The sequence below is a fragment of the Aythya marila genome, assembly GCF_965140915.1.
Source record: "Aythya marila genome assembly, chromosome: 2".
NCBI classification, from domain to species: Eukaryota; Metazoa; Chordata; class Aves; order Anseriformes; family Anatidae; genus Aythya; species Aythya marila.
This window is the reverse complement of record NC_139043.1, coordinates 132,801,362-133,080,378: the sequence shown is the minus strand read 5'-3', so window position 1 is coordinate 133,080,378 and position 279,017 is coordinate 132,801,362. Positions and strand designations below refer to the sequence as shown.

The 279,017-nt window shown below is 43.5% G+C and overlaps 8 protein-coding genes and 1 long non-coding RNA gene across 13 annotated transcripts; 7 read left to right on the top strand and 2 right to left on the bottom strand.

Annotated features, from left to right (window-relative positions):
* The first annotated feature begins 43,278 nt into the window (after positions 1-43,278).
* Positions 43,279-44,789, top strand: LOC309874309 (GSK-3-binding protein-like). The gene has a single exon (XM_082752357.1). It carries the CDS (start codon positions 43,475-43,477, stop codon positions 44,114-44,116), a length of 642 nt encoding a protein of 213 aa, XP_082608483.1. The 5' UTR covers positions 43,279-43,474; the 3' UTR covers positions 44,117-44,789.
* A 14,346-nt stretch (positions 44,790-59,135) lies between these two features.
* On the top strand, positions 59,136-68,840 carry LOC309874827. The gene is made up of 3 exons (XR_014316922.1): positions 59,136-59,892; positions 67,370-67,502; positions 67,608-68,840. It is a non-coding gene; the product is annotated as an uncharacterized lncRNA (long non-coding RNA).
* A 3,846-nt stretch (positions 68,841-72,686) lies between these two features.
* ESRP1 (epithelial splicing regulatory protein 1) lies at positions 72,687-93,057 on the bottom strand. 2 transcript variants are annotated; one of them, XM_082752707.1, is made up of 13 exons: positions 92,925-93,057; positions 92,573-92,701; positions 91,643-91,756; positions 89,034-89,148; positions 82,113-82,211; positions 81,944-81,998; positions 80,095-80,205; positions 79,873-80,005; positions 79,742-79,784; positions 78,140-78,441; positions 76,871-77,089; positions 74,878-75,076; positions 72,687-73,259 (listed from the first exon to the last, which is right to left on the bottom strand). In XM_082752707.1, exons 1-13 carry the CDS (start codon positions 93,054-93,056, stop codon positions 73,087-73,089), a joined length of 1,824 nt encoding a protein of 607 aa, XP_082608833.1. In that variant the 5' UTR covers position 93,057; the 3' UTR covers positions 72,687-73,086. The 2 variants fall into 2 exon arrangements, with proteins under 2 accessions (XP_082608833.1, XP_082608834.1); XM_082752708.1 differs by having other exon boundaries at positions 74,890-75,076.
* Positions 93,058-97,040: 3,983 nt separating this feature from the next.
* Positions 97,041-123,350, top strand: VIRMA (vir like m6A methyltransferase associated). 2 transcript variants are annotated; one of them, XM_082753857.1, is made up of 24 exons: positions 97,041-97,224; positions 99,764-99,879; positions 100,120-100,206; positions 100,608-100,656; positions 101,310-101,478; positions 102,409-102,531; positions 103,090-103,374; positions 104,075-105,224; positions 106,203-106,694; positions 107,476-107,630; positions 109,043-109,125; positions 110,075-110,168; positions 110,307-110,851; positions 111,410-111,645; positions 112,392-112,644; positions 113,864-114,081; positions 115,608-115,740; positions 116,536-116,688; positions 117,076-117,236; positions 117,492-117,588; positions 118,534-118,700; positions 118,866-119,197; positions 120,098-120,241; positions 120,697-123,350. In XM_082753857.1, the coding sequence occupies exons 1-24, from the start codon at positions 97,162-97,164 to the stop codon at positions 120,852-120,854; spliced, it is 5,463 nt and encodes a 1,820-aa protein (XP_082609983.1). In that variant the 5' UTR covers positions 97,041-97,161; the 3' UTR covers positions 120,855-123,350. The 2 variants fall into 2 exon arrangements, with proteins under 2 accessions (XP_082609983.1, XP_082609982.1); XM_082753856.1 differs by having other exon boundaries at positions 97,042-97,224; positions 104,072-105,224.
* A 490-nt stretch (positions 123,351-123,840) lies between these two features.
* LOC309875342 (RING finger protein 151-like) lies at positions 123,841-136,425 on the bottom strand. 2 transcript variants are annotated; one of them, XM_082754680.1, is made up of 7 exons: positions 136,326-136,425; positions 134,615-134,730; positions 133,686-133,911; positions 132,503-132,642; positions 130,581-130,743; positions 129,106-129,226; positions 123,841-128,119 (listed from the first exon to the last, which is right to left on the bottom strand). In XM_082754680.1, the coding sequence occupies exons 3-7, from the start codon at positions 133,889-133,891 to the stop codon at positions 127,883-127,885; spliced, it is 867 nt and encodes a 288-aa protein (XP_082610806.1). In that variant the 5' UTR covers positions 133,892-133,911; positions 134,615-134,730; positions 136,326-136,425; the 3' UTR covers positions 123,841-127,882. The 2 variants fall into 2 exon arrangements, with proteins under 2 accessions (XP_082610806.1, XP_082610807.1); XM_082754681.1 differs by lacking the exon at positions 136,326-136,425 and adding an exon at positions 135,591-136,292.
* Positions 136,426-138,133: 1,708 nt separating this feature from the next.
* On the top strand, positions 138,134-195,143 carry RAD54B (RAD54 homolog B). The gene is made up of 15 exons (XM_082753373.1): positions 138,134-138,160; positions 140,868-141,021; positions 141,709-141,883; positions 172,110-172,310; positions 174,946-175,233; positions 178,202-178,364; positions 179,062-179,287; positions 184,303-184,510; positions 185,052-185,191; positions 185,792-186,082; positions 187,350-187,525; positions 189,753-190,014; positions 191,370-191,436; positions 191,741-191,941; positions 193,421-195,143. The coding sequence occupies exons 2-15, from the start codon at positions 140,884-140,886 to the stop codon at positions 193,639-193,641; spliced, it is 2,757 nt and encodes a 918-aa protein (XP_082609499.1). The 5' UTR covers positions 138,134-138,160; positions 140,868-140,883; the 3' UTR covers positions 193,642-195,143.
* On the top strand, positions 152,357-158,735 carry FSBP (fibrinogen silencer binding protein). Its single transcript, XM_082753372.1, has 2 exons — positions 152,357-153,164; positions 157,358-158,735. The coding sequence occupies exons 1-2, from the start codon at positions 152,794-152,796 to the stop codon at positions 157,881-157,883; spliced, it is 897 nt and encodes a 298-aa protein (XP_082609498.1). The 5' UTR covers positions 152,357-152,793; the 3' UTR covers positions 157,884-158,735.
* Positions 195,144-224,665: 29,522 nt separating the features above from the next.
* GEM (GTP binding protein overexpressed in skeletal muscle) lies at positions 224,666-233,348 on the top strand. Its single transcript, XM_082753128.1, has 5 exons — positions 224,666-224,813; positions 226,413-226,755; positions 229,657-229,733; positions 230,215-230,419; positions 232,077-233,348. Exons 2-5 carry the CDS (start codon positions 226,422-226,424, stop codon positions 232,352-232,354), a joined length of 894 nt encoding a protein of 297 aa, XP_082609254.1. The 5' UTR covers positions 224,666-224,813; positions 226,413-226,421; the 3' UTR covers positions 232,355-233,348.
* Positions 233,349-240,617: 7,269 nt separating this feature from the next.
* Positions 240,618-278,227, top strand: CDH17 (cadherin 17). Of its 2 annotated transcripts, none has more exons than XM_082753446.1 (18): positions 240,618-240,693; positions 255,344-255,413; positions 257,950-258,048; positions 258,594-258,728; positions 259,995-260,133; positions 261,079-261,237; positions 261,820-262,019; positions 263,260-263,391; positions 264,196-264,346; positions 265,074-265,289; positions 266,682-266,758; positions 267,409-267,600; positions 268,734-268,978; positions 270,975-271,105; positions 272,318-272,554; positions 273,281-273,397; positions 273,521-273,637; positions 276,635-278,227. In XM_082753446.1, exons 2-18 carry the CDS (start codon positions 255,369-255,371, stop codon positions 276,745-276,747), a joined length of 2,505 nt encoding a protein of 834 aa, XP_082609572.1. In that variant the 5' UTR covers positions 240,618-240,693; positions 255,344-255,368; the 3' UTR covers positions 276,748-278,227. The 2 variants fall into 2 exon arrangements, with proteins under 2 accessions (XP_082609572.1, XP_082609571.1); XM_082753445.1 differs by lacking the exon at positions 240,618-240,693 and adding an exon at positions 252,270-252,507.
* Positions 278,228-279,017: the final 790 nt, after the last annotated feature.

Here is a 279,017-nt window from a genome sequence, read left to right as displayed (position 1 = left end):
CGTTTGAGAATTATAAATCAGGAACACAACCAATAGCACTGGCACTAAGCAGACACTGGATCCCTCCTGGAGAGCTGCAGCTCACGTTACTGAAGCATCCTGGGCGCGAGCAGCCCCGGGCAGCTGGTGCTGCTCTTCAGCGGGGTGAGCAGGAACAGACTCCAACAAGGGCAAAGAGCAATCCCAGCAGGGTCGAGAGCCCGAGATGGGCTGCACACACTGCTGAGCTGCTCGCTGCCTGCTCCAGTTTCCTCGACAGCAGGAGAAGTGGCTCGGACTACGTGCTGCTTTTCATGGAGGGTGCGACTTGTTCCAGGTGAAAGCAGATTGTTATGGAGAAGCACGTTCCTCTAGGCAGGGCACTTTGTTCTGCTGGAAAGGAGCTCTGAGGAGAAGGACCTGGGGGTCCTGGTGGACGACAGGTTGACCATGAGGTGGCCAAGAGGGCCAATGGGATCCTGGCATGCATTAAAAGAAGCGTGGCCAGCAGGTCAAGGGAGGTGATCCTCCCCTCTACTCTGCCTTGGTCAGGCCTCACCTGGAGTACCGTGTCCAGTTCTGGGCTCCCCGGTACAAAAAAGACAGGGATGTCCTAGAAAGAGTCCAGCGGAGGGCCACAAAGCTGATACGGGGCCTGGAGCATCTTCCCTGTGAGGAAAGGCTGAGAGACCTGGGTCTGTTCAGCCTGGGGAAGAGAAGACTGAGAGGGGATCTCATCAATGTGTATAAATACCTGAGGTGTGGGAGACAGAGGGATTTGGTCAACTTCTTTGCAGTGGTTTGTGGGGACAGGACAAGGGGCAATGGCCACAAAATGGGGCCCAGGAAGTTCTGCACCATTGCTGTGCCTGGCCATCTTTCCCAGTCCTGATGCTCCCCGAAGCTGGAGTTGTGTGAATTCCCTCACTGGGAGTTATTGCTTTTACTGGCACCTCCATCACCCCGTGATGCTGCTTTTATGAGACATGGCGTGTTATGAAAAATGCACGGGACAAATCCATCTAACAAGCAGGCAGGACATGCATCACTTCGTAGTTATGCATAACTCTACAGTTACATAAATGCTTTTCTTGGGGAATCACCAGTGACGGAAGCAAGCTTTGCCTGTCGTGTTTGGGCTAGTTAAGGCACTGACTCATAGCACCTAGTTTCCTGCTCGTTCCCCAGTAAATGCCTACAATTTCAATAGTAATTAATGAAGATGAGAGATTGATGCAGCGATAAATCTGGGCCTTCTGAAGAAGAGGTCTGACTGGCAGAAATGATTCACCCATGTGTCAAAGCTCATGGTGTTACTAGAATATTACTGCCTTGTTTGCAAACTCACTATTTCTCTGCCAGACAGGTGCATTTCTGTCAGCTCTGGTAACAAATCTAAATGTATGAGCCATGATTTAGCTATTTTGTTCCCCCTCCATCCAAAGTCTCCACATCTCTCTGTTTATACCATTCTCCTTTGAGTTATTTTTGCAGCATTTCTCCTCAAATAGTGCCACCCATCTTTCCTGCTTCTGCCCCAGCTTACGATAAGCATAAAGTTTATCAAAAATAATCATTTATCTGAGCACAGATAGCAGCAAAGCTCTGTCACCGTGATGTACTCTGCTTCCAGCTTAAGTACCTGCGACACTTCTGGTACCTACAACAGCTTTCCTAGCTCATTCAGTCAGCTCTAAATTAAAAACCTTATTGTGTTGAACGAATGAATGAGCAGAAGGGAGCAATGCCACAAAAGGGAGGCGAGATCTCGGTTTATTCCATTCGCATGGAAGCTGTGGAGGAAATGCACACTGATTGTTCAAAGCACAGCGTGAGCCCCAGAGGAAAGACACTGCATTACTGCAAGATATTTATTATCAGTGGTGTTATTACTGGTGCTACGATGGCCGTTCCTGTACTACCTTGTTACAATCCTTACAGAAGAACCAAAATACAGCTGCAGGTGCAGGGAGGGAACCCGAAACTATGGGTTTGCTTCAAGCAAAAAGTGGCAAAGCTGGACATTTGATCTTAATACAGTGATCTCAAACCAAAAATGCATTCTTTGCTTCCTTGTAAGTCTTTTCCAGGTGTCTTTGGATGGATTATGCAAGTGCAGGTAAAACAGACATCCTGGATGGTAGGTGGATGAGAGATCTATCATTAATGAGTAATTTCTGAAGAGACTAATTTATGGAGAGTTCAGATGAGCAAACATCTTACATGTCAGTGCATATTCCCAGTGAAAGTGCCAAACATTTATAGGGCTTCTGTGCTGGGAGACTCTTGGGAAAGCAAGCGCTGTGGTTGAGCTGAGCTGGCTGCACTGCTGCTTCCCGCATGCATCAGTGTTGGAGGCATTTGTTAAATACCTTTCCCAGGTTTACGTAACTCTGACCTTACAGGCGAAGGGTTTGGTCCTGCCCTGGGAACTGCAAGGAGAATGATGTTTGTTGACAGAGGCAGATAACACCTTCCTTTTCAGTGAGTCGGCATGTCAGCAGCAATGGCCGGGGCAGGAATTGGCAGGAAGTTTAGGCTTAGTCCTTGAACTTGTCATTTTTTGGCAGAGGTAGGAAGAAACGCAACAAAAAGAGGCAGAGAAGGAACCTGGATTCCCTCCCAGAGAGAAAGTTTGCTTGAATTGCTTGGTCATGGGCTAGCTTGCTTCATTCACAGAAAGCATTAGGCCAGCCTCGTGGGAGACTACAGCGTGCATCCCATTGACATCAGGGACCCTGAGAATCATGTAATCCTTCCCTGGAACACTTCAGAGGGGTGTAACTCATCTCTGTAAGGGCCCACTATGGCTTAACTGAGTTCAAATTGTCCCACGAACATCACTGAAACTCCTCTGGTGAGTTTTGTAAAGGGGGTTTGACTGTAAATTAAAACCAAGCATATATGATAAGCATTCAAAATGTCAGCTAATTTTATACCGAAACAATTTCTTAGCACAGAGTTTAAATTTTCATTAGTTCAAAGAATGGCCTTTTTTTTTGTTGTTGTTCATGTTTTCCAGATGTGCCTGGTTGCAAATCAACAGCCAGTCTCCTGCAATAAATTTTTGCTTTAGACGCTTTATAGCCAGGGTAAAGAGCACGTATGTAAATGGGGAGAAAACTGATAGACTGCTAGAAAACCAGTGTTCCTGCCTTTCCTTAGAAAGGGTAGTGTAAGTATCCACTTGTGAGTATTACATTTGCTTGTAGGGTTTTCTTTCCTCCTCCTCCTCATCATCACTGGTTTTGCAGTTGGTATTTGGAGCTAAATGCAAGCCAATGCGTCTGCCATTTAACTCTCCTGAACTACACGGAGGGGCAAGAGGTTTATGAAACGGGTGCTAGGAAAAACTGGCTGCTGTTTGTGACCTCAACAGGGAGCAGCTGAGGAGTTCAGTATCTGATGAGAACAGAGGCTAAATTAAGGCAGAGTCTGGCATGCGCAATTGCAGAGCAATGCAGTTTCATCAAGGGAGGATTGGAGGTGAGCGAGTGCCACCTACGCCACTCCCAGGAGGTTCCTGCTTCTTGGAAATGTTATGGCAACATGTCGTAACATGGATATTACTTGTCCTTTTCAGCTTGCTTTGTCATTTTGATCAGTAGCTTCTACTCCGTAACAAAACACACCGATACGTGGCAATGCAATCGTATGGATACGAGTATGTGCCTTCAGTGACTTGAAAAAAGAGGGTAGCACGCTGGTGTGCACCCTTTCCCTTTCCAGACTTGATTGCAGCGAGCAGTTCTTGCATGAAATGCTGGATTTCTGCCATTAAAATTAACGGCTCTCAATAAACCCAGAATTGTTCGGTGCCCCGGTGGTTGAGCACTGTTTTTTTCCATTGATCCGGGATGCACAGAAATGGTCGTGACTCATCACTTGCCAGCCAAGCTCAAAGGTAAACAACCAAAGAGAGCAACTTCAGGTGGAAAAGTCGTCCTACAGCACTGACCAACAGACGTTTCTTGCTTTGTGAGATCCTCTCCAATGAGGATATTTTCACTCAGCGGGCCCTCGTGAACAGACATGTGTTGGAAGGCTTATTTATAGCTCACGTGTACATAAGATGCTGCTCTCTTGTTTGCCAGCCCTCTGCTGCTCTCATTTGACCTCATCCCTAGAAGGCTGAAACTTTATTACCGTAATGAATCTTTGTTTCTCGTTCCCAGCACCTGGGGGATTTAAACATGCTCGTGCCAAGCTGCTGTCTCCTTGCCCAGCAGTTTATAATCTAGGCTACATGAAAGTTGATTTCACATGGGAATTAGAGAGGAGAGCAGAGATTTATCATGAGACTTTTTCGACCCTTGTTACATCAGCCTTTATGGACACAGTATATCAGCAAAGATAAAGACTTGCCCCATGAAACAGGTCATTAGTGCTGATAAACAACACTTCAGTAAGCAGGGAGGCGAGGGTCAGGCTGAAATACTGCAGCCATTTGGGATGAGGAGTTAATGCATTTCTGCGCAAACAGGTTAAGGATGGAGAAGGACAGGACAACCTAGCAAACGTGATGCCCATCCTGGTGCCAACTTTTATGGGAGACCTTTGATGTCAGAGCCTTTGTTAGCATCTCATTTTGCTAAGTGCACTGGTACAGAATTCAACCAGGCTTCTGCCCTTCTGGTTTACGCCCAGTAGCACCCGCCTTCAGTTTTGTCATGATTTATTGCTGCAGTGGCTCACGTCGTATTTGATCTGATGCCACATGGCAGTGGTACCAAAACATGTTTTCCATGGAAGCTTTTCTCTCTGAAGGACACGGACCCCTTCGCTTTGACGCTGTTTTGTAAACATGGCTCACGTAAAGCCAGGCACAGATGAGTGCTTCCACCCCATTTTTAGAGCTTGGTTGAAACGCCTCCTGTTGTGGTCTTCCAGTGGGATCAGATTTCTTCCTCGGTTTTCTGGTTCCCCTTTTTCCTCTAGGGCTGAACAGTTGGGATCTGCATAATCCCAGCAAAACCAAGGGATGAGAGCTCCTGGGAAAAGGGCTGCGCTTCCCTTCCCTATCTTTTCCCATCAGGATGCCAGGCGTGCAGCTCAAGCGCATCGCTCCATCTCCATCTCCGGCTAATGGCAAGAGAGAGGCAGCTGCTGGCAGCTCTTCATCCCATGGACCTGAGCCAGGTGTGATGAATCACGGGCTGGAAGCCTGGCCAGGGAGTCAGAACAAGAACCAGAGCTGAGAGCTGGAGGGGCACGAGGTGAGCCCTGCCCCAGCAGCATGGCTGCTGGGCTAAGGGAGAGAAGAGAGGCTTCACACCAAGGGGCACAGACTGAAGACAACAGCTAAAGGAGATTTTTAGGGTGTGGATCACCTGGGATGTCACTAATAGAGAAGTCCAGAAAACTTAACATCTTCTCAGTAGTTTATTCTTAAAGTTATTAATTTTATTTTATTGCAATATGTTTTATTTTAATGCAAAATGCAAACAAGGTTTAATATATTTTTCTCTCCTTTAAGCTAATGTTTGTCTCCTTTGAAACCCCTCTCTCCCTTTTTTTTTTTTTTTTTCCAGAAAACCTTTTTTTTTTTTTTTCCTCTAGTTTCGACTAAGAATAAAGTAAAAATGAATCACAACTTTTACAACACCACCCAGAAAAAGCTCCCAAGAAAACTCACAGCTGAGTCCACGACTCCCTTCGCATCCTAAAAGTTTTCAGCAGCCAGTCCGATACTTCCACCTCCCTCTGCAGCACCCTTCATGCATTATTAACTCTCGTCCTTTTCAAAACGCTGTGCACATTTACTGCATGTAAATACAGGGTTAGATTCCTATTTATTCCACTTGGTACCGCAGAGTAAGAGAGCTTTTAAAGTACGTGTATATTAAACAGAGTTTTTCAGAAAACTGCTTAGTTTGTTTAAAAATCTAGACCAAACACAGAACTTCTTACAGCGTAGATCATATATCACAGTCATTATTTGCTATTTGACCTCATAGTTTATTTACTCATGTAACACAATATAAGCCATGCACAGATTAATCTTTTCAGTGGTTCTGCTTCTTGTGGCTTCGAAAGCTTTATATTTGTTTTGGGTTTCAATTTTAACTCACATTCCAGAAATCGTGTGCCTAAGGAAGAATCTCAGTTGTCTTTGGTTTTGGTTTTTGTATGTTTATCTGTTTTTGTTTGTGTATTTTGTTTAAAAAGCCAATCCCCAACCTTCACAAGTAGGTAGAAACCTGGAAACAAAGACTCAAAACCCTAAGGCAAATATATACCCAATACGTGGCTTTTTGGGAAAAGACTCTCATAACTTCTAAGTTAGTCTCTTGATTTGAGATTTGTTGGTGCATGGGAGGCTCCGTGTAATGCTGCAATTTATGAAAGCCATCCTGCTGTATGAGTAATCAAAGAGACACTAATCACAGTCAGGAGCTGGGAGGGAGGTGGCGGATTGCTTTCCACAAAGGCTGTGAGGTTGCTTTAGCTGTGGAGAAGGGAAAGGAGGATGCAGAAGTCAAGGAATGGGACTGATGGAGGGAGTGCGGGTTGGAACAAAGAAAGGTATTGGTACCACGGCGAGCGACGCGTTGCACGCCCAATGAATCCTGAAATCCTCTGATAACATCTGAAACAGCAGTAGCTGCTCTGTTATTGGAAAAAAGCAAAAGACAACAATGACTTTCAAGCCGTAAATTAAAAGCCCACTGCAGATGTAGATTTCTCGAGCAAAGTTATTAAGAACATTAGTATGCATATTATAAGTAATTAAAACAAAGCAAACAGGAAGAATGCCAGGCAACAACGCTCAGATCGAAGGAGAATTCACCACTCGGTTACACAAGTGTAAATGAATATCTTGTAAATAAATCTGCCGTGATTTACATGGGTGAAGTTACAGGCACACTCTGTATAAGTAACCTGACCATAAGTGTTGGAAACCAAAACAACAGCATGCCATTTACAACAACAAGACAAAAACTAAATGGAAAACAAAACAAACTTGTCTGCATTCTCAGCAGTGCCCTGGGAATGAGGTTATCCTCTCGGAAAGCACAGATAATTTGCACAAGTTTTACAGGATTAGGACCAAGCTGATATTTTTGGAGTAATATCATAACCCATCAGTTGCTTTAAAATACTTGCCCGAGCAGCCTTCTCTGATATGGCTCACTGTTACTCTTTTTTAAAATGTTATTTATATTTATGGTTGCTCATACTATTTTATTGATGAATTTCTTCCCCTTTGAGTAGAACCAGTGGCCCCCGTCTTCCCTACATAGCTCCATTATTTGCAAGCGTTCAGTGAATGATTCAGAGATCAACTTCTCATTTCATGGGATGTGTAAGAATTCTTTATTCCTTGTCACTCGCATTTTGTGGTTAAGCTGTAAAATGCATCATTATATTTGCTCCAGACTGGGAAATGCTCTTTTGATTAAAACAAGTAAAGGCTTTAGAAGTATTTTCATTAATATCTGAAAGTTGCATGGCTAGTCAAATAAAAGATAACTCAGAGATCACAGTAGGTAAAAATATCCATCTTGTTTGCCCAAATACCAGCCGATCTGTTAATACTCTTCAGATTGGTTTTGCTCGTGTGAAATCAATATTTCAAGGTGCTCTGGTACTTGTCAGAGCAAAGCAGTTACCGACCAAGATGCAGTCTGTGTGGCTTCTACATTGCAATGATCTGCACTGAACTAGGGACCAAGGACAGGTAAATCGCCAAGCCCCTTACATCACCTGCTGCAGAGACATTTCCAAAATGTGCCTGGTCAGGTCTTGCTGTGTGAATAAATCTGACGTGCCTCTCCTACTGGATCAGAGATCCTGCAATGTCTCGACGATCGTATGTATCACAGAAGCCCAAAACATGGTTAGGTTGCAAAGGCAAACACTCACAAGTTAAGAAATGCCAGAATTAAGGATGCTTGCTCAACCATAAGTTGTCTCCCGGTGCCAAATTATTCATGATACAATCTTCAGCCGCTTGATCGCCCACTGCTTTCCCCCTCTCCTGTGCAGGGGATGAGCAGTTTGTTTACTCTCTGCTGTGTGTGCCCGGCCTGTATTTACTGTACACTGCTCAGCCATGCTTTGAAAACAGGACAATTTACTCTCTCTTGGGTTTTTTATATGATCATATCTCTGGAGCAGCTCAGAAAAATAAAAGACGTGTGGGGTGTCCCTGGCACACTCAGCTCAGGCATTTCCCACCCTTTGGTGCTTGCCCTGGCGATTGCAGTAATGTGCCCGAGCTGCAGAGGAGAGGGGACCAGAGAAAACAAACTGATGGCGATTCCCTCATGTGGTGTGAATAGGAATCCCACCCGACTCACCATGATGAGGACCCTGCTGTACGGACATCTCCACCTGCAGCTCCTCGCCCCGGTGTGGTTCATCTGCCCCGTGCCCCTCTCCCTCAGCTTGTTGTCTGCATCCTATAGACCAGGCCCTACATTCCCCACGGTTCTGCATTCAAATCAGGCAACCCCTTCCTCCTGGCTGCACGGGCAGGTGGCATTAAGACCTGAAAATCGCCATTTCCCCTTAGTTTTGGCATCTGGGCTGAGAGCACTTCCCAGCTGTAATTACAGGGAAGGTGATGGCCAGCCCTGGACTGGAGCACACCGGGGAAGCAAGGTGCAACACACCAGCATCTCTGCTGGGTCAGCGCCAACTGCTTTGGTTTTTCTCCCAGAGAACATAATTTGCCAGATTTCTCTCATTTTCCTGCGAAATAGCAAAAGATCGCCGAAGAGAAAGAATGCTGTCATGACAGTCTTCTAATTACGAAGAAATTAGGCTTCCTGAGAGAAACGGTGTCTGCTTTAACGACGGCAAAATGATGGATTTCCCTTTAGCTTCACAGCTGGGTACTGAGCTGATCTGGCTGAAGTTTTCCACAGTCATTCGACAGGAGGCAGAGATTTGGCATGAAAAATACCGGCTCAAGTCTGACAAAACCATAAGAGAGAAAAAACAAGGCTTGTCATGGGATGTGCTGGAGATGCAAGTAAGAGATGCTGTTACAGCAGCTCCGCTTCTAATGAGCTGTGGGAATTGATGTTGCTCCTTGGAAAATCATCTTCACATCTAAATTTTGATGAGACTCCTTGGCTAGGCACGTTGTGCGGGGCAAATAAAGCAAATAGGCTTGAAAAGTCATCGATGGTCCTGCAGGAGTGTGTCAGCCCAAAATCCCGTTCACTGAGCAGGAGGACAGGACTGATCTCTCGCAGCCACAGGGAACGTAGCTCTGGTTCCCTGTGTTGGAACTCACTCAGAAAGGTCCTTGGTGGTGTCCTTCATGTGATTCGAACCCCTGCTCCATGCTTGTCCTTTTGGGGAGCAGTCCCCACAAGGTATAGGTTTGCTCCATGGACGCTGGGGCAAGGAGCTGGTGAGGCAGCCCCAGTGTCCCTGCTGGAGTGACTGATTTGCATTTTAAGTTTCCTGGCCAGGCAAACCCAGGCTTCTCTTCAGTGGTTAGCAGAGGGTTATAAACTATTAGGAAGTGACCTCAGCTGACAAGTATATCATGTTCTTTCATTCTATTCACTTACAGCATTTACAGCATCTCCCCATTATCGTTTCGACTTTTACAACTCTTAATGACCCTTTTATCAGAGCAGCAATAACCAATAAATCCACTGTGGCATTTATTGCCCTCTCTCTAATACATAAAAGCCCCGATTTATAACATCTCATGAATGCTAAAGATTATTTTTCAAACTGCTGGTACTCTAGAACTTCTTCAAGTCCAACTACAAAAATAACAGCGGTCTCTGATAAAGGCCCTGTTTCTGCCGTTTGCTCAGCATCAGCCCTAAATGAAATGCAGCAACCAGCCTGCAATAAACTCTGTGCTCTGGATGCTGCATGGCAGAGGGAAACCAGAAGGCCAAAACAACGGGGCCCAAGGAGCATTTTTGCACGGCCAGTATAGCACATTGGCCCCTGTATCTGGAAACCACATCCCCTCATCTATACTCGTTATTTTTGATCATATTACAACAGTTCTCTCCTTGTTTCAGCTGCCTTGGTGGTGCAGGCTGGGCCACCGCCGCTGCCTGAGCTTTGCAGCGTGGTGGGCTGGTCTGTAGCCTCCTATCTGGCCGACAACTCCAATACCAAAATTATTCTTTAAGAATCATTATTTCAAGCAGCGCTCTTAATGAAGGCAACACAAGGATACTACGTGTTCCTGGCAGCCGCTTCATTTTCTGCTAGCTCTATTTCTAGACACCAGACTTGGGTTTGGTTCAAAGCCCGGTGCCAGGAAGACTTGACGTCAGCGGATTTTGGACAGGCCCGGGGATATTTCTGTGTGGCAAAGGCAACGCTGGGTAAAGACACCGAGGCTGGTTCAAGGTGAGCTTCTGCCAGGATGAGGAGTTGGTATTGCTGTGCTGGTATTAGACTGGTCAAAAAAATGGCTATTTTCACCTGGGCAGAGCTCAGTCGAGGCAGTGATTCCCTCCTGATGTGAGTGAGCCCAGGTCTCCCTGTGATATACCTATGATACCCCTTCCCCTACCTACTCCCTTATTTTTCTCCTGGCTGCTGCCGACCCTCTTCTCCTCTGCAGAACCATAAACCCAACAGCTCCCTAAAGAACTTTTCATTAATATAATTTATTAGTCAAATCCTTCCCCCGACCTATTTCCTGTTCAACTAGCACGTCTCCCCGTCCACTCCGCGTAATTGGTACGGCACCTCAACTCCACCGCCGGGGCTGAAATGGCCTGACATATATCACCGAGCCACAGGATATTAAGGGAAAGGTGAGAGGGTTACTGGCACGCTGCCACCGGGATCGGATTGGATTTCTTGCCCAAGCACCGAAACACAGGGCTGTGTGAAGAGGGTTGCCTCAGCTTTGGGTTAGTCCTTGCTCAAAGCCGCTTGCTGGAAGGCAACAGGGGCTTTTGCTAGGGGTTGGAGGCTCGGTCCCGCAGCCTGGGCCGTGTTAGGAAGGTCTTCAAGGCCCTCAAGGGGTGAGACTGAGGAGGAGAGCTGCTCTGTGGGGAGCTGCACATCCCACCAGGCTCCTGTGCCAGCCCACCCGTGGCCTGCACCTCTCCCATCGCTGAGGCCTCGTGCTCTGCTCCACGCCTCTCGTCCCGCTGCTTCTCTCGCCTCTAATCCAAGGCAACACAGAGTGCTGGGTTTTAGGCTTCCACTGGTGGTTCATTTTGTTGCGCACTGTTTCCACTTCCGAATTACAAAACATCAAAGAGGGCGAAACACAGCCGCCGTCTTTGCCAAGAGACATCCATTCAGGCTTTTTGTCCCTTTTCCCAGGGAAAAAAAAAAAAAAAAAAAAAAAAAAAAAGCCCTGACAACGTCATCCACGTCGTTCGGGATCTCTGCAATTGGCTCCATCATTTTTGGACTCCTCCTTCTCCCCCCTCGCCGCCCTGTGTCCCCCCAGCCCATAGTGAGGGGTAGCCAGGGAAACCAGAAACCATGGCAACCCAAAGCAGGATAATTTGTCTCCGAGGGAAGAAATATAAGCATGCAAAATCCTTTTAATGTTTATACCAGGCTGAGTGGGTCCAAACCTTCTCTTCTTCGGAGAAACCAGGCCAGGCTCCTTCTCCAAGCACCACACGGCCCCGGGTGGTGCTCACCTCCCAGCACTCACCAAAGCCCTCGGCCCTGCAGCCGCCCCATGCAGAGTGGGGCTTCCCATCCTCAAACTATCAGGTTTGAGGCTCTGTCCTCGCTCTGCAGGACTAAGGGCACAGAAATCCAAAACACAGAATACGTGCTGTTATTGCTGTTTACTATAAGCTGATGAACATGAATAGCGAAGCCAGAACTCCCCCCAGTCCTTCATGGCACTCTCTTAAGATGCTGGGCCAGAGTTAACACTGGTGCTTGCCATTTTTCTCTGGCAGCGAGCCTCGGGGCTCATGTTTTCAGTCTTCACACTGCTGATTTTGTTTTTAAATAGATGTCCTGCTCCGTGGTGCCAGGGCTGCTGGGCACAGACACTGCTGCAGAAACCGTACCAGCCCTATGCCACCTTGCATGGCCAGGCTTAGCCCAGCTGGATCTCCTCCCTCTGCCCTCTCCGGCATTGCAGTGCTGCTATTTTCACTGATCCTCCAAAACTGTGATGGGAAGAAGGCTGGGGAGGGAGGAACAAGGTTGTGGTACCAGCTTTTGGAGCATCAGACAGCATCACCCGGTGCTGCTCAGAGGCCAACTGAGCAAAGAAGTCACTGGCAAGTTTTTCTACTCTAACGGAGGGCAAGAGATGAACTGCTTGACTTCTAGCTTATTTCCAAAATAGAGTGATGACTCTAAGTTGCCTTCTTTAGGAGAATGATGACAGAAGTAATAAATTGTACGTATTTATTTTTGAGTTTGCAGATGGATGAATGTCGAGTGGTGGTTGGGAAGAAAACAAAACAAGCCCTTGCAGGCAGCTATTTTTATAGGATAGCTTAGTGTTGAAATTTCTATAAGTTGGCAACGAAGTCACCATGAGACCTTTTATCCAGATAAGGCCATGCCAAAACCTTCAGGAAACATCTTGCATGTTTAATTTTTTATTTACAAAAACAGGGGGAGGGAGGGAGAATGAAGGCTCAGGGGAACATTTGCAGACATACAGTGTCTGCTCTGTAAGATACCAAATACTTTTTATTCTGGGGATGTAAACGGGACTTTTTCCAAATCTGCCACTTGCTAAGTTCAAATCTGGGGTGGTTCCAACTCTGGCCTAGTGCTGGATTTGTTTGCAGGCTTGGGAGGGAGATGTCACAGGCAGAGTAAGCAAAGTTCAGGAACCTGAAGGACAAGTCTGGAATATCTCACCTTGAAGGTCAATGAGGCTGTTGAGAGAAGACTGGCTCTTGGGGCTCTCCAAGTACAGTCATTTGAAGGAGAAGTCAAAAATCTGCTGGTCATGTTGCCCCTGTCCCCTGCCTCTTTGCCCGCACCCAAACAAGGTCTTCTAATGTGGAGCATTGGGCCAAGAGGATGTCTACAGCCTCCATGACTATCCTCTGCGAAGTGACCTCTCTGTCGGTGTTTGCTGGTCGTGTTTAATAGCTGGGAAACGCCCGGGCATTTTTAGACTGCACACTAAGTCATGAAAGTATTGCTGTTCATGCATGTGTTCATTCCTAAAATTTGCATGATGAAGAAAACATCCTAGGTTTAAATGCCGGTTCATTAAGTATTTTAGGCTAACAGAACAAAAACAACAAACAAACAAACCCAACCCAAAACCAAACCAACCAACCAAATCCTAGAACACTTGAATCTGTTCCAGGTAGTTGCCGGTTAATAAGAGATGTTAATAAGGGATGTCAAAATGCTGTTTGTTTGAGTTGTTCTATTAAAATCTGTAACAAAGCCTGCCCGCGGAGGGGAGGAAAGGGTTACCCACTCTGCGAGAACGGAAATCTAAGAAGGGAGCTGTATAACTGGCTCTCTGATGCGAACATAAGATAGTAATGTCTCAAAACTAAACTATTTAGGCAGCTCCAGTTTCTACGTTAAATTGACTTTAGCATGTTTGTAACCAAAGGGACAGCTGCTTCCTGAAGGTCCTTTCTTAGCATTTATAAGGATTAGCTATTTTTCTGTTGAGATTATTGAGATCATCTTGATGCTTTTATTTGATTTTGATTTGTTGTCTTGTTTTCTTTGTAATGCTAATAACTTAGCCTTAGGAGTGTTTTTGCCTTGACGTTACTCCCCTTGTTTAAACTGAGCTTCTTCTAGTGAATAGGGACCACAGTGGGGTCAGCAGCAGAGGCCAGTTGGCCATCTGTAGGATGGCCAACATCCTTCAAATTTGCCCACTGTTATCTCCCTGCAGATTCATAACAAATTCCACAATTTTCACACACGTGTGCAGTTGCAAGTCACTCACCGATGTTCTCAATAGAATTTGTTGCAGGTTTGAGCACTGAGGGTTTTTTCAAAACACTTTGCAAGTAGGCATAAAGTCTTCTGAGGATTTCAGAGGCTGTTTGCAGAGGTCGCACCTGGGCCTCAGCAGCAGGTTGGTCTCCACTGATGAACTCTCAAAGGACCCCACAGATGCTCACCCAAAAGTATGTGCCTTATTTAGATTCCAGGCATGGCAGCACCACAAGGTTCAAATTAAAACCCTGAGGCTTCAGTTGCTAATTAGCTTCTGTGCTCATTGCATACCCATGGAGCCCACCCTAGACAGATGAAAGGCAGACACAAAGCACTTAGGAGAATGTGGGAGAGGGATGGAGAAGAGCAGAGAGAACAACAGCTGAGGCAAGGCAGGAAGAAGAAGCATCATTTATAGCCAGATCCAGGACGGGGAAGGGGCAGGAGCCCTAAGGGATGAAAAAAGGTTGTCTGAAATGGTCAGCAACCCCTAACAATCAACATAACCCCGTCCAGAGGGAAAGGACACAGAGAACAGGTGAAGAAAAGAGGAGTACAAGGCAAAGAGCCTTAGGAGATGCCCATGTGCTCCACCAAGGAGCCAAAGAGGGTCCCAGTTGAGCTAGGGAGTCTTGCAGTGCAGCTCCCTTAGCCTCCCATGCAATGGGATGTGACTGGGAGAAGTTGTGTCACAGTCCTCTCTCTCTGAGCTCTTCTGAAAGAAGCTTGTATGGGACTTTGCTGGCATTAGCCAAATTTTGTGACACAGGACTCTGCTGCCTCTGTGGGACTCATGTTTTAGCACAACATGTGTCCTCCTAAGTACCTCTGCTTGTTTTCTTTTGGATGTCTGAATTTCTTCCTTTGAGGCTCTGTTTCCTTTACAATTACCTAATTCCATTATAAAATGCATCCATTCATTCCTCAGGCTTCTGATACCGCTTACCACCAGGGATAAAATATCTCTGTACAACCAGCTGGGGTCCATGTGTCCCTCCATTAGGCTGTGTGTGCAATCACATGGACAGGACACGGGTGTTTCCCATGCAGAGGGCTCAGCTGCCTGTTTCTGAGGAGGAGGAATTCATCATCCCAATGAGATCCTGGAGGTTTTGTGCCCGAGCTGGAATGCATGAGAAATGATAGTGCATTGATTAGGCCTCTGAGTCAGCTGCAGACGCACCCTTGACACACTGTCAAGTGGTCCATTCCCTCTCCCACTTGTTTGCTCCTGAATTTATCAATTCCACTCATCCCAAGCCCAGCTGATACCAGAGACAGGCAGCCCCTTTGCCAGCCTGTGGTACACCTTCTGCAGCCATCACTCTTGCATAAAGAACAGCAACACAGCAATGAACTTTTCTTCACTGAGTTGGAAGAAAAACACGGGGAGTACAATGAGGAGCGGGAATCCCAGAGAGGGAAAGTGAATTGTGAGAGCACGTGGGAGATGAAGTTTTTGTTAAAAAGATGTTTCCCTTTCTCGCACTTCCACTAAAATTATGTCACACTGGCACTGGGCCCATGTTTGAGTTACAGTGATGTGCTCACCACGAGTGGAACAGCAACCTCTCTCTGTAGCACCAAGGCCAGAATATGCTGTACAGCCATTCATCCTTCTCTCTGCATAGGAGATGGTCCCATCAATGCTTTGTTGTTGTTGTTTTGTTTGTTTGTTTGTTTTGTTTCAATGCCAGAGATGTTGGCACTACACAGTGCCTGGTTATAGCAAAAGGACCAGCATTATAAGGCACTTTAATTGCTTTCCTGCCGTGACAGGAGATGGCATGGGCTTGGGTGGAATTTGGCAGAAGATGGAGGTGAGGATGGGGTTGACCCAGTTTTGATGGGGATGAGGGAGCTGGAGCTGGGACAGAAATCCCGGGGCCATTCAGGCTGTGGGGTGCTGCAGCCAAGAGGGTCCTGCTCCATGGTCACTGGTTTTGCCTCATACTGACCTGCTGGAGTCACGCACACACTGCCAGCAAAATGCCTGCTGCTCATGACACCTAAACCCAAATAGCCCTAATCTGAACTAATGCCTTGCAGTCTTTACTTTCCAAGCCAAATCCAGCATCTCAGCTTTGTGCTGTCTCCAGCCCTTGCTTGGGCAGCCCCATGCACCAAGGGTTCTCTCCAATGGCCACTTCTGCCTTCAGACAGGTGCCATGAGTGAGTCCCTTCTCCAGGAGGGAGACAGCCTCTGCTGAAGTAGGCTATGGAGGTACATCATCCCTTAAAAAAGGGAGATGCAAACTGTAAGTACTCCACCTGGTTAATCTTGCTGCTTATTGTAAACTCAGCAACTCCTGGGCTCAATTTTAGGGCCAGTTCTCTTGAAAGTTTTTTTTTTTTTTGTTTTTTTTTTTTTTTTTTTTTATATAAATGATCTGGATGCAGGAGTCAAATGCACATTAAGAAAATTTGTGGATTCTACTAAATTAGGAGGAGAGGTTGACTCTGTCAAGGGCAGAGAGTCTTTGCACAGAGATCTTGATAAGAGAGCTGGGCAATCACCACGTGAAGTTTAACAAGAGCAAGCGCTGGATTCTGCACCTGGGATAGGGCACCCTGGCTGTACATACAGACTGGGGGTGAGAGGCTGGAGAGCAGCCCTGCAGAAAGGGATCTGGGGGCTTTGGTCAATGGCAAGTTGAACATGAGCCAGCAGCGTGCCCTGGTAGCCCAAAGGGCTAAAACTGGGGTGCCTCAGGTCCAGCACCGCCAGCTGGGTGAGGAAAGGGATTGTCCTGCTCTGCTCTGTGCTGTGTGGCCTCACCTTGGGCACCGTGTGCGGTTTGGGGTGCCACAGTATAAAAAGGACATCGAACTGTTAGAGAGTGTCCAAAGGAGGGCTATAAAGATGGTAAAGTGTCTGGAGGGCTAGACATATGAGGAGCAGCTGGGGTCCCTCGGTGTGCTCAGCCCCGAGCAGAGCAGGCTGAGGGGAGGCCTCATGGCGGCCTGCAGCTCCCTCACGAGGGGAGCGGAGGGGCAGGCGCTGAGCTCTGCTCTCTGGGGACAGCGACAGGTCCCGAGGGAACGGCATGGAGCTGGGACAGGGGAGGGTCAGGCTGGGGGTTAGGAAAAGGGTCTGCACCCAGAGGGTGGTCGGGCACTGGGACAGGCTCCACAGGGCAGTGGTCACAGCACTGAGCCTGATGGAGTTCAAGAAGCATTTGGACAATGCTCTCAGACATAGGGTCTGATTTTTGGGTGGTCCTGTGTGGAGCTAGGAGCTGGACTCGATGATCCTTGTGGGTCCCTTCCAACTCAGGATGTTCTATGATTCTATGAGCTAACTCTTGGTGCAGTGCCCCCACCAGCTTTATGAAGTCCCAGTATCCTGCCTGAGAAAGGCACCTGATAGTGATTTCCAAAATGTTAACTCGGTGTCTATGAGGAGCCTTGCTGGTGACTGAGGTTTTCAGAAGGCATGAAGGCTGCCAGAGAAGACCTCCCTCTTGTAATTAGCAGCCCTTGGCATGTTACACCAGGCATGGTGTTCGTGTCAGTCCATTTCTTCCAATCTTCACTTTTCTTGCTCGGGGGCAAATGCCCACAATTCTCCATTCATGATTGAATTTTGACAAGTAAGTGCTCCGCAGCATTCCTCTGAGGCAGCTCCCCTTTCCTGCTGCTCCAGCTGCTGCAATGCTGATATGAAGTGCGCATGAAAGTCTGAAAAACTGTGCTGCACATCCAGAAACTGGATTCATTGCAAAGCTCAGAGGCTCACGGAGAAAGGTATCTGCTTTAACTTTTACTCCCCACCGCTGCTCTTGGAGGCAGAGGCATTCATCTGAGTTGACTCAGTGTCAGGGAGCGAAGGTGGAAGACTTCAAATTTTCCTGCTTGCTAACTCCCAGACATTGGCTTGGGCTTTCTCACCTGGTTTGGCAGAAGCTGGCGCTGACTGGGCACAGGTAGGTCTTCACCATCAGCTGCTGCTAAGGTACACGAGCTCAGCTTTATATTTTGCAGCTTCTAAAAACTAAGGAAACTTTCCTGTTTTTCAATGTGATTCCTGCAGCAGGCAGTGGAGTTTGAATACCCTTGATTTTATGTGTGTGACTACAGACCCTTGAACTTACCAGCCTGGATTTGCAAAAGGGGCATCTTTCTTTACCTGTCCAGCTGTATTAGAAAGCCTCCAGTTTTCCACTCCCTCTACAGCTGGAGGGAAATGGCAATTCCTGTGGGTAGATGTTTAGGAGCAATATGATTTTTGACTTATTTAAATTAGCAACTGCATCTTGCAGATGATTTGCTTTGCTGTGTTGCAAATGTCGCAGTTTGCATGGTGCAGTGAGTGTTGTGGCTATGTGTTGCGTAGAGGCTGGGATAGGCCCTTACTTGTCCTAGATAGCAAGATATAATCACACTGGACCAGATTTACTTCCCACATAAACAATCACAATTCCTTAGCAGGGCTGGATATGTTTGTGAAAGCAGGAAATTTGCACATTATTCCCAAATACAGGGATGTTTGAGCTAGAGCCAGAAAAGAGGGAGTTGTCAAGATGATTGCTAGAATTCAAACACATTTTTTATTTAGAAAGGGGTTGAAAGACAGGCACTCAGGTGGCTGCAGTCCATCCTATTCCTCATCACCTGCTTGGCTGTATCTGTGAGTTAACCAGCTGGATCCAAACTATCTCACAGCCTATCATGAAAGAACATGCAAAACTCCAAACCCAGATTCAAATGTTTGCAAACACCAAGTTTATGTAGTAAAATGCCAGACTAAACCTTTCCACTTAAACATGTATTCAAAACAGCCTTTTCACATGGACATTCAAAATCCTGGTCCAAAATGAACCTGAGTGCTGGGGCACTGAGCAGCACTGTGGTACTTCCAGAAAGAGCTCGAAGAAATTTCCTCCCGAGCGTGAACCCACCAGGCGCCAGATGACGCCAGGCGCTGCATCCGTTTGCCTCACTCTTGGTGTGAACCCCTGCTTGGCAGGGTAAGTAAGGCCCTTAATGGCTACGGAGAGGCTTTGGAAATAAAAGTTTATATTTACATAGTACATTTCATCCCAAAGGACCCTAAATCACACTGCACACACATTACATAAACAGCAGAAGTGAAATGCAGCCGTGTCTGGAATGGAGGGTGGCAGCCAGCTGGCATATGTTAGCAGGACCAAAATAAGAGAAGTGACTATTTTTGGCCAAGGACACCAGAGCAAACCCCTCTGTTGCGAAAGTCCCTTCAAAACTTCAAAGCAGAGTTTTACTCTAAACAGTGATTGTGGATAAATGGGTCTTTTGTAGCTGATCAATGTGTTCCTGGGCACATCTGGGGAATTCATTCACTAAAACAAGTTTTTGTTACATTTTCTGCCTGCTAGTACTGCAGAACTTCACCTGAGATAGCACAGTTTTACTCCAGCTCCATCCTCACCAGCATCCCTGTAAGCCTCTCCTCCACAGCCCCGACTGCTGCATGCGGCAGACCCAGAAGAAGCCTCTTCAGCTTTCACAGCTGAGCTTACCCTGAACAGGTAAATCTGGAAATAAACATTTTTGCTTATCAGCTGAGTGAATCTGTGAGTTGATCAGAAAGACAAATTTCCACGATGCCTGGCAAGGTAATTTTTCAAAGCACAACTGACTTTTAAATATCAGTGCAGAGCCAGGACATTTGGAGATCTTATCCAAAAACCTTCAAGGAACAGGCCATGTTGTATCTCTTTGGTCTCCTTGGGCTACACAAATACTTCCACTCGCTGGAAAGCACAGCTCCTTACAGCAATGCAATGGACAAAATGCACGGTGCTTTTACAGACATATTTACTTTGGGGCCAAGGCGTCCACAATTACAGAGTGCATTGCATCTCAGAGGATCCCAAATATCTCCGCAGCCCAACTTGCCCTGTGGCAGCCTGTGAACATCCTCCTCTACTTCCAAGCTGAGCTGTAGCTAGATCTTCTCATGTGAGCCTTCCCCTGCTCCAGAATCCCCTCTCCTGAGCCATCATCCCCAAACTTTTGTATCAAGCCTGCACCGGGCAGTGCCAGCACAGCTAAGGCTGGAGAGGAGGGTGAATCCCACGGCAGCCCCACTTCAGACCAGTTCGTGCTGCTGGGGAACAGCCCCACGTTGCGACACAGGAATGCAAGACAGAGCCTGCCTGCACTGAGTGCTCAAACACCCGTGTGTGAGACATGGCAGGGGTTGTTAGGGCACGACACGAGGCCACAGGCACCGCAGCTCCCTTCTCAGCTACACTTGAATCCTACCAGGGTAGCAGTGAAGCCAATTCTGGGTTGTGGATGAGTGGAGGAGGGACAGATTTGCAGCAGTGAGGCCAGATCCTTGCCGCAAGTCTGTCCCTCCTCCAAACACGCAAGATCCAGACTGGCTTCTCTAACACTGTAAAAATCAGATGAATGTTTCCAGTCCATAAAAATCTAAAAGGGGCATTTCTCCAGCAGAACAAGCGTGTGAAGGCCAAGTTGGACATATAATGCGGAGTGCTAATAGTAAGGCTTTGGTCTGGTTGGTTTCACACGTCTTCAAATTCATTGCAGAGCAGCGTTGAAGTCCCTGTGGACTCAGAGAAGGGTTACAAGGGATGGTGTTTTAAGGAGCCCAAAGTGTGGAGCTCCAGGCTTCCTTCCCTAGCATCCCAAATCCAACATCATCTAACAGCAATACGGATCTCTGTGGGTTTCTCCAACCTCCCAAGAGTGGGGCAAGGCTCTAAGGGTGGCACCTCCGTGTGGGCACGGGATCTTTCCCTTAACTCAGCTGCCACGGAGAAGAGATCCACTCTGCACATGACTTCTCCAGCAGATTTGTGTCTGAAGCATGCTGAGAGGACTGGAGAGTGAAGAAGGAGAAACGCAAAGAAGGAAATCTTTGGTGACCTCGACTGAGCTCTGAGAAAACACAGAAATGTGCAGGAGTGGAGAGTGATCCCCTGGGAGGAGCAAAGCAAGGGGAACACGAGTCAGCTCTCCTCCTGATCACAGAACGGGTGCAAAAATGGTTAGAGGAAGTGGAGCCACCGTTGATGTTGGGAGTAGATTATAAAGCCATGCTGCACTGGTTCCCAGGATTCCTAGATAAGGAGAGCTGCTCACACAGTGGGAGGCTTTCCACAAGGTGCCAGGAGCTCCTAGCAGTGTGCTGCAGTTTCCCTGGCCCCTTGCCTTTGCCCTGCTTGCACGGCATTAAAGCACTGCAATTCCCAGAAAATGATTTGTTTTGCTTCATGTTTGTCTTCATTCCAAAGATGAATTTTATTTTATTTTATTTTATTTTATTTTATTTTATTTTATTTTATTTTATTTTATTTTATTTTATTTTATTTTATTTTATTTTATTTTATTTTATTTTATTTTATTTTATTTTATTTTATTTTATTTTATTTTATTTTAACTTACCAGCATAATCCAGCGAATGGTCAAAGGTACAAAATCAACGCCGAGCAAAGTTTGTGCAACAAACCTGTGGGTGGGCAGCGAGGCCTCACGGGCCAGCACTCAGGCACTCGAGCTGGTTATACCCAAGTTCCACGCTTTTATACATTCACAAGGGAACTCAGGCAATCCAAAAAATTCTCACAGCACAGGGAAACCAAGCCTGCCCCTCTCCTCCACCCCCTGCTCCCCAGCATGGGGCCCTGCAGGGAAATGCGTCGCGCTGCTGTTGGTGTTTCCCCTGAGTGGACTCGCATCCGTGACGGCATGAAATATTAATAAAGGAGCACAGAGAGCACTAACAAACGCTGACAGATCTCCCACGGTTAATTGACATCCACCGTTCCACTTAAAATTAACAAAGGCCTGCTGAGCGTGCAGAGCTCGCGCCTCACAGCAGAGGACGTCCCGCACGGCTCAGCAGGACACCCTGTAAAGACCAAGAGCTCTTACCCTGTGTCAGCTCTTCATGAGCCCTGAAGTAGAGCAGGACACCCCTAGATGGAGTTTTCTTGGAAAGCTGTGGGGTTTGGGGTCCCACCAGTGGCATAATTGGGGATGGGACTGGTCCAGGTGTGCAGGGGTGATCCTGTGCTTGTGTGGTCTGCTAGGGTTGCCTACAGGTATGGGTAACCCTAAGACTTTGTTCAGGGATAACAACAACAGGGTTGTGCTGCCAGTGAAGCCAGTGAACACAGGATCCCTCATACATGATGCCAACAATACCCTGAGACCTGGGGACCTTCACACCCTGCCCTGGGTGCTGATGGCCATCTGCTTTTGAGGAGATCATCTCACGTGGGTAGGCTGATGTGGCGGCTCCCAGGCGAACCACCTGTGGAGAGGAGCCCTCCTCACCTCCGGGAGAGCTCCTTGCCCAGCCATATTGAGCCAGGCACGGAAAAGGAAGCCAGAAAACTGGCAGCCAAAACTGCAGGGGAGAGTTGTGCCTGGCTCAAAACTGCAGCTGTCCAGCCCTGGTGTGCCAAATACACTCACGCTGCTGCTGCATGAGCCCAATGACCTGTCCAGCTACCTTGGTGAGAGCTCTTTTGTTCATGCTGGTTTGTTGGGAGCCTGGAGAATGGCACCAGCTACTCCCAGAAGGTGAATCACTGAGGCTTAACAGCGTGAGCATGGAAATCAGTGACTGCTGGCGATGCTCTGTTGCCTGCCCCGCCACCCACCACAGGAGCAATCTCCCTGGGTGATGTGGGATCCCAGCTCTTGGCATCCTCTGTGTCCTGCTGAAGTGTCCTCCAAGTGGAAATGATGACCCATAAAACTAAAGCCGTGCGTTCATCTGCACACTGCTCCTGCCTGCTGGTTTATACGATGTAAATGCATTGCCACACCACACTGCAAAGTAAACCCCTTTGTGTAGCCAGGTCTGAAAAGAGAAAAGTTTCCCCCAGATCTTGGCTGAGACTTGAGCCTTGGCTTCTGAGGGAACTACAACCTCTTTTCATGTAGGCCATGGAGCTACCTCCCTGAGAAAGGTCCCAAACCCTACATGATTTCAGTTTCTTGTCTGTACACAGAGCCTGAATCAAAGTAACTTAAATCATGGCTTTGACTCACATTCCCAGAGCTGGCTTAAGATGTGGTTTCACGGCCTTCCTGCTCTCTGCTGTCCCCTTTCTGGAGCTGCACACCTCCCTGGTGGAGCTGGTGGCCCTGGCCGTATGCCTTGATGCTCACAGCTCCCCAGGACCCCGCTGAAGCTCGTCATCAGGGATAATGGGAGCTGGCGAATTAACACGTGCCTTGAAGTGCTCTCATTCGGTTCTCCGGGATAACACACTGGGTGTGCTGGTTTAGCAGTGTTTGCACATACCCCAACCCGCTTGTTTACATCACGCTTTGTAATTACCTCCACACTTTCTGGGGGTGACGTAATCCTCGCTTTGCCGACACAGTTTGCTTTTTCTGAGGGCTTTTGAACACTTCCTTTGGGGATTTTATTTCACTGGCTCCTTAGCAAATGCTGCAGCTATTTTCTCACCTAGCGGTGGCCAGAACTTTTGTCTGGGTGAAGAATAAGGGGACAGCCAGCTTCCTGCCATTAAGGAAATCTCTCGCTGTCCAGCCGAGGTTGAGGCAGATTAATTTGAGCCACACTTGCTACAAAACAGCCTGGTTCCTCGGCTGGGCTAATGCTCCACTTAGCCTGAAAAAAAGCAAGGGGACAGAGCTTTAAACAACCCTCTGCTGTATCCCAAGCACAACATGACCTCTAAGTCTCCTTTTGCTCCTTCAGGCTGAATCTTGACCTCTTCGTTACCAGCAGAAAACAAACCGTGAGATGCCTCCTCCATCGGAACAGCTACCGACGGCTTGCCTGGTGTTTTAACTTTTTGAAGGATTAACACCAATTTGTGTTTAAGCCACCAGGCTAATTTCAGTCTGGAGGCTTCCTGAGAGCACTGTTCTTAAAGCTGAGGAACTGGAGGTGTAGCCACGGGAGGTGCTGCACCATTACATGAGGGGATGCTTATGGCCATGATGCTATTACCTGGCCCCTTCGTCATCAGGAGCAGTAGCACCTCCTCAGCACTTGCTCTGCTGGAGGATGCTGCAATAAATCCCGATGAGCCATAGCGTGGCTGCAGCTGGCGGGGGATATGGGAGCGCCATGCATTTTCACTCCTTTAATGTTTATAGCTTTTTTACGTTATATGAATATTGCCGGGCCTGAGGATTCAACCGCCATGAATCAACCCGCAGAAAATAATGAGATTTTACAAAATGTGTGCATTTGAAGTGTTTGTTGTATTTTTTTTAACAGCCCTTCAAATGGGGCTTTGTGTTGTGCCGTTAGCCTTCCCTTGTCCTCCTGTGACAAGCTGATTTTAAGGAAAGCAAAAGAAAACTGAGATTCATGTGTGAGCGTGTGATTCCAACAGCTGGCCCCGAACAAAACCTCCTGATATCACAAAATTCAAGATAATGCGGTAAGATCTGTCAGCACAGCCAAGCAGATCCTCGTCTGGGCAATGGGTCAACCCAGCACCGTGGAAGGAGCAACGAAATGTGCATTTTTGAGGCGATAGCAGTAAAAAGCAAGGGCTGGCAGGTCAGGGCTGGGCAGAGAGCATGGCTATGGGACACTTCTCTTGCTGGTATCGGGCTGGGTCTCCATCAGCTGTCTTAGGACTGACCCCAGGCTTAAGGGTGCAAGTGCCTGGGAAACAGAAAGAAAGTAGGAAAAATAAAACTAAGGGAAGGGACGATGTGTCTGTCCTCTTTGGTGCAGGCAGCAAACTAAGAGTCAGTGAGGTGGTGTTTGGGAAGGCAGGTGTGGTTTCCTTGCAGTGTTTGGGGAGGCATGGCTCTGAAGGGCTGCTTTGTAAATGGGCAAGGCTGCACCTAAGAAACACCAACCCCGGCATCAGCTCCTCTTAAAACCCCAAACATGGCCCTAAATTTAGTTTGGTGCTTCCCTGAGGTGAAGGACAACTGCAAATGGATTTGAAGCTGGATTTTGTGTATTTCTTAACAGCAGCGTGCAGGGCTGTCGGATGGAGACCAACGGGCTCATGAGCAATTACTCTGAGACAGAGCTAATGAAATGGTGCTAACGGGGAGGCAGGGTGGGAGGGGGCTGCAGCACCTCAGCCTGCCCTGCTCTGGGGTGTCCGTGCCTCATTCCAGTTCTCCTCAGCTCCCTTCTGATGCCTGTAGAGCTCCTAAATCCCACATTTCCAAATGTTTAAAACTGCCATTGCCTTGCTATATGCTTGCAAGACAGATTTCCTTTCCCCCAGCCTCCACATCCTTTACCTTTTAAAGCTGTCCCCTAGTGACTAAAACTGTATTTTCCTACCAACATGTGCAATTCCTAGAGCATCTGCAATATAAATGCTCCATGATCATCAAAATAAAGCACTGCAAACTCAGGATGCCTCGAGCTGTGCACCGTGTGAGCATCTCTCCCTGATAACCGGTCGCCCACTTGCATAGCCCTGAGGAGCTCGGAGCATCCTCCTGAGGGGGTGAGGCCCTCGCATCCCCACACCACATGCGAGCAGCCACAAGACACGTAACATGTCCCTGCAGACAGGGCCAGGGGGCTCCCAAAATCTTTCTGAGGGCTGGTGCTATGCTTTTACACACTTGGCCTCCTTCCCCTTCCTACACAGCGGTGGGAAGCGGGATGTGATCTCAGGGAGGAGTGGGACCGCGCTGTCCGTGGGACGAGGGGTTTTACGAGTCCCCCGAAGGCAGCCACAGCAGTTGGTGGATTTGGAAAGGGGAAAACGAGAAGGGAATACAAAGTCCACCTCTGTTTGCTAACATCCTTTATTTCTTCTGTAAATAATGCTCTCAGCCAGCGTTTCCCAAAGGGGGATCTGGAGGGAATCACACGGTCTCTGCATGGACTTAAGTACGAAAGGAAGCAGCTGGTCCCTGACATTTATTGCTGCACTTCAGCTGGGGAACTTTGGTTGAAACATGGCACTAACACACATTTCTCTGGGTTATTTCCATCCTCTCTCATTTTTATTTTCAATTAAGTAATTAATGCTACAAGTTTTAAAAAAAAAAAGAAAACCCTCTGAGAGCTCGTTTCAGACAGGACAGGTTGTGCTGGAGCGTAAGCAGAGGCAAGGCTGAGGCGCTGCGGGACACGGGGTTGTTCCTGTTCTTATTTTAGCTGAACCAGTTCACCCTCCCTGGTAAATACGCGATAATGCAGTTTGTTTATAGCAGGTACCATGCACGGCACAGCTGTGCCGGATTATGTAACTTCATTGACTCACAGCTGAGTTATTGGGCCACCTACTCCAGCCCCTTGCCAGGGCAACAGTGCTCCCTGTGTGCCCCGATGGGCTTTCCATGCAACGATTGAGCTTTGCAGCTTTTCTATGGGGCTAGATGTAATTACGAACATTTTTCAGGCATAGGAACTGAAAAAAAAAATTCTTCTTCCCCGTGCCGTCACGTTGTTTCCTCTAATTTCTTCTAGGGGTACTGAGAGCTCCTTGCAGAGCCCTAAACACCCTCGCAGGCTTGAGCAGGAATTATCACTTGGTATCACCACACCTAGGGAGTTCCTGGCCAAAACTTCGATACTTGCAATAGATATTTGGCACCTAGACCCGAAACAAGCCAAAAATAAGTGAGTTTTTAATAATCCTGCCACAAGCAGGAGCTGCATGCCTGAAGGGCCTGTTGTTAATTCCCAGGTGCTGGAGCTCCTTTAGGCTTTTTTTGAGCGTTGTTCTCCCCGCTGTTTGAGTGCAAGCAGGCTTTTAATGGATGTGCTGACCTACCCACGTTGGCTTTTGGGGGAGCTAGCACAGGATTTTCTCTGAAAAGCCCCCTCCTGTTTCTATAGATGCTCACATTGATTCACTCAAGAGCTACACAAGCAAGGAGCATGTGGCATCTGGGAAGAGGAGAGACTAGCTCTTGTAGAGTACCAGTAATCACATACAACTGGCAAATAGGCTAGGAAATGGGGAAAGCTCTGTGGGTTCTCACCCAAACAGCCTCCTAGTACCAGCTCCAGATTCCCTCAGAAGGGAGCTTCGTAATCAATGTTAAAACATGGCTGAATTTTCACTCTAAACCCAATTCCATTGAAGTCATGGGAAAAAATGCTCACTGATTTCACTGTGACCGAGATTTGGGTTGGGAACAGGGACACTCAGTATTGCTCACTGAGGCTAATGCAGTGGCTGCAGCCTGTGGTGTGGCTCCTGGTGCCAGTACCACTTTGAATTGGCCACAGCAGCTGATGATCCTTGTCCCCACCACCTAGTCTCTCAGGCCTCCTCGTGGCCTCCCGAGCTCCACCAGCCCACCTCTTTGTGTAACCGTGCAGCAAACTGGGTTAGGAAACAGCCTGGCAAAACTATTTGTGTTTGCTGGCATAGTGTGCTCCAAACAACTGGGCAAGCCCAACAGAGAGGTGGCACGAGGTCCAGAGTGAGCGGGGAGAAGCTGCTGTTCAACACTGCCACCAAGACGTTGTCCCCAAGGAAGGTGCTCCTGGCCTGGAGACAAAAGGGGCCACACGCACCTTGTGTCGCTGTGAAAAGGGGAATATCTTCATGGTTTCTCCTGTGGTGGCTCTCACATTTGGTGGATGCCTCACCAAATTGCTTGAGCTCACTAACCTGGTGGAAAACTAAGCTGGAGAAAAAAGAGGGTAGTTTCCCAACAGGCTGTGAGACAGCTCGGCTGTCTTGTATCACTCTAGCCCTGGTGGTCAGGTCTTTGATCCACGCTACTTGTGCAAGGACACGCGCTCACATCCGTGAATCTCTCCATGCTAGATGGAGACGATCCAGGTTTACAATGTACATACCAGAGAGAAGTCCACGATGTGACTAATTATGTTCCTCCAGCATCACTGTATCGGTATTTTGTTTATCAAGCTCTTCCATTCCAGTTCAAGACTCACCACATAGATCCATGCGCTGGCCTCCTCCAGGATCCCTCCGTCGTGGAGAACTTCTGCTGAGGCTGTTTGTGTTTCCTCCACGTCTTAATCCAAATCTTTTATTGAGTTGGACATACCTGTTCCCTGCAAAACTCCCAGCAGCTTCATTTTTACATCATCCAAAAGCAGCTTAGCCAGGGGTGGTTTCTTTCTTTTATTATTTTTTTTTTTTTTTCTAGCTTCTCCCTTGTGACTTTGAATGCCAAGTTTCAGCCTGAAAAAACATTTACAGCTGTGTTATATAAACTAATGAAAAACAGTGTTTAAAATGAAAGTGCTGGCACAACTTTATGGAGAACAGGAGTGGAAATAGCCATATGGTAATAAACAGGCTACCTGATATGGTTTATTGTTTAACTCCTTGCTCACTTTCAGAGACGTGGGTTTACATTTCCAAATGCCATCCCTAATTCTGAGTCCTCTGAGCCATCAGTGTGTGTTCGGCCACCCAAACCTGACTTTGGGTCCCCTTGTGGGTAGGTCGCCTTGGAGCAGTGAGAAATGAGGGGCCGGCCGTATTTCCACATGCTTCACAGGCTGTACACAAAGCGTGAGCTTCTGAGGTAAACAACAAGCCACAAACACGAAAATGTTTGGATGTAAATAGGTTTTCCTTTAAGTAGGTTAGGTTAGGAAGACCAAGGAGAGGGGGAGATTTTTGGGTTTTCGTGGCGCTGACTTGGCTGTGGTGGTTTCCCACCCTGCGACTGCAATGTCGTGATGAGGTGTTTATACCACGCCAGGAAAAAGGTTTTCCTTTTTCAAGCCCCTCCCAGTAGCATAATAACAAGCCTCGTAATCCGTCTTCCTTATGCACCGAAAGCGCTCGATGGGAATGATTTTGAGAGGCTGGCTGCCGGTGTGCGCATTAAAGCCGTTTCTGAGGAGAGGCTGTAAAACATCCATCCGCACATGGCTGCACCGGGCGCTGAGGCCACCCGGCAGTAAAAACGCCTGCGCCTGGCCTAGGACGAGCTGCCACGGCTGTTACTGCGGCCAGGGCAGCGCTGGGACCAGAGCAAGGGTGGGAACAGCGCTGGCGCAGATAAGCCTTTACGGTAAATCAGCTATAACATGGCTTGGCTCCAGGCCCAAGTAATAACTAACCAGCTTTATGTTAATTATTTGCTGTCCTTCTGTGTATAGCAAGAGTTACGGGCCAGAACTGAGCATAAATGGGGCTGTGTGCTGGTGGGTTTCAGAAATCCCCTCCCTCTATTTTATTTTATTTTATTTTATTTTATTTTATTGACGTGCTGCATCACTGGCTAATTGACAAGAGTTGTGAACGATTCTGATTTATTTCCCTCCCCCCCCCCCCCCTTTTGTTCTGGCTTCTTTCTTGCAGCCTCTCATGAAGGAATAATCTAGAGTGTGCTTGTAAGGATAAACAGAGCCTCACGTACATTTGGATATTTCATTGCATGGTTCCCATGCATTCTGCATGGTAATTCACCCTTACATGCTGCCTGCAAAACAGCCATTCTCTCACGAGGCCCCCAGTAAATCAGCTCCAACTGGAATATATTTCCAAATCTGCAGCGTAACCACCAGGAAGACGGGCAGCAAAACCGCAGAGCCCCCGCCATCCTCCTCCATCCACCCTCACCACAAGTCCCCAGTCCCCAAATCCCAGCACACCGCCCCGTCAGGGTCGCCAACAGAGCTCTTTGTGGGGTTGGTTGTGAAGCTGGTCCAGCTCCGAGCAGTCAGCACATTTTCTCCTCCTGGGTTATGTTTTTAAGCTGACAAAACAAAGGGGCAGCCTGCAGCAGCAGACAGATGTCTGAAGGTGTGCCTGTAACTAGCATCACCTCGAATGCTCCCCTCAGTGGAGCCATGACCCGAGACCTGTCTATATCACAAAAATGATCATGGTGGGAAGCACTGGTTGTGAGGAGCACTGACTCCCTAGATGATTCCACTAAATACCTATCTGACCCCTTAAAAACCTCATCCTAACAAGTCCTCTGGAGAAGCTTACACGTGTGAACATTGTTGGAAGTGTTGTTACACGTGTGAATGTGCTTCTGGAAGTGTCCTTCTAGGTCTTACCATCCTGGTCTCCGTCAACACAAGGTCTCAAGCTGTGCCCGGGGAGGTGTGGGCTGGATATTAGAAGCATTTCTTCACAGAAAGGATGGAAAGCACTGGCACAGGCTGCCAAGGGAAGCGGTGGAGTCCCCATCCCTGGAGGTTTTTAAGAGATGTGTGGACGTGGCCCTGAGGGACAGAGTTCAGTGATGGGACTCGGTAGGTCGGGGTGGTGGTTGGACTGGTGATCTTGAAGGTCTTTCCCAACCTGGATGAGTTTATTGCTGGCACTACTTTTCACTCACAAGAGGCTTTTGTGGAGGCAGGTGAAACACTACCAAGTCACAAATATACACTTCTAATGCTTGATGTACACTTTGCGTGAGTATAAATGGCTAACAAGAAACCAAGCGAGAATTAGGCCCAAGAGAGATAAGCTTTAATAACGCTGCAGCATCCCCCAGGAGGTAATTTGTGCAGCCATTAAATAAAGCAAACACTATTGGAATTTAACAAATAGCAGGGATTAATAACAGGGGGAACCGTTCTCCATTATCTGGGTGGGACACGCATTGTTTCGCTGATATTGCTACAGTGCAGGGTGATTGAAATAAATCGTGTTTTAATTAAAAAGGAATGGAAATAATGGAAGAGCAAGGAATTGCTGATGTTCTTCTAGCCTACTCCAGAAAGTGCTGTTCTTGATAATGATGGGCAGAGCTCGTGGGGGGTGGAAATGACAGGGAGACAAGTAGGGGGATGTGAAGACAAAAACTGAATGGAAAATGCGTCGAGGCAGGCTGACAGCCTGGTTAACAGAGCTCTGGGCTATTGAATATTGGCATGCACTTGGGCCCACCTTGCCTTTGAAGCGATTGGGGTGTGGAGGGAAATCTCACAACTTTGCTGCTGTTAGAGCAGAGCTGGCTTCCTGCAAGCCCAGGCTCCCTGCTCAGTGCGCTCTGCTGTGTTACCAGACCACCTGCAAAGCAGAAACCAAATTTTGGAGAAATTGTTCTAAACATCTAACCCTAAAATGGGAGAATCATAAAGGCAGTGCTGAAGGGACTGAGATCTCATGGGTTTCAAGGGCAGATCGGCTCTTCCACTCTGAAAATTGGACCCCAGGCATCCCAACGCCAGCAGCTAGCCACTGAGGCACCCACAGTGAGAATCTCCGTGTCCTGATCCCACCCGGATAAACTCAGGGACTGCACCAGGACCACACTCAAGTCTTTGTATCCTAAGGAGGAACAAGAAAGAAAATCTGGCCCACGTTGGGCTGGGATCCGTGTTGGATCCACGCAGATCCCACCCCTGTTTCACCTTGAGGAAAAGGCAGTGCTGAGAACCGGACCAGGCATTGCTAAAAAAATGAAGCGACAACTTTTCCAAAAAATAGGAAGAGTGTTTGAAGAGTGACCAGCTCTTGCAGTCTTTTTTTTTTTTTTTAAACACGTTTATTTGTTTTGTTCTATTTACAGCCTGTAGTTTTCTAGTGTGCCCGATTATATTTCACCTTGGAGCGCTCCAGCCCGGGAAGGCAGCAGCCAGCCCTGGCCGCAGCCCAGCTGGCCTCTGCCCTAATTCCTCTCCCTGCTGCAGCCGGGGCTGTGGGATCGCTCCTTTTTGGGGCTGAACCGTGCCGCCCACTTTTGATCATTAAAGGAAATGAAGCTGAAATCCCATTAGGAGAAGTTAGGGAGACCAGAGTACGAGGGAGCCGGGGTGGCAAGGCAAGCAGCCTCGGAGGTTAGCGTGCACAGCGTGGGGTGCCCCTGCCCGGTGGTGTTCTGCACCCTTTTGGCAGGGCTATAAATGATAGCACGAGATGAGAGAGGAATAAAATCCCAACTATTTGGTTTTCAAGGAAATCTGCGAAAACCACTGTCTCAACAGCCAAGATTTACATGTGTCTTCTGAGAAGGAATTGCTTTTCTATGGGAAAGGAGTCGTCCCCTGCACCGCTGAGCTAATGATGAATAAAATAACTCTGACAAGCCCGAGTCCCACGGTGGCACCAGCCAGCAGCAAAGAGAAAAGGGATTCCAAACAAGCTGTCGGTGACCAGAAAACAACTCGAAGCAGATCACTAGCAATAAATCTTCATATGACATCGGAGCTGGGCTCATCTTACAAAGAGCAAAGAGTAGATGGAGAAAGGCAGATGGCAGTGCCTTTCCCGGTGGTATAAACAGAGATGAATGCATATCGTTTCTTGGTGCTGTAGATGTCCCTGCCCATCTCAACAGCCTAAATAACTGGAAAGAGCATTAATACATTGCTAGGGATTGAGCTTTGATTGTTCTGTGGCTTACAACCACCAGTTGCACCTCATCCTACTTACCGTGGCAATAGCTCCAAATACTCCATGTTATGGAAATGTTGGCATTCGACTGGAAATGTTTTACCTGCCAAGATCTGGAGCTGATGCTAGCAGTTATACTGCAGTAGCTGGTGGCAGAATAAGCCTACAGCAGCGTAACAGGAGGTTACATCCTTTACATGGCTACTTTTAATCGCTTTGATGCTTATCTTGAACTGTAGCCGAGTACAAGGAAATACTGATTCTGCGTTCAGCTCTGCAGCTATGGAAAGTAACAGCAGTAAGAATAAAGCATAATCATCACATCTTCCTCTACAAGAAATCCAGGCTTATTTTATTTATATATATATATATATATATAACTGGTAGATTTCCTTAGTTTGAGTGTTTTCCATGAAATTTGTTGGGTGGAAAATCCATGCAAACCATGAAATCTGCCTCAGTATAAGGAGCACCAGAAGAATTGTGAGCCTGATCAGACTGAACATACAATCACATGCATAAAAAGAACAACCTAAAAACTTGAGTATGTATTCTCCCTGCGATACACATTAATTACAATTCTTTTGGGGTTATGTGTAGCAGTAGGATGAAATAAAAAATTCAGACAGTAGAGTGACTTACCAAAAATACATGTTCATACCATTACACAGGAATAAAACGTTCATTTTTTCCTGTGCTATTTATGGGTACATTTGTGTGTAAACCTTTTAAAAATGTTCCTTTCAACTCCCTGAAATTTATTTTCACCATTTCGTAGCTCTTCTGCAGAGCGAAGCTGACGTCTCCAGATGGCAAACATAAACATCCGAAGACGGCCTGCCACTCAGAGACACGTGGGGAGCGTTTGCCAAAGCTAAATACCGCGCTAGAAGAATTTCAATAGGAGAGGAAAAGTTCTTCTGAACACGCCATTAATGCTGGCGCAATAGATCTCACTGACGCGTTGGAGGTGGTGAGCTGCACTCAAATACTTTGCTGCCCACAGAATGACACTTATTTCTGGATTGTTTTATACTCAGGAAATCGTACAGTAAATCAAGGCGACAGATTACACAAACCGTGCCATAAAGTGCAGCACACATTAAGCGGCACACCAGAAGCGTGCAGATGTGCGCGGCTTGGGAAGCGCGCATGGGGCTCAACCATTTTGCTGAATAAATATTTGGGAGTTTTACAGTTCTTCAGCATCTCCTTTGATGTATCAGATAACTGCAACTATAAATTTTACTCGAGGACTGACATTTTTACATTACAATGGCTTCTTTGTTGCTCCAAACAGCGATATATATACAACAAATCAGTTCAGAGAGAAAATGCTTCCCATCGTACTTGCGTGTGCTTTATTGCCAGAATGAGAAACTATGTGCATGGAGTCCTTCTTTAGATATATATATATATGGTTTTTACCAGTATTAGTCTCTTTTAGAGGGACTGGGAGGGGTGGTAGGGCATCTGCCAAAATACATGGCACATTTTGTCTCAGCTGTAGGAACAGAAGGCATTCATTGTGAGCTGTGCCACTCAGAACATCTAAGGATGGCAGAAGGAGTTCACTCAAAACAGCAAATAATTAGTTTGAACTTTGCCACATTCTGCAAACAGAAACTGCTTTATCAATGAAACGCCTGATGAAGTTTCCTCTGCGGGAGAGGTCCCAAAACCTCGCTCTTCCCTTGCAGGAGCCTCAGCTGGTTGTGGTGGCTGGCCCTTGCCTCAGACACCCGTTCTGCAGGTCGCGTGCTTGCATCACTCGCGTGGCTTTCGGAGGCTTGTCTGCACACAAACTCCCCGAGGAGCACTGAGATGGCTGTGGAGCTCTGGCAGAATATTTTCTGTGAAGAAAAACGCGTCTGCCATGTAGGCTTTCAGAGCAACACCGTGAAAGCTGGGGTACCTCACCGAGGGAAACGTCCCTGTGGTCACCCAGCTGGGCTTGTCGTTGTCGAAGGGCTTCTCATTGAGCAATGCGGCCTTTCTTCCTCTTCTCTTATCTTCGAAGAGCTTTTCTCTGAGGATTTGTAGACTACGCAGTTCTTTCATAGCAGAGTGATTTCGTGAAGGAAGAGCAATTTAGATTCACATTCACTTCCAGAAAAGCTGTCTTCAGTTTAATATTCTACCACTTCAGTTGCAGAGGCATCAATGAGCACACCAAGGGAAGTTCAGCAGCTGAAGGATGGCAGCAGTGATAATAAGAGCACATAAGGGAATCCCAGGAAAGCCTCAATCATCACCATTAACATTTTATTTTCTGCAGTGCAATCCCTGCTCCGATGCACCACAGTTTGCTGTACCAGGCTATGCAATGCCCAGTGTCAACAAGAATATGCATGAGCATGAGGAGTAGGATAGCTGGGATGAAAAAAAAAATCATCAAAAGCTGGAACTGCCATGGGATTTTTTTTAATATATATTTTAAAATTATCTTTGTTCTGCTGTGTGGGTAGGTTTCAGGTGTGGCATGGTTTTGAGGTAAAAAGAAGGTAGTTTCACAGAATCATTTACGTTGGAAAAGACCTCTTGGGATAAGAGCATCAACTCTGACCAGCTAGTTCCGAGCATATAGGTGGATTAAGCCTCGCTGCCCTCCTTCCTGGCTTTGCTGCTCATTTATAAGTTTGCCTCTTCACAAACCTTGTTGCAACTTCTGGTTTTACCACCGGTTTGCCCAGCTGACTACCTTAGTCAACTGAAAGCAATAAAACCCACCAAAGCTGTAACAACAATGAATTTTGGCAGACGTGGTGGAGAGATTTCCTCTTGAATCTCGACATTCAGTAAGAAACACAAAACTGAAGTAGGGACTGTTCAAAACGGCTCATTTGGGTAAATTTGTGCAATGAGCAAAAGGGGGAACTTCTAAAATAAATGAGCTCGTAACACCGGTGATACCTAACTTGGGCGATGGCTTCCTAGCTGAAGATGGTGATCTAATGTGTGTTTTATAGGAAAATTGTAATGAAAGTTAATAGTATTAAGTGCTTTGTAAAATGGTTCATTAACTGAAAAAGGGTGTTTCTTCCTCAGACAAATTGCCTTAGAAATGTTGGCCTTCGGGGCCCTGCCTTCGTTTTCAGAGTAGATTTGTGCCAGCAGATCCTACTTTATAAAGCTTTAAATCAATTTTGCAGTCAGGGCCTTCTGTTTACAAGCTCTTTGGGCTTAATTTCACAGCAAAGCTAACCTGAGTTATAACCTATTCCGGTTATAACCGGAATCCTTCCTACATTAAAATAAAAAAATAAAAAAATTAAGTCGGAGCCTGTGGTTGCTTTTGATTTGAGGTGGTGAGGCTAACAGGAAGATGCAGGCTGGTATTAAAATGAGCCTAGCTTGTTGCCTACTCGGTATTGTGAGCACAGGTTTGCCCTGTTTGAATGCTGCTGGCTGTCCCATGCCATCCCAAGCACCCTCCCCTGTTCCTGGAGGGATCCTGGTCCAGAATTAATACTGCAGGCAGCAACGGGGCTGCTGAGAGTCATGAAGATCCTCAGAAATCTCAGCCTGGGGTTTCACCCTGTGAAGTTTTCACAGGTAAAGCTGGCTCTAATCGCTCCTGTCCCATCACCCTTCCTCAGCCCTGCCCTTCCCCACCCTGGCATTGCTCATTTCTGCCGATCCACTGTTTTTAAAAAGTCCTGGAAAAGAGGTATTTTTAAGGAACAGCTCACAGGCTCACCGTGCGGCTTAGTGCAGTTCTGCCAGCACAACAGCAAGGGCTTCAACGTGGGCATTGAAGCAGGTCAGAAACCCTAATGCAGTGTCAGTACTAAACAGATTGCACTCAGAAGCTGCACACCAGACATCAGTGAAGGTATAAAGACGTGCTCCTGGCAGCAGAAGCTGCAAGTGTCCATTTATATCCTAGCAAGGATATAAAAGTGTTCTCGAAGCCGCTACCCCAGGAGCAAATAGATCGCTTGTAAATGCCAACAAATGTCGTCAGTGCTCAACAAGTGAGTGAGGGAAGCCTGGGGAGGGTTAGTTGTAATTTTCCCAACAAAAAAGCATTTGAAGCCCCATGATTCGCAGCCCAGAAATACAGTCATGTCTCTCAGCAAAAAGGATGGAGTGCAGGAACCGAAATGTCCATCATTGCGTTGTGCCAGCTGCTGATGGGAAGAGGAAACACGCACTAATGCGATGAAGTTGCTGCTCTCTGGCTGGAAAATATTGAAAAAGTTCCTTCATAATTGGCAGGATTTTTGCTTTGCTGCTCTTGATTCAAACAAAGCTAGCAGGAGGGAAGGGCAGGGAAATATTCCAAAATGCTGGATGTCTTCAAAGAGAGGGAAGCACGCTGATTGCTAGCTACAGTGAGGGTCCAACGAGAACAATTCATATCACGTTAGATGTGGTAACTCCTGTAGCTGTTTACCCTAAAGCTTCACCTCCAGGTGTCCATTCGACCAGAGCACAGTGTCCTAATTCCCAGGGGGGAAGGAAATACCCAGCCTCTCTCCCTCTGGCTCCTCTTCCCACCGCAGGGGCAGCCCAGCCTGTTCCCGTGCAGCCTCGCAGTTGCTGCAGGTCCAAGTTGGCCCTAAAGGAAAATTAAAATCCCAGCCAGTCCACGTTGGTGCCCTGGGCTGCGAGCTGTGGCGGTTCAGCAGGACCCCGCAGGGAGGAAACGTGAACAAGGCAGGAATGTCTCCATGTCTCTTACTGTAAGCCGGGGCGTTTTTTTTCCCCAAAGCCTGGAGAGTCCTACAGCAGAAGGAGCTAAGTGACATGACCTGTGCTGCTTACTCTAAATTATGCATGCATAATAGCACCCAAGGACCTCATGAAGTCTATTAGGCTGGACGCTGAACACTGAAAGGTTTGCAACCTGAAGGGCTGTTTTTCATTATCCACTGAGGGTGAGCGCGGCTCTAAACAAAATATAGAGGAAAACACAGTTGCTAATGTGATGGAAAATATTACCGGGTAATAATTTATGGATCTTGTTTGTTGACTTGGCTGTTGGGAAATTCACTGTCTAAACACACCGGCTTGATTTAATAAGGGAAAACCAGGCTGACCTAATAGGTGTCTACAAGAAAAAAATAAGAAGCCAGGGTGAAAATAAAAGCCTGAAATAAGCCACTGCTTCACAAATGCTTGTGGATTTTTAAGAGTTAATGAAAAAAAAAAAAAAAAAAAAGGAAATAAAAAAGGAACACAAACAGATCCCAAGGACTGTGTTAGCTAAACAGCGGGGTGGTGCAGTGGAATTGGGCTGTCAGAGGCATCGCTTTTGAGAGGGAAAAAAGAAAGGTGCTCCAAGAAGCTGGACCTCCCTGTCTTGTTCTGAGGAGCTTGTAAAGCTTTAGGAAAAAGGATATGAAGTTTGGTGTTTTTAAAAATGTTTTGGTAACCACCAGCTCTTGCAGAGAAACATGATAGGGACCAAAATCTGTAGGTACTAAGTACCACGAGTGGGCATCGCAGTGCTGGCCAGAACAAGCATGAAAACTGAGGAATTGGGGATGCCATTAGTAACACCACGAGGGCTGGTGTGTGATGAGCTGCAGCCAGGGAGCAGAAAGGAGGAAACGTAACGTGCCTGTGCCCAGAGCAGCTGCCCCAGGATGTTTCTCATCCGAGGGCTGATCGCGTTTGTCAGGAGCCCTGAATCACACGATCAAAACACGAGGGGTTATCAGATCTCAGGTGGTGCCTTGCTTTCTTTTTCTGTGTTTCTTTCTAAATAACATTCATCTTTTCTAATGCCTTAGCATCCAGAGCATGCTTGAAGGAGGGATTTGAAAGAAGAAAGCTGGCAGGGGTACCCAGGTTCCACTGATTCTACCAAATTGGCTCCCGTCCTTGTGGGACAAGTGCTCCCTTAATTTTAGACAAGTCTACTTCAAGCACAATTAGACAAGAGGCTTTTCTTTTCTTTTTTTCCTTCTTTTTTTTGGCCTGCACACCAAGCGAGACACATTACTTGTAATCATTATATACTAGTTTATTGATTGTGGCTTTTCAGTATTCACCATAGATAGGCTTGTTTTAAAAGGGCTGCCAAGAGACGTGTCTGGTTAACAAACAATTACGGGCTGCAGGTATAGCAGCAAGCATGGGCACTTTGTCAGGAGGTCCCGAAATGTGCAGGGAATTTTAGACGAAAACGTGGATGATGTTTTCCTTTCGAGTCTTTGGGATTCGTCGAGAGACGTCGCAGAAGTCTGTTTCCGCGGGATCTCAGGGCTGGTTTCAATATTTCAATATTTCGTTTTCAGCTCCGCTTCGTGCATTTTAATATTTGAAAAGATCACACAAATGGAAATCATTCGCAGGAGCTGCGTATGTGGAAAATCTACGAGATCCCACACAGCAGACCGCGCCGGCCCACGGCTTGTAATACAACGTCACCCTAAAAATGCATTCCGGTTATTAGGAAAGCTGGAAGCGAGTCAATTATTTGAATAAACAAACAAAGACCTGGTTGCCCCGTAGTTTGGTGCATCACCGAGGTGTCTGAAGGCTCCTTTCCCACGCCTGCCGCCTCATTCCTGAACTAGCAGAGGCTGTTGTGCAAGGCAACTCGACAGCCCATAATAACCAGGTGGCTCCACGCGCTGCTCTGAAGCAATCCCCGCACACCGGGCACGTTTGTACATCTGGGGCACAGGGGACCCAGGGCTGCTTGTGTGTATCAGAAGACGAAGAAGAGGTTTTGTAGCTTAAGGAAAGGGAAGGATCAGGCTCCTGTGGTCCCCTGTAGAGGGGATAAAATGCTCGTCCCGTGTGCGTGGACAAATTGGGGTGCAGCACCTTGGTTTGCCAGGCACTTTAAGCAGGCGAGCAGAAGGTGCCAGCTCTAGCTTTTAACCCCAATGCTAATGGTTTTGTGGCTAAGAGATGTAAGGAACAGTCAAAACTTCAGCAGAAAGAAGCAACTCAGCCCTATACAGGTGGCTATAACTACAGCTGCTGGTAAGCTGCATCCCTCAAGGAGACTTCTGAGGAAATTGGGCAAGGATAAGCAGAAACAATACAAGAAAAACAAATCCTCTAGGTCTGAATTGAGGTTTCTGTGTTGTGACAAAATATGCATATTTGAATTTCCTAAGAACAAAAGGCTACGTTTTCAAAAACAAGCAACGTTTTCTGTTTCCATCAAGGTTTCCGACCGGGAAATCCAAACCCACGTAGAAGCGTTGGCCAACGTATTTATATTTACTGGGAGTCGGTGACATTTCTGCTTATTAGCTCCCTTGCCCTAATGTGTTTGGATTTTGCAAGTTATGACACCGTAAATACATTTGTGTCACTTAGCAACCTCAGCTGTTTCTAAAGGAATGTCTTTTGTTCTTGGAAATGTATTCTAAATGCAGGTTACAAAACGATGATTTGGGAATCTCGGCTCCTCTTATTTGGATGGTATTCAGGCCTCTCCCCGTTCTGCATTGTAAAGTGCCCATAGGAAATTAATTTACTCTGCACAAGCATCACTCATGGGCACTACCTCTATTGTTACGGAGAGAAGCTCCGCATATTTAATAGATATGACAGAAGTTTCTGTTGGAAATAAAAGACATGAGAAACGGCCATGGAAACAAAGGGCTAGAGAGGACCTCCTGGTCCTGGGGTTCACCGAGTTCAAAGCCCTCTTACTGTTTCATAAACAACGCTATAAATACTTGGCCATTATGATGCAACGCTGCCCAGTCTCTTCCATGAACTTATCAATCTGATTTATTTTAACACCCAACACCAAAGTCTGAGCTCATAGATCGCCCAGCCCCAGCCTAAGGTTTGGAAATGTAAACACCTGCTCAAATTCAGCGTTATTTCTCGCTCCACGGAGGCTGGGTTGTTGTTTTTGCGTGGCTGGTTGGAACATACACATGATCCCAAACACATACATGTAGTGGAAGGACTTCTACTTACGTAGCCAGGATTACACCGGATTGCAGATTCAAGGGATTTAAGGGTTTTCTTTGTTTGTTCTTAATAGGTTTAAAGCTCAGAAGTCACACCCACTTGTCCACCTTGTCAGGATCAGTACAGGAGGTAAGGTATAAAAACTGACCTTTATGTTCTGAAGCAGAACGTGTCCTCAGGAAACCCTGCAAAATTATGTAAAAACTCTCGGTGGCCACATAATTAACACAATTAGTGTTTGTTTATGAAACCTGCTGATTCTAAGCAGTGCCAGAGATATCTGAAAGTCAAGTATTTCTAAAAATATCTTAAAGACCGATATGTAAAAAATGTGAATGGATAAATATAAAGGGAGAGTACATACGGGCAATAATAATGAAGGAAAGGAACCGGGTGCTGTTTGCAACTGTTATGTCTTGTTAATGGAGTGACTTAGACAACAGTTTGCAGTGGCAATTTTGGCAGTCCCACGGCAGAAGCAGACAATACAGAGAAGTGTATCAACCCCAGGAAAATAATAAATAAATAAAATAAAATAAAATAAAATAAAATAAAATAAAATAAAATAAAATAAAATAAAATAAAATAAAATAAAATAAAATAAAAATAAAACACAGAATGCCAGTGACCTTCAAACTACCACTCAGAAAAAATGTCATTAGTGGTCAGAAAAATGGTGTCAACTGTTTATAAACTGTTTTGACCCTTTTATTTTTAGAAGAACCTGCTCTTATCCTTATTTTTTTTTTTCGTAAGATTGTAGTTTAGGAAGCCCCATCCTCTACCTGGCAGCGAGCCCTGTTATTACACTCACTAGGTCTGCACCAGGGCACATACATGCACGACAGCTGCTTTACTGCAGAACCCACTGTTTATGCTGTTCCCATTGCCACGGGCTGAGAGGCACAAGCAAACAGCTCACGGTTAATAAACCGCCGTAGTGATTTCTGCCACCAACATCTGATCTCGGCTGTTGACAGCTTAGACCTTGCTCCTGGAGTTGGTTTGGGTTTAACCCCAGAGAGGCTGCTGGGTGCAGAGATCCACCCAGCAGAAGGGAGCACAAAGCAAAGTCCTACTGAGCCCACTTTGGCAAAGGTTTCCCATGTAAGCACACCAGCCAGCTCCGATGCAGGGCACGTTGTATTCTCCAGCATTTAAACTCTCTTTTTTTTTCCTTCACCCTGGCTTGCAGAGAGCAGTTAGAATTCCAAAATAAAGGCTGAGGTTGGTGAATTCCTCTGGGAGAATGCAAGCTGCAACGCCCTTCTTCTGGTAACTCCTTAAAATATGCAAATTTACAACACTCGCTTTGTTGAGGTGGGAAAACTATTAGCCCTGATTAGGAGTATTCAGTGTAAATATTTGCAGTGGGTTCAGCCTGAACTCCTCGGCAGATACTTACTCAGTCGATTGTCAATCAGTCCTCGCTGAAGTTTAGCATGAAAAAAGATCTGAGGACACCGGGATTCGGTTACTGACTGCGCTCTGATCTCCCTATCTGGGCAGTGATCTCTTCCATACGGCAAACTTTTCCCAGCGCTGCAGTCGGCTGGGGATGCAATGATGTGCGATTTGTGATTATCGTTGCCGGGCTCATGAAAGCCCCAGGTGTAGATGTAATCACGAGCAACACTGAGCTTTTGCTGGTATAGCTTATTTTGCTTTGTGGGAGGAGAAGAAAAGGCTGGAATAAGCTGTACCGGCTTATTGCAGTTTTGCTCGTACAGAATACCAGATTACCTTCTCAGAAATGCTCTGAATATAGATCTCCCTCGCAATTGAAGTCGATCCCTCTGCTGCATCTGTGTAGGCCCTTCTTTATTCCAGTTGAAAAGACACCGCAGAGTTAGTGAATAATGGGAGAAGCGTTTGCTTAAAGCACTTTGGACATGGGGAAACAAGACCCCACGTTTTTATTATCTGTGGAACAACACGATCAGCTCTAACTGCCTGTTACCCAGAGGGTGCTGAAAATAAGCAAGTAGCAGTGCGTTAGAGATATGTGAATAAACAATGTGCACGGTTTTGTGCCTGGCTCACATAAATCCAGCCTGGACGTGTAGTAATGGAGCTGGACATCTAAGCTGAAGCCACCAGTAACACTTTCACATGACAGGAACCATTCATAGACACGTGCACACACACACAGAGTCCCTTTCATTTCGTCCAGCAAGTGAAAGTAGCTCCGAAAAGCATCGGCAAACAGATCAAAGGACATTCCTTCTCCTCTGCCAAGTGTTTACTTATTAACCGGGGACCCGGTGCTGATAACAGTTATTTATGTGTGTGAGCTATTTCCATTATCCCGGCAATTCCGCTGGTTTCAAGGCCGTTCCTACCACACAGACACATGAATGAGCGCATCCTGGCCCACGCTCGTAATGTTTTGAAATCCAGAAAATGCTGTTTGAGGCTCCTCACGGAGACCTTGGCAGTGGCTTGAATGTGACGGTGGCAGGGGAAAATAGGCTGGGATGGGAAGAGGATGGCCCAGGATGGAGTGGGTCTTGGCCTGGGGTATCAAACAAACCATGGGTAGAAGCCTGGGAGGGTGGCAGCAGTGCAGCCTTGCTTCATTTCTGCTAATTGCTCTCTACAGGTGCCTGAAAGGAAGGTGTGGGGTGCTGGGGTCGGCTTCTTCTCAGAGGTGAGATAGGGCTAGAGGGAATGGCCTCAAGTTGCCGCAGGGGAGGTTCAGGTTGGAAATGAGGAGACATTTCTGCTCAGAAAGGTCAGGTGTTGGGACAGGTTGCCCAGGGAGGTGGTGGAGTCCCCGTCCCTGGGGGTGCTCAAGGAGAGGTTGGACGCGGTGCTTGGGGACAGGGTTCAGTGGGTGACATTGGTGGTAGGGGGATGGTTGCACCAGGTGATCTCGGAGGGCTTGTACAACCCTAATGAATGTGTGATTTTAATTGGGATAACGCAAAATGAGGTCCCAGCGCTGCTTCTCAGTGCTGGGGGCTTACACCCACCACCAAGCCACCGCCGGCCCCCCGCCCTGCCCGGCCCCTTGTCCTGAGGCGACCGGCGGCACCCCCCACTCCCGGCCCCACCACCCCCCTTCTGCCTCAGCCTCTCCCCGCCCTCCGCTGCCACTCGGCGCAGCCCCGCCCCGCGCCGAGCTGCGGGGTTTGAACGCGGGCCGCTCCACACCGACCTCTGCACGGGGGGGGGGGGGCGTGCGCTCCAACACCCCAAAGCGACCCCACACCGCGCCCCACACCCCCTTAACACCATTTTTCCCCTCGCATCATTTATGAAGAGATACCCGCGGCTCACCCAGCGTGGGGCAGGCGGCGAGCGGGCGGCTCCCCCTTTTCCCCCCCCTCACGTCGTCCCCCCCTATCCGAGAGGGCGGCGGTGGGAGGCGCCGCGGCTCGCGCGTCACCCATTGTTTACAAACGCAGCGCAGCGGGGCCGGGCGCCAGCCTCGGCCGCGGCCGCCTGCGGGCCGGGTCCCCCCCGCATCACCCGGCTCCCCCCTCCTCAGCCCCAGCCCCAGCCCGGTCCCCGCCATGCCGTGCCGGCCGCTGCCGCTGCAGAGCCCGGCGGGCGGCCCCAAGGAGGTGGAGGCGCTGGTGGCCAAGCTGGGCGAGGTGCTGCAGCTGAGCGCCCAGCAGCGGGCTCCCCGCGGCTGCAAGCACCCGGGGCCGGGCAGCGCCCGCGACCGCGCCGCGCCCTACTCGCCCCGCTGCGGAGGAGGAGGAGGAGGAGGAGGAGGAGGAGGGGGGGGAGGAAGCGGCGGCAGCAGCGGCAGCAGCAGCAGCGGGGCTCCCGTGGAGCCGCCGCCGCCCCCCCCGCGGCTGGCCGGCAGCGGGAGGCCGCCCCGCGGGGCCAAGCAGCTGTGCGGCCGCGGCTGGCTGCGGGGAGCCGCCCGGCGGAGCAAGGAGCCCCGGCAGCAGCAGCAGCAGCAGCGGCAGCAGCAGCGGAGGGCGGCGGAGGGGCCGGCGGATGGGCAGGCGGAGGATGAGGCCGGCGACGACCCGCACCGGCTCCTGCAGCAGCTCATCCTCTCCGGGAACCTGATCAAGGAGGCCGTGCGGCGGCTGCAGCTGGCGGTGGTGGCTTCCTCCTCGTCCTCGGCCGCGTCTTCCTCGGCTTCCTCGTCCTCGGCGGCCAGCGGAGGGGACGGCGAGGCGCTGCGGGCCCTGCAGTAGCCCCCTCACCCCCCTCAGGGCGAGCTGGGCTGCAGGAGAAGCCGCCAGCGGGGGCTTGGGGGGCTTGGGGTGAGGCCCTGAGCCCCCCTTCCTCCTCATCTTCCTCCTCACCTTCCTCCTCTTCCTCCTCATCTTCCTCCTCCTCCTCCTCTCCCCCCACATCCCGGGGTCCCGCTCCGGCCAGAGCCATCTGCAATAATCCCGTGTGGACACCCTATGGAAGGAGGGGGGGGTGCCCGGCTCCCTCCCCGGAGGGTTGGCCGGGTGTTGTTGTTATTTTTTAATTTTATTTTAAATATATTTTTGTTTCCTCCTTTCTCTCCCGTCGTGACTGTATGAAGCAGTTTTTTTTTTTTTTTAAAATGTGAATATCGGAGCTGGAAGGCAGCTGGACTTATAATTGTGACGCCTGAGGAGTGAATGGAGCCTGAGATGCATTGTTCGCCTAAGGTAGCCGAAACAAGTTCTTTTTTTCTACAAAAAAAAGAAGAAAAAACAACCTCAGAAAACAAATCCACCCCTCCCCGGCAAACTCAATGGCTCAACTACAAGATGCAGCTGTTGATTAAATATATGCACTTCGTACCGGAGCGTTTGAAATGTTGTGCCTGATTTACAGGACTTACTGTCTTAATTAACCTGTCTGTATTGAATAAACGTGGTCTTGTTTTTATTTTGGGGTCTGTGTCTCATTGTTACGGGGGAAGCGGATCTCGGGGCGTGTGAACAAAACTACGTGGGTGATGCTCCCTTGATCTCCTTTCGGTTGTGAGATCTCCATTTTGCAGACACAAAAAAAAAAAAAAAAAAATCCCCCATGACAATCCGCATCGTCTGATGCAGTGGGACACCGGTTATTAATGCACGGAGATGCAACTGAGCCCCTTTGTTTGCCAGCAGCGTTCGTTCATTCGCGAGCCGTGAGACGCCCCTTCGAGCAGCCGGGAATGTGGCTGTCGGAATTTGTAAGTCAGATGGCTCCCAGAGCAAAATTGAGGTACCTTGTGCCGGGGAAGGAGCAGAGCTGGGGTTTGTTACCTATTTGGTTTGTATTTCTTCAGGGAGAGGAGAGGGAGAAAAATAACAAAAAGGGGGGAGGGAGGTCTAGGCAGTCAGTCGTGCATCAATAAGGGCAAATTATTAAAAATATGTTGGTAGAATTGGATGCTGATGTCGATGAGGTCACAGTACCCGTGCTGAATGGCTTCCTTGGCGAAACCCTGCGTTAGGTTTTTTTTACAAGTCAAAGGACGGGCTTCGAGATCAGAACTGAACACATCAGACAGACTGGAGCATAACAATCTCCCAGCCCCCACTCAATTTGAGGTAAAAGCTTCTCCTTTGAAGAAGGTAGCAATCCCACATGAAAGAAAATGGAAGATGTTTGCCTTTGTCCAGGAGAGCAGCGCGAGCAGCTACGTTTACTTGTGCAATTAGTTTTCTGACAAATGCACTAAATATTTTAGCTTGCTTTCTCCCCGGCCAGCTCCTGATAAAAACTGGCGCTGAAGGATTTTACAGCGTTTCACCGAATTCCTCGTGTGCTAGGAGGAGTACGTGGTGTTATTATTAGCTTTATCTTGACTAATTTATAAGTAGAATGCAGTTTTTCCATATCAAAGCCTGTGAGATGCAAAGGAAGAAGTTCAGCGCATTTTAGAGCCTCCTTAATTACTAACATCTGAAGTCCTTTCTCTCATAACTTGGGCTGCTTTTGTGGCATTCTGCACGGTTCGAAATGGGGTTTTAGGTTTGTCATTAGTTCTTCTCCTCAAATACAATAACGCGCCGTGTAGGTTGCCCTTGCTTCAAAGGAGTTTTTATTTGAAATTCTGTTGTTTCCTTCTTACTCCAGGAAAAAAAAAAAAAAAAGATAAATAAAGTTCAAGAGAATGTAAAAACAAACCTTAGCCTCAGATCCAACCACTAGCCAACAACAACTAAAAAACTCGTTGTTCTCGTATGTGTCCTTCAGATGCTCGAGCAGATAGGCGCCCTCGCTGTGCCAACGGTGAATTTGGACTCGAGGATGAGCGGTTTAATTATCTTCCCTGAAAGAGCTGGAGGAAACGAGCTCAAAACCCAGCGTTGCTGATGGAGCCCGAGGAGTTACACAACTACGGTTAGCTGCGTGTGTGCAGCTGTCAGCCGAAATTATGAAAGCTACCGTGCTTGGCTCCAGTTTTTTACCACCAATAATTATGCATCAATTCTGCATTCCCCTTCTTTTTTTTTTTTTTTTTTTCCCCCTCTCTCCTTCCCCCCTCGACAAATCCTAGCCCCTGTATACTAATGAGAACAGCTAACTTTACAAGTGTCCTTTGTAGTCATTGAAAGCCCCGAGACATTCCTTTTAAGGATTTTACTAGAATAACACTTTTCAATAAACTGGCAGTTGAAGTGAGGCTTAGAAAAGATGCTAATAAATTTCACAGTGACTGGCTGTTTTTTAAGCTTCCTAAATTACTTCTAAAATAGCTTTTACTTTCTCCTTTGTGAGGGGCTGGGAGATGGATATATGAAAAGGGTTATAGTGAGCTAAGTGTTATGTAGAGTGTGCGATGATTTGGTAAAAGGATTTTTGGCACTCCTTTCAGATCTGACTTGCATAACTCCCTGCTGCACCATCACCGCTTGCAGGGTGGACGTCCTCTGCCCGCATCTTCCCGACGAGCCCTGAAAATTGTCGTGTTCAAAGCAGGGCGCCTGTCACTTCTGCGCGAGGAAACGGATCAAACGGGGCTTATTTTGGCAGTGGGAGCCACGTTTGAGGAGATGTTGGACCGATTGAAATGTTGCCATAAGGTTTCCGATGGCTCACTGCAAATTCTGTTTCTCCAACATTGTGGTGCGGCCGTGTGCCACGCTGTGTGAGCAAAACAACAGAAATGAACTTTGATGTCAAAGTCATCCCCAGCTTTGTTGCCCAAGTAGAATTAAAAAAGGTTAAACAATGAAGCCAGTATTTATGTGAGCTTTACATGTTTATGTTGCAAACGTATTATTTCCTTAATTCATTTAGCTTGTCCTGGTCCTCACATACCAAGTGCTTGGTTTCTGGGGAAGGAAAAAGCAAATTTGGGTGCCTGCTACATGTGGCCTTCACGCTATGCTTAAATTATCCTCACTAGTAAGTGAAAACACAATTTGCTTCAGCTTTAAATGGGGAATACAATTCTGTTTTCATAATAGGCATGCAGCTAAGATTTATCACCACCCTTGTTTTTTCCATCTCGTGAGGAAAAAAAAAATGTTAAAACACAAGATTTTACAGCGGGTCACATAGGAGCTGAGGCTGAGAAATAACACCCTGAGATATTTGTAAGGAATGAAATGGCCATGCATTTGGGCAGATGTCTATCATACTGGGAGGGGAGGAGAGCTATAATTTTGGGGTAGACCTGGTTTTGAATATTTTCGTAAGCAAACGCACAAAAGACTGAACAATCTCATATTTCCGTGCGCCTCTCGGTGGTGTTAGGTTAGTACAGCACGAGGCTGCCGCAGCGTTTCCATCAGCTGTCTGCATCGTAGCCCCGTTCCTCTGGACTTCCCCCTGTATGGCTGAACAAGCATTTTCGTGAGCCCTTGCCCAAAACTCAGAGACTTGGAGACTCCTGGAAAAATCAGGCTGCTGTAGCACTTGGCATAATAAACATGGCAGGAGAGTGGATACTGTGCCCTACACCCTTAAAATCTGATTTTAAAGAAGATTTTAAAGAAGGTAGCATGTAGATCTCGCAGAAGGCATGAGGGATATGGATGTAGGCTGGCTCCCCGTGTCAGCATCCTCTCCCTGACCACCTAAAGAGCATCCCTCATCCCCACCTATTCCCTGGCCCCACGATTCTCCTCTCACCCAGGCCATCATTCTGTGGTTGTAATCTTTCACTTTTATTTTATTTTTTTTTTCCATGCCATTTTCCATGGCATTGCTTTCCCTAAATATTAAGTAGGGTTATTCTCCTCGGTTGCTTTTTTGGCACGTACTTTTCGACTGGCGTCTCCACTCGGCTTCAAATATTGCAGCTCAGTCACTTCGCGGTAGCCCAGATCTGTTTAATTTCTTAGAAACTTTGCGTTATGTTAGCTGGAGGGCAAGTTGCAAATATCTTTGGTGCTCGGTTTGTTGCAGGGCAGAAATGGGGGGTGAAATCCCAGCTGCGGTGAAATGAGCAGATAAAGATAACAGAAAAACTCCTGTCCACTTCTGTGGGAATGTGCTTTTTATGTATTTTATGTATTGAATGTATTTTATACAAGTAGCAGGAAAGCACCACTTACCCTGCTGATACCTACATCAATACCTTTGCAGCAATGCAAAAATGACATTGGCTATTTTATTTTTTTTTTTCCTGAGAAAATGCAGCTTGTTTGCCTTCTCTTGCCACCCTTCCAAAAATGATGCTTTAGCTGTGAGGCTGACTTCAAATTTGTCAGCCCTGTGGGGTTCTCACCCTGCAAGTCCTGTGGCAAGGGGCAGCCTGCTAGAAAAGCAGGAGTCGGTGCCCTTGGAGGGAGAGGAGCTGCACCAGCCACGTTAGCAGAGGATCCACAGCAGAGGCAGCTACAGGAAACCAGGCTTCATCAGTTCAGAGGCACCCAGAATCAGCTGTTCCTTCTGCATCATCCTGGATCCAAATTGTATTATTTTTGCCTCCCGTGATCTAATCTGGTGGTGTCTGGTGGAGTAATGCACTTAGCTAAGGGTGCCCTTCGCTGCTGTGGGCACAAGGACATCGGTGATCAAAAGAAACCACAAAAAAACTTGTCTCTTGGTACACCTGGCAGTCACTGACTTGGCAGGACTTTTGTGAAGAGGTGTTAAAGAAAGGCTGCAAGCTCCTGAGCTATGTGAAGAAGTTTAACAATACCTTCAATTCCAGCCCCAAGCTTTTATAGCAGCAAGAATTGGAAAGGAAAAACAAACAAACAATCAAAAAAACAGCAAAAACTGCTGGAGCTTTTACAGTTGGAAGCCAAGGGGTAAGTTAGAGAATAAAGAGATGTGCTTTTGGCTTTTGGAGGGGCATTGCATCTCCCCTGCGTGTGGCAGGGCTTGCTCCATCAGCCTCCACTCCAAAGAGGAGCCCTGGCTAATTTTGCAGTCTGGAGGGGTTTTAGTCGTACAGCTCGATGGCATCGTTTTCAGAAGCAGCACTGAGTTAAAGAAATACATTTTTCACCTGGTATTATGTGATGAAACAGCACCAGGATGAAAAAGTTTTAATTAGAGGAAATGGATGCTGGCTGGCTTAATGCTAAGTATTTGCTGCGCAAAGCATTTTGCCACAAGAGGTCGAGACTTACTCGGTCTGTATCACAACAATTGCCCTGGTTTAAAGGCTTAAACCTGCAGAAGCACGGGCTCTAAATTAAGGTGAAAAATTGGGTTATTAGTGCTCTTAAATCTCCATAGCAAAGCCTTGCCATTTTCACAAGACAAGCGGTTTTCTACGGGAAAACAAATAGTGCTGAAGCAGGTGACAGAGCATGTGTATGCACATCCCCAGGTTCTGCAGAAGGATGAAAACCAAGGGGGTGTTTAATCCTTTTCTGGTGTTAGATAGAAGGCAGCTTTAGCAGCTGGTATTCTGGCAGTGCCCTGCTATCAGTCTGTGTACAGGTACACCCTGCCAATGTGCTATGTCATCTGTACATCAGCTGGGAAGGTAAAAAATTATGAGGTTTCCATCTTGTTGCTGGAGCTCTTCTGCTCTCCTCCAACACAAACCTCCTCTGCCACTCAGCTCAGTCCTCAGGAAGGTCTAGGACCCTTCTGCTGAGTCACAAGACAGGGAAATCTTATTCCCACTGAAAAAAAAAAATAATAATAATAATTAAATAAGGAATATGTCAGCCTGAAGTGTGCCAGACCAGTAGCAGAATAGAAGTAACAGAAATTCCCACCTCTGCATTTGTGTAGATCTGCTTTTCCCCCTTCTTTTTCCCCTTTAATAGGGGCTACAGATGTTGAACTTGATGATCCATGTTTGGACGTGATAATCCAAGTTTCTTTTCCAACCTAAATAATTCTGTGACTCTTCATCAAGCGCTTCTGAATGTCAAATCACCTCCCTCAGCAGGGATGTGGAAGTGATCCAGAGTCCCGTTTTTTCATTTTTCCTGTTAATTTGCTGGAGACCCCTCCACAGCACATTTGTTTTGTGACACTCCTGTTCTTCAGCCTGTGCTAAGACAGAGCTGCTCGGGTCCTAGGGATAAGCACACACAAACATGGGTTCAGATGTGAGCCAGCGAAACTGTCCTTGCACTTGGCAGCTGTATTATTAACACTAAGAATGGCCCTAAACAAAAGGTGTTTGCTTTAAAATTAGACTTTTAGGAGAAAAAAAAATAGGATGCAGCAAAAATATAGAAGCCTACCATTATGTTTTCTGTCTCATTGTCTAAGTTAAAGGCAAAAGTTTTTTTAGTTTAATACCGCTTGTGTCTGGTGTGTGCACTGTCTTGATAGCTGCTCCTGGGCAGGCCTTATCTTAGTGAAAGCAGATCAGACCCCATCAGAATCTATTAAATTATTGCTAGAAATAGAATTTCAAATGGATTTTGTTTCATCTGCTCTTCCTAAACACAGCAAAAGTCCTCATTGTTAGTGAGATGTTAGCTAGCTCTGACACGATCACAATGTTTTTCATTGATCTACTGTTATAAGTCTCAGTTCTTTTGGCTCCAGTACCTTTAAACTTGGTTGAAAGGTTTTTTTCTCATTCACAAGAATGAAGATTTTTCTTGTATTTTCTAGAGTCAGAAAAATTTTCCTTTGGGTTGAGGACAAAAAGATAAGAAAATTTCAGCTCAAAATTGAATTGTGATAAACATTTTCTGTTTTTAGATTGTATCTGATTGGGAAGCTGATATTACACACTGATCTTCACCTATAAATACAACAGGCACAGGCACCTGGAACATGAAATTGCGTTATCCTGGAGGCACCACTTTTAAGTCCCTAAGTTTCAGAAAGTTTTTAGTCAGAGAAGGGAGGTTATCGTCAATGATAAAATTCAATAGAAAGAGCAAAGATCACTCACTGAAGAGTGGCTGATTTCAATGCCATGAGTAGCCCACTCCGATCTATTTGCACATCTGTGGCTCAGCAGAGGCGATCAATGGATTGACACCAGTGGTGATCTTTCAGAGGTGCCAGTTTCACATAATCAACTCTTGAAGGCTCCAGGAGCTGCCATGGTTTGAAGCAACACAAGGACGTGAAGGATTCTGGAGGGAAAAGAATGGCTTCAGGCACTCGAGGCCAACCTACCGACGCTGAGGGGTGCACAGGCCTCGCCCCCCTCACGAGGGTGATCACTAAAGCTTTGAGAGCAGATTATGGAGCCCCACTGCAAGAGGGAAGAGGCTATTAAAGGCCCATCTGGAGAGCTGTAGGCACAAACAGGCTTCCTGGTGAGGGAGAACAGTGGCGTGGCAGAGGGAACTCAGGCGGGCTCGCAGCAGCTTTCCCCGATGTGGTGCCAGAGTCCCAGCAGGTAGAGATCAACCCCAGGAGGTGCCCACCCAGCCCTTCCCTCTTTTCTGGTAAGTTCTTGGCTTCATCACCCACCTGGGTCACTCTGGGGTTTTCCCCTGTTGCTTTCACTGGTTGCCTCCAGGCCTGTGGGTCTGTGCTGGCAGAAGAGAAGTCCAAACAGCCTCTACTATTGTCTCGCTGCTCTCCTGGCTGCACATTCAGCAAGGATGACAAAGCTTTTGTCAGTACTGAAGACCTCGGTGCTCGTGCTGCCAGCAGGGGCTACCTCTGCAATTCCACACATGCCAAAGTCTCTGTCCGTGGGGGTGATCCAAGATCAGACTGGGTAAAGCCCTGAGCATCGGGATCTGCCCTCAGGGCTGTCCCTGCTCTGAGCAGGAGGATGGACTTGAGACCTCCTGAGATCCTTTCAGCCTGAATTATCCTGCAAAGCTGGCACATCCACTTACAGCAAAATATTCCTTTCTAATGCAGTGGGGGAAATTCACCCAGTGCTTCCTTAAATCCTTAAATCCTAGTAACAAGGAATCCAGGCTACGCGAGTGTAGCCTATATGCCCCTTAGCAAGCGCATCCTTTCAAGGCTTTTTCCTGCTGTGGCTTCACTCACTGCAGTTGATCTCGAGTCGCATCCTCACATACAGCCCTGTGGCTCACAGTGTCCTTGGTTTCCTCGAGATCTAGGTTCTGCCCTTCCCCACTGAAATCTGTGCACAGAAAAGGGCAGGCAGAAAGGACCAGGTGTCATTTTCATGATTCGGGTACTCAAACATTCCCCAGGGCTCACATCTGGATCGCTTTGGGACTTTAGAGGGAACAAACCGCTGCCAATTTGATGTGTGCCCAAGGGTAAGGGCTATTTTTAATCCCTAAAGGAACAAGAAGAAAGCCCTCCTCCAGACCTGAAGGATCCCATCCCTGGTGTTGTGAGGACTGTGCTCATAATGGCAGGTCTTGTCTCAGTAAATCTAGTGCCCTGGAACTCGAGGAGAGCTGACAACACCCTCTGTCTCAGGAAGCTGCTCGCTGTGAACCTGCGACTTACCAGAAAATGACCCAACCCAGTGCCCAGGTAGGGAGTTTTCAGATCGCTGTGCCCGGACAACAAAAACCTCCAATTTTTGTCTATTTTTCAGTTCAAACTGAGAACTGAATGTGAGGTCTGCTTGCTCCAGAATTAAAGCCACGTCCTTTGCTTCAGGCAAGCCACAGGCCAGAAGCCCCTCTCTCAGACGTGCTTATGCTCCCGGTGCCTCAGCCTGCAGAGCGTACCAGCCCGTCCTTCTTTTGGCAAGGGCATATTCAGGATATCCAGATGGGAGCCCACACGGCATGGGCTTAGCAGGGCAGGGCTGGCCCAGGCAATTCAGCTGCCCAGATCCCCCTGTTCAGTCTCCAACCACGTGGCCAAGTCGCTCAGGCAGTCTTTGTGAATGGGAGCAGCTCGTCGGGAATATCGGCTGGCTGGCTTCCACGGGGACAGCTTCTTCTGAGGAAAACAAAACTCCCCCCAAGCCCTAAATCTTACAAGCCCAGTTATATGAATAAATAAATAAGTAAGTTCCGCAGTGGTGGACCACTACGGTATTTCTTAGCTGAGACATTTGCGATAGGGGCACATACCTCAAGAGCAGAGCATATATGGCCAGCACATTTTTGGAGAGCCAACTCTAGCCGACCTTTCCTAATTAAATCTCAAAAATGGAAAATGATGGATGGTTTAATAAGGCCCCTTCACATCATTTGCTCTGGAATAGAAGATCATTCAAACCTTTTTTTTCTTTTCTTTTTTTTTTTTTGGTTTCTTTTTTTTTTTTTTTTCCAAACGTATCTAGCACAAGGGCTTTTCTAGATCCTTAATCCTTCTCTCTCTGATCTGAAATGCCATTATTATTATTTTTCCATCGCTCTTTGCACCTCACGCAGCAGTGCGGACGGGGCGTGCTGCTGGCTGCTATTAAACACTGCAGCACGCTCAGTTGTCTCCATCCCTGCCTCTGCGAAACTCACACAGCTCATTTGCTTCTGAGCAAAACTGCTGAACTGTCCCCTGCAATGCCCTATTATTCCTCTCCGCTGTAACACGCTGCTTTTGATTTTTGCTTGGCTGGTTCGCTAGCGAGCCCGGTTTGCACGTTACACGTACTGCAGCCGCATGCTGAGAGTCTAGCAGAGAGATGTCTCTGGCTACGTGCTTGGCAAAACCAGACCCATCCTTTTACTCCCGAATAAGGAACCATTACAGCCTGGCAGCGGTACAGGATGCCGATGCATCGCCTCGTGGGCTGCATCAGCACCTTGCCTGCTCCGCGTGCTCTCCCGGGGGTTCTCCTTGCACCTCCCTCGCGTGTGAAGGAGACGGGGATCGCCGACAAGCACAGAGATTCAGGATCTGTGCCAGCAGCCTGTGGCAGCTCTGAGCCTTCGTCTTCCCGTGCGGCGAGGCTGTGACAACACAGACAGGCACATCCCGTTAGATACTCCCAGACACCGAAAACAGACGCTCCATTCCTGCAGCACGTTAGCTGGCAGTAATGACAGGGGTCTGCTCACTCGTTCGGTTACACGCTGGCGGTCTGTCCACTCCTCCTGCTTTATCATCTACCAGGTATTAATTGCGACTTCCACTTGCCGCCAGCAGCCCGAATCGCTGCGTTGTCTGCCGCTGCGATCAGACATCTCCTTATTTCTGCTTTTGTTGTTTAAGCACCAGAAAACTCAATTACACGCGCGCCCGCATGCATACACAAACACACAGTAGTAGGTTTGTGCTGATGTTTTTCAAGATACACATCTGCTGATACTAAAAATAGGTCCTCGTCAGCAGCTTGGTAATTTTAGGCTCAATGAGAATTCATCCCCATGGTAACTGTACAGTTGTTGAATCATTTATTATTTGAGCTTTGAAATCACAACAGAGCTGACAGTCTTCGCCCTCGGAGCATTTTTCAGGACCTTTGGTGGAGCGTGGCAGTGCTCCCCGCTCCTCGCCACCAATATTTATCAAACAGCCCCCGAGCTGACTACCTGCTGCCCCTCGTCTGCAGCAGGACTGGGCTGCTCGATAGCAGGACGGCAGTTTAAGCAGGTTTCTCTTCTATGATAACAGCGGGGCTGCTGGCGGGGCTCTTTGGCTGAGGACAGCGCGCACCAGCCCCTGTGAACTCCCGATCAGCAAAACGACTTGAATGAAACCTGGAAGTGCAGCCCCGAGCCTTGGCCTTTGTCTCGATAGCCAGAAAGCCGGATAGCTCAGGTCTCCGTGTTGCAAGAGGTTGTGCAGATAAGGGGCCGGCGGTTTTTAACCGTGCAGATAGATGCGGTTGACTCCAAGCTGCTGGGGTACGCCGCCTGGTTTCTTCGAGATAAAAGCTGTTTGTACTTTCTCCCACTTAGAGATAATGCTCATTAGCCATCGGGAGCCAAAAAAAGGAAGCTGGCCTGCTCGGCTGACAAAGAGTAAGGTGACACGCAGATCCCCTGAGCCCAGGGCTTTCTCAGGCTCTGCTGCCACCGGGTTCCCTGCTCTGCAGAAGGTGGGGACAAGCTGTGCAGAAGAGGCAGCAGTGCCTGCCTTTGGTACTGAAACAGCCAGAATTCAGCAGCAGGAACTGTTCCACACCAACTGCCTCGAAATGGGGTGCCTGAGACCGCTTTCAGGACCTGTTAAATCACGGGCATCAACTCCCACACCAGCTGCCCACAAACTGGAAGTTTTTATTTTTGTTGCGCTATGGATGGCTGCAAGGTTTACCGGAGTGCATCACGCCGAGGGCCATCCCGTTTCAGGCGGAGGAGGCTCAGGGGAGTCCCTTTTAGCCTGACAAACTGGGATCTGCAAGGATGACCCAGAAACACGGACTCTGTTCCCAGGTGTAAGCAGTTGTAAAGCAATGCTCTTAACAGAGCAGCTTCCTCCTAGATTAAACACAATGGCTGTTATACACTGGCACGAGCAGCGCCGTATTTTTAATCCGAAGGCACTTTCATTGTCAGTGCTTTAAGAAGCTCTTGGCCAACCTAATCTGCAGGGTGCTTTTGAAACAGAGCTCGCGTGATTAGTTCACCATGTCAAACACAGCGAAACACGGATGTGCAAGCGCCTCGCACACCTTGCCTTCCACCTTCAGCAGCTTTCTGCAAAGCTGTCAGCACCCACCGCATGTTGTGGGATTTGTCAGGTGTGCCCAGCGTGTGCTGCGAGGAGAAGCACAATCAGGAGAGGGGCATTTCCCCCTTCCATGCATAGTCACCTCTGATGCTGGTCCCGCCTGCGTGCAGTGGTGCTGCTCCCTGGCCAAAGGGGAACCAAACAGAGCATCACAAGGCGATGCTGCCTCGAGGCGACGGCTGCTTCTCCACTCCAGAGATTGCCTTCAGAGCTGACCAGGACTGTGTCGTGTATTTCCATTAGAATTCCTATCAACGGCCCCAAAACATTTTTTATTTCTAAAAGATAAGACAAATTTAAAAATAAAAATAAAAATGAAAGAGCATCTGGTTGCTCAGTCTGTTCATTTAATTAAACCAGAATTTCCCTTCCCTCCAGTTGGTTCCACCACTATACATTTATTCCAATTTTTCACTGCATATATAGGCAGATTTGGGAGATGATGCCTTTTTTTTTTTTTCCAATTTCCACCCAAAGCCTTCCTCTTCCCCAGGCTGAGCAGTGCATGCTGCAGCCCGACACGATGCTGGCTATCGCTGCTACGTGCCGTGCCGCGGCCAGGATGCTCCAGCAGCAGAGCTGCCATTGTGTAGGATCCAGAAAGCCGGTCACAGCTCATGGGTTTTATAACGAGTTGGGAGGGGGAAAAAATCACCTGCACAATGGACCAGAAGCGGCATTAATTTCCAAACCTGCTGTGGCCAAGAGAGGGCTTCCACGGTGATTCTTTGCTTTGGGAGCAGCTCCGCTTTGTGCCCAGGCTGCTGCCCATCCCTGAATGTGCCCAGAAGATGGGGTGGTGGTGCCAAAGCCCCCTTCTCTTCCTAAAAGCTCTTCCCCTTGCCACGAGTGCCTGGAAAGGAGGACAAGCCTGCCTGAGACTTGGACACCAGGCACCAGGCCTTTTTATCTGAAGTCACAGAGCAATAATGGGCGTGCGAGTCCATTGTGCTGCTTTTGCAGTCGCTTTCTGAAAATGAATCAAGTGTTAAAACCTATCTATCAGCTCCCTGTTACTAGATTTTTCCATCTGTTTACGACTGCATTTTCCATCCGAGATTTTGGTTGGTAAAAATAGCTCATCTGTGATTTGTATTATAGTAGTGACAAGGGTCTTCTGACTGGGACTGGCTCTGGGGTGTCCTAGAAATGTCTCTTCGCAGCTTTGTGCTTATTTATGATTGTTTAGAAGAAGCATTTATTCCGTGCAGCATCCCTTCCCTCTTCCCCTTGCAAGCAGATTCACAGGGGCTGAAACTTTTTTAACAAATGGGCTGCTTTGTTCTCCATTCAGAGAGCATCTCACCCAGGGTCACCCCCAGCCTCCCGAGAGAAGCAGAAGTGATGCTGGGCTGCTCCAACAGCCTGACAGGGTGGGCAATGCCTCTGCCTGCCGAAAGCTGGCTCTGCTGGCTGCTGGGGCTCTCAGCAGAGATGACTTTCTCCATCCTTCACTCCAACTCTGTTACAGGGCCATCATTAATTGTGTCTGCACTCCTCTGAGTTCTTATTTTGGTCTGTCACTACGTGCCCCCGAGTGTAAGTGCAGCAGTGTAAGCGTGGACGTCCCCTCTCCCCATCAGGGCACTGGCTGTGCAGGGGGCAGGGCTGGCACAGCCTCAGCCTCTGCCCAAATTCCCCAGAGGTGCTCTGCATGGCATGGCATGGGTTGTTCCTGAGTGAATCCCACCTGGGCATCACTTGAAGGATGAGGGGTGGCAGCTGGGAGCATCTGTCCGAGAGTGGTCACCCTGAACCTGTAGGTGCCATGGAAGCAGCCGAATGACCACGTTTATGTGAAGTCCCTTGAGGGATACAGAGCTAGCACATGTTATAGGTTATATCTAGATCCAGGAACAGCTTTTTATTGCTATTCAGGCTCACAAATCAGTAAGAGATTACTACAGGGATTGATATCACATGGGAATGTATTACACTTCCACTTGCTCACCCATCACTGAAAGCACTGGTGGAATTAGCCTGTGGGGTGACTTGATGTCCTTGTGTTATCATCGGGGTGACAGCACAGCGCCCTGTCTCCAGCGGGCCTTCTTTCAATGTTATCCAGGTCTTTTCAGGCCATTTTAGCTGCCTGTGGTCCTCTGATGGCCTAGTAACAGCCCTGATGCCCAGCACACAGTGTTGATGGCAGTGCTGCTTACACACATCCCTGACTCTGTGCTGGGGCTCCCCTTGGCTGTGCAGCACTGCTGGTTATTCAGATCCAAGCTGGGGTCAGTACCACAGGATCCCAGAGATGCTGAGGCTGGCAGGGCCCTCTGGAGCCAGCCGGTGCCACCCGTGCCCAAGCAGGGACACCCAGAGCAGGGTGCCCAGCACCACGTCCAGGCGGCTGCTGAAGGGCTCCAAGGAGGAGACCCCACAGCCTCTGGGCAGCCTGTGCCAGGGCTCCGTCACCCACACAGCACAGAAGGGCTCCTGGTGCTCAGGGGGAGCCTCCTGGGGGCCAGGTTGTGCCCAGGGCCTCCTGTCCTGGCACTGGGCACCACTGCACACAGCCTGGCTCCGTCCTCCCTGCACCTTCCCCTCAGGGATGTACAGACAGTGATGAGATCCCCTGGGCCTCCTCTTCTCCAGGCTGAGCAGTCTCTCAACCTGCAGGCAATACATTACTTAACGCAGCCCAGGGTAACACCAGCCTTCTCAGCAGCCAGACCACATCACTGCCTTGTGTTCAACTTGGTGCCCACCGGGACCCCCAGCTCCTTTCTGCAGAGCTGCTTCCCAGCTGGGCAGCCCCCGCCATGTGCTGGTGCCTGGGGTTGTTCAGGCCCAGGTGCAGGACTCTGCCTGTCCCCTTGCTGAACTTCACGAGGTTTCCAGTAGCAACAAATATCTGTTGCTTCTCTATGCCCAAGGGTGCCTTTGGGCCTCCAGAGGCGTGCCCATGACCCAGGCAGCATGTGGTGGCAGGGGGCATGGCGGGGAGGAGGAAGAAGGGACCTTCTGCTCCCTCTCTGTGAAACCATGGCCCCAGGGGATGAATGGGGACACACCTTATAGGCAGAGGTGGTGACAGAGCCATAAATTCAAATAAAAACAAGGTTTGGTTTCCAGACCTTTTTTTGGGTTTAATATTTCAGTATTTCAGACATCTCGTAGGCAGCCACAGCCAGTCAGGGGCAGGCGTACTGGTGTTCACGTGGGGGCCGCTCAGCTGTGGCTGCTAAATCTTGTCCAGCCAGACTGACACTCGCAGCCCACCTCTCTCACAGAAATAAATGATATTTGTTGGATATTTAATTACTTTAATAATGCATTTGATCAATATTTAATCACTTTTCTCAGCGCAGCCCTGGTGCTTCTTGATAGCTGATTTCTGGCCCAGGTCCACAGCCTGTGCTTTGCAGTCGGGTCTTTTCAGTGGCTTTGCCACCCAGCTCCACACCATCGCCCATCAGCTTCTCAAACCAGAGGTGGTGAAGGTGCACTGAACGAAGCAGGCCCGTCTCACTCCAAATGTGCTTGCAGCTGAGACCTACGGGGCTTACAAGGAAGCTTCTGGCTCCATCAGTGGGTGAGGATGCAGGGAGCTGAGCCCACATGGGTGCAAGGATGTGGGAATCCCAGAACAGACAGTTTTCCTTAGCAAGTTACTAATTACGTGCTGAAAACACTTCGTGTTCGCAGACTCGGGGTACTCATTGGCAAGTTATTTTAATGGATGTGTATTTATTTTCAGCTTGCAGCGTTCAGGAAGAAAACAACCCAAAACCACAGACCACAACATAACTAAACACTTGAAGCATTCCATAATTTAAAAATGGTTTGGTTTTGGTGGCTCTGGCTGCATCATAGGAAACTTGGGATAAGAAACTTTACTCTTATCAGAACTGGCCAAATAGGCACTGATATCAACGCTTTTTCAGGTGGCTGCCAAGAAGTCTTCCCGTGATAAGGAGCCTCTCTCTACTTTTCAAAAAAACCCGAGAGTTTCACACAGGCGGCGCCAGATCTCATTAAAGCCAACGGGAAAGTTTCCCCAGGCCCTTGCTGCAGCACAGAGCATGCTGGCAGTGCCCAAGCAGCCTTTTCACAGTCCTACGAAAATCTTTTGCCAGAACAAGATGTTACGGTGAGATTATCCCTCTTTACATCACTTGTCTTGCAAAAGTGCCAGTAGAAGAAAAAAAAAATTAAAGTGGGAGTTTTAGGAACTTGTGTTGGCTTAAGCGTGGCATTATTTTTGGAGAAAACAAATTGTGATAGAAGTTTAAAATTGTGTTAAAACAAGATAAAGATTATAATGTTCCTAGTCAAGCAGTGCGGTATCTTGCTATATATACTGGCATACCAACTAAGGAAAGTATGTGTTAAATAAAAACTTATTAAAAAGAATCTAAACATTAAACTCTTATAAAAAGTAAAGGAAGTATATAAATATTCAGTTTTAGATTTTTAAGTTTGGAATTGTAAAATTCAAGACAGTGTGATTGCTGAGACTCAGATAAAAACAAAACAAGTGTCCTGGTTGTTGTCCACGACAACAAGCGAACAAAAAAAAAAAAAAACAAAAAAAGTTATGGTATACTCTTGTAGTTTAGATTTTTTTTTTTAAAAACAAATAAACCCACTAGATTTAAAAGGTTTTATTGACTGTAGTTCATAAACTGAATTTCCTGCATGCAATACAGCAATTTTAAATACAGTCTTTAAGAAAGCATAATATATATTTTCATAACCTTTTTTCCAGATTAATTCTAGTTATTAAATCTTTCATATGACATACTACCTACACATCTCAAAACATGAGTGACAGATTCATGTCTCAAGCTCAATTGATAGTCCTTACCCCATAGAAAGCTGGACCTGGACTTTCATCTTTCCTGATGGAGTCTCAGGCTTTCCTGCTTAAATAAATAAAATTGCCTCCAGCTGAGATCCTGTTCTTAACTGAGGTAACCAAGATATTCAACGATATCAAAGCAGTGAGATTTGCCAATTAGTCTTGCAAAAGAAAGCTGACTATACTTACATTTTTCCCTTTTGTAGGAATCACATCATTTCTAGGTTATTTGATTTCTAAAACATATAACCATTAAAATGGGGGCATGGTACAGTACTCAGCTTTAGGTTAAATAGAATTTAATGTTGTAGGCAATTAAAACAGACTGAGTTTTTGGGAAAAATAATATAAAAGATCCAGTTTTGAACTTAATAAAAAGAAATCAAATATGAAATATGAGCTTGTGAAGAATAACACAAAACACACCTCAGGTCAGGTACATTAAAATGTGCATCTGACTTTATAAAATCTGAGGTCAGGGCCCTAAGAAGACAAGGTAAGGACAGGGAGATCACTCAACAGCTATCATCACAGGGAAAACAGAGTAAGGAGATCAGTAAAATGTATTGCTTCCCTCCATCCACCCTCTTCCACCTCCTACATGCTAGTGGTGCAGGGGAACAGGAGAGTAGGGGTTGCAGCCAGTCTTCCTGAACCGAGCTGGTGTGGGCTGCCACAGGCAGCAGCTCTTCAAGAACTGCTCCCAGATGGGTCTACACCACGAGGTCCATCCCCCAGGAGCAAATTGCTCCAGCACGGGTCCCCCACAGGCAGCAGCTCCCCCCAGCCCCCCTGCTCCTGCGTGGGCTCCTCTCCACAGGCTGCAGCTCCAGCCCGGGGCCTGCTCCTGCGGGGGCTCTCCATGGGCCGCAGCCTCCTCCAGGCCACATCCACCTGCTCCACCAGGGGCTCCTCCATGGGCTGCAGCATGGAGATCTGCTCCATGTGGGACCCATGGGCTGCAGGGAGACAGCCTGCTCCACCAGGGGCCTCTCCACAGGCCGCAGGGGAACTGCTGCTGTGTGCCTGGAGCACCTCCTGCTCTCCTTCTGCACTGACCTGGGGGGCTGCAGGGCTGGGTCTCACTGCTCATTTTCCCAGCTGCAGTGTGCAGCAGGCTTTTTTTCCCTTTCTTAAACCAGATCTCACAGAGGCGTAAACTACATTGCTTACTGGCTCGGCTCTGACCAGCGGTGGGCCCTTTATCTAACATGGGACAGCTTCTGGATTCTTCTCACAGAAGCCACCCCTTCAGCGCCCCCCCCCCCCCCCCCCCAACTACCAAAACCTCGCAACGTAAACCCACTACAAAAACAAGACTGGAGGGGACGGGAAGAAGGCATCTTGTCCACATTCATGACTGAAAGCGGGATCAGCTGCACCAGCAGCATCTCTGATGGGTGCTCAGCCAACCAGTGCCAGGTGGTGGACACCAAGCAGCCTCCCCAGGCAGTCTATGTCCATACCTGACTACTGCCAGCATGGGAAGGTTTGTTCCATCTCCCTTAATGCCCTGCCTGTAATTCAATCCAGCTCCCCTGGTCCTATCCACAATGGGAAGAATTTATACCTTTTCTCTTCACTGTCATTTTTTTAATATGCTCTTACTATAGCTATCCTCAGTCTCCTTTTTGCCAACTTAAGCAACCCCAAGAGCTTCAACAAGCCCCTGGGAACTGTTTCCAGGTCCCTTCTGTTTGCTCGGCAGCTGGTCCACAGCTTTCTGCAATTTTGTACTACTTGTTAGATATAACTTTTTTCCTAAAGTTTTATCAGCACTCCATAGAAGACCAGAAAAAGTTCAATGGCATCCCAAGCAAACGTCCCATTTGTGCAACCCAGTGTGATGTTTACCTGGTTTTGTTTGTTTGTTTTGTTTTTAAGCATTTCATTGTTGCTACTTGAGATCACTTTGTGATGTATTCTTCCAAGCTTTTCTGACCTGCTGCTTCCCATCTAGTCGTTCACTGTCCGTGTTGGCATGCTTGGAGCACTCCTAGGCAGTCAATATGCAAACACTCCATTCTGCCATCTCGTGTGGGCTAATTTTCTCTCTGCGTGACTGCCAATTTATCATTGTGCTCCAAAATCATAGGCAGAGCCATTTTCCAAGAAAGGTAAATTAGAAATACCATTTTAAAATATTTTGCATCAATTAATCCTACTCAATATACTCACATTTACGGAACGGTGCTTTAAAATAATACCCAAACACATCAGACTCTAACATTGTGAAGGTTCCCAGAAGAATATTTAAATCTAGATTACTGGGAATGTAATGTGGTTTTGGGGGAGAGGGGAAGTGTGGAAGGGGACAGGTGGTACACAGGAAAGAGCAGAGTGAAGAAAACGAAGAGGGGAAAATGTCAGTTTTTAAATGAGATATAGTCTCATTTCCATTATCATTCATCTTTGCCAAAGCCGAAGTCTTCCAGCTCTTTCTCTTTTCTCTTGTACTTTCATAGATACCACGGTACTGTCGTGAATTTGGTCATCCAGTAAACATACACTGCCCAGAGCGTTGTGGTTTTGTGCCTTCTTAAATAGTGAGACAGATTGATTTGCCAAACACTTTATCGTGCTGGGCAATAACTTTTGCACTTGCAAGACATTCCTAAAATGCATTACTCACATCCTCCCCTTCCATTCTCCAATACCAGTAACAGTACAGTAGGTATGTAAAGATGCTGCTTTAGAGGAGAGTGGGTGCTGGGTCTCACAACAGAAAATATGAGATCACTATACACTGAGCAGGGTAGCAAAATCAGGAATACTACAGCATGAGAGAGGTTAACTGCTTGTCAGTTCCTGAATAAGCAGCGTGACTGAGGTTTGGAGATGTCTGCATCTGTAAGCTCTTTTAAATGTAAATACCCAAACAAATATAGAGCATATACAAGGTAAGAATCAGAGGCAAAGCATTTAACATCCCACATTTATGTGTGTGTATATATATATATATTTACAGTTACAGCATTTTTTCTTCAGATAATTTTACATTTCTGTGCTGTGTAAGGCACACTTAGTTCAACTGATACGGTGAAGTACACAGAGGCTTCTTTTGCACAGAACAATCAGACAAACACGTACAAGACATGAAAACAATGTTTGATAAAAATATCAAATACACAATTCGGTCTTAAAAAAACATTTTAAAAAAGTTTGAAGCGTGTGCAAAATTAGGCAAAGAAAGCTTTTTTTCATATTCCCAAGGGTATAGTATGAGAGGTTGTAGATGCTAGCTAAACTATTTCTATTTTAAGAGCAGCTTAATACTTAAAAAACAAACAACAAGAAACCCTCAAGGCATCGCATGATTTCAGTATCTGTGCTCTCAGTGAAGGGCTGAGTGGTCTGATGACTGTGTGTGTTCATTGTGCATTAACTTAAAAAGCGAGAGGTCCATAGTCCCAAAGCTCTGATGGTTTCTCTTTGAGCACAGTTGGTTTGAGAAGTGGTAAAACTGAGAATACGATCAAGATGTCCATCTAGGTTTGCTGCATTTGTTCAAAACACCAGAAAGCTTGGAGAAATCTGCATGAAAGGGTTGTGCATGTCACCAAACCCCACCATGAAAGCAAATCTTAATTTCTCCATTTCCAAACAACCAAATCTTCACTGAAATATCAAAAGCATTGCTTTTCACATTGCATACACAGGATTTCAATGACTTTCTGTTAGGGAAACATCGTTTTTCTTAGGAGCAAACCAGACTACGTTCACTGCTCCACAACCCTTTAGTTTCCAAGGGGAAGTTTTACCATCAGCTACAGGGCAGTAATACCATCCTCCTCCCTCCCACTCAGCAACCCAGAGTGGTTGAAAGCTGCCTGGAGGACGAACCCTTTCCTCCACGGGTGCAGCTTCCCTGATCCAGGTCACCGTGGTACAAATGCAGGTTGAGGAACAAGCAGCACGGTGTGGATGGGAAGCAGCGTCGCATAGTTCAATTCAGGATGCTACCAAGCATCTGACAACGGCCTCAGATTATCAGATGTATGGATGGGGGTTAAGCTTTTCAACCCAGCCAAAAAACAGCTTTTGACTGACTACATGAGATGCAGATGCACAGAGGATCAAGTAAACCAGGCTTGAAAGGCTGAAGTGGTCCAGTCAAGAAGATCACAAAGCAAGAAAGTAGCTGCCAGTTTTACAGACACTACCTACGTCATTACTGCAATTTTACCTCAACCCATGGTTTAGAAATTAGATTTTTGCAGTTACCTAAAAAAAAAAAAGTAACTTATTCTGCCTAATAAATGCTATACCCTGCTTCTAAAAGCCTCAGTGCATTGCTAGGAGAGTATCATCTCCACACCTGGCTCCTCAGAGCTGTCTCTGAATCTCTGGAGGCTCCCAGCCCCAGTTTGAAAGCATGAAGCCCTGGGAAGTACACAAAGCAGCAGCCCACAACAAGACTGGAGTAGCCAAAACCTGCTCAGTGGTGGCTTTAATAGCTGAGGTCTATACAAATCAGTATGACATTCTGGACATAGCAAGGAGTAGCAATGTTTCCTGGGCAGCAAATGAAAAGTGATGCTGAATGTGGTGTTTATCTGGCAGTGCTAGCAAGGCAGCGTTGTCTTTCATTTTCTTATATTTCATGGACTCTTTAGGCACATCATCTTTAGTGGCCCCCGGTAACTGCTGCAGGTTGAGGATTACAGAGGAAGATGCTTGTCTTGCTTTAAAGAAATGTAAATGCCAAGATATTCAATATAATTTATTCATGATTAATAAAAATACACTTCTCTAACATCCAAAACACAGTTTATAGAGAGGGGAAGCTTTGTTATTCTTTGTCAGGGCTTCCAGCTTTATTCAAATTCTCACAAGAGTGGAGCTAGGTAACAGACCCTTGGTTTATTTTTATTTGACAGTTCAATCAAATATTGGCTTTTTGCTAAAATTACAGGTAATCCATACACGTTTATAGTTCCTGCTAGACACATGTATGTATGACGCTTAAAATATACATTTTACTCTGATTCTTTGAACAAGGTGCTCCCCCCAGAGTACTTGCAATTGCATGGCTTTGTGAAAAACATCATTAACATTAATCCTCTGGTATGTCTTCGTACATACTCCTTCAGCTGTCAGGCCAAAAAAAAAAAAAAAAAAAAAAGGCTAAGTTGTGCATCCGATACAAAAGAACAGAACACCATAAGAGAAAAGTTTAGGTAGAATAGTTTAAATTCTTATAGGATCCTTACAAAACCAGCACTTGGACTTCTAAACTCATATGAAAAGCAATGAAAGAGACATTTCCCAGTTTTATTTGCAATAGAGTCAACTCGTGGTGAGGAAAAACAAGGAACCCAACAACAAAACCGAGCGTGATGCAGCTTTCTGCTGTCAACTACTTTAGAAGAGGCAATGCAGAGTACTTTTTTTCCCCATACAGTGAAACAAACTAAAAAGCAACAAAAATCAACATGAAACACCACCACAAATCAGACCTGCAATAAGACACCTTGGGCAATCTGACCTTCCTCCCCAAAGCAAAGCTACGACGCTTCCCTTAGGAAAGGATTGGTGCTGAACACAAGTTCCTTTGCCTTCCTTACTCTTACTGGGGGACCAAGCCACAAAAGCCTTCCCCTTTCCAACCCCTTTATTATTATTGTATGATTTTTTTCAGGGTCCTTATCTGTTTTAGCAGAAGTCAGACATCCTTGTAAAGCTCCAGCTACCCAGGCTAACCCTGCTGGCTTTGCACCAAGATGCTCTGAGCTAAGTTATAACACCAGCTTGGAGGTGAACAGCTTCTGCACCAGGTTAGGGGAAGGGCACTAATTCCTGATTCCAGCTCTAATTCCTGATACAAGACAACACACGGGCTGCCCCCAGCCATTTCAGTGTTCCCTCAAACTGAAGGGTGACATCCTCCGAGAGGAACAGCAGTGGAAGACCTAGAGCGGTCCTTCTTCAAGACGGAAAAGCAGCAGATGGGGACGCTTACTGAGAAGTGTCCAAGATAAACAGCTCTTCTAGCCTACGTTCTCGAGTTAAACAAACCAAGAACAAACACTGGCATGTTTTACATTGGGTCAGAGAGGATTTATACAGTCATTCTTAAAGCTGCACATCACTATATTGTGTTGCAGCACAACATCTCAGCTCTTTTCGTATCAATATAGTCCTTGAAATCAAATGTGATGAAGCATTTCCCAACGCAGCCTTTTTTTCCCTACGAGTTGATCCTTCTTGGGTCTAATCGACGGCCAGATTGGATTTTTTCCAAATCAGTATTTCTGAGATTGTGGTGCTCTCCAAAGACTCTCAAAATAAAACACAATTAAGCTTTAGAAATCAGTTTTGGATGCAAGAACAAGTCCTCACATGTTGATATTGGCATTCAGACAACACTTGTGTGCCTCAAGGGATTCCAAACATTCATCGCTGAAATCTGACGAAACATCGAGGATCGCTGTCTCTTGTTTGGTTTCCTAATAGCTCCGCACACACACACACACTACGCAGTTGTTTAATAAATACTAATATCCAGAGGTAAGCTGTGATTTGTATTACAAGTAGGCGAGAGGTGGGAGCAGTCAGCATACCTAACCAAGCAGCTTCTCAGGTCTCTGCCAAGCATTTGGCAGGTCAGTTGAGAGAGCCGCAGACATGCCCAGCACCATCTCACACCATCGACAGCTTTCAGCTCCCTCCTTGTACATCCTCTGTTTTTCCCTTAGCTTTGTTCTCCGTGTCCTGAAAAAGGTTTTGGTGTAAGCGTTAGCTATTTTCTGCTCTGTGCCAACAGATACCGAAGATATCCTTTCATCAGGCTGCTGACTGACAGCTCACATTAATTTACGTGCTGTAGGCCAGGGCCCGTATTGCAGGTTAGCCTTACTGCATGTCCCTCACCACACTACAGAGAGAAACACTGCAAGGTACAGCCCTGGGAAAAGACAAGAAAGGGAAGTGGGCAGTGAAAAACAACTTGGAGAACTCATCTGTTTGTTGTTTTTTTTTTTATACACTTTCTCCATCTTCAGTTGTAGCCGAAGTGTAAACTGCACATCAAGCAGCCGCCAGCAAACCTCAAGGAAATGTGATGGATCACCCCCGTGCCCTACAAACAGGAAATATTTTTCAGAGACCAGCAGGGATTTTCAGCTGCTCCTGGGGCTGGCACAGACCGTGGGTACAACGCGCACGTATACAGGGACTTGCGGCTTAATGCCCATAATGTTCATTACTGGAAAGCAGCCCAAACGCAGGAGGAAATGAAACTGCAGGATAAAGCCTTTTTAGAAGTGGTTCACACAAAGTTTGAGAGAGGCAGAACTAGCAAATTTTGCGGCGTAATTACCAGAGTTGAAAGTTTTAACCGGGTACTTTGTTCTCAAAACCTAACAAGGCATGCTATTAGCAGAAGTATTTACATAACCAGAATAATTCATTTTCTAGGACTGGAATGTTTATCCATATTTAAAGAAAGCCCATGTAGCTTGACAAATAGCAAAGGTAAGAGTACTAAATCATAAGGTCACCCGTTCATCAAATAGAAACATTGAGATCCCCATGACTGTCACTTAATCATGTACAAATATCACCCAGCTTAACGAGGCCTGCTGAGAACAAAGTTCTCAACTTTAAGGGGCCTTACTCCAAGACCAACCCACCTCAACCTCTGCAAACACCAAAAGCTCCTCGGGTACAGATGCCATCCCCACATTTAAGCAGCCAGCCTGCTGCCCACTCGATGCATCCCATCCGTACAAGGCAGCAGTAGCACGACAAGAGGAAGCAAAAGGAACACCAGAAGTGTTGGCTGCCACTGAAAAGTGCATTAGTTTGCCCTGAGCAGTGCTGGGACTTTACTCTGTGATATAAGGTGGCTGCTGCTGAATAAAGAGAAGCATCTAGTGACATGTCTTTGCACCCTGAATTGCCTGAGATCCCTTTGTCGTTGCAAGTGAAGTTTAGGATAACACGCCTCGAAGCACGACAGAAGGATGCTCTCCTACTGCTCAATGGTGCTGTAAATACACAAATTCAATAACAAGCCCCAAACTGATCTCTGCATCTAGCTTGCTAAACACTGTAATATCAACTAATTGCTCGTACTAATCCACGTGAGTTACTAGCTAGCAGAGGAAAAGTCAGCAGCTCTTAGCGTCACCTTCTGGCTGAACATCAGCTCAGTCACTACACCAAGTGAACGAAAGGAACTTGGATTTTTAAGACCCTCCGTTGACATCCATGGCGGTGGTTGGTTTGGTGGGATAAGCAGATCTTGGACGCTATCAGGTAGGCTTTTGTTTGTTTGTTTTTTAAGTTTGTTCTTAAAATAATGTTGCTACCTTGATCAACAGGTAACTTCATGTCAAGATATTACCATTCTGCTACTTTTCAGACATTAAGGCAGTTTGACTAATTAAAACCTGTAAGTGAAGGGATAATGACAACCTATGAAGGCGTGCAATGATTTATCTCCCCTGCTAAAGCACTCTCTCTCCAAAGGAGTTAAAGGCAGCCCTGCTGATCCAGTGCTTGATGAGCTACCTCTGCTTTCAGAAGTGAATCATCAAGGTGTCCCCAGAAACAATCATTCCAGCGCTAAGATTGTGCCACTAAGTGGAAAGCTCAGCTCCTGCAGGATTTTTTCACAAATCCATAGTGGAGACAGACTCGCCATGAGCAAGGATAGGTAAGGAAGAGTCTCAGATTCTGCCACACGATCCAAATTCTCTCCATTTGATCCAAAAATGCTCCATTTTGGCAACTGACCAGTAGGTTTTAACCTCAGTTAGCCCATTCCCTACAGCTGCAATCCAACCCGACGTATTTATTTAAAGTAAAAAAAGTAAAAGTACTGCAGTGTAAGAGCCATGGTCTGGAGTATTACTATCAGCACAATTAAGCCCATGTTTTGTTTCTGGCTACTGCTGCTCTCCATCTGTGACAGCTCTCCAAAGCCAAATATTCATACGGTTGTTATCTAACCTACTTCTGTCTAGTGATCCTGGTGAGCCAGAGAGAGATGCAAACAAGGCTACCGGCAGCAGCTCTCTGGTAGTGCTCCTGATCTGCCCCACTTGCTCCAGCTTCCTAGTTTTGCTGGTTTAAACTTGCTGGAAGTTGTGCCCTAACATGGGCCTAAGCAATGCCAACGTTACAAAAAAGCCTCACTTTTTCTCCGTGGTGGTTGTTATGGGGAAAAAGTGAGGATAAATGATGAATTATGAGTTCCCCCCGACCTTGGTCTTTAATATACACACATTTTTATGTATGCATGCATACATGTAATATTAATATTAATATGTATAATGCACACACACAATATGCATATAGAGAAATAATAAAACTGTCACAAGTTGATTAGTGCATAGATAAAAGTAATCCATAGCAGGAGGAGGTGGAAGCTTACAGGTGATGACACATTCCCCTGGATTTCCTCACGCAGGAAGTGCCAGAACCGTGTTTTTATCCACCACACAGAGAGACAAACTCAAATTACTGCAGCGAACAGAGCTGTATATAGATTGGTAACAGGGAAACAACTTCGTAACCCAAACTTAGCCACCGAACTTGGACTAGCAGAGGGGAATACAACCACACTGTGGAAGAGTTCACAAGCAGAACTAATCTCTCAAGACAAACAGTACTCTGAAGATGCTAACAAACACGTTTTCCTCCCCAACTTAGCTCAATAACACAATCGTTTACCGTAGGACACCAAGCATGAAAACACACTCCCAGTTATTTTGGGTTCAAGGACTTCCTGAGCCAGATGTGGTTTCTGTGTATTCACTAGCGGACAATGAATTTCCTGCTCTTGAGTTTGTTCAGTCTGTTTGAACCCACATCAGTTTTCAGCTTCCATGTCATTTTTTGGCAACAAGTCCCACCAGCACACTACTCACTGAACACAAGCCTCCTCCATCCATTTCACTCTTCAAAAATATTGATTAAAAATGTTTAAACGTGTTCCCACAATTTAGCATTTTGTCAGAAACTTGAGGTTTTAAAGGCATTGCTTAGAACTGATCAAAATGGTATTAGAACTGAGTAAATACACTGAATTAAGTTTATTTTAAAGCTATAAACCCCATAGCAGTAACTCTCAAGTTTGTGTATGCTGAAGTTTCCATAGGACCTGCCAGCAGCTGCCAAGTAATGCGGCTATCCACTACTTTCAACATACACGCACATGACAGCTAGTGCACCTACTTATCCAGGATTAGGTAAGGAAAGAAACCCATCCCTCCCCTCAATCCTATTGTTCTTTTTCTCAAAAGCCTGGGACTAGGCGGAGATAGAGACCACTGGTTTGCTGTCAGAACACGTTGCCAGATGATAATTACACGCTGAACAGAGATATCAAAGGCTGACAGATCTTGAATAACTCGCTCTCCCTCCTTCTCATTGGTAGGTCACCAAAGCTATCTTAAAGAAATGGATGCCTTCAATGCTATTATGTCCTCGTGTTTCATCACCAAAGCTAGAAGAGTATTAAGAAAAGTTATATAAAGAACGGGTTTCTGGTAGAACACCAAAACAATCCTTCCCCCAAGCCTGCCACCTAGGTTAATTACTGTGTAAAAAAAAATAAAAAATAAAAAAAAGGAATTGGCTATTCTAAAGCAACCTGACCTTGTAAAACTTGGGCTGTAGAGCATTTTGGCAGCAGGTCAGGGAAACTTTCCTCATTGCCATAAATATTCACTAGATAGATTTACGAGCCATTGTCCGATCATTAGCCACCAGATCAGTTTTGCTTTTTCATGTATGTGCATTTAAAAGCACCACTGAGTACAGAGGGTACCCCTGCTCTTCCCTACCACATGTTTAACATATTTTTTTTGAATTAGATTTCAGAACCCAAAAACTCCATTTAAAAAGTTCTGATTGTTACGTGAAAGGGACCCACTTGCTCATTGCATCCTTTACAAAGCATGGGAACTTGCATGATAAAACAAAACTCATTTCTCTAACAAAATATCAGCTACAAGGGATCACTGCATCTATTGGAGTCATGTAGAAATTGTCTGTAGATCAAACATTTACATTGGACAGAAAAGCAATATCCAAATAGCAAACAGGTGTCATAAAATGGAAAGAAGCCAAGTTTACTCCAGAAATGTTACCATTAAAATAAAACAATCACAGGTACTTGTAATTGCTATAAAAATTGCTCCAGAATTCTGTATTGTTCTTAGGGAACAACTGCTGTCAGACAGGCATACAAAAAGGATATTTTGACCTGGGACTGATCAGTCTGCAGCCAACAGATGTCCACAGCTCACGCAGCCATTGATGGGACTTGTGTGGGATCCCCATTCAGTGAGGTCTCCGTTGGGCTTGCTGCTTAAACTTATTATAGACTAGCCACTGCAGATTAAGACACCCAAAACGCCAAAGTCACACCGAACTATTAATGGCACTGCGTTCCCATGATGTAAGAGCTATTATTGAGAAACTTGTTGTATATTGCCAGTGCAAGTTCTGGAATTTTATTTTATTTTTTTGATCTTACATGAAAGAGGCTGAGTTTGGTAACATGTCATAACCGTAAGACACATGAAAGCATTATAGAAATTAACTTTGAGTGAAAAACACATTTTAATGAAAAAACAGGCAGCTCACAGACATACTGGTTTAGTTTAGTTAGAGTAGTTAGAAAACTTTGGTTATCTTACAGGTGCTACAGAGTCCGTACTGCTCAACAACTCCATAAGTAGCTATTTGGACCCTTCTCCAGAGATAAAAAGCTCTCGCCTGAGCCTGATTGAAAACTTGGGGTTCTTTTCTCAGTTTCCCTGACAGTTGAGGAGCAGTTTATGGCTTGTAGGGAACGTGGCTCTTTCCAAGGCCTTGTGACTGCAGAGAACAAGAGGTACGAAGAGTCTTTGTTCTGCAGAAGATGTGTAGTTTGTGCAGGAGAGCCAAAAGCCTTTCACAAGAGGTGTTCATGAGGTCAGGGAGAACGTATGCTCCAAGGCACGTGTTTCACATATGCATCCAATACACATGTTTCAATGCATTATTTTCATAAATAAGTAAACAGAATTTTCACCATAAAGGTCAAATGTTACTTTATTACAAAAAAAAAAAAAAAAGGGCAGGATTTCAGGAAACATTATAAGGCAAGACCCCAATCCACCCCTTCTGAAAGGGGGCCAAGGGTGTCTTTGTGGACCCAGGCAGGAGTGTCCATAATCAATTCCTACCAAGGGCACAACGATGCAACCTAACGAGTTGAAGAGGCATGTGAGAGAAAAACAAAACCACAGAATTCCCACTGTAACCGTGCGACTTGTTTTAAAAAAAAAAATAATCATCACTACCTGAAATAGTCTAAAACTTGGGAAATCCCTAGATATCCTGGAATTGTTTCCCTGAACAAGATACTGAACAAGCTGTTCTTTGTAGCACAAACCTTTAGCATGACAGACAACGTTCTTTGGTGAGCTTTGTGCATTTGCTGCAAGAAGACTTCTTTGTTCCTGCTTGGTTTTCTCTTCTGCTTTACCTGGGGTAGTAGGCTGTGTAGTTCATGAAGAGCTGGGCCCCAGCAGGGTAGTACGCCGTGGAGGGCTGGAGTGTTCGCGGGTTCAGGAGCATGGATGGCTGGTACAGAGCTGCTTCGGTTGGCACAACTGCTGCAGGAGTCGGGAAGGAGTAGGAAGGGGGCGAAAGGCCTAAAGGGACAAACAAAAAATAGGTTAAGACCTTCAAAATCCCAGCATGTATATGTATGTGAATTCCATTAGCTGAACAGCTCTGCTGTAATTAAGGAGCTTTCACAGGTTTCTCATTTGCTTGCTCATCACAGAAAATAAAGCTGGGGCACTGCTATGGGCCTGACTGCAAGACTAAAGTGCGTCCTTCTACCCCCAGTCAAAAGCAAAGGGCACTAACACAAAAATCAGAAACCACCGATGGCTCTGGGAACAGGGTCTCTTTGCAGAAGACGACTTTGAAGAAGACTTTGCAGCTTCTCATGTTTGTGTGTTTTTAAACTGAATGCTAACAACACTGCACTTAGCTGCGAGGGCCTCATAAGGCCTCGCCTCTTGCTGAAACATCGTTAAACTGCCTCCTTTCCTATTCCTTTCCTTTTCTTCTCTAGTACCATGACAGTGAACGTATGAAAGTTTTAGATAGCCCTGAATAAGTGACACAGAAGTTTATTTTAAAGCAACAGTTAGCATCTCCCTTCATTGTGGGATTGGGCAGTGACAGAGCAAAAAGGGCTTATCTGAGGAATACATCACTTGCATTTGTATTTAGAAATAGGAACTCTGCCATCTAAGACTTCCCAAACTTTGGGACTTTTACTCAAGAACCTGTCCTAGGAGCTCTCAGGAGCTCCTGTCTGGGATTTGTCACACGTAGGACCACACACTGCAGCTCCCCGCTCGGATGAATCTCGCATTGCAAGAAGTGCTGGTCAACTGGAAAGCTGAACTCCTACAGATTAGCTGAAGGTCTACTCACAGCTCAGGAGGAACCACACCCAAGAAATTCACTGTCAGATTGGGAGCTCTGAGGAGGGTTTAGAGAATGTTTCTTAGAAACGCCACCATAAACAGTAATACATGTGCAGAGAGAAAGCTCCTACTCTACTGCCTTACCATTTATTATCTTGGAAGCAAAGTATTATTTTTCCCCTAGGCTCAGATTTATACAGCGTGCATGTTTACTAAGTTAGCCCTTAAGCTCTTAAAGCATCTTCCCCAAACATTTGTCTAGAAGTCCCTGCTCGTCCTAGCAGCTCTGAGGAGCAGAATTGTACATGAAATTTGGTCTCAGTTTCTCTGAGACCAAAAGGATGTGTATTTTACTCCCAGAGTGGATTTGGTTTTGTACAACAAGAGGATAAGCTCCAAAGGAGAGCATTTCCAATGGTTTCTTGAATTAAGTTTGGGGATTGAAAGTGGAAGGACTTATCTGACACGTTCACCATGATGAAAAGTGTAAACACAAATCAGTTTAAATGGGAAACTGCTCTTTAAGCCTTAGGCAGTCAAATCACTTTTCAGAGTCATGGCTCACCCTAGCCAAGTTCAGTTTCAAGAAGGGGAGGGGAAGTTTGCTACTGGAGAAGCAAGAGGAATTTGAAAGTAGTCTTTCAGTCGTAATAATTCACAACCAGAGGGAAAAATAATGACTGCAAGCTGCTGATTTATCACGAAAAGGCCTTATTTTACCACCCCCATCTGAGACTCCTTTCCAAGAACCAGAATCAGAGTCAAGCAGCTCCAACACCTACCCGCACACAGCGTAGAGTATTGGCAAGACGCATGCAAAACTTACATGGTAACTTACATGGTGGTGGGGACAAGCCATTTCGATTTAAAGTGCCCCCCATTAATACAAAGTTAATCTCCTCAGCAGAACACTGAAAGACTTCAACATATCTGTCCTTCATTGTCTTCTTGTGACACTTCTGTGCAGCCAGAAAAGCTCGGTCTGCAGATTTCATCTGAATAAAAGCATCTCCCGACGGACGTCCCTATAAAAAAAGACAAACAGAAGTGTTTCTGGAGCTCCCGTGAAGTAGCAGCATAATAATGATTTGTCCTGTTAAAAACACTCTTCAGCCATAAAAATATTTATCTCCAAAGCAAAGTAGACTCTTGCAACTATCAGCTAGTTTAAACTCTCCCTGAAGTTTCCCCACTACTTCTGGGGAATTATAGTCTACCTGGTGCATCTTACGGGCATCCTTCCAACTTGTGCTAACTTAACTGAGAAAAGAAATGCAGTCAAAAGCCTATTTTCTACTTTGTTAATGCCAATATGGGCTGGAATATTTTAAAATGTCACTAGCCTAAGGCTAATCATGTAGATAGGCTTGGTGTGAGCTTGCCAAGAAGAAAAATTAGATCCTTGTACAGGGCTGTAAGTGGGTGGGATACACAATTAGGAAGAGTCACTTTAGCCACATAAAGCTGACTTGAAGTAGCCAAAACTGGAGGTAGAGATCTGAAGCCAGCTCTAACTTAAGTTCTGGGCCAGTTCTTCTAGTTTCTGAGGGAAGAAAAACCATAGCACCATCCTTTACACGCTTGTTTATGATTAGAGGGTTGGAAACAGGAGTGGTGGGAGTAGTGAGAATATTCAAAAAGATAAAAATCAAGTAGTTGGGCAAAGCAGTACCTAAAAGAAAGGTGACAGCTTTGGCTTTGGGCAGGGATGGCTGATCGCTCTCAGGACTACACACACACTCTTCCTCCAGGTTCTTTCATTACTGCTGACAAAGGCTGACGCTAGCGTAAACAATTACTTGTGCTTTAGCATCTGCATTTTTTTATTTGTCTCTTCCAGACCTGCACATTCCTCATTATTTTTCATCTCTGACTTAGATATGGCTAGGTCAAGTCCTCACAGACACAGAAATCTTAAGACAGGTGCTGCAGAAACTCTAGTCCCTTCTCTCTTCCCATGCTCCTCAAACAGAGAAGTTTTACTCTAGGAAAAGGAACTAGTTTGCAGCCGCAAGACAGGCTTAGCATCACTCAAAACAGTTTTAGAAAAAACATTTTTATACCACAGCAATCAGCAGAGCCACTCAAATAATCTCCACAGAGGATGAGGAGCTGCCTTCTCCTCCCCTTAAAGTCACAAAACTATGCAGATAAACAAGGAGATCGCAACATGTGCCTTTGTCTAAAAGGTTTTGATAGAAACTACCTCCAGGAAACAGCGTCAAGGATGAATCTATCTACATGTGTCAGTGAGCCACTTATCCACATGCTTAGCCATAGCCATTTGAGGAAAGCAGCACCACAGTTCAGGAGACTTGAAACTTCAGCTGTAGTTTTAGACTTGTGCCATAGGAAATCCTTCCATCTCAAAGAGGCTGCAGTCATATATGGCCTTAAATACACCTGAGGCAAAGCCAGGGGCAAAACACTCTTTGGTGAGTTAATGTTGACCAAAATTTCGTTTTTAAAGATATGCCTCGCATGAGAGGATTTATCAAGCTGTTGAGCAGGACTCTTCAGTTTAAGCAGTGCAGGATCACAGCTGGTGCTATAGGAGCACCTCTAGAGATTGTGGCTTAGCTTTAGGCACGTGGGTCTCAGCGACAGAAACCACTCTACAGCAGATGCAGCAGCTGTTACAGCGTGGTTCAAGTAAGCCCATCTATTATCAGTTCATTTTTAGAGGAGCGCTGGAGGCCAACTGATGTCATTAGTGTCAATCCCAAAGGTTCTCCCCTACTGGTGATGCTATCATCAGGAGGAGCCTGTAACGCACACGTGCAGTTAGCAGGGTGTCCAGCAACGTGGCGCCTACCAACCTGGTGATTCAGCACCATGTGGACGCCGTGGGTCCGAATATCTGTAGAAAACTCCCCCAAGAACTCCAGGATATCCTCAATCGTGGCAGCATAGGGAAGGCCACGCAAACGTATGCAGTCTCTGACGTTAGTGGGAGGCACGAACTGCTGAGGTAATACTGGAAGAATAGGAGGCGTTGGGAGAGGAATGAGAGGCGTGGAAGAGTACCTGTTCAGCACCTGTGCAAGACAGAAAGAGGTTACAAAAAGCTTCCTGACTTATTTTTCAATGCATGGGATTGGTGTTACATCATTTTCAGTCTGGGCAGCATTTAAAAAAGAAAACAGTGAGCTAGTTTCTGGGCTTCAACCACAGCAGCAATGCTTAGAATTCAGGCACGTTGCAGACAGTTTTTAAACTCTCCAAAATAAGTTGGTTCTTTTTTTTTTTTCTTGGAAAAAAAAAAAAAATCACTTGAACCATAATGCAACTCTCAGAAGATCTAGAACATGAAACCGGTATTTCTACAGCAGTTTTATTGTGAAAACATCCTACTGTCTATATAGTCATGGGGCCATTTCTACTGAAAAAGTTCTCTCCTCTATGTGAGATACTTACTCTCTAGGTGAGTCTATGAACTGGAAACATGCTTCACTACCAAACAGCCTTGAGGTGCAATAGCACATCAGGTAACACGGGTGGTGTCACTGAGCCACAGTATTAGAAATAAGGGAGTCACGCTGAGATTTGAGTAGTCTTAACAATAAAAACCCCACCCAGTCAAGAGCTTACCAGCTATTTAATCGCTTGCCTTTAACCATCTTTGAACAATATCAATATTCAATTACACAGGTGTCAGATGCTTTTGCTAAACGAAGAAGTTATGGGATAACTACAAGAGTAGCAAGTTACAGCTATGTTTTCTCACTTACTGTCACCTTTCAAATGAGGCATCAAAATCTCAAATTTACATGGCTCTACTGCTTTACACTACAGATGCTGTTATTATCTATAACTGCAGTTTGCAAGAATATCAGAAAACCAAAAAAAAAATCAAGGATTCTTTCATACACACTTATGTATGCATATTTTGCATGTGTGTGTGTGATTAAGAACATTCATGAGATCCTACATGCAGAGGGAGCAAACCCTTACAGAAGTTTGGACAGTACCCTTTCCAGTGAAAGTTGTCACGAGTAAAAGGAAGAACTTTTTGTCGTGGCCAAGCAGTACTTGCTGACACTACTTAATGCCAAAGCAGGACTAGAAGAAGCACATTTGCCACCTACCTGCTGAACTTCTGCTGCAGTGCTCCTGAAGAGTTCAATGTACCTTTTTCCCAGCAAGTCCTTGTGCTTTTTCAGCGCGTTCTGCGCGTACTCCTCGCAAGCAAACAGCACAAAGGCATCCCCCGTCGGCCGGCTGTCAGGGTAGGTGACGAATAGGACTCCCTCCTTCCCTCCTGTTACAGGGCAGTGCTGGCCAAAGAACGTCAGCACTTCTTCCGTCGTCACGTTGAACGGAAGGCCTCGCATCCTGACAATCACTTGGTTTTCTTTCGATAGGAACTGTGCAACCTCGTTGGAAGTGCCTTTAGCAAAAGAAGTAGAGAAGCACTCAAATTTAGGCAGCTCCATAAAACCCTGAGAGACTTTGGCATAGCTAACTTCTCCTCCCTCTCCTAAGACCATTTTAAGACCATTTCTGAGCAGAATTCTCCTTTCTGCGTGAGTACTGCCTCCACTACTGTTCACCTCACCCTTTTAACTTATACATTTGGCAGGCTTTGAAGTCACAATATATAGCAATCAAGTTCCCGGACCCTTATGCTTGGAAAGAAAGCTAGAAGGGCATGTTGAAGACAGCTCAGGAATTTCATCCTATCCTGAGGAAACTGCCAAAGTCTGACAATTCTACTTCCAGCACCTTTAGAAGACCATTATGCTCATAGATATAAGCCTACACTACCCTATCCAGATCTACCTGCTAACCAATTCTGCACCTCAGCACAGTCCTTTCACTTACAGCTAGCGTATTTTGCCAAGCTGATATACAAAACAAGTCTGGTAGTGTCAGACATACAATTTTCCAGCATTAGCAAGCAGTGCTTTTACTTTGAATGGTGCAACTATTACCAAATCTATCAGTTAGCCATCTATTCAACAACATAATAGCCTCTCCCACTCCAAAACCTTAACTTTAGATGTTCAGTTAGTCATCTACAGCCCCCAGAACAAATTTATGTTAGGAAGCAAGAAGGATTTTAAGCCAGTATTGTAGGTACATAACAGCTTATTGGATCTTAACTCAAATTCTGTACGCTTGCAGTCATAAAGGGAGGGTGGCAGTCTGGGGGAAGATGAGTAGAACAAGCTTTGCAGTATTTCAATTCAAGGTTTGGGAATAGTCCCCTTAAAATGGAGTATTTCATCTAAAGTTTCCCCTTTAGTCAGAATCGAAGATTTCATTTGAAGAAAAATCAGTTCCATAAATCCCTTGTTATTTACGCTGTGATATCTGTTTGCTTTTATGTGCAAGTCTCCACAGCAACAGCAACAGTCCTGTTTTGCAGAAAACCAAAACCTGAGCAGTTTTTTCAATCAGTAACATTTAGGTCCCCTTGTTCAGGAAGATTACCTTCTGAACAAAACTCACAAGCAAGATCACCTTGTTTGATCAAATCCTTATTTAATAGGCTGCTTGAAAAAAAGAGGTGGACAAAATTCATGGAACAGCTTGGACTGCCAGCAGAGTACCTAATTATCACCCACCGGTTACCTACTTGATCATGGAAAGAAAAATGAAAGACCACATCCAAGAGGAGCCGTTTACAACCCCAAGTTGCAGATAACGATGGAACAAACCCTCCCTTCTTATCCCCTAAAAATTACCTCCTGCAATTTTAAGGAAGTCTTCACCTGTTGCCTTGTATACCTAACGAAAGGGAAGAAAGGAGAACACGTGACTGACGTGCAATTTGCGCTCCTGTTGAGAGGAGGCCCTCAAAGGCAGTGGCACACACCTCAATGTAGCGATTCCCCATGTGATGCTTGTGTCTCTGCAGCGCTAGATCTCTGTGCTCTTCACTTACAAACCTCACGAGAGCCTCCCCATTCCTCCGGCCCTGGGCGTTGAGGCAGAGTGCAGCGCCTCCCCTGAAAGATTCAAGTCAGAGAGAGGAAGAACTCCGTGACTGGAGCAGGTGAAGCACTACAGAGGGAGAGAGAAGTTCTTGGCTACTAACTTGGCAATGTTTAAGCCTTTGAAGAACCTCGCTATGTCCTGGTCAGACGACTGCCAAGGAAGTCCTCTTGCTCGAATGACAGCATTGTCATCCACAAGCTCCATCTTGCTGCTGCAGGCACCAAAAGGAGAAACAATGCTCGTCACCGACACTTCTGTGACAAGCCCCTGCCCGTGCTGGGCAAGGGGGAATCACTGCCAGGGCTTCCTGAGACCCGTGCCCAAAATCACAGCAAACAGCAAGCCCTGCTGAGCTGCTCCTTTCCCAGCTCCCCACCACGCTTGCCCCTTGAGCTCTTCTCTTCTCGAGCACATTCCCACTTCACTCTCCCCTCCTGACACACCGATGTTTTGTGCTTCCCCGTTGTGTGAACAGGGTTAGTGCACTACAATGGAACACTTGCTCTTATTTTGGGTAAGTAGAGCTTGAAGCAGAGCCGTGCTTGTAGTGTGCCAGCATGCAAGGGCCACTCGCAAGCTAAGACCAGATTTATTTCAGGTTTTACTTCACCCAAGGAGTTTAGCCTGAACGTTTCATGTCGAGGCCATCACTGTGCTGCTGGAGACTTAATATAGCTCCAGGCGACGTCAACTGCTTAGCATGGGAATAGCTCAGCCACAGAGAGCCAGATTTAATTGGTCATTACCACAGTCCCTTTTGTTCTCTTGCGTGTTAAAAACGCCATGTAGAACAAAACACTGACAACAGCTACCCACGGCTGCTTTTAGGGCTATTGGAAGGCCAGGTTGTGGCACAGAGAGCACGGGATTGATTAAGCAGCTGCCTCCCCTCCTACAAGGGTTGTGTTGTGCCCTGCAGTAGGAGGGTCATGGCTTTGGTTGTGTTTTCAGTTCTCACGTGGCCTTTCCTGTAGGAATCTGTCCAGAACTGCTCCTCACAATCCTGTACTTTAATACTTTGCCTTAATAAAATAAGCAATTGGTGCATGTGCCAGTGCAAATAAAAGAGTGTTATCTTCTCTGACGACATACCCCTATTGTTGAAACGAAACCCATCAGCTTCCACTTATTACCACAAATAAGACGGGAATCTTTTACCTCATCACAACATTTCATTATTGAAATGGAAAAAAAAAATCTTAGAACACTGCTAAAACAAATAGCTGCCTGAACTAATCTCACTGGATACTCTCTGCCAATACTGTTGCTTTTTTTTTTTTTTCTTGCCTCTTTTTGCTCAGAATCATTGCTTCCCAATATCATCTACCACTATGAGAGTTCATTAATCTGGAGGAGGGAAGTCAGTACTTGGGACTAAGTAAAGTGAGGAAAAATTTGTATTTATCCATGGAAAAGCAAGATTACGTTTTAAAAAGTCATCAAGCATAGATGAAGCTTTGTGTTTAAAACATGTTTGGGAAGAAGACAATCATCATAGCTCAAGCAATTTACTGGTAGCAGTCTTTTGTTTGGCACTGTATCTTTATGGAAATGCATCTTCCCTATGCAAGAAAAAAATCATCATGATGTATATTCACTAACTGTGAAGCAAATCGCAGGAAAAGCTTAGGAGTTGATACTAAAAGGGTTACTTCTGCAAAAATGCAGAAGTTCTTTATTCACAGGAGAGCCCACTCAACACCCATTATATACACTTATTAGGAGAACCCAGAACTAACAGCACCTAGCAGGCTACAGCTTCCTTGCTAGGCTTCAGTCCTGCATCTGATGCAGTTTTCTATCCCCCCTTTCCTACTTAAAACATCTAATTTACTTCCACAGCAGTGGCAAGATAAAATAATGACAACATCTATTTGCAGATTAGGAATGCAGAGAAGTACTATTTAAAACAGTGCCTTTAGAAAGAAAAAGAGCGAGATGATACATACCAAGGCCCACTTTCAAATTTGTAGTTCACTCTTTCCGGATCTGAAAACTTGTGATCTAGGAAACACGGTACAAGTTATTTCCTTTTTCCTCACCATACAGAAACAAATAAACAACAACAACAAAAAACAAACAAGCAACACAGAAGACTAGTTCATCACAGTCACTTACTGTATGGTTCAGATATTAGCGTTAAAATAATCTTCCCCATATCTTCAACTTGAGAGGCTCCATAGGGAAGCGCTGAACTGTTCTTGTCAAGATTTAAATCTTTATGCTGGAGTTAAGTCAATCATCACAGGATAGATTTCTAATTGGTCTCCTACTTGAGCAATGAGCTTTCATGTTATCCTTCATGGTAAGGTGCTTCTCAGGGGAAGATTTAATCCATTTTCCTGCCGAGATGCATCAGCTGCTCCGGGTTAGCTGCTGCCTTAGCCTCTAACTACTGCCACCTGCGGGAGTGTGAGGTCACTCCAGAAAGTGTCTGGGGACACGAGACCCCATCATAAGGGCATACATATTTAATTCAGACATACAAAATGCATGAGCATAAGACAGATCCAATCCTGCATGCAGAAGAGACTGGTGTCCTGTCCTCTTTAATTAAGATCTTTAAGCTCTAGAGGAAGATCTGGGGAAGGAGGAGAAGCAAACCATCAGCTAAAAACTCTAAAAATAAGAGGACATGCCACATGTTTTCTAAACAGGTAAATCCCAAAGTAGAGTAGCTATTTTACCACTTTGCTAAAATTCACAAGCAGCACCTGGTCTAAATCTTGCCTGTTAGAAGGTACAGGCTGGGCTTTGTGCTCTCCTGCAGCATTAGGAGAATCAGGTTTAGAGTTCATCACTGAAAATCCAAGAGACAAAGCAGAGTCCCACAGCCCACATATTTTCTGATCTGAAGGGTGTTGGAAGATGATAGCAAGGAAAAGCTCTCCTGTCAACAGAGAGCAGAAAATGTTGTCTTAGCCTGTAGACTGACCAGATACAAATCTGTGCTTGAGGGAGACTGATTTAAGTTACAGGTATCATTTTTTCACAAAATTTTTAAAGTTCACTAAGGTATCTCCCTCCCCCCCCCCCCATTTTCCTCTTGTATTTGCCCCTCCCTGTAGCATCAAACTACAGAACGGTGAGATTCCTTTTACCTCTGCTCCGTTTATAACGCCAATTTGTATTGGCTTTCCCAAGGGTCTTTTCCATCCTCATCTCCTTCTTTGAAGAGAGAATGTTTAAGAAACAAACAAAGCAAGTCAGCCCCAACGCAGTTTGAAGTAGGACTTATTTTGTTCTCGCGCCTTATCACTGCACAAGATATCAGAGCAAAAAATGTACGTGTTTCCTAAACAGCGAGACCTATCTCGGCACGGCTATGCAGCAATGCAAGGCATTCAAAACAGACAAACACACCAGTTACTCACCCGCATTTCCACACAAGCACACAAGATGCATTTCAAATGCTCAGAGTTCTGCACTTTGGACTGAAGAACAACTTTTGAGCATCTCAGGGGTGAGGGTAAAAGTGTCATAGTCTTCCCGTGACTTGTGGGATGACTGCAAATCACTCTGACAAAAATGATTTATTTATTTTTAAATCTCAGGACAAGCCATCAGTTAATGCTCAGAACACTTAAAAAAAAAAAAAAATAATAATAATTTCAACTGAACCAAACTCTTCTTCCACGGCAAGGAAAGGAAAGATGCAGCACTAAAATTTTGAGACCGATTTGATTTTGAGACTTTGCTGGTTGTAAGTGTGCACTGAGTACGGAAAGTAAGAGGTTTGTGCTTAATCAGCTTCAGATGTTCTTGTAAGAAGTGACTTATATTTAAAAAAAAAAAAAAAAAAAAACAAACAGAAGTAAACTAGTGATCTGCCAACTCCTCCACTGAATATTGTCTGCTAGCCATTGCCATCACCTTCCCTTCCCAGCATCTTTGGAGTAAACTAGTAAAAACACTAAATGGCTTTCTTAAAACCAAGCTAAAAATCCTAAACGAGCCACATGAAACAACCCCACAACATGGTGTAAGAGACTACCACCAGTAATTATGGCAACAAGGAACGTTTTCATTGCACTCTCTCTTCCTAAGCCAAACACCCAAGCTTGTCTCGCCCCCACAGCTGCCTGGGAAAAGCTGGTGTGTGTGTGTGGGGAGTGCTGAAGAGAAAAATAATCCACAAGCAGGCTGCCTTCATCCCTCTCATGGCATCTAATCAGCAGCACGCAGATGTTTCTGGGCACCTCACGTGTCAAAACAGAGGAGGGCTTCTCCTCCTTCACCTGACACCGGCCCCCTGCAGCTCCTGGTGCTTGTGCAGAGCCTCTGCCACCCACCCGGGGAAGGAGAAGCTGCTGAAAATGCAGGAATTAGAAATCTGGAGAGGAAGAGGAATCAGGCAGCAGTTTCGACAGCCACTGGGACAAGGGACAGGTGTACGTGTGCACACATGCAACAGCTTGGCTGTGAGGGCAGGCTGTCACAACGAGGAGACACTTCAATACTTCCCGTTTGCAGAGCCAAGGATCCCTATCAGCGATCAGCTGCAGGAGGTGGGAACGCAGCAGGGTGAAAGGGGAGGACACTGAAGCGAGGCCATCACACAAGGAAAACAAAACAAATTCCCCCTCTCTGTTTGTATTCTCCTCGGAAAACCTCTCACTGAAAATATTGAGGAGGTAGTTCCTAAAAATGCCCCCGTGCCTACAGAAATCGCTGCCGGGTGTTGAGAAGCAGGGAGACGGTTGTGCAAAAAACCTTCCAGAGTGATACAAACACAGTGAGAGGGGAGGGAGAAATTCATCAACATCAGTAGGAGTGAGAGGGGAGAGATTGCTCACACCTCTGCCTCTGATTAGCTGCAAGCAAGGCTTTTAGGCAAGATGGGAGAATAAAACTGATTGCTTTCTGCACATGGGAAGGAGCACGTTTATAACAGCCTCAACTAAGTGAGAATTTTAATAAATGTGTCTGTCCACAGGCAGGTGGACCTCTGATCTGGGGCACTGGAAAGAAAGGATGCTTAAAAAATTAGTGGAATAGTGGAGATGCTTGAAAAATTAGTGGAATAGCCTTTAAAAGAGAATCACCACTTGTTATATGAAGGTATACGAGACCACACATGTGTGTACACCGATATTTAAAGCTTGTCCATCCTAGGCAATTAGCAAAAAGAGTTGAATTCAGTGGATAAATCTAAGCTCACATTTAAAGCATTAGAAAAATGGACTTGGCTGTCTAAAGTTACTACAGGCAATACCAGGTACACACAATCCAAGTGAAGCGAAGGGCAAAAAGATGCACTCAAAAACCAAGCCAGGACAGGGAACAAGGATTTTCCTGCTTGTGCTACCACCCCTCTGTAACACTCAGCACGCTGAGGGGTGGCACATCCTATGTCAGGCTCATCTGCATAGCGTGGGAGACGTTTTAAACCCTGATTCTGTTGCAGCTTCACCTCCTCCAAGTGTCCTCCAAGCCTTCTTCCCCCACGCTGTCTCTCCCAGGGTCTCATCTCCTTTCTTAACCCTGGCAAAAGGCAAACTAACGCTCACTTGGCAGAGGTGACATGAGCACGTTACAGTTATGTTCTGCACCGATGCTTTTCCCCCTTTATTCTGATCGTAATCTTCTGCTTGAAGAGACTTAAATCTCTTTAAATACTATTTTGATTAAAGTAATCTGATATTACCTGGTTCCTGGGTGCTCCCACAGGATATACAAATAGCAATGCACAAGATTTGTCAGGTAATACCCATTAATGGGCTTTTCATAGCCAGGGCTAAGTCCTGCTGGGTTTAGCTGTGCTCTGCACGGCGGTTTTCAAAACATCCAGGTCAAAAAAACAAGTTTCAGTATTGGAGAACCCAGATCTTATCCAGAGCATGAGGCAGACTGCTCTGGAGCCCTGCTGTGCTTCTCCTGACAACACCCTGCTAGCAAGGAGCTATCCTCACAGCCCCAGCTCAGAAGCAAGTGGAGCAAACCAGAGACCGGAGGAAGCAATAGTTATTTGCCATTTAATGACTTCTGCACGCCCAATCTTGAGGCAAAGGATGAGTCTTCTGCAGACCGAGTTACGAACAGTCATGCAAGCTTTGTTCACTCCACCCTGGAGGCACTCACAGCAGTGAAAACTGGCTCAGCCAGCTTTGCAAATCAAGAAGTGCAGCGAGTATGGGAGGTACAGAAGGTGCAAGAACAGCCCTGCTTCTTTTGTGTCCTTACACAGGCTTCGAGAGATTTCAACAGCACCAAGTCCTTTCCTTTGCCAGAACACGATCGTTTCTCCCAGCTTTTTTTGTTACTCAAAATTTCTCATAGTCGTCCCGCTTCAGTCAGCGTTGTGTAAGAGGAGCAGAAGACAGCCTGCCACGAGACTGCCTCCTGCACCGAAAACCTGCTGGAGACCTTACGTTAGGAGGCAGCGGCAGAGACAGCAGTTAAACTCGTCTCAATTCTTCCTCAGCCTCCCAAATGCGATGGCATTTTAGAGACTGCCTTACCTTGCATTAAAAGAAAGGAATTCTTACTTTCTTTGAGGGCAGGGGCACAATGTAAAGTTTTCACCTGAACTCTTAGATTTTTAATGGTTTCATTCCTATACACAATTTCGAGTAGTATGCTGAAGGATTAAGTCCCCAAAATTCTTTTTAAAGGAAAACTAAGTCAGCAGGTTATTCAGTTTAATGTCCCTGTGTTCCTTTTCACCATCATGCAAAGAAGGCAAGCACTAAGTATACATCCAAGCACCAACTACCCAGCGTTTGACACCCCGGAATATGCCTCCTGAATGACTGCAGCAGGAAATTATTCCCTCTGATTGCTGGGAACCAGGGAGCACATTCTCCACCAGCCTGTAATTTGTTGTTTAATCAGACACTACCAACCAAAATAAAAGCATCTGAAAGCCTGCTAACGACTGAAGTGACTGCAGACCAAGGGCCAGCTTTCCCACAGCTCTCTCACCCCACACACGTTTCCTCCCATTGATCCCAGCCCTCTCCTGCCTGGGTCAGGGATCCAGGCACATGAAGGGACTTGCCCAAACTCATTCTTCTGCTCCCACCAATTTGTGAATGCAGATCTACACCTCTGCTCTGTGCTCAACCCCCAAACCAAACGCTAACAAACCTGGTCGCTTCCTGCAGGAATAAAGAGATCGGGCAGGCTCTGGCACTAACCTGCAGCTTCCTTTCAGCTTCATCCACCAGCTTTTATTTTCTTCATCCATCCATCTCCCTTTCTCCATCCACCCTCCCCATCCCCACCTCGGATAGGACGCTTTTCTCTCAGCCTCCTCTTCGCTACCTAACTGTCTTCGAAAGAAGGCAGCTGCCTCACTTGAGGGGAAAAAACCACTAGGCACAAAGCTGCTTGGGCTAATCCTCAGACTTAATCACCTGCTCCAACCAAAACTTTTATTTATCGCAAGCATTACATGCACGCACAGACTCTCCAGGTGCAATTAAGTTAATCTCCTCGGTGTCAGGCTGTGTGTAAATCGGTACATCTCAGCAAGGTGAGGGGAAAGAAAAATTAGCATATTGGGCAATAAGAGGAAAACAAGTATTTTACTTCTTTGGCTCTGCACCCTTCTTTTCCCAAGCCCCTGCGAGGGCTCCCAAGCAGTGTGGGGTATGGACAATTAATTCCAGCCACGTTGCATAAACACAGCAAGTTTACAAATAATGCAGCAGCAGTTACAAAACAAGACAAACCCCAAAGATAAAAACAGAATCAATTCATACACACACCCAAAGAGAAGCAGATCGGATCTAAAATTCACACTCAAATTAAGATCACTCAGCCCAGCCAAACCTTCAGGACCTTGGAAGAAAAACTACCTGCAGTTAGCAACCAAGACCCAGGTGGTACTGGCAGTGGGGTCTGCTCCCCTCTCCCAGCATGTAGGGAGTGCACGGTCATTGTACCTTAACTGCCCAGTGACCCTTCAGCTGTCTGTGATCATACAACTGTTTCCACAGCAGAAGGAAACAGGCACTCACATGGAGAGAAAGTAAAGGCATCTCTCTGAAACAGCTGAAGTAGCTCACTGCCTTTAACTTCTCCAGCTCATGTTTTCCATCAGAGCATCCCCAAGCAATGTATTAGGCTTTTTAACACTTTTAGAAGCCCCCATCATCTGGTTTCTAGACTATGCAAACACTTATGTAGAAAAAGCGAAATAAAAGTCCACACTCTTCCACTTAAATATACCACTCTGCTTCAGAGTAGGGGGAAAAAAAGTGATTTCTGCCCCTTTGCTAGAAGATATGCATCCTAATTTGCAGATGACGAAGCAGAGCAGACAGCCTCCAGCATTCAACCTTATAATCAAGCACACGCACAAAAAATAAAGCCACAAACTAACAGAACAGACATCGATATTTTATGCCCCTCTCACTACAGATACAAAACCCTGGTGATGCTGGTCCTACAGAGAAAGGCTACTGTAATTCAGATGTCACATAATTTAGAGTCTGAAAAATGCCAGTTCTTAATGGCAATCACTCTACAGATGCAAGAAGCTAGTCAAAGAAGTTATTAATAGCAACTTATAATTCTCAAGATCCTTTATCTCTTCTTCCTCTCTCTGAGGCTGGATACCACGTACACCAGCAGCATCCCTGCCTTTGAATTAAAGGCTAACTACCCATTCACATCAAGAATAACCACTCCCCCTCCTAACAATGAAGATGAAGAGGTCTCCCAACATTTACTCTTACCTAAAAAACCTAAAGATTTAATTAACCAACACAGCAAGCAAGCTCACAACTTTAAACTCAGGATTCACACCAGCGATTTGAATAAATATGTCACATTTAGCTGTGCAGTTTAAAGGACAAGTATAAAGGTAGTAAGGAAAGCATACAGAAATCAAGAAGAAACAGGATTTCCCCCCATGGCACCACGCACTCTCGTACTTTTTTTTTTTTTTTTATCTTTGTGAGAAAGCGCCAAGTCACTCATTGAGGTTATATCACCCCTTAACAGGTGTTGCAAGCATTACTCACACATCTTTGTCCCAAAATCCAGCCGAAGCCGTAACAGTAGCAGGCAGCGTCTTTGTCAAAAGGATACATTCTGTCATGGCCGCCACATCCAGCTTGCCAATATCGGGTGAGCCAGGGCAACACTTCTTGAACTCTTTCCGCAAGTCAAAAAAGGAGTAGAAGCATTCAGGCAGTAAGATATTCTGTAAAAGCACAAGGTACCGACTGTCAGCTGGGGCAACCATCTTCTGCTTTGTCTTTACATACTAAACTTCCCAACTATTTCCTTACAATGGCTAGAGGGGGGAATAAAAAGACAACAAAATACCAAACCAAAATATTTCTGCTGCAGAGCAGCTCATATAGCTCCTCATAGTCATCCAAATATGTTTATCAACTTGTTTTTTTTGCTTAAGCAGCTTCCTCTCTGTGATTTAAGAAAGAAAAATGTTCTTTCTCACTGCCAGAGAAGAGTTTGCTGTCATTACCAGTGCCTCAAATCCAATATACACGTAGGAGAGCAAACGCGTGCTATTGCAACATTTATCACCAATTCCTGGTTCCAGCTTTTACTGCAAGAAGCCAGAGGGCACTCGGTTCGGTTTACAGAGCCAAGCAGATTTTGCAAGACTAGCAGAAGATGTCTTGGTTTGCAGACAAGGCTGAGTTTTCAGAGAGCAGTCACACTTCAAATATTTATTCCCTTAAAAAAATAAAATAAACGGAGCAGATGAAGGTTTGATGTGGTGTAGAGGTTATCAGTCTATGCTTGGTAACTGCTTTAATTACGGCGCATGAAGCCAGGAGCAAGCCCATTGAAAGTGTCAATAAACCCCTTTTTGCCCCACAAGGACATCTTTCACATGCTTTATTCCCTTCATTTGTTTCAGGATGAGGAAGAAGAAGCAGGGAAGTTATTTCAACAAACACAACCCCCCCTCTCCTCCAGACTTCCTCGCAGCCTCGGTGCTTGTGTTCTACTTGGCTGCCTGCAGTGCCTCTAAATCACGGAAAGCCCTTACTTACTTTCTGTCTAGAACAACTAGTTAGCATCTTGGCATTGTAACAGAACGGCAGCATATGTGGATGCACGCTTAAAAAGCCAGAAGAAAGAAGTTTAGGCTCCGTAACAAGTTCTGCTTTGAAAACAGCAGAGCTTATCTTAGCATACAGACAGGTGCATTAGGCAAACAACATCCTTTAAAGACAAACTTATGAAAATGCCGGCGTGCTCGCCAGGATTGCCTGCTCTCATTTTAGCACGGCTATTTTTCTGCTTCCATGAGAAGAGACTGAGTTCTGTACTTCACCGAGTTTCCCTTGAAGCAGTTGATATCACTTTATTGTCTGAATACCACGAGCCGCTAGGCTGGTTGAGACTGGGCGCCTTAAAATAAACACAGGCAGAAATCACAAGGCTATTGAACAGATCTGGATTTCCACAGTACACGTGCCACCAGGCTCAGCATTCGGTATTCACCAGAAAACTATTACAGGTCTCACAAGCATCTGATTTACTTGATCTATAGGCAGCACAGAGGAAGTTTCAAATTAAGAATTCGTAACCAAACAGAAGATTTCGATGACTCCTGTCACTGTGACTGAATATATAGAGAGAAAAAAGGATCCCAATCACTTGCACGAAATTAACTTAAATAAGAATAATTGTAGGGGTACTCCCTTCTTTTACCTACATCATTTAGCTGCATGAAAAACAAACAAACAAACAACTGTATAAAAACACAAGCCCATTCTAAGTGACAAAGCTTGTTGTTACACATACACAGGTCTGGTCACTATGAATCATGCTCATGGCTTCTCTGCTCAAGCTTTAAAGGTGTCAATCAATACTTATGGCACCAAGGAGTATTAAGAAACAAACACCCAATATCGGTTTTGTAAGAGCAGAGACTTGCAGCATTGCTCCTTCCAAGGCCAAGCAGCAAAATGATAGGTGCAGAGATCAGTAGCCGGTGGGGATAGCAGAACAGCTCTGCTACTGAGCCATGCATGTTCACAGCAAACCACAAGACCAGATTTTATTAATATTGAGGCAGTTAATTCAGGCCTGAAGACTCAGCACAGTGCTGCAACCCTATCACTAGTGAAAATTAGGCAGGAGCTCGTAACACTGTTGGCAATTTGGCAACTCTGAAGTTATGGAAAACTCTAGACTAGGGGACTCGTCATCGCTCAGCCTGCCTCATGCCACTGCTCGGCTCCTTACAAACACAAGCACCGCCCTCGCAGAGTCAACTGAACGCACGGAGACTGAAAGCTGCTAAAAGTGAATGTAAAAATTTCAACAGGCAGTCAGCCACCTTCATCACGAACTATTTGGCAACATTCCCAAAGTGCCCTTTTTTAAGCCCATTGTGGCTCGCGCAGCAGTACGAGTGTCAGATTTAGAGCAACCTCTCAGCGCACTGCTCCTTTCTCAAACACTTAATTCACAGTTATTCTTCTGATTTCACTTCTAAAAGCCTCTCTCAGGGCAGCACAGGCATTAGACGTTGCCCATGCCATCCACGTGGGCAGGCTCGTAGTCTGACAAGCATATTGACTGACGAGCAGTGATTGAATCACAGAGGTGTGGAGGTCTCCTCGTACTACGCATTTTAAAGAGAAGTCGATCAGTTTCGCAAGAAAAACATCCAGAGCACACCAAGAGTTGGACTTCAGTCAACTGCTACGTACCTTTTTGGAAGCTTCAGGATGCAGAACCTGCCTAATGTGCAGCTGCCCATCAGTACAGAAACAGAAGGAAGTACCCACACCAATGTTCAGCTCATTGCTCACGGACTGATTAAACTGAAAGCAGGAACAACAAAAGGCACGCATGTGAGAGATCAGAGCTGCTGCAGGAGGAAGTGTCATCAATCGGCAGTATTAAACCTGGTCAGCAGGATCACAGGGCTGGAACTCCTTTTTGAGAAAGCCTCTTGTATATTTGTTTCTTACTAGCTAAGCACATGATTACTCCCATGGTAATTAACTTCATAGGGAAATTGCCCCTTTTCCCCTTCCACCACGACGTGGCCACACACTCAGCCCACACCACAAAAATAATTCTTTTTTCACTTGCAAGAGCTCTGCAAGGAGACGTAAAGCTGTTTGCAGAGAGCTGGGGGAGCACCCAGGCAGAAAAAGCTCACAGACAGGGCATGTTGGATAGGAGAAAGACTTCCAGCCCTGCCCTTAATGAGAGCCACACACACCTCCCTGTTTATTTTGAGGCTTTGATACAGTCTCCTTCTTCTCAGAACAGATAAGTCACCATAAACCCAGCTTTTTTGAGGGGCACCTCCACTTGGCTTCCCTCCTACACTAAGGAAGACCCAGCCACAGCTGCAACTCAGAGCCCAGCAGGAGATGAGAGCTGGGCAATGCCCAACCTTCATCATCCTCTCAGGGTTCAACCCCACCTCCCGAGGTGGGAGAGCATGAGGCAAGAGAGAAAACCCCACAAAGGCCAACAGGGTCCAGGCTGCCTGGCCCATATGTGACTATGGTGCCCTGTGCCAGGCTCTGCTACCCCAAAAGTGAGTGGGGAAGGACAGTAAACGGATGCTAAGGTGGCTTCCACCTCCCACCACCGAGGGACTGCGGCTGGTTATGGGCTGTCACCTGTCTCAACGCCTGCTCCAGCGGCGGAGCCAGCGCCAGGCTCTCCACGTCCACCTTGGTGACCTCCTGGCACTCGGCAGTCAGCTCTGGGTGGTCGGGCCTGACCAGCACGTCGTGAGGGCACCCCAGCTCCAAGGAAAGCAGAGGAGGAGCGAGTCAGCACCCGGCCATGGGCTCCCTGACCTGCAACCCCACAGCCCTGCCCTCCACCACCACCACCTGCTCCAGTCTGGGGCACCCCCAGCCAGCCCAGCTCCTGGGGCACCCAGCCCAGCAGGGGCAAGGGGAGCAGCAGAAGCAGCTGGGGATGCTCCCACCTCCTCGTCCTCCTCCTCTTTTTGGGGGAAAATACCTCCTTCGTCCTCAGGTCGACCACTTTCCACAGGAGCTGGAGCAGCTCCCGCTCATCCGAGCCCAGCCTGGCCCCGTTGGTGCCCGCCGTGGTCACAAAGAGGATCACCAGGTAGTCGGGAGACGCCGTCATGGTGCCGCCAGGCAAGTGGAAAAGGGGGAAAAAAAGAGAAAAAAAGAAAAAAAGAAAAAAGAAAAAAAAAAAAAAAAAGGAGGGAGGGGGGAAGAGAAGAGCCCAGAAACTTTCCCTCTTCGGGTCGCTCCCAAGCCGGCAGAGCCCCCACCTGCAGCCGCGGCGCAGGGGGCAACCCCTTCCCTCCCCTTCCTTCCCTCCCCCCTTCAGCTGATCCCGCTCGGATCTGTAGGATCGGTGTCGTTTCCTTCCCGGGGGGAGGCAGAGGGCTGCCTGCACCCCTGGGAAGCTGGCAAATGGCTGCGGGCGAGTTTGGGGCCGCGGCGCTCGCTGCCCGCCCCCCACGTGGCGCAGGTACGGGGAGCGCTCACCTGGCGCCGCCTCAGCCCCGCCCGCCATGGGCGCTGCCACGTCCCGAGGCGGGCGGCGCCGCTCAGGGCCTCGCTTCTCCTCAGGGAGTGTGGGGGAGCCCTGAGGAGCGACCCCTCTGCCGCCCAAAATGTAGCCCCGAGTTTGCCATGGGGGGGGATCGGCCCGCTCGGCCCGCCCTCGGGGTGCTGCCCGCCGGGCTGCGCCTCGCTGTGGGGGCGGCGGGGCTGCTGGTTCCTTTTGGGACCCTACAACCGCACGATCCTACAACCACACAACCCCATAGCCGAGCCGGGACCCCACTCTGGCACCACATACAGCCGGGAGCAGCTCCTCAGGGGAGCCCCGAGCAGGTTCACCACAGCCGCGCAGCCTTCCCTCACGCAGCCTTCCCTCACACATACACGGGCAGAGGTGGTTTTGCTCCTTGTGAGGTGGTTTTGCGCTTTGTGACAACCTCCTCTTTCTTTCTTTCTTACGATTTTTTTTTGTTTCACTGTGAAATTTCTGTTTTAAACACGTGTTGATCAGAAAGCCCTTTTCCATTATGACAAGGTCCCCGAATGTAGGGTAAAGAAGCAACACTAACTTTCCCCAGTGAAATCCCCCAGTAACACTAACTTTCAAACCCCATACTTCTTTAACACCCTACTTGTGTGTTTCCAACTTCGCTGTGGTGCCCCTTCCCAAAATATTTATCAAGATGATAGCACATATCATACTTCCCTTCATCGCTGCTCCTGCTGTGGTGCAGCTCCGCAGCCTGCACCATCTCCTGCTACCCCGTGCACGTTTGTTGCTTTGGCAGCAGGGCTCAGGACACATTTCAGAAGCACTCTGGGGTTTGGGATCCTGGTAGCCCCCAAATGTTCAAGCACAGCTGGGTGGCCTGATCCTGATGCACTTCGTTGGGCTGCGGAGCGTGCTCCTTGCAGGGACTGTCACCAGGGCCCTGCTCCATGGTTTATGGGCTTCACTAAACAACCTCTGTGTGGTGGAAAGCTGGCTGGAGTCATTTTTGACCTTTTTGGTGTAAGACTTGGATAATGGCAGTCACTGGAACAAATTCCCGTGTTTAAAGGAGGTGGCAGAAATGTGCCATGCTAAGCTGGTATCGGGGACGTGAGGAGAGCATGTCAGAGCCCCCCATTTTCTCTGTGGATTTGTCTTCCAGCTTTCCATCCAGAAAGCTCAGACTCCTTGCCTTACTGCTACAGCAGGCTACCACTGCATACAGTAACCTTTTTATAGGTTAAACTTTACCCTAGAAGTATTTTTAGTTCCCATTATGTCTCTGGGTTCTTGATTAATCAGTATTTTATTTATTTGTTAATTTTTGAAGCCACTTACCACTAATTGCTCCTGTAGTGGCATTACCCTTTCTTTTTCCTTTTTCTTGGGTAACACATTCCCTAAAATGCCTGTTTCCCAGCCATGGTTCCCGTTCCACCCTGCCTCTTTTATGCCTTCAGTATCCGGTCTGACAGCATGCACCAGTCGGTCGGGTTCCCATGTTTTGCTGCCCGGGCTCCTGGCATTTCGGTTGCTTCTCCCTTGCTGTGCGTTATCCCCAGGCCTGGTTAAGCATAGCCCGTGCATGAAGTGTCATCCTCCAGATGACATCAGTGTTATTACCTACAGGAATGTACTAGGATGCTTTGGGGCACGACGACCTCCTAAGGTTCCTCCCAGCACCTTGCTGCTGTGTTTCTTTCCTCTCGTACGCTTTCTGTTGCCTGCCTTCCCACCATCTGTCTCACTTTCAGCCCCTTTGCTAATCTCCCTGGTTTTCCCTTTCTGGATTAGTTCTGTTTCCCCCCGCAGGTTGCTTTGTACCACTTTCTGTTTCAAGGCATTTCTGAAACTATTCACATTTTCCTTCCTGCTGAGAAGCTGGGTTTAACTCCACCTCCCTGACCGCAGCAAGAGACCTACCTATCTAACCACATTTTTATTACCTGTGTTCCCGAAGCTTCTTCCCCTCTCACCCATCAATCCCCTTCTTCCTTGTTTCTTTTGTTAATCTCCACATCCCACTTTCTCCAAAGCTTTCCTACAACCCCGTGAGTTCTGCACCTCCCACCCTGCTCTATTACTCAACAGGAGGGTCTTCAGCTCATGATACCACCTGCAACTCTGGTGTCCTTCCCATGGGGACCTGTGGTCCATGCCAGATCTCCCATGTTCCTATATCACTCTTAGGTTTTCTTGCCAAACACCAGTTTTTTAAAACTGTGATGGGACAATCAGCAGAGCTGTACCAAATCATTTTCTCCACTTTCATCAGTTATTAAATAGTGTCTGCAGATACCTCCATTGTTCCCTGAAATCATACAACTGCCTGCAACACTCAAGCACTGCTGCTTTACTGCAGCAAAGAAATGCCAACTTGTAAGCTCTGCCAAGTCCCAAAGCCAACAGCACTGTATTCACAGCCATCTGAATGTAATATAAAATGTAATACCACCAAGCATGGTATTACCGTCACATTCTCTCATCCAGAGGCGCAGCTGTTACTGCAGCAGGGAGTCACTGTAGATAACAATGCAGGGTTGGAATTCCCCTGCCACTCATTGCAACTACTGGCTCTAGCTCTTCCAGTTGTGCTACTGTCCCAGAGAAGCCACCTGACTGTGGTATGGACCATAGTGCCACGCTTGGAGTACACCTACAAAACATGTCCATGTCTAAAAGTCTAAACAGGGCCTATGAACATAACCAAAATAAGCTGTGGCAAGTGCCATGAGCATCTGTGAGGCATTGTGTTACTTCAGCAAAATATATATAAATTCAGGTTTTTGGTTTTTTATACGCATATAAAAATGTTATATTTCACTTTAGGGGTTTATATCTGTTTGTCCATCAGGGCAAAGGAGGGTCCCAGCTCAGGGCAAGACTGAAAGCTGGCCAGGCTTCTGCCAGTATTGTGTATGAGATCCCTTGATTCCCAAATTCTCTGGTGTTTCTGCAGAAGGATTTGCAGTATTTGAAGCACATCTGTTGAAGTAGCATGGGGAGGGGATGATTTCAATGGCTTCAGCAGCGCCCCAAACCCTGTCTTCAGCGGTACCAAGAGAACTGGTTGCGGAGCTGCGTGTCGTGACCCAGCTCCCAGCACGTGGCGTGGGGACCAACCTTCCCCAGCGAGTTTCAGCATGGAAAACGGAGGCACGGAACCACACCCTGGCTTGAACTGATGCAATGTTTTCGTACCAGGTCCGACCTGGAGGCCTGCAACCTCCGGTGCCAAGCGAAACTGTGGGGTGCCGAGAGAGCAGCAAGCTCTGAAGTGAGGAGCCCCGCCAGTTCCTGGTGCGCACACAAGAAGGCGTAATGCCATGAAGCTGTTCCACACACAAGGCAGGGCTCATGAGGCTTTATTAGCACCACTGAGGGAAGCGTGGTGGCAGTTTAGTGATGCTGCGTTTCTTAGGCTCTGTCTAAAGGACCACGGGGCTTTGCTGTTATGGGGACAAACCCCAAACTCACGCAGCCCCACACAGCCCGCTCCGGCGAACGGGGTGGGGTTGGGACTTGTGAGGTGACTTGTGAGGTGACTCGTGAGGGGACACACTGAAGATTTCAGCTGCTGGGAAGCAAGGGACAAACTTCATCCACCCGTCCCCTTCCCCACAGCCCCGTGTGGCCGCGGCCGCCCCGTCATGGCCCCGGCGGCCCCTGCCCGGGGAAGCGCTCGCCCGGCCTCCGGAAGCGCTTCCCGCCCGCCGCCGCTAAGATGGCGGTGGACACCGCCACAGAGCTCCTCTTCCTCGACACCTTCAAGCACCAGAGCGCCGAGGTGAGGCGGCGGGGCACGGCAGAGGGGGAAAAAAGGGAAAAAACAGCCCCGGAGAAGGGGCCCGCCGAGCGGGGGGGTTCTTCAGCCTCCTCCCGGCCGGCAGCTCGGGGCTGGGGGACGGGGAGGAGAGGGGAAGGGGTCGGGGATGGGGTTGGGGTGCGGGGGCTCCGCGTGGTGGGGCTGTGGGGGGAGAAGGAGCCGGGAGGAGCTGCTGCTGCTGCTTCCCCGGGGTTTTAGGGAGCGTTTGAGGGACCCCTGGGCTTTGTGCATCGGGAGCAAAACGAGCGTTTCGAGCCGGCTTAGCAGGGGGAGGTTTTATAAATAAATGCTTCATTTCGAGTGAGGCTCGATAACTGATAACCAAAGTGAGTAAATAGCTTGCTGCAGGGAGCCTGAGCATCCACGAAGATGCTGTGTTAACAGGGTTTGCCCAAGGCCTGGTCCTCCTTCCCCTTCAGAAGGGAGGATGGGGGCTGTGAAGGTGGGGAATATAAATCCTAGGGTAACCTGAAGGCAGATCCATGCATGGACAGGTACAAGGACGAAAACAAAGCATTTAGAGCTAATGCTATGGTTAAAAACAAACCAGAAGTTATTCTGGAATCCTGTGTAGTGCCACATTTACGGATCCCCAAATATATTTTTACTTTTGCAATTTAAGACAGCAGTGGGTAGGACACACTAGCTGTTCCCCATCTTCTCCAGCACAGAGCATGCTCTTATTGAACATTTTTTAATTCTCTAGGCTCTTTTCTGGCACTTTCAGTTTCACCAATGACTTTTTCATAACCAGAACCACACTGAGATTTTATTAAAAACAAAGCAGTTTGCATATTGCAGAAAAGCCACCTTCCTGTTATGAAAATTCTCCAGCTAAATGGATCGTCAGTCTTGCTTTGGAACTTGCACTTCATGAGATGTAACCTTTAGTTTTCTAATAAAATTATTTATTTGGCTTAGCTGTGTAGTTTAACATCTGCAGTTCCACCACATATATATATATATATATATATATATATATATATATATATATATATATATATATATATATATATATATATATATATTTTTTTTTTTTAATATATGATCTGGAGAAAGAGGAAATTGGGTTCAGTTGTGTTGTGATGAAGTTGCTGCATGGGGGTCAAGGCATAGTCCAGTATAATTTCACCAGTTTGTCCCAGGGCTGTGCTGCCGGGGGCACAGCCTCCTTAGCAGCAGCCTTTCTCCAAAGTTTGAGTCCTGCAGGTGGTGAATCTTTCTGAGAGGCACAGCAGAGAGCTCCCACAGCCATCACCCTGCAGGGGTTACAGCCACCCCATTCCTTTAATGAAGTTGTGCCTCCTGTCACAGGCTACTTTTCTTCCTGACCAGACACCTCAGCCCCTGGGACAAGATACTGTATTTATGCACTAAAAGATGCAGGCGTAGATATTTTTTCTTAAATTATAGCAATATGTGTCATAAAGCACACGCTGAAGTGTTCCTCATAGAACTTTGCTTGTGACTATTTCTTCAGTTAATAGCTTTCTAAAAATCTTAGTACCTTCTTGTTTTGTGCTGATAATTTTGGGGCTTCTTTTGCTTCGTAATCATGAAGAAGGTTCTGTAACTTTTTACTGACGATAACTTTTCTAATTTTCATTTTTTACTGATGTTGGTATACAGATTTTTTTTGTTTTTATTTTGCTAGTGCAGTCTTTGCTAATCCAGTTTGCTGGCTGGAAGCTGAGAAGCCTGATTCTGAGCTTCTGTTTGAGAAAGTCTTTATATTTGAAGTTGGGCATACGCTTTATATACCTAATAAAACGAATTTAGTTAGAGGAGACTTTCAGCATTAATTGTTTGGTGGTTACTACACAGGAAGTCACAGTGACCTTACAATTACTTCCTAGTTTCCTCAGGCTTTTAGGAGTGTTGCTGTCTTTACATTTGCTGTTTCTGTGTTGTAAACGGAAATCTCAGTTTCAAAAGGTTTTCAGATGTTGCAGAATTAGTAAACAAATGTCACGTGGTGTGTGTTTTTTTTTGTACAGGTCTAGCAGAACAGACTTATAGTATCACAATTATTACTGATATTAGGTGTGAAATTTAACATTTACGTATCTTTAAAATTAGAATACACGGATTATTTTTTTCATATTTTTTTCATAATATTTTTCATAATAAACCTGATATGGTTTATTTAAAAGGGAACTGTATACTTAGTCCTCCTTTCAATAATTTAAGTTCCAGTTTTTCTCTTTACCAGCATACCTTCTGTTGAAGAAAAACTGCTCCTGTTTAAAAGATTCGCACAAATCACTGATTATGTAAACGAACCCGTAATGTTGTCTATAAAAAAGTGTCAAATATTTAAGTAAGTGCCAGAAGATCGTTTAAAAATCTTTTCTGTTTACCAGTGTTTAACATTTTTACAGAACTGAATTCTATAATTTATTATGATTGCAACCTTAGTTTGGTTAATAAAGAATAGGTAAATATGTTACGTTGCTTCCATTTTACATTTCATTGGTTTTCTTTCTTTTTTGTTTTGTAGCAAAGTACCAATATAGATGTAGTTCGTTTCCCGTGTGTGGTTTACATAAATGAAGTACGTGTCATTCCTCCCGGAGTGAGAGCTCACACAAGTTTGCCCGACAGTAGGGCTTACGGGTAAGTGAAAGCTACAGGGTGTCTGGTTCAGGAAAACCATCCTATTAGTTTTCCCTCACCTTGTGTATTTCCATAGAACTTCCTGTCTAAAAAGGTAAAATGCATTTGTGTGTCTGCTGCTCTCGTAATTACTTTGGGGAACCATTTAAACAGTAAAATTTGAAGCTTTTTCCTTGTTAGGCCTACTTACTCTGATAAGGAGCTTGATGGGTTTAATTTTTGCCTTTGTTCTGTTTCCAGAGAGACATCCCCACATACATTTCAACTGGACTTGTTTTTCAACAATGTCAGCAAGCCAAGTGCCCCTGTTTTTGATAGGCTGGGGAGGTAAGTACATTCACAATTACTTCTTGACTTCGTTAGCTACCTTTCTTTTTGTCTTGTTGAAGTTTTGAGTGCAGAACGTGCACAATAGAAAATCTGTATCTGTTGTACTTTTCTCGTTTGGTCTGCCTTTTGCTAGTTTGTATTCTCCTTGCCCTTTTGCTCCAGTTTGTTTGGGAGGATAGAGATTTGTGCTTCAAAGATGAGACAATTCTGTTATTTTTAGGCTTACAGAGCCCAAATGTATTGAGGAAACGTGAAAATAAGTGGTTCTGCACTCTTGTTTTTAGGAGCGTGTATTTGTTCAGTATTTTATTATTGGCAATTTCTGTAAACATGCTTTATATTAATGGAAAATAACTTTGTTTTACTTTTTTTTTTTTTTTTTTTTTTACTTTTAACAGCCTCGAATATGATGAAAATACTTCAATTATTTTCAGACCCAATGCAAAGGTAATGCAATGCCGTTTAAACCTCCTTTTTTACATGCCTGTCATTTGCGTATAAGCATGGTGATATGTGGTGTGTTGGAACTGAGTAAAACATTTACTGTTGAAGTTCTTGTTATAAAATCTGCCTGTAGTTCAGATACATACGACTTCAGAGTCTCCATTATGGATGCTATATAAATTACATGAGTTGTAGAAGACTTGATTGCTTTACAATTCTAATTGAGATTGCCAGCAGAGGTATCCATTACTTATGAGCAAAGATGAATCCGAATGTTATGGCTGCAGGCCACAACGAAGCACATCCTCCTCAGTTCTGTTTAGGTTTATTTCATTCTGATCAGTATGTTTGTGACCCATGGTAATGTTTTTTTCCACTAACTGGGTGTATAATACAAGCACGTAGGCTGTATTAGTTAGCAAACATATTGGAAGTAATTGAGTGCTTTTGGAGAAAGATTACTTATTGGTTGTAATGATTGATATGTTTAAAGTTTCCTTAGTTTTCAAAATGCGGGTTAGAAAGATCCTTCAATGTTCACTTCTCCGTTCTTGCCTTTATGCAGATACTGATACAGTGATATAAAATAACTATTTTGAAGTTTTCTTGTGTTGTTTTTAAGTGCTTTTTCTTTCCTTTTAAAAAAAAAACAACAGGTCAACACAGATGGATTGGTTCTAAGAGGATGGTACAACTGTCTGACTTTGGCAATATATGGCTCAGTTGACAGAGTAATCAGTCATGACAGAGAATCACCTCCTCCGCCTCCACCTCCTCCACCTCCTCCCCAGCAACAGCCTGGTTTGAAGAGAAACCCAAAACATGGTAAGCCTTGTGAGAGGATGTAGTTTTTTTTTTTTTCTTTTTTAAAAAAAAAGATATCAAAATTACATTATGGCATTTGAAAACACAGTTCTTTAACATCTGAGATTTCACTGGCCTTATTTTTCTAGCTTTTTGTCCATATTTTTGCATTTTCTTTTAGATTTATGATGAATGATTTTGAGTAGATCTTTTTCTAGTCCTTTATTGGGAGTGGATTAATTGTTCTATTGCAAATTACTTAGGATCGTCAAAATTCAGTAACCTGTGTGTACTCATTAATTTTATATGATTATAATACAAAAAATAAGATTAGAAAAGCATTAAAGTCATAGAAAGAGAAACTTGCAGCCATAATTTGCTTTCCTTTTGTGGCTTGTATGTAACAGCATATTACAGAAAAGTGTTTGCTTTGCAAACACAAAATTTTGGCATTAGAATAGCCATGAATGGAGTTCGTGAGCAGATTTCTACCAGACTTTTGGGTTTAGATTTAAAATTTTTCAGGGTACAGGTATTGTGCTGCAAAATTTGAATCCCTCTTATTTTACAACAGAGAAGTAGATTAAAATATAATCCCCCCCCCCTTTTTTTTTTTTTTTTAAGTAACTTCTGTTGTTATTGGTAGTGGAATAGTCTTGCTAGATAGTGCTAAAGCCAAAAAATGGCAATTAACCATGTTAATTTTAATCGTTATGTTAAAAACATCTGTGGTGTTAATAACCTTGCTAATTGATGTATTGATGTAGTTCTTGTTTACATCAAAAGTGATTTTAGAAAACAGCCTCACGTACTGCAGAGGTAAAATACAGATGAAATAACAGCTGGGAAAACGTATTCCTTTATCCAAAGTAGAACTAAAACCCTAAAACGTACCGTTTTTGTTCCTGCAATTCTATTGAATGCAAATTTTTATTTTCATAATAAACGTAGCTGATGGAGAGAAAGAAGACCAGTTCAATGGCAGTCCTCCAAGACCACAACCTCGGGGACCAAGGACACCTCCAGGCCCTCCTCCTCCTGACGACGATGAAGATGAACCTATGCCAGTGTCAGGTAGAACCAGGCTGTGTTTTATCTGCTGCACCAATGCTTATCGGAGTCAGAATTGTGTTTTGATGCCTATTGTGAGGTTTCCTGTCTTCTGTTATCCTGCTGGACAGATTCCTATTTTAGGGAAGGAATTTGAAAGAAGATCTGTTGGATATCTTAAATTATATCAATTAATTACTGATATTCTTAAACCTACCAACTCTTAAATTGATACATTCAATTAACATACTGATCATTATGCTGCTTGATCATACTGCTCATTCTATGAGTTTTTTGTTGCCTCTGTTATTTGTGGTCCTTCCCTTCCATCACTGTTTGCAGCTTCTGTTGAGTCCTCTGGAATCTCTAAAGCACTGAAAACTCCTTACATAATTCTTTACAGTCTTGCTGAACTGTATGATTGTTGCTTGAGTTCTGCCAAAACATTTGGAGATTTTCTTCAAGATGTTCTTTTGCACCTCCACAACGTGTAATGCAAAATTCTAAAATGTTACTGAGCGTTCAATTTCACAGAAGTACTCTTGATTTCTTAAACTCTGTATATATTTTTTTTTTTTTTAGTGGTTGGGGAAAAAGAAGATGATGTGGACCACAGGGAGGATTACTTTGAGCCCATTTCTCCTGACAGAACATCCATTCATCAAGAAAGCCAGTATTCTGATGAGGGAGAAGTGGAAGAAGATCAACCAGAAGAGGGAGATGATGAAGAAGATGTGGATGTTGAGGAGGAGGAGGAGGAGGAAGATGATGATGGACATACAGTAGAGAGCATTCCTGATGAGGAAGAGGAGGAAGAAGATGAAGACGAAGATGAAGAAGATGGCGAAGAGGAGGAGGAAGGTGAAGGTAAGTTAAGTTACTAGAAGCTGAGTAAAAAATCATTTACTTCTTTAAATTTTGAAGGCAGTACCATTACAATGACTAGGAGTGTAAAGAACTGGGTCTCATTCTGCAATGGTCAGTGCACCGTTGTGTCCCTTACGTATACTTCTGACATCTCGCAAGGAGAACGGTAGGAATATTTATTCCCTTACAGTAAATCTTCCTGTCACTTTCTATAAAGAAACAGGAAAACACAGATTTTATGCATAAGAAAGAACACTGGATCTTCTTATCTGATCTGTTTAAAGAAATAGGAAAGTTGAGAAGCAAATTATTTCTCAGTTAACAAATAAAATTGTTTATGTAATAATGTTAGTAGTTGTCATCTTGAATTATTCAAAATTCCTGCTGATGCCTGTGCAAAATCTCAAGCTAGATCTTTAATGATAGATAGAATCACAAGAAAATTGGACAATATTTTTGTAGTAATGTTTTTGTTTTTCTAAATGTCTCTCCTGTCACAAAAAATATTCTGTTGGCTGGAGCTTTCACTTAGAGCTGGGGAAAGAAAAGTTTTTGTATGGTAGCACATGATTGTTTTCTAACCAGTAATATTTGTATTAAATAGATCTTCTTATTTAGTTTGAGCATCCTCTCAGCATTTATGAATTGGATTATCCGTAATTAATTTTATTTCATAACTGAATCCTTCCCTTTTTAGGAGATGATGGATATGAGCAGATTTCAAGTGATGAAGATGGAATTGCTGATCTGGAACGTGAAACATTCAAGTATCCGAGCTTTGATATTGAGTACACTCCTGAGGATCTGGCGTCTGTGCCTCCTGTGACATATGAACCTTTTGAAAGGGAGCTCGGACCTCTTTTGTACTTCAGCTGCCCTTACAAGACTGTATTTGAGAACGAAGTTGCTAAAATAAAGGACCAAGACCCGGAAAAAGAAAACTCAGGGGCAGTGGAAGCCTCCGTTAAATTAACTGAACTGCTGGAGTTGTATCAAGAGGAAAGGGGTGCAAAGTGGGTGACTGCGTTAGAAGAAATTCCGAGTTTAATAGTAAAAGGATTGAGCTATCTGCAGGTTAAAGACACAAAGCAGGACTACATAACCCAGCTGGTAGACTGGACCCTGCAGGCTTTAAACCTTCAGGTAGCTCTCAAGCAGCCCATCGCTTTGAATGTCCGGCAACTCAAAGCTGGGACAAAACTGGTGTCATCATTAGGGGAATGTGGGACGCAAGGAATAACGGCACTCTTGCAGGCGGGAGTTATTAATGTGTTGTTTGAGCTGTTGTTTGCAGACCATGTATCGTCCTCCCTGAAGCTTAATGCTTTTAAAGCTCTGGATAGCGTTATCAGTACGACCGAGGGAATGGAAATGTTTCTGAGAGGTGGCGTAGACGTGCATGAAAAAAGTGGTTATCAGAAACTCCTTGAACTCATTTTGTTAGATCAGACTGTGAGGGTAGTCACTGCTGGCTCTGCAATTCTCCAGAAGTGTCACTTCTATGAGATCCTGTCGGATATTAAAAAGGTGGTCGATCAGTTAGCCGAGAGCACGCCTCCTCTGCCTAACCACACGGAGACAGAACAGGACCAGGACTTGGCAGGGCTTGACAGAACCAACCAAGAGTATGAGAACGATGTGGAGGCTCCTATGGATATGGATCACCTTTTGGAATCTTCCAACATAAGCGAAGGAGAGGTGGAGAAACTCGTGAGTCTTCTGGAAGAAATCTTCCATTTGATGGAAACGGCTCCTCATACAATGATTCAGCCACCCGTCAAATCTTTCCCAACCATGGCACGCATTACAGGCCCTCCAGAAAGGGATGATCCTTACCCTGTCCTGTTCAGGTATGGTTTTTGCAAGGTCACTTCTCAGAATGTATTTCCATCAACTTGGTGTAGGTATTTCTAGGGATTTCTTGTTTCTAGGTGTCTTACCTTGTATTTATTGGAAGTTTCTGGATTGTTTTGAGAGAGTTTGGTACTTAATATACTTGCTGTGTTGTTAGCTTTCGGTCAAGCCTACCGTGTGCATAGCAAAAAGTCCACCTCTTGCTGCTGCTGGTAGTGTGCTAGCTCCTCAGTTGCATTCGTAGACCTGGGTGGCTGTGCTGGGTGCTGCACGAGTGCCTATTTGAAAATTGTTATGGATGGAAAGCATTTTTCACTTATCTTCTAAGAACGTGTCTGTGCATAAGGATAAAAGGAGCCTGGAATTACCTCTGTCTGTGGCAAACCAGAAGCCGGCGTGCTGTTCTGTCAGCGAGCTCAGTGTGCCAGAGCGTGGGCAGACGAGTTGAGGCCTGTCTGCATGCAGCCATTTAAAGGATTCCCTGGGTTATTTCTCTGTTAGCAAGTTTCAGGCTAGAAAGTGTTTTCTCTAAATGCTAACTAGCAGTTTTCTTTGATAGCAGCAGTGTAGGGTCACAGCTAAATGGAAGCATCTATAAGCAGTCTTCAAATCCCCTCCTACGTGCATGGTAATGATTGGTTTCTTACTGCATTAAACATTTTAAATGCTCTATTAATGATGGTTCAAATGCAGCAAATTTAATAAAAGATAGGGTGTGGTTTTTGTGGGGTAGACGCTTGGTTTTGGTAATCAGTACTTTATGTTTGGGGATTTGCTTCCTGTAAATATTCCAGCAACTGTTTTGTGTGCTTAGAATTTTGTACTACTTCCTAATTAGTCATTTTGCTTAGTCCACGGAGCAGTAAGCACTGAATTAATTTTTATATTTTATTATTGTACTGTGCTGGCAGATGATTGCAATATTACCGATTATTTCCTTGTCCTTTTTTTTTTTTTTTTTTTTTCTTTTTCAGGTATCTTCACAGTCACCATTTCCTGGAGTGCATCACTTTGCTGCTGTCTATCCCAGTGACGGGTGTGCACCCGGGTGTGCTCCAAGCTATACGCGACCTCCTGCGCTTCCTGGCGCAGTCCCAGAAGGGTCTCCTCTTCTTCATTTCTGAGTACGAGGCGACCAACCTGCTGATCAGAGCTCTCTGTCAGTTTTCCGATCCGGATCAAGAGGAAGGCCTCCAGTCCGATGGTGCAAACGAGGACACCTTTGCCCTGTGGCTCCTGCACTCGACGCAGACGTTACAGTGCATTTCAGAATTGTTTTGCCACTTCCAGCGGTGCACGGCCAGCGAGGAAACCGACCATTCGGATCTCTTGGGAACGCTTCACAACCTTTACTTGATCACCTTTAACCCTGTGGGAAGATCTGCCGTGGCTCACGTCTTCAGCCTGGAGAAAAACCTCCAAAGTCTTATCACTTTAATGGAGTACTATTCCAAAGAAGCTTTAGGGTAACTTATATTTGCATCCTTAAGGTTTTTACATTTAAAAGTACCTACCTTTTAAAAATACATTCAAAAATAGGATATCTAAAAATTTATGTTCTTTTAGACTGTGATCTTTTTAAAAATTATCTTCTTTAAAAAAAAAAATCTTAAGTAGGACAGTATTATTGGAAATCAAGCCTCTCAGTTGTGATCAACTAACTATTTAATGCCCAGAATTTGTGGGGGTCATCCACAAAGGTGGTGTGATACAGGTCACACATTCATTTGTATGAAAAAATTCAGTTAGTAGGCATTTTTCATTAAAGTATAAGACTTCATCTTGAAACGAGCAGAAGATTTGCCTGGGGAAACCAGATGCTGCACGCTATTCAGGGCTGGGAATCTCTCAGTTTATGAAGTTCTTGTATGTGTTAAAAGCAGTTTTTTTCTGGACAGGCAGTCTTACTACTTCAGGTAGCAGGGCTTTTAAAGCAAGATTGTAAAAAAAAAAAAAAAAAAAAAAAAAAAAAAAAAAAGGAAAGAAACTTAGGGGAAGAAGATTTGTTGGCTAGTTGACTCTAGTCAGTACTCTCAGGTCTCTTTTGTGGATGATAAATAAAGTAAATGCAAATGAAAGCTTTCACTTCTCAAAAAGCACGGGAGATTTTTTTAATAACCATATGGGGAAAGCCTTGCTGAAGGTGTAAGTTCTGTAGGTAGATTTCTAGGTGTCAGAGAATGAAAATGTAAGAAATACCCAGTTGCATTAGCTGAGATCTAAAGGAAATTCTTATCATTGTTCCAGAGACTCGAAGTCTAAGAAGTCAGTTGCTTACAACTACGCCTGCATCCTGGTTCTGCTGGTGGTTCAGTCTTCCAGTGATGTCCAAATGCTGGAGCAGCACTCGGCGCCTTTGCTGAAGCTTTGTAAGGCAGACGAAAATAACACCAAATTGCAAGGTAGGGCGTGTGTCATTATCAGCTGAATTGTTGGAATGTATGGGAGAAACCTTTTATATGTGGGTAATTGGCACTTCACAATCATCTGGTTTGGCTAATGTATATAATGAAATTCCTTTTCCAGCTGCATCTGATCAGTTGAGTCACAGAGATGATGTGCAGTTTTTTCCCCCTGTTAATGAGAGTTAAATAGGAAATTCTGTATAGTTAAATTATTTTTCAAGCAATAATAACTACCATGAATTCTGGATAATTACAGGAAGTTTGAAATGGTTTCTGTGTTGAAAATAACTTAGGAGAGCAAATTTCAGTAAAAATGGGCTAACTAGTTAGCAAGCAGACTCTTGCTTTTGTTTTCCTTGGTGATGTAGGCTTATGTATATACTAATAAATATTCCTGGGACTGTTTCCTGGCAGCTGGGCCAACTGGCATGGAACGATTGGGTCTCTGTTACTAAATCTTTTGACTTCCAAATTGTGATTGGGGTTATTTCTTCCTTTGTGTCGACTCGCATGTCAGACCCAGATCATTTGGAATGGAGCAGATCAGAGAGAGCCCGCTGGCGACCATTCTGGCACCCAGACCTGAAGCTGCAGGGCTGTGCTCTGCGCTGCTTCACTGATGTGTGTACGTGTGCCAGCAGTTTCTCCCAAAACTTAAATGCTCCAACAGAAATCAGAATTCTTCAAAAATTTAGTTTAATTTCCCCTTCTGCCATTCTTTTATTTATTTTCACCTCATCTGATCAGACTATTTCATGAGAAGTGAGAACTGGTTTATTAAATCATGAAATCAAGCTGAGAATAGTAGTTGATTCATAGCCATTCAACCTCTGAACCTTCCCATTATTCTGCCTGTTTTCAGAAATAACAGGTTTTGAAACTTGAAATCTCTTCTCCCAAAGCTTGGGACATTCAGGTTATTCTGGACTAAGAGAGAAAATGTTAATGTGTAAAGACTTCCAGAGAGGATAGGTCTTACTGGTGCAGGTACTGGATATGTTTGGGCATTTAATAGGATGTTCATTTTCAGTTTGTAGTAACCTATTACAGATAACCTAAGGAGAATGTGTCCGTGTTCTTAATGGCTTTGTATTTATTGGACAGTGGGACCCTTACTGCCTTTTAGAAAATATTTAATTATAGATATAATTTTCAGCTTGTTATTTGTGTTGTGTTCCGGTTGACTTGAGGAAAAACTTTGTCCATGTATGTGAAGTGTACCTGCTGTTCTGAAGTCTTGCTTTTGTTGATGCTTTTCAGCTACAATGTATGCCTCATGGATTTCATACCTGGACTTAGTACCCTTTGTGTAAATTAAGTGCATTTTTTCACTGCATAAGGTTTTACGTTCATAGATGCACTGGCAAGTTATTTGATTAATTATGGGTAATCTTTTTTTCTCCCTGCAGAGCTCAGCAAGTGGCTTGAACCTTTGAAAAATCTTAGATTTGAAATAAACTGTATTCCAAATCTCATTGAGTATATCAAACAGGTTAGTAAAATACAGATAGATGCTATCTTTTGGTTGGGCTCCGTAGGCTTATGCTTTTTTGTAGCTTTGATATTTTATCTTATGTACGTCCTAACGTATTTAAAAATATTATCTAAAATAGATGTGTTTATTAAAGCTTACAATCTAAGCCAGTTCTTGCTCTCAATTATACATATGGAAACAAAACTGCAGGTAACTGAGTGCAAAACCTAGGGGAACCCCCTGGGATCCTAGGGCCAAGAGATTACTAGCCCGAAGAGAGATCAGCATAGGAGCTTGAGTTCTCAGCTGCCAGATCTTGGGCAGTAATTCTGCAGGCAGAGACAAGTTGCTCTTCCAGCTGTGTTGAGCAGGCAGCAGATCTTCATCTTGCAGCTTTAGTTAGCAAGGCCGAATACAGGATACTTTTTCAACAGAAAATCTGAAAGGGGCTTCCAACTGCTTTCTCCTGAAGTTAGCTCCCAGAGGATGCTTCTTTGCTTCAATAGATACCACTGAAATGCTTCCACTCCCTTCAACAGAGGCTGATATTAGTCAGTGAATGATAAAGGCATGAATGTATGTGTATATATGTATGTAGCTATATAATACGTTGATATATTTTAAACACTAATTGTATTTTATCCATAACTAATTTTCCAAGGCTTGTTCTGGTGGACTTGTTGATACGTTGGTCCTGTAGTCTCTTTAGAGCTCTTTGGATAGCTGCAGATTATCAGAATTAGTGTGTAGTGGACCTGTTTTTCAAAAAAAGTGGAAAATGAACGGCAGTAAAATGAGTCTTCTGTAAGTTATGTTAAATTTGCTTGTCTGTGTAATTAAGCATCTTGGTTTGATTAACAATCTGATAGTCCGACTGGAATGAAAGAATAGCCATGAAGCTAGTGATATATTTGTCGTAAAGTCCTTCCTTGTAATACACTTTGGTTATTTGAATTTTGTTTTTAAGAATATTGACAGTTTGATGACCCCGGATGGAGTTGGCCTTCCTACGGCCCTTCGTGTCCTGTGTCACGTAGCGTGTCCGCCACCTATGGTAGAAGGTACGGTAAATGTACTTGTACTGTTCAGCGTAGAAATCTCAATTTTCTGAGTTTCTTACTTAAAAATGTTCCAAGTGTAACTGTGATTTCCCAGAAGGAATTAGACATACAGAGACGTTTGTTTCTTTTTCTGTACAGGTCAACAGAAAGACCTGAAATGGAACCTTGCAGTTATTCAGCTCTTCTCTTCCGAGGGAATGGACACCTTCATCCGGGTGCTGCAGAAGCTGAACAGCATCCTCATTCAGCCTTGGCGGCTCCACGTCAACATGGGCACCACCCTTCACAGAGTCACGACGATTTCCATGGCCCGCTGTACGCTGACGCTCCTGAAAACCATGCTGACAGAACTCCTGCGGGGCGGATCCTTTGAGTTCAAGGACATGCGCGTCCCGTCGGCGCTCGTCTCTTTACACATGCTCCTGTGTTCTATCCCGCTCTCGGGCCGCTTAGATAGCGATGAGCAGAAAATTCAGAATGACATCGTTGACATCCTGCTGACTTTTACGCAGGGCGTTAATGAAAAACTTACCATTTCAGAAGAAACTCTGGCAAACAATACTTGGTCTTTAATGCTGAAGGAAGTTCTCTCCTCGATTTTGAGAATTCCAGAGGGTTTTTTCTCTGGACTCATACTGCTTTCAGAACTCTTGCCTCTTCCACTGCCCATGCAGACAACTCAGGTATAATTTAGATTTCTTTACTACTTAAAGAATTTTTATTATGCATAACCCTTAGACCACTTTTGACCATTTTCTGAGTTGTAGAAAGAACAAATACATGAAAGGGTGGATTAAAATTTTTGTAAAGCATTTATATTCACATAGATTCTTTGGAAATATGTTTCTGATGGAAAAAAAATTCTTATATGGAGGATTTTTTTTAACAGTCGTGTTCTTCTGTCCCTTGTCAGATTATCTAGATTTATGTTGTATTACTCAAATGGTTGGCTAGGAAACCTCTGAATTTAACCCTGAATGCCAAACTCTCAGTTTATTAAGGCATGGATCTTGAATTTGTGATCTTTAAGCATGAAAGATGTGACAACTCATGCTCCCAAAGGAGTTAGGAATACCTGATTTGTGGAACTGTGCCCTGTCATTTAGTGATACTAATGAAAATGGCATTGCATGTTTCTGATGAGGGCAGTATTAGTGCTTAGTATTTGTTTATACCTTGTGGAATTCAGTTTTTATGATAAAAGTAGAAGGGAAAAACCTCCTGTTCTTCTGTTCCCGCAGGTAATCGAGCCACATGATATTGCAGTGGCACTTAACACCAGGAAGCTGTGGAGCATGCATCTTCACGTTCAAGCCAAGCTGATCCAAGAGATAGTTAGATCGTTCTCTGGTTCTTCTTGCCAGCCTATTCAGCACATGTTGAGACGTATTTGTGTTCAGCTGTGTGACTTGGCTTCACCCACTGCTCTTCTCATCATGAGGACTGTGTTGGACCTGATTGTAGAAGACCTGCAAAGGTATTTTGGCTTCCTATTGCAAAGATTTCTTTAATGGAATATTAAATACGCCCAGGTTCTGTGCAGGAGATTTAGCAGGAGAAAAATACATTGAGAAATTCTACTTATGTTATGAACAGAATGAATTCTCAGTCCAGTTCTCTATACCATGTCCTGATGCTGCTTGATGTTGCCAATAAACCATGTCATACAGGTATTCAGTTTCACATTATGGAAGGTATTTTAAGAAGGCTTTTTTCAGGTTGTCCCTACAAAGCCTTATCTACTCAGTGAGCTGCTACAAGACTTGTTTGAAATAAATAATAAAAGTTGACCTAGTATCAGTAGAGGTAGAGTTTATATAACTGGGATTTGCAGTGAAGTCCCAGTAAAACAGGAACAGGGAAAACAGGGAAATGTAGATATTTGTAAGCTGGAGGAAGCTGAAGACTGCCATGTCAGAGGACATTGAAGCAATGAGTATTGGTTATTTAAAATCCTATTTATTCACATATAATTAGATAACTCGTTAAAAGCATATTTATCTACATATAATTAGATGCAGTAGTGTGTTAAATGTATAGATAATTTATGATGCAACAGAAAGATGTTTAGTGAAAGTTAAGCAGCTTTTAAAAAGTACATGAAAGTGTAAGTTTACATACATTAGGTGTTTGTTTAAAATGTTTAAAATTATTGTTATAGCTTTTTAGATAATTTTAGAGCAGCTTTTCCAATGTATTCAACGTGCATTGATATCCTTTCAGCAACACAGAAGAAAAAGAGAAACAATACACTGGACAAACCACTCGACTGCTTGCTTTATTGGATGCCCTGGCTTCAAACAAAGCTTGTAAATTGGCTATTCTGCATCTTATCAATGGAACTACCAAAGGTGATGAGAAGTATGCAGAAGTGTTCCAGGAGCTCTTGGCTCTAATGCGGTCAGCTGGAGACAACGTCACTCATCAACAGAGTGCTGAATATGTAACCTCTCTTCTGCAGTCCCTCTGCGATCAGGTATTTTATATATTTAATGCACATTGTGTGTTGACACTTCTGGGCAAAACCTTAAATTAGGTTATTCTTAGGTGCCTGTTTTTGTTCGTTTGTTTCTTTCCCTGGAGGGGGAAAAATCCAACATTTTTAAAATACAAAAAGTAAGAAATTGTGTATGGTTGGCTGCTCTGGCGGACTTGCTGCCAGTCTTTTTGTTCTTGAACATAAATCTTTAAGTTTATGAAATCTCTTTTATGCTGTGTGCGCTGTTCTGATAGCTCATTAGAGACCGTGGGCTGATTGGCATGTAGACTGTCTGTCCTCTCAGCTGAGGAATGTCATTTCTCCTCCTCCCAGGGAGATTTTGTAACGTGGGCCACTGGTAAAACTTATGCTGTCACTATTCAGCTTTTGCTCAATTGAATAAATATCTGGGTCTCAGCTGTCTAACTGAAACCTTTTAAACATGTGTTGCAAATCTGAAGTAATGGATGATAAGCTGCTGCCACAGTTAAAAACAAAGACAAAAACAAACAAATCACACAGGAAAATTACAACAAAACACGGTCTACTAGAACAGAGTAGGAAATATTACCTGAAAACTGATTAATGGACGAGCCCAGGTGTTTTCTCAGTTTTCTTCAATATATTTACATCATTAATTATCTTACTACTTGCATGATTTTTTTTTTGGTTTAATGCATTTATACAAACAATGGTTGAGCACTGGTCGGCAGAGATCAGTCAGCCGTTTATATAAACGAGCTCTTTGCCTATGCAAATTCATTGTGAAAGTCCATCTTGTTTTATGCCACATAAAATATGAAGGGGATAGTAGATCTTCAACTTCTTAGGTATTGCTTAAAACCTCTGAATTTGGATGAATGTTTTAAGATCAAGGGACAGTTGGACTCTGTAAGCAAGGAGCTGAATGCAGAGATAAGATACTATTCAGTTACTCTGGCATTTAGTTGTGTCTTTGCCATCACTTCTCACCCTTTGAAGCTTCTGTTTTGAAAAATCAGTAATGGTTTGTAACCCTTGACAGAACCAAATTAAAAAGGATACACTGGATTAGTGTGTTAGTGTCAGTAATAACTGTCAAATGCTTGAATAAGGTGATAAAGGGGTAGTGAAAGAACCTAGTGTTGCTGACATGATGTATGGTTTATGCTTATTGCTGGTGTGTCAGACGCAGCTATGTCTATCTTACTGTGTGTGTAATAATCACTTCTTGTAGGATATTGCCCTCATTTTGCCAAGTTCATCAGAAGGCTCTGTGTCAGAATTAGAGCAGCTCTCCAATTCCTTACCAAACAAGGATCTGCTGCCGTTGATTTGTGACAGCTTAATGGAAACATTAACCAATTCTGAGAGCAGTTACAGTTGTCTGCTGACCTGCATCCGAACAATGATGTTCCTTACAGAGCACGACTACGGCTTCTATCACTTAAAGAGGTACGGTATTGTAAGGTATCTCTGACAACTTAGAGGTATTTAAAACTTCTGCAGTGTGAAATCAGATGTCTGGAAAGACAGATGCTAGAGTGACAACATTTAGTGAGAATCCCTAAAACTTTACTGTTTAAAATGCAGAAGAATAACATTGGGAAGAACACTTACTTTTAATAACCAAGTGATCATATTTCTAGTATAAAACAGTTTCTAAACACAGAGTTCACTCTTTGGTCACTGTAAAGAAAAAGTGCTGAAGCTCTTTTCTCTTTCCTTACAAAAAGTATCAATATCTCTTAGTGGAATCTGTTGCATGCAGCATACTAAGTAGGAGATCACTCTATCTAGCAGGAAATGCTGAAGACAAGGCATCTGAACTCTCATTTCTGTTCTGAGGCTTCAGTGTTATACTCAGGTGTTTGTGTTTTTCCTGTGTTTTTCTTTATTTTTTTTCTCTTTCACTTGAGATTTTACTTATGAATCATTTCTGTAGTGGGCACACAGGAGCGCTTTCTTTTAAGAAGCAGATAAAGCATTGGGGGGGAAAAAAAAAGCTTGTCTTCCATTTCCTCCCACCCCAAGGCTGGAGAATTAAAATGAGATCCAGTGCTGGTGTCCTTTCCTTTTGAGTAAGGCAGTAGATACAGCTATCATCTGAGACACTGAAGAGCTGTACATTTTTTCCTCTGTTTTAAGGGAATTCAGTTTGGATGAAAAAACTTCCGCAGAGTGTTTTAACCACCAGGCAATTAGGGCTTTTGAAACTGGGATTTTTTTTTAACTATTTCTATTAAGTCCTCTTCTTTTTGAACAGAACATGTACATATGGGGACAGTACTGCGTTGTTTTGGCACTTTTCCCTGTCCTATATTTGGACCCATTTCTGCCCACCAAAAGTGAGGTGCAGAGAGGCAAGAAGGGTGCGAGCTTCCTGAAAAGAGAGAGGTAGCATCTGGAGCCTTGCTAATAAAAGGCTGCTCAGGACACTTTCCTAGGGGATGTTACAGAGCTGTGCTGCTCAGACTTCAACAAGCCTGTAGATGAAAAATAAGTAGGTTAAAGATGCTGTGGTTTCTGGGACTCCCATGTGTCTATCTGTCAGCTTCAGTGCATGGCCTTGCCATTTTTGATTATGTTTCTGGTTTTGCTGCTGCAGTTGGGCATCGTGGGATGCAGTGAAACTGCAGGCACAGTCCTGCTTGATACACAAGGCAGTTGTGCGAGCCAAAGCTTCTGTACTCCTGCCTTTCCCCCACAAGGTGGAAGTGCAGTTTCAGGCAGGTTTTCGAGATATTGTTGTAGTGCGTGTAGCTGTGTGCAGGCTGAAATATCTGCAGACAGCCCTGGTGAGAACAGTAGGATAGAGAGAAAGCAATGAAGTTCCAGCTTTGTAATCAAACCCCAATTTCATAATTATTAATTGTACCAAACTTGTTTTGCAATATATGTTGTTTTCTTATAAGAAGTTACAGCGGGGTGGTCACAATGTATGCACTAAAAAAGTATTTTCTCTTTTTATAACAAAACAGCTCCCTAAGAAAACACAGCAGTGCTCTGTACACTGTATTAAAGCGAGTAATCACCAGTTTCAGCAAAGACACGGGGGAGCTGGCCTCTTCTTTCTTGGATTTTATGCGACAGCTTCTGAACTCGGATACACTGGTGAGTGAGTATGGAATAGTTAGACAAACTCAGCTGCATTTCTCTGAAATTGCAGGGTGAGATGCGTTTGGGAACTATGATCTCAGAAAGCAGGTGACTATTTAGACTGCAGTGTCTGGCTTTTCTATGAGTAGTGGTAGTGCCATCTTCATTTCGTAATGAAATCTGTGAAAGCTGGGCAGAACATATGTTTAATAAATGAAAGCAAGCTTTCAGCAGGAGAAAATGGCATATTGATTCTTGAGGAGAAAAGTGCAGTTATTTATTTTCAAGCTACAAATGAAGTATTTTGAGAAGTCACGCTGGCAATACAAAAGAAAAAAAAAGACCCTAGCAAGCATTCCAAGTGCCAACTCTGTGCAGAAAATATGTTTGTGTAATTGGTGAAACCGTGAATTAGTTGTACTGACTTTCCTAGGCGAATAGTGTGCTGCTGCATCCAGGTTCTGGTTTGATGGGGATGTGTTAGAGTAGCTGTATTGACATGTAGCATAGAAAGTATGACATAAATAAAATGCAGTAGTATACAAGAACTACTAACAAGTAGTATAGAAAGATGTTTAAAATAATGTTAGTTCTCTGATACAAACCTCAGCTTATATGGGAAAGGATTAGATTCATCTTGATGCAGCATTTGAACTAGCCTATGGAAATGGCCTTAATTAAAAATACTTTGCATTATATGAAGAATAAATTTGCTTCCTTTGGTTTCTCTAATTTGTTTGAGTTCTAAGGGGTTTGCCATCCAGAAGTATAATAAATATCTACTTATTTCCCACCCCTCATGTTTTCCAGGGATGCTGTGGAGATGACGGGAGCCTGATGGAAGTGGATGGATCTCACCCAGGCAGAACGCTGGGTCTGACCACCGCGGAGTTAAAACATCTTCTGCAGAGCAAGGAGGAAACCCCAGAAAACCTACTGCTTGATCTGGAGAAACATGTTATGGTAAAAGTTTTTGGATAATCAGGTTCACATTGCAATCTGGTATCTGCCTCTGATTTTAGAACAATGTAGACCATTGCTTCTCGATGAGTGTGTTTCTGTAGCATACCTTGCAGAATTGGGAATAGCTGTTGCTGTTGTTTTAAGAGGCTTCAGGTAGGGTTGGGATCCCCTTGTGCTGGGAGTATTTACACACCATAAAAGCATAGACAGCTGTGTGATAAAAGGCAGCAAATGCACAAAAGAGAGAGCACTGGCTACTGCTGAGAAGACTGTTATTGTAATAAAGGACGAGGAATCCTGTTTCATGTAGTATTTTTATAAATAATTATCAAAAACATTTTTTTTTGAGGAGGGGAACAAATTCTGTCTTGTAATGTGTTAACTTAGGATCGTTCTAAGGAAGACGATGGCCTTGAATCCTTGCTGGACAACATCGTTGGCGTCAGGCAAATGCTGGAATCAGCAGGTGATTCTTGTCCCCTGAGTGACCAAGATGTGGAGCCTCTTCTTTCTGCACCAGACTCTCTTCAGAATTTGTTTAACAACAGGTAAAGCAGATAAATGTGTGGGCGTACAGCCTGTGATTTATTTAATAGCATGCAATCATTTATGCATTTTATATTACAAATAGGATCTCAATAGAAGAGCTATTGCTACTCCCTACTAATCCCAGTGTATTTAATTCCATAAAACTATCAAGGATATGGGAAGCAATATTTCCCCTAGGTTTCGTGGTGCTGCTCGTGCTTGCATTTGGCCGTAGTTCATAATCCCACAGGCATCAGACATCTGTCTCATTGCAGGACTACCTACGTGTTGGCAGATGTGATGGACGACCAGCTGAAGCCCATGTGGTTCTCACCCTTCCAGGCTGAAGAAATAGAGACTGAACTGGATATGGTAAGGGGCTTCATCAACGTTATTGAAGGGGATTTAAATATCAGGGTTAACCTGAGCTAGTAGCGTTGTTTCCTTCGCTCACCCCTGTAAATTGACCCAGATACAGGGGGGCTGGCATTTGTTAAAGGTTGTCATCAAACGCCTCCCAAGTTCACATGGAAGTAGCCAAAGAATTGGCACCTTCTGTAGCCCTCTGTAGGAGGGAGTCGAAGTTGTTGCATCAGTCCTAACCTGCTTTTGTGTTGCTGCTGGGTCTTCTCAGTAATTTGTGTTAAGCTTAAACAAGGAATAGGATTTATCTTCTCTTTTCCTTGCTCATCTTCTGTCCTTGGAGCAATATTCGAACAGCCTGATAGTTATCCTCTGTTTCAAAATCTTTGCTCTGACGTGACAAAGGTGGAAAAAAAAAGACAGTAAAAAAAAAAAAAGGAACTACATGCACAAATTTTTCACAAATAACTTTTTTTAAAAACTAAGCTGTTAATGCCTTAGCTTGGTTACTTTCTGTTGACTTCATTGCCTTCCTTTTTTAGTTTTACTTTTTAATATTGCAAAGACACTTTTTTATTTATTTTTTTTTAAGCAAAACCCAAACTGTTCATTCCCATATAAAAGCAGCACTGATAAATTTCTGGGACTGTAGCTTAAGAGTGCTTTACCGTAAGTCATTTAGTGATGAGACAGGCATTCAAACTTGGAAGTTTAGCCCTTAACTTAGAATCTTTAAGACAATTTTGCTGCAGTTTTGCTGCTCTTTTTGTTTAATTTCTGCTGTTTTTAATTGAGCCACACTACTGCATTAAAAGGGAGAGGATCCTCTAGCAGGAGGACCTCCAGAGTAGGTTTGGGACCCTTGCTGAATCTCATCCATCCTGGTGCAGCATGTTTTCTTCTTCAGAGGTGCTAGTGATGATTGTTGTGATAAAACACTGTCTGTTACTGCAGGTGAAAGTTGACTTAATCGAGCTGTCGGAGAAGGGCTGCAGTGACTTCGATTTGCAAGCTGAGTTGGAGAGGTCGTTTTTGTCAGAACCATCATCCCCTGGCCGGACAAAAACCACAAAAGGTTTCAAACTTGGCAAGCACAAGCATGAGACCTTCATAACTTCAAGGTAAGATGAGTTTAATGAGTAAATAATTAGTATGTTTAGCACTTTTTTGTATATTCCCAAAATGTTGAATACCTTTTAAATGGTGTCTCCAATATGAAGAATATTTGACTTTCAGAAAGAATAAGTTTTTCTGTTAATTAAATAAACTGTGGTTTGTCACAACAGTGGGAAATCTGAATACATAGAGCCTGCAAAGAGAGCTCACGTTGTGCCGCCACCGAGAGGAAGAGGCAGGGGAGGATTTGGACAAGGAATCCGACCGCATGATATCTTCCGTCAGAGGAAGCAGAACACCAGCAGGCCGCCCTCCATGCACGTGGATGATTTTGTTGCTGCGGAGAGCAAAGAAGTCGTCACTCCGGACGGGATACCACCAGCCAAAAGGCCACCGAAAGTGTCCCAGAAGATTTCTTCACGTGGTGGCTTCTCAGGGAATCGTGGAGGACGGGGAGCTTTTCACAGCCAGAACAGGTTCTTTACCCCACCTGCTTCAAAAGGTACATTTGCTTTTTTATCAGGGCTGTAGTAACTGAATGCTTAAAATGCTTCAGTATTGCTAGCCTGATCTTCCAGTAATTAATCACCCCTGGCATGTGATGTTTAGGTCCCAGTGTATCTGGGAAGGAAAGAAGTTGTTTGGCACTAAAAAGGTTCTTTCATGTGCTGTGGAATTGAACTAAACTCTTCTCTCTTACAAAGAGTTAGCTGTTTTCTTTCTGATGTCACGGTTTTGTGTATAGCAACTGTTGGAGTGTTTCACAGATGCAGTCGTACACTGACAATGCAAAGCCTTCTCTACCATTTTTGATGTGGTGGTTCCTGAAATCAAACCTCAAAATCCATCTCTGGATTTAAATGGGGCTTGAATAAAAGGATGGAAGATTCTGACAGGAGCAAGGCGCAGTTTGATTGAACCTGGAGATTCTGGTTACAGAGTGCTAAGTTTTTTCATATACGGACAAGGTTGCATTCCTTTCCTTTCCATCTGGCAGTTAAGACAAATCTGCACAGTGGAAACCAAATATTTTAATTTATAAAAGTTATACATACTAGGATTTACTTTACCACAAACGCTGCTATATATACTTTAAGGTAAGGTGTAGGATTATTTACCTTAAAGTATAGGGGTCTATCTTAGTACACTAGACAATGTGAATCTTTTTTAGACTTCGTGTCTGAAAGGTACATATTGTACTATGCACAGGATCAGGGAAAAATAACTTACACTTTGAGTTAAAATAGTGAGGGTAAGTTGATGCAGAGTAGCGTTATCTGTCTGAGTTATGTAAATACTACGTTTACCCACCCTGAGTGTCACAAAGGATTAAAATGGAAAAAAAAAAAAAAAAAAAGAAGATTTGCTCAAGAGCGTGCGTTTTTTCTCTCCCCATATCTAGGAAATTACAGTCGCCGTGAAGGCGCTCGAGGCTCAAGTTGGAGCGCCCAGAGTACGCCCAGAGGAACCTACAATGACAGTAGAGGTGGTCAAAGCAATTTTAACAGGGGTCCACTGCCACCACTGAGACCATTAAGTTCCGCAGGTACATGGTATTCATATGGGCATCGAACTATAGAAAATTCCTTGAATTTCATTTTTGCTTTACAAATGAAACCGTGCAAGGATGCTGCAGACACCTTGAAATTCAGCAAATGCTTTAAGCATATATGAACAGTTGTCACTGAGACTGTCAAACCCGTACTGTCGTAAGAACTGTCCTGTAAGCCGTAAGACTTGCTGAATTGAACGCTTGAGCGCAGAATCTTAATTTTGCAGTCGGTTTTTCGCAGTTCAGTTGTCTTCGTAGCTACGCGGTAGTTACAGAGCCAATCAAAACAAAAGCGCTTGCCTAAAAGAAAGGTGAAAATTGAAAGGAGAAAACAGACCCAGTTCGTGTCTCGTCTTGATTTCGTTTCTTATGCTTTCACAGCGCCTGCTACGCCTAGGCTTTTTTTTTTTTTTTTTTTTCCAACTGAGTATACTTTTCTTTGCTTTAAGGCTACCGACCGAGTCCTCGCGATCGTGCTTCCAGAGGCCGGGGAGGAATTGGACCATCTTGGACAAGTGCTAATAGTAGTAGCAGTGGTGGCTCAAGAGGGAAGTTTGTTAGTGGAGGCAGTGGAAGAGGTCGGCATGTGCGTTCCTTCACGCGATAAAATGAGACCTAACGGAACAGCCCAACCACGTGGACTTCTGTGAGATGACAAAGAAAACGGAGGCACTAAAGGACCAATTCAGAGTTGGTGGGATCCGGAGGACACCAAGAGAATATTTTTGTCTGAAGAAGAGTTTTTGTTTGATACAAGACTTGAAATTTCAATAAAATCCAAGACTTTTTTGTGTACAATTGTATATTTTTTTTTTTGTTCCTTTTGAAATAATGTTTTAATTTTTTTTTTTTGTGGACAGTAGACAACATTCAGTAAAGAACCTCGTTGAGTTGACTTGAAGGACTTTTTAAAAAAAAAAAAAAAATCATTGTGCCAAAAGAAAGGTACAGGTGTTTTGTGTGTGACTTATTACTGCAAGAAAATTAAAAAAAAAAATCTATGTAAGGCAATTCTAGTTTTTTTTCTCTCAGGTTTAGAGCCACTAGCCCTTGTTTTAGCCAGTCTCAGTTGTTAATGGTTGAGGTACGTCTGAGAGCAGTTGAAGTAGCAGGTGATAGAAGATTGACTGAAATGAATCAATCTGTGAAAGAACGCAAACATAACTGTAATTTATATGGGTTTTGTTGTATGCTTTTGGTAACATGAGTAGATGCGTGGGTAAGATCTTGTTCCTGTTAAAAATCGTTGAAAATGCGTCGTTCTCTTCAATGAGAGTAAGGGAACGTTCTAGGATTTACAACTCCAGTTCATGCAGTAGGAGCAGGAGTCACTTTGTAGGAAAGCAGAGTATGGATGCTTTAAGGTGAAATGTTGGGAGTCTGGAGCTCATGATGGTTGCCTGCCTGTCTGCTGGCTGAAGCAGAGGAGAGGGCACAGGCATGGAAAACCGAGCAGTAAAGTTAAACTTTCCCTTTGAATAGACGGTTTGGATTTTTGTTTCTGTAATATTTAGATACATGGCAAAGAGGAAAAACTTTTGAGAAGTAGGAATTCATGAAGAGATGTTACCAGTAGATCCGCCTCTAAATTTACTTTCATGTTACACTTGTGTTCTTCTGAGCTCCATGGGATTTCTTAGAAGTAACCAGTTCTCAATCACCCTTTACTGCATTTTTGGATGGGGTGAGGAGCGGTAGCTCTTACTGAAGGCCATGCACCATTTTTATTTTGATTTTTTTTTTTTACAAGCTCCGCTGTCAGCTGTGCTTTGATTTTCACTTATGCTTTGGTTTCTTGCCATTGTGGAAGTGCTATAAAGGGGTCAGCTTCTGCTTAAACAAAGCCCAGTGACAGTGTCCTTGTTTTAAGTAATCTCAACTTCTGATCAGCTCGTCTGCTTGGAATCAAACTTTAACCACCTATTTGAAGTGTTTCTAAAATACGATCGTATTTCAGGTTGGATTTTTTTTTTTTTTTTTTACCTTTATGCTGGTTGGCTAAATAAGGACATGTTCTATTTGAACCATTTTGTGCACGCTTTCTCTGAGGAGACTCTGGGCCGTAACGTCCCCCCGCTGGAGGGCTGTGCACAAAGCGGGCATAGCCCGTGAGAGTGGTAAATGTTTCTTCTGCTGATTGACTGGGTGCAGTGAAAGGGAATAATACCAGATCACAAAGGTTTAAACACTGTTAAATGTTTAAAGTGACATGAACAAAAACCAAATTTCTGAATGGTAAAAATAACACAAAGATGTAATCTGACCAATACTGCAATTATGACTGAAATGGGTGGAGCTCTCAGACTTTACAGCTATTAATGCTATTTTTTTTTTAAGAAGCAGCATCAGTATTTTTCAAGCTGACTTGCTCCTTTAGCCCACGTGTTGAAGGTTCTTTGTTTTTTTTTTTTTTTTTTTCTGGAAACTTTACTGTGTTTGAAACTAGCAGGGATATGAATCATTCGTTTTCTGTCAGGGAATTTGAAATGAAAAGTGTCAGGCATGGAATAAATATGTACATATATAGTATTTGTTCTTGAAAGTTTAAAATATATGGCATGTCACACTAATCATTTTCAACCTAGGAGGAAATAAAAGGTTGCTTAAGTTGTTTAAGATGTATGCAATCTGTAAATTTAGTCAAACTGGAAAAAGAAGTATATGTCTTAATGCATTTAGTTCTGTAGCCCTTCACTGCAAAGCGGTTCCTTTCCTGGATAACTCCAACGTGAAATAATGCTGTTTAAAACTGACTTCTTTGGTTTGACTCTTGAAACTGGAATCCTTCCATGATTAAATACCATTCTAAGCATTAAATTTTGCTTTTTATACCATGCCCAAAAACGAAATGTTCAAGTTCTGTTTCCTACATAGAGTGCTAAAGCAGTGGAAGCTAATAACAATGACAAAATGCTGTTTAGTGATCCCTACACTTACCCACTGAGCAAAACGCTTGGGAAGAGCAAGTAAAGTAGAACCCATCCACAATGCACTACAATAATACAATTCTTCCTCCTACAGTCCTCAGGCTGAGTACACAGAGCTGAAGTGGTCATAAAGGCTGTTCTGGCTGAAATTGCAGAAATTGCCTTGGTTCAGTTAATGGCACAGTCAAGCATGGGCACATGCAGAGGTTGTGGGATAAGGGTGAGACAGGCTGTGTCGGCTTTTTGATGAATGGTGAATTGATTTTTTCCCCTGTGTCAGTTTATTTTCATGCTGTCTGTGCAGGACTGGACCGTCATGTTCCTGTAGTCTGGGAGTTTTCAGCTTTTACTAGCTCTTCCCTCCTTCAAAAAGGTCTGCTTATCCTATTCAGGAACTCGGATGAGTTCAGGCAGGAGGAAACCCCTGAGAGGGGGGTACTGCTTGACCTAACGCTCGCTTTGTTCAGTGCTGTATCTGCTCTGTTTGGCAAAATGATGTGCAAAAGGTAATGTGGCCTTAACTGCTTCAGTGCACTGACCCTGTAGTGTGGTTTATTTGGGAACTCCTGCATGGTGCAGGCAGCAGGCCTGAAGTCAACTATTTCAGCTAAGCAACGGGGATATTCAAACTTCTGTAACAGAAAGAAACAACCCAAATGGCATTAATTACAGTATAATCCTTTATTAGTTCAACTTTTATACAAAGTGTACTTCAAAGTGATACAAACACTGCTTCTTGTACAGATCGAGGTCTGTTAAGCACTGCTTTATCCAGGTATATAGAAAGGTAGAAAACATAGCTAGGCTGGCAGTGAACCATAATGCTGGAAGACGAGTCAGTGGTTATTTGTTAGTACAAAGTTGCATAGAAGTGTAGGTCTCTGTCAAGGCATCTCTCAACCTGGTAACATCTCCCCGACCTACCCTACCTCCTCCTCCTCCGCTCAGCAGTACGCGAGAAAGGAAAGGCTGGTACTGCTCCTCTGAAATACTACCCAGCACTTGGAAGGAAAACAGCTGTAGGAAAGCACCATGCCAGAAACATCCCGAGAGGGCAGCATCTGGAAAATTTAATTTGTAAGGCTATTAATTTGTAAGACTAGGGACTATTAATGCACTACGTTTCTTAAAAACACTTAACATTTGAGATAAAAAACACATTTTTCTGGGCAAAAGAGATCACTGTATTATTTTTTTTTGCTTGGATATATAATTCCCTTCCCTCCTGCCCTGACAAACTCTTGTGTAGGTATGTGCCAGGTGGACATGGTGCTCGGCAACCTGCTCTTGGCCTCCTGAGGTCAACGTTTTGGTTGGTCAACTTGTTGGTCCTGCCAACCTCACCCATTCTGTGCTGTTAAATTAACCTCACCCAGGACTGTTAATCCAATACGAACTAAAAATGGTCATCTTAATGAGCAAGGCTGGTGAAATTCTGTCTTGCAGCTGACTCAGATGCAGGGGCCTCAATTTTAAGTCTCATCAAGTCTGAGCAAACCCTATCAGAAGTGCTCCCAACTCATCGTCCCCTTTCCAAATAATCTGAGCCGCGCAGGTCCACACTGGCTGAGGCTTCTGACAAATTTTTGCTTTGGGAAGACAGCAAGAAAACAGGGAAGGGCAGCTTTAACGCTAAAGGAAGCAGAGAGAGCAGTATTTTGAATTTGACCTCTCAAGTTGAGAAGTTAATTTAAGGGAACTAATTTAAAGGTATTTTTAACTGGCCTCTTCAGAATAAATATGTAAATGTTGGTTTTCTTTCAAATACGAACTTACCGCTCACTTTAGTGTTAGCTTCTTTAAAGTGAATGAAAAATACTAAGAACGAATTTAATGTAGGGTAAGGATTTGCTCAACTCACTGTAACACCTTGTAACCTCTGGTACTGTACTTACCACTGGGCTCTCTGTGCCTTTTGTTTGGGGACATTGCAGGTTTGGTATTACTGCATTTAGTACTCACTTGTGGACAAGGAATTAGCCTCTTTTTTTTTTTTTTTCTAATGCTGTGTAATGCTCTCCAGAGCTGGCAAAGGGAAGCTGCAGGGATTGCACCACCCAGGGTGTGTTTCCTCACACAGCTTCCTCCACCTGTGTCAATTAAGGGACAGAGAGCAGACCGAATGCTAAATAAATACTAAATAAACCCCACTTCTACCCTAGAAAGAATTCAGTCATGAAATCAGTGAGTGAAATCCTTCAAAACAAACAGCGATCTTGTTATAAAAAAAAGCACAGAGCTAATGACTTGCTTTTTTCCTGGTCAGAATGGAAAGGATGGGGTGATCGTTCCTGCCCTCCACTTTGGGACGGATGCTCCAGCTCATCTGAGTTCCGTAGGATTTTGAAGGAATTTTCTTCTTTCACATTAAGCAAGGTAGATTAAAATCACATCACAGAACCACACGGTTATAGAACACGGAAAAACATCCTGAAAACATCCTGATTCTACGAGCACGAGATCTGGTGAGGCTAAGAAGCTTCAAAAAAAAATCAGTGTGAAAGCCAAAACGGTCACAAAAATCACGGAGAACACGAGATGACCACAGCTTTCTACATTTCTACCTACAGCTTTAGTACGCACGCCGATGGACGTGGAATGACCACGGGATGCTTGGTGGGAGGGAAGGGGATCATCCCCAAATCACAGCGACTGTTTCCCTGTCCCACCTCGTTACATAGGGCTGCTGAAGAGATGTGGTATGTCAGGGCTTGGAAGAGGCAGCTAGAACGACCTCAGCGCTGTCAGTGAGTGGAGTTTAATCTGGAATACACACAGTGTGAAGTGAAAACCAAATCAGCATTTGGTCGTAGCTCTTCCTCTGAATATTTTCTTTCAGAAAAAAAAGAAAAACGTTTTACAGGAGAGTTATTTGTGTTAGATTTTCAGCGTACAAAAGATGAACATGTGCATTTGTTTCAGTGTTACTGAAGGACCAGGTTACAAGGATTTATTAATGCCTGAAATGAGGAGAACGCTGGCCACAGGTTTTTCTAATGCAGTGTATGTGCTGAAGAAGGCTGCTGTCTCTCTCTTTGGTTACGGTGTTAGCCACAAAAGCATTGCTCTGAGTGACAGCAAAGCACGCACAGTATCCTATTTGCTTTCTAAGCCAGGGAATTGGTTTATTAAGACTGTTGCACCTGCACATGTCTTTCCTGAAAGGTCAAAAGTGATTTAGCACATTCAGTGAACAGGAGGCCAGGCTCTCCCCCAGCTATTCCACTGAAGAGCTGCACCAGAGGGCAGAATATGGCTTAGTTATAGCTCTGAAAACAATGCCAACAGGCTTTGTGAGAAGTTTAGAGAAAAGTCTTTGAGCTGTACAGGTTTCTCACTCATTCCCCAGTCCTTACAGGGATACATCCCCTCAGTCCAGTCTTTGTCAGTCTGCTGCAAAATCCCAGCTCTGACACGGCTGCAGACTCGAGAACTAAGACATTCGAAGTCCAAGCCCCCGTGCAAACGTTCCTCTGCTGTGGACATTAATGCTTAAATAGCTTTAAATGTGCCAAAAGAAAACCAGAACTACTCAAAGCTCTGCACTTGGCAGGAGAACAGCCCCAATCCAGCGCTGGCACCACCCCCAGGCTCCCTCCAGCACCCCCAAACCAGGAGGGCGAGAGGTGGGGAAGGGACATCCCTGCCACGTGGTGTCACGCTCAGCAATAAGAGCAGGGAAAGGGGAAGGAAGCTTGTTTTTTTCCCCACTTTCTTTCCCCTTTAATTAAATCATCCTTATCTCAACGTGTGAGCCTTTTTCTTTGATTCCTTCTTTCTTCTCCCCCCCTTCTTTTGAGGAGGGGGAGTCAGACAGTGGTTGTGGTGGCGTTCAGCTGCCCAGCAGGTTAAGACCACCACCCTCAAAGCATTTATATGTTTTTTAAAAAATATCGAGCGCTGAATAAGCTGAATTTAGGCTTCAAGGACCCTGTAGAAAGCTAATACTTTCACATAGAAAAGCTCGAGTTATCAAATAAAATGCAAGAGCCCCTCCCCCAACCTCCAAGTCGCACACAGATCTATGTAACAGGTTTTAGGTAACACGATTACCTTGGGTCTGGTACATAGCCCTGCAGTCTGTAGCAGCCTGGGAAGGTAAGAGAAGCTCGGAAGTAAGCCAAGCTCACCTGAAGCTGTTACACAGCAGTAGATTTAGAATTTAAAGTGCTTTCTTTTCACCTCGGAGATGCACCTCCTACAGATGATACAAAGTCTATTAATTTCTGTTGCTGACTTTCCCCAAATTAAGTACATCCCAGATGTCATTACAGATAAAACACATTTTTTTTCCCCCTGTTTCAAGTATAAGCATAAACTGGACTGAAACAGACTCTAACGAACCAGAAAAGAAAAGAAGTTTAAGTATCCTTGACTTTAAAAGATTCCAGTTTTCATGGTACAAAGCTGCCTGTAAATAACAAACTGAAGAGACAGAAATCAAGTTTTCTTCCCTCTTTTTAGGAAAACGTGAGCTACAAACATCTGTGACGATTACCAGGTTTAATACCCAGTGTTCTGTAAGAGAAAACTCTCCTGTCTGTTTTTATGGCCCAAGAGGACAGAAAACTGTAATCCAGGCTTAAAAAAGAAAGCAAACAAATCAGAAACGATATGAAGTTCACCAATCATTCACGGAGAGTTAAAAAAAACCTGTCAGATGGTCACAGAAATTAGGGAAAAAAATGCTTCTTGAGCTTACTTCTGGTTAGATAACTGTCACTTCCCTGGGTTTCCTTTTTGCACTCTCTAGTCGTGTCAGTGGGCGGAAGGCTGTTGGCTTCCTGCTTCCCTCCGTGGTGCTTAACCGACAGTCCTTCTGCAGCCCCCTCAGCAGCTCCATTAACTCCCGCTTTTCCAGCTCTGCTTGCTCCAGCTCCTGGCGATGCTGCCTCTCCGCAGCCATCAGGGAACGGACATCTGACATCATCCGGGACATCTGACTCTGAAACACAAATACAAACTTCCTGCAACCAACAAACTCTTTCCTAGTGATGGTGTTAAGAAGTTGATCATGCCTGTAAGCGTGGTGATTATAAAGAAAAAGCAATGCTGGTTTTGATAGCAGAGGAAATGTAAGCAGTTTAAGACACAACCCAGCACTAACCTTATTAGATGGTCTTTCTTCAAAAATTCCAAACCAGTTTTCCTACAAGTGCAAAAATCTTCTCAAACTATGTTAAACAGCGAGTGGATTTATCCAGTTGCTGTTTAAGTTTTCTATCTCAAGAGCCCTACCAAAGTAAGGGATTGGTTACATTCTGATATATTCTTCAAGGATTTAAAACTCAAATCCCTTAAAAAAGAAAAGCTTATTATCTGAAGCATCCCCACTACTTTGGGCCTTAATAATCATTATTTGATGATATAAGAACTGGATGTGTGAAAAGATAACGTGGCTTTGCTTGTTATTTGATTTAATTTACAGTGCAACTTTTCAACCTTTTGACCACAAATTGGCATAAAAAAAAAAAAAAAAAGTATAAATACCACTGTCTGCAGCAGGGCTCTGTGTCAGCGCAGCACTGGATTAAATCACTTTGCACAGCACCAAAAAAGGGGCTGGATATTTAATTACGTTTGATTTGTGATGTATGCCCTTTGTTTAGACACTGAAAACGGGTTTCAGAACGATCTGCTGACGTGTTACATGCACAAAGAACAATGCAGTCCTTGTACAGAGGTATCCAGGCCAGCTCCAAATGAATTTGAAGTAGATAAACTGCACGAAAGCAACATTCAGGCTGCTTCTCAGAGCTGATTAGCCCAGGCAAAGCACTATGCAAACATCTGTTTTGCTTCCCATCCTTGATTTAACTCAGATCTATATGAGCCTCTGCATTTACAGAAGAAAACACTGCTACTGGGAGAGCAAGATGCTAGACTGTTGGGGGAAAAGGTGGGGGAAAAGAGGGAGGGAATCGGATTTACCTTCAGTTCTTCGATTTCATTCTGCAGAATGCTCTCTTTCTGGACCATGTGCCTCCTCTGTGAATCTAACCTTGACTCCATCTCATGCTTTGCCTCCTCCACTCTGCAGATCATTTCTGACCTGAAAAAGTATTTCTCCTTTTTACATCTTGTTCACACAGAAAAATAAAAAATAAAACTCAAATTCCCCAAAGCCTTCTTGCAGGCAGATAGCCGGATCTGATTCCCATCACGCTCTAGAGGATGCCTCTCTGGAGGCACGATAGTATTATCTATAATTTTTTTCTAGAGACACATTCTTGCTGCTTATCATGCCGTGTTTACTGTTATTTCTTTTTCCTGATGGAATGTCCTGGTGAAAAAAAAGTCTAGCATAAAAAAAAAAGTGTATTCTGCTGAGAGGGCACCACACTGACCTTGGACAGCCTACACAGGGAAAAAATACATCATATTTCTGAAATAATTCTATGATCGTGTATTTATGACCTTAAATGATTTACTGCCTTTTACGTATAGTGTATGCTTGCTTGATATTACTAAGCACATGCAGTCAGGATAACGTGTGAATATTACTGGCTTGCTAAACATGGCAGTTTGTCACTTTTATGGTGGAGACTAAACGATGGCAATAAATGAGCATAACCTAATCGCTCACACAGACTCACAGCCAAAAACTAGCTGTTACTACAGTAACCTTGTTTGGGTCAGTAACCAGATATCTGAATTCCTCCCGCCTCCAGGCATTTAAAACAGATCTGAGCCAGATTTCACAACAACAGTCAAGAACACAAGACATGGTGGAAAGATAAAAGACAGGAAAGAATGTGGAAAACAAACACACAAAACCAAAAAACCCAGTTGGAACATCAGGGAAAGGAAAAGCTACAGAAAAACACACACATATAAGAACACACTTATATAAGCATATTTATCTTAAAGTATATAAGAGGAAATAAGAAAATGCTGGCAAGAGGATGCATATTTACCAAATGGTAAGCATGATTTTTATCAAAATTGAAAATTAGACTCTGTGAGATTTAACCTACCAGTCCATACAAACCAAAATAATCAGAGATTTTTATATTCAGGAGGATTTGTAAATTTATAAACTAAATTATTAAATAATGTGACCTTGGGTCTGTATCAGGCCAATGGAAAAATAAAGTTTCTAACTTCAGCCCAGTTCTTGGTAGGTATTTTGTCATTTTCTATAGTCAGCTCGCTGTTGTGTTCAACTGCAATCAATGGTATTTTAGGATTTGTAATAACGTGGACAAAAAATAACAGCAAAAGAAAATCAAAACAGTAAGAATTTAAAGTCTCATGGACAAATGACAACACCCTGGCCCACTAATATCAGCTAATGAACAGACTACGTAACACATACCGGAATCCCGTGCTAGTATTTGAAGTGCTTTACGCAGTGATTTTAGGCCCAGACTAACACAAACAGCAAAGAAACAGAAGATTTGTACCGAAGTAGCTCTAGCTCGGTTCTTAGCTCGGCTACGCAGTTATGCTGCGTGTCTTCTGCGCTGAGAATGGTGTAACCACAGCCGTTGGGGCACTCGCGGCTCCGATATTCACACACTGCCAGGTGAACATCAAGGTTGCGCCGCTCAACCTGAATGGTGCAGCCTGAACAGGGAACAAATGAGGTGAAGTCAACCACTTGCAACACCAGCATTTAAATAATTAATGACATGACCACTTAAGTAAGTAAACTGCAGTAACCTGAGGTAAGCAGCTGTGAATCTGTTAAAAAGTAAAAAAAGCAAGTTATTTAGAATATGAAGTTCAGTACTTATAACACCACTACTGGAACTAATACAGACTCTCAAAAAACTCTAAAACATTTATAAATTATTTGAAAATATTGATTAAAAAATGATTTTATTTTTTTTTGGTAAAGTTTTCTGCCACTGGTCTGGCATTAAACCAGCTTCAGCAATGACAACACTGATGCCAAGCTAAGACACCAGCAGCTTGTAATGTTTGGAATTGAAGAAGAACGCAAATGTTTTCTTTTTCTTTTTTTTTTTTTTCTTCAGTGTTTTTCATTTCTTTTCTCTTTAAACGTATCAAATTTTCAAAAAAAGGGTCCTAGAACAGGTAGTGTAGAACAGCAGGTGAGATTGTTTTCCTAGCCATTGGTTGGTCCCATGAATAACATACTAAGCCACAGAAAGCAAGAGCAATTATTTCTGAACTTTTAGTATCTGTTGCAAAAATAGAAGCATTTTCACAGAAATGGCAGCATACAAACTCTGCAAATTGGTAGCGATTAAGAGCAGAAATAAATACTACATAGCTTTTTGCTACATTTAACACTAAATCTTGAAACTTGTGGTCTTAGCTTTGAATCTGAGAGGCACTGTGTGCTATAGGTATGTTATAGCTCCTTTTATTTCATTTAGGGATAAAATTAGATACCAGAAAACTGAAACAACAGAGCAATGAAACTTGCCAACAAACCATAACAGAAAACTGCAAAAGAGAGCCCTGCAGAAGAGCTTTATTAATAAATGTATTGATTTGTAATTGAGGTAGTCAAAATACACTCTCGTGCTCTCTTGAGCAAGAATTGGAGAGCTCACTCCTTGAACGCCATGCAGCAGCCACAAGATGTTGTCACTCTGTCAGTAATCTGAAGCACCTGCAACCGTCACTGCTGAGAGAAGTTGTAACTTCCACAGGAGCAATGCTAGCAACTTAATCTTCTCATAATTAATTACAGTGGCAGACTTAACTACGCCCTTAACATCATTAATTAGAAGTTAAGTTTTTCTAGGAGCGTGCAACATTGTGAATGGAGTAAGCTGGGAAAATTTAACAGTACGTTTCTTTTTCATGGTATGTTTCTTCCTCAGGAAGCTTGGGTCTGTTTTAAAGGCCTTAAGACCAACATATCAATTTAACAAATAAAAAATTAGTTTAAAATTCTCATTTCCAAGATAATTTTGTCAAATCCAGGAGACATTGAGTGGCTGCACGTGCACCAGACAACTAGCTTCATAAATTGTGACCTATACATGTTTGACTTCTGCAGGTGCTATTGTATCGACGGATTTCAAAGTTAGTATTATATTATTGTATTTATTTTGCTTTCTGTGAATGTATGAATTTGTCTTGCCGTTTTGAGAGTTTGAGATGTCTAAATTACTCTCATTCATTTTGGTTAGCTCTTGGATAAGAATTTGTTGCTAATGATCATGATTACCATAAATGGGTAATAAATTTCCTTTAAAAATACTGCTGCAAAGAGTAGATCATGCGAAAGTTTTAAATTTCTGTTTAGAAATGAATGGCCGCTGTTGCCATCCTGTTGACAGAAAGATGCTAAATACACGTTTTCTGATTTTTTTTTATATAGGATTTGATTTTGAATGTTACTCACCAGCATTGGAGCAGGGTATCTGGCTGTATTCACACTCCCTTTCGTGCCGGTCGAGGGACTCTAGAGAACAAACCATTTCACAGCCATACTCTCTGTTTTTGCAATGCAGCTGAAGACGATTTAAATCATTTTTCATATATCTACGTACAAAAGAATAGCTGTTCTTAAATCTCTGATCATTATTGAAAAAGTTGAATTTTCTACTTTGGGAAGAGAAACTAAAATTCAAATTTCAATTAGAAAAACTTGTGAATAATCAGTTTCCACATTTATTTCTTTTTAAGCATTCAAGTGACAATATTGGAAATAAGAGGCTTAAAATAAACAACGGAATGTTAGTGCAAAACTCAGTCTCCACAATCAAATGTGCAAATATAAAAAAACAATTCAGAAATAAAGAATTCAACTGTGCCTTTTCATTAGTTCAGCAGATATCACCAAACGCTTCAGCTAATCATTCATCATTTAAGTTTTAGCTTGCGTTTATAAACATGCCAAAGCAGACTGGCCACAGTGAGTACAGACTAAACAATGTATAATTGAACTCTAGATTTGAACAATGTGGTGGTTTTTTGTTCAATGTGTAAGTTGAACAATGTATAAATTGAACTGTGTACATTACATTTTAATTTTCAATACAGTAAAATCTCATTAGTGACAGAAGTAATGGGAGTACTAATGGAGTTAATTTAATGCCTGCAGCTGAAGATTTTAAACGTAACTGTTAATCTGAGACAGATTAATTAGACAATACAAGAGTTAAACACCAAGCAGTGTTTCCTGATGGAACTGGGAGTATTGATGATAGCAGGAATTACAAAAAAGTGAACTAATTGTAGGACTGAAAAGAAAAACATCAGATACACATTGCTCAGTTTGTTCTCAGGAACTGCATTGCCCACTTTCTCTAAAAAGATATGGGAAAGTTTTGGCACTGTACTGTAGAAGATACTCAGGGTAATATCCAGGCACACATCTATTATCAGCACTCAAGATATAAGAAGGCGGAGAACAAAAGCGTTCTTTCCATTTTGAAACCTTCCTACCTCCAAAGTTAGTTATAATGAATACAAAATGCTTCCATGCGGGTCATCAGTTTCCAGAAAATGGGTGACAGCAAAGGACAAGAGTTGAAAACGCCAAAATTCATACAATCTTAACATACAGTGAGATCATTGTATACCTGTACAGAGGTCGTAGCACAGACACATCAATCGCTTGTCTGTCTTCAGGGCAGTTACTGTGATGAACGAGCCAGCCGTGGATGCAAGCAGTACAGAAAGCGTGTTCACAAGGAGCCTGCAGCGGATCCTCTAACACATCACGGCAGATGGAGCATAAGAGCCCTTCGTTAACGTAGCCAACAAACCGCTCGATGTCATAACCCATGCTTCCCACACGCTTCGAACCTATTAAAACAACAGAGAGAAATAAAGCAGCCTTCGTCCTCTTTGTTCTTTGTCTACGGCTAGATCCACAAAAGGCCTGGAAGCAAAATGTAGGAACACAGAGAATGCAGAGCTGAAATAAAACCGTACTGGTGACAACACAAGCACTTAGAGCCAGTAACTGGGGTAGCACCAGCCACTGGACTTTGTATTTATGAACTCCATACAACTTTGTGTTGCTTTCATACTGGAGGGGAAAAAAAAACAACCTGAGATTCCCTACTCATTGTAGACTTTCATTCCAGAGGGAAGAGCATGAGAACTCCACATGCCTAGAGAAATACTTAATATTTGGGGAGGAGAAAAAAGCCCAGACATATGATAAAAAAAGAAAGTCAAAAACTTATCCTCAGATAGCCCTGAAATCACGAGGAGCTATCTTCTTCTCCTACAAGATCTATTTTATAAAACTGAGTACCTTTTACATTGATTTCAAAGTTTTGTGGAGAAAAATTAAGTTTCAATCTACCTTCATCAAAAAGATATGAGAAAAAGCCTATTAGAATTTGGCAAAAACTCAGAGTTCACTTAAAAGAAAATGGTTTAGATTTTGCCTTCCTCCTTAACATACAAAATCACTTCTGTAAACCCACTCAGGGTTTATAGGTTAACTAGTTACGAGACTTTTAAATAATACAAATAAACAAAAAAGAAAACGTCTTACGTCTTTAGATTTTACTTCTTATATACTTTTTGTCCAAATACTTCAGAAACAGTTTTCTGATCTTTAACATATGCAGTGCTTCTTTCTTTCAGTTTCTCCTCACTGCTTTATTATGTCTGTAAGAAAAATTAGAAAGAAAAAGGCTCAGCTGTGTTCCCTAAGTTAGCAAGTCCTATGCCTAAGCAGCCAGCTGATGAATGGAAAGCTGCCCTAACAGCATTAAAACATTAAAACAAAGCTTTAAAAAGTATGGCACTGTAAAACCTACAATTCAACACAAGAGATCTGACTAGACTAGGGAAAAAAATAAATCATCAGTCTCTCTTTGACAACAGAACTCAGTATTAGTGAAAAGTAGCAACTGAAATTTGTTAAACTGTTATTCCTTAAAATGATGTAGGTTTCTTACCTAACCTGGTTTTATCCAGGCATGCTACACAGTTTGTTCTTAAAATCACCACAGTCAAGTTCATAGCATTGACAAATAGCATAACTCAGGTTGCACGCTTAAAAAATTAGAAAGGAATTCATCACTTAAATCCCCTAGGACAATATTTAGTAATTGCAATATAACATTCAAAGATAATCTGTGCTAGCTGGTCAGAGATCTGATTTGTTTGTTTAGGGTGCTCTCAGTCTGAATTAGACCTGGCTAAGAACAGTAAGGATCTCTAATGACTACAGTAATATTGGTAATGATTAAAGGAATATTTTGCTCTAGAGGGAAAAAAAATAACTTGGTGGTTCCTCTTCATTAATGCAATATAAATCTGGAATTGGGAAGATCTTAAATATTTGAGTAACAAAGTGTATCTTTAATGAACGTGAGAGATGCTTGTGTTAACAGGGTGACTGCTAAGATTAAAGTTAATAAAACCTGCAATGGGAGCATGCATAACACAGGCCAGCACGTACACTGCCCAAACAAAACACGTCATCTGCTATGGTTTCAGTGCTGTGTTTTGCTCCTACTAACCACAGCAGCACGTGGCACGCTCCAGGCTCCTGACAAGGTCCCAGGCAGATTTCGCAGTCAGCATTTAGCAGCCTGTGGATCTTAGCTTGGTGGATCCCAGAGGATTCAGCTTGCAGATAACTTTCACAGAGCCACAATATATATCAGCAGAACTTGCTATTTCTGCTGCTCCAGGGTTTCCTTTCCGTCGGAATTGTGGACGCTGTCAGCTACAGCTTGCACACACTCTGTTGATCCCTGAACACTGAATCTTCGAGGCGCTGTTTAGCTTATTTCAGCAAGTTTCAGGAGTATCAGCATGCAGGAAAGAGAGTTTTTATTGAGTGGGAGACCAAAACTTCCTTTGTGCTTGACAGAAAAACTAGTGCGACAAATGTGTCTGAGGTAAACAATGCAATCAGTCGGTATGTTTTAAGGACTGGTGCTGGAGCAGCAACATCCCTACAGAACACCGCAATCCTTGCTGCTTGTATGCTGGGTCAGGGCACATTTTTAGCCAGGACCACAGGCAGCTTTCCCTTGAAGAGATGTACTTAGTCAAGAAATAAGGAGAGGGAGAAGATCAGCTAGCTGCCATACACTCGAGCAGTACAGATCACTTTGCTCGGTGCTTTCACCGCAGAACTGCATCACTTTCAATTTCTTCTCCCTCCCTGTAATTTCTCCTTTCTTGACTTTAAATTTACACCAGGTGTCACTGCCTTCCCGCACTCCACTAACAGCTCCAAACCTTACTTTCTCTCTGGCTTCTCTGGTCCACAGCTCTGCCCATCACCTGGCCATTACCAGCAACGCTGTCCCTGAGGAAACCTGCAATTTGCAGGTGCCAAACCTGGAAGGGAAGAAACCAGAAGCTATCACATGCTGTTCGCTTTTCCATTGCTTAAATTATTTTTTTTTTAATTCCCCACGACGTGCAATGATCTCCCCCAGCGTTGTGGCTTACCCCAGCAGACAGCTACGCACCACGCAGCTGCTTGCTCACCCCACAGCAGGACAGGGGAGAGGATCAGAAGGGTAAAAGTGAGACAATTTGGGGGTTTAGATAAAGACAATTTAAAAACACAAAGAAAAACAAACCCAAGGAAAACAAGCAATATAAAACGGAACTGCTCATCACCAGCAAACTGATCCCCAACCAGCCTCTGAGCAACAGCAGCCCTGGCAGACTTCCCCCTGGCTTTATTGCTGAGCACAGCCTCACACAGCATGGGATATCCCTCCGGTCCCTTTGGGCCAGCTGGCCGGGCTGTGTCCCCTCCCAGCTCCCTGCTGGCAGGGCAGCATGGAAACAAAGAGATTTTGACTCTGTGTCAATGCTGCTCAGCACCAGCTAAAACATCGGCGTGTTATCAACGTGTTTTCATCACAAATCCGACACATAACGCCATGCCAGCTATCTCAAAGAGAATTAACTCCATCCCAGCCACAATCAGCAGACATTAAATCCTTTTCCAGTAGCTGTCACCCCAGACTGCCAGGCAGAGGCACGCTTGAAGGCAGCCCCGAGCTGTGTTCTGCTCTGCCTTCAGAGGGTTTTTGTGTGGGTGTAAAAATAGGGAAAATACAGGTGGTAGGCAGGTCCCAGCAACGTAAAGGAACAAACACCAAGCACCCTTGCCAAACACCCAGCACAGCAAAGCCATCCTGTTGTAAAATCAGGACCATGATGTATTAGTGACCTGCATTTTTTTTCTTCTAGGGTAGTTTCTGTATTTTTTAAAAAGTGTTTATGTGACAAGACAAAGGCTGTCAGAATCACGATGGCACTAAAGACGTGCGTCACTAAGACACATCTCCAGAAACCTTTTGTGGGTGGAAGAACAAGCAATTCGTGCTGAGCCCAGCCCTGGGGTGCCATTAACATGCGACTGCTTCAGCTCCGACTCTCCCAAAGACAACACAACAAAGGCAACACAGAAGCGACATTTGGGGTGCCTTATGGCAGTGCCACAGCCCCTGTAAGCCACTTTAAGACACCACTGATGCCCGAAGAAGCGGACTAACCCCTTCAAGTGCCCCAACACACGCTATTTCTACAGCCACTTGGGGCACAGCGGGGAACCAGCTGCTTTTAGGAGCGAATTGCCTCAGGTCCTCCAAGTTCTCCCCTCCACACGGTTCCCACAGCAGCCTGGGCCGAGCTCCCCCTCCCACAGCCCTCCCCACAGCCCTGCCCTGCCCGCAGAGCCATGAGGGGCACCAGGACACTGTAGGGAGCCCTGAGGAGCCACCAAGGCCACTTTTTGGGGGGGAACAGGGCTGATTTCTGCCATAAATCCCCCCTAACACCCCTGACGGAGCCCTGAAGGCGCCCCGCCAGCACCCACCTGCCGCCGCCGCTCGCCTCACGGCCCCGCCCGCCGCAAACGGCCCTTTTGCGGCAGCGCCGCTTGACGGCAGCGCGTCGCCCTTCCCGCCCCCAGCGCGGCCCGGCCGCCATCTTGAGTGTGGCGCTGGGCGGCTCCCTACCCCCGAGCCATGCGCGCTGGCTGAGGCAAGGTGCCCGGCGCATGCGCAGCACGGCCGGCGGGGGACGGCGGCGGGCGAATTGAGCGGCCGGGCCTGAGGTAGGGCAGGGGCGGCGGGCGGGGAGCAGGGAGCGGGGGCTGCTCCGGCGGCTCCGGCCCTCACGGGGCTCGGGGGGTCTCCTGCGAGCCTCCTGTGGGAGGCAGCTTCCTTAATTAGCTGTTTTAGTTACGCTAAATGTTAAATACCCGCGCGGCGTGGGTAGCTAGCAGCGATCGTGGTGCTTTTTGTACCCAAATCCTTGCTCGATTCGAGTCCCCCTCAGGTTAATCCCGACATCCGAGGGGACAGCTCTCTGCCTGCAGGAAAAAAATAAAAAATATTCCCGTGTTACAGCTTCCTGACCGCGTCCAGAAAGCGCCCAGCCTGCCCAGGTGTGCCAGGAGCCTCCAGCGTTGGGGGGAGCAGCCCCCGGGCTGGTGCTAACGTGGCTGCCAGCCCTGTGGCGGGGCGCTGGGCTGAGCCTGCACCGTTTTGAAGTACTTTTTGTGCGTGTGTTTCCTTTTCATGCAGATGTGCAGAGAGAAACACACCACGGAGTGCGTTGCTTGCAAAAACAGGTGCAGCTGGGAGGTGTTTTAGGCTGTGGTTTCACGGTACGCTTGTTCTGGTCTGGTTGGGTCACTGCTAAGAGCAGCGCTTTTATCGTCGCCTCCAGCAGCTTCCCCAGAACCAAACCCAACATATTGCAAGGGCAGGAAGACTCCAGTTCTTGGTGACTCTCTCCTTTCAAAGAGCACATTTGGTTGTTGGTCAAATTAGCTGGCATCTGGAGCTATTCCTCAACCTGGCTATGCCTGCATCAACCCTATAAAAAGACCGAGTCTCACCGTCACCCACAGGGCTGGGTAGAGAAGGCCCATTTCTTGACCACGCTCCTGTTACCATGACAGAGCCACTCCCATATCCCGTGAGGTGCTAACGGTGCTGTTCAGCAGGCCAAATTTGTGTGAGCTGCCACAACTCTTGACAGAGACCTCTTCTTCCCTCGTATTTTTAACAGCACAGCCACCGTGGGAGTAATAGCAGTTAGAGGAGGCTGCTTTGCCATCAAGGTTTACATCTAGAAACAGCATCCTTTATGTGCAAATCATGCAAGTATGTGCAGATGTAACCGAGACAGCAGTACTGTCAGCAGCGTAGATAGTGTCTGCATGCCTGCAATGTGTTTTAATAGTACTCTGTTACTAGCTCTGCACTGACCTGGGAAAGAAAGGCTGTTGTGCCCCGGTAGGCCACTGGAGTGCAGAATAGTGTAAAAAATAAATAAATAAGCACAGTAATACACAGTGCTCTTTGGAACAGGATGCAAATAATACTTTCAGGATGGTGGAGGTGATTGTGTCTGCAGTTGGTGAAAGCATGTTCATAAATTGCTGTGCCATGCTTATCTTTGTCATTTGAGCTGCTGGGTTTCTTTTTATTTGAATGGTTGCAGGTATACTTTGCCATGTTAATTTTAGTGTATGCTTGGTTTTGTTCTGAGGTTGGTTGGGAGGATAAGAGTCTTCTGTTTCAATGGAAAACACCGAGTACATTCCTTCCACTGTTCAAGTGCACGTAGTTCAGAGTGATAATCTCAGCTGTAACTTTGAGGTCATTCTTTGCTGAATTCCAAACTTCTCTTAGATATTGGAATGACTGATATCCAAATCTAATTGTAGATTTTGATTAGACATCAGGAAGAAATTCTTCACTCAGAGGGTGGTGAGGCCTGGCACAGGCTGCCCAGAGAAGCTGTGGATGCCCCATCCCTGGAGGTGGTCAAGGCCAGGCTGGATGGGGCTTTGGGCAACCTGGGCTGGTGGGAGGTGTCCCTGCCCATGGCAGGGGGTTGGAATTAGATGATCTTTAAGGTCCCTTCCAACACAAACCATTCTGTCATTCTACAGCTGATGTATTCATACTGCACCTTCCAGTTGCACCTGCAAGTGTTCAGTTTTACTACAAATGAGACTGAGGCACTTGGACAAATCTCTACTGCCAGAAAGTTTGGGTTAAATGACTTTCCTTAGACCACAAAGGAACACAAGAAAAAATGCAAGCAACATCCAGTTCTCAAAGGCACTAATTTTCTAAACATGAAAGAAAGTACACTTTGGCATTGCATGCTTGGCCTCCTTCACCACCCATCTTTTGCCTTTTGCATCAGAGCAGCTCAGAGGCCTTGTATGTAGCAGCCTCTTTTTGCCGCAGAGCAGTCTGATTTTCAATTAAAGTCTTTTTCAATTCAAACCATTCTGTGATTCTATATAATTGACTGTCTGATGCAAAACGCTGCTTCCAGAAATGATATGTAAGTTCACCATTCCTTGTTCATTGTTTACTAATATTTTTTTTTCAAAATTAAGCTTTAGTTTTTAGAATAGTTAGTTCTGTTACCTTAGTTGTTGATAAGGAAGATGATATGGCAGTTTGATAAGAAACCCTATACCGTTCATCTCCAGAGCGTTTCTTGCTCTTGAGAACTGCATTTCTGGCTTTTCAAATGAAAAAGGAAAGGTTCAACTGCAGAAATTGCTGTAGTTTATCTTTCTTAGTGTTTAAACAAGGCATTGCAATTAGATTTCTTTTTCATATGTTGTGTTATGTTTATGAATTAAAATTCTTATTTGAAAATCTTTTACGCTATGCAAGTTTTTGTTTGTTTGTTTTTGTTTTTCAAGTATGTTTCTATTGTTCCCTATGGATCTATTTATATATTTAAGCCTGTTGTGACTTCAGTTTTATCTGCTTCATTTTTTCCAGAGCAGTGCAACCAAATATGAGGCGATCGGCAGCTCCAAGTCAAGTGCTAGGAAATGTAGCCAAAAAGCCGAGGTTTATACCACCAGGAAAAAGTAATGCGCTCTGTGCCAAGACTGAAACTAAGGAGGTGGACCAGGACATGAAATTAAAGGAGGTAAAACTGAACAATGCACTAAAAATTATATCTATTTGAACACCATTGTTACTAAAAGGTAGCATTGAGCTCACCACAGACAATTCCAGCTTAGACAATCAATCTGTTTCAAACAGACGTTGGTACCTTTGCTCTAAATACGTTTCTCTCACTCTGAAATGCATACAGAAAAATGTCTTTAGAATAAAAGTAATAAGTATTAATAATATAGGTAATAAAGGTAATTAGTATTGAGCCCAAATACAGTTCTCAATGTAGATGAGGCACATTGGCCTGGACTGTGAATTCAGATGTTTGGAATGCTGTGACAAAAGCAGTTTCAGAAAACACGATACTTATTCATGAAATGCCACTGAAATTGCAGTTTTGCTAAAAGAAACTTCCTCTGAAACCTTCAGTATTGACCAAAAAGAATGCAACAGTTTTTATTAATTTTATCTGTAGAAGACTTTTATTAAATCATGTCATAAGCCACTCGCACAAACAGTGTTTGGTATTGTGTTCCTGCACTTACTGTTCTGAACACCGGGATGTGTATATTTGTGTAATATTGTATATATTTACGTAGACAGTTTGATAATGAGGATCACATGTCTATTAAGATCCCTTCTGGTTGCTTTTTTAAAAAAAAATTCTCTTCAACTGCTCGAAGGTAATGCTATCCTGATCTTGTTTCTCTTTTTGCAGATAAATGAGCAACAGGGAAGTGATTCAGGGCTTTCGAAAATACACAGCCAGAATCAAACTGTAAATTTTACACAGCCTGTGGAGCCAACTGCAAAAGTAAAGACAACAACAGCGTGGAACAGCGGCAGTAAGTGTAGCAGGTTGGAAATGAAAATGCTGAGAACGCCCAAAGCCGGTAAGATGCTCGTTCTTTCTTACTGCTGTGTAACGTGAGAGAATTTAAAAGCTTGCGAGTGATGTGCTACTTCCTAAACTTTTATAAAATACTAATGTGTTGTGCAATGGGACCATTATTTGGTGCTCTACTTGGTAGAGTGTGACAAGAACAAACATCAAGTGAGTCTCTTAAATGGAAAACAAACTCAAAAAGTTGACATTTTAAGAGGCAGTTGGTAGTGCCGCTCTTCAGGTGTGTGTCCTCGAGAAGAGTATTTATCATCAACTTGCTGTTACCCAGGGTAACATCACAAAGAGAGTTGGGATTCCCTAAATAATAGAGAAGTGTTGTAATTTGGATACGTTGTTGGCCTCATGCAGAGAATGCTAACCATACTGAGGGAATTCACAGGTTTCTGAGAGTTTCTTCAATGCAAGATCTGAGCAGTTTTCTTCAGTGTACCTGGTGGGTATTGAGGCTCAAGCGTGGGTTGTTAACCCCGTGTAACCAGAGCAGGACTGGCTCTGCTCTCTCATGTGTGCCATTCATTATTTTTTTACCCTGATAATGAGTATTACTCAGAAAAGCTAATTAGTAAGCACTGCAAAGGTAGTGAAGCACCTGAAAGGTAGCAAATGGACTTTGATGGACCTGAATGACTCCGTGGGGTTGAGTGTCTTCATTTTCTACTCTTCGTGTGTAGAGACCCTCTGGTCTCTACAGTATCTGGCCCAGATTCACGGCTGCTCCAAAACCTGCCTCCCAAACCCCTTTTCTTATTTCCCAGTTAGCCCAGCTCGATGTTTGCTGGTGATCACCCACTGACCGCCACAACCAGGCAGTATGCCCGGCTCTCCAGTTTTTTTTGTGCTTTTTTTTTTGTTTTTTCCTCTAAGAATTGCAGCATAAGTCTTGTGCAATCCCCAGCGCTCTTTCTAGCATCCTCTAAGTTCCACACCCAGGCAGGAAACAACCCCCTTCACTCCATCAGGTGCTCTCAAGAGCCTTTCCTATTGACTCTTCTTGTTGGCTTTCACCCTCAGAAAATGGGGTTGGATGGGCCCCTGGGGCAGGGGACCGATTCCATCAGGTGCTCTCTTTGGCAGGGGTAATGTGGGACAATTCAGCCATCTTTTATGCCCGGTTTTATGGGTTTTGTGTTTATCTGCAGCGTGCTGTAACTCCCAGTTCTTCCCGTGATGCCCATACTTGCAGAGACCTTTCGATGTGTGTGGGACAAGCTGTTTGAGCGGTCCTGCTTCCCTGTCCATACATCTGCGCAAATTTGTGCCTGCTGGTTCTCTCTGGCAGTGCATTTGAAAGATAACTGGTGGATTTTTCCCCAAAATAACTTTCCTGTGGCCTGCAGGGGAAACTGGCAGTCTTCCCAGCAACAAAAAAGTTGTGAAATGGACAAGATACTAAATATTTTCTGGTATCATGTGTCCCACGTGCAATTGGTGTGGGTTTTCTGTGGTGATTTTAGGGAAAATAAGTCGTGTGATGGCTGACCTGTTTCTGTTGATGTTGCACTCCTTGCTGAGTGACCGACCAAATCATTTTGTGCCCAAGCCTTCCTGTGTCTGTAGCATGGGGCTAACCCTGCAGCTCCTTGTAAAGCTCTGATAAAACCTGGTATAAAGCAAGGATTTTAAAAGTAGTGTGAATTAACTTCGTTTGTCAAAGCAATTCAAAACTCAAAAGCAATGGGAACCAGTTGTGAAAAGCAGAGTCACTATTGATTTATTTCTTTATTTATTAATGTCCTAACGGAATTATATCTGACTGTCGGTCTCTTCAACCAAAAAAGACTTCCCTATTAAAGGGGCGTCAAGACAATTTCAAGATTTACAGTCTGTGTGCATGCATTATTTTGGTTCACTGTCTCGGTACCATTTAATGCGCATGATAAGCTGTTTGCTAACTCCATATCGTGCTGAAAGCTGCTGTGCTTGGGTTGCCAGTGCAGCAGTGGAATGTGTAAATAAATACCCCAGCTTCCACTGACGTTCTTAGGGAACACCTGTGGGCAGTCGGACAACTGCACTGCTCATTGAGCTTTATCTTTCTGAAACCCAGCCCCGAGAATGCTGCGCATGCTTTCAGTAAAACTTGCTCTCTGACACACGGTGTCCTTTTTTCTGGGTGTAGACAAGGAAGGATTTGATCAGCTACCATCAATCTAAAAATTACAGCATGTCTAGCTTAAAAAAACTTGCTTTTCTAGCCTTCTCAAAATAGGCTTTGTTTCCTAAAATTTCACTAATAAAAGTAAAATGAAAAGGACCCTGAAATTCTGCAAGATGAGATAAAAACCTCTAAAGAGGTTTTAGTAAGATTGTAGCAACTGTTGTAGGGAGAAACCTGGAGATGTGGTGTAGTTTTAAGAGAGCTGTGGTGGTGGTGCCAGGGTTTGGGCTCGAAGCTGTTTCAGATGCAAGGTTGTGGTGTTCAACAAGCAGATTACTAACTGTGGTTATGATGAGCTCTGAATACTGGAAAATGATGCTTCTTCATAAATACATCTCTGTAGGAAAATAAACGTTATTACTGCTTTAGGAATCAGCCCGGGTTCTTTTGTTTGTTTGTTTCCAGAGGTAAGCAGTGTGGCAATCACTTTGGTTCCTTTTTTCATATTCAGAACTTAATATTCATCGCCACTGCCAACAGGTGTGCTGTGGGGAGGTCACTTATTTTTCTCATACGCCTCTACTGGATAAGTCTGTGTGTCTTTAGAAGCGAAAGTTACTTTACCATCCCAGAAATATTGAACAGAAATTGAAATTTATGTGTCTGGACTATTATTTCAGTTCTTAAAACTCCTCATTTTCTACTTGTCCTCATTCCATTTTGAGGTCCTGTAACCAAGTACAAAACAAACACAAATAATTTGAAGAATCCCCAGACAGGCAAATCTCTGACCTGCAGTTAATATCTCCTCGGTGTCTTAGTGCTCTGTCTGGATTACGTTGTTGGATTTATGCTCTGCAAGGTGATGAATTCAGATATGGTGCTAGTAAGAGGGATTGGCCAGGACTGGGGTTCTCACCTGCACTACCTTCTTCAACTTAACATTTTATAGGTAAAAATATACGTAACAAATTTAATTTATGCTTATTATCTGGGTTTACAGTTTACTTTCTGTTGGCGTTTTTAACCTAGGAGAACTTTGAGTTATTTCTCCTCTGGCTTTGCTACATCACACGAGGAGACAAACAGCTCTTGTCCCTTGTCTTTCATCCATCATTACCATCTCTTAATGCTTCTTCTAAGGGAAACTTTGTCAGAAGCCAAACTCGGAGATTACCTTTGAACTAGCAGTGCAGACAGATTGTAACTGTATTTCAGAACAGGATTAAAGTGTTCGCCCGATGATGACAGAGTGTTTTTCATGCTTATGATGTTAACCGTAGTTATTATTTGCATGGAGTTGTGAATACATTTTCCAGCCGCCCTGGGATGCTAATGTTTGCTGAGTTTGTTGGCCTGTGAAGTTTAACGTCTTTCCTCAGTTAAGGCATTTTTATTTTCATAATGGGATTGTTTGGCTCCTTCAGCTGTCTCGAGCGTTGTTACAGGTTAGCCTGGTTTCTTCTCACTTGATATGAATACAAAACTCTCTTAATTAATACGAATGCTATATGAGAAAATTTACTTTTCAGTAAATCATGACAGCACCACTCAATTGCCTATCACTGCTAATCAGAGGATTTAAAAAATGCTATTTGGAGTTTTTTTTCATACTGTGCAATTTCAGCCTATTTCCAGTTGCTAGATAACACAACCAAAGACATTCAGACCTGAAGTCTTATAAGGAAGCATACCATTGCTAGAGTTACTTAAGTATCTTTGCAAGTATTAATTGTAATTTCTATTATTTCATTCCTTTCCATTATTGCCCTTTACATCTCATGTCTGTTTATCAACAGATATTCCTGTTGAGTATTTTTACTGTGTGCCTGTATTAGTGGTGCAGCTGCAGTTCAGTGGGCCCCTCGCATGTTTTCATAAACAGTTGGTAAAGCAGTTAACTCTTTGGGTAAAAGATACTGGGTAACCACGTGTAGCTCCTAATAACAGCTAAGTGTGCCTTAGAAAATTAGGCTGATGTTCGAGTAAATATATTGGAAAGAAATCGTCTGTGTCTCTGATCTGACACTGTTCAGAGATGGTTTTTGTGATGTTCGTTTGCTAAATGAACCAGAAGCGTTCATTTACCTGTCAGCCCCGGTAGGTAGAGCTGCAGATTGTCACCTCCTGGCCAAGCACCCTGCTGGCCAGCAATCGCTGTGGTGCTGGCATTGCTCTTGTTCTCATGACTCTTCAATCTTTATTTTTTTTTTTCCCTCACTCTTCCTATAGATTCCTCACCTGCTTTATGGTAGAGGCCAGACCAGAACCCCGTCCTTAAGGGTTTCTATTCCTGTGCTCAGAAGCACCAAAAGCAGCAGCTGTGACTTCCCTGCCTCTCCTGTTTGAAGGTCTGCAGTGGAAAAACCATTCCTGAACTGTAGCAGCAACCCCTTAACTCTGAGTCCTGGGCTGGGTAGCCACCTGCGATGCTCTATAATGGGCTGCTGTAAAACAAACCCAGCCTTGCTCAGGCGATATTTCCACGGTTAGTCCCACACAACCTATAATTTGATATGAACGTGTCTAGCTGTCCTGTGAATAACCAGGCTTGAGGCAACGATAGATGACATAACCAGGATATTCACACGTTTGAGAAAAGGGCAGTGAAATGGCAGCGAAATAAACTTTTCCTGTGTCCTACTTAGATGTGCTCTGATACGTGCGTTTGGACTCATGGAGATAAAGAAGGAGAGGGGAAGGAAACTGGAAATCAGAAGGGTGCTGCGTGGTCAGAAAAGGAAACGCACGTCAGAGTTGTTTTAGATGGAAGGAACCCAACGCTTCCCAAAAAGTTGGAGGGGTTAATGTGGAAGCTTTTCAGTAGAAGCTTGCCTAGTAAACCGAGTGGTGTTTGCTTCTTTGCAATGAAACAACACAAACTGCTGGTTTCTTTACATTTCAATAACAAAAGGTATACTCACTACTGAATAGAGCTATGCTGCACGTAAAGATAATAATCTTTTATGCTTTATTCCTTTGTTTTTATCATAAATTATTGAAAAATCACAAATTGTAAACAAGAAGAAAAAAGACTTACGTGCTCTTTTTAGTGCGGACACAGAGATCTAGCGTTGAAACTGCAGATATAAAGGAAACTCCCTTTTCTAGGGTGGGAGTGGGCCTGGAAAATGAACTGATGAAGCCAATGTATTTATTATTATTTAACTCCTTGGCAATTGCATGCAAATATGTGATATATAGTCTGCAATATGTAGGATATGAAATCACCTAACAGTGTAATTTTGAAATAAGGAACTTGGGAGATGCTTTGTCTAGAGACTATTTTTTAACAATTTAGGTTTAGCAGTAAAGGTAGTTCCAGTTTCTTCATTCATTCTGGGGGAAACTGTCCATATAATTTCCTTCTTAATTTCTCCTTCATTATCAGAATTTATTATCAGGCCGTGAGTAAGGAGTGAAGATGGACAAAAGAGGAAATTCACTGCCATTCTAAATTTCTCAGATATTTTCCGCTCCCACCATTCAGAAAGCCCCGTCGTGGGGGTGGGATGTGGGTTTGCTCCCCCCCAGCACCCTCCTGTCTCCAACAGATACAAAGCTGGATTTCAGGGAAGATGGGAGAGAATGTAACCAGGTAAAGGATGAGAAATGCCTTATTTAAGTGAAGTGGAAGGGGTTTTTTTGAGCTATAATGAGCACAGTTACAGACTTGGCCCGGATCCCTTCAAAGATAGTCGCCAAATCTTTCTGTAGCTCTGCCCATTGTTTGGATCCCCTTTGTTGCCATGCCAGCATAACTCGAGTTCAGCCCCAGCTTCTGGCTTCGGGCCTTAGGCTTCCCCCCCAGCAGAAGCTTTGTCACAAGACGACGTTCCTAAAACCAACGGGATAGCGGTAAGGCAGTTTGTTATCTCAGGGCCCTCAAAATAGCTGCTCTGAGCACACCAGAAGAATGGAGAAAGCTGCTCCTGTGTCAAATGCATGGAGTAGTGGGTAGGGAAGTGTTTTGAGGTTACTATTAAAGAATAATCTCCAAAAGATGGGAGAATTGCAGAAATTTGGCTTTTCTCACATCCTTTTTTTTTTTTTTTTTTTTTTTTCCTAGAGGCTATCTTGCTAATGGGGATTTAAGAACACAAATATCCTAAGAAAACCATACTTTGAAACCTTCCTGTATTTCCTGTCTGCTTCTGGTCAGTTGTCAAAAAGCTTATTGAAAACCAGGATCAGAGAAGGTGCAAGAGTGTCTTAGGAACCGGAGGCACTCCTGAGTTTGTAAAGAACGATGCTGCTCCCTTTTCTTAACATACAAAGCGAAGAGCTTATTTGTGGCGCTACGGGCACTTAGTAGGATAATTCGGAGCCCTGTAGCTTTAAGCCAAACTTGTTTGAAGGATGATTGCAGATCTGAATGTGTGGGCTGGAATGTCAGATTGAGATGAAGATAAATCCTTTAAAATTTGGCATGGAGAAGGCCGGCGTAATTACCTAATCTGAATATTTCCCATTTCAGTGGGCTAGATGTTGAGACAACACTTAGCATCAGCAGAGGGGACGGATGTATAATTAGCTTTTACGCCAGGAATTTTAGAGGACACGAGAGCTCTGGAGTGCATAATTCAGGCTAGCTTCGGGAGAGCAGTGCAAAGGTAATAATTACACCGTTAACTTCTGGGGTTTCTGGCCTTGTCCTGAGATCCAAGTGCCCAGAAGCTGCAAGAACTGTTAGTTAGATGTTAGCCCTGAGTATATGGTAGATGCTGATGACAGAAATAGATGCAGAAGAAAGAGTTAAAGCTTCTCTTTATTTTTTTCCTTTCCTGTCCCCCCTACCCCAAATGCTGGGCAGAGGTTTAGAAATATTTGTGCAAGGATAAGGGAAAGGAGCAGTCTGAGGGGTTCAGGTATGGTAGGAAGAAAAAAGTGTAAAGGTGATGGTGAAACGAGAAAAAAACTGAATGAAATGGGAAAGCTGTTTGAAAAATAAATTAAATGATTTTAAAATAATTCTCAGAGTCTGGAGAGAATATGTCCAAGTGTAGTAGCTTCCAGGTAAAGTTTTTCTGCAACTTTTGGCCCTCAATTCTTCACCATCCTCAGCCCTCTTCGTAACGAGTAATGCCTGAGCCCCTTAATTTGGGAGCTTACCCACGAAACAGCTGTCACCACGGGAGACCTTTGGAGCCGAAAACTTTTCTCAGCCACCCTTTGCTGCAGCCAGCCCTCCGGGCGGATCGGATGGCTTGGCACCACCTCGCTGGTGTGTCAGCGCAGAAGGCTGTGCGATGACCTCATGGAACTTGTGCAGCCCTCGCTACCTACAGACCCTCTCAAGTCCTCTTCTGCAGCTGCCAAATCCCATTTGCACGAGTGAGCAACTGCCTCGGTGCTTGCCAAATGTTTCTGCTGCCAGTACGCCCCAATATATTCAGAGACGTGTAACGCAGCCGGAGCTGCTCAATCCTCTTACGGTTTCTCATAAGCACGGGGGTATCAGGGTTTCACTTCAGATTTGGGATCAAATCTTGCAGTTGTTCTCTTCTTCTTAAGATTCTCCGGCTTCTACGGACTGCAAATGCCAAACCCAGGCCTACCCAGAGCTGGTGTGCTTACATATTAAATGAAAGAAAAATAGATCTCTTCTAGACTTACTCTGAAGCTACCCCTCTGTGGGCAGAGCACCCTTGCAGAGTTCAGCAGCCCTTTACTGACTTAATATTATTTGCATTTAAAGGTCCCAGCCTGGACCAGTGCAATTCACTTCATTAATAAGTCTGCTCCAAACTTCAACTTTCATGACATTCTTTTTTAGGGTCTCCTCCTTAATTATCTCTCTGTGTGTGTACTCTGTAGAGATCCTCCCTCTTTTTTTTTTCTTCAAAAATAAAAGCTTGTCATGGGGATATTCTTCCTCAGCGTGTTTGACAAAGGATCCTTCTCCCTTTTCTCTCCCCAGTTATTCCATAATTTTCAACTGCAAAGCCCTGGACTTACCTATTACCTGTAGTTTCAAGTCTTATTTCCCAACTATTTAAGTTCTACAACCTTAGCAAGGGCCTGTTGCTCGGTCCTTGAGTAACTGTGGTGGTTTTCTGTTCTCTAGATATTCCGATCTACTCTCACAGCTCCCATTTTTCACGAATTTCCAAAGATGAAGATTTCATCCACTTGAAAACTGGGGTTTTAGATGCTAACGTTTAAACTGGGAAGCATCAGGCTTCTTGAAAAGAAGGAACTAAGGAAATGGGGGAAAAAAGTTGCTTTGAGTGCTAATATCAGCACGGGGCAGGGGCAGAAGCACAAAAAAGCTGGGGGACAACAGTTTTTTTTTTTTCAGCTGTCTCATTGCTACACCTTTGGTAGCTGAGAGAAGTCTTCACGTGATGCTAATACGCAGCCTTCTCACCTCCTGTGATTCCTCACCCGAGTACTGACATGACCTTAGGCTGATGAGCAGAACTATTTAAAAACAACAACAACAACAAAAAAAAGAAATAGGGGAAAAAAATATCTTGTTTGGCAGCCGGCTGCGTTTTTTACAAGGGTTCTTTTACACTCCGGCAGAACAATATGTAATTCAGACTGCTTCCTTCGGGCGCTGGCTCGAAAGAAATCATCGTGGGAAGGGTCCCGAGCCTGGGCCCTGGTTCTGTGGCAGGCCTGGAGCAGCCGTGCCAAGGGCTCCCCTTCTTTCCTTGGGGTTTTTGGGGTTCCTCTGCCCGATGGTGGACATCTGCTGGGTGTTTGTGGGGAGGAGCCTTCACTCACACAGCCTGGCCCTGAGTTTTGTCACTAAAAGCCAAGAGATTGGGGCCTGCACAGCTCCTTAAACATCTGAGGGTGGGCTCTTCTCTGGCTCCTTGATTCCTATACTCCCAGAAGCCTAAAATACATGAGGCATATTCCTTTTATTTCATTTTATTTTATTTAACCGCTAGTACCCCACTCTGTAGTAATATTAAGAGCGAAATGTGGGGAAATAGGGAAGGATTAGGTGTTTAAAAGTAGTGGTTTTCATGCGGTGCTTCTAACCACAGCAGTATTTTGTTTCTCAGACTCTCACAAAATGGGCTTCAGCCCATAAAATGCTTTATTTAAGCTTGGCTTGAAAGCAGCTCCAGCAAAGCGGACCGGTCACAGTTTTGTGAGGTGGTGTGGGCAAGCCAAGCCTCGGGAAGTTGTTCCAAACACGCTTGTTGTAAACGCTGGCTGCTTTTTCATGGTGAAAGTCTCCTTTTCGTTTAGTTTCAGGCTTTTTGTTTTGATTGCGGCTCGCGTCTGCTCGGGGATTTTTCCCCTTCGAGCAAGCAAGTTTATACCTAGATCCTTATTGCCTGCAGATAGATATTTCAAGCTATAATTAGATTTCTCTTGCCTTCACCCCCCCCTCCTAGGCTCCCTTCTTGTCAAGGCTGAACATGTTAAGCCGGAGAGGCTGTTTGCCACCACCTCAGCTTGTGTTTCTTTCCACCCTCTGGCCTCTTGCAGCGACGTCCGCGGTTCTTCAAACTCAGCTGTTGCTTTTCGTGGTGCTGAGCACCTTCCCTTCCACCTGCAGCTTCCTCCGCTTTGTTCATTTTGTTAAATTTCAAACCTCGCCTGCGTTTTCTGTGCTCAGGCCTGGCTCAAGGTGATGCGCTTGGCAGCAGGCAACAGGGAGGCACCGACACAGCACGCATGTTGTGCCCCTAAAAGCCAGGTTTTCACCCCAAAGGGGTGCCTGCAAGCATCACCATGCAGGTAGCATGTTTCCCCCAGCTTTCACTCACGATGGCAGGCCCAGAAATTTGGGACGGAGCCATCCCGTGAGGCAGGTCAGGCCGTTTCGCCGCCACCACGGCGATGCCACACGCCCCGAGAGGCAGGCATGTTCCAGCAGGGCACAGCTGCGGGCTGCAGCCAGGAGAAAAAGCCGGATAAAAAGCCCTTTCAGCCCTCACACCGCCGCCTTTGGGGCATGTTTTTTTTTTATTTTTATCATCATTTCACCAGGATCTGGGTGGGTTTTTTTTTTTGCTCGCTTTCTCCCTCTGCCGCCACACGCTGGGCCGCGAGCGGCGGCTGCCGCTTTAAGAAGGCTCTGTGGAGGTAGCGGGAGCAGGCTGGCAAAATGCAGGAGAAGCTTAGCTTTGCTGGAAGGCCGAGTGTAACCTAACCAGCTGGAGGATATGCCGGAGCTGATTGACAGCAGGACCAGCATTATGCAAATACCGCCAGAGAGAGAGAGAGAGAGAGAGAGCGCAGCGGCCGGCCGGGGGCTCTCTGAGGGAGCTCCCTACACACGCCGCGCTTATCTGCCCGCTCGGTGTAACACTCAATAAATCGCCCCCCCAAAAAAAACAATTGTTGCTTTTTTTTTTTTTTTCTTCTCTTTTTTTTTTTCTCCTCTCCCTTTTTTCGGCCGCCCGTTGCGTGCGAAATCCCGAGTGCGGTTTCAGTTTGCGCGATGTGCGAGAGAGCGAGGGAGATGTGTCAGAGCTTGTTACTCCGGCTAAATTAGGTAATTTTTAGCCGGGTAACGTGCTAATCTTTAAACCTTTATGTCTTTAAATCCTGCGTGTGCCTGGGCTCTTCATACAAAAGTGTATTTTGCTTGTTTCTTCTCGTCTTCTTCAGTCTGAAGCCTTATGTAGGTCAGGCTTGGCTTAAGCAGATTTCCTGAACCTGCGTCAGCTTAAGCTGAAGGAATTTTAATAAACCCTCCCTTGTAGGCGTGGGCCTAAATGAGACTAGCCTAGTTAAGCCTGATCTTTTTCTGTTTGTGAAAAAGAGCTGAGCAGAGCTAGGGACTGCATGGTGGCTTGGGGACCGGCTCCCTTCATTCCCAGCTCACAATGGTGGGGAAGGCCAGATCTTCCAATTTCACCTTATCCGAAAAGCTCGATTTGCTAAAGCTGGTGAAGCCCTACGTTAAAATTCTCGAGGAGCACACCAACAAGCATTCGGTCATAGTGGAGAAAAACAAATGCTGGGATATCATAGCTGATAACTACAACGCCATCGGAGTAGACCGCCCGCCTCGTACCGCACAGGGCCTGCGCACGCTGTACAAGAGGCTCAAAGAATACGCCAAGCAGGAGCTGCTGCAGCAAAAGGAGACCCCCTCCGACTGTAAAAGCAGCATTTCTGAGCCAACCAAGAAAGTTGTGGAGATGATTCCACAGATTTCCAATGTGTGTTTAAGAGACAGGAGCGGTGTACAAAGGTGAGAGATTTTTTTTTTTTTTTTTTTTTTTCATTCCCCTCCCTCCTCCTCCTGGTTTTGTTACTGAATGGTGAAAATGATGGCGCCTCCTGTCTGCTCTGCGACGCGTTGCTCGTGGGCAGTGTCCTGAAGGAAGCGGTCGTGAGAGGAAAAAGCCCCAAACTGGGAACAATGCCTAAATGATATTGCTTTTGTTTTATGGCAAGCTCGCTGGTGACTTAGCACTGCATTCATTTTTCAGCTCTTTCAAAGCCTGCTTCAGCCTTTGTCATACTCTGGAAAGTGAGGGTTAAGGGAGAATCAAAGGGAAAGAGTAGCTCCAACCTCTACCCCTCCCCTACCTTTTAATAGGCAGATTATTCAAACATTGGCAAAGTGATGGCTATTCTCCTCCATTTAAGGTAACACTGCAGTCATTTTGCAACATATGGCACTATTAGCAGTTTAGAGCAGATTTTTAACAAAGTTACTTCACAGAGCTGAGGAACCTCGTTCCCAGAGCTTTCTCCTCTCCTTCACTCTGCTGTCTGCGTATTACGTTTGAACTGATCCCAACCCTTTAAAAAAAAATGGACTGCCAGCACCACGGTGCCTTTGTGAGTTTTTTTTTAAAACACTTGTATTGCATCGAGGGTGATTTTCTGAAACTGGAGCAAAGCTCATTGCAGGCTAAACTCCATGCAGCCCTGCATCGTAGGGTAGGTGGTTTAAATGCACACAGAGAGAAACCGAGAGGTGCAGCTATAGAAGTTTTCTCTTTTTTTTTTTTGTAGTTTTTTTTTTTTCTGCACTGCTCAGTAAAGTGAGACACACTGTCTAGGTTTGAGCCAGACATAATACAGGCAGGCAGCGTGCAGGCTTGCTCCCACAGCTGGCTAATGCCCCTCATATCTGACTCGCAACACTCTGCTGGTTCTGTATTGGTCCTCGAGGGATCAAAAAACGCCCGGGTCAGGGCTTGGTTCCTCCCGATACAAAAAGCAAGGTAGGGAGGAGGGGGGAAAAAAAGCCAAATAACTCTCAGAAATCCTGAGAAAGCTCTGATTTTTTTTCCTCCCCCCTCTTTTTCACCAACGGATTAATGGGAAGTGAACTTTCCATATTTTAATCGGCCACGCTGCTCCTTGGTGCAACAGCCAAAGGCTCTGCGGAGGGCTGGCGTGCGCGCACAGGGCGAATTGGATCCGTGGTGCCACTGGTTGAACTGAATGGTAGCAATTGTCTAAATCCCAACGTGCCAGATGCTCTAAAAATATGCTGCTGCGGGTCCCCGGCGTAAAGAAGTCTGAAGCAACTGGGCTGTGCTGCTGCTGCTCCTGGTGAATGCCCCTGGAGGAACGGTCCCAAAGAATTCCCTGGAACAAAACGAGGCTTTTAATTGCGCTAATAAAGGTTGCAGTGTCTTGGCTACCAACTTTTGTAAGGAGGAAGGGGGAGAAAAAAAACCACAACAGTGTGAGAACTTGGGTTTGCAGATCGGCTTATGAAAAGCGGTGACGCTTTTCATGAATGATTAAGAGCTAATGATCTCCGTAGTTTGTCTCCTATAATTTAGGCTTTTTTTTTTTGCAGGCTTTTATGGCTCTGGGAACATTGACTTGATTGCTGCTTACCCAAAATGGTTGTTCTAGGAACAGCCAATGCACTGTGTGTCGAAGGGAAGGATTATCATTTAAATATATATTTTTTTCTGCCTAATTACATCATTATTTGATAGTTCTAATTTTAACTCCGAGTTGCGTTTCCCCCTGATTTTGAAAACCCTGCGCTGGGTTTTAACTCGCTAGGATACGGCTTAGCTTTTGGGGAAGGAAATGCAACTTCTAATGAATCCAAATTCTTAATTGCACCTTTAAGCAATTTCTAGCTCACGGTGATTAAACAAAACCTAGCGAATCATGGGTGCCTCCAGGGTTCGAAATACCATCCCCCAGTTGTGGTAACTGTTGTTTGTCTTTCTTTCAGCCAAGTTGTCAGAAACAACATTAGTAACCACCGTGCAGGCGCTCCTTTTGTTTCCCAACTCCTTCTTTCTCTCTTCCCCCTCTAATTGTTTTCCTCTTAGGAGGCTGACACCGAAAGGGGAGGAAAAAAAGCCCCGTCTGAGCTACCTGAAGGTTTGCTAATGGTCAAGTTTCGGGTGAAATACACCGCAGGAGGTGAAATTGGCAGTGTTTGGAGGCTGTTAGGCTAAATCGGAGCTGTTTTTTCTTTCTCTTCAACCTCTCTCACTTTCTCTTTCTGCTCTCCCTCTCCGTTTCCTCCTGTCACAATGACCTGCTTCTCCTGCTAGCTGTTTCCATCGTCTGCAGGCGAGACGCTGGCCGGGAGCCAGCAACCCCGAGCGAGGCTGAGCTGGTGGAGAGGGGGAAACCCAGCGCTGCAGCCAGCCCCGGGGGAGGCACAGAGGGGCAGGAAATAATAAAATAACTCCCGATGCTCAAGGAAAAGGAGGGAAAGGCATGTGAGAAAGAGGTGCCCAAAACAAGGAAAAGCTTTGTGGCATGAGGAAGAGGGAGTAAGGTGGTATAATCGATACTTCACAGGCAGCTCAGGTGGCGGTGGACAGAATTGAGATTATCCCAGTGTTTCCTTGGGGATAAATGGAAGTTCTGCTTCCAAAAGCCTCCTTCAGATGGACTTTTTCTTCCTGAAAGCTTTTTTTTTTTAATAGTTTGGGTGATTGGCAGAACTAATTTTTGTGAAATACATTTCTCCGACCCTGTTGCTCGTTCTTACAAATGGCTATTTCGAAGTTTCCACGCTTTCATTCTAGAAATTGCACTTGCATCCTAGTAGATGTTGGGCTAGTTCAGGCTCCCTTGGAAATTGCACCCATGGCTGCTTATTTCTCTTGAACCGAGAGTTTTGCAGGCCATGGGGGATGCAGAGGAGAAAATGCTTCCTTTTGGTGTCTGCCTAAGGAGTTTGTGCACTTCCACAAGAAGTAGGATGTAGAAATTAAATTCCTCCTGTACTTCTGGGAACATGAACCCACGCCTGCTGCTCACGGGCAGTGTTTTAATAATCAGTGTTCCTCAAATTGCGGCTTGTAGAGCTCAGAAGGAGGTTTTAAAAAGAAAGTGCAAACACAGCCACACACCCTGCCCCTTTAATAGGCAGCAGCTCAGGTCCTCCAGGGCTGGGGAGCATCTGGGGATGTTTTGCTCATCGTGGATCCCCTCGCTGCCTTGAGCTGCTAGCCGCAGCTCAGTTATTCATGGGCTGGGGACCGTCTCCTGTCTCCCGTACTGTAAAATAGTTCAAGAAGCTGATCTGGCTTTAAAAAAAAAGTATTGCCTCAATCAGGGAGCGATGTGCAGAGCTCTGGGGTTTCAGACAAGTGGTGGAGAAGTCGGCAGGCACAGCTGGGGCCGCTATTAGCATCAAAGCCAGCGTAATGTCAGATCGTGACTGGAGGTGCTGCTGACTCAGGGCTCCGCACAAAGGCAGATGAGTCAGGTGGGTGTTGCACTCCAGAAAAGGGGGAAAAATGCAGCGCGGAGCTGTTCTGAGTGGCAACGTTTCCACGTCTCCTCTCGAAGCTTGAGAGAAATCGTGAGATCACTGCTTCGTAGGGAAGGAGCAAGGATTAGCTGGATTCCCTAATCTGCGGGGCAGGGTCATCATCTGGGCTGTGGTTTCTTCCCCCCAGGCACTTTGTGTAATTTTATGCAGCGATTGTTTTACATGGAAAAAGGCACACAAAACAAACAGCGAGGTGCGTGAGTCACAAACGGGGAACGCATTGGGACAGGACGAGATGAGTAAGTTCGGGAGATGGAAACGTTTCTGCCATAGCCCGCTCAGTCTGAGGCTATGCCCTTTTAAAATCACTTTCTCGATTATATAAACCATTTCCTCTATCACTTACATCAACTTCTACTTCTTTTTGTTCTCATTTATCACTATCATTTATCACTAATGCCTGTTTAGCCTGTTGCAGAGGAAGGGCCAACCAGGATTGTTCTTTCTAGGCTACACCTTGTAGTAGCAGTAGCATCTGCGTAAGGCAAAGCCATATACATGTGTTGGAAAGAAGGAGGGGAGCACATGGTGTTCATGTAATGAAGCAGAGTTTCAGCTGTAGCTAGCAAACACTAGGATTTCAAATGAAGCTTTGGTTACTTACATTTGTGTCTTTTTAAAATAGTTTTTGCTGGGTGATTTACATCTGATTTTGTGTGTTCTAGCGCTAGTATCGATAAAGAAACAATTGCTGGTACCAGTTCACCACAGGCAATGTTGGATCACCATCCTGCGACAGTCATGATGGAGTTGCAGTCGGAAGAGGATGTCAAACCCCCTCCTTCGTTGATTATAGACTCGCAGCAAAGTGAGAACCTAGAACACGAGGAAGAACACCAGCTGGTGCATATCATGGAGAGGTCTCCTTCGACGTCGGTGTCTTCGGTTGACATGAGAGTTATGATGTCTCCCTCTCCCGTACCCAGAAGAGATGAGTTTTTTAGGCTTGAGGTCGGTGAACGCTTTAGACCGATGTGTGGGTCTGACCCGCAGATGCTGCAAATGCTGAAAGAAGAGCATCAGATCATATTAGAAAATCAAAGAAAGATTGGGCTGTATGTCCAAGAAAAAAGGGATGGTTTGAAAAGGAAGCAGCAGCTGGAGGAAGAACTGTTGCGAACAAAAATCAAAGTGGAGAAGCTGAAGGCAATACGATTACGCCGTGATCTGCCAGAATACAGCAGTATCTAAATATTTTATTACTCCTGTCATATCCCTTGAAATACTTAATAATAAATACTTTCACCCTAGCAAAGTTGTTCCTTACGTTAATATGGATGGATCCAAATGTGGTCTTGAAAGATGAGGGCATATTTCCCATGTTGTTGTTTTATGTGCCGTAATAAAAATACCTTGTATGGGTTTGAGTGCACCACCTCTTCTGGTCTGAAGTATAATCAAATCCCGTAGATTTAAGTTATTAGGATGATAAAAAATGATAAATTTCTTCAAGAAATCGCCTATCCTTCCTAATCTTAATGAAGTTGCAGGTTCTTAAATACAGATAAAAAGGAGGAGTAAGGCGATGCTTAACTATGCTCTTCTTTTCAAGTTGGTAAATCTTATGACAGTGGTGAAATTTTGCTGGCATATCAGCATGGAAAACAAAATTACTGGATTGTTATATTTTTTTAATGTTCAGTAGTCTTTAAAAGAGTTAACACTTTTTATTGTTTTCAGTGGGTGAGCGTTTCCATAGGGAATTATCCAAATAGAGGCAGTGAAGGCAATACTTCATCGTTAAAACTGCATGTGTGCGTAATTTGTGTGTACAGTTACCATGAGCCTATATTCAGTTAGAGTAATTATACTGGTGATCAGCCACAGAAATGTCTAATTTGCTCATTTGCATGCATAATTACTACTGTGCATGTGCAACCGAGACAGTTGCAGGTGCCTTTGATTGATATCTAGACGACTATAAGCTACCAAAATGAAATAGTTGCTGTGTGTAAGTAATGTGACTTGAAGTCAACAGAAGATTCTTTGTTATTCCGCGTACCTTTTATAACTGCTGTTGTTCTGGTCTTTTGATTAGTTTCAAATAAAAAGCCCAAAATGAGAAAGAAATTGATTCTTCTGTCTGTCCTAGCAGCAGCGCTTTCCTCTGCAGTTACGATCAACACTAATAACTGGAAAACAAAACAAAACAAAACAAAAAAAACAACCCACAACAACTGGAAAGCGTAAGTCCTGGCCAATTTGTCCATAATTCTTGGTCTTCTGCTTGTTATGAATAGATCCACACCTGCCTTAGAGCTCTGGTTCCTTATTCCATGTAACAGTACTTTGTTCTTTCTCTAACTTCTTGCATAGGAAAAGGAAAGGAAGCACAGAATCGAGGAAAAAGAGAACAAAGGAGGTGCAATTCCACCCTGGTCTCCTATCTCAGAGGGCCCCAACAACAGAAAGAACAAAAGCAATAGGAAGGAGAGATTTTTTTTTCCTGTGTCTGCTTGTTACTGTTGCTTCTGTCACTGTTTTTTCCCCAAATTTGCTTCTTTCTCCATTCCCACAGAACCTCAGCATGTATGGGGCACTGGTCTGCACCAGCAGACTCTTTAAATGCGGTAATCCTTGCGTCTTCTTGCCAGTCCTCTGGGTGAATCAGGTTGCCTTTGTAACCACGGGGATAAATGCTTATTAAAAACTGAAGGCTGGAAGCACGTGAGTTTAGCTGAGGGACCAGTCGAGCTTAAAGCATCATACTTAAAATTTTATGACAGCGATGAGAGAAATTCATCTCGACTGTCAGTGCCCAGGACACCTTTATCAGGCTGCAGGTTGGGAGGGTAGAGGAAATAATTCTTTGGTTTACAGTCCGAGGAAAAATACAGTCAATGAAAACAGATCTCAGCAATATGGAATCGCCCCCTACTCGTCTTCTTCCAGTGGTATTGTAGAGAAGAGAGCTTTTCAAGCACTTGTTCTTTTGGGAACGTTTGCCTGCGCTGATGATGACAGTGTCTGAACGAGTGGCCTTGGTTTCTGTTCAGACCTTGCCTTTCTTCTGTCTTTTTTGCGGTTCAAGGACGTTGATCTCTTTTTATATAGCCAGGAACACTTCAACGAGATGCGCTCTTCCCTGAGTTTACAAGAGTCAAAGTCTTGGCTTCGATAAATAAATACAGATTTTATTTGTTCTGCCTTGCTGTCTGAAATGTGGCTGCTCAGAAACTGGGTAACAGCACGAAATTCCCTGCACTCATAATTTGGAGAGACCTGCTTTTATCCTTTCAGTTGAAAATCAGAATTCTGTTTTCCAGTTTCAAGGAATTCCAGTTTGTTGTTTCTGTCCGTAGATACTACACAAATGGATTTTTACTAGCCCAGGAAATAATTCCCAGCTGGCTTATTGTCTTGCAGTGGTTTTGAATTATTGCTAGCCTTATTTTGGCTACTAAAATGCTCTGCAGAGACTTTCAAATATTTTCTCTTGAATTCTCCATTCTCCTTGAGCTACATCAGGAGGTGACCTCCAGGGCCTCTGTTGGCACGGCGTTTTTATTTTGAGGACTAGAAGCAGAGGAATTTCCAATCTTCAAATGCGTGTAGTCCTTCCTGACCTGAAAGGCGAAGCAGGTACAAAGCTCAGACTCTGGGTAGAGCAAACTGCCTGATATAGTCCTGATACTGAAGGGGGGAAGGATGCAAATGCGTAGCTTGTTTCTTTACTTGCGACATGACATTTATCTTCTTTCACTACAGATATATTTCTTCTGTCAGTGACATCAGTGCAGCCTGGTGCTGCCTATGTTCGCCTGTCCGTGCTGGCGGATCTTTCTCACCCCACATCTGCTTTTCAGTGTCAGGTTTGCATCAGACTTCTCACTTCTCGGTGCCTGGTCTCTTTTTTTTTTTTCTCCATGTATTCCTACTGTGGGTACACGCACACACAGCTGTGGCTAGTCCTTCTGGACCTTCAACTACAACAAATTTTTACCGTTCCAGTTTCATTAGCGTGTGTGAAAGCAGTGGCAGCAAGCCCTTCACTCCTTCACCCCCACCCTAATCCTGTTCCCTTCACCGTGCCTGGCGCTGCCATTCCCTGTCTGCGTGTTTACAGTGTACTGTGTACAAGCAGAGTAATTTTAGGCAAGGGCAAATTTCTACCATATGTTCACGTCCTCCTACTAAGATAACTGAAATAAACAGGCTGGAGCAGTGTTTTAATTCCCGATTTCATTTTAGGATTAGAGTAAAAAAACTAGAACTTTGGTAACTTTATGATCATTGTGATACCATCTTGCATAACTTCATCTATGTGAGTAACTCTCTAATTATTGGTTTATACTTTTGTCACCTGCTCCCTAACTATCTTTTCCTTTTTCTGCCCATAAGCTCTCAACTCCTGTTGTCATCTTGTTGGCTGTGTTTGCCTCCTGTCAGAATTATCAGGTAAAAATGGTGGATGAGCGACCTACTCCAAAACCAGGAAATATTCCTTACTAATCTTGCTTGTCATACTCCTTTTCCAACATCCTTCTCCTCACTACTTTCGAATGCTTTCTATCCTTTATGTTTCCACCTATTTTCTTGCTTGGGACTTTTTTCCTCAGGGAATGAAAAGGCGTAAACCAGAGCCTACGCACTTCGCATCCCGTGGATTGCCAACAGGCCAAGCTGTAGCCGTGCTTCTCATTATCAAAGAATTGCTCCTAAGTGGTGAATTCTGATGCTCAGGTTTGCTGGAGAAGCCATCTCTTCACAGTTCCCACATAAAACATTTTCACAAGGCGATTGAATCTTGTGTTGATGGAGTTCATGGTATTGCCCAAGGGTAGAGAGAGAGATTGGAAAAATAATTAGTTTTTTGTTTTTCCCCGTTTTCTTGAAAATTATTTTTGCCCCAAATTGCATTATAGAAAGGTTAAACCTAACAGAACTCTCCATACATTTAGCCCAGGACATTCAGACTTTAAATCACGGTGTTTTAAAGAGTTTTAAGATGAAAGTCTTGCTTCTGAAACCTACAGTTCAAGTAGTTGAAAACCTCGGTTGCGATCTGTGCGTAAGCAGGGATGGATGAGGGATGGGGAACCCATTGGGACGCTCAGCAGCCTGCAAGCACTGCCATTCTGTGGTGTCCTTGCATTTCCCAAGTGCTGTGGGATTGCACACCACTTTACCCTAGTGATCACACGGTGATTTGTTGATGTACCCAAACATTTGAGTGAGCACAGCACGTTGTCAGACTGGATTACTCAGACGAGAGAAATATTGTACGATTCTCTTTGCATACTCCATCAGCAGTTGTTCTGTGTTATTTGCTCTTTAGGAAACATGCAGACTTGAAAACCGTACTTCATTTTTTCAATCGTAAGTATGTGAGCAGAATTAAAAACACTAATTTATTTTTTCCTGACCGTTTCTTGCTGATTCTCATCTGTAGTTAGCATGATCACAATAACAAGCATAATTTAACATAAATACAGCCAAAAAAAACAATTTATCTGGATTCCGGTTCCCCTCCGTATGCTGTTGATGCCAAGGCCTGGTTTGGTTAAGTTTCAGTCATTTTGTTTACAGCACTCCGCGAGTTGCCTTTTGCTCACTTCGCATGGCTTTGTGTGATCCTTGTCTGGATTGGTACTGCTGCCTCAAAACACGCCTGCTTCTAAAGTTCAGAGCTTTGTGCACTGGAAATAAGTGAGTTTATAAATTGCCAGTTCCACTTCAGATTCAATTTAACAGAGAAACAAGAGGACAAAACCTTTAGCTAGCTTTGGGGAGGGGGCAGGAGGGAGTTTGTACTTTTCCTAGTTAGTTACTGCAACATGATGTTTCCTCTGCCTTACATACAGATAAGATCTGTTGCAGCAATCTCAGGCTGTGCCTGTTACTAATCACTGAAGGTATCGTATGAAAGAAAGCAATTTATCATAACTCCACAGCAGTTTGCAGGTAAATTTCGCTTAGCCCACTTGTTGCTACTGTTAATACGATTCTGTGCGGACTCTGGGAACGTTTCGGGACGCTCTGTATCAGAAACACAATTAAAATTGGGCACACCATATATCCCAAATCCATACATCCATATGGATATTGGAATAAAGCTGGATGTTAGAATTACAATACGACGTATCATATTATGGCCCTGACTTTGGGTTGCATGTGTAAGCCAAAAAAATGTATATTTTTTCCTTTGTAGCGCTCTGGTTTCTCTGTGCTTTTGCAAAAGTCCTCGACGCTTGGCATCGAGATGGTCTTTGGTCATTGCTGTCTCACATTTGGCTACTTCATAACTCATTGGCAGGCACAGAATGTGCAGTCTGTTTGCAGTAAGTTTGTTACACTTCTGTTATCGTCCCTAATAACTGAATTTTAGGGAGAATCTGTCCAAACTGGGCACATTGAGTTGCTGAGAGTTTCACAGTGATTTCTTCGCTGGGCACTCCTTAAAGGAAAGCAAGACAATTTGTCTCTGGGCTTGCCACTGGCACGCCTGGTGGCCTCAGTGAGGAAGCCACTTGGTTTAGCTCCAGAAGGGATGGTGTGACAGCACAGATCTCGAGCACTTGCCCTGCTTTCAGGACAGTTTCTAAGGTATTGAACTACACAGCCTAGCAGCTAATGGCTCAGCTCTTCTGTGGGAATTTCAAGACCAACAATAACCTGGAAAATATAGTCTGTAGTGGGGTGGTTCAGAGTGCTGAGCGTCATGCACGCAGAAGAGGGCTGAATTAAGCTTGCTTAGGGAATTCAGCCGTTGTTGTTTGTTATAATTATTTCTGATAGATAAAATTGGTTCCTTTCATATCTCATCCTTTCCTGATGAGTGTGCACCTGTACCTATACACACACACATACCCAATAGATCTACTTATGGCAGCTGGATAAGAACTAACGTCGTGTGTGCTGCAGAAGCTGGTTGAACACCTTCCAGGTGACATCGAGGGATGTTCCCCAGTCCCTTGGGAACAAGAAGAGGACCCGGTGTGTGTGGAGGAAAGCTGGCACATCTCCATGGCTTTCAGTGTTTCCTAAGTACTCAGTTCAGGATTAAACCCAGGCAGGCTTGACACAAAGTAGGCTCTGCCAAAGGTATCCTGACTTTATGGCTCCTCGCATGGAATAATGTTATTAATTTATTAATTTGCGTTGGAATTTCTGTGCAGTGTAAACCAGGTTCAATTTTCTTCTGTCTAGAAGCAGCAAAAGCAGCACAGTAAGCACCCCATACCTGCACAAGGGTAAAATTCTCCTCTTCCCTCCTCTCTCATCTGCCGCGTTAGTTTTGCTTTTCTTGCGAGAATTACAGCTAAAGCCCTAGGTTTTTATGCCTTGGCCATAAATATTACTTTTCTGCCTGGCCTATTGAACGGATTAACTTTTATGTAAATCAATGTTATGTAACTTGATTTGGAAAGATTACTCGTTCCCTTTCCAAAGATTTCGTCAGCCACCCTGCAAGTAATCATTGCTGCACAACACATGAAAACTCTCAAAAATATGACTCATCCTTTGTGTGCCTCTTTCCAGGGTAATGTCATAAATTTTAAACAGTCCTGTTTAAATAATTTAGGTAGAAATATGTTGTGTCCCATGCTTATGGCAGAGGGGAAAAGTTCTATTGATTATTTTAAATACTCTTTATTACAATCCAGAGAAATTAAAGATGACTAAAAATTAACAGGCAAAACCAGTACATTAAAATGCTTTACTTTCTAATATGTGCTAAACCAGATGTGAATATGAAGTATACACAATCTTAATACATCCCTTTCTGCCTGCTCTGTTTCCTACAACCTAAAAGTCTTCGGATTTTGTAAGATTTTGTAGATAGCAAAGTTTTATTTCCAATTAAAAAAGAAACAGTAGAAGCAATAGCAAATGTTTAGAGAATGCGAAACTGTATCTTGTCAAGGCCCCACGTATGTGTTTAGCTGTGTACCTTCCATTAACATTCAAGCAGAAGAGGATGCATATTTAAATCTCTGCAAGCTGCTTCAGAAATTGGCTGCTTTCTGAGATGGCTCTGATTAACCTGTGATTGTTTAACAGTCTAATAACTGCTTTGCTTCCATCCTTCTTAGTAATTTGGATTTTTCAGTAAATTAAATATTTGGAATTTTTCCACTTTTCCCATTTAGGCTATCATTTATCACAATAACATTCAATATTTACAGAGCCCAAGTACAAATGATGCTTTCCGATACTACTTTTCGCATTTATTTTTATTTTTTTTTTGAAGGAAAAGAGCCTTTAATTGACAAATTAATCAAAACAACTTTCAGCGTGGATGGCAACACTAAGAGGAGCAGTAAACAGTCAACTCGGATGGCATTTGAATGGTTCCAATATTTTATCATGCTGATCTGGCTTGCTGCACCGAATGATGCCTGCAGCTTTTCAGAAGCCTCAATGATGCTGCTTTTTCCTTTGATAATGGGACTTGCACGTCTATTTCTGTGGACTTGACAGAAGCTTTCAGCTCAGTTCATTAAATTTTAAAGTGGGAGCTGGAGTCAGTTGGATTTTTAGACAGCTGAGAGGTTTAAGGAGAATAGTTTTCTGCCGTGGAGATATAAAAGTAAAAGCTTTCCTCCCTCCTCTGTAGCTGATACCCTTAAGAGCTAAAAGTTTCATTAAATGGTGATGAGGTTCCTCATTGTTCAACTTAAGTGCATCTATCATCTCTTTTATTGTATACAGAAAGCTCCCATTTGAAAAGAAAATTCAGGCTACAAACGCAGGTACCCAAAAATCTTGCAAATGCACGCAGCCGGTTTCCAGCCCTCTCATGCATTGCGGCGTAGTCACTAATTGCACAATCATGTGGTCTGGATCCGTAGGCTTCCTTGCCGGTATCTGACGTTATCTCAGTGCTTCAGAACACCGTACAGGGACTGGGTGCATGGAGAGCAGCCCCCAGGAGAAGGACCTGGGGGTGGTGGTTGATGAGAAGCTCAACATGAGCCAGCAATGTGTGCCAGCAGCCCAGAAAGCCAACCGTGTCCTGGGCTGCACCAAAAGCAGCGTGGCCAGCAGGGCGAGGGAGGTGATTGTTCCCCTCTGCTCTGCTCTCGTGAGACCCCATCTGGAGCCCTGCGTTCAGCTCTGGGGCCCCAGCACAAGAAGGACAGGGACCTGGCAGGGGGCTGGAACTGGGTGGGCTTTAAGGACCCTTCCAACCCAAACCATTCAGTCATTCTACAGCTAATGTATTCAGGCTACACCTTCCAGTTGCACCTGCAAGTGTTCAGTGTTACTACAAATGAGATTGATTCTAATTAAGAATCAATCTGATTTCTGTAAAGACTTACCATTAATGCATATGGCCAGTGGCAGATCAACTCTTATTTTGATATTTCCAAACTTTGCTCGACTTCACAACCTTAAAAATAATTTGCTTAAAATAGGCTGTTTTTTGAAAGTGTGTTGGGTTAAGGTAGTTTGGTACCACTGGTTTATAGATATTATTCTTCTGGCTTGTAGAGCAAATTAACATTTCTAAATTAGTCCCTATAATTAAATGTTTTCATTTGTGTAAGACAGACAAGGTTGAAACTCCGATCTTTACCCTTTGAGGTAACAAACCAAATGACTGCACTAGGAGGCTGCTGCATTCAGGGTAGACCATTAATATTGTGGCATGCAGCATTTTGATCAGTGAGTTTTGCACATTTGCTGACAGCAAACAAACTGAAAGACTGAAGATATTTCATACTGAAGAGCAGAAATTACCAAAGGGACTTGGAGCAGAACAGCAAGGTCATCCAAGCTTTAGCTCCTCATTTGTCTACACCAACTTGTCCATTACAAACTGTTTGCATGACTCTGGGTCCTGCACCAGTCCTAAATTCAGAACTGATTTGTCTTGCATGGTCAAATGGAGCCAGTTCAAAATCTTAATTGCTGCCAGCTCATACGTTGTACCTAAGACTCCCCTTGCTCTCGTCCCCTGGCCCTACCCATATGGAGAGCAACTGCTGAACCTGAGTTTGCAGTGGAAGAGATTAAAAATCATAGTAATTTTATGCTATTTTTTAACCTTGGTAGTCTTAAAAATTGAATTAGGAAAAAAGTGAAACTAGAAGGAGGAGGAAAGTGGAGTGGGCCCTATTTATTGAGGGGTGAATTGTTCTGAGTGCTCTTACATCTTTGTATGGCCATTTCTGTTCTGGACTCACCTGCGTGCCATCTTTTATGCTGCAATGCCCTGTTGTCCTTTGCTGTTTTCTCCCCTGCAGCAAGCTTTTCTTGCTCCCATTCTTGCTCATAAAATCCCAGCTCTCTTTCTGCTACCTGACTCTTATCCTAGACTCCAATCCCAGCCCACCTATGTCTCCATCCCCATCCCTCCTTCTAACATAAACTGTTGTCTCCTTATTCTTTTTATTCCCTTACTGCTTTCTAGCCTTTCCTGTGTGCTTAGCTTCCTGGTCTGACTGATAATCTCTTACCAGTCATCATTTTTTTTACTGTTGTAACATCAGCCTGCCTTTCCCATCGTAGCCTCTTTTCAGGCTTCTCCTCCCAAGGAACCCTTCCATGCAGCTGCTCTGTGTCCCCTTTGCCATCTTTTCCTGTTCAGCATCAGGAGGGGAGATGTTGTCTCTGAACGAGAGGGACAAAGAGAAAAATTCCCTGCTGGCAGGCTTGGAGGGGACCCAGCTTTGGTCCAAGCAGCGAGAGCTGTGACTACAGGGAAAGCTATTCTCGGCCTCGGTTAGAGCATGTCCACTGTGTAATCCGCAGGAAATTAAGCTGCAGAGAATGTGCAAACTGCATTTATTTCCAAGAGCTTTTAGCTCTCAGGAATGGAAAAAGTTTCACCCGGGCCAAAAGGAAAAAGAAGCGTTACCTTCTCCCCACATTTCTAGATTCTTCTCCACAGCATCGAGTTCTTAGAGCTTCTGCAAGGAATAATGGCTTGTTGAGACTCAAACTGCATTCATCTCTGATTTTTGTTCTCATAAAACAGATGTTTATGATCACTATTTGATCTTTTGTGGTTTTGTTTAAAAATAAGTTTGAGTGTATAACAATGTATTTTTCAAAAAATAAATTCCTGCTTGAAATACCAGTCTTTAGATGAATTAATTTTCACATTCAACAAGCTCATCCAACTAGTATGAAATGAAAGAAGAAATAAAAGCAAAACACCTTGCTTTTGCTTTAAAAAAAATAAATCTTAAAACAAAAATGACCTACAGACTTGGACACTGATGAAATTGTCCAAATTAGGCTTTGCTCTGTCAGGATCTGAAGTCCCTGTAGGTCGTGCCCATAACTGAAATACTGATAGGACTGTGGGCCTCCCCTGGTAATAACGCTGGTTGCATTTGGGCTGCAATATTGATGTGTGCATTATACATTTATTATACATTTTGTGTTTAAAAGAGGGGTACGAAGCACTGGACTGTAATCCAGCAACTCAGATGTAGTCCCACCTGTCATTGATTCCTGTGGTTGTAGGGCAAGCCAGCTCAACTCTTCATGCTTTATCCTCATAAAAAGTCCTACAGAAGTGCTGTGAGGAGAGTTATTACACATTTTTCCAGTTTCAAGGCATGATAATATACGTTGACATGTTAGTTTAGTATTAAATTTATCATTAGACTGCAATTGCTTTGCAAACGAAGGATGATGCTATCTCTGCCTCGTATTTCTTCAAATATTCCTGGGAAGCGTTTAGCATACAGGGATTTCATACTGAACACGGCACTTCTGTGTACACCTCAGCTCTCTGAATGTCGTGAAGTGATTTGATTAAGGAATTTTCTGAGGCACAAAGCTGCTCAGCAACCTGACAGACCCACGGCTTCAAACCCCCTCTGACCTACTGGGGGCTGCTGCATGGAAAGGAAAGGGGCAGTCTCCTTTCCCTTCCTCATATGGCCCTTGGCTGCTCATGAGGTTCATCGATCGGCCTCGCCCTGGCTGCTCAGCACTAAAGCTCACGGGTTTTGGCAGCGGCCCGCAGTTAGATGGGGTTAAGCCACCCATTAAACCCCACCTCGGCCTGAGGTGCCCGCGGCCCTGCTCGCTGGAGCCTGACTTCTCCTCACGAGCCTGACTCCTCACTGACAATGCACATGCGCTTTATGTTTTGTGGTCTTTCATAGTACGGCTCTCTCGGTGTTTTGGGAGTAGCTGAGCACTTTTCATCGCTGTGTTTTCTCCGAACCCCGCTCGAGAGAAACTGGTTAAGCTAGTTTGCCATCGGGACGCTCCCCCCGTCCCCTTTCCTGGATCCCGTCCCGTTTTCTGTAAATCATCACCTCCAGGAAAGCTGCTGGAGCTTTTCCTCACATCAAGCAAGCGATGGTTTTATATCTTGAAACTTAAGCCCTTGCTCTTTCAGCTGGGTGCGTTTCTGTTTGTGGAAGAATTTAAAGCCTCATTACCCACGTTTTTAAGATTCCCGAGCCCTTCCCTCATGTCACTTGCTGTGGTTCCTTCATGGTTAAGGAGCTGCACCCAGGCGAGGCAGCAGGCCATTCGGGAGAGATATGAGCAGGCATGATTTCCTGATCTTTCTCGTTGGTGCACACATAGTTCCTGTTACTTATTATTTGCAGTCCCAACTGATTAACAGCGGAGCCCGGGATCTCCACCTGCAGTTCAGGATCTCGGCGAAACCAGCTCTGTGTAAGGTCAGCAAGGGTTTTTACCCTAGAAGCCATTGCTCTCCATACCTATATCAAATACTGAACTTGGCTACCGTGCATACCACCCCAGTCTTGTTTTCATTCACGAAAAAATCCTGGCAGTGTATTGACAAAATTTGTTTATTCTGCTATTGCACGGGAATAAATCTTTGATGTCGAAGAGGTGAGCCCAAGTACAAACAAAAATGACAAGAGGAGCATATCATAAAGGGAAGGCTGAACACCAGTACCTGATCAGAGTTGGTAGTGAACAGGTTTAGATTTTTTTTCCCAGGGAATTCTGTAGAAGATCAACTTGAAAACATTTCATTATCTTTATATAAAAATGATTAAAGAAAGAAAAATTACACGTTTATCTGAAACTCTACTGTAGTTTTAAGTAAAAGGAGAATACATTATGTAGCACTGAAGCAAATCACTAACAGAAATTTTTATAATCAGAAATTATGATCATCCAGAAGACAAACTGAGGGAAGAAATCTGAGCATTGCAGAGTCTGCTAAGTTTTAGTTTTCCCTTAGGAACATGACACTGTTAGATGGGGGATACTGGTAGCCAGTTTGCTGCTCACTGGGGGCAGTTTGCTTTAGAAATCCTTCTCTTCAAAATTCACTGTTATTCAAAAATTCACTAAATTCACTACTGGAATTCACAAAATTCACTGCTGGAAACTGTTGCATGGTATGCTAGCAGTTTCCAGTATTGTTTCTAAATCGTTGTTTATTTTATTATTCTTAACTGAAGTGGGGATTAGAGGAGTTTGAAGAATTGTTCTTGACCTGAAAGTTAATCTGTTGGTGATTCAAATAACACCAAGCAGGACTCCCTGGGCAAAAGAGCAATGACCATAAAACAGATCTCAGGGGTCACCAAACTCATGTGGGAGGTCAGTCAATGCAGGAGATAAGGAGGTGGTCATTTGTTTATGCACGAGCATCCTTCAGGAGGGAAGGAGAAGGTTCTGCAACAAAAGCTCTCATTCTTGCAGTAACTTATGTAAAATCTTAAAATGAGGAAAGAAGCAGCAGTTGCTGATTAAAATGTGAGAACCAGTTGAAAAAGCGAAGTGAAAACAATCCTGTATGTATTTTTTTGGATCAGCTTGCATTTTGAAACTCAGAATAGAATCAAATCAGGCTCGTATTTTTAGCAACGTAGGGGGTTTCTCTCTCTCCTTTGCTCCTCCAAATCTTATTACTTGTGATTAGTGAAGATCCAGTAGAGCCCTTGTACCTTTTTGCAAAACTGTAAGGATTTATTCTTGCTCTCGGGCTCATTTCCCAGGTTTCATCTGTGCAGAATTCTCTACATTTCAAAAGGAGGTCATCTGGTCTGTTTGCTGATCCTCGTGTGGTGTGCCTGTGCTCAGTAGCTGTTCTGCTACCCCTTGGGGATGGGGGGCACTACAGTTGTCAGCCAGTGCCATGAGAAAAGATCAACATCAAGCACTGTGTTACCATTAAGTCCTATCCAGACACTAAAACTTACAGACAGCTTTGGGAAGAAAAGTATTCTCAATAAATGTAGCATTTTTAATTTAGATAATACTTCTTTAGTATATACTAGTCCAAAAAATTACACTCATTTTTATGTATGTAACTTACTAGCTTTTTGCAATTTTAAGAAAATGTAGACTTGATGTACAAGCAATAAAGTTGCCTCTTTATTTATTGTGAAGGTGCCTGGTATTATTATAAAGTTGCCTCACCATTACTGTGAGCAACTCTTGCTGCTTCTCCTTTAAATACCAGCACACTTGGAAATTTTGGAAAGGTTAGTCTGTGGCATAAGCGCTTTTTTGTAACAGATTTGTGTAGCGTTGAATCCCAGATGGAATCAAAGGAGCAAACCGATTTAAGCCTTTAACCAGCATGCAAGGGTATTTTAATGAAAATTAGTCTGATTCTCTCTTTGAAGCTGTGCATGTGCTGAAAAGGAATGCTACAGATATTCCTTTAGATAATGCTGAGGACTTATCTGCCATTACTTGACTCATGTCAGATTGCAAACTCTGGGAAGCATGCGTTTATTCTTAATCGATATTATAATCAACAGCTGTCTGTTCTATTATGATTTCTTAACCTTATTAACCTAAACATTTTGTATTAGCATTTATATCTGTGATACTTATAATGAGCTAACTGCTGACAAATCTAAATCAGTCTCAACCTGGTAGCATCATTTGAATGGGTGCGAGCTCAAGAGATGATCTGTTTCAATGTTTGCATAATTACTTATTTCTAAAGGCCACGAGGAAAACAGTTGAAGTAATCTTTTGCATTATTACAGTTATAGCTATTTTGCAAGTTTAGGACTAATGGCTTTGGCCTCAGACCTCTTTACTGGCCTCCTTTGCTCCCTTTCTGGAGTCCTGTATTCCCGTCCTTGCTTCCAGAACATTGCCCAGCACCATCTCACCAGGACTTCTCATTTTCTCATATGCTTGTTTCCCTTCTGTTTTCTCCAGCCATTCCTTTTATTCTTTCTACACGCTCCTCATCTGTTATGTCAAGTCAGGAGTTCTCTGATTAATGTACTTTGTCCTTTTTCTCTAAATGTCCTTTTCCTGAAAGTACGTACTTTCCAAAAACAATTTAATGGTTCCTATTTCAGGATGAGTCCTTATGTGCGTTTCTATCTCAGTCCAAACTTAACATAAACAGCCCAGGAGAGGAAATATGCCGCTTTGTTTATATAAGATGAAATGCATAGATTGTCCTTGATTTGTTTGAAATGAAAATGACTGTACGCTTCATCAAGAGAGCTTGAGATATTCTTTGGTATTTTATTTCTCTTTTAGATGCAGCGTGTTTGCCAACATCAGGAACGGCAAAGGAAGAAGCAGCACAGGAAGAACCTGACTGCCTTACAAAATATTTCAGTGTTGTGTGGTGTAAGGCATCAAAGAAAAAGCACAAGAAGTGGGAAGGTGATGCTGTTCTTGTGACAAAAGGAAAGTCAGTAATTTTGAAAGATATGGAAGGCAAAGACATTGGAAGAGGTACCGTAGATTTCCGTGTTTGTGTAAGTGAAGAACTGGCTTAAATTTAATGTGCTTTGAATAACAGAGACAAGGTTCTTTAGCTATTTTACAGTTCTCAATACCAAAGTTGAACACCGGATGAAAACACAGTAGTCTTTTTTTTTTTTTGTGGTGGTGGGAGATGGAAAGATGGCTTTATGTTTCTTACGTACAAGGCAGATGTATGGGGGAGGCTGGAGCAGGCTGAATAACATTATTCACAAAACCACCAAATGCTAGTCCAAGGAGCGGATATGGAAATGAGCGGTGGTACTAACTCAGCTGAGATGCCAAATGAGGAAGAAGTAGTTGATTTTGGTTGCTCTTATGCTGCATTGAAGGTGTGAGAATTCAGGGAACATATACAGGTAAGGTTCTTGGAGATACTCCCGTCAGTAGTATGGTAACTGGGAATGTCTGAGATTGGAGCTGTACTTTTCAGCCAAACAGCTAAAAATATTATCTTTGTCAGAAAGACAAGCAATAGCAACGGTTTCCAGCCAAGCCAAAGTCAACTGTGTAGCAATTTTTAGTCTTGCAGTTTTAGCAGCAGCTGCTGCTGTAAGACACAGTTTGGGTTGTTATCAGAGTTAAAAATAAGACTTGCAAACTATAGGCTGCAGTCAACTTGGAGCAGTATTTTTTTAGCGAAAAAAAAAAAAAAAAGAATTAACTTTGCTAACTGAGCCAAAAATATTTGAGGAGGAAGTAGGATTGGAAAATGTTGCTACAAAACATAATTTGATTAATATTGGGGCCAAGGTGGCTTCTCAGCTCTTTTGTTACAATCATGACATTGTGAACCTTGCTAGGACCAAGCAGTTGCAATTTGCAGGTCAGTCTGTGACTTAGAAATTAATTCAAATTCATTTATAGCAAAGCAATATATGTACAGACTTGCTTGGGTTTGAAAAAGGCAGGGAGAAAGAGAGTAATGCATGGAATGCATCAGCCACCACCCTGTTGTTCTTGTGTTTTTTTCAAGTCCTGTCTTCTTGAATTAGCAGAAAACACAATAGAAAATTGAGTATTCTCATTGTCACCGGTAAAATTTTTTTGTCTGTGTTTGATTGTGTCGGGGAGCACAATGATACCAATGCCATTGGTCTAACTTGCTCCTTTAGAGTTGCTTGCAATGCTCGTGGATTCTAAGAAAACCATAAATTCCCCAGTGTAAGCAGTGGACATTTTAAATTTAAATTAGCAAAGAATAGGTCATAACTACCCTCTCCAGGTACGTCGACTAGAAAGGCACATTCCTTCTCTTATGTCCTGGCATCTTCAGCTCTTTAGTGAAAGCAGATATTTTTCTTTCAAGAATCAAACAAGGAGTATTATGCATTTTTGCATGCATTTAGAGGGAAAGAAAAAGGCCTCCCTTTGCCTTTTGGCTTGACTGTTTTTCAACACTTGCTTAAGCTTTGAAACAGCTCAGTAAATTTCTGCTCTTAAAGGAATTTGCATCCAGATCTTCACCTTCCAACCTTTTTGGAAGGACACATTCCTAGAAATGGGAAACTTTTTTTTTTTTTTTTTCAAACAGCTTTGCAAACAGCTCCCAGCATTCTTTCTATGTACTATCTACTGGACACAATGTGTGTAAAACACTAGGGTTTTTGCCTCTTTTACAGGTGAGTGCTTTAACTGTTGGTCATCACAGTCATGCTTTTAATTTTTCTGACCCAACTAAGACTCTGAGCCCATTTATCCAGAGTGGCACAAATCCAACAATTGGAGTAAAAAAATAAATAAATAAAAAGTGCCTGCTTCTAATTCTGAGAGAGAGGTGTCTTTGACCTCCCTGAGTTAAGAAAATAAATTATAGGTAAGCCTCCCATTTCTTATGTGAGAGTTTTAACAACTAGAACACTGTTTAAAAGAAGGAACCACAAAACTTTCCTACATCTTTATATTAAAAGGAAGTGGAACTACATCTTTATTTTTTAATTAGACTGACCGGTAGCTGCTCTGGGAATAGTTCACCTGACAGAGTCCCTAGGAGGGCAGAGAAAAATGCTTCAGCTTCCTGATAGGTTTTGAAATGAGCAAAGTATTGAGTATAAAATATATATATGAGCAATATATAATATATATGAGCAAAGTATAAATCCTGGCAAAAATCAGAGCATATATTCCCAGTTGTGAAAAGCTACTTTAGAGAACGGTTTTAGAATAAGAATATTTTGTCTAGATCAACAGCAAGAGGGGCTAGTGGTGTTTGTGCTGGGGTACAAAAAGAAGGGAAAAGGACCTAGAATGGTCATTAGTTTTACACAAGTTTAAAACTAAGGCAAGCTGCCATTTTTTATGATATGGTATTGTGATTTTTATAAATTTCCCTTAAACGAGTACTTGACATTCAATAGAACTCAGGGGTGAGGATGGTAGAATGTTTGCTCACATATTCTGGTATCTAATTCTGAACATTACCACTGAAATGTCAAGTCTGTTAAGGAGGAAAAGACTTCATTTATTCACATGTTTAACAATTCAAATGCTTAAGAATCAAATACCTGTTGACAGTTTTATTTTTCCTTCCTGCTGATGAATACTGATGTTAAGGAAGTATTATTTGCTGTGTTGTCCTAATTCATACATTTTTATATTCTTTTAGGTACTGGATATAAACCTAAAGAGTTAGACAGTCTTGATGAAGGTCAAACACTGATGATTGGAGGAAAAGAAATTGAAGTGATGGGTGTAATTTCAGCAGATGACTTCAGCAGTGGCAGGTGTTTTCAGACTGGAATAGCGACTCACGACACAGTCCCAACTGCTTTACCTCAAGCTACTATGAAACGATTCTGTAAACCGTTCAAAAATGTCTGTCAACCCAATACTAAAGAGAATATTCTCAACAATTCTCAAAGCTGCAAACCTCGCCATGATCCCAATGCTTCAAGTAAGGTTCAAATGTTTAAGGTTATTTAATCATCCTCTGTTTGTCAAAAAAGTTGAGGGTGTAACCAAAATATTCACGTTCCCATATGTACTACTGTAGGATTTCTGAAATGAAGTAGTCGTGTTTCTATCAGTGCCGTGTTAGGATTTTATCACTTTAACAAGTGAAATGCTTTGCGGGTCAAGTTTCTTGTAGTTGTTACAGATGGCTGTAAAAACAGGTTAGAGTGGTTTCTGAGAGGTTTGCCAAGAAGAATGTGTACGTTGATCAGAGAAACAGGCTGACATACCCTAGAAGTTCTAGATGAGTTCCAGCTTCCCGCTGGGGTCAGTGAAGCACTAACAGAATATGGCAGCACCGTAATTGCTGTGAAGGATCAGTAATAGATCAGGTAAGCCAGATTCAGAGAATTGTTCCTGATGGTGCCTGATTCTTCCCAGCCAGTGAGTGTAATTTCACTGCCCAAAACTCAGCAGGATATATTTTGGGATAAAAGTTTTGATTTGTAATACTAGAACTACCCTGTGCTGAAAAGCCATGAGAATTCACATGGAAACTGACTGGTTAAGCAGTTGTATAAGAGGGATCCTGTAAGCATTTGATAAATGCAGGAAGTGCCATTGCTTATCTAAACAAGACGTGCTCTTCTGTCGATCAATAACAAACCAGTCATACAACCTGCTGGTTAGGAACTATGTTCTGCTGATGGCTTTATCTTTCGGATGGAAGATAGAAACAATTTTAAAGAAATATTACTAAGTAGAGCAATCCTTTTTTATTTTTTTTTTTAAAAAAAGGTTGTTCTGGATTCTTACTACAGTTTGACCTCCATCCAACTTCTTATCCCATATCTTGATATTGTAAGGCTTTGCAAAGCTACTGCTTGAGTGCTATGTAAATAAACAATGAAATCCTCATCATCTAGCAATTAATGATATCGTTTGCGCTTTTGTAAGAGCACTTTCATTAGCACCATCTTCTAGACTCAATTCAGCATGATTATGTTGTTTCTAGTAATGCAGCTTCCTGTGTTTTCATGATGATTCTGCATTAGCTTTCTAACCGAAAATCTGGCAAAGAGCTGATATATTCTATACCCAAATGAATTTCTTTGTTGCTTAAGCAATATTCTGTAAAAAAATTGAGTTTTATTCTAGTTCTTTGCCTTCTGTAACTTTTCTTCTGGTGAATTTGAGCACCTCCTGTGACACTTCCCCAAATTGCCTGATATGGAAAGCCCTCAACACATCTGCAGGTTGGACTATCACTCATCTTTGTTAGTGACATGGACAGCGGAATCAAGTACTCCCTCAGACAGAGCTGGGGATGTTCAGCCTGGAGAAGAGCAGGCTCCAGGGAGACCTTACAGAGCCCTTCTAGTACCTAAAGGGAGCTACAGCAAAGCTGGGGAGGGACTCTGTCAGGGAGTGTAGGGATAGGACAAGGGGGAATGGCTTTAAACTTAAAAAGGGTAGGTTTAGATTAAGTATAAGGAATAAATTCTTCACTCAGAAGGTGGTGAGGCACTGGCACAGGTTGCCCAAAGATGTCCCATCTTTGGAAGTGTTCAAGACCAGGCTGGATGGGGCTTTGGGCAACCTGGGCTGGTGGGAGGTGTCCCTGCCCATGGCAGGGGGTGGGAATTAGATGGGCTTTAAGGTCCCTTCCAACCCAAACCGTTTTGTGATTCTGTGATTAATGTCGTTTAACTCAGGAGGATCACATAGCTTGCTTAATGCCTTGCGGCATAATTTCTTTCAGAAGTAATGGAGATATTTTCCTAGACCAGGACCTCGGTATTGGAACATTCAAAGGTTTTCATGCTGAGGTCCATGACAATCATTGATTAAAATGCAGCTTTTTCAAAATGGAATGTTGTTTATCAGTGTGCTCAACAGAACAGAGTGCAGTGACAAAGATGGAAAACCTTGTCTTTCAGATATGATTTCTAAGCTTTTAGTCCAGAGCTCATTTAAACTGCACTTCTTCCCCATCTCTGATACTGCAAAATTTTGTTAGAAAAATGGTATTTTTGTCACCGTTGCCTTTTATGTATACCCAGATGCAATTTGATGTAATCTATCAGAACTCAGCCCTTTGTCAGTAGGAAACAAAATCCCTCTGAGTGATACAAGCCTTCAACTGACCTATTTCCATGAATAAATTATCAATATAGATCTATTCCAGCAACATAAAAATATCAGAGGCTGTGAATGCTTTCTCATTCTGTCTTCTCACAATTCCACTTTTCAGTGAGGTTGTATAGCATCAATATAAGCAACCTTGTATGGACTTTGTCTAGCAAAATAATGACATCAGAGTTTATAAACAAATTATGGCAAGCAAAACTGCTATACAGATGTAGCCAAAGGACATATCCCACTCCTTCGTGCTCTCTTTGCCCCTGTATATCTTCAAACTTGTCAAATTCTTGTATTCACACACCGTGGCAGCCTTTGTTGGCTCACTCTCATTCTTTCTCTCTTTTTTAGCAAATCATTGTCTTATCTCTGTTCCTCAAGAAGAGAAGTCTTTCCCAGCATCCTCAAGAATATCCCCTTGAAATAGTGTCCAGGTTTTCTGTGGGTCATTCTTTGTGTTCTTAGACTTTCCTTTTAGAAACCTTTTAGACCTTCTTCTAAGTATTCAAAGTCGTCATGCAACATTTATTAGGTAGGCAGTTTCACTTCATAAAACAATACTCAGACTTTCCAGTTTGTCACTTTTACATTGGAAAAAAGTGCAAACTATTCTGGAAACCTCTGCAAAGAGATTTTTATTTCAAAGGCTATCTAAAAGTTCTGCTGGTAAGTGCATTTTCTGACTGAGAATGGTCCATATATTAAACCGTATATTTAGCAGTCATCAGATCATTGGCTATTTTTTCTGTAGATGATTTAAATAAATAATACTCTATGCTAACTGACTAAAAAAAAGTGCAACATTTGCATATATTTTTTACTTCAAGATTCTCTGGTTATGCCAAGACCAAATGCAAGCCATCAGTGGATGTTCAATAAGGCAGGTTTACCTGTGGTGGATGTAGTTGTGGATCCTTACATTGCAAATAACCTCCGACCACATCAGAAAGAAGGAATTGTATTTCTATATGAATGTGTAATGGGAATGAGGTAAGAACATAATTATTCTTTTAGATTTCAATACCTATAATATTTTCAAGTCCATGTTAGAAATTAAAGAATTGGAAGGGGGAAATTTGAGAAGTTGTTCAGTTAATTAATATTAATAATATTAATAATTTTCTCCTAGGAAAGGTTTCACAGGTTTTTTTTTCTGACCTGTATGTAGCATTGTGCTTGCTGTGACTTTGCCAGATATGATAAGTGCAGCAAAGGGCCTGTCAGTTCTGCTGAAATTAGCACGTCTTGAAAACACAGATACAATCTGACCCGTGCTAAAGCACCGTGCTAAAGCACACTGCTTTCTGGGGTTTATAATTCATAAAATTTATAATTATTCATATAATTTATATTTCAGTCATTTGGGATAGAGAAACTGAAGGAAGTATGTATAGTGAAGGTATAGAGAAGGCATATGCAACTGTTAAAAAAAAGTATATATTATATAATATTTTAAATTCTAAATGAAGATATAACTATTTGGTTTTGGAGGGCTAGTGCATTAATGTAAAAAATGAGGAGTTTCTCTCTAAGGACTTCTTGTCCTTCCTGAATGAAAACCTACAGCAGAGCCTAAGTATAAATAGGTTCTTTATACTTCAGAAAACAACCTTGAGAAACAATTCCCCAAAACAGTTGTAAATAATTACAGATATATCTTTTGAAATGTTATCATTTTATCTTACAGAGTTAGTGGCAGATTTGGAGCTATTCTTGCTGATGAAATGGGCTTAGGAAAAACTTTGCAATGCATTTCACTTGTCTGGACTCTCCTGCGTCAAGGGGTCTATGGATGCAAACCTGTAGTAAAGCGAGCACTAATTGTGACCCCTGGGAGTCTGGTAAAAAACTGGAAAAAAGAATTTCAGAAATGGTTGGGAAGTGAAAGGATCAAAGTCTTTACAGTTGATCAGGTAAGATTTATTTCCAAAAGGGGATTAGGTCATATCTGGCTCAGAATATAGGACTTGTGATTTTTTATTATTATTATTATTTTTAACCAGAGACCTAAACTAGTAATCCTCTATTAATATTTATTTGGAATACTTCATTTCTCCTTCATGTAGTTGTCCAAATGTGCATTTAGCTGTCAGTAACCAGGTTATAGCTCAAGCTCTGCCTGCATCTGTCGTATCTTCCCTCAGGCTTCACCTTTGCGGATGTAAAAGGTGGCATGCTCTTCCTCGTCCCTCTCTGGTTTAAGGAAGAGCTTTCTGTTGTACATCAAAGTGCATACCTTCCTTGCTTTATGTAACACCACTTCTAGCTTGACTGACTTGTACTCAGTTTCTTTGGTAGTTCCTCGTGCTCTGCACTGAAAACTTATTCCTCCTTGTTTCAGCTGTCTGCTTCAGGTCACTTTAGAAGGTTATTCCCTTTACTGTCACTGTCGAGAGTTAGGTTTCTGTAGGGATGATTTAGTCTTATACCACAGCTAGAGGCTCAGTGTTATATAACGTGAATATCTCTTCTCTCTGGAAGAAAGCAGACAGGTACAAATCTCAATAAAGAAGCTGGCTGACGCTGACCCCTATCCCTCCTATTGTGGAGCTGTTCCTGCTGGTAATGACACTCCCAAATTCCTGTATTGCTCATATGAATCCCATGTGCTGAGGGAGTATCTCACCTTTTAATCTCCTTGGTATACCTCTAGGATCTTGCCTCATTTTTGGAGCTCTCTCTAACTGCAGAAACTCAATGTTCTAACATGGGCTCTGTGCTTCAGTGAGCTTTACTGACCACATCAGTCAGGAAAGCACCTGGTAAAGACAAGTAAAAGAGAAAGGAGTTCAAGGAGTGAAGGTGTACTATCACTGACAGGGCTTTCTCTGGAGATACATATCTTGCTCTGGTTACTCAGAAAGGCTTTCTTGTCATGCTTCCCTTTAAGCATGGCTCAGTATCTCAAAGTGTTGGCTCCCCTCAGACTGACGTTTGTCATGCTGTGAACAGAAGTCTCTCTCATGCCTTTATTAACACTTCCAAAGCTTTTAAAGTCAAGCTCTGTTGTTTATAATTCGCCATCCACTATTTATTTTCCTAAGCCCTCTGCTTCCCATGTCCATTTGGAGTGAGCATTCATAACAGAAAGAAAAGGGAAGTTACTGAGCAAACACACAAACTGTGTTTTCTACAGGAACATTCAACAATCTACCATTCCCTTGCTTCTTCCTTGGTCCTTACTGTTTAAATCATCCTCGTGGGAGGAAGTGGAGACACAGGAGGTCTGTGCCTGTAAAACATTAGAGGAGTATGGGAGGCACCAGTGTGGGGACACCGACACTTAACATGTCTGAATGAAGCATTCAGAACACCAGATGAAATGCAATAGAAGCTGATTTAGCAGCTTTGATTTTACTAAACAAGAAGGATATAAAACACAAATGGTAAACGTGTAATGTTTACATTAGTGTTTATGTCAAAGATACAGATATTTATTTTCCACAGTTATTTTTTAATCTATATGTTCCATACAATTACATTGAAGGAAAAAAATGCTTCATTTTAAAGATAACCTAATTCTTGCATAATCTGCTTTTAGTTTCTTGTAATATTTTTACTGTCTATATGAAACAGCAAATATTTCAGACAAAGTGGAAGTTTTCAAACTATTTTAAATGTAGATGTAAATTTTATAGAACATATAAGATTTTGTAAAAGTAATTATTTATTTGAATACCACTCTTATTGCTGTCAAACCCCTGAAATTACTGAACCTACTCATCTTCCACTGGGGCCAGTCTACATGTACATTTCAGTAATAGGTGCTCTTTGCATCACTTTTTTTTTTTCTTACTAACTTATTTCAAGACGTGGAAATGAAGCAGATTGCCTTGTCAAGAACTGTAATGTAATATAGGTTGAGAGGTTGAGAAATATAGAAGTTTCTAAAGGAAGCGGATACAAGGCAAAATATAATATGCAACATTTTTGCCTGACAATGGTAATTAGAAATAATTAAATGTTTTCTTTCAGTTACTACGAATAATGTTGGGAAGAAAAAATCCAACTTTGCTGACAGTTACCGTGACCCAAACTGACAGTAGCTTTTATTTGTCTTTTAATTTAAATAGCTTTAATATTCCTATTCATTTCATTGGAGCCATTTGGATTGAGGACACTCAGCAGCTTTTAAGATTGTGCTCCCAAATAGCAACGAGTACATTGTCATGCAAAGGCAAGATGCAATATGACTTGCCTGGGGTATAATGAGGTATTTAAAAATAATTTACTGTCTGTCTTCTACAGAAAAACAGCAATTATCCTACTGTTATTTCTTCAGTATAACATAAAAGGAAGAGCTTGTCTCAAAATTTATTTATTTATTTTTCTATTCTTGCCTGTAAGGAATACACTCAAAGAACTAGCAGACTTTTCAAAATGTGTTAGGCGTGTTTTCCTCATTCTCACGCTGAAGCACTGAGAACTGATCCTAACCCTCCTGTGACAAACTCTTAAAAAAAAAAAAAAAAATCAGGACATTATTTGCTTTTAAAATGTGAGCACAGTTTACTTCTGTCAAAATGCAAATGTCAGGCAGCGGACATTGCTTTGAAAATGAAAGTTTCCTCACAAAAATTGCATTTAGGTCTCATTAATCCACGTTATCAGTGTTTGAGGTGTGTTTCAGAGCATAACTCCCATGATCTGTTTGCAGAGCATCACTTCTACAGAGGTTGTGTTGGGCTGGTTTTTAAGTTGAAGAGTCTGGAGAAGGAATTAAGGCAAGGTTCAGGATTCAGCGTTTTTTAATTTACACCTCACTGTCTACGCTAGATTCGGACTAGTGCAAAGCAGGGTCTGTTTAAGGAGTAAGTGTGGGACATCATGGGGCTCTAATGCTGACTGACAATTGCTCCCTACGAAGCTCCAGGCACCTCGCTTAAACCTGTCAAGTCACTCCGGGTAACTGAAAATGGAGGCTGTAATACATACATATCTTGCAGCTAGTTAAGAGGATAAATTAATTCTTTGAAAATGACTTGTAAGATTATTATATGCAGCGGTGAATATCTTAGATTTGGCTGCAGGGGGGTTATAATATGTCAGGACTCTCCTTCTTTTTAAGGGATTCTAGCAGTCCAAATGAGTATCCAGGAGAGGGAAGCTGCTCAGAAAGTGCAGGAAAACAAAATGATTTCCAAACCCTGCTCATCTTCTGATGCTTGGCCACCAAAAGATCAGGGGGCATTGCGTCTGTCCTCAGGGCTGCAGTATGGAGCCTGGGTATGGACAGCACTGGGTGTTGCCAGCAGGGCTCCTCTGCTCCCGTGTTGGGAATGGAGGGTGAGGGAAATTTTCTGCCCTCAACTCCAAAATGGCAGTAAAAATACTGGGCAGAAAACAGGCAGTTAACTGCAGTCTTGGAAGCAACAGGAATGCCATGGTCCAGTTCAGACACCTGGGGGAAATCGGTGAGTGCCCTCGTTAACCTATTCTTCACAGCTCCTTGCTTTCTCCATCATGTGCTGGGCCTCTTCGTGAGCAAGATGTGGGGATTCACCTACCACTAGGTACTTTGTGGGATTAACTTGCCAGATTTGGCCCATGGATTCACCTGAATCACCTACTTGAAAGCTCTAAAGATTGTGGTAATTAAGTGGTATTACTCTTTCAGTGTATTACACCATCTGGCTGCAGACTTAGTTGTCTGTCTTTGGTAACTGATCTTGTTTGGAAATAAAATTACCTTTTGGGGCTCCAGGTTGGTCTGCTTCAAAATTAAAGACATAGTTCAGCTTGTCAGCTGCTACCGTTGCCTGCTAAGGAGGTGAACAATGTTAGGAAACAGGAAAGAGTGTGCAAGGAATTAGTATCTGGAGCTAAGTGGAAAGGTAAGGGATGTGCCAACAGAAGAATTTTTCATTTTTATGTGTAATTACAAGACAGGTAAGCAATCCCAGTACATTCACAGGTCTGTAAGTATGTAAACAAATAATCATAGAATCATAGAATCAAAAAGTCCTGTAAAGAAGGAATTCCAACACACAGAATCATAGAATCATAGAATATCCCGAGTTGGAAGGGAGCCACAAGGACCATCAAGTCCAATAACTATTTCTTGGAGGTTTCTTTTTTTTTTTTTTTTTATTTTTTGAAGGAGCTCCCTTTCACATTACAGTGGCTTGTTAATTTAGTGTTTCTTTTTAAAGCTAGTTCGGTCTATAGGGTCTAGAACTGTACAATTGTGATTCTGGTTCACTCTTGAATGGTCTAAAATGGACAGCTGTTGTTGGTTTCCTCATTGTCACATTTGATAAAAAATAGACTTTGTTCTGGTTGTTTTATCCTGGAGTTTAGAAACAAAAGTTTAATGCAGGGTTTAGAGATGAATTGAATTTATTTAGCAATAGACAGGCATGTTTTCTGGGACTATTTATAGGCTTAACTCTGTGAGTCCTAGGCTGCTTTTAGCTTTTGGCCAACCCATCAATGTTAAGGGCTTTTAACAAGGTGAGTATCATATTCAATTTAAAACTGCAGGTGGAATTTTAGGCTGGCAGAAAGTGGTAACTTCCTACTGCAGCTTGAGATCCCAAAGTGAATGTACAGGCAGCCACTTATGCCTGTTTGTTATCATCTTTTTAATCATCTATTTGAAGCCAACCTAAATGCCAGGACTGGGAAGCTGTTATAGGGAATCTGTGCTTTTCACCTTCATGATAATGTGTCTCAGAGGATCTGAAGGTCTAAAAGAATAATAAATTGTCTATTAATGAGGTGATAAAATAAAGTTAGAAAAAAAGTGCTGTATCAGCTCTCTTATTTCCTTTGCAAATTAGGAAGGAATCAATAATCCAACTCTTGGAGGAGATGGTAAATGTTCTGTGTCATGCTGGAAAATTTCTGCAGACATTAGATCTTTAAATAGTGTGATGAGTGATCTCCAAAGAAAAAGTTGTATGATATATTTTCTTTATGCCTGTAGGACCACAAAGTAGAAGAATTCATCAGTTCTCCACTTTATTCGGTTATGATAATCAGTTATGAGATGCTGCTACGATCTTTGGAACAAATTCAGGCAATAGAATTTAACCTCCTGATCTGTGATGAAGGACATCGTCTGAAAAACAGCTCCATTAAGACAACTACAGCCCTTACTAGTCTGCCTTGTGAGAGGAGAATTATCCTTACTGGTTAGTATTTATAGTTGCTTGTAATATTTTGCTATGCTGAAAGTGCCAGCTTGGGGGAAAGGGAAAAGATATTGTAAATGTGACAGGAGCACAATATAAATTTTGGCAATGGGTATTAAGCACACAAATCTTGGGTCTTGTTAAAACAGATTATTTCATTAAATTTTTATTTTTTTTTTTAATAAAGGCAAAATTTGTCTAACTTAAAGGACAGGCAAGGAGCCTAAGAACTTTTGTAAGGAAATCGGGACTCTGTTTATATACAGTCATTATTTTCTTTTGTATTTATTTAATAAAACTGATTTAGAAATTGACTTTCTGAATTCCTTTATCAAAACAACTAGATGTGCAGTCTGTTCAGTTAGGGAGACAGTACTTTATTAATCACTGTTCTAGATTAATTCAGTGCTCTGAGTAATTCATATTGGAACAAAACTTCTCGGGATGCATTCTCAATGTTAAATACTGCATTCAACAATTTTACTTCTGTCTGTTTCAATAAATAGTTACCAAATGCATAACTACTTTTCTCTCTTTCCAGGTACTCCAATCCAAAATGACTTGCAAGAATTTTATGCGTTAATAGAGTTTGTAAATCCGGGAGTACTTGGTTCTTTATCCACGTATAGAAAAATATATGAGGAGCCGATTGTCAGATCCAGAGAACCTTCAGCAACAAAGGTATAGTATTTAAAAAATGCAGTTATAGAAGGAAATTAATAGACAGCAATGTGAAATTAGCTTTCTATGGAATAAAATGAAGCTTAGGACTGCTAACGGCAGCAAAAGCTTCTCAGCTTCCTATTTGAATAAATTCAGTTGTTTTCCAAAGTGGGGGGGAGAGGAATATGTGTGTGTTGAGATCGTGGCATTTCAGCTGCATTTTCATTATCAGGCAAAATATATACTTCCAACAACATGCATTCCTGATAATGCCATGTAAATTTTGATATGATTATACTCTATTAATTCTCAGTTTCTTCACAATACTGCAATATCTGCATGATTTTACTTCATCTTTACTGCATACAGAAATTCTGGAATATAATTTGAGCCTTGGATGTCTTTTCAGATATTATCCTCCTTTCTTTAAGACTTTAGAAACCAAACCTAGAACTAAGCTAATGCAGTGGTACTAATTGTAGAACTGATCATTACATTCACGTACTGAAAGTGGTGTCATTAAATCAAAATGTTCATTAGCTGCCTAATTAAAATCATATAGAAAAATATTTTGATGGAATGCAAGATGAACATTAATATTGCGCTTTGTTCTTTTAGGAGGAAAAGGAATTAGGAGAAAAAAGAGCAGCAGAACTCACACGCCTCACTGGACTCTTTATTCTTAGGAGAACACAGGAGGTTATAAACAAGTTTCTCCCCCCCAAAAAGGAGAGCATAATCTTCTGCCGACCAACAGCACTGCAACTTGAACTGTATCGAAAACTGCTTAGTTCTCAAGTTATTAGATCCTGTTTACAAGGCAGGCTAGAAAATAGTCCTCACCTAATATGCATAGGAGCTTTGAAAAAACTTTGCAATCATCCATGTCTTCTGTTTAAAGCTGTAAAGGTATCTATTTGCATGGGGGTGGGTGCCTGCAATTAGTCATTTCAGTGGACAAAGGTCACTAAAAATATGTTATGGTCAATGTGCATGTTAGTTAAGGTCATTTCCATGCTCTCTTTTCACATCTGACTTGCTTTAGGAGATCTGCTTGCAAAAATGTAAATGTTCGGAAATCTGAACGTACTCAGGGAAGGTATCTCTACATCTCCCTGTGGCTTTAGGGTATTTTCTTGTTCTTTGTTGCCTTCATCTATTTTCCCTCCTAGTTTTGTCTCTGAATATTTGTAGATCTAGATACAAATGTGAATTTTACACAGAACACTTAGCTAGAGATTATTCTGTATACTCTGTCTGCTGGTTCCCCTGAAACTTCCCTGCCCGTACATTTCTTGAGTTCAATGATACCAGGAACTGCAGGTTCAACATGTCATTGGTACTAGATGTCTCAATTTTCACTTTTCCTGGAATCCTATCATGCTGTACACCTTATTATTTCTACAGAAATGTTCTCATTCCTATAGGTAAATAGAGTGATAGTTAGAGCTTAGTATTAGTAACTTCTCTGGACACTGGTCGAAGTCCAAGTAAGGTGAGTGGAGATTTAAATGTTCCTTAAAAGAGGTTCTTGGTGACTTTGTAGGAATGTCCACAGCAGACATCCCTGACATAACTGACAACACTGTCAAGTAAAGTTTGTTGCTTTACTTTATGATATAAGCATTTGATATTTTTTTGTAAGTGAAAGTGTAAGCCTTTAGAAACTATGTGGGTGAAAAGGGCTGTAAATGCAAGTCATTTATTACTGCTGTGAGGTTTTATCAGTTTGGCTTTTTCCTCCTCGTGAAACATCGATTTTCAAATTACAGCAGAATATTACCTGTATTTCTTCTATTTTGTTGTTATTACTTGTTAGCTTTTTTTCACTTCCCTTGTATAACTGAATCCTAATGACAATGTCTTCCCCCCAAAAGTCAATGATTTTGGACTTCCATGATAAGGTATTACAGGATTTAGAAAGAATAAACAGAGTATTGATTTGTTTTCCCAAGCTTTAGTTATGGCTGTATATCTGTTTGGTTGTTGAAGTAGAGAAGAAGTCAAATGCATTTTTGAGTTTTTGGTATTTCAACTTGTTCTCTTCTCAGGTGTAAACAACATCTTGGATTAGAGGGTGTAAACACAGTAAATGCTATCAGTAAAGTTTTAAAAATAAAAAAGCAGAAAACATTTTAGTGGGGACATGAACCTTGAATCCTTTTATTTTTAATAGGAAAAAAGCTGTGATCCGATGAATGACGAGCATGATGAGTCCAGTCTCTATGAAGGTCTAACGGATGTCTTTCCACAAGATTATACTTCTGACACTTTCTCTGAAACTGATTCAGGAAAATTGCAGGTGCTGGTGAAGTTGTTAGCAGCAATCCATGAGCTCAACTCTTCTGAAAGGTAAGTGTGAAAGTAAGGTAAAAGGGAGATAATAAGAGTGACCTTCTCTATATTGTTTTGCTTTTCAAATGTGTAGGGACATAATATTTAAAATAAAACCTTTGCAGCTGTTTTCAGAGGTGCCAAGCATATTTATGCATTTCACTTCTGGTTCTTCCTTGTTAAATTACTAACCTATGACTTGCAGCTGACATAATTTTCAAAGTTGCTCTTCATATTATTTCCAGGCAAAGATAATTGTATTTTTCATCCTGAGTTCCAGCAACTAGGATAGAGTTTGCTACAGCTTCTGTGCTATGACAAATTATCTTTACCTGCAAAGTCTCCCCAATGCTTTGTATCTCCTTGAGGCAATTATTTAATGTATTAAATATTTGAAATTGCACTAAAATATTTTTAATGAGTGGATTATGAGTTCTTTCCCCTTTAATCATGTTAAACTGCTCAGTGCTTGCTGCCTTTTCTGTCCAGGGCAACAAGTCTTAACAGGTGAACTTGCACAACAACTGCGTATTTCCCCCATGGTAAATGTCACTGACATGTAGGAAAACCTCTGCTTATCATGGGGTAATAGGATGCACATGGTTGGTTACTGTGAAATTGCTGATTCATGGAAAGCTCAACGTGACCTTGTGTCTCATGATAACTTTTTTATGTACTCATACCTTAAAGCCCAGCCATTTCAAAAGTATTTAGCTTTTAACTTTTATTTTAATTGATGCTTAAATAGGACATGCTGTAATTCAGTAGTGTGAAGTAACAGCAGATCTCTTGGCACTTGTGAAATGGAATTTGTTTCTTCCTGGTGCTCTCTTCTTACAAATCAGAAATCTGAGCTTGTCATGGGAGTTTATATGCCTAGCATCCAATGAAACCAGTGACAGCTAAATATCTAAATGTGCTAGCCTTTTTTCGTGTAAGTCAAAAAAATCAGGGGTGTGAGGAAAAAACACCTTTCCCCATGTCAGTGCTTTGGGAGTTGCTGAGTTACAGCTCATGTTGAGGCATTATTGTATAACTTCCATAACTTTTTTACTTTAATTCAGTGCTATTCATGTTTCTTTTTCTTCTGTTTCTCTGCTCTCATTAGCGTTAAATAGTTTTTGCAATATACAGACCCAGTTCCAGTCCTCTTTTAAAGTTTGTATTTCTACTTTTGAGTGGAAACAAAGCTGTGAATTTCAGGTTGATTGTCAAAAGTCTACCTTGCAAAGTTTTTACAAACACATCTTGGATTTAGTTTGATTGTAGAGGCAACTGTGATAATAACAACAACAATAATAACATAAAACAAATTTTAAATGTTAATTTGCAGAATTTTCCCTGAAATTGTTTGTATAGTTCTTCCGTATTTCTGTTTATTAAAAAAAATATATATTTTAAATAAAAAATATTATTTGATGTAATTTTGTACATTTAGTTTAGACTTCTAAACAAAATATATCAGAAAATGCCTTAACTGTGATTATTATTTATGGCTTCAATTAAAAAGATCTTTCTTTGTCATCTCAGTAGTGTCATCCTCACTACCTTTGAGGACAGAAACTCAAGATTTTCAGATCTTTGAAGCTTATTTGCTCAGAATGTAAGAGAAATAACACTGACATAATAAGAATCATTAGTGTAATGAACCAGGAGACTTACTCGTTTTAAAAAATTCCAGACTATATTTTTTGTGATATTTTTCATCATGCCTCAGTCCATTTCTTTTCAGTCATTCAGTGTAGGCAAGAGTCATTGCTTTCTTATCTGACTTTCATGATTTTATTTATCATTATTTTTCTAGGCTATCTGTAGAAGTTCGCAGTAGCTTTTTCAATAAGCAGAGTCATATGTATTTTTAATTAGCTGCTACAACATCCTCTGCAAATGCTGCCTTAATGCTGCCAGCTATGTTATATTATATATATAATATATATTATATATATATCTATGTGGTTTATTCTGGATCCCTGTAATCTGTGAGTTGGGCCAAATTCTATTGTGAAGGAAAACATTAATTACTTAACATTCAAACACTAGATGATAAGACTTAATGCATCCAAATCTAATAAGTGCTTCAAATAATATTAAAAGTTTCCTAGGAAATATGAGTAACCTCATGTTGATGTTTAATTTTTGCTTGACTTGTGATTTCATTTTTTTAGTTGTCTTCAATAATTTGTTGTTGTACTTTAACTTTGCCGAGGTCTAAGATGATATATTTTTTTTCTTTTCTGCTTGACAGGGTTGTACTAGTATCCAATTACACCCAGACGTTGAACATATTACAGGAGACATGCAAAACTTATGGATACTCTTATACGAGACTTGATGGACATACTCCTGTTTCCCAGAGGCAACATATAGTTGATAGCTTCAACAGTAAATTCAGTCCAGCTTTCATCTTCTTGCTGAGCTCAAAAGCTGGTGGAGTAGGACTGAATCTGGTCGGGGCATCTCACTTGATCCTGTATGATATTGACTGGAATCCAGCTACGGATATTCAGGTCTGATACAACTGTGTATGTGCAGGTTGGGATGGGTATCAAATGAGTTCTTGATTGATTTTGAAATGTCTGGCTTTACATGTCTTATTGCTACCTCACTATCACATTGTATCTGGGTAAGTACAATACTGGAGGAAAACTGTGAGAAGAAAATAAAAAATATTTCTCTGTTTTTATATATATATATATACGTATATATATACATATATATATGCATCATTAGAAGGACTCCATCAGTAAAAAAAAAAATGAAAAGAGTAGATCAGATTCTGGTTACTTTGGAGGAATGAGTCGTATATCTCTGTTGTCTTCTGACCACTTTTAAACTGGAAGCTTGCTGTTTCTAAAAAGAAAATAAAATTATGATTAGAGTGTGTAGCAAGTGTTGCTGTTGAATTGCCGTACATAAGAAAAAGGGAAAGGTCCTGATCAGAATTAAGAGAATGAGAAAATCATGTGGCAATGACGTTAAAAGAAAGAAAACAAAGCTAGTACCGTTGCTTGTAACTGTGCACATGGCCCTAAGGGATTATTTAGTTGGCATAAGAGCGTTCAGTTAAAATACTCCTTAATAATAGCAATTAAAAAAAATACTTTTATAAGCACAGGAAGAGACTTCTGATTATAGATTAATAATAAATTCTTAATACCTACCTGAAAGAAGCTCCAATTCTTGCCCCTGCTCCTGTTCCAACTGTGAATTAGTACCCCCATGTGGTCACTTGTCACGTTGCTTTAAACACTGTTATATCACTCAAAATTGCTACTGCTTGCCAAATACAAATCAAAAAAGCTTGCCAAATACTGCAAGCCATTTATGAGTACTTGAACCTAATATGTACATGTAACCCTAACATTTTTGACAAAAATCATGTAATAGTACTCACTTACCTTTTTTGTTTGTTTAAGAATTACGTGTGAAACTACAGTCTTAAAAGAAAGGGAATAGTCATTTATAAAGATGTATTATGGTAAAAAAAAAAAGAATTGGAGATGGGGGAGAATGACAAGTATTCCTGAAATATTAAACTGTTGCTAGTGTTTAGAAAAGAAATGTAAAGAGGGGATTGCTGGCAGGAAGGATATAAAAGCCCCGCTTTCCTAATATAATATACACAAAGAGGAGCATAAATAGCAGAAAGAAAGTAAATTATGTTTTGAAAATAATTTGTAGTTAATACCAGAATATTTTTATAAAAATAGTCAAAGACAGCTACTGAGGAATGCTTTCTTTGGACAACATCTTTTTGAATGAGCTAGCAGATCTGGTAATTTGATCAGCAGATGCTAAGTTTTAGCTGAAATTCTATTGTATCATATGCTGTTAATGCTTTTCATCTTTTTCCTTTCTTCAGGCAATGGCCAGAGTGTGGAGAGATGGTCAAAAACATACTGTACATATTTACAGACTGCTAACCACAGGTCAGAGATGGTGCTCAAATATACTCCAGACTAAGACAGCTATTGAAATATTGCCAATAGAGGAAAGAGAGATAATGTTTTTGGAAATTATTCATTCTTTTAAAATATACATAATTTGTTCTGAATTCAGTTAAAATAGTGACATCACATTGACTCATTTACCTTTTCCTTGCTCTTGTTTTAGTAGTTGAAAATAGTGGCTCAGCATTTCCTATGAATATTGTGAACAAATGGATTTGACTTTTCTTCTTGGCAAGTACTGGTCAAAAATTATCCCAGTGTATCTATTGTTTTTTCAATCCAGGCTCAATAGAAGAAAAGATTTATCAAAGACAGATCAGCAAACAAGATCTTTCTGGGGCAGTTGTAGACCTTTCCAAGACATCCGAACACATCCATTTTTCCGTTGAGGAGCTCAAAAACCTCTTCACACTTCATGAAGATTCCAGCTGTGTTACCCATGACTTGCTTGAGTGCGATTGTATGGGAAACAAAGACCATCAAAGTGAGTTTCTTTTCCATTATCTCTGACCATTGATGAAGGAAATGCATCCGTTTTGAATATACAGTCTGTCACTGGAGAAAACTCCAATGCTCAGTAAAATAGGATTGAAATAATGAATTTCATTATGGGATCTGCCACATGATTTTTCTGATCCATAGGAGCTCCTGACAAGATGAAGAGAAGAAAAGATTAATTCCTTACCCTAACAACCAATTCCTATATCATGCCTCTTGATTCCTTGAATTAGCTATGACCAGCTGAACTAGTGATTCATCACAACCAAATGCAATTGTGCCAAATGTGGTGTTTTGTTTCTAAATATTCAAGGACAGTAATGATAATTTCAATTTTCGATTTCTTAAAGGAAAGAGAGTCTACTGCCCTAGTACGTTGCTTTGCTTTTGGTATAAAATATGTATATGTAGTATTAACAGATATCACAATAAAAAGAGCCAAAGGAATGGCTACAAAAGCACACATTCTCAACAGACATAAGTAAGGAATTAAGTAATACAGACCTGATGTGATTATTTTGCTTGATGCTTTTCAAGTCTCTGTGCCATAGGCTAGACCTTTCTATTCCTTTCTCAACTCATTCTATCCAAAATGGGGAGGACTTGGTTAGTGAAAGCACAAAGCTTCTGTAACCATGACAATGTGAGGTTTTTCCTTATTTTTACTCCACTTGTTGATTTCATTGTCTTTGTATCTTTCCTTAAGGATTGAAAAATTAGACCTTCTGTTCTTGTATGAGTAAGTGATGTTCAAATTATGCCAGCCTGCACTTAGGCACTGTTACTCCCCGTGGTACGGAGCCATGTGGGAGCAGTTCTTGAAGAGCTGCTGCCTGTAGGCAGCCCCTGCAGGCTCAGTTCGGGAAGGATGGCAGTGATCTCCCTGTCCAATCTCAACCCTTGAGCCCTTTTCATTGTATTTTGTCCCCTTTCCCTTTGAGGAGGGGGAATGAAAGAGCAGTTGTGGTGGAGCTCAGCTGCCCACCACAGAATGTACAGAGTGCACTAGAGATCCACCTCTAGTGTGCTGAGTCAATGAAATAGCCATTCAAACTATTTTTAGCTGGTTGGAATGACTCCTTTGGGAGGAAATCGAAATTAGTTCAAGTTTTGCTGCAACAGACTTCTACCTTCAGAGTTAAAGAATGGGAGCAACCCAAATGTCACATAAATGGGAAAACAAAAGAAAGGAAATTGCTAGATAGGATATTTCCTTTCCCATCTATTTGTGAGAAGATTCATCTTTGAGCTAGCAGATGGTGATTTTGATAAATCTGATCAATAAACAAGAAAGAGAGTCTTTCTCCTCGTACTGTGGATACATATGTTTGGTTTTCATTGACATAGAATGATTCTATATGACGTTCTATTTTCTCTCATTTATTATCACTAACTGGCTTATTGATTCAGACTGAAATTCTCTGTCTCAGTTTTCTCTGATTAATTTTCTTCATCATTTTTTCAGATCCTTCCTCGGAAAAGCCTTCTGCATCTAGAAGTTGCCAGCTTGGACAAGACCAGGGGAAGCCTAATTCAAAGAAGCCACTCTCTATGTCACAGCTGATGCAATGGAAACATTTCTCAGGGCAGCATCAGGCTCTAGCTGATCCTTTCCTTGAAAGGATCAAAGAGAATGTTTCTTTCATTTTCCAGAATGTAACGAGTCCAACTTCCCCTGCCCAATAAAACCTGAGTGTCTTTCCCTACCACTTGCATCCTCCTCCTCATAGGTATGGTGAAACAACCAATGTGCAGTTACCTTTTGTTCTTTTTGCCAAATTTTTTAGGGTGTTTGTGATGAGGTTTCAGGATAAATGTGATTATACAATTCCTGAGGTTTATAAAAAGTTACAGTTATTACTAAGTTAATCATAATTGCAGTAATTGTAATACAGGTTTTTGAACCTAACTTTGCTTTCAAGTCTCCTGTTCCTTTGATATCATAATTAGTAAGATTATTTTTATATACAGTCTTATGTATGTCTACTTTGTTATATGGTTTTAATTGGATCATAATGATTTATTACTTGTAAAGCTGGCAACCCATCAGCCACATTTGGTGCGATTAGGCAATGCTATGTACATGCATATGCTGTTTACAAGAGTCTGGCTGGATTTTTGTTTTGACAACGAAAAGTTATGTATCTGTATAATTGTCTTTATAACAAGGGGAGGTGTTTGTTCCCTTGAATCTACAGTTTAATTCTAGTAGGAGCAATAACCACTGAGGTCTTAAAGTCTGAGGCCATGGCTTGTTGTGTCAAAATGTTATGAAATTCACCCATTGCTTTTCCTTGGAAAAATAAACAAACTTCATTTCTCAGGCATGCAGAGTACAGGCTTATCTAATTTCTAGCTAACTACCTCTGAGGACACCTTTTGACAAACGCTGGAGTACTGCACACATTTTCACTGTATATTTTTCTTATGACTATATTTTCCTTCTTCTCTGAAGGCACAAAAGCTAGAAATCAGATTACAGCTTTTAAGTGAAGTACTTCAAAGGGCCCAGAAGAACAGAAGATTCGATAATTTTCAGAAAACCTGCAAACTTACAGAATCTGAAAGACCTCGAGCAAGTATAGGGCTGCATTGTGGTAATCCTGCACTGTGCCACATTTTGCACGACCTTTTGATATTTGGAACCTGTTGTGATAGCAGTGGCTCATTAAAAAGCCCAACCAACTTTCAGAAAACAATTGATTGGTTTGTTCTACGTGCTGTAACAGTGCTCTCCCTCCCCCTAGATTGTCATGGAGTTCACAGTCCATCCTAACCCATCAACAAACATTTTCCTTACATTTTGACGCAATTTGGGAACTGAAAGTCAGATGCACCGACTTGTCTCCATCATAGTCACTTATTTCAGAGGGTTTTTGAGTCTGATAGCTGAATGTCACAAGCAAATAATGAAAAAGAAAGTGAGGGAATGAACATTTTTTGCCATGCAAATTTTGTTCCTTGGTACAGTTAGAATGATGTTAGACAGAGTTTAATTCTTTAACATTTTAGGTTGTCTGTTAGAGCCTGTTCCTCACCCTGCCTGTGGTGGAGCATGGTGGTGATCATGCTTGTCCAGGTGCTGTGCTGTTGTGGTGCCCATTGTCTGCTAGACAAAAGCTGTCTGACATCTTACAGCTCCCACAACTTATTTTAATTAGCAAGGCCAAGGTTTGCCTGCACCTTTGTAACTCAAGAAAGACAGATTTTAACTATTCTGTACAATAATGATTATTGTAATTAAGTTATCTGAGTGAAGATACTAGATCTGTGTTGCCCTTAAGTTTGTAAGTTGTGCCCCTGTCTGTCTGTAGGAAGGATGCCAATTTCTCTGTTCTCTGCTGTTGCTGGTTTCATACGTGGTTTTGTGCATCTGCATGAAAAAGGGATTGCTTGTTTGGTTCCACTGCTGGTTGTGGGACCTGGGTCATCTCTCCACTGGATACACACGAGTGCACTCCGGTTTGGAGCAAATCAGCTGGCAGCGCTTGAGGAAACTGGGTATATAATAGAAGGAAGTTTGCCCCAGGACCCACACCATGTCACGTTTCATCTTCTCTGACGAAGGCAGTCCCCTGGGGTTATCTCAGCCAGCCTTCGGACCTCACGTCTTGAGTCCCTGCCCTCGGACAGTCCTGCTCGCTGTCACACCACGCACTGCTCACACAATACAACTGCAGCTATATGCTGGCAGAACACACGTCTGGCAGAGAAGCCCTTTCATTGTTTGGCCTGCAGGGGAGTTGTATTTTGGCAGGTTTTAAATAAATAAATGAAAAGCTGATGCTGGAGCACCGTGGAGCTCTTGGGAGGCTGGAGGTGATGAGAGCTTGGACATCCAGCTTTGTGTGTAAAGGTGATCCAGGCTCAGATCGCTGCTCTGGGAGGGATTTCTGGCAGGTGGGCACTAAGAAATGTTGCTTCAAGGTTCAGAAGCCCAAAACGTGATCTGTGCCCTGCTATGCCAGGCTGTGCCAGGTCTCTGGCAGTGGCAGCTGCATGGTGATGGTCAGTGCAAGGCTCCTCCGGCATGCACCCACCCAGCCAGAGGGACACCCCGCTGTAACCCCTCACACCTCTGGGCACGGAGAACGTGTGTGCTGCTTGGTTGTTTGGGTAAGACAGCACTACCCAAATTACAGGTTGAACATGGCATTACACGTGATACAGATTGAAACTCTGATTCGGAAATTTGATGAAAAGTTACAAAAAATAGAAAATTACAGTTCTCACTGGAAGAACAAGTTGTGGAAAATACAGGAAGCATGAATATGGACTAATTTAGTATGCCATCTGTAATTCTCCCACAGCAGTCTGCAAAAGCCCCCAGATGAGATTAGCCCATCCTGCTCAAGCAATCATGGTATCATAATCAGTATTTTCACACAAAGTGCAGCACGTGGGCATGTGAATTTCTTCACCCACAGGTGAAAAATGTCTACAAGGAAAAGGCCCCATGATCTTACCGTGATGTGATGCTTGACTGATAAGGTATATCGAGGATTTCAAGTTCCCACAAGGTTGTGTTGCCCCTTTTCTTAACAAATGTGAAATTCTAGAGGATGGAGAAGGTGGCTGGTGCTGAAAGATGATTTGCAGGTCCTAGCAGGTGGTCTCAGACGTGGTGTCTGGATTCACTGCCGGTGATGCCAGCTGTAGAGCACTAAGTAGTGCTTGTTGCAAGGTCCCACCAAGCAGGACTAGTCTCCTAGACCCAAGACTTGCTCTGCAGACAGGGAGAGGCAAGGAGTGTTGAAGCCACAGCTGTGTTCTAGTGCAATGCTTGAAACATAAGGTGTTGATTAATGCCCTTGGCTGTCTGTTCCAGTGTTTGAAGGATGCAAATGTTCATCCACCTTGTGTTTCTCATAGATCCACTCCAAAGACTAAGGCAGGTCTGCCTAGAAGAGGTCTCAAACAGTGGCTTCTTGATAGCAACATGAAAAACAAGAGGAGCAGAAACCACAGGTGTAAACACAGTGGCAAGCAGCTTATTTTTTTTCAACAATACTAAGCAAAGATTGCCCATTAGTCTTTGTATTTTAGTAAAAGTAGGAAAAATACATAGTGTGTAGAAGTACGTATGAGGCAGCCAGAAGTCCTGGTGCTGCTATGGGTGTGAGATATTGAGGGTTATTAGATTATTATTCCGTCTGAGCTGACAGATGCAACCAATATTATGTTTGTTGCCAGCCCTTAGCTGGGAGGAGGGGATTTTGGAGAAATTCTGATACTTCTGGTAGAGGGCACAGTGCCAAAGACACAAGCATACTGCATGTTCTTGGTTGGGACCAGGCAGAAGGATGTTGTTTTATTTATTGCTTTATCTTCCATCATTTTTTTAAACTGGTTTCATATGACTGTTTTTGTTGATTCAGTTTTTAGCCATCTTGGCTCACTTTTTTATTTTTTTTTTTTGGTGATTTAGATGGTGACCCTCTATCATTTTTCATTAGCAGGCTGAATTGCCACTCTATTCACTTCTTGCCAAGGAAATGTATAACGAGTTTGTATCACGACTGCAGTAGGTCCATGATGTATTCTGACGGCAGGTTGACATCAAGTCCAGTTACAGGTTTGCCTTTTTTAGAGATCTTGAAGCTCTTTGACTCGTCATCTGCTACAAAAGGGTGCCAAATAGTGACTGAATGATTTTGTAATGGAAGAAACTCAGGAATTTCTTAAAATGCCAAATATGGAGCAAGCTTTGACAACTGCTCGGGGTTAGCACCAGGAATTTGCACAGAGAGACTCCAGCCCTTGCAGGCAAGAAACACACAGAAGGAAAGTTGTTCTTTCATGTGCTTTCCATTGAATGAAAATGCTTGTTTATGTGTGGCTTAAACAAATGATGTGTTTGCGGCTGGAAGATCTGGGAAGGCTATAAAGAACAATGAGGAAAACCACTTCTGGCTTTACAGCATAGCTGAAGGATAAGCTGAACCGAAATCTGGTTTTTAACAGAGCCTTGTGTGCACCAGGGCAAGACGGCCCTGCCAGAAGTGCAGACAGAGACACTCACAGGACCTGCGGCGTGAGATGCAGTGTCCACTCAGGAGGAGATAAGCACCACCACGTCTGCACGAGCACCCCCGAATCAGGACCCAGAGAAATAATACTGAACACTGAAACCGACTTGGGAGCATTCTCTGGAAACTTCTTCCAGGCTTAGATGTATTGGCTGCTGCTGCCTTTCACCCAGCTTTTCATCAACTTATTGAAATCTAAGCTGATGCGAAGGAAATGTGTCCAAAGACATCTGCAGCCTTTGCTTCCTCCAGCCTGTTCTCTTTTCTTGCAGCCTTGATGCCAGCCCGAGTTCTCCCCCTGCTCCTTTGTTTGCTTAGTTTGATTTACACCCACTTGACAACATATGCTCCTCATTTTCCTTTAATTAATTTCCTTCCAAGCAGGCGAGATGTCAGTCACTCTGACAAAAGCCTGTGCCCCTGCAAGCTAGTTTTTGGGTATTTTCTGTCAGTTAGCTGAAGGTCTTTTTCCTCTCCTCATTATGACTGCCTTGGCCCAGGCTTTAGTTTTCTAGGGTGTGAGTAAGCCCCCTTATGACCCCTGACTTTTCAAGATTCATCCTGATGGATGGAGTTTGCCGAACAATGAAAGTGCAGCAGCCTGATTTTTCCTCCCTCCAGCTGGAACGGGTTGACTTTGGTGGGATTTTTGTCCTGTCCTGTAACTGGTGTGGCTGCAGGGGTCTGCACAGCCTCATCAAGTCAGCAGAGTTCTGGGCACGAGTCAAGGCTGACCCTTAAATCTCCCAGATTTGGGATCTGGATTAGATTTTACCAGTTGGAGCAAGCAGCATTCCCTCATAGGTTTTGCTTGTGATTCTGGAGCTGTTTTGGATTCTTCTTATTATTCTTGCTGCAAGTTGTTGTCTGCTCTACGCAGATATCACTATTAAAAGGAAAAAACACATCACGTTTGGTCAAAGGAGGGAGAATGCTGTCCCCCATATTCTGTACTGGATGCTGGGCTTCCTGAGTCTCACCCTTCTCCAGCTCTTGGCAAACGCCCACGGAGACACTGGCAAAACTTTTGTTTCCTCTCAGCTGACGTCTCTAAGCTTTTACAGAGCCAGTGAGTTCTCTTTGCTATTGATTTGTCAATCACTGCAAACCTGAAAGTACAATCCACATGGAAATGTTTGCAACCTTCATGGCAGTACAAATGCTCAAAGAATACTGATAGCATTTTGGAAGCTGCAGGTGTTCAGGATTAAACTTGCCTGGTGGCCTTTTAGCTGCCTTTTTTACATAGGCAGCACAAAAGCATCTTGCATGAGCACATACTCCATTTCCTTGACTCATCCAGCTGAGAGGATGGACAGTGATCTGTGAATAAGTTTCATTTTCGTAATAAAGAAAGTTATCATAAAATGGTTGTTGCTACAGCCTGCAAGGATGCGATGAACAAAGCAAGGAGCTGCAAAAAGAGGAAAAAAGTGACAGGGTAAGGCAGATAACTGCAGACCAGTTGGGTTGGCGTTTCTTCTTGGCTGTACATCAGGGCAAGTCTCTTAAGGTAGAGTAAGGTAAGACAATTGCTACTTAACATTTTCTTGTATTCTGATACCTTTCAGTGTGACAGGCAGATGTATTGCAAGTGATGCACACAGAATTTGCACTTTCTACCCATACAGAAATCTGGTACCATTTATTTCATGTGAGAAATTCCACATTCGTGCATGTCTCTGACTTACTTTTTGTGTACCTTTATGGTCCACCAAAAATAAACAGATAAATAAAACCAAACCCCCAAAACAGCAATGATGAACAAAGCCTGAGCAACCTGATCTAACTTTGAAGTTGGCCCTGCTTTGAGCAGAAGGATGGACTAGATGGCCTCCAAATGTTCCTTCCAATGTACATTATTCTGTCATTCTGTCATTCTGGACTGTGTTAGGAATATGGAGAAAGTATAGATCTGTGAGGGGAAGCAGCCACTGGCTATCATCTTCCATGGTTCATTGGGAGCTAAAATCTGCGATGGATATGAAACAACAGAATCTGATCAGGGACAATGAGATATAAAGACCTGATATGACAAAAGAATACAGGAATTATCTTTTGTGGTGGGAAACCTAATGGCAGGCACTAGGAAAGCAGCCTGGAAAGGGTTGTGAGATCTTTTACTGACAGCTCCCTGAATCCAGTGTTAATCAAGTGCTCTTGGGCATGCGGAGAGCAGTGGAAGACTGCCTACACCTGAAGCCACTTGAGCTTGTAGCACCAGCTTTCCTCAAGTTGCTTTTAGCAATGGGTCTGCTCTTTGTCTAGTCAGTGCATCTTCCTGTACATTGTTTTGCATGACAACATTTGGAGATGTTGCTTTGCATCTCCAAAGATGTTGCAAAGGTCTTTAAGAAGTTGCTAAAGTGTTGTAAGTTCTAAAATCCCAGCCTTGACCGACCTCAACACAAGCTCAGAAAACACCTTGCTAGAGCTTTTGTTCCCTACCAGCTATGATGGTGTTGGAATTCAACAGACAAGTATTGGGAGGTAAGAAGAAGCTGGGGACAAAAATATCACTGACCTTGCTGAGCTGAAACTCTTATGAGCCAAATTTTTTTTGGAAAACAATTTGGACTTAGTCTTTTCTTCAGCATGCAGGCAACCTCTGGAAAGAAGCTTCCAGGACAGCCATAAAAGCCACCCCCCAGCTACAAATGACTGGGCAAAGTTTGCTCATCTGAACTCATCCCTCCTCCTGCAGAGCCTTCAGAGCAACAACAAGCCTCCTGATACTTCTAATTTTATTTATTTTTTTCCATTGCTATCTCATCTCAAGGGTGTTGAGACCTATGCCCGTCAGCTGGTACACATTGACGTAGTCATGGTGTGTGGTGGTGCAAATGCAACCAAACCACTTGTTATAATATAAGAACTATTGGGATTGCTCCACACAGTGTTCATTCCCAAGCTTTGCCACCGCTGTGGGTCTGGCTGCAGACGCTCTGCTAATAATGGGAAGAGGAGGGTGGATAAACCCAGCTATTTACCTGGGATTTTGGAATTGGGAAATTAAAGGTGACTTCAGGCCACCCCTTTATTTATTTTTTGGCCCTGGTTCCATCTCCCTGTGGCTGTTCCAGCCCTTGCAGCGGCACGTTCCCAGGAGAGGCACAGCTCGCTCGGAGCCCCGTGTTCCCGCACGCCTGGTGCAGCTGCCTGGCCTCCTGCCCACCTGGACCCAAAACAGCTCAAGGGAACCACTTGGGCACATGACGTGACTGTCCTGTGTCGGCTCCGTCCATGTCAGAGCCGTCCCTGCTCTTACGCAGAGCCTTGAGATTAAAAAAACTCCAGCCAGCCTTGGCAAGCAACTCTGTCTTGCCAAGCAAGTGCGAGAATCACACTGGCCGGTGCCTTTGCTGCGCTTGCTTTTTATGATTTGTTTTAGGCAGCATCCAGCAGAGGCAGGCAGAGCTTTTCTGAGGGGTGACCTGAGGGTGGCAGCAGCTGCCCGCGGTAGTGTCGGCGCGGGTCGCGCAGCGCTGGCTGCCCACCAGCATGCAAGGAGACTGCAAAGCCCTTGGTGAGGGCTCCTTTGGGGTGAGGTGACAGAGGACCACTGCCCTGTCCAGCATCAGCAGCGCCTGTGACGAGCAGGGAGGCTTCACTGCAAAGGACAACCACTGTGAAACTGCTTCCAGGCAGAAAAGAGGCACGCTGCCCATGTCCTGTACGAAAACCAGCAAGCTCTGTCGTCAGTGAGTTACGACGTGGCCGTACCTTTTGGCAGAGAGGGCACACCGAGCGTGCTTAGAGCTGATGTAAAAGGCACGGTGTGCTGCCCACAGGCAGGAGAGCCGAGCGCGGGCACTGCAGCTCCGTCAGCCGGAGCTTGCTACCTCAGTGCTGTCTGAGTGCTGCTGTAAGCACCTGAAAACCCGCTGTCCTAAAACCATCCCGCAGCTGCAGGCTGATCTGTGAAATATCTCAAGTCTCTAAACACCTACACGATCCATTAACGTCCCTGGGGGTAATCTCAGGTCTGTGTTTCACTGCCAGAGACTTGCCACCACGCAGGGAGAGTCCTCGTGTCTTTCTTCTAGTGCTGTAGGTACCTGTGGATCTTTTTTTTTTTAGACACCCAGCTCTCCCCAGGCATGCACCTAACTCAGGGCTGTGGATATTGAATGCAGGCAAGGCACCCCAAAACTTTATGCTGCACCACTAAGTCTCAAAGCACCTGAGTCTCTGCAAATCCAGCTGATGCTGGCACCCTCTGCCAAGACCTGATTGTGAGCCAAGAGGGAAAAGCAGAAATGACTGCATAAAACTGCTCCGTTCTTTTAATTTCCAGGGCTAGCAGAAGACAGTAGGATCTCATAAGTAACTTAAGGCAGCCTGAGGGCTTCTCTAAAATACAATGCCTGGTAATAGTTCAAAGAGGTTGCTCCATTATAATCCATTATAAACCTTCAGACGTGCTTCAGTGGTGGTTAAGACCACGGAAGGTCCCAGCTCTATCCATTACCGAATTTGGCCACTTTGCGTCATTGTATCAGGATCCAGGATCATGGTGTTTCGTTTGGGAGGGCCAGAGTCCCAGGGGACAGAATTAAATCTTGCTGCATTGCAATTAGGCAATAAAATCTTGAGACCACACACAAAAATTCTTTCAGGCTACACTTCTCCTGAAATCCTTGAGTAAGAGCTGAATAGGAGAGCAACAATGCTTTAAGTTTGGCACTTTTTTTTTTTTTTTTTTTTTTTTTTTTTTTTTTTTTCCAAATCATCAGAGCCAGTTCAAGCAAGACTGGCATTCCCCAGCTGCTTTTCCCTCATGCCTACAAGCCATCATCCCGTCAGCGTGCTCAGCTGTACTCTGCTGAGAATTGAAAGTTACAGATCCAGAGGGCTGATCTGCTAAGGAAGGTATCTGAGATGTTGTCTTTCCCCAGAGCTGTCCATCTTCACTCTTCATGTGTGACAGCTTGCACTCCACCTCTGGGTGCTCTCCATGTGCATGGTATACATCCCATGAAGATATCTCTGTTACAGCATCCGAGCCAAACCTGGCTGGGTTGATTCCAGGTTGGTGGAACCTGAAGGGCATTTCTAACAACCAGGACTGCAGCATCATGGTCATGGGGTTCATCAAGGTCATGGGGAGAAGTCTGGTGAAACAGGAGGAAACATTTGTCTGTACCACTGATATAAAAACGGGTGCTGCTCCCACTTCATTCTGTAATATCCAAGCAGATAACTTCTGGTGACCAGAAATTCCCTGTAGGGGTTGTTTATTTTCAGCCAAAGCTGCTTTGTGTTCTGCTTTTCCCAGTCCCGTGAAAACCTATTGAGCTGTCTGGAGATGGGCCTGGTGAGAGCCCGTGTTGAAAGCAGACAGCTTTGAAGCAGTCTCTGCCAAAGGCCCTGATGGACAGGCAGGTTTAATGACAAGTTCAAACTAATTACCCAATGCCTAGCCCTTGGCTGCTACCAGCGGTTGCCAGCAGCTGGTCCTGTTTCGGGGTGGCTGAGGGTGCTTGTGCTGCCAGCTGGGATTGCACAAAGTCCTTCTGAACCTGGGCTCTGGAGCTGACCTGGAGCCTCCATTCCCACCGACCTGTCTGCACGTTGGACTCGGTTGTTCCCCGTGTGGTCTCTCTCCACCCTCCCCCAGCTCCCCACGTAACCGGCAAAGCCAGGAAACATATGGCCCTTTGTTATTATGGCTTCCGACTCAAAGGGTTTGCTACGAGATTTGTAACAAGCAACAGTTGTGCCGGTCAATCATGCTGATAACAAGCTCTGATCTGTGTGCTGCCTTGGAGAGCTGGCAGCTCTCTCATGTCCCCGAGCCCAGTTCCCAAGGTTTGCCCTGGGACACTGCGGCTGTGGCTGGGGACCAGGCCACAGGGCCCCAGCCCAAGCCCGACGCCTGTCCCCAGGCCTGGTGGTGGCCCTTGGTTCAGGTTTAGCTGAGGCACAGCTGAATTCAGCCTGTCTGGACGGGAGGCCCTGGGCACAACCTGGCCCCCAGGAGGCTCCCCCTGAGCACCAGGAGCCCTTCTGTGCTGTGTGGGTGACGGAGCCCTGGCACAGGCTGCCCAGAGGCTGTGGGGTCTCCTCCTTGGAGCCCTTCAGCAGCCGCCTGGACGTGGTGCTGGGCACCCTGCTCTGGGTGTCCCTGCTTGGGCACGGGTGGCACCGGCTGGCTCCAGAGGGCCCTGCCAGCCTCAGCATCTCTGGGATCCTGTGAGTGGTTGGTATTGAGGAGGAAAAACTTCCAGTGATGGTTTGGCAGGTTATCACCAGTTAACGGCCTGTCTGTCCTTTTTAGGAGAGGAGTTGCACAGTTGAGTTGCTGGAAGTGTATGTGAGAGGAGAGATGTAGAGAAACTGGCGTTATGGTTACTGTCAGGCAGTGCAGAGGAGGAACATCTGATGAGGAATCCCCAGCATCATAAGTGGATAACGCAGTGTTGACCTGAGTGAGGAGTGGCAGCATTTCCTAGGTTACACCGAGACCCCCTTCAATACCAGAGAAAGGTTTAATGGCAATAAAATGCATTTTATTGTTCTAAAATGCAGAATTAAAAAATAATAATAATCTAGAATTCAAAGAATCACAAGTGTTAGAACGGAAACAAGTGTTAGAACGGAAACATGCTTTTACGATCTCCGGAAACTTGAAGTCTCCAGAGACTTCCCTCTGTGCACTCATACATTAATTAACAGAATTAATCTGCAGTCCTTTGTCAGCCCAGCCCACCCTGTGCATCTTCATGCTCAAGTATCTGACTCCAGACAGGGGCCTGAATGGTCTCCAGGTGTGTATGATCTTAATTCCTGGAGACCCACTGGCCATAAACACACTCTGCTGGCCTCCCTGTAACATAAAGTGTTGAAAAGTAATTATGGTATCAATTTCTCCTTCTCACATTAATTAATTTCAGCAAAGAGCATGTGGGCTGACCTCCTCTAGCTGGTGAAGCACAGCAGGTGGGTGCACATTGAAATGCAAATCAGTTCCTCTAGGTAAATCAATTACATTGATTGCAGAGTCACCTGGTTTGTCTCAAGTGTAAATAGTGGAAGTCGGCTCCTTTCTTCCTTGCACTTCTGGATGCCTGAGATCACTCTCTGGTAGCTTTCCTTAGCTGAGATATTTTAGCAAAAGATGCACCTCAAAAACACAAGGTTGCAGGCATGCTGAAGTAATGCTATAACAACCTGCCAGGGACAAGTCAAGCAGAGAGATTTGAAGTAGAAATGCTGAAAGAAGATTTAAGGGTGGAATGCCATGCTGCACTTGCTAGTAGAGTTGGGAAACTTATTGCTGGAGGCTACAGTAACGTACTGCAATGTGGGTACTGCAGGCTGCTCTTGAACAGATAGTGTTACGTCATGATGTCAAAGCTTGTGAAAGCTGGGAATTTCCCGGATGAGCACGTCTCAGGTTGTTTATCAACACTTTATGCTGTCCAGACTCAGTGAGAGAAATTCAGTATTTCTTATGGCTTCCAGAAAGGTACCGATTTTTGTGCAGGAACACAAAACCTCTTGCTCTAAAACTCCTTGTGATTTGCCATAGTGGACATGTTTGGAGACAAGGTCCGACTGGGTGGCTTCGTTAGCCTTTCAGGAAAACAGAGGAGTTGATAATTGTAAATACACAAGCTGGCATCAGACCTTTTCTTCTGGCCTGCTGTGACTTGTCTATCTGTTGGTCCTGCTGTGTGTCCGGCTGCTGATGGCATCTCCGAGAAAGCATTTGGGTAGGTAATGTTTCATTTAAAGACTTCTGAGCTCATGAGAGTGAGATAGTGCATTCCCATGTGGTTAAGTTATGCTCTTGCAAGTCCCAGCTCGAAGTGTTAGAAAAACAGCCTTTGGTTGCTAGGAGGTGCTGTACGGGGTTTAATTAATCAGGATGGTTGTGCCTTCTGTTTGCTATCACTGCTGATATATCATAGAGGTTTCCAAAGCTGCACGTTGTGATGGACTCCTGTTGGGCCGACAGCTTTACTTATAGAAACACACGCTACGAACACATTTATGGCAAATGGCAGTCATTACAACACACTGCACAGAAAAACATTGCAGACGTGAGGCCCACAAGAGGTGCTCAGGCTCTGCCGGCTCTGCACAAACTGCTCCTCTGTCCGTGCCGTTACAGGCAGCAGCGACACAGAAAGTCAGCCAGTGCAAAAGATATTCCTCTTCCATGAAATGGGGAAAAGAGGTCGATATTTAGCTCAAAGCTTTTTTGGTCGGGTTTGGAAACAGCAAGCTAAGCTTTCTTAACAAAGTAAGAGATTTGGTTTGCCCCTTGCAAGAGCAGAAAATGCTGCCACAGGGTGCAGCCCCCTTACTGTCACCAGCTGAGTTGCCCAAGGGATGTATTTCCGTCAATACAGTCTAAATTCAGCCAAAAAGGTTGGTTAGTAGATGGTGAGATGGTGAGAGACAGCAACTCAGCAGGCAAAACAGAAAGGCTGTGCAGAGGGTGATGAAACCTACTGGAGTTTGGAGCAGTCTCTTCAACTCGATGGCGATGTGTAGTAGACACAGCGCAGTCTTGACTGCACTACACACACAGGATTAAAGCTACACGGTTTTCAAATGCTCTTAGATATTGGACCAGTTGGACAAGTAAACTTGCTGCTAGTTGGCTCTGACCATCCGTTCCCTTGGAGGTACCGTCCAAACAAAAACATTTAGGTTTCCCTCAGCTGAAGTCAGGTATTTCCTCAGTGAAGTCTGTAGATGGAAGGCAGGCACGATGTCCAAACTCCCCAAAGCCCTTAACTTGGAGACACTGTGCCAGTGACTTCAAAACAAGTGGCCTCAGGGTTCAGGTATTCAATGCAGCATGAGCCAGGAATGGATGCCCTCATCCTGTGTCCCCTGAGACCAGCTCACTTCCTCACTGGTGTAAGAGCCATGTGAGGATGGGCTCAGAGCCCCCACCACCATGGTTCAGAGGGCATGGGACCAGCAGTGCACAAGATCTTCAAGTGCCATGCAGGCGGGGGTGAGGACCGACCTTAATGAGCAAGCTACAACTCACACCTAACCCCACATGCACCTGTAGGCTATTTATTTTCTCTTTCTCTCTCTCTTAGCCTTTGAAAGAGGGGCCTGCATGGAAGGTAAGGACAACCTTTTGCACAACAGCCCCTGCTACAGGGGTCTTGCTGAATACTTCAGATGTATGGTGGAAATCCCTAAGGGCTCAGGCTGTCACAACAGTGTGGGCACCAAAGTGAGTGATTTGTGAATCTCAGGAGAGTTACAATAATCATGGACACAGCAGTGGCACTCAAGGGCGAGGACAGTGCGCAACTGGGAGCACCTGAGAACAATGACTGGCAAAATCCTGTGTGCCTATATCCTCCCATGTTGGGCTGGGTGGGGTTTGTAGGTTACTGTGCTGGAGTTCATCTCCCAAATTCCACCTGCACTGCACTTGAAGAACTTGTGCACTTGTTTTTGGACCAAGTCTAACGCACTTTCCCTCCCATGTGCCCCTTGCGTAAGTGCTAGATGTGAGAACAGTACAGGCACTGTCTTTTCTGTACTCAGTAGCACATAGGCACCAAACCAAGCTGTTCCCTGCACAGATGCTAGACGTGATTACACCCACTGCCCTCTCACACTGCCCACTTTCCCCCCACATTTCCTCCTGGGGTCCAAGCCGAGGCACTACAGCATCCTCGCTCCAGTGCTGCCTTTCTCTACTCTGCAGCACTGAAGCAGCACAGCGTTGCTTGCGCCTTAAATTGTTTTGCAGCCTGCAGTGACAACCATCTGCTGTTTATGATGAGCAGGATTACCGAAACACCGGGAGACAGCAGCCAATGGATTTGCTGTGCAGGCGGTGCCTCTGCAGCAAAGCAGGCAGAGGAATCCCCGAGCGCTGCCAGCCAAGGAGGGTTTGCTGCTGGGGAGCATCATGCTGGCTCGCTGGTGCTGGCACATCTCCTGCAGCCAGGTACAAACTGGTTTGTTCTTTATGTCCCTGGGGTGAGTGATGGTGGCCCTGATCCTGCAAGATATTTAGGCTGCTGTTACTGAAATCAGTGGGACGAGATGTCTAAATAGTTATCAGTGTGGGACCCACGGCACTGTTCTGCTTGCTGCAATTCAAATGCATAGAAGGATCCCTCTAAATATTTCATGGCCTTGGAGACAAACCATGATGTGGCTGCAGAGCTAGGCACAAATATTCAACCCCATGGCAGCAGCAATGGAGAAACCCCACTCCTAACCTGTCAATACTTACAGCTAACATGCAGAAAGACAAAGTATAGTCAGTGTCTTAGAAATGCATTTTGTTCCTATGTGGCTTTCCAGTTTTCAACATCTCTCAAATGAAACAGAAATTATATGCCCTCAGATTTTCCTCATTAGAATTAATCAAGCACACTTGACTTGCTTACAGATGAATTTGATTAGGATCATGTATGCTCCTAGGAACCAAAAATAGCGAATCAGGACTGGAGCGTACGTGCTGCTGCAGCCAGCGCTGCTGCTTGTGCCTGCTGCAGCAGTGAACGAAGAGATATGAAAGAAAAAATGAACAAACAGAAAGCTCCTAGAAGGGGAACCCAAACCATTGGCAACAGGAGACGGTAAACATCATGCTCAAAATATGGAAAGCAAGACCACAGAAAATGGAGAGGTTATAAAGCACTCAGTTTATTTAATGACCATACAGTTTGCTGAAATTCGTTGTTTTCTGACATAAGATGAGCTACAATGGAAAACTTAGCACTGTACCTATGCATACACAAATATTTTTCATACATTTCAGTGTATGGCCCATAATGTGTGGTTCTTGGGTCTGTGAGCTCACCTGCACTTGTTGTGATGCCAGCAGATTCTCCTGTTTGTGGTCTTTTAGCATTGAATTAAAAAACATTTTCCAAACAAAGCATTTCTGCCTTTGAGCTGAGTTTCTGTGTGTGCACTTCTGTAGATCTGCATGAGTTTTGCGTCCTCACCGCCACCTGTGTAAGTTCATTCAAAGCCCATGTGTGCAAACATCAGCTGAGAGATGCAGCACTGCACTGCATTTTTGCTAAAAACAAAATAAAAATAATCATAATTAAAAAAAAAAAAAAAAAGAACAGAGAAAGGAGGAAAGAATGCTTTGATTCTGATTTGACAGTTTACCAATATATCACATAAATTATTCTGACCTGTCACCCCTTTTATTTCTTCCTTTTGCTGTTAGTGTTGTTGTGCAGTAATCCTTCCTCATGCTTGTATCAGCAGCCAGCTCCATGAGGCCTGTCGGTGTAAGGGATGCACGAGGAGTTATTACCTGTTATCATGCCAGCCACCTGGGCCTTTGACAGATCTGAAATCTACCGAATTGTTTACTTAAGTGCCAGAAAATGCCTGGGAGAGGAGAAGCAGAGGTGTGAAAGGGGAATAATACATACAGAAATATCTGCATTTGAGATCATTTTTCATTTTTTGAGAGGTCTTGGGGAATTATACATACATTTGGTATAGTGTCATGCGCACAAGACTGCGGATTTTTTAGGGACTGGCAGCCCTTATCTCTACCACAGTGGTGGGTTAGAGTGAAAACACACGTATCAAGCTTTTAGCATGTTTTTAACATTCCTGCTGAGTGCTCTGGATGCAGAACCACCCCCTGGTGCTGCATTCAGTAGGGGGGAACCACCCTGGGGCCATGCGATGCTGGAGAACCAGGTGGCACAGCTGGGAGGGATTGCTCAGGTTGGGCCAGGTGCCTTTTTCATGACCTGTTTTTTTTTTTTTTTTTTTTTTTTCACCAGATAAATGTTCATGGCGTTGCACAACTTCTCGCAAGACAAAGTGCATAGCTGGGAAGTTACCGTGCAAGCAGAGCTGTGAGACAGCATCCTCGCTGCCGATGGGTGCGAGGAGGCATTGCAGCTCCCACGCTTCCCCTGCTCGCATTTTGTGAGCCACCAGAACTGCCTTGGGGGCTGCCTGATGCCAAATATCGGGCTATTAGGGGAATACACAAGGGAGAGTTTGAAAAGCAGAAACATATTTCATGCATTTATTTTTTTTTTCATGTGTTTTTCAAGTGCAAGATGTGCCAAAACGTTTCCACTGGAAACTTTATATGAAATGATTAATGTAAAGGGGTTCTGCAATTCTGGCATCTCTCTCCCCTCTCCAGAGAGCCGTCATGGCTCATGCGTGGCAGCTCTGTTCTGCGTACTGGAAGCATTGGCAGCTGGAAATTATCATTTACTGATCTTCATCTTTCCATAGATCGTTTGAGAGACCCTACCAGTAACGAGGGATCTCACCCTTTTACCTGCAGGATGGGCTGGGATTCCTCTGGTAGGGCCAGAAATCACTCCAGCACTGAATTTATAACAAGCAGGAAAAAAATAAGCATTGTGTATGGTATTCAGACCAGCTCTGGGCATTCCTCAAATTCCTTCAAAGGGCAACCAGAGGGACAGACATGTCATAGCCCTGGGCTCTTTTCCCCACTGCTCTGCTATTGCATGACGCCCTTCTTAAAACCTCCTCCTTGCTTTTTGTCTCTTTCTTGCCTTTCCGAAGACTTCAGCTGAGAGTTTTCAGACTCCCTGCTGCTGTTCCCAGGAGGTGGCCTCTTGCTTTGGTGGCCCTGGTGGGACACGTGGAGGAGGGCAGCTTCCTCCAGGGAGGGGGAGATTGGGCATCTGCCATTTTGGAAACGCAGTGTCCTATGGGGATCCTGATAATGTGGGTTCTGGGACATTTATTGTGCTTACTCCTTACTGCAGCATCAAGATGTACTGGAAAAAGGGTTTTTCCTTAGCTATTTGCCTTCTCAGAAAGGGGAGAAGAGTGCAATTGTTCTGCTTGCCTGGCTCACGTGAACTATTTCCATGAAAATGTTGATGAGCATCCACACACAGTAACCAGAAAGGCTGCGGCGATGGTGTCAGCCCCAGTCTGCCAGCTTTCTCTGTACGTCAGAGGACTTCTCGGAATAAAGAGTGTGAAAGAGCAAAGAGCTGTCAGCTCTGGCAGTGACAGCCAGGAAGGTGACCTGTCCTGCCCTGTGCTCCCCAGAGCATCGTGTTGGCTCCCCTCCCGATGGCCGTGATGCAGCCACGGAGCCCATCTTGCTGTCCCCACCCCCAGGTGTTCAGACCCAGGTCCTAGCATGGTTCGTGTCCATCTGTGCCCACATCTCCTTCCAGAGAAGCCCTGTCCTGACCTTCATGCCTCGTCCTCACCATCTGCGGGGCCATGGCACCACCACCACGGCCAAGGGCCCCCAGCCAAGCACCCCCTGATCCATCTGCCTGCTTAAGGAGCAAACGAATCTGCCACAGGAATCTCCTGCACAGGGATTACATGTGCTATTAATAAAAACTGCCTTCAACTTCTAAATTGAGGCGCTTAAAAGCCGCAATGAATGCATTTTTCATTAATGAAAAAAGCCACTTTGCTGTCGAAACTTAAATAGACCCATGAACTTGTGTATCGTGTGCTATTTTAAAACTGTAAATCTGTTCGGCTTTTTCCATTGTGGTTATTTTCATATATCATTATGTTCTCACACAGGCGAGCCCTTGGTCTTGTAACATAAAGAATTCTGCATTTTCAGGCATGGGTTTTCGTGCCCAACTCAACAGACTTGGTAAGAAACTAGTTTTCAGACACTTTTTATGGTGCGAGGTTAAAAAAAGGAATTAAAGGAAGTATATGGCACCAAGGCAGCAAGAAATTAATGCTAACTTCTGAAAATTTGGCCAAAGATGTTCTAAGCATTTTTAAAAAATGTAAAAATGAGAAAACTTAAATATGGGCAAGTTAATTATGTTCTGAGATTTCTGTTTTTGGGAAAACCAGACGGGACTCAGGCTAAGAGACTGTCTTAGGCCAAATGTTGTATTACAGCATAGATCATGAGCATGGCCTCAGACTGGATGGTAAATCTATAGGCAGCACAAAGCCATGCAAAAAGCTGTGGGGCTTTGTAGGAGGAAATACACTCAACCATGTTGCAAAGAAAATCCCATTCTTTTCCGCAGTAATGCAGGAGAACTGAACAGCAGCTTCCACTCCTCCATACTCTTTCCTGTGCTGCCCCTTGGGCCTTGAAGATCCCAAAGGACCCCAGAGCTATTTCCTTCTCTGTTAAATTCTACATAAAAGTCTTCTTTGCTTATTCTGCAAATGCTTTGATATCTGTTGTGATGCTGACTTGCCCTGGCCGTTGCCTGTCCTGTCGAGCAGTGCTGTCTCTTTGTTTCCTCCCATTTTCCATGTCTTGGGTTTAATAACAAGGCTGAGAGCTGCCTGGCACAAGGGCAATATTTTTGATGTACATTTGTATAATGCTTGGCATGGAGGAGCCTCGTCTCTCACTGTGTATGTCAAATAATAATGATGTTGCTCCCAGTTCTTTCAATCCCCAGCTTGGTAAGCACTTCAGAACTTCTCTTTTAAATGGTTAGAAACAAATTGTTATTTCTGGATTGTTTTTCACATCACTTATGATTTCTTCTAACTGTCTCAGTGCTTTTTCCGATATTCCTCACAAGAACTGTGTTATGCACATATCATTTTACAGATGTAAAGCCTAAGACCTGGGGACACTGGAGATCTGCTCCAGATGTCTGAACAAAGCCCATGCAGCATGACCTCCAAAAGCCAGGTGCCAGTGATGTGGGGAGAGAGACGTGCTAAATGAGAGGCTGGACGAGGAACACAGCACGTGCCCTCAGTGTTAGCGGTAATTTAGTCTTTCATGTTATTCCCATGGAGTATTTACTCAGAATACTTAAGGGATGCCCTTGTCTCAGCATAGGAAATGACATAAACTTCACTGGCATCAGGCTGCTGTCATCAATAAGCATCCATCCCTATTTAGCAAAACCCACTACTCACAGGTTCGTCATTGTGCCTGGGCCCTACTATTACCGTCAAGTTAATCTCTTTCTATTTCCGAAGTGGTCTATCGGGATCTACTTCTGTATTAAGCTGGTCTCTAATCCTTGTACCCAGCTAAACATAACCACAGCCTATTTATATATTGGGCTATCCCTAATTAAACTAAAAAATACTATAACCTACTTCAGCAATTGGGTAACACTAAGTATTAATGGTGCCTATTTATATCGTTAAGATGTTCAGACCTGCTGTGTTAAATAAAAGCTTTGGCTAAGCTTTTTAATGCTTGCTGTCACTTACGGCCACATGGGCTTGAGTATGTAACAACATGATGACCCCAGATTTCCAGATCTGGGGTGGATCAAGTCACTGGCATTCCTGAGCCCTGCAGGACCCAGCTTTTGTGGCAGCTGTGAATGTTTAAGTGCAGTGTGGATCATGGCAGCTCCTTCTCTCCGCTGCTCTTGGCACACAGACAGCAAGCAGGAGGTTTCTGTTACTCCGTGGATGTCGATGGTTAATAAATCTGTTTCCCCCCAGATGCAGGAGGCAGGGTTTGTGCATTTGAGCAGGTGGGTTTCGGGAACTGGCACTCCATTTGCAAGGAAGTACACGCTCCACAAGTGCATCATGGAAAGACAATAACTAAAAGAGTGACGCAGAGTTCACAGCGTGCCCCTGCAAGAGCTATAAACAAAAAAGTTACTACCAGGTGATTTGTGCAGCTCTAATGAAATTAGCTATTAATACTAGAGACAGTGTGGTGCTTTTGACTCTGCACGGCACTATATCTCACCTGCTCGCATCTGAACTTCGCATTACTCTGCCTTTTCCTTTGCCACAGAGCACAGAGAGCTGCTGAGGCTGCCAGGCTTTGTCCATAGCTGCATTTGCCACTGTTATGTTTGTTTAAGGTTAAATACATGTGTTTGCTACTTCCATTGCTTCTAGAGCAAGGCAGGACCAGGCAGTGCTGTGTGCTAAGCTGGAGAAGTCAGAGCAGCATCAGCACCAGGGAACTGTGCTGCAGGCAGCCAGCATGGAGAAATCACTGGCATGGTCTGGAGGCAAAATTAGAGCTGTGGGGCCAACAGCAGGGTGCCACCAAGTACATTGAAAATGTGGAAAAACCCCATTAAGTTGGTCACTAACTACACATTGAGACTTCAAAATTTAAGTCACTTCTATGACTTTTTATTGCATCTTTCTAAAGTTTAGGAACTTTCCCCTTCACTGTGAAGTTTTTCCTGGTTAGAAGTGGAAGATAAAATGATCTGAAAACCAGCTGCTTGCAATCTAGGTAGGTCCTCCACAGGAAGTCACATTTCATGTCTGATCCCTCCAGAACTTCTGCCTGGCGAGGGAAAAAGTAATTTAATCCTGTCTTGTCTTGTGTCATCTCTCCTCTCATCACTGATGAAAGGTTCTTCATGCAAACTGCCCTCACGTCCACATCATAGCTTTCCCCCTGATCTACAGAAGTAGAAATTCATCAAAGGTGCTCCTTCCCTTTCCTGATGAATTTGAACAAGGACTGCTCATGAGTGTGGTTTTGCTCTGTGGCTCCATGAACAAGGTGGCTAACGCTCCCTTCAGGCAGTGCTACAAGTGTTTTGCAGCCAGACACCCAAGGAGAAACCACTGTTTCGTCACAAAGCTGGAGAAAGGCCACCCCTGCCTGCAGGTTAATTAAAAATCCATGGTGAGCATCGTAATGTTAGCGATGGCTGAGGAGTGCTTGGAAAGCCAAAGTGGTGGAGCTCTTTGGTGGTAGGGTTTGTCCTGGCCATTGCAGGCTGAAGAGGCCTAGCTCCTCAGTGTAGTCACGTTGCTGCAAGCAATATGAGACTGAGATGCTGGCAGGGCAAAGGGCTTTCATAGAGAGCACTTTTCTGGGACACCAGCAAAAGAATAACTGGGAATGACACTCTACAAGTGATGTAGCACCCCCAAAAAAGGGACGGTGCTTGAATTGGGGTGATCCCAGGAAGGCTGTTCTGAGGGCAGGGCCTCTTTCTTGCTCTCACTTCCTCTCCTTCTCACTTTTTCTCTGCTTTCCTTTTTATTCAGCTAGAAGGTTAACACATTACATATAAGCAACATATAGGGACAATATTAACCACGTGCTTAATCAGAAGACAACCCAAAGGTGCAGTTGAAGGGCTGCAGATGGCAAGGGACTTCATCCCTTGTGCAGGCAGGACATGGGGTAGCTGAGGCAGTGGAGATGGTCTGTCCTTTGTGTGGAGTATGTGAAGCATTCAGGCACATGTGTTGTACAGGTTTTTCTGGTCTAGATATGTGCAGTGTGTGGGGTACAAGGTGTTCATCCTCCACAGAACACATGGACCTTCCCTGCTGTTTTCCCTTCAGATAATTTGGGCATGATTTTTAACCTCAATTATGTTTGGTTTTAACTTACTTTAAGGGTGACTTTGATATATACCAGTGTACGAGGAGAAGGAGGCATTTCATGAGAGCAGATATTTGAAGGTATTTAGGTAAGCCGTCAGACTTTGCCATGTGATCCTATAATTAAAGAACATTTTTTCTCTTTAGGTGCTGCCTGTTTTAGCTTCATCTTTTGCTTAAGCTGTGAGCGAGGAAGAGCACGGCAGGCAGTGCAGCCCAGAAGCCTACGTTGGCTGCTCTGCCCTCTCTGCTGGAGGGCTCATTTCCCTGCCCTGACTCACCCAGCCAAAGCTGCCCCTCTGAGCACCCTGCTGATGAGGCAAAGAGCTCTTGGCAGCAGCGTTATGCTGCCCAGCTGCAGGGATGTAATTGCTGGCAGCATAGTCTCGGGTCAGAAGTCAAAGAGAAGTGGGCTGGTAACTAGGAGATCAAAATATTTTCTCTGCCTTTAGTAATGGGATGTGTCTGTATTGTTCCCCCGCATGTCTCTGTTTGCTGAGATATGTTTTATCATCTTCATTCATGTTTGTGGTATGTTGGGTCTTACTTTACAACATGACGGAATTGTTTAAAATTCATCAAAGTGCAGTTCAAAAGCATGCAGGGCAATAAGGGGGAGGAGGCTGTGATTCAAGGGATCAGACCCACTGCTCAAATGACCAAATTGTGGGCGACACGGAAAGGAGATTTGTAGAGCACCAAAAATCAGATCTAGTTTATGAGTCACGCCAGAATCACATTCCTTGATCTTGTGACTTTGAATTATCTATTTTTCTCTTAGCTTCTAAATCTGCCTGCCTGGCCACTGATTAAATGTCCAGCAACACAGAGGATTTATGAAAACCAGGACTGTAGCTACTTCCTCAGGCTCAAGGAGTCAAAGCTTTTTCTCTAGTTTTCTGATTTCTTTAATTTTCTGATTTACAGGAACAATGCACATCAGGTACCCCACTTCAGAGCAGCTCACCTGACAAATGTGCTGCTTGAGCAATGGGTGGATATTGCCTTTTCATCTACCCGGACTTGTGCAAAGCACTTGACACTGTCCCCCATGATATCCTTGTCTCTAAATTGGAGAGACATGGATGTGATAGCTGGACCACTCTGTGGTAAGGAACTGGCAGTGTGGTTGCACTCAGAGCTGTGGTCAATGGCTCAGTGTCCAGGTGGAGATCAGTAACGAGTGGTGTTCCTCTGGGGTCGGTACTGGGACAGGAACTGTTTAACGTCTTTGTTGGTGACATGGACAGAGAAATTGAGTGCACCCTCAGCAAGTTTGCCCATGACACCAAGCTGTGTGCTGCAGGGGACATGCAGGAGGGAAGGGCTGCCATCCAGAGGGACCTGGGCAGGCCTGAGAAGTGGGCCTGTGTGAGCCTCGTGAGGTTTCAATGAGGCAAAATGCAAAGTCCTGAATCTGGGCCAGGGCAATCTCAAACACAAACACAGGCTGGGTGGAGAATGGACTGAGAGCAGCCCTGAGGAGAAGGACCTGGGGGTGGTGGTTAACAAGAAGATCAACACGGGCTGTCAATGTGTGCTTGCAGCCCAAAAAGCCAACCGTATCCTGGGCTGCACCAAAAGCAGCGTGGCCAGCAGGGCGAGGGAGGTGATTTTCCCCCTCTGCTCTGCTGTTGTGAAACACCACCTAGAGCCCTGCATTCAGCTCTGGAGCCCCAGCAGAAGGACATGGACCTGTTGGAGAGAGTCCAGAGGAGGGCCATGAGGATGACCAAGGGGCTAGAGCACCTCTCCTGTGCAGACAGGCTGAGGGAGCTGGGGTTGTTCAGCCTGGAAAAGAAAAGGCCCCGGGCAGACCTTACAGCAGCCTTCCAGTGGCTAAAGAGGGCTACAGGACAGCTGGGGAGGGACTCTGTGTCAGGGGCTGTAGGGACAGGACAAGGGGGAATGGCTTTAAACTGAAAGAGGGACGATTTAGATTAGATATCAGGAGGAAATTCCTCACTCAGAGGGTGATGAGGCAGTGGCACGGGTTGCCCAGAGAAGCTGTGGATGCCCCATCCCTGGAGGTGCTCAAGGCCAGGCTGGATGGGGCTTTGGGCAACCTGGGCTGGTGGGAGGTGTCCCTGCCCATGGCAGGGGTTGGGACTGGGTGGGCTTTAAGGTCCCTTCCAACCCAAACCATCCTGTGGTTCTACAATTCTAGATACCCACACCTTACAGTCAGCAATACTACTGACTCAGCATCCTTGGCTTCAAGACAACAGGCCCTCCCCTAGTACTATGAAACTTTAATACCTTTCATTGTAGAAAATGCTCAGGAGACATTAAAGGATGTGGTAATTACCATAAAAAAGGAAAAATGCATGTGACAGACTGCAGTTCACCTCTTCTGAAAAGGGTGGTGGTGTCCTACACCTTATCACACAGACACACATTTTACAAATGCATGAGATGCACTGGAGGAATATGCAGTGAAAGTATTAAAGGTTCTGCTACCCATCAAAGCTTTTTTTTTTAAGTAATTAATGGTGACTTATTTATTTTTTTTAATTATGTTCAGCTCCTGTATTTACTGCCTGCTATCAAAATGAATAGATGTTGTGAAAACAACAGAGAGAAGGCAAAAGACAAGCAGTTGGCAGCTGGAGGAAGTCTCCCAGCAGCCTGAGCATGGCCAAGTGTGTGTTTCCCAGCTAGGGGACTTGAGAAGATCCTGCTGCAGCTTTTCCATCCCTTTCCAGCTCCTGCAGGAACGCAAGAGCCTTCAGTGCCAAGGATCTAGTGTTGGGAAGCAATATTGAAGGTGACAGCCCTGTAAATGCTGGTATTGTGCTGAGCATGTTCCCTGTAAAATGCACTGGCTGGGATCCTCCTTTCCTCCAGGGGCAGGGATGTTAAAATAAGCTGTTAGATATTGGTTCATTTCACTTGACTTTCGGATCTCCTGGTGAGGAAGTTCAAGGCTCGTGTTCATGCAGGGAGACTCATCTCCCCAGTGATGCATCTCACTGGGGACAGACGCATCTCCAGGGGTGATTCATGCCGCCTCTGTGGGATGATGACCCTGGAGATGCCTGGCTGACCTCGCTCGGTTCAATCTGGGGACTAATGTAAAGGAGGTGAAATGAACACTGCCCGAGGGTCTGGCACTTGGTTGTCCTGGCATGATAAAGGTGTAACAGAGACAAAGAATTCAATCTTCAAAGAGAAAACAACAAAGACATTTTCACTTTTATGTTCATTTTTATTTCTTTCCTTCTGGACAAATGCAAAGTGCATGCTGAAAGACAGCAGAGTAAAGCCGTGTAAATAAAAGATTTGCTGTCGTTGAATTAAACAGATATTAATGATGCCTGGCCATATACAGCATCTTCCTAAAAGGCATTCTGCACGGCTCCAGCCCTCTTACATTCTGACGCTGGGGAGCGTGTGTGTTTTGCTGCTCAACACAAGCCCGGGAGCCAGAAAATCCAAACAAGGCGGTGAATCACCGAGCCATCACACGGAGCATCGCTTCGCTAGGTGCTGGTGCAGCCAGCAGCGAGCGCACGGCTGCGCTGAACCGGTGGCACTGGTGAGATGATGCTGTAAACGGGGGGAGAAGAGAGCCATGCATCCCTCACAGCAGACCATATTTAGCTGTGCTTTGGTTGCTGCTGATCTTCTATACAGTAAAAAGAGCACGGGAGGGGTGAGATAGCCAGACACTGTGTTATAGCTACGGCTTGATCTTGCTTTGTGTGATGAGCGTAGCTGGTTTAGCCATCATGATCCAACATGTGTTGAGCATTTTTACACATCGCCTTCCTCCAGGTGCAGATATCAATAACAGTCTAGGTATGACTTTGATTGAAACTGAATCTCAAAGTGGCTGAGGCCAGCAGGGACCTCGGAATGACATCTGGTCCCACCCCTGCTCCTGTTCCTTCTCCACATCCAGGCGGCTGCTGAAGGGCTCCAAGGAGGAGACCCCACAGCCTCTGGGCAGCCTGTGCCAGGGCTCCGTCACCCGCACAGCACAGAAGGGCTCCTGGTGCTCAGGGGGAGCCTCCTGGGAGCCAGGTTGTGCCCAGGGCCTCTCGTCCAGACAGGCTGAATTCAGCTGTGCCTCAGCTAAACCTGAACCAAGGGCCACCGCCTTTTCTCAGGCCCAAACTCCTGTGAGTGCAGGATGGACCCAAGCCCTCAGGCAACATCTTAGGATGCCATGGGCTTGCAGTGGCAGAGGATATGACCCATCCTCCCTCTTACTGACTGCTGAAAATATGTCTCCTATGCAAAAGGCATAGAGAAGTGCACCAAGGGGGTGTCAGACCCTAAGGGTACCCACAGCCTTGCCCATTCCTGCCCCCCCCAGGCCCAAGGGTCCCCTTGCAGCCCCCCAGGACCACCAGTGATCCTGCCCAGGGATTATCACGCCACCCGCCTTCTCCCAGCCCACATGGCAGGGACTCCTCCATGCAGATAACAGCCCCCAGCTGATGGGAAACCAGAAAAAGTTTCACAATCTGATGCTTATGTGGGCTGCAGAGCAAAGTGCTGTGCTCGGGAAATGAGGCGCTCTCTTCCCACCCCAGATGGGTTTATCACCGAGATAAATGCAATCAGAGAGCAAACCGGTGGGTGCTAGTTGGTGAATGTGTGTCCATGCATGGAGAGCTGGAGAAAATGGCAATAAAAACTGAGAGGCAGCGATGACAGCTGGAGCAAACCTCCCTGGAGATTGTGGGACCGTTTGCCGGGAAGCCTCTGATGGTACATCTCTGCTTTCTGTCAAATGTGGGGAAGTTTTTGAAGGATAGGCAGGTTTTTGTGACCCAGCACCCCCAAATCTTGGCAATGAATGTTGGTTGCCCTTTGTGTGACAGCTTCGGGTATCGCAGGGAGGAAGGAGAATTTGTGGTTGGATCAAAAGACCTTTTTCTGGATTTCTCTTTAGTACTTCTAAAGATCAGAGACCCGGGATATTCTGCTGAAGCTTCCAACCTATGTTTTGCTGATGCAGAGGTTGCTTATCATTAAATACCACCACGGCTTTCTACTCTAAAAGCAAGTGGGATTTGTTTTGGAAAGTCACGACCCCAAGTTGAAAAGGAGACTGTGACTCACGAGCCAGACTCCACGGAGGACTGTGACGTGCTGCAAAGATCCCAGCTGCAGAAAATGGTCTATGCTGCTACCATTTCTCTAAAGGCTTTTTTAGCTCTGCATTCAAAGAACATTTACGGCTAACTCACATCCTGCTATTATTAGGATATTATGATTTTAAAAAAATAAAATAAAAATATTTGCATCAATTCTACTTGAAAAGTACTTTTATTTATGTCATGCATGACTTAATCCTGTTCTCTGGGCAACTATCAGCAGAATTCTTTAATGTCATTCAACGCAAGGGTGGGAAGTAGGCCCTCCTTTTTCTAACTCTTGCTGAAATAATTCACTTCTTCCATTCGCTTTTTGTTATTGTTGCTTTTTTCCCACATCTGATAGCTGTTTTATTTTATTTTTTCAGTTAAATAGTCTAAAAAGTAACTTATAATTTGCAATTTATTATGGTTCTGACTGCATTGCTTCCTTTGGCTGCTCATTTTTCACCCTCTACTTAATATTCGTTTTTGACACCTTACCGTATTAATGGGGAAAATACTTTTTGGACACTCATCACAATTACAAAAGCTCTGCAGAGCTCAAATGTGGAGCACACCTTCCTTTTGGTACATCAGAATCCAGATTATCTGCCAGAAATAGACTAATGAGGGGTTCCCTAATGAGGCAGCTGATTAAAGGCAATCCTATTCCCTCAGAGCTCTAATGCCAGCTTTTCCTGCTGTCTTGCACAGAGGAAGAACAGATCAATGCTTCTCCCCCATCCTTGTGCTCCACCACCAAAAGATCATGTTCTGCTTTTACTGTCCAAGTAAAGAACTGTAAAATGCTGCTGTGGTGTGGGAGAAAAGGAGGTGCTGGAACAACGTCAGTACCCTTTGCAAGCAATTGCTGAGATAGAGGCAACCAAATCTGCCCCTCTAAGGGGAGGACTGGCTCATTTATTAAACATTTTTAGGTAGGGAAGCACTTTCAGGAGCATTTTTTGACTCTCTTTCCAGTAAAATAGATCAAAATTTTATTATTCCTTAGTTTCGGAGTCTCCTTCTCTCCCTGTCCCCACTTAAGACCCTCAGTAGTTATTCCCAGACACACGATCCTTCATTTACCTGCCCCATACCAGTGGGTCCGCACTGTCCTGCCCAGCATCATGCCTGTCCCCCCCCCACATTTCTGTCCACTGGCAAGCTGATAGATGATGCTACATGGGGACTGAGAGTTTCCACGTGGCCAGCCAACACTGAGGGATGTGGGAGGTGGAGAAAAATGTAAAATGCTGGTATGGTGTGGAGGGAAGAAGGGTGGTGGACTGGATTCACTGCCTTTGCAGGCAACTAACTATTGGGAACACAGGCTGCTGAAGTAGGTCATTTACAGGGAAAACCAAAGATATACCCTTCTGCTGAATGTACAGGGAGCAAGTGTACTTTCAGACACAGCATTCAATTTCAAGCAAAATAAATCTGAGTTTTGCTCTCCTTGGTTTTATCGTTGTCGTTGTTGCTTTTCCCTTGCATTTCCCTTCCCCTCCAAGCTGATTCAGACCCCCTCTAGCACGACCTTCGTGCTAGATGGCGATTTGAGGAACTACTTTTGCCTTCATATGCATAAATACAAAACAGCTAATAAAGTGCCAGCCTTAAAATGCACTCCTGTTTTATATCCAATGGAAAATTTCTGCCTAATTGCTCTGGGCATCACCTGGTGTAACTGTAAGTGGCCAGAGAGGGATTGCAGAGCTGTTGCTCTGCAGTGTTTATTTCAGCCTGGCTACAGGGAACATTCCTCCAAGTTGCGATTATTGAAGCACACGATGGATAAGATGGGCAAAAAGCAATCACTCTCAGTTTAGTATTGCACCAGCCAGCAGCATCCAAGTGCTTGTGTGTTTTACGACAGCACTTGGCCTTATGTTTTTTCTCTCCTTGTACCTACGTCTCAGGCGGTTTTTGTTGCAGAAGTGCTGACCGGCAAAGAGTGCAAGAGGACAGAGCAGTCCGGGACCGCAGAACCACCCATCAGTCTGCGGAGCTGTATTTGGAAGTGCAAGCCGATAGCCAGCCCCCTTGGGAAGGGCTCAGTTCATGATTCATTAATCAATCTGCTCCTATTCCTCGTAAGCAAGTAGCAGAAGGCTGAAAATGATGCAATTTTCCCTAACTTTTTTTTTTTTTTTTTTTTTAAAGGGAAGAAAATGTTTTCCCCGCAGTTGTAATGATGGATTCATGAGGTCTGAAGGTGTTACCTGAGGACTAAGAGCTCTCTGTCACGTGCAGACCCTATCCAGAATGGGGGCTGCAGGGTTAAATGTCAAAGATACATCAAGGCATTGCTGGAGAGCCGTGTTTTCTGCGTCTGCCTTGCATTCCGCGAGGAAAGTACACAAGATGATGTCCAACGACTCCTGATCTAACACTAACCATAGCTAAACACGAAGGCTTTTCTGACTGTGCTTTATATCCACTGCCTGTGCTTTCTGCTATGATATAAGTTAAACATTTGGACAAGATGCTTGAGCCTACAGTTCTGCTGGCAGCAATCCGGCCATAAATATCTCCAGCCCCGTGGCAGACAGGTTTTGCTTGTGTCACACGTGGTGACAAATGAAGGCAACCTAAAGAGAGCTCAGTGAACCCCGGGTGCAGCACACACTTCTCCAGCCACCCACTCACCTACATCACTTCCAATGTTTCATAAAAATAAAAAAAAGAGCAACTGCAGAGCTGAGTGTACCGGCAGCACAAGAGCAAAGTGCTCCGTGTTGGTTTCCACTGGCCATGCCATAATCTTCCCCTGATGGAGGTTTTGCTGTGTTTTTCCATGCACAGTGAGCACAAACAGCAAAGGGATGCACTGCTCCGCGTGGGGATGCAGGACCCAGGGTCAGGGCAGCTGCTGGTGAGCAGGGTGATGCAAAATCAGGGCAAGTTTGCATTCAAGGCTCCCCCCAGTACCTCTGACTAATTTCCACATCTACTGATGAATGTGCATGACTTTGGGAAACGCTCTTGGCTCCTTGAGGCTGGGCTCAGGAGATACCTGAAAATACTCATGAAAGATGCAAGAGGACAACAGAGGCAAAGGGGGAAGAAAGCAGGCATATTTCAATGGAAGAATTTCATAAAGGTCCACTATCTATCCACTAGACAGGGTTTAATCAAGGCATGAAAATATAGAGGTCTGCTCCGTAAGTGCTGGGCAGCAACCAGAGGTTGTTCTCCTCTGCAGCTTGCTCACAGGGAACAGAGGAGAATGGCACCACGAAACAAAATGCTCCTTCCTCTGCTCAGAAGTGAAATTTTTCAGAGTTCCTAAGTGCAAGGCGAGGGATTGTCAGCAGTTCATCTGGGAAGGAAGGAGGGGGGAATGCAGAGGGCAGTAGAAAAACTAGGAGTTTGTTAAAATAAGAGAAAACTGTAGGCGTTTTCCATAATTTTCTGTGTAACCAGTGCTGTGCCTACCAAGTCGTTTGTGGATGTTTATTATTCTTTCTCTGTTAATCAAGAAGTAATTTCCACATTTGTTAGAAGTGTCACCCAGGGGCATACATTATGGCTTTGGATTTACTCTTTTTTTCTTTTGCCAAGGAGTTATGAGATGATAAAAATTTAAGGAGCAGGCACTTGTTTTATGGCACCTACACCATAGATTCGTCTCTCCTAATAAACTACGGGCAGAATCAGCACTACACTGCCCAGACTTTGTGCCCGCTAGTGCTCATACATCTTTTCCAGTGCCAGCATCCTGCTGGAGCAATGCTCAGTGTGCGGCCAGGTGTTTTGGCAAGCCCTTGCTAGTGGAAAGCAATAGGAGCAGAACTAGGAGCTGGTTATGCAGGTCAGAAAACTGGGTGCAGTGACTTGGAAGTTAATGGAGAAAAATAGAATTGTATAAATTCGATTTAAAAAACAACAGGGTAATATTCTTACTTGTGATGCAATTGTGAAATAACATTCAGATACCTTATTCCAAAGAATCATTTTGTCCAGCAGGGAGTCAGCTGCATTCTGCAGACAGAGAACATCCTACATTTACAGCATTTTATGCATTAATGAGATGTGTCATTTTTAAAACATCATCGATTTTAATAGCGTTTGCTTGAAAAACTGAGGTGGACGGGCACGTATTATTATGTGTTTTTCCACTTTCCTGTTTTCATCGTGTAAGACCTAAATGTGTTTGTTTTGCTGGCAGTACTAAGCCAATCATATGATTTCAAGTAAGTCTTTTGAGCCTGTTTGTAAGTTTTTGCTCTTCTGCATGTCTGCTTCCTCCCAGCTGGGGGCTGGCTGTTGTATGGAAAGGCCGACCACGTCACGGAAAAGCCCTGTCTCTGATCAGATGGGCTTAATATAAACCAGGTTTGCCGAGAGGGAATTAAAGAGGCAGCCCGTAAGCGGGAGAGGATTTACTTGGGCAGAGCAGCGCGGTGTAGCACGGTCCACGGGGAGAGGAGGGCAGCGCGAGCCGACTGCGAGCAGGAGCCAGGCACAAGTAAGACACTGCTGGACGAGGTGCCCTGGGTCGTGTGCGGTGTGTAGTGCCTAATTTGCTAGATCTCAACAAGCTCCAGGCAGCTTGTGGCACCAAAACCAGCCTGCACTCGGACCACGATGTGCAATCGTGCCTTATAAGCCTTGGTCTCGCTAGGATTTGCTTAGCAAGGGATGGTAGTTTGCTGGAGAAGAAATCATTAGATGATCGTGAGTGAGGCTGCTCAGGGATTGTTTATTGAAACTTATCTTTAGGTGTTGCTGTGTGGCTGAATTAGAGCTGGCTTTTCTCATCTGATCTTTTAAGCAGGGAAACTCCAAAAAATATATATAATTAAAATTAAATTGTGGTTAATAATTCACTTCATTTGTGAAGCAGTCTGCTTGCTGCCTGGTCTCCAGTTAGATCTAATTTTGCCTCTCAGCACTGTGCATCACAGAGAAATATTGCATATGTTGTACTAAGCTCAGACAGTGTGCTGTTTGTTGGTTTGTTCTCTGACCTGCCGTGTGCTTTTTTTAAGAAGTTTTCAGAGAGTGTTGTGTGAAGTGGACCAGCGACTTGTACATGTTGTTTTGATGTGTTGCTGTACTTTTTTTTTTCATTCACCATTTATTATTCAAGTTTGGAAGTGATCCGATGAATTTTATGGGCATTTATCCTGCCTACTAATATGGAGAAGAGAGCTGAGAAACTTCATATATATATATAATTTCCATTTATATATATATATATATATAAATGGAAAGAAAAAGCAAAATGTCTAAATAACTGTCACTTTGAGAACTGGAATGCATCAAAGTAACTTTCCTAAAAATGGTAGCTGTTGGCCAGTGGGAATGACATCACTGTCCTCTGACTCCAACCAAGGCAAAATAGAGTTTGCTACATAAAATGTAATTAAGAGCCATGCTTGGACAGGAAGAGCTAACCTATTTAGCCAATTGTGCAGTAAATGAAGTTGTTGATTTAATATCTTTAAATTTATGAGCTTCTTCTCCCAGTGCTACCTCCTGTAGTAGCTCAAACCTGTACCTCCTCAGAAATGCCATCGGGCTTGGCTGTGTCCCTCCTTTTAGCAGCCAGAAAGCCGCCACCTGGAGCAGTCATTGTCCTGCCATAGGGGAGACCCAAATCCACCCTCCCACAGCAAGGCTTGCTTGCTTGGCTTTCTTCTCTTATGAGGGTTTTCTGAGTTTGTTAGCTGGAGGCAGCTGGGACTGGTTCCTCTGTTTGCCCCCAGGCAGCCACGAAGGGTAGGGAGCGGTGCCTGCAGGGCTGTCCCGGCAGGGATGCAGCAGTGTGTGTGCTCTGGTCCTCCCCATGCCTCCCCCAGGCTGGGCTGCACCTAGCACTGCAGTGAGCTTGTAAAGGATGGGATTTAGCATGTGAGGGTGGCATCATCCTTAGGAAGAAGCCTCTGACTCACTAACTAGAAATATTTCTTTGCATACCAGCGACTGCGAAAGAGTGCAAAGCCTCAGTTTTCTTCCGTTGTATACTGGATACAAGAGCAGGACGCGCTGCCTTGAGTTAACACGAGGGTGCTAGTGCATTTGTTTTGTGGGTAACAAGTGTGATTTCCGTATTTCTCACCAGGGGTAAAAAATGACCCTCAACAACGTTACCATGCGTCGCACCCACACCAGCAGCCTGCAGCAGCAGCAGCAGCGGTGGAGCATCCCCGCTGATGGCAAGAACCTGCTGGTCCAGAAGGACTCCAACGAGTACAACGCACAGAAGCGATACACCATCAGCCCCGATGAGTACTACAGAAGGAGCTGGTCCTCGGAGTCGTCCGACTCCGTCATCTCCTCTGAGTCCGGCAGCAATTGCTACCGGGTGGTGCTGATCGGGGAGCACGGCGTGGGCAAGTCGTCGCTGGCCAACATCTTCGCGGGGGTACACGACAGCATCGACAGCGACTGCGAGGTGCTGGGAGGTAGGTCCTTGTGCTCTGGGGTGTTTGTGCTTGCTTGCAATGGGCCCTGTCAGCAGAAACTGGCACAGAAAATCAGAGAGGCCATTTAAACTAAAATTGATGCAGCAAATGTTTGAATCTGATTGTCAAAACTAAGCAGAACAAGCTCCATAGAGTAAAATGCTCTCCAACAACAACCTAAAGCCTCTGAAAGAGGACAATACAGATTCTCATGCTCTTTCATTTCAAAATACCTGTTTGAAGCTGTTCAGATTTCATGCTGGTCCAGCACTTGTGTCATTGCAGGCTCCGTGGGGTCACCTCCAGCTTTCTATAAGGCACGGAAAGCCACTGGAAGTCCTCACGGTCTATGAGAGTGCAGTGCTTAGAAATAAAACATAATGAAAAATAAAATAAAATAAAATAAAATAAAATAAAATAAAATAAAATAAAACCCTGCCCAGTCCTTCAATCACCTCAAAAACTTTTGCCATTAGAAGTCATCTCAGTCTTATATATAATGGTGTTGCCTCAGTGTAGGCTGTATGGAGTTTGAGTAAATATTCCTACCCCTCCTTCATGCTCCTTGCACAGGTTGGGTTCCCCCAGGAAAAAAATAGATAAAGATGCTTCAGCACTGTAGGGAAATTTCCGTTGCCCAAACTGGGGGAAAAGTCAGAAGTTGTAGGGTTTTCTTCAGTGCTTTCCCTTTGCTATTTTCGTCTGAATTTCTGAGGATTGTGAAACCTTCCTTAGTCCCAAAGACCAGCTAATGCATGGCACACAGCTGTTTTTTTTGTTGTTGTTGTTTTGTTTTGTTTTGTTTTTTGTCTTTATGCCAGGATTTAACACAGTTTGGATTTAATATAGCCCAGGGCTAGGAAGGTGGGAGCCACCTTCTTGCTTCTCCCAGACTGGAGGTACAGCTCTTTGTGCCTTTGGGGAATCTGATGTTCCCCACAGTGCTGTGACCCTGGGTCAGTAATTCAGGCAGGCTTTGCCTTCACCTTCCACTGGCTTTTCCTGAAATTCCATCAGCTTCACCACCTGCAATATCTCTGATAAAACCTTTCCTATTGCTGCTCCAGCAACCTGGTTAGGACCCCTGGGCAATCATTCAGAAAACACAGCTGATTTACTTCGCACGCTTGTCAGATGGTTTCCTTCTCCTCCATGCAAAGCAGTGTGGTTTCTTCCTTCACTTGCACTCCCAGAACTATTGCTTGGAGTGTAGCCATGACAGATTTTCAAGGTCAGCTCATTGGAGGTATCAGAAAATTTGCTGTTGTTGTATTTCTCCTTTATTTTTATTTTTTTTTAGTGTCAGCTTCAAAATAAGCATGAGATGAACTAATTGCTCACTTTCGGTGTCTTTTATACCCTATAGAAGTTCCTTAGGATTGTCCGAGGTGCAAATCATTGCTGAGTATGACCATTTGGGGCACAACATTTTCAAGGAGTGTGGTTATGTATTTGTAGCCCCTCCCTGTGCCACAGAGAAGAAAGTAGTCCTCTAAATGTTGTCCTCTGGTGCCTATGGAGCTTGTTCCCATGCAGATGCTTGATCAGTTGAAGAAACTCCAAACTTTAGCTTGCAAAGTGGAAATATTATTACAAGAGTTGATGGTTTCTGGACAGCCAATTCACAGAGGGAATACAGCTGCTTTGTTGGAGTAGTTTTGCTACTGGCAGCGAGATTAATCAAACTCACAATCACAAATGTCATGCTCTTGGGCCTACAATGGAAAGGGCTCCCCTTGATTAGCTTTGTATTTTGAACCCCTCTACTTTAAGCTGTGCCAAACCTGAGCTCTTGTTTACAAAGTTTGATTTTATTTTAAATGTGGAATACTTTTGGCTGATTCTTCTGCATGGATGTAGATTCCTGGCTTTGAGGAAAGCCTGTGATTACAATTTAGGGGAAAGTTCACTCTGCTAATACCCAGCAGAAGTTTTATGACTCAAGAGTTAAGACATGGCTCTATCTACAAGCATGGTTGGGACAGATCCCTGACACAGTGCCAAGAAAGGTGTGGTACACTCAGAAACCCTAAACCCAACATTTTCACTGACCAGCAACACAGGACTCAGGATAGGTCCGAACCCCATATTGCTCATCAAAATGTCCCTGGATTTGGGGGAGAAGAAGGAAGATAGTATTTGAAGTGGAAGCTAGATTGAGATTTAACATCACGGATTGATTGTGATTGAGTGGAAACAGCCACACACACACACACAAACACTGATCTAAGCAGAACTTAGTCATGTGGTGTTTATAGTCTAGATATGAGTTTTTGTGGTTTCGGCACAAAATAATTATCTTCTGTGGTTTGTTGACTCCTTTGCTTTTTGACATCAAAGGTAATGTGGGAAGCTGTGAAATGGGAAAGAAATGGGATGCAGCAGGCGTTTCGGTCTCCCGAAACTCAACAGCTCCCGTCTCACAACCCCCTGTCCTCTTTGCTTGGTAGGCTGTTAACTGTATTGCTCTCTCTGCAGCAGTGACTGTTCACCCGTAAACTGTCCCTGCTAAAGAGAAAGCAAATATTTTCCATTACTCAGCCTCGCTGGACTCCGCTGCTCCCATGGGGCAAATGTTCAGCCTTTGGTTATTTCTTCCACTGGTTCTATTTTCTCTCTCCCACATAAGATAAAGAGAATATCGACCTAAATAATGAACATTTCGTTTCCTGATCTCTCTGTCTCCTTCATATATCATGGAAAGTTAGACAACCAGTAATGAGCAGAGGGCAGGTTTAGTGCTGATGGAAATGAGGAAGGAACTGAATGTGAGCCAGCGCAAAACTTGGCTCAATAACTTGAACTGTGAACAAATTATACATAGTCAACTATTTGTTTTTTTTATAATGTACATGATGCCACAAAATAATGTATTACCAACATTTCTGATTTTCTTTCCAGAAGACACATATGAAAGAACCCTGATGGTGGATGGGGAGAGTGCGACCATTATACTGCTGGACATGTGGGACAATAAGGTACTTTTATTTTTCGTACGCCAATCACATGCCAAAAGAAAAGTGCATATAGATGAGTATTAATAGAAAAAGTAGGTATCTTTTCAGAAAGAAAGAAAGTGTTTTCCATAATTCAGCATAAGAGAAGATACAGGATCAATCCCCTCCCTGCACCAAGCCAAGCAAGCCAAGCTCTGTAATGTGAGCCTGAGAAGAGCAAGCCTTTATTTTTTTAATGATAAAACAGAACATTCAAGCCATTTTCCAGACCATGTTCATTCCAGCCTAAATCCAACACAATGAATTATTCGGGGCAAGTTTTACCCTCCTTTGTGATGAAGTATTCATATGGTCACCACTTTGGAATGGCTTTTAGTACAACTGTGATTCAAACCATACCCAGTGCAGCTACAGCAGGAATGTATTTGGATTCGCTAATGTTATATTTTCTGAGTAAAACCTGTTCGGGGCATAACATTGTCTGACCATTTCGTTTGAACAGCGTGAAGGAGAATGGATTCGAGACCACTGCATGAAAGTGGGAGATGCATACCTGATTGTCTACTCCATCACAGACCGAGCAAGCTTTGAGAAGGCCTCCGAACTCAGAATAGAGCTCCGCAGAGCTCGCCAGAAAGAAGATATTCCCATTATTTTGGTTGGCAACAAAAGCGACCTTGTCAGGTGCCGTGAAGTTTCAGTGGCAGGTAAGGAGAACGATGAGGATAAAAACTACACAAAATTTGAGTCGTATAATAGCTTTTGAGCAACATAGGGAGCTCTGGCTGAGGGAGCACACTGTGACTGGGACCAGGCAGTAAGAGAGCAATAAAGCAACAGAGGAACAGCTGACAGAGGACTGGGGAGGGTCTACCATTTTTTTCAGCAATCCTTTTCCCAAATTTAAGTTCCATCATAAAAGCAGTTTGAATTGTTTCCCTTCCAGCTCCTAGCATAAGACCACTGCAAAATGAGATTGCTCTGGTAGCTGGAAACCCCTTGGGTTTCCAATACATTTATGGAAAACCCCCTTTTTTTTTCTGATGCCAAAGATTTTCTCCTTGATTAATGAGTTCCTTATCCTCTCAGACATTTTACTACTTGATGAGTTAAAATTCCCTCTCACTTTTCATTTCAATAACCTGGGCAAGCACTTCACAACCTTCCAGGAGAGCACTCCTTGGTGCCTTGCTCTGGGATGCTACAGCAGTCCTCCCTCTGCTGCAAGTAGAGGGATAAATAAACAGCCTGTGCCCTGCACCCAAAGCATGGGGAGTCCTAAGCCTATAAAAAGGAACAGAGAGACCACCAGGAAAGCTGCTGCCAACCCTCAAGCTCTTCAGTCAGTAAAATCTCTTCTTAGACAGTCCTCCCTGAGGTTTAGGTGGCTTAACACAACACACAGCGGTGTATTAGATAATCTCATCTTGGCCAAAGCCAACAAGATACATGGGTTCCTCAGCTCAGCATTCCTCTCTCTGTAGCTGTTCTGCTTGTTTACTTCCCAGTTGAACTAGGCTTTTGTTTCACTGGGGATATGCACAGTCCCTCTAGCCCCTGTCACAATTGCTCTAAGTGAAGAGTTTGAACTGAAGTAGGTCTTCAGGAGCCCAGAGATGACTATTTTCCTTCTCATGCCTCTCTGGCCCACTTGAAAAATCCTTTGAAAGATGGCAGATTGGTTAGTGTCATTTTAGTCATCCTGGAGATGAGCTCACACCAAGACAGGAGACAGCATAAATTGGCTTGCATGTGAAAGAAGGCTGCTAGGGTTAGTGTATGTTCGGGCAGTTAAGGATAAGGACAGTGATTTCACATGTACCTCTGAATTTATAGGCATAGTTCTGCCTTTATTTAAGGACTTTTGTACAATTTCACACCAAAACTGATACCATCTGAAGACCCTGGTTTATACACACAAGCTATGGAGGGGATAGGGTCCTGCCTGCTGTGGTAACAAGAGATGTGCTGTACACATGGGTGGCACTACTACCGTCCTTTAAGGTGACCTGGGGGAGTCTGCACACGAGGTGACCAGGTGATTTTGAGTCATGGCTGAGCTCTCCCCCCTTGATGTCTCAGCACGTCAGCCAGCCCCGGCTCCCTTCCTTCACAGCTGATGACAAGAACCGGGCTTCTCCACAGGGAGACTGACCCCCCTCGCTGCGAAGGGAGTGTGACACAGACCAGATGAATCATGGCCTACCAGGCAGCATTAGATGATTAAAGACTTATCCCTGGCTATATTAGGCTCAAGGAATTCCCCCGGTGGTGCTGGCTCCCCGCACGTGGCAGCCCGCAGCTGTGCTGTCTCCCTCCCAGGCTCGTGACATCTCATGACATGTCCCCGTTGCCATTTTGCAGAGGGCCGAGCATGCGCCGTTGTGTTCGACTGCAAGTTCATCGAGACCTCGGCAGCCGTGCAGCACAATGTGAAGGAGCTCTTTGAAGGCATCGTGAGGCAAGTCCGGCTCCGGAGGGACAGCAAGGAAAAGAACGAGAAGAGGCTGGCTTACCAGAAGCGGAGGGAGAGCATCCCGAAGAAAGCCAGGCGGTTCTGGGGCAAAATAGTTGCCAAGAACAACAAGAACATGGCCTTCAAACTCAAGTCCAAGTCTTGCCATGACTTATCAGTACTTTAAGAACATTGGACTCTGCCAGATCTTGTGGCATTTTGTGGACATTACCTAACGATGTTGTGGGAAATAATCAATCTATATTAGATTGGGTTATGAAAATGACTTAGATTCACAGTTGTGATTGTGATGATACGTGCTGGCATAAGAACAGCACAGTGCATGGAAATATCTCTTTCTTTTTATGTTGGTAGTTTTAAAAGTATAGACCAGAATGACCCAAAGTTATGCTGGGAAGTGTTCTGGTATATACCTATTGCTTCTCCTCTCGGCTTTGGATAATAGCTTAAGAACCTCAAACTGTCATCACTTGGGAAGTAAATACTGCTTTCTTTACTCTTTCTCACTGTCATTATTCTTTCCTTTCTTTTTCTCTCTCTTTTTTTTTTTTTTTTTTTTTTTTTTTAAATTGTGTAAAGAATTGAGGAACTGACCAGGGATTGCCAGGGATTGGTCCTCTGCCAGTTGGCTGGTCAGGTTTGAGCACCCGCAGCTAAAAAATTTGCATTTCTGTAGAATAGCCACCAAGCCACTTGTTTTTATTGTTTCAAGGATTGGTTTCAATGAGTTTACACATCTCTTACTTTGAAAATATTTAAAGGCAAAATCCTGTAATCAAACAAATTTTCCTCTCATCTTTCCATTTTATGGGACTGTTTAAAAACCACGGTAAATATAAAATTAAAGCACAAGTTGTATCAAAGTACATCAAGTGCAAGATGCCAAAACTTTATAAATCACCTGAGCTTTTTTAAGAAACCACATGGACTTCTTGTATCTAGTCTTGGCTTTTCTCTATGCTAGAGCTATGCTGTATTTATTGTCATGCAAAATTACAAGCATTTTAATGTTGAGGGGAAATGTATTTATTACCAAGTTTCTTAAAACAATAATGTTAATTTTATTACTGTTTTCTATCTGGTATCTTTTTTTTTTTTTTCAGATATGCAAGTTTTTACTTACATGCCTTGTAATAAAATAAATAAAATATATGACTGCCTTTGAGCCTCAGCAGGAAATCCCTAAGAATTCTTTCAACTTGAGAAAATATTTTGGATGCTCGTGAAGATTGCTGCACCACAACTACCGGGAGGATTCCTTGTGTCTCTGAACACAGAGGCTGCTTAGCAACCTAAATCACAAAGCAAGAATCACCCACAGCCTGAAAGCTATTTGTGTACGGTGTCCCTTATGAGCAATTGGAGTTGTGGTGTCAGAGATAAAAATAAGTCATTCTTAAAAAAGGTATCTGGCCCTGAGTCTGAAAACACGTCAGAAATGTAGATAAGTACCATTGTCCCTATTTTGGAGACAAAATTAAGTGAAATGTTATGTTCAAGGATAGAAAACATCAGCTGGCACAGCATGCCCTAAACCTTAACTTATGTTGGAAATAATAATGTTAGCATAGATTTTCCTCCTGACTATACGGGTTATGTGGGCACATCTCTGAGTTCCAGGTAGATGTAGAGCCATTTCACTTTGCCAACAGATAGCTCAGGAAAAACAAACCTCTAGCCTGACAGCTTGTCTTCCTTGTGAGAACAGGAGACACCTTAAGATAAGAACTGCCTTCCACATCTCATACTGCAGCTTTTTTCCACCAAACACTCTGGAAAGGAATGAGCTTGCTGAGTGTTTGCCCAAAACTGCCTCTGCTGAGGGGATGATTAAAGGGGCAGGAAAAGAGTTTTAGGGGTAGAAAAAAGAGTTTGGGGATTTATCTAGGGGTAAAATATCACATTGCAGGGTGGCTCTATGCATGTGCAGCATTCAGATCTCCCTGGAAGGGAATTCCTTATCTAGAATAAATAACAGAAGACAATATTTTGAATACTGCATTGACAAGTTTCCTGTCATTGGATGTTGACTGAGAACTTCTGAGCTGTCAGGATGCAACTTCAGTTCAATCCAGAGCACTCTAGAGAATACAGAGCTCTCCAGTACAAGATTTCAGAACTTTTTAGCTATCGGAACTTGTTTCCTGTTCATGAACAGAAATAAAATGGCACAAATTAAACAGATGTTTAATTTCAAGAACTGAAAGTGTAGCTGAACACAAGGAGGGCAATTCCTTAGCCTGTTCTGTATCTGTCAACCTATGGACCCTACAGTTCTAAACCAAGCAGGTTTTGAAGAAATATAAAGTGTCCACGTTGATCATATAGCCATTCATATTCACAGCATTGCTTCATGCATAGCAGGTATCCATAAAAATTTGGAGTTGCCTAATAAGTTTTCATGGCCTTTACTTGTCTCTGACCCACAACAATGAAATTTATTTTTAAAACCTGTAGGCTCCTGGATTGTCCTAATTTTTTGGGAAGAGTTTCTGAGCATGGTGGAAGCTGTGGGGTGAAGAACCACCAGCAGCAACATCCCCTCCAGGGAGCTGTTGTTTCAGCTTGCTCAGACACCATCAGGGTGTGTTAGTGCCTGACCTCTGGATGTGGAGTGAGAGGGATGGTACTGGGCATCCACATCCTGCACGCTTCAGGATTTTTCTTGCTGTGGATCAGGCCTGGTCTGGTCCTGTGGACCAAATTCACACCTGGGACTGCAATGCCGTAGTTGCACTCCTGAAAGGCACCCTGTGTTTCACCTGAAAGGGACCCCTGTCACCTGTGAGTGGGGCACAGGGGAAGGACCAGGGCTTTCTTTTGCAGTGTAGGAGATGAATTTGATTTACAGTTTTAGCTGATAATCACCAGATTATCACATACAGAGATACTCACTGTATATAATAGCCTGTGTACATGGAATGGCTAATTAATACTAATTTAATCTGTAATGCTGACACTTCAAACCCTAAATATCCACAGGCCATCTGTTCATCTCAGATGTGAGTGTCCAAAACCATGGGATGGATCAATCAGTGATTCTAATCACCGCTCTATTTATTAAGTCAGAGCTGCAGTGACAGGTCCTAACGCGATAATTACAACGTCGGCCTCAGAGATCTGGCAGTAGCTGTGGAATACGTGAGTCACAGCAGTGAGCGCACCAGGGCCAAAATGGCAAAACTCAGAGAGTCCAGACAGCATAAAACAAACAGAGAGAGAGAAAAAAAAAGTCTAAGAGCATGCAAAATACCAATTATAGTGTAATAGCTCTTATAAAAAGCTCTTTTTAGGAAGACGGACCTGCAAGAGGAAGCAAGGAGCATGTTCAGCTTTAATTAATTTAATCATGACAAAGTTACTGCAAGAAAAAAGGTTTACTTGTACTTTGGTGCAAAACTACACCAAGGAACTATTATTATTACAACACTATATGTATTTGTAGGGTGCTATATGCATTCAGGTTTGGGAGAACTATTGACAAAATGTAGTCAAGTAAAAGAATGATGTTTTGAATAAAATCAACAGATACAGTGTGAATTTAACCTTCACATATACAAGTTTTTCAACATTGGTTCCTTGGAAAGCATTAACCAGAGTTAACTCACTTGTTGGAGCATAGATATAATTTGGAGAAAGGGCTCCTGACAGAATCGTTCCCAGTGATGATGATGGGATCTACAGAGGGCTGAAGCAGAGGAAGGAAGCAGGTTGTTTCTATGCAATATTGCCTCTAGGATCAGCTGCAGGCCTTCGTCCTCTCTGAAAGAACTTAGAGAAAGCACTCAGGGAGAAGGTCAGATGGTAAGGAGGGTAAGTGATGGGTGCTGTTCTTGAGTCACAACAGCCCTGTGCAGTGGTACAGGCTTGGGAAAGTGGCTGGAAAGTTGCCCAGCAAAAAAGGACCTGGGAGTGCTGGTCGATGGCCAGCTGGACATGAGCCAGCAGCGTGCCCACATAGCCAACAAGGTCAACAGAATCCTGGCTTGTATCAGAAAGAGCATGGCCAGCAGGACCAGGGAAGTGATTGTCACTTGGTGTGCAGCACCAGTGAGACCGTACCTTGAGCACCGTGTTCGGTTTTGGGCCCCTCACTACAAAAAGGATATTGAGCTGCTTGAGCGTGTCCAGAGGAGAGCAACAAAGCTGGTGAAGGAACTAGAAACAAGACATATGAGGAGTGGTTGACAGAACTGGGACTGTTCATTTTGGAGAAGAGGAGGCTGAGGAGAGACCTCAGCACTCTCTGCAACCACCTGAGCAGTGAGGAGGGAGTTGGTCTCTTTTCACAGCTGACAAGCAATTTGGCATGAGAAAAAGTTACTAAATTGTGCCAGGGGAGGTTTATATTGGTTATCAGGAATGATTTCTTCACAGAGAGGGTGGTCAAGCACTGGAATGGGCTGCCCAGGGAAGTGGTGGAGTCCCCATCTCAGGAGGTATTTAAGAAATGTGTGGATGTGACACTGAGGGACATGGTCAAGTGGGTCTCGGTAGGTCAAGTTGATGGTTGGTCTTTTCCAGCTTAAATGATTCTGTGATTCTATGAGTACTAATATTGTCTTACTGGCAAGATCCCCAGATGAATAAATTCTTGGATCTCCAGAAGTGCACCCTGCACTCATTTCTTGCAACATCTCTGAAGACTGCATAGCTGAACATATGACATAAACCATTCCCATGTCTGACCCACAAATGTTTTCACTTACACAGGAGATAAGAGGCAGCGAGAGCTGCACAGCTGCTTCTTCTCTGGGTCTTTTCTGGACTCACCAGAGATCATTGCTCAGGTAGGAGCTGCAGGTTGGGTGGTGTTCAGCACGCTGCTGGAGCTCAACAGGTAGGCCTTCCACATGCACAAAACAATATTTAATATTAAATAATTATTTAATATTAAATAATATTTAGTAATAGTCCACCTCACCCGCACTCCCCCTCTGTTCCTGTTCAGTGGGATAGCACAGGATGGGACATAACATGGTTTCCTTGGTGGTTGTCTACTTGTTGGACCCATGCGGTATCAAGTGTGTGGTAGCACCCAAGGTGCATGTGGCATCCTGTGTTAAAGTTATGCTAAATATCACAGTGCTGGCCATACTCCAGAAGCACTTTTAAAAGTGGCAGACTCTGTGGGATATTTATACGCTGACCTTTAGGCCTGTAAATGTGGCCTCCTCCAGTTAAAACAGGCATATTAGGTTCTTCACTATGTTCCAGAAAGCCTAGAGACACTGAGATTCGGTGAATTAATTGTGATTTTAGCTGTCAGACAGCTGCAGGACAATGCACCCATATGACACAGCACACCGATACTGTGTAGCTTGCTTTGCTGCGCCAGCACTGTCTCGTCACCTGGTTAATAATTTGCTGAGAAAATGGTTGGTGTAGCACACTTCCTCTATGTTTTGAAAATTATGCCTGAGTAATTTTACAATCAAATGATTTTCTCGTTTCTGCTGTGCTCCAGTGCAGGGTGAGGGGAGCTCAGCAGCTGCCTCTGTGGAGGTAGGACCTCCAGCTGCACCGAGCTCCCTCTGACACTGTATGATTTTTGCTGAATTACTTAATAGCTTAACTTCCACTGAAGTCATAATTGACCTCCCAATAGTTTTCACATGGCCAGGACGATATTTTTGTGTCTAAATTCCTCACATCCAATGTGACTTTCAATGCAGTGTGCATATTTTTCTGATTCACAGTTTTGCTCTGAAGGTGCTCAGGATATATTCCCTCCCTAAACACTGTTGCATCACTGAGTGATGCCTAGTTGGATGTTTGCAAGCCTTGACACCATAATATCATTTTAGTCACTTTTTAGTTCTATTTTTGGTCTTCTGTGCTATCAGATTTTCCTCCTCCCTTTGATGCAATCTTGTAGCATGAACAACTGCATCTGCTTCTCTCCACTTGCTCCTGGGGCTGGGATGCTTCCTTAGTGCTCATGGCAGCATTTTTGCCACCAATGGTACCAGTGTCCCAAACTTTTAATGTCTTCCCTATGGAAGCTGCTCCAATCCCTTGCCCATGTTTGTTGACTTTCTCTGTTCCTTCTTTAACAGTATCCCACCTTAGAGGCAAAGACCACAGCAGTATGTACTACTCAAGATGCTAGGTTTTAGATAGTGACAAAACATCTTTTTATTTGCTGCTTTCAGTACCCTTTCTGATTAGATCCCAAGGGTGTTTTTTTTTTCTTCTTTGTTTTTGTCACTTTTGGCTGCCGTTTTATAAAGACAATGATTTCAGTCAATGATGATGTGTCACCTAACATCTTTTGCATGCTCACTTAGATTTTACAAAATCCTTCATCACCAAAAATAGTTTTTCATGTAAATTATGCTCCATTTAAATGTACTGTTCAGTTATTCCATGCATTACTTTGAAAACAACTAGGCAATTTGTACTGTACTGTTCTTGTCTTAAATAGAGGCCTAAATATATATGTTTGGTTGCAGGATACAACTCCTATATTCTAGGTACAATAAAACTCATGTTCATAAGGATTATTGGATCAAAACCTTGCAGATAAAAATCTTGTGTGGAAACCTGAAAACAAGTGTCCAGTTGGTAAATGGCAGCTCTTTCAATCCTACTAGTGTCTGGCATTATGTCATACACGGAGCATAAAGAGGGATGCCTGCAGCTAGTGTTTGCAATGTTTGCTTAAGCAAGTAGTCCAGCTGATGTAAATCACACCAGTGGTATCCCAAGAACTAGACTGTGTCCTTTCAGGGACTGGATCTGTTGTTTCACACATGTGAGTACAAAGTTATGTCATTCTCCCACAGGAATAGGAAATATGTCATGGCTTCACATGGTTCATCAGATACTTTCATTACGTGTGCTCTTATCTCTGCTGGGTGGGACCTGGAAATGCTCAGTACTTTGGCGGGCAATGAAACAAGATATTGTATTGAAATGAAACACAGACTTCTCTCTAAATGGCTCATAGCTGTAAACACGTTGGATGGAGAAAAAATTACATGTGCAAGTATAATTTTCCATGCAAGTTGTATGGGCAATCTCTTCCATGGCTTGCTGTCCAGATTACCGAAAGCTATCTAAAATGCCTAGAAGCCAAGAAATAGCATGCAGATACACCAGCTGACTCACTTTGCTTTGAAAGAGTAATTTCATGCACAGAGTTTGGTTGGAGAGAGGCCTCTCTGAGGCTACAGTGACCTCAGGGTTAAAGATGACATCTTAATTTTATTCCTGTTCCTAGACTTTCCTTCAGATCCAATTATAGCCGGGCCACACAAACAAGTATCTAAGTTTGCTCTCTGCATCCTCTGAGAAATATTGCTTCAGTTTCTAACCTATATGGTTGAAAGATGTCATTCTGAATGTCTTTGCAGGACTTGGTTCTACCTGCTGCCTTTTGGCAGAAGAGTAGGTGGCCTCCAACCCTGCCAGCCTCCCCCCCAAGCAGCATAGCTCCCCTGCTCCCCAGGAACTGAAGGATGATAAAAACATGGGCTCTGTAACGGGGAGGCTGAGGAATTCTGGGTCTGCCAGCTGGGAGAGGTCCAAACAAAGCTTGCCCATGGTCCAGCTCCATATCCGAAGGGCACTACTTTAATAGTTCCTACCTGCAGTATTTCATCAGCATGGTGATTGAGCATTTTTATTTAAGTAGAAGAGAGAAATGGCCAGACTGCTTCAAATGCATAAAGGGACTCTTGCTGGCTATAAATACTTGGCTCTGGAAGGTAGGATTTGCTGGGAGTGCAATACAGACTGTGTGGAACATCTGCATCCCTGGTAGATGGCACCTGCTGCAGGACTGCTAAAGTACAAGCTAGTAATGACATTTGTTAGGTTTCTAGAGTGGTAACCTGGAGAGGAAAGATGCAAGTTCCAAGGCCTGCTGTGGGAATCAGAAGATTTTTGCTACAACAGTCTAGACTGATGTATGCTATATTCTAAAGGAAACACTCGGGCAGAATTGTAGCCCCAGACACTGTTCAGGCTCCATCATTGTGCATTTACCACAATGATTTTGGCTATGTTTAGCAAAATCTTTGCCATAATTTACTGATATACAAGTAAACTAACAAACAATCTCTTCCTTTTTTAACTAAAAAAAGTTTGCATGACTGCAGGCCACTGTATTTAAGATACATACATATATAGAACTGACATTTTGACCCCTGAAGTTGCATGTCTACAGAAGCCACATCATTGATTGCATGCAATGTGTATTTAAAGCAGTTACAAAAATATTAACCACATTTACAGAAGTAGAATATTATTGTCAGCTATTGACGCATGAGTTAATGTCAATCATAAAAAACAGTCCATCTATAGAAAGTGAAACAACTTCAAATCTAAAGAGGAAAAAAAATACCGTGTTTTAATAGGACTGTTCATAGATCTGCAAGGGTTTTAGCATAGGATCCACCAGCAGAAGCATCCCTGCACAGCACCTTTGACAACCCCTGAGGACACAACCCACAGCCACCACCCAGCTCTGCCTGCTGAGCTCTTGCCACCCTGAGGTGTGTAAGTAACACCTATGCTTCTCCCTTCCTATTGCTTCTCCTTCTGTTGTGGTCTTTGCTATTTTGCAGCAGGACTTTGCATCAAGATATCGGCAAAGAACATGCAACCAAAGGTGCTGCCCAACTGCCAGGCCACCACCTAGGTGGTCTAATGCCAGCCCCAATGGTCTAATGACAACTCTAATGGTCAGCTGGAAGATAATCCCTGCTGGTCCCTGCCTGCTCAGTGAGCAGGGCATATAAGTAAATGACTACAGGCTCCTTGTCAAATTGGCAAGCAAGCAAGGATCTTGAGGGCATACAAGAAGTACTGCTGTGTTTGGAAAGAAAAATAAAGGAGTGAGCCAGCGACCTGTTGGCTTTGAATTCTCCCAAGCCAGTATAATTAAAGCCCTTGAGAACATTGTATTTTCTTTTCTTTCTTTTGTTTTCGCCTTTTCTTGCCTTTCTCTTGTGTCTTTCCTTTCTGAGCGCATGTAAATGACAGTTAGATGTGTCTTGGAACCCTAACATAGCCGGTCAGAAATTTTCCTTTATGCCTATAACAATAGTAACACAATGATAGAAGTGATATAAATTATTTGAATTAGTAGCAACACACAGGGCCAGCATGTGGCTCAGAAATTATGTGGCAGCAGCAGCAGATGAAGAGGACAGCAGACTTGCTCCATGCCAGAAACCCGCTTATCTCAGCCATGCTGGCTCCTCTGGGCTACAGCAGTGCCCAGGATGTCACTTGTATGGCTGGTCTCTCATGTTTCTCCTCAAAGCCCTCTTGTTCTCAAAGCTAAATTCTCTTTCTCTTAAAATAATATATTAGGCATGTATCCAGAAAGTTTGTTCCTCCTCTTAAATAGCTTTATTATTCAAAAAACCCTGCCATGTTTTTGATTGAACCAACCAAGAGAACATCCCCAGTGATCAACTAAACTCCAGCTTTCAACAATCAGAAGAAACCACCATAAGTCTTGATAGCAGTTGTAATCTGCTTGGGCTGCATGGTAATTCATGCTTTTGCGTAGATCCTCACATAATAGTCACCGTTGTCTAAACACAGAAGCAAAAGTCAGCTGAAATCCCCAATGCCATGAAAATATATTTCTGAGGGACCTATGATAAAAGCTTTGTTGTGCTCTTTCTTAGACTGGGTAAAAATTAAAAACAAAAATTTAGAACACTACTCTATATGTATTGAATTTTGCTAAAGATAAGAAGTGTTGATATTAACCATATAGAGAGCTAACATTTACAAACAGATGAAGATCCCTTGCACTTACACATTATACGAAGACCTTCACTATTTATAACAACGACAATAAAGGTATGCTATTAAAATAGAAGTTATTTAACATTTCTGTAGCACTCCCTCTTATGTGTCAGTCACAGCATTTCTATTATGTCAAATACTTGTGATTGCTCAACAAACTGCTCTCTATTCTGCAAATAACTTGGAGAATGTCTACATAAAAATATACACACATAACTTCCATAGTAGCTAAATATTAAAAGCAAAGAAAAACAAACCTAAAGACATCAAAAGTTGACCTTCATTCTTGGAGTACGGCAGAAAGTCTGCAAATGTGGCATATTTCAAGCTGGATTCCATTATCAGACAAAAAATAAAGAACAAAAATTAATATGGAAAATAAATTTGCTTGTCTCATACTCATTAAGGTTAATTTAGTAAAAAATTGCAGTGATATGAGGTAAGAATAAATAGTACTTTGCAGGAATTAACTACAAAAAATCTGTTATAGTCAAACTTGCATATAACTCAGAAGTCTAGCTTTTATATTCACCTAAAATGCTATAGCTTTGTCAAAAACTGCTTCTTTTGGTATGTCTGTTTTCAATACATAACCAGAATATAAAATACTATGAATGTCTCATGTTTGCATATTGCTTTTCAAGTTAAGATGTTTCTGGAAGCAAAAGGGCTCTTACTTAATGGGGATTTAAAATAACCTAATCTGCATTTTTAAAGTAAAGATAATTCCATTTTTATTTAAAAAAAAAAAAAAAAAATAGAGTTATAAATCAAGATAGAATTAATAAAAGTATCAGTGTCTGACAAAGGTGGTCTCACAGTTGATGCTGTTGCAGTTTCAGAAAGGATTCCTCCTCAGCTGCCCACTCCACTGGTAACTGCTGTCTTCACAGCAGAGTACAGGGAACATGTCCAAATGTCTCAGACTGTGTTACACAAAATGCTGCATAGTGCTGTAAATGAAGTTGACGTGAACATAAAATGACAGTGTTTGCCCTTAAAGCAGCTGAGGCTTAAAGGGAACACCCTTCCTCCTGCCCAGCTAGCTGAGATGAGGAGGGTGCACACAAGCACTCACCTGGGAGTGTCTCCCTAAAAGACTACCCAGACGTGATGGGGCATTCCTCCTAGTCAGCTTTTCTCAATTTCTTAATATGGGAAGTAAAATATTTGTTAGACACATTTGCACAAGTAAAGAACAAACAAATAAAATGTTTCCAAAATAAATAGAAATATATTTCTATTTCAGGAATAAACATAGTTTGGGCAACAAAGAACCACCACTCCCAACTTTTTTTTAAAAAAGAAACAACCAGCTACCACAAAGAGCAATGCCCTATACTCCTCCCACCTCTCCTCTCTGTGATCTTGTCACAGTAGATTGCACAAGCATCAAAGTTAGACATGCATTGCTTCTCTTTCTACATTAGATGTTCACTCTGCTCTTTAATTTAGCAGCAAAAGTGATTCATAAAAATTTACTACCAGTACTACTGTTTCATGGATGCAACTCAAAGTCCTTAGACTGATAACATTTTTTTTATCCTTTAAGCTAGCTAAAGATAGCAGCTAAATATCTCTGTAGTTCCAAACAACATGCTAATTCATTTGAAGAATACATAGTTCAGACAAAGTTGTGTTTTTTCTTTCAGCACATTGTGTTGAAACAATCTTACTGTTTGTTTTATAGTTCCTACAATTCTATGAATATGTGAAATTTCCTTTTGTTCAAAAAAGGTTGAACTTCGTAACTATAAAGACACTTTATGAGTCACACAGCAAAATGAGAATACAAAGACACTCATTCGTAATGTTCTTATTAAGACCTTTTTCAACCTATCACTGTATTTTGGACCTGAATTATGTTTTTTGAATTCCTGAAATTTGTGAAAGGGAGATAACTTTTCTTAACAATGGATTAATCCAAGTCTGCAACATGCTTGCAACTCCTAAAATGCGTAATCTGAATGTGAATGTACTACTAACCATCAACTGATATAATTTCACCAATTTTCCAAGAACTGTTGCGTCCACTCAGCATTTACAGGAGACATGTAGAAAACAAGAAGTTCAAAGTGGCAAATTATTCCTCTCAGGCAAACTATTCCTCAGCAACTTTTTTGTTTTATCGAAGTGCTGCTGAAGTGTGCTGGTCTCCCTTTGGACTGGGAGGAGTCTACACGCCACAGCAGTGAGTTCACTAGGCGCCGGGCACTTGTTTGTTCAGCCCTACCCTTCTGTACCTGTGCTGTGGGAAGTAAGTGTATAGAAAGGAAATGCAAATCTGAAGCAGACAATAGATGATGCTGTGACCTGAGCCAATTGCAACACTTTGCTGGAGCCTTTGGGTTAAAGGAAAAGCTTTGCATTTTTGTTTCTTCACTGAAACCTTTAACCCTGTGGTTGGGCTCCTTTGAAAGAAGTCTGAGTCGCCTTTCTGTTGTCTTTGACCACAAAATTAACCCCTGAATGCAGAACATTTCAATCTTTGCAGCCTTGGTGGTCCTGTATTGCTCTGGTCTATGTTGTATGTTGACACTGGCAACCTTGGCCAGCACCATTTCAATTCTGCTCACAGGCATTGCAATGCTAAAAGTATAGTTTATTCTGTGGCTGTGCTAAGCTTGAGATGCAATAAAGCCAGATATAGCTCTAAACTCATGGATTTATCCTACTGACTGCCCTTTTAACTTGAAAGTTAATGGGACGTGCAAGTTTGAGACCGGGAAGAGCATTAAGTCATAGTTTTGTAGAAGAGTCAAGCAAGCAGAGGTGTATATTCAGGGAGGCATTTCCATATAAGTCACAAATGAGGCAGGGAAAGAGCTAAAATGGTTGCACTGCAATCTTCGAAATTATGGAAGAACTGAACATGAAGTACATAAACTGATAGCCCAATACCACAAAGTCACAGAAGTAGTCCCCTGGGGTCCCAGCTTGTGTATGGCGTGCCAAGGAAAGCTGGTTATCCACTGCTGGCAGAAGTTAAAATTATGTGGTATTTATGGCATTTTCTATTCTAAGCAGAGGAATTAGTACTTTAAATAATGTTCATCGTAGGTGGCTGCAACATAAAATATGCACGGTCCTCTCTTGCAGAGTAGGCCTTGTCTTCTGGTGGCTCATCGATGTGACTAGGCCTTGATCACAAAACTATGGAATTGAAGCAAATGAGATTATGTATGTTTGGCTTGGCCTGTAACACATGCAAAATTTCTTCTAATGGATACCACTCAGTTTCAACATTGATTCAGGTTGGTGATCTGTGCCATATAGTTTGACTCTGAAATGAAATTTTCAGATCCCTAGAACTCTCAAGCCTCCTTCTAGCACCTCTTAGGGAGTTCATAATACTTGCATTGGAAGGCACTGATGTGACTAGACCTTGTGGTCCTGCTGAAATGAGAGTAATAGAACTTCTCTGTGGCAATTTTTCCAGCAGGAATTACATTTCTGCCCATCTGGCAGTACCTACTGAGAGGTGTGCACTAAAATGAACCTTGAATTTAGACATAACATACCTTCATTTCTAGCCAAAATCAATGCAAATATTCAATCCCTACCTACAAACTCTTGCCCTTTTCAAAGTCTTTATGGAAGCCAATTTAGCATTAGAAATGCTGATATTATTTAGAGGAACATACTCTGGGAACTCAACATCACTAGCTCTTGAGCTGAAGTTTGCTGCTTTTCTCCCTGTTACAGTTGCTGGTACTAATATGTATGAGAGATACCATACTCAAGGTACCAATTAGTATCTTATCAGGCTGTGAAAGTCCCACCCAGTAATGTAAAGCAGTGTCATCCCGAATACTGTGTACACAGAGGAAAGAAGGGCTAAAACCAAGGGAAAATGAGGCAGGATTACTTGATCCCTGCTTAGGGAAAGAGTGTGACTTTTTCTTAACCCATCCCAGCAGAACAAAGCTGGTTATAATGAATAAAGCAGGAGCAGTTTTGTCTTCACCGGTCAAACAGTCAGTTTCTTACTGTTCTTTACTTTTGTATTAGAATGCGAACAATAAAACTCACCCGTTAGATGACCCATCAAACTTGAGGTGAGGGTGTTGGACTGATCCCCTTTCTGCCTATACAGCCTGGGCAAGGTGAGAATCTGTCAAGTCTGAGAGGCAGAAACTCATTTTGTATTCAAGGGTGTGCAGGTAGGGGAGAGAGAGAGAAAAACAACATCAGCTACCAGCTGCAGAACCAGGGCCCAGCTGCTTGTGCTGGTGCTTGAAAGATGTTTTCATTCGAAGGACAGGTTTTCAGGCTTCCAGCTGAGCTGTGGAACCTGTGGCTGTCTGGCCACTGCAGACGCGTCTGTGTGTAGTAGAGTGTTTTTTGGTTTGGTTTAGCTTTTTACATCAGTCAGCACAGGATATGGTCATAGTGTTTTTTTCAAGAGGTCGAGAACCAGACATAACATTTCTGAGGACCTCCTCAGAAGAGCACCTAGAGCTGAAGAGCACCTAGGTCCTGCTTCAGTTTGCAGAAGGGAGTCTTGACATCTGGGTTCTGCTCACAGATTTATTTCTGGGTTTTATGAAGTGGTTGCTATCTCTAGCATCCAGACAGCAGTGTACGTGATCACAGTGATAAACACAGCCCTAGAGACTAGATTGTTTTACTGTGCTCATTTCAATGTCCTACAGGTGGGCACATTCATCCAGGTGACTGAATGCTCTTGGACCATCTGCTTCATGGGTCCTAAGGCCACCTGCATTCACATATGTGTGTGAATAAGCAAAAATTTGTGTCAGCCTGCGAGCTCACTGGTTGTTTCTTGTCATAATATTGTCTTGCTGTTTTCTAAACAGAGTATAGCTGAGAAAGGTCTCTGGTTTCCTATTTTGTTTTGACACAATGTTATGCTCTGTATTATTTTGAGCCTTGCAAATTGTGGATGTGTCTTTGTATGTATTGAGTACTGACCAAAAGATTTTTTTTTAATTCTTTCTTCAACATTTATAGCAAAAAAATCTAATTATGAAAAATGCAGGTCATAACTTCTAATGCGTATGACACTCCAAGTCCCCTTGAAAGAGGACACCATCATTCTGAAAAAACATGGATTTCCCTGTGCTTCAATATAGAGTGCAAGTTTTAAACTCCTTTGGAGGTCTTACAATAAGTAGTGTAAACACAAGTAATCTCTAGAATATGCATTGTTTATTCCAGAAGAGCTATTTGGTTCCATTATGTCATTGCTTGCATGAAGAAAAAGGGAAACTAAAATCTATCATCTTGACCTGGGCAAGTTTAATAGCCCAGGAGTTTAACAGCATTAGCTCAGCAACTAACAGGGGCCAGGGCCTGACAGCAACAAACAGAATTTCACAATGGGTCTCCTGTTAGCGATGAAGAAGTCAAGCTCATGTGCTCGCTCTGTGTGCTGAGGGAGAGGTCAGACATCTGTGTCTGGTGAGGTGGGGATGTAGCTGGGAGCACAACAGCTGCAGAGCTTGGGCTGACTGATACCTTCAAGGAGACACTCCAGGAACAAAGGTGGGGATGTGCTGCCTCATCAGAGACTGGCATGCTGCTGATTCAGCTTGCACCTACTTTATTGGCGGCCACATGTACTTACAAATGAAATCAGCCTCAGATATCTCCACCTGTGTCATGGCTGGGATTTACTCAATTGCAGTGTATCATCAGTATCAGTGTGAGCTGGGAACAAGACACTGCGTGGGTGAAGGGCTGCAGGAGGACACGGTTAGGCTGAGATGCAATGGTGGCCAGGAGAATTTCATCAAAGTAACAGTGATGGAGTCCTCCAAGGACAGCCAAATGAAGGTGCTGGAGACATACAGCAGCATCAGCGAGGACAGAACAGGCCCTTCAGTGTGGTAGAAAGAGGCTGCCAGCTCCCTGATGAAGGAAGGACAAAGGCTACATTTCCCAGCAGATAGGCAATTCACAAAGACAGCTCCAAAGAAGAAAGAAAGCAGAAGATATCTCTGTTTCTGAGATGGGAGGGCTTGGAGGGGTGGGGAAATGACCCTTTCAGACATCTCACCTGAGCTCCAGGTGGTCTGTTACCAGCTGCCCCAAACAGGCATGGTTCTGAACTATGGTTCTGGCCAAGAGCTCAGGGGAGCAGTTCAGAACTGGCTGCTGAGTTCAGGGAGTAGGGATGATTCAGGTGAGGTTTTCATCATCCAAGGCACATGCATTCAAGGGCTAGTCAGAAGGATATATCTACAAGGCCTGTCATTTTGGTTCTTTTCATTCATTTCAGTGAAAAGTGGTTACTACATAATCTCTGAAATTCTAAATTGAAAAAGTTTATGGAAAGCATCCTCAACTGATGAGAACACTGCAGGTTTCTTTTTTTATATTGTTTATTCAGTAATTTGCAGTTTTCTGAAAGACATACTTTATCACTTAAGTCAGCAGTGTCTTCCTCAGTTATCAAGTACTTTGTAACTGTGAATGTCATGTGACATTTTTCACAGTGTATACTGACCCTTTTACTAGTACATTAGATCAAATTAATCAAACTGTAGTTGAAAGTCTCAATAAATACATATTTTTGTGTTTTTGTTGGCTAAGCTAGCAAGAAGAGTTTAAACTAGGATGAAAGGGAGGTGATGGTGAAACCTCACAGTACAAGAATTACACCGAAAACTTGCTGAATAGTTCAGTTCTGTCCTTTGTTCCCATCCCAACATGTGCCTACATAGTTAGCCCCCCTTATTTCCTTTACCATGTTGCCTCTTGTTAGGGATTAGACATTAGAAAGAAGCCCCATTCAGAAGGTGGTGTGGCACTGGCCCAGGTTGCCCAGAGAAGCTGTGGATGCCCCATCCCTGGAGGTGCTCAAGGCCAGGCTGGATGGGGCTTTGGGCAACCTGGGCTGGTGGGAGGTGTCCCTGCCCATGGCAGAGGGGTGGAATTAGGTGGTCTTTAGGGTCCTTTCCAACCCAAATTATTCTGTGATGCTGTGTGAATCTGTGGATGACTTAGCTCATTGCTTACAATACTGTGTCCTTCTGATCTTCCCAGTTAGTGTTTTTTGTTCAAGTTCCCTTTCCACAACATGATATCTTGTACCATTTTATAAACATAAATTATCACAATGTGGACAGAAATCTAAACAGTAGAAAGGGCAAGGCTATGCAAACAGAGTGAGAGATATAAAAGGAAGGCCTGAAGAGCATCTTAAATTTAAGTAATGCGCAGCCCCGGAACTCTGAGGATTATGAGAAGCATGGAGACTTGGCTGAGTAATATGAGACTGGACTGTTTGTATAGAAGGGTAAAGTGCTTCAGAAAGAATTGTTAGGAAAAGAAGTGAAATGTTGATGGGGATGAATATATTTATTTTGAAGTCCGGAGTACAGAAGATAGGGGTGATGTGTCTGGTAATTATAACACAATGAGATTCCACAATCCTTGTAAATGGAGAGAGGGAATAGGAAAAAATGACAATTAACTTGAAAAAAGAAGATTTTATAAAATAAGACTATTGATAAGAAGGATTTCATAGGAAACAAGACAATGAGAGCATTAGTAGGAATGACTATGTCTCTGTATAAATGAAATAAAGGGCATAATATGTTCCAAAGAAGAAATAGTATTAGGAAGGGAATACTTGGTTAAAAAAGAGACCTTCAGTGACCTCAAGATCACATAAAGAAGCATAAAGAGAGTCATAAGAAGGTTACACTACTAAAAATGATAGCACAAGCAAATGCAGGCAAAATTGGAATTACTGAGGTGCAACTACCAGTGCAGCGAAGATACTATTAAAAGTGTTATAAGCAAAGCATAAGTGCTTTGGTGAGAGTTGCATTGCTCAGGGAATATTGTTTGTAGGAGCCTGTCCTCAGCAGCATCAGGAAGTATTGCCTGGAGAATCTGGGGCACAGCTCATCAGGAAGGGTGGAGAGTGACTGAGCATATGACAATGATATGCATGAGCAGGTATCTGGAAGTGCCACAGTGGATTACCTATAGACCAGGCGTGGCCATTATTTGCATTTTTACAATCAGGGAGGTTCTGGGTGTAGCTGATTCTGCTTCTGGAGAAGTGAAGGAACCAGATGACTAGAAACTTGAGATCCTTTCAAGCATTATTTTTCTACACTTCTTTTTCCTACACTAGTGCATTTTGACACATATTGATGATGTTGTGAAATTATCATGCCCCAGAAGATTAATAAAAAAACCCACACATTTTCTAAACAAGCAGGAAGGGAAAGCAGCTGAGGTCAGAGAGTTCTCGTTAGTTTTGGAAATTGAAGTACATGGAGAGACATGAGGTGAATCAAAACAAAAAGTAAAAAGACAAGGCAAAAAGAAAAAGGAAAGAGGGAGGGATGTCAACACTGATAAATGAGAAGAGTAAAAAGGATGTGACTAATGAAATGGGAAGAGTTGTTTCTGGAAAAACTGACTCGTTGAACAATGATTCACACAATAAACACCTGGACACTTGCCTTCTTTTCATCAGATTTACTCAGAGAAGCAACTGGCTCAAGGAACCAATCTCAGTGCTCAGTTTCTTCTTGTGATTTTATCTGTGGCACCATGTTATGACTGCTGTAAAGCCTTAAGTGCTTCTGGACTTTGTAATGCTTTTGACATAGGAGATTTTTCTTTTCTGCGTGGCTACAACCTGTAAGCAGTTGCTCTGCTGCTGGGAAATTATTTCACCCGGAGAAAGATGCTCAGGGAGAGCAGGCTCACCTCTTCCAGGAGCTTTAAAAAATGTGTGCATTCAATTAAGCGTATTAGGTATCTTAAATCTGTATTTAAAGTACCTCACTGCACTTCTCAATAACAGCACATCCAAGTAGACTCTAACACTTTAAAGACAAACGTTAAACTTGTTTATGTGACTGACTTAATATATGTGACTTGACTTATTCAGCATTTTTTAATGAAAAAGAAGGCTAAAGATGATGTTCAGAACTTGTTTATATGATTATTATTTTTTTTTAGTTTAGGCTTAATTTTGAAATGATTGGTCATTCGTGTTCAAATAATATACAATTGATCTGCATGTAAGTCACTTAAAGTCAACATATTTTCAAGAATGTCCAATTCCCTCCCACTTATTATATTTGCTTTGAAATCATTAACAATGAGTTCTAATGCTTTAAGGGAAACTGTTGTTTTCGAGCTGTGCTCCAAAGATAACTCACTGCTTGCAGGCAGCTTTTGAGAATGTCTGAATCACTCTGAGTACATGAGCAAATGGAGAACAGTTGCGTTTGAAAGCATGCTGAAAGCACTGTCTAGATGTTTTTTTCCTACAGAAACAAATGCTGTTTTCAAGAGAAAAGTGTGATCTGGAGTAGAAACAGAAAGTTCACCCTTCCCAGAATTTACACCTTCCAGCTGTAATTGACTCTAACCCCTTCTTTCTTTGGATGCATAATCCAGAAAACTCTTAATGCACTGCACAGATAATTAAACAATGTTCAAGAGTAATTTAACATACTTAGGAAATTGCAGCCAGAAGTCAGAACCTGGATAAAAATTAACATTTGATGAGAGAATAAGTCTGTTCAAAACATCTGAAATAAACATGATATTACAAAGTGAGTTAGCAGAAAGCAAAACATCGTAAGGATTACTATTTTTAAAAAACTATTTATTTCCAAATATGATTTCAGTATTTTTTATTTTATTTTATTTTATTTTATTTTATTTTATTTTATTTTATTTTATTTTATTTTATTTTATTTTATTTTATTTTATTTTATTTTATTTTATTTTATTTTATTTTATTTTATTTTTACCATAGCCCTTTACAATCCAATTGATTTCAGTTCCCCTTATTATAGGTACTGTAATGCACAGAGTAGCAGGCATTAGTTGCCCTGACGGCCTGAAAACCTAAACAGACATGAAAGATAACACACGAGGGAAAGGTATTATTACATCCATAATAAGAAGAGCATCTGGAAATGGGCAAATAGAGTGATTTCCCCAAAGTTACCCGAAGTAAATTTGCTGCAGAGCTTAGGCAGAATTTGAGCTCTCTGAGACCACGACTGAGGAATTGTTCTTACAAACAGGCCGAGTCCTCCCCACGCACAGGTCTGCTGTGAAGACAAGTCACCTTTATCTCCAAAAACTTGTCTTCCACATGTGAACTATTCCTGTGACTAGCAAGCAGCAGACATCTCCACCCGAGGCCCATGCCGTCTCCTTGCCACCTCCTGTCCAAAAGGACAACTTTCACCCCGTAGCTCCAACCCGCACCCTGCGTGTTAGTTCCTTGCAACCTCACTGAAAAACTGGATTCAGAGAGAAAACCCCAAAGGACATAAAAAATACTGAAGGCTGTAAATTATCTCGGAGCTATACTGCTTCCTTCCGTGGCAGCCATTTCATACCACACCTAGTCATTAAGAATCAATAATTCTCCATGCTGTTAATGTTTGAGCCACTGAACCTCTAGGGCGAGTCTCAGAAACTATAAACTGTGTGGAGAAGCACAGACAGACACTGCCAACCTGCACAAAGGTGAACCCCACAGATGAAAGAAAGAAGTATTTTTTAGTCCAAAACAAGCTTTTCGTGTTACAGGTAAGGGATGATCTAGCTGTCATTTCACTGCAAAATTGTAAAAGCTGAAGCAAGGGGCTTACTGAAGGTTTTTGCTGGCAATGTTAGAAACTCAGCTGTCCTTGTAAAATGGATGACTGCTGTGCTAAGGCTTAGTCTTTGTAAGGCTTTGTATTTCATTTGGATCAATTTCCTCTGTTTTCGCTTTACTGAATTTTAACATCTGAAATCAATCATTTAAAGAAAATCAACTTTTTTTTTTTTTTTAATCTTTTTTTTCTTCTTTTTTCCCATGGAACCAAATAGTTTTGATTGTTCCTGATCTTTAACCTCTGGGAATATTCTTTGTTCTCTGAAAGTTTATTACTGAAAGTCGCTGGGATATGTGTATGCTGGCTATACTAGAGATTTCTGTTCAGGCAGCAGAATCAGAAGGGATTCTGATTCTATTAGGGATATAGCAGTGAAATGAAACAGAGAGATGAAGGGGGAAATACGGGTCCCGTCCTCACCCAGATCTCAGGCTGCTTTTAGTTAAGTTGATCCTATTCTAATCCTGAAACTGTCTATTGTTGAAAACTTTTGTATGAGTTTATATATACTGAAACTCTATTCTGAGTGACAGAGGAGTATGCAGTTCAGGGCTCTGGTCCTTGGCAGTGCCATGACTCTGTGGAAGCTTCCAGCCATACAACAGTGGGCACTGAAAACACCCCAGACATTCAGGGTTCAGTTCAAGAGCTGATCAAGCCACTCATCATGGCCATACATGTAATGTAAAGGGCAAAACATTAGGGCATGATATTTATATTCAAAGTGGAACTGTAAAGGCACTTTACCCACATCCCAGGAAATGTCTGTATTTTCACTGCTGCACTTTGTAGTCAGCTTTGGGCAGAGACTCTTGGCCAAGACACAGCATAGATGGACAGCAACACGAAGGAGTGCATTTTCCAACAATTTCTGTCCCCTACACTAAGGCTGGATGTGTCCCATCCATAAATTTTCTCCTAACGATAGTAGGTCTTGCTGTCTCTCTTCTCTCTAAATCCAAACTATGGTATCCCCAGACCTCCTCATATTCTTTTTGCTGGCCTCTTGCCCTCCTTCCCGCAGTACCCTCAATTCCCAAGTGTCCCCCCACTGCCAGATGGCCAAGGGGCACATATGGACACATATCTCCCAGAGGGTCAGATGAAACCACACAGCTAACCTCTGGGTGCATACTGTAGCATTACCCAGGGAGGGCATGGCTTTGGTCTTCTGTTCCACCTGCCACCCCAGATCAACAAAGAATTAGTTTTTCAAGGTTTCTGCCTGCTATCAAATGCAGTTGAAACTGGCCAATGTATTCAGAAGGTGCCAGGAGGAGAGGAGAGGTTGTGAGACAGACAGGAACAGAACAAATCTCCATACACTAACTGCAATATCAGCAGCGGTTCAAAGTATCATCTCAGGCGGTTCAAAATGTCTCCTCTACCTCTGTCCTGTTTCTGCCTGATCCCAGTTCCTCTGGCTGCAGGCAGGGTGGTGAGGGACCTGATCAACAGCAGCACATCCAGGCAAATGCAAGGATTTCCCCTTCAGCCCTACTGTCCAGACAAATATAATTATCTTCCTCATCACCACTGGTTTCAAAGGAGTGCCATTTTATTTTCTTCCGGTACCCACTCAGGTAGCTGTAGTCCATGGGAAAACAAAACAAAACAAAACAAAACAAAACAAAACAAAACAAAACAAAACAGTAATTTCAAAGGGCTTAATTGCCCTTGACGAAGCCCTGCTCAGAATGGGATTTGCAAGACAAAGTCCCATGTCACATACTAAAATGAGTGCTAAAGAAAACAGCAATGTGGACATTTTCTATATTTGCAGGTCCTATTTTTGTCAGCCATTGAGGAGAGAAAAGTTAAAAAAATTAAATAAAGATATGATGGAAATCCCAAGCAGGAGGGCATCTGGAGGGAGCTGTGCCTCCACACTGTTGTTGTTTTTTTTTTGTTTGTTTTTTTTTTTTTTGTTTGTTTTTTGGTTTTTGTTTTTTTTTTTTTTTGTTTTGTTTTTTATATCTGTGAGTGCCTCCATGGGCTGTGGTGGCTGAAGGATACCTGTAGGTGTGAGCCAGCTAGCACGGAGCACCATGGAAGACGACAGCATTTTACACCAACCTCACGTCTCTCCAGAACTCACCCCAACCTTTTTGTTAAAATCTAGAAGTAATGAGAAAGCAAGACTTAACTTCTGAGGAACCCATTTTGTTTGCAGTCACTGCACTGTGTGCTCAGCCTTTTCTTTCTTTCTTTTTTTTTTTTATTTTATTTTTTGAAAATCAGGTTGCTTTGAGGTAGGCAGTGCCCCTTGGACTTGGAAATTTCATTTACAGTAGCTGGGTTGTTGTAAGGGGTGCAGAGGCCTACTCCCTCTGCCTCTGCAGGCCTCACTGAAGGGATATTTTTCATAATCAGAAGACGGGGGCCTCGGGATGGCTTCCACAAGACCTTCAGCTTCCTGTGGTTATAATCTTCCCTGTGAAAGTGTCATTGCTTTCAGTAAAGCAGAAATGAAAGCAGGGCTTGTGTGACACTGGTCAGCTAAGCTGCGAGGCCGCATGACTTGAAGTTTCATGCTGGCTTTAACTTCTTTTTGACAGCAGCTGAGGCTCTCACGGGACCTCCGGCAGCCTAGGGAACAGGCCTGATGGGTTATGGCCACCCGGGACGCCAGCTCTGTGCCCACTCTTGCTGCCCTAGCAAACGGCAGCTGGTTCTCCAATTTTGGGAAAATTTAGCTGTAACCTCTAGGCACAGAGTTGGCCAACTCTATAAGGGTTAACTTGACTTTCACATCTTCTTTGCAGGTGCTAAAGCAAAGCATATTCCAGTATGTTTAAGCTGTGTGGACTTCAGTTTCTGCTTGTCATTCAGTGGGTGAGTTGCAGTTTTTCCTTCATTTATCTGGGAGCAAACAGCAAAGGTTGCCCAGGAGCCTCTGAGCTCCAACCTTGAAGGTGCCCGGCAAAGCAGCTGTAACCCTGGGTGCGAGAGGACATCCCAGCTGTGAGTGTGGTCCCATGGCCAAAAGTTAGGCAGCCGTGTCAATCATTAGGGAAAAAAAAAAAAAAAAAAAAGTTAGAAGAAACCAATTTATGTATTTTGACTCTTGTAGTCCCTCCTTAGATACTATTTTTTTCAATAGATATGTTTCATGCTAGTTAAAATTTTAAAATACTGCAACAAATCACCAAAAAAATGAGGACATCTGCATCATCCTAGTGCCTTGTTCTGCTTTATGATCCATATGCCTGCTGCCATATTAAATACATTCTAGAACATATAATGGCATATGGTTTAAACCATGCCTATTAATTATTTAACCTCATTATTCCATGTATGTGGATCCCTTCTCAGAGGATTTTCTCAAACTGAAATGTATTAATTACGCTATTCATGGGCCTCGTCTATTAAATTCTGTAGATTTACAGATGTTTGTAAAGGCTTCAGAGACAGCTCCAGCTTTATAATTGAATTCAACAACAATGATAAAAAATGAGTCAAATTCAATTCTGTGAAAAGAATGCCTTAAAATACGGATGCCCTGGGACTGGGGCTGATGTGCAGCAGCGAGCACCTCTGTGCCTGGCAGTGCCAGTCCCCATGAAGCCACACCACAGCCATTACAGCTGTCTTCAACTGAGCTGTCAGCCAGATACAGGCCAAGGAGTAAACCTTCATTCCCCTTCAGGCCCCTGAGGAGTGATTCATGCTGTAGACATACGTTTGGAAATATTTATGGTCCACATAAAGTAATTTTAATTGACAGGAAGAGATATCTTTTACTTGCTTCAGTGCCTGCACTTTGAACCTGGTTTTATGGTGTCAGCCTTTGTTCCTCCATGGCGGGGCAACTTCCCCTGTCAAACATGACCAAGAAGAAAACCTCCCCACAAAATGGCCCTGGGAAAAAACTCCAGGAGATTTGTCCTCCTCCAGGAGCCAGGCTGTACCCACCAGGTCAGATCCAAGGTCCTGCTAACCTCGTATCTTGACCCTGGCAGAGACAAACTGTCAACATTTAGTGAAAAAGCAAAGGGTAGCCATAAAGTACTATTTTCTGGTATCCTTAGCCATTACAGGGCTTTTTGGGGTATGCTTCTACTGTCATTAGCATTACTAGCATCCTTCCCCCTCCCCTCGCAGCTCTTTCCCCAGTTCTCACAATGTTCTAGTTTTCCCGTTTGCAAAAAGAGTCACAAACGCTTGCAGGCGAAGAGGACAAAATCTCTGGCTATTAATAAGCAAAATCTGGCATTATTCAAACGCAACTTGTGACACACACACACACGGAGAGCAGTGCTTTAGGGTAAATTGTGCTGAACTTAGCTATGTTTTTGTCATAGCTGGAATTAAGTTTTCCCTTGGTGATATGTAAGCCGTGCTTTTCTGCGAGAGGCCAGATAACTGTCCCAGCAGCAGCAGGACCAAATCCAGGGGAAAAGTCATGCAGCAGAGAAGGGGCACTTCCAGAGCCTGACTCCATAGCGTAGTGGACAGTGTGACAATGGCTCTCAGGGTCCATACAGCAGAATAAACTCTTTTTTTCCTCTGGAAGAAAGGGAGGTAAACTCTGTAAGACTCTCAGCAGGGAGTTTTATCTGCACTGCCTAAGGACAGAGCCCTAATTCTGGCAGGTGGCTCCTCAGCACTGCCAAGACCTCAGAGACCAGGAGAGAACTGTAGATGTTTAAGGGATTTTGGTTTTGCCATTTCAGAAGCAGGAAGATTATTTGAACTGTAGGCTGAATTGTCTTGTATGCAAGAGCTGCTCTAAGAAACTTACTTTTGCTTTGCTTTTTTTCTTTTGGAAGCAAGGACTGCCCTGAAACACCAGGGCTTTTAAGAGTCTGTCTGGAGGTCTTTGGGCACTTGGGAGGAGTTGGCTATAAATCTCATCACAAATTTACCAGAAAAAAACAGCCCGTGAAGGCACTGCCAGTAGGACAGTAGTAGAAATTACAAGGGGTGCATCTGCAAGTCTTCCCCTTCTCCAGGTGGGGTGCTGGGTGTCCCAACACACTGATGGCCACAGGATTGCACAGCTCCTGGATGGGACGTGGGAGTGGTCCAGAAATGCTTCTGTGAATTTTCTCTTGCTCTTAGTCTACCTTCAGCTCTTTGGTGTGTCTGTCTGCTCTTGAAGGTAGATCAAATCTCATTTTGTTATGTAGTGGTTAGAAAAGGGCAGGACACAAATGTTTGTTTTTAAATTAACCTAAAAATAACACTGCCTTTAAAATGGATGCATGCTAAAGAACCATGAGATGTTCAGTGCTGGTGTCTCTTCCCTTGTACTGGAGCAAAATAACTTGCAAGAGGCTCAGTGATGGAGGGTTGCTGTGTGTGTGTGATTACAACAAACATTCCTCAGCTGCTCTCCTCTACCATTCTTTCTCTTTCTCTCTCACAGGCTATGTGCCAGAATCTCGGGGACCTGAATTTGGCTGGTCCTCTAAAAGACATGAATTTCACTATTCCAGAAGGTGCAGGAGTACGACCCATTTACCAGGTAATCAGCATCTCTTGGTACCCATTCCTTTCAAATTGAAGTCTCTACATGTGAAAAACAGGAGACAAGCCCTTCTCTCAAACACAGTTTAGGGGCGTATTGTAAAACAGAGATTAATAAAATCAGCATTCCTTGAGAATGGGTTTCCATGCAACTTGTGTCATCATTTTCCTTAGTCTCTGAGGTTTTCTTCCCAAAACCTTAACCACAGATGGACAGATCCAGCTCCTAGGCAAATGGAGGATGTGTCATTTATTTTCCATTCCCATGCTCAGACAAAGTCCTGTCCTAAGCAGACGTTTTCTTTGGAAAGAAACCACAGTTGGGATTTCCTGCAGCAATCAGGAAATAATGTGAAAAGTTCTCTGTTGCAGATCAGAAGACAGCAGAATTGTTTCAGCAGGCTCTTGCAATATCATTCCTCCAGCCAAATGCACTGTTGGCAACAGGCTTTAAAAGACACAAAAGCAAAAAATTCTTTAAATGATGGTAATAATGCTGAAAAAAAAATAATGATTTTTCCCTCTGATTTTTCCCTATACTAGTTCATATCTGAGACACCTGTGATTTTCAGAGCAACTGGTGAAAAAGATGGAATAATTGACGTTGTGCCAAAGACAGGAATGCTGTATCTCAATGGGTCTCTGGACTGGGAGACTAAAGCGGTGCACAGGCTGCAGGTAAAAACTCAACGAAAAATAAAAAGGAAAGGTTTTTCATATTCATCTTGCTAGTTATTCATGAAGAATGGCAGGGTAAATTCCATGGCTAGATTGTGAAAATAAACTATTGCTATCTATTTAGAGAGGTTATAATCTATTTAGTGAAAATGATGCAACCAGATGATATTTAGACACAGAAGCATAGACCTCACCTCTATTAGATAGAAGCAGAAAGCTGTTTGGAGATATCAGGGACTATGTGTTTGTCCTGTTATCTTCTTTCCATGAAGATCTTAGCATGAATGCTGCTGGGAGTGGGACAGCAGGTATGCAGTCTTTTTGCCTCAGTACAGCCTTGTGCTCTTCTTCTATGTCAAGAATGGCATTGCCTTTTTTCTGAGGCACTAGCAACTAAGAAGGAAATGGTCATGAGAGGATCAATGTCTGAACAGACAAAGGACGCGGTGATGTTTTAGTTAGCCTTAGTTATCTTTCTAAAGAACAAGATGTCTAGCACTTCAGGTTTAGTAGTTTCACATTCTCAGCTCTAAGGCACACTTGGATTGGTGAAGTATTAGAGAGGACAATTTCCTAGCCCCAGAAGTTAACTCTAAACTTGTGAGTCCTTTACAGACAAGAAGAAACAGTGACAGAACTGAAAAATGATCCTTGGTTAGGCATAAATTATCATGATTTGATCTGTTGTGTGCAAACAAAATAAAGTCCAACAGACATAGTATATACTTGATGCTTTAAAGTCAAATGACTGAAAAATGAGAAGTCTCATTATTCAGAACAAAAATGTCATCAGAACTAAGGATTAAGTTTTATTGACAAACTTTGGATCAGCCTGCTCTTCTGGTTGATGTTAACAACATTACAGTTGAGTCCACTAGATCATGTTGGGTTTTCTCCTTTTTCTTTAGAAAGTATCTATTTCTATTTCAAGGAGATCTTGAGGTCTAAGCTATGCAAGAGTACAGGTAGTTTGATGAGGCTGGAAGTTAGAAATTGCCCTCTGAAAAATGTTGATAAATGCAGGAATAAGTTATTCTGTTTTGTTGGTGTTACATACTATGGTGAATCATTGTCAGTGAGCTACTGTGTTAAATTTGTTCTTGTAGATGGAGCCACCCAGTGATGGCTCTCACCAGATCTGCCTGACAGTAGAAATCACTTCACATTTGACAATCATTTGATTGTCATTTTTATTTAGGTCTTTACATCTCAAATTTATCTATGTGAAAATAATTATTCGTTGTTCCTTCTTTTTTTCAAATCAAGGTGGAATGTCTGGATGAAAATGGAGACGTAGTGAAAGGTCCATATGCTGTGACAATATATGTTGAGGATATCAATGACAACCCACCAAAATTTGACCAGACAACATACACTGGAGTGGTGAGGCAAAACTCCCGTGCAGGTAATCATTGCAATAACTAAATACTTTAATTAATAGGAAGTTAGATAGATTAGTTAATAAGTACGATAAATTGGATGTTATACTTCAACAAGCTGAAAAAAAAAAAACACACAACAGTTTTCCCTCCCACAAGATTGTTCTAAATAAAGGTACAAACATGTACAACAGAAATGAAAGTGCAAACAGGTGACCACAAATGTCTAAAATGTAAAGGTTGCCAAAGATTATGCAGACAGACAATGTCAAGAACATGTAAGTCCTTGCACATCGGTGAAATAAAAAGCCAGTGCATAAATGGGGTATGTGTTTATGACCGATGGTTCTCAGAACCTGGGGTGAACATTAGTATTTACCAGAGAGGCCTGGGTTATGGATTGCAGTAATCCATTCCAGACATAAGGAAGTAACAAAAAGCAGTTTGAGACCTACATCTTGGAAGTGAAATGAAGGACTCAGCCAGATGTTATCACTGTGACCATGGAATCAAGAAGAAACTTTCATTAAAGAATGTGCATATAAGGCTCCACGAAGCCAGAAAATCATTCTGCAATATTTTAGCGTGTACTTCAAATGCATCCAAGTTGAAAAGATTTCGAATGTTGCGTGGGTGCTCAAAAGGCAAAAATGTGGTTATTTTACCATGCATCTCTATTTATTCTTTTAATTGTGTGACTGTTCATTTATTCACAAGTGTGCCACAACTGTGCATTTTTCTTAATGTGCTCTGTGTTGAACCGCGTTGTGTAAGTATCTTTAAAGTAATAAGAAATACCAGGTGCAGGCACTCTGGCTAGTAGATAGGTGCTCTCTGAGTGAGCTCTGCCACTTCTGCATCTACTGGTCTTCACCCCTATTGTGATCCCATTAAACATTTCTCTGCTCAAATGGGCTATGTGTTGAGGTTTCAGTCATCTCTTAAAACTGTTTCTTCTCTAATCCAAACAGGCAAGCCCTTCATGTATGTCCACGCCACTGACCTGGATGATCCTACAACCCCCCACGCACAGCTGACATACAGCATTCTCCACCATTTTCCCAACCCTTATTCAGAAATGCTTTTCCAGATTGATAGTACAACTGGAGCAATCTCACCAAGTAGGACAGGTATGTCAAATTACTCATCTGTCAAAAAACGAGCATGAGTTTTGGGGTATACATAGAAACGAAACAATAACTCTGATGTTATATTCTAAATGAACTCAGTGAGACATACTCCATGGAGAACTTGGTTTTGGTGATTTTTCTTTATGTTTCCCACCAAATTCAAGAGCCGTTAGAAGGAATGGAGACCAGGATCTGAAAATATGTTGAGTAGACAGATAAATCCTCTGACCCTCTGGACTACACTGAGTTAGATCCTGGGGTTAGTTCTCTTCCCTGAAATCTAGAAAAGCAGAAGCATTAACATAAAACATGTAGAGAAAGGTCAGCCAGCTACATAATCCCACATAAACTTAAATAATTAAAAAAAAAATAAAAAAATCTCTTCTGCCAGGCCTACTATGTTGTGCTGCATTGTTCAGAGAAGCCAGAGGAAGGAGGTTGTTGAGATTTGGCACAGAGGTCTATCTAAGCAGTGATCCTGGAGCAGATGTAGAAGCAAGATGCATGTAGGAGGCAATGGGCAGGTGAAACATCTCCCCAGCCTCTGCTTCATTTTCTCACAGCTCTTTGTTCTGTCTCTAGGCTCCTTTTACTTAGATCCCCAGAAGCAGGACACCTTCACACTTGTTGTTGCCGTGAAGGATATGGCAGGGATGACAGAAAATGCTTTCACCAGCAGCGCCGATGTGATCATCGATGTGAAGGAGAGCCTGTGGAAGGCTCCCCCCACCATCTACATTCAGGAAAACTCGACCGAAACCCACCCTGTGAACATCAGCCAGGTAGGGCCCTTGGCCACAGTCCCTGCAATGCTCCTCAGTGCCACAGGGTTATTTTCTCTCATCTGATGGCACTCAACAGTGGATTCTCCAGAAGGACTTTGGCACCTCCCCATTATTTTCCATATGGTAAACGATCTTTAGGACAGGTCTCATTAACATATTTTTAGGATGAAATTAATGGTTTGACAGGGATTGAGATAGGGTCAATACAAGCATCTGAGTGACTAGACTTTGCCTTTCAGCTTGGAGAGGCTGGTGGCATCACCTGTGTACAATAATATTCCATGGACAGAGGAAATTTTGGAAAAGGTCATTTTGAGGTTAGCTTCTTCTGTCTACAGAAGATCTTGTCAGGGGTCCAGCTCCACTGCAACCTTGTTGTGAGTAGTTTCCCTTACTCAGAGACATCTTCTGTGGCCAGTTTTGTGTGGCACAGTGAACCTGCCATGTCCAAAGTACCTAGGAAAGATTTGAATAGCCTCCTGCAGCTTCCTGCATTCCCATGGTATTTCTCTTCCTCTGATATTTCACTGGGCAAACATGAAACATTTTGTCTGTAACTGCAGAGTGGGAGTGATGTGTGTACCACTAAATATTAACCAACAGGCCAACAGCCTTTCAGAAATGTTTGACTTTGAAAACCACCTTGGCACTGGCACCCCCCAGTGCTGTGATCCCCTGAGCATGGCAGGATTTCTTCGTTAATTTGGCATCCTTTACTACATTTAATTTTATATCTCAAATATCCCACTAAAGTTTCCCTGTCACAGACTTTGAGGCATATAAGGAGCTTGCACACACATATGTGCACATAGGTTCTGGATGTTTGTTTTGCTGTTCCACATCACAGAATTAGATAAAGAAAAAAAGAAAAGAGAGGGATAGGCAGTGTAAGGAGATGGAATATATTAGTGTCAGGACATTCAAATAGTAATTCCTTCTCCTTTACCACCATTTACCTTCACAAAACCCTTCCACAGAAAGATAGGCATAATAGCCCATCCTTGACAGCTGGAGAAACTGAGATAAAATGGCTTCACCACAACAGTTCAGAGAGCAGGGATGGACTATTGGTCTGGTTTTCTGAGGTTTATCCCAAAAGCCTGCCAAACTGTTAATTTTCTGGTTTATGAAGCTAACGGGAATGCAGTCTTTTCTGTTTGTGGCCCAGAAATGATCCCTGTTAAATCTCAGTCCACACTTGTGACTTCCTATCCTGACTTATTTTTGTGTTTTTTAGGTGCACTCCAATGAAGCAGATGTAATTTATGAGCTTTTTGAAAAAGAAGCGCTGGCCAGATTCCCATTTTCCATTGATCGGAATGGGGTTATTTATGTGACTGAGCCATTGGATAGGGAAAAAAAGGATTCTGTAAGTAAACATGCACAACCTAACCGATGGGAGGGAGCGGCCGGCTGATTACTGCTGGGGGAGTAAACACAAGAAAGCTATGGAGGATGGAGAGGGAAAAAAAAAGAAAAGTTTTGTTTCTTAACAGATTTGAAAGTATATTCATCTACTACACGGTAAACGGTTTTTAGTTTGCTACCCTAAAATATTTCTCCATGGGTCTGGTGTAGTGATCACCACCTGTAATGTTATGTATAATGTGCAACACAGAACACACCATGCCGGGGTTGTAGGTGCATAAGTAGAGGGCAGGAACTTCGCAAATTTTAAATCTAGTCCAGATCCCAGGGACCGCAGCAGAGGAGGAGTTCAAGTTGCAGCTGGAATTTTTAAGTTACCCTGAAGCTCTCCATCTTGGGGGTTTCTATGCAGAAAACCCTCTGTTGCTTTTTTCTTGGAAGAAATCTGGAGACAGAAAGGCCAAGGATCAGCTATGCTGGAGGAATCGCATCTTTGTATGTGACAGATTTGTTTGTAAAGTGACAAAAATTAAATGTTCCTGCTTTTCATGATTTTTTTTTTGAGAGAGTAAGTTCACAGGACAGAGAATTGTTCAGAGAATTGTTCATTGACTCACTTCTTTTGAGAACTCAGACCTCGGACACAAAGGCATCATGGAAGAACTCTGACATAAACAGAGGGAAAATAGCAAGCAGACAAATGAGAATATTTCATTTGCATGGAAGGCACCCATGGTTATCCATTTAAATGCAAAAATGTCACTGTGGACATCCAACACATCTAATCTTGCTACCCTCTTTGCAGTATTCGTTCTTTGCGGTCACAAAAGATTCAGTGGGAGAACTGGTGGACAAGCCTCTGAAAATTCAAGTTATTGTGAAAGACATTAATGACAATCCCCCCGTGTGCGAGAATGCCCTCACTGTATTTGAAGTTCAAGAAAATGAAGGTGGAGGTAAGAAAACAGCTTCTACTCATTTATACACATCATTCTACCCCTCTTACTGTTTCCAGCTGGGTGCAAACAGCTAGAATTTCTCATCCCAAAGAGTAAAATACAGCTATCCTGGAGGAACATTCTTCTGTGCCAACAGCCCTGTTGTTTTTGTTTTGAGAATCCATGTGGAAATGATATCAGTAAACTGAGGAGGACAGACCCCAAACCAGTATTTAAAAAATGGCGTTCAATTTAAAACATAAATTTGCATTTTCCCATAATTGGATTAATGCTTACAATGTAAACAAAACAACAAACAAACAAAAACTTTTATTATCATTTCAATTGCTATAATTTCAAGAAATACCATTCTAAAAGTGGCTTGAGCCCTTTTCCACCCATGCCTGTGCTCCTCCAGTGTAGCACCTTTGACTTCAGTGGGCAGTTACTGAAACCTATCCCTAAGTTTTCACATTGGTTATTTGGTTTCAAAGATGAAAGTGCCTTCTTCAATGGCACAGCCCTCTTGGACTGCCCCAATCCCAAACCAGCTGTTTGGGATGTTAAAGGAAAACCCTCTAAGAAGTCAAATGATTGTGTCCAGCACAGTGTTTTCCACACAGCTGTGTTCTTATCACCACCCTACTTGCATCGGTGTTACTGTCATCACTGTGCACCTCTGTGGAGAAGTAAATGGGAACCCTGCATTATCCGACTGATTCTGATTTCCGATTTTCTGTCACAGGCAGTACTATTGGCACCCTGCATGCTACAGACATGGATGAGAAGGACACCCTCAATTCTCGCCTGAAGTTCAATATCGAGAGTCAGGTTCCTGCTGTTCCTGCAAGTAATATGTTCATTGTTCAGCAAGACACCGGGACTTTGCAGTTAAGGAGTTCTTCGTTAAATAAGCAAATTGCAGCCAACTATTCCTTGAAGGTGATGGTGACAGATGCAGGTATGTAATGCCTAAGTTTTATGTTGAAGTAGTTTTGTTCATGTTGACATCTCTGACGCTCAGTGTCCAAGGGACAAGAGGAGTCCTAGGGAATTCTAATAACTGGAGATATTCAAGGCCTGTCTGGACGCCTACCTCAGCAACCTGCTCTAGGGAACCTGCTTTGGCAAGGAGGTTGGACCCAATGATCTCTTGAGGTCCCTTCCAACCCCTACAATTCTGTGATTCTGTGAATTCACTGGAAGCAGCACAGGGATCTGGCTTGTCCTGGCATTGCCCTTCCTTGTTTTTGAGGTGCAGAGATGTTAATTGTGATTCATAATGCAAGTATGGAAGGAAACCAGCTCTAGGGCAGTGCATGGTTCAACTGGGATTGTTCGTTAACAAGCAAATCTCTCTGGTAAGATATTTCCTTTCACAGGGGAAAAAAATAAAGAGATCATATGATTGATTGTTTAGATATTGCATTTTCCCCCCTAAATTCTCTCAAAGAGACTCACTGAAAAAACTGAAGTTATTAAACGCAGCTGCCCAGAGAGTCTAGATGGTGTATTTTAAAAGATTAAGAGCTGAACTTTATCTTCAGAAAACAGTCTTGTCCATTAGGCAAGTTCCCAGGAGTCCTTTGTGGTTCACTGAGTGGAAAGGAAATTAAAGCCTGTGTTAAAGCTTAAAGCTTTGTGCTGGAGTCCTCACAGTCAGGCAAAATTTGTGCTTGGAGAAGCTTGCTAGTACATAAAGCAGTGTGACGTATCCCTTAATGAAATAGTATCACTTAGATACGAAAACCTCGCTGGGGGAGAAGCCAGTGAATTGTTTGGGATGCTTGTTTGAATTCCATCCAAACGTTTTTAACTTTCTGCTTATGGAGCACACATGGAAAACACTAAAATCCAGCTACACTGGAATATCACACAGACAGAGAGAGTATGGTTTCAAAATCACAAATCCCTTGCTATAGTGCCCCTGCTCAGGGAGTGCATAGATTTATGCAGATCTGAGGTTTAAGTTTGGCTATAATGAAAGTGAAGGTGCTGTCTGATGGCCCACCAAGAGGACATGGTAGAATAACATCCTGAGTGTTAGTTTTTATATGTAAAACTGATGTTGAGAAAGATAACACAGTTCATAGCCAGGATGTGGTTAAAAAAAATAAGGGAAATGAAACAAAAGAGGATGGGCCAATGTTCAGAAAACTGAGAAAGTAATATAGCGAGTGAGGCTTTCACTGATTACAAGATACTGGAAATTGAGTCATTCTTACAGTAGCAGGGCTCTGCTTGACTCAAGCAATTTGACAGTGTTCGCTTTTGCACATAGTGAACCCTTCTGAAGCAAAGTTATTTTTGGCAGAAGGGCTGCTGTGACATTGCTTGTTCTTTTACCATGCAGATTTCCAGACAATCTGTGAAGTACAAGTACATGTCATCGACATCAACGACCAGATTCCCATCTTTGAAAAATCAGATGTGAGTATTTTTGACACCGTCTTTGATGTTCCTAACAAACTTTTGACAAATGTTTGAGCATGCACTCATTGTCTACAGAAGTCAATGGAAAACTAACTGTTTACAGAACAGGTAACAGAGCAAACCACCAGTGAAACTAAAGGCAAGGTATTGCTGGAAAGCCTGCTTATGAGGTCTGTCTAGACAATAAACAGTGGGCCTAATTCATAGTTAATTATGAAACGCAAGATAATTTTCTGTGCAAAAAAAACCCTATGTGTATAGAAATAAATTATTCTGTTGGCCCAAATCTCACTGCAGTGGCCGTCATGCCTACATTTAGGTGCCTAAGCTCCCACTGAGCTCAGAAAAGCTGTCCAGCCCACCAGGTGCAGGTGGCCTCTTGGGGAAGCTGTATTGGTTTCGGGGCTGTTGATTTTCTCATCAGAAGGTCTCAGTTCAGGACCTGGTCTCAAAAATGAGATTCTGTCACCTTTGCTAAATGTACAGCTAATAAAGGGGGTATAGTTTTGCTCTAGTGCCCCTCTTGCAGCTCTGGGTCCCCCCGTGCAGTGAAGTAGCTCGTTTCTACTGCTGAGCTTGTAGCACTCAGCTTTTTATCTGCAGATGGTGCTAGGTGTGTTATGTTTCAATGATCTCTCTCTCCTCAGTATCACAATGTGACTGTTGCAGAAAGTATCCCAGTAGGAACAGTGATATTAGAAATTCAAGCTACTGATACAGACGAGCCTGACACAGGGAGCTCCTACATCGTTTACCAAGTGGAGGAAGGAGATCCAAACCACAAGTTCATCATAGAGACAGATCCTGAAACAAACCGAGGGTTTGTCAAGATTAACAAGGTGAATAGATGGGTTTCTTCTCTTCTCTCTCTTTCTACATGTACATTTGTCATATTCAGTACTTCACTGGCGCAGTGCTCAGGCACACCTCTCCTCCTGCCTTTGTTGTCCTCCACCTACCCTCTGCTGCTGGCCCCTGCTCTGGGCTCTGGCCGATGAAGGAGCTCTTTATGCATCGTGGGGAAAAAACAACATTAATTGAGTGATGCAGATTTTCCTTCCTGCTGGTGATCTGGGCCACTGGTGGCTTTTGCCACCAAGTGGAAGTGAAACTCACTTGTCTCAGTGCCAGTACAGCGAGGCAGTTTGTTCCTGCTGAGGCCAACACTGACTGTGACAAAACCAAGGTCAGTGTGTGCTGAGGTGGGTGATAAATCCCATGTTCTGAGTGTTGGAATCAGAAACACAAGGTACATTTTCTATTGCATCCATGTGTTTCAGTATCAAAAGGGTTCTCCCTTTGAAATCAGCCTTCTTGGAGGCATGTGAACAACGGGTCTGGAAAAATGATCACTCATTTTCCAAAGAGTTACGCGTAGTTTGCATCAAGTTCATGTGCCACTGGCCATGGGTAGTGATCGGTGGATTATCTTTGGGCTCAACCTCAGCATCATTTTTTCCTGAAAATGCAATTGTGAGAAACTCCGTGGTGTAACAACCCTTGCAAGCAATTCTGTCAGCCAGAGGTCATCCAAGGCCTTCTAGTACAAGAACTATAAATACTATTGCTGTAAACAGGATATAGTTATTAAACTTAGGCAGGTGGCAACATTATTAGGACATGCAGTTGCTGAGGAAGCCTCCAAATGGGCATATGGTTTCACTTACATTGACTGTTCTCAGTGTCATTTTACTCTTGACAGCTCTCCCCTATTTCCTCTATATCTTCCCTGGGAAGAAGAGGATTTTGCCATTTCTCATGGCCAGAAAGGCAGGGATGCTCTCCTCTGCCATCTGACAGGGGCAATGGGTCTCTGCCTGCATGTTGCTGCCCCATCGTGGGTCAGGCACAGTCAGGAGGGCTACAGATGAGAAATGAGAACACCCTCACATCTGCCTGGTGCTTGCTGAACCAGACAGCAGTACTATGGCTTAAAGCACTTTTTTTTTTTTTCTTTTTCTGATTTACCCAGGCTCTTGATTTTGAAACAGACAAAGTGCATAACCTGGTGATCAACGCCACAAACCCCGAACCTCTGGTGTCAGGGGTGCAGTACAATGCCAGCTCCCGCACCCTCTTCAAAGTTTTTGTAACCAACATGGATGAGCCACCTATCTTTCAACAGCCAGTTTACACAGCAAACGTATCTGAAGACATTCCTGTAAACACTCTGGTCGTGAAAGTGGAGGCCTATGATCCTGAGGGGGATACTGTAAGGTAAAAAAAGAGTGACCAAGATTTATTTATTGTATGTAAGATTTAGAATTTTTTCCTAATAGAGGTACAAGGAAAAGCATACAATATTTGGCATAGAGGAAAAGTTTTTTTTTTTTTTTTTTTATATATAAAAGCTTGTCTATTCTCAACTGCTGGTAGAAATTCAGGTGTGGTTGGGTGGTGGCTGGTGACCTACCTGCAGCAGACTACTGGGCAGTGCTTTTCTAACCAACTTTCTGTCTGTGTTGTGACAAGCATCACCAGTGGGGCCCTTGAACAAGGAAACTAAAAGTGAGCAAGGCCAATGTGTGTCTCCAGGAAAAAGTCAGAGCCAGTTTGAGAATAACAAGGTTTCCAAATACACCTTACAAAATGCCTTTAAGAAATGAATGAAGTATGTACTGAAATGCTTTCAGGAACCAGTAGGACAGTAGCCAATTTTCACATCAGTCAGGAAACCACAAAGGGCTTTTATCCACCAAAACACACAACTCATAGCGAAGCTCAAGTTCATGACTGATCATTCATTCATTTACTTTTCTGACTATCAAAGACTAAAGGTCTACCTCCACCATGGATGCAAAGCGCTGTGCAAGCCAACTCCTGTGCTTGTGAGTGGGATAAAAAACCTCAGACTGGCTCATTTGGTGGCTCACTTTGTCATACAGTCAAGTCACCATGAGCCTCTGCCAGAGCACAGAGCCATGCAGAAAGCTGTGCAGCATGGTATAAATGTATCTTCTCCAGTAGTGTCAGGCAGAACTGTTTGTGGTTCTTGCTGCATGATTCCCAGCTAGAATACTGAACAGATCAATCCAAAACAAACAGTCCTTGAGATTTAACTAAAATTGAGCAAAACACCAAGTAGTTAATGGAGTTGCAGAATATGACCATTAGGCCTCCTGTGGATTTTTATTCCCAGAGGTTTCTCATCTGGCTTTCTACTTCCCCCTAACTTTTGGGAACTTAGCATGTTTGGCCTTCTGTCAAGCTGGTTAAACAGTGAGCCACATAGTCCAGAAGCTCTGGGAGATGATGACAGAGACAGATGACAGAAATTCATGTTTACATAAACCACATCTATGTTAAAAAATAGGTTAAAAGAAGTATAATAAAAATTATAAAAAGTAAAAATTCACAAGCATGCCAGCATGCTGTTTTAATGCAATGGGCACTGAAAGAGCAAAAGAATGAAAAAGGTCACATATAGTCAATAAATGGCTTTGTTTTAACTGGGTCATATGTTCATGGTTAAATTTGTAGAAGTAAATACCCACAGACCCTGTGCTTTTTCTGCCTTTTATATATATAAAAGCATAACCTGGTGATCAATGCCACAAACCCGGAACCTCTGGTGTCAGGGGTGCAGTACAATGCCAGCTCAGTGCCCATATATATTTTAAACAATAATGGCAATTATGTGGTGATGCTTAAAACACTCCCAAGTCCCTATGGTAATCACAGCCTGCTCCAGACTGGCAGCAGGTGACCTCTGCAGTCTATCTCAGGGTGCTTGGTCCCTCATTTATCCAAAAAAGGGTGCCTGGCTGCACTGTTCCTCCCACTCCACACACTTTGGCTTGTGCCCCCATCAAAACCAAGGCATGACAGACACGATGAGGAGAGAGAGACATGAAGTTAGGACAGAGCATCCCTCTGGACCAGCAGCTCAGGAATGCCACAGGTTTTGCAGTTACAAGGCAGGTAGAGTTGTAGCATATACATGTATAAGCTGGAGGAGCCGTGGCATTCCCATAGTTCTGCTCTCACTCTCTAGTGTCTGAACTTAATCCCCACAAAAAATCAATGGGTTTGGCCTCCCTTCTTCTGTCTGTCCCTCCTGGATGGCTGTACTATTAGGACTCTTCCAAGAACCCTCTCTTCAAGTACAATAGCAATCTAGCTACTTGCATATAATCAATAAAGTATATGCTTTGTCAACGTTTTTTCTTGATTTGATATAATATACATGATTTTTTCCTATTTCCTTCCAAAGATACTCCTTAGAAGGTGATGTGAAGAAATGGCTGAAAATTGATTCAACCACTGGGAATATATACACTGCTTCCGCTTTGGATCGAGAATACAAAGAATTGTACAAAGTTGATATTGTTGCATCAGAGACAAGTAAGCAATGAAACGGCTACATACATACACAGAAGAATCCTCTGCCCTTACTGCTTTATGAGGGATTATTATACTTCCCATGACTTCAGGAGGACAGAGCAGCAAAACTGAGTGCATGGAAAGCACAGGAATATGTGGTGTATCTTTAGAAGATAAATTCCTTTAGAATTTAACTTTCTTAAAAGACATTTTGGTCTGGCAGATAATGACGAGTAAAACAGCTTTCATGCAGTTAGCTATCATATGCCATTATATTTGCTTAAACAACATGGCATACCCTGAAGGCCATAATTTCTTCAGTGTTTACAGCATCAATATTTTTTTTTTACCTTTTTTTCCTCTACACATATAAAGTTTTTAATCTTTCTTTTAGGTATGTTTAGGTTTCCTGAAAATATATCTGGAGAGTAATTTTTAAACTTGTATAGAATTTAATTTTATTGTAAATAAATCTAATACATTAGTTAGCCTGAAATACATTCAGGCTCCTGTTTCCAGCTATTTGGATATTTCAAACCATTTACCTGGGGAGATTTCATTGTGTATTTTACATAAAATAGGGGTTAAAAAGTCTGGACTACATCTGACTGAATATGGTGTAAATATTGGTTTCTTACTAACACAGATAATGCTGGCCACTTTTTTGGGGGACCTGGGTAAAGCTGCAGTTACTGTATGTCAGGAAGAAGGTGTGCTTCCTCAGACATTGAGCTGGCGAGGGACCAGTCCTTCAGGAATGGGCAGGAGAAATGACAGGGCTCTGAGAGCTTCTCTTGGGTCTCTTGTCATGGCCCTGGGGCAGAATATTGACTTGAATTTCCTATATACAGAAGATGGATGGGAAACTTTTGGAGTTCCACACTTTAAGAAGTGTTCCAAAGAGTGAATGCTCTGACCTCGGACATGACCACTTACCAGACACAATGGTCTAGCTGCCTCCTTTTGCTTGCTACTGTTCTCTAGTTAGATGGGGGCAAACAAACCATACTTTTTAGAAAGTGGTAGTAGCTAACAGGAGTCCCCCAGGACCTCCTGAGACCTTACTTTGTGTCCTGCAGAAAAAATACCACTTCCCACCCCTGCGTGATGGTATACCAGGCGATATGATGGTGTATCGTATAGGTGATACATATACGGTAGCTGCAAATGCCACAATCCAGCCTCTAAGTCCAACCTGTGACTTTTAACTTTGCATTCTGTTAAACTCTACAGAAAATGGTGCTCAGAGATCCAAAATACCCCTTATACTACACTTAAAGGATGTGAACGACAACCCTCCGCAGTTAGTTATGGATTATCCTACTTTCTTTTGCTACCCACTTCGTGGAGGAGAGAAAGCACTAATTCAAGCTACTGATGTTGATGGATATGTATATTTTCCCAGAATTACTTTTTCTCTCGGGGATGATAAGGATACAAAAAATAATTGGGAAATCTCAAAAGTCAATGGTAAGTTAATAAAGCTATTCTTGTAATGATCTGGGATTCTCTAAGTAATCTGGGAAACACAGAGAAATGTTGAATTCCTTTCTATTCATACTTTTGCATATCTAATATTTCAGGTAGAAAAGAATGTAAGTTATTAAGAAATTCCATACATTTTGGCATGTATTTATTTGAACACCTAAGTCTTTTTTTCTTCTTCAAGAGATAACATTTAGTATGCTGCAAGCTAAAATTTTTCTAGTACTTAGGAGAGAAAAAAGATGTAAGAATAAAATGTACTGCATGCTTAAAAGAATACAAGATGTTAGACTCTTACATTTCCAAGTTTTGAAGCATCTTAGATGTGGTATAAGTGCTCTAGAAAGGTGGTCTCTCCTACTAAATTATCTTGGGAACAGTTTAAATTGGTTATGGCTTATAAAAGTATGTGATGAGTCTCTTGGTTTAGATGTGATCATACCACTGTAGTACTGCCCAAGATTAGATTTGGCCCAACCTAGAAATTAAACAGGAAATTCTTTGAGCATATGACACAGAAAGCTAGACTAAGCATTCAGACAGTCCATTTTGACTTGAAGTCTGCAAACCAGTAAGATCTCAGAAGACAAGGAGGGAAACAAGGAACTGCCATCAAGAGGAAAGGGGCCTTAAGAAAGAACACTTGCAGGTGTATTGCTGACCTAAATGTTATGCTTGAGCTGACACAAATATCCCATTTTTTACTTACAGGTACATACGCTCATCTCTCTCCAAAACATGGTAACTTTGAAGAGAAGGTGTACATTGTTCCAGTGATAATTAATGACAATGGAAACCCATCTTTGGAAAACAAAGTGAATCTTGAAGGTATGCTACGCACTGCTATTATTTCAATATGCAAAATATTATTTCAAGACAACAGTAATACATAAGAGCAATCAAGCTGCACTACTGAACTTCTTGTTAACGTCATGGCATTTCTTTTTGCAGTAAAAGTCTGCCAGTGTTCAAGTGAAAATTCTTGTTATATAAAACTACAGCATGAGAACTCCAAGCCAAGCGTCGGCCAGGCAATTGGGATTCTTCTTGGTGTCCTGCTAGTTATTGGTAGGTGACTTCTTAGCTGGTATGAAGTGAGGTCTCTGAGATGGTGCTGCTGCATTTCTGACACTGATTCACTCCTTTGGTGAACAGATTTTGTGAATGTTGCAGAATGAGTAAAAAAGCAAAGATCTCATATCTGAGATCATGATTGGTGCAAACTACAAATGTTTTGATCATCGGGATACCTTTCTTTGGATTGTGCTTCTGCACACACATACAATGTCACAGCAAGCAGTTATAACAAAAGAAAATGCTGCACTGTAGTACAGCATTTGTACAGCAATGTAGTACATTGTGACTCCACTGCTAACTACCACCTTTTTCCTGTCAGAGAATGGATTGGAGCCCCATCTTGGGCTTTCAGATTATAGTGAAAATAGCAAAGCATCCAAGAATGTCATGTTATTTACTGCCTGTAAATTTCCAATCAATTGCTACCCATAGCTTATAATTATGACTTCTTTCACCTACTTCAGCTTTGCAGGTTTACACGTGCCAGTGGTAAAATTGCTTTGACCTGTGGGAAACTGGCATTTACGTTAACTAAGTATGATTATATTGTTAAGCAGTACTGAACAGTATTATGTTCCTATAGGCGTGAGCTGATACAACTTTGACAAAAGGTTTAAAACTTTTTTCCAAAAGAAGACAAATTCTTTTTTTGGTATTATTTTCATGAGCATATGTGCAAAAGTGGTACATGTTGATGTTCCCTAGGAAATGAAAAGCAAAAAGAACTCAGTGCATAATGCCATGTGATTTTTGACTGTGAAGATCACAAACACTAGACTAGGAGACTGAGAATGAGCCATGGAAAGGGAAGGGAGCGTGAAAGACCCATGGAGAAAATCAAAGCAAAGAAATTAAACACTTTACAGATCTCATATTCAAAAGAGTAGGGTGAAATTAGAGGATAAAAGGGGAAAAAAAAAGAAAAAGAAAAAGAAAAGAACAACAAAAACAAAAAAAGAACTTATGTAGGCAATAATTAATCCAGTTTGAGAAGAAAAGAGAACAAGTCCCTGAGAACAAGTTCCCGTTCAACACTTTAAAAGACAAAGACAAACCTCTGTGCTAACTTTTCTTTTGTAATACACAAACCCCTAACACTAGGTAGGGTGCTCATGCATATTTGATATGTGTTCATCTTTTGAAGATAAAAAAGAGAAGAAAAAAAATTATTCCAAGAAGCTAAAATGGAAGAAGCCATGCTCAGACCAAGCAATTGACAGAGAAAACCCTCAGTATGCATCTTTATCATTTCTGTTCAAGCTTCTCAAATAACTTGTTTTCTCCCAATGCCTTAGCATGGAGTCATATAACAGTGAAAATTATGTTGGGTAATTGACTAAAGTTATTTTCATTGCAAGAGATCTGGCCAGCTTTAAAGAGCACATTAAAAGGTGTTTTTTGTTTGTTTGTTTGTTTGTTTTTTTCTGCATTGTAACTTAAGAAAGAAAAATGCAGTGAATATTTCTCATAAAGTTTTTTTTAAAGAATTCCTGAAATGAGTATACAGAGTTTGTATTTCAACATGATTTTTTCCACTTTAAAGGTAAAATCAGATGATAGCCTCTGAGGTGGACTTAACAGGGATCTGGGATCAGATATGGGCAAAGAGAAAAGAATGAAGGAGGTATCTAAAAACTTTTTGAAACCGGGGGATATTACAAATGTTGAGTTTGACCTTGAAGCTCAGAAGATATGACTGTAAAAACAACCATACCTTGGAGGCCTGTCTGACACAAGGATGAATTCTTGCATGAGCTAAAGGCTGTCTCAGACCTCAGCACCTGTTGTGATGTGCACAAGGATCCTCTGTAGTTTTACTTTCTTGTAAAGAAACACAAAGCATAGACACTGGAAATTAAGATACAACAAAACAAAAAAAATGAATCACAAACCCTCAGCCAATCCAGTCTGATGGGACTTTCCTTAAAACGAAAGTCCTTGCTCTTGGAAGGTGTTTCTCCCTTTGACAAGAGTGGGAGAATGACAGAATTGCAGAATTGTTGAGGTTAGAAGGAACCTCTGGAGGTCATCCGGTCCAACCTCCTGCTCAAGCAGAGACACCTACAGCACAGGGTCCTGTGCCTGGGACCACATCCAACTTGGTAGATGCTAGGTGTGTTCTTTGATTGACTGCTCAGGGACTACAAATATAAATGTCAAATATGAACAACTACAGAAGAGATATTCAGAGCAATGCAGAGGGGAAGGGGAGCAGCAGGGCACTTCCCCATAATTCAGCATAAGACCTACGGGATGTTGAAAGTGAAAGAAAATCTAACACTGATAAAGAGGAGATACATTTATATTCAGTGCAACAAGCTCATTTTGATTTTAAAAGGATCAAACATATATATGTTATGTACATAATATACATATTTTCTGTGCATATATATATATTTGATTAATGAAGACATTTACAGACACCTTAGATTGGATACAACAAAGGATGATAAAGGGTATAAGCACTTCTAATTCAGACCAGAAGCAAATCCCACTCATTTTCAGCCATAGGTAAACAGACTCTGGCATCCATCAGTTATTCTTAAGCGATACAAAGGAGTTCCATAAGAAGAGAAATTTCACTGTCAGTAGTCTTAGCTTTGCTGTGACAGAATTGCCACTCCGTTGGGGAAAACAAACAAACAAACAAACAAACAAAAAGGGGACTACGATTCATGACAACAAATCACTGCTCAAAGGAAAGAGGGTTAAAAGAGACACTTTGTCATCTGGTCAGGTACCAGAGGAGAAGTTCTCCTCTAGGGAAAGTCTCCTGAGTGTTGAGGCATCTCATTCTCCTCACCAGTGCCTCAGGTCCCTGAAGGTGCTGTTGACCCAACACTATGTGGTCATTCCCCAGAGCCATTTGGTTCCATTCAAGAAGTAAAGCAGTTTGTATATCACAGTATGGGTGTCAGACCCTTTGCTGAAATACCTTCTCAAGAATGTTTTCTCTTGGCTTTACTGATGAGTGCTCTCTTTTTCCAGGTGCCATTATAGGGGGTGTATTTTTTCACATGAAGTACAAACAGAAAAATGAAAAGAAGAGCCAACAGAAAGATGCAAAGGATCAGACTGAATGTGTAGAACTGAATAAATGACTGTATATTTCATCAAGCTAAAAATGCCCTTTGGGTTGGGAAGAAGTGGCATTTGTATCTCCCAAAGCCCTGAAGTGTATTATCATCAACTGAGGATGCAAGCATGCAAAAGCAGACTCCCAGGGTTTGGTCCTCACTTCCATAAGTAATACTACTCACTCACATAACCAAAACCAAAGATACACTTCAGCAGCAGCCATTACTCATCAGCTTTGACAAGTGTTAACTCATGACACCACCAAATGCTGAGCTCCTGCAAGGATCAAACGCATGGATCCAGTCTTTGTTCGGCAGCTAAAGTAAACATGGACTTTCCAGAGGACTACACTGATTGCATATCTATGGCTCTTTACATCTCAGTAAGTAACTGAAGAGCAGAACAGGGAATAAAGTCCTGTGCTACGTTTGAAGATGTCCCATGAAGTAGCAGGAGTCTCTGACTCTCAGCAAAGTTGCTCTCAAGCATTGTAGTCTGTAATCTGCCCTGGGTAATGCCTGCTTACATTTTTCTGATGATTTTTTGCTAGAAAGATTCACTGGCAATGTGACAGTTCAGTTATGATACCCAGGGTATAACTGGTTCGTGAAGTGCCATAGCTTGTCATTACAGTTTTGAGGTTAAAAAACACATTGACTCATGTGGACACTGGGTGATGTGCTGTTTTATCATACTGCTGCCAATATTTTGCTTGCCCCCTACATACGTGATAAGAATAAAAATCTTCTTTAAAAGTTTTAGAGTCTATTTATTTTTAAGAAGAGAGAAAGAGACAGTGCATGAGAGCAAACCTTGGCTGCTTGGTTATCTATTGTATTTAACCTTTGCTTTTACGTCATAGAGATGCAAAATGGCTCTCAGGCCAGAGTGGTATACGGCTGTCTGATTTTACAGATGCAATGATTGCTGGAGGCACGTGTATATTGGTTTCAGTAAATGTATCTGGGCCCAGGATGACACTCAGGGAAGGAAAGCCTTCCTCCTAACAGCATGCCTATAGAAGGACATTTCTGGTGACAATTTGAGGGAGATTTTTCTTTTAAGCTATAAATAAAAACTGACAAATATTGTGCTAAACTGGAAAGACAATATACTTTTGAAAACACTGTAGAAAAGGTCATATGGAAAAGAGTATGCTTGTTTATGCAGAGTTTTTCTTTTTTTTTTTTTTTTTTTTAATAACTTTTGCATGCAGCACAGAACTAGAAAGAAAAGAGTGCTTTTTTGGTAGCATTGCATTATAATAGGTTTTCCTAGAATGCTGCCAGCAAAAACTGTGCTTTTGGGCTTCAGCGACACAACCCAATTGTTGTATCTCTTACCCCAGCTTCCCCAGCTGTCAGAGCTCTGTTATTTGCTGTGGGGCTCGCTGCTGGAATGTATTTATTTTATGATGGGAATGCAATCCATTATATTTGGAAAGTATGACATTCAATTACGTCAGTGTGTCCAGAGACTGGGATTAGTATATTGTTTTATAAATAAAGGAGCCAAAGTTCAGGAACCATTGTACTTGTGTATATCAATACGGCTTTATCTGAAGATGGGGAAAATGTGCAGCTTTCCTCTTTGTTTTATCTCCCTGACCTGTCCCGTTTGCTTATTTTACTGAACAGCATCTCCTATTTTCATCAGTTTCTTTTCTAATAAATGGTCAGAAAATTCCTTGCCTAATTTACCTGCATTCCTGTCACTGACACTTATCACTGTGGGATGGTGAAAGGAATGCAGGTAAATCAGGCAAGAAATACATTGCAGGACCTAGCTGGGACAGGGGGCACAGGCCACTTCTAAGGGCTTCTTGTAGCACATGTTAGCTAGCCCTACCCTCAAACAAACAAACACAACCGAAAGAAAAAAAAATTCCAACCCTGCTCAAGTATTCTCATTTCCTTCACCCTGCCTTCCTGCCAGGACTTCATTCCCAGTCCTCTGAGAGTTGATTTAACCCACTCCTGCTCTGGCTCCTCCATCTTTTCAGTCTCTTTTGGGAGCCAGACAAAAGTTCTCACCCAGCCTTAACCTTGTCCTGCAGCAGGCTGCCATCCCTGGCCTCCTTTCCAGAGGACAAATTCAGTTTTCATTAGGTCTCTGGAGAGGGAGAGAAGCAATGTTTGTTATTGTTCCTCCCACCATGCTTCTCCACCAGCCCCAGCTGGTTCCCAGGTCCCTGCAGGGGCAGCATATACTGGGGTGCTTTGCCCTTGTGGATTACAGTTTGCTCTGAACTCAAGCTTTAAGGGCCAAGAACTTCTTTCTGAGCTCCTCAAGT

Coding starts and splice junctions, on each gene's coding strand:
- LOC309874309 (XM_082752357.1), top strand. CDS start 43,475: ATGCCGTGCCGGCCGCTGCCGCTGCAGAGCCCGGCGGGCGGCCCCAAG.
- ESRP1 (XM_082752707.1), bottom strand. CDS start 93,056: ATGACGGCGTCTCCCGACTACCTGGTGATCCTCTTTGTGACCACGGCG. Junction 92,702..92,924: donor TCGACCTGAGGACGAAGGAG/GTATTTTCCCCC, acceptor CTTTCCTTGGAG/CTGGGGTGCCCTCACGACGT. Junction 80,206..81,943: donor AAATTTGAAAGTGGGCCTTG/GTATGTATCATC, acceptor TGGTGCCTGCAG/CAGCAAGATGGAGCTTGTGG.
- VIRMA (XM_082753856.1), top strand. CDS start 97,162: ATGGCGGTGGACACCGCCACAGAGCTCCTCTTCCTCGACACCTTCAAG. Junction 110,169..110,306: donor TCCGCCACCTATGGTAGAAG/GTACGGTAAATG, acceptor TTTTCTGTACAG/GTCAACAGAAAGACCTGAAA. Junction 117,237..117,491: donor CAGAATTTGTTTAACAACAG/GTAAAGCAGATA, acceptor GTCTCATTGCAG/GACTACCTACGTGTTGGCAG.
- LOC309875342 (XM_082754680.1), bottom strand. CDS start 133,891: ATGGGTTATGACATCGAGCGGTTTGTTGGCTACGTTAACGAAGGGCTC. Junction 130,744..132,502: donor GATACCCTGCTCCAATGCTG/GTGAGTAACATT, acceptor TTCCCTGTTCAG/GCTGCACCATTCAGGTTGAG. Junction 129,227..130,580: donor ACCGAGCTAGAGCTACTTCG/GTACAAATCTTC, acceptor ATACTTTTTCAG/GTCAGAAATGATCTGCAGAG.
- RAD54B (XM_082753373.1), top strand. CDS start 140,884: ATGAGGCGATCGGCAGCTCCAAGTCAAGTGCTAGGAAATGTAGCCAAA. Junction 141,022..141,708: donor AGGACATGAAATTAAAGGAG/GTAAAACTGAAC, acceptor CTCTTTTTGCAG/ATAAATGAGCAACAGGGAAG. Junction 141,884..172,109: donor GCTGAGAACGCCCAAAGCCG/GTAAGATGCTCG, acceptor TTTCTCTTTTAG/ATGCAGCGTGTTTGCCAACA.
- FSBP (XM_082753372.1), top strand. CDS start 152,794: ATGGTGGGGAAGGCCAGATCTTCCAATTTCACCTTATCCGAAAAGCTC. Junction 153,165..157,357: donor GACAGGAGCGGTGTACAAAG/GTGAGAGATTTT, acceptor TGTGTGTTCTAG/CGCTAGTATCGATAAAGAAA.
- GEM (XM_082753128.1), top strand. CDS start 226,422: ATGACCCTCAACAACGTTACCATGCGTCGCACCCACACCAGCAGCCTG. Junction 226,756..229,656: donor CGACTGCGAGGTGCTGGGAG/GTAGGTCCTTGT, acceptor TTTTCTTTCCAG/AAGACACATATGAAAGAACC. Junction 230,420..232,076: donor CCGTGAAGTTTCAGTGGCAG/GTAAGGAGAACG, acceptor GCCATTTTGCAG/AGGGCCGAGCATGCGCCGTT.
- CDH17 (XM_082753446.1), top strand. CDS start 255,369: ATGTTTAAGCTGTGTGGACTTCAGTTTCTGCTTGTCATTCAGTGG. Junction 262,020..263,259: donor ACCCTGTGAACATCAGCCAG/GTAGGGCCCTTG, acceptor TGTGTTTTTTAG/GTGCACTCCAATGAAGCAGA. Junction 263,392..264,195: donor ATAGGGAAAAAAAGGATTCT/GTAAGTAAACAT, acceptor CCCTCTTTGCAG/TATTCGTTCTTTGCGGTCAC.